This window comes from Drosophila gunungcola, assembly GCF_025200985.1.
Source record: "Drosophila gunungcola strain Sukarami chromosome 2R unlocalized genomic scaffold, Dgunungcola_SK_2 000004F, whole genome shotgun sequence".
In the NCBI taxonomy this organism is placed as follows: Eukaryota; Metazoa; Arthropoda; class Insecta; order Diptera; family Drosophilidae; genus Drosophila; species Drosophila gunungcola.
This window is the reverse complement of record NW_026453167.1, coordinates 3,156,168-3,372,373: the sequence shown is the minus strand read 5'-3', so window position 1 is coordinate 3,372,373 and position 216,206 is coordinate 3,156,168. Positions and strand designations below refer to the sequence as shown.

The window sequence follows — 216,206 nt, the reverse complement described above, 5'->3', positions numbered from 1 at the left end:
TGACTGTAGTTTATTTTCAAGATACAGATGTAAACTTTAATTTTTTTGGGTGTACCTTAACTCATTATAATTTACAGTTACCCACAATAAGTTAATGCTCTTTTAACACTTTAATCTCTGTTATGGAGATGTCACTCGGCAACCACTTGATTTCCCTTTAGTCAGAACCAAGTCAAGTCGATTTCTCTCACGATAAATTTAAGATTATTTTTTAAGACCTGTGGCTGGCATCGATTGGCCTGGAACCACTTCTCAGACTCAGTTTCATCCTCAGAATCAGACTCATCCCCTTTGAACGACCCAGAGCTGCCCTCCATTTCGCTTTCGATGCTCGAAATCGCTTTCCAAGATCGGTTAAGAATATCGGCGAGTGCGAGGGCGAAAGCCGTCCAGAAATCGAAAGATCAGTAAACAGAGAAGTATGTCAGATTATTTTTAAAAACAGAGGGCACTTAGGAACGTTTCAATTAGCTCATGACCCGCATCCAAGTCGATGAGGCCCAGTGACTGTGTAAACACATGTTCTTGCAACTGATTTACAAATTTACGATTACCGTCGATTTTTGTTGGTTTCGTTTTGGCCAGGTTTTTTAAACGCCAGTTTTATTGCAACAGCAATAACAGCCACCAAGTGGAACAAAAGGAATTCAATGGCATAGTGAGGTGGAAAAGAAAAAGGAAAAACCGAAAAAGAATGGAATCTCGAATTGCATTTGGTTAGTCATGCGCGAAATAATGGAATAGCAGCTCGGCAAAACACTATGTACATATATATATCAAAAATAATAATAATTACTGTTCAAGTTGCTCGCTTTTGTGTTGCACTTGTACCAAAGACAACAGCTTGTCCAAGTCGGAGTTATTTATTTGTATTTTGTTGTTGTCCGATATCTGCCTTTGTGTGATCTCAGTGCACTGTTCCCCCACTTCGTTAATAATGGTTTAATTTTTCATATTTCATTGTTTAGCTGCCCGATTCTGTGCTGCCGGCCAAGGACGCGTCAATGCGTCAGAGTCAGATATTTATATGTTATGTTCCATGGCTGATTTGGCGCGATTTTTGCTGACAATCGACCTCAGAGGGCTGAGGCACAGTCGAAATTCCCGCAGGCGGACACTGACACTGGGAATAAATATAAGAAGAGAACTAACAAAAGATTTCTGGTTTAAATATATTTTTAAACCCCCTTTAATTATGACAAAGTAGGTCCTTTTGTTACAAACATGTCATTAAACACAAAGAATGACCTTCAGTCGTAAGAATAGTACTTTCAAGGTGCATCCTTGAGTTTTGAATAACGGAAAAAGTTTATTTTATCTTGACGTCCTGTACTAATATACATTTAAATACTTGTATTTTTCATTAAAAAGATAAGTCCTTAAATTCAATTTTAAAAAATTCATTTTTAGGAATAAAATATTTTAAAAAATAAATCAATTTCGTAACAAGTCTGAAAAATATAATTTATTAAATATTTTAGTAGCCTAGTTACTAAATTTAAGAACTCTTTATCTGAGATCTGAAGTGTAGATATCTACACCCAAAACGTCGTTTATTAGGAACCCCCACTGTACTTTTGCATACAAGAACCTTGTTCAATAATCTCCGCCCGTAACTTCTTTTATCGCCAAGTAAATATTTGCCAGAACTTTCACCGCGACCGAATCGCTGGTGAATCAGATCGGAGAGCAACTCATAATTAAATGGGTATTCACGGGCTACAAAAAGTGTGTGGTTTAGAGAACTCCATGATTTCATTCCGTGGACTTCCCAGGGCTGCTGCTCAGTCAGAATCTGGCCCATAATCAGGTCGAATCGCATAGTGGTGAACACACTTTGGCGAACCCCCAAACAACAATGACCCCGCATTGATCATGGACAATTTGTTCTAATTCCGCGGTGAGCCAATACAAAACAGGAAACCCCATTGGGCCGTGGCGATGGATGATGCAGCGCATTCCGAGTCCAAGTTTCAATGGTTCCCCTCCATTATCCCCTTGAAGTCCACCCAATACCTGTTGGCTGTCTGACCTTGTTGCTATTTGCATAACGGCAAAACGGTGACTTAATTGCCGGCCGCCGCCAAGCGTTTTGGGAGGTTCAAGCTCAAGTTTGGGTCTCTCCTGAGTCCCTCAGACTCAGCTGATTCGCCTGATTATGCTGAAGTTGACTGGGCGAACATGGAGCTGAAGCTGAACCTGGAGCTGGTGCTGGATTTGTAGATGCGGATGCGGGCGCCACGAGGCTCCAGTCACTGCCAATAATTGAGCGTGCCTCATAAATAACGGTGGTATGTGTCTCTGTCCCCACCTCGTCCAGCCCAACATCCAGCCCATCCTAGTCAAACCTTCCACCTCCCACCTTTGTCTCCACCCCCAAATGAAACCCTCGCAGTTGGCAAAGGCAACAGAGGCAACAGCAACAAGTAGGACGACGCCGTCGACGAATAAAGTTATTAACAATGCCTCAACATGTACGTGGTCCTCTCAAAATGGATGAACGTGACAAATACCAAAAGGCAAGCGAAGCCATCTGCATCTGCACTGGAAAAAATATGCTAGTCCATATACAACATTTGCAAAAAGATATATTAATAAAAACTTCATATGAAAGATCACCTAACTACTTAAGTAAAGCTAAGCCATTATTTTAACTTAAGAATTCATGATACTAGTTTGATTTCTTTTAAATTTAATAATTTTTTAATATTTTTATATTTACCCTCTTAACATAATTTGTGTTTATTAATTGGTCTTTTTTAGATATTTTATTTGATTCTTATAAATAACTGAATACATTTTAAATAAATTTAAGTAAATAAATTTCCTCGGCTTGAATTTCTCAGTGCTCTTAGCCTGGCCAAATGTTTGTGTTAGCAGCTCCGCCAACAACATTGTCCATCATATCAGGTCCGCCTGAGTTCGCAGAGCCCGAGTTGAAAAAGGGCAGCCATGCCATGCCATGCCGACTGTGGTCGCTGCGCAGACGGTTCACTGTGTCACCGGCCGAGACGAGACCGTTAACATTTTATTTGGCTAAAATTGCCTTTAATTTATTGCTAACGCCGATGCGGCGACTGGGGACTGGGAATGGGGAATGTTTTCATTGTTGATTTTGCCAGCCGCTTCGAGTGGCACTTGTTCTAATTTTTCCATTTCAAAACCAAGACCAATCAGCGTGGATCGAGGACTGAGGATCGAGGATCATGGCCAAGGCAGCTTGAAATCGAAGCTCAAGCAAACGATCCGCAGTTCCCATCATAAATATGTGTCCGATGGCTGGCATTTTAATAAATCAATTAAACCCTTGGCTACTCAAGTTGCGATCGGCGTTTCCCGCGAATCTGCATTACTCCTCGGGCACCTGGACCCTATGGCTATAGGCTTCTCCAGCCAGGAAGTGTCTACGCCGATGTTAAGTGCAATCTAAGGACACAACAACGTGTGCCCGCAGTACACGTATTGAGGCGATTTTTGGGGCGGGGGAACACGTGTAACCTGCCTCAGTCTCAGGTGAATCTCTGGCACGTACATGAAAATATTACACAAGATAAGGGAATCCAACTGCCGCTGCTGCGGCATCTACTGTTGCACTTAGCCAATTTTATGGCCTAAGAACAAATGAAATTGGAGGAAAACCATTAAGCAAGCGGCTAGTTTAATAACCCAGAATTAATAGTACATATTAACATGTGCAAAAATATTTCAAAATTGTTTACCAACAGACAAGGCAAAGAAGTCCAAACTAAAATTAGATTTTTAAAGTTTTTTTACTATTACAATAAAAGCTAACAGCTTAAGTAAACAAAAATTACATCATTCATACTTAAAAACTAATGTATATGAGTTAGATAACTATTAATTTAAAAAAAAAACAGTAAAACATAAATTTAAACTTTGTTATGTCGCCAACTTATAGATGAAATAAATTACTAACAATTAAAAATGTAGCTTTTTCCTAATCCAAGAGTTTTTGATGAGTTAGATTCTTTTACATGGTGTAATATATCATTGTATTAAATGCTTCAGTTTATTTTAAGAAAAATATTGAAGACTTTTATGCTTAATTTATGTTATTTTAGTTTTTATTATTTTTGTAGGTGTGTTTTCGGAAAAGGCAAAGGTATCCGCATTGTGTTAGAACTGCGAATGCGAATTAGAATGCCCGGTCAGCAAATGCAGCGTAATTAATGCCGCTGCCTGGTCGCCGTTCCACCTGTCAGTCCCGCTCAAAATCAAAATTGTGACAGCCGACCGACCGCTTCCACCCACGCCCACGCCCACAGTTCCGCCCACATCCCGCTCCACATGCCAACGATACATGACGATCAACGTCAGCGATCTGCAATGCAATTAGCATCTGCATCTGCGACTTGACCAACCAAAGTTCAATATCAGGGGAGACTGCTCCAAGTCCTTGGCGGAGAAACTTGGTCAAAGTACTTAAGCCGCCCAGAGAGTTCTCCAAAAAACTGGGTCACCGCTGTCACAGACGTCAATTGTTCGCCCGACATGTGTTCTGTGCGAATATGCAAACAATAAAGCGAATCTGTGGAGGAGGACCCGCCGAGTCATTTGACAAGCTTTGACAGCCACGGCACGAGCTCCAGAATCGAACTCGGATTCGGATTCGGATTCGGATTCGGATTGAGAAACAGAACCAGAAGCTATGGACCCCATGCAGTTGACCAAATGTGTGAACGAAGGTGCTAAATTATGAGCCAGTTGTGCACATAATGCTAAACGATCTGAAAATGTGCGAGGGAATACTGGGGAGTGTCTTTGTTTATGGTTACCACCTGGCCTTTGCTAAGCAATCAATATAAACACAACATACTTAACAGATTATTGCTATTATTAAACAGTTGTACATAGAATGTACTACATTCCGAACAAAATTAAAGTACAAATAAATGGAATACTCCCTTATTACTTCGAGTAATATAATAAATACCACAAGTTATAATACTGAATAAAAAAAACAGCAAATAAAAAAAACAAAATGTTATTGGCTATTAAAAATGGAAATAATTAAAATAATAATATATAAAAATAAAACACAGCAACAAAATTAAGTATTCTTAATAGCAGTTACAAAAAATATTAAAAATATTATCATAAATTCAAATTCCTATTAAATGTACAATAAATCGAAACCATATATTAGGCGTAAGTGAGTTAAACAGAACACTTTACATTTAAAAATCCTATTAGAAATAAGGAAATACATTTCCTTATATAGTTATATTAGGCATTGATAACACACTTTTAATTATGAGTTATAAAACAGCGTTAAACAAATTATTAAGTGGCTAAAAATAACATGCACCTTATTGTTATATGCACGTTTGCCCAATCAAATAAAATATACATACGCTCTCTCCAAACAAAAACCCCCTAGGCAACGAGGGTTCCCCCGAAAAAAGAGCAATAAAAAGCACAGCCAAACACCAATATTCAATTGCCCCCGCCACTTTGACTTGGTGGGGACTCACTGAAATGGGAGGCGTGCAGTTTGGCCCTAAATTACCACATTATCAAGTACAAGGAGGTCCAACTGCCGGCCAAGAGGCCCATGTCGATGCACAGAACCCAGGGCGGCACGATTGGCATGGCATGGAACATGGGCAGGCCCAAGTTGTGACCCCACAGAGAGAAAAGCCACGACCGAATGGAGGGGTATGCAAATGATTGGGGGCAAAAGGTGGGGGTGCGGGGCAGCCAACTTGGCCGCGATTTTCCTTCTCGTTCTCGTACAATTTCGACACTTTCGAGATTTTACTATAAAAATTTGCCATAAATTTGTTAGCGCACCGCTTTTGTTGTGTCTTTGTGCCCCGGAATCCTCCTTCGCTTCAATTTCATCCTAGACCTTCCCACTTTCAACTCCCTTTTCAGCAGTATCTGCAGATTTCCTTTAACTGCATTCTAAACAGTGATGCCAACGTATCAATAAGAATTTCTACTCATTCTAAATATATAAATTTAAAGAATACTTTTAATATATACATATTTGTACTTAACTTTGTAGAAATTCTATTATAAATTATTTCTCATAATTTATTGCACAGATTGCATATAAAAAATTGATGCAACACATTTTGAAGAGAAATCAATCAAAAATCTAAATTAATAAAAAAAAATTGAAAAATGCTTTCCAAAATCTAAGCACATATCGTTTGTATTAATAAAAAAATCATTTTAGCAATTCTTTAAAAATTGTTGAATAAAGTTTAAAACAAAATACCATATTATTATAGCTTTACATGATAGATGGTAGTAGATTCCCCCATATTTCTCCCATTCTTTAAAGCCCAGGTCACCATCTCTGATCCGTGTCGCCTTGGAGGCTGGATCTTAGCTGGAAACCTACACGCATGTCCAGTGCCTCTGATGATATGTACTTTCGCAAACATAACTGACATGTTTGGCTAAGGAGCCATAAAATAAATTCCACTGGCGGTCAAGCAGGGGAATTGGGAGTAGGGTGGTGTGGTGTGGAGTGGAGTGGAGTGGAGTGCTGGTCGAGCAGGCAGCACGTGTCTTGTCTTGGCCAAGTCAAGCAAATGAAGTTAACTCAATCACGGAGTGGAATGGAATGGAATGGAGTGGCCAAGGGCCCCGTGCTCGGGTGTCGGCCGGCGAATAGTAAAAATGTTAGAATAACTTGTATAAAATTTATCAAGCTGCCGCTGCTGCCGTTTCCTCGGCTCCATTCCATCCGCAGCTACTTTGGGGTTGGGCAAAGGGTCTGATCTTGGACGTGGGTCTTTATACTCCATTCTCTGGCTTTCATCCTCCATCCTCCGAACTTCAAACTCCTACCTTCTGCCACACGCTCAAGGGAGCAAAGTGATATTTATGCCAATTGTTGGCCAGCGCTACATGCGTGTGTGGGTCTTAGAAGTGCCAGTAGATGTAGATGATCATGGAAATGGAAATGGAAATGGCCCTGGCAATGGGTTTGGGATTGGTCTGGATTGGGGCTAGGGATATACGGAAAAAAACAATGGGTTATTAAGTAAAATTAGGCTAACATGGAAAGTAGTGGAATTTGGCAAGACAGGACTATAGACTTTCTACTGGGATCTGGAATAATACTTAGTTAATCAGATAAATTAAGTTAACTATAAAAAAATACGTTTTATATCAGAATCGGAATTAAAAATTTCGGATTTCTAATTCAAAATTAAAAAAAAATTGTTTGTGAGTTTAAAGGCATCTTTAAAGCACAGAATTCATAATTAGATTAACTTTAAAATATAAAACAAAACATGGACTCTACAATAGAGTACTATAAAAATACAAATGTAAAATCTCTTTTCTCTATTTTGATATTTGTGAAAGTTCAAAATTTTTTTTGGTGAAAACTAATATTATGTATGATATGTTATATTGATTATTCAAGTTTATTATTGTACAATTTTAGACTTTTTTCGTTCACTTATCTACTTTGAGTTTTTTTTCGTGTAGGGATCAAGGAAAGGGCTATGTTTCTGCCGTTGTTATTTTAAAGCAAACACAAACGGACACAAAAGGTGAATTCAATTTATTACGAGAGCATTTCAAACTCACAGGCAAGGTTGAAGTTGAGTTGAGTTGCAGTTGGAGTTTGAGCTTGAGCTTGAGTTTGGATTTGACTGGGATTTAAGAACGCGTCTTATCGGGCGCAGTAATCCCTGGGAGCAGGAGCAGTGCAGATGGGCGCAGGCGGAGGCCAAATGCAATTATGTGTATTTTATGCTCCGGCTGGCTTCATACTTTTGCCTGATTGACAAATAAATTTGCGATCCATGCGTGACGATAGGCGGCTGGTCGGAATTGCCTGGGTAACGAGTTCCGCCGCTGAAAGTGTTCTGTGTTCTCTGTTCTGAGTTCTGAGTTCTGGGGGAGCCACTGGTGGAGGATTAGGAGGAGGAGGAGCTCCGACTTCGACTCCAACTCCGATAGCACTGATAGTTTTCCATTTCATTGTCAATGTCGGCCGGGCGGCTTCATTTGGTTAATTAAGCCAATGCCAGGGCAATCAGTGTTTTCACTTAAGTGCAAGTAAATTTCACATCAGCAGTAGCCATCTTCATTTTCCCCTGTCATTTCCCATTTTCCATTTTCATTTCGATTTCCATGCAGCTGGTCGGGCAGGAAGAACAACTGCATTTGTTTGATGTTAGACAGCCTCTGACTGTGACTTTGACTTTGACTTCGGCTCTAACTCTGGCTTTGTCTCTGACTTGGATTGGATTGGTCATTAGTGGCTGTCGTTGTCAATGCTCTAGACTTGATTTGTTGGCCTTTTCCTGCCAGCGGATGGGCCCAAAGTTGGGTTACTTAGCCTTGATTAGGCCCATGTGGCATAGGGATTTTGAGAGGAGTCCACAAGCAAGCCAAACATAAACTGGATAATGTTTTGTAAATTTTCAAGTATAATAACATTTTTTTTACATAAATTTAATTTATAAATCTGTATATTAAAAAAACATCTTTCAATTATTAATTAATTAATTATTGTTTTAAAACATAATATGAGCTTAAGCCCACCCAAAGATAATTAAATATGTTCAACCTATAAACTAAACCTACAGGTTTAACACCTAACTAAAGAATAATATGAACTTAAAACCACCCTAAGAAAATTAAGTTTATATTAACTATTTAATAAAAAAAAATAAGTACAAATTACTATAATATTTATTTAACTATTGATATTATCAAAATTGACAATACTTTTTTATGAGGTTTAATATTGTGTTTAAAAATACATAAAATAGCCACTACTTTTTACAATAGAGATATAATTAATTAATTAATTATTATTTATTTGGTATAGTTGGTAGCAGTGGCTATTAAATTCACAGCTTTCAATTGGAAATCACTGACTTCGCATTGAAAGTTTATTCCCATTTTGGAAAGGCCAGTGTCATACACACATTAGAATTCCTTTAGTCGCTTTTTAATTACGCCCTGCATAGTTCTGCGTAAGCCAAGTCCACAAGTCCAAACAGACCGCATCGATGGGACAGCCCACGTAGCTGGGCAGGAATTTATGGACAGAGCAACTGCTTCAATTACCGCGATAAGGCGGTTCCAGCACCCCCGCCCACCCAACTCCAAGTCCAAATGTCTTGGCATAAAACTGTCGAATGTCGTGCGGCATTTGTTACTTATTACATGTAAAGAGACTGCGGCGACTGCAACTGCGACCGATATCGATATGCTAAGCCCCGCCGATCAGTCACACTCGCACAGATATATATATATATATATACTTATAGTGGACAGAGCTACGTGCTGACCTTCAACTTTGTTTGCAGCCTTGTTAGTTGTTGGAGCATATGTATCGTTTTGGTTGTTTTGGTCTTTTTGGGTCTTTGACTTGCGGCACAATCGCGATCACTTTTGGTGATTGGGCGGCAACGCCTCCGTCTACGACGTCATCAACCCGCCAGCAGCAACAGCAACACAACACAACAGCAACACGCAACTGACAGCAGCAACATCGGCGACAAAGACAACAGCAACACCCCCAAGAAAGACAGTAAAAAAACACGACAATAGACCAGAAGACAGGCTCAAATTTGTTGGACGTCGTCGTTCCAATCAGACGGCGACAAGGGTTTTCTGTACGTACTGCTCTGCTCCGTTCTGTTCTGGCCATCATTAAATCCGAAATAAAATAATGCGCCACGTTGTCCAGCGAGTTGGCAGACTCACGTTCGCCCGTCCTTAATAACTTTGTCCGGCTATCGTGGTCAACGCATCTTGGCCAGAAGAGGAGGACAAGCCGGAATGGCCAGGAGCGACGAGCTGGGACCCAATGCCTTACCAACTTATTGCTCTATTTTCGCAAATAGTTTTCGATTTCAGTTTCACTTTCTGCCAACTGCTGCCTGCTGCCCATCATGCTAACAAGGCGGCCAAGAAAACGCCAACTCGCGGGCATCCATCCCATCAACAATGTAAACGAGCCGTGGTCCAGACTTTGGTTCCGACCAGGCCCATAAACAACTTAAACGACCGGGCTAAGTCCAAGAATTGTCTGGGCGTTGCAGCGAGTGGGAAGTCCTTGGATTAAAGGCCCCATCATTATTTGATGGAATAAATATGATTTGTTCCGAAAAATTACCAGAGTGAATCATCCAACGCAATGAGATGAGACTGAGACTGAGATTGAGGCCCGCATGCCGAAGAACAGGTAATACGTGGCCAAAAACCCACACTTTTCTGATTATGAAATATTGTTACCATTAAGTGTGACGTCACAGTAGCAGCATCATCACACTGAGAGAATTGAAGGGGTTTTCAAGAAAATAATATACATTTTGTATTGAAAATAACTTTTTATTATAAACTCTTTAAGAACAAATAGTAAAAACCAATAAAAAAATATTAAAGTTTTTTATATTTAATAAATTTCCTAAGCCTCATAGTTAATTATTTAACTTTTTCAACTTGAGACAATCTTTATGCGGAACGTATTTCTTATTTAATGAACTAATGTTTCTGTTATTAAAATCTCAGATTAATATATAAATTACAACTGTTTTAGTCATATACATACTATTTATTTTAATATTTATCTTATAACAGAAATTGTTTCTAGAAACTGGTTTCTAGAATTCAAATTCCTTTCTTTTTAAATTTATAACATCTTACAACAAAAAGAGTACAATAGATATATTAAATGTTAACCTTTTTAATATCAAATCAAACAACATATACATTTTTCTCTGTGCAGAAACAACGGCACCGCAAGGTCATCATTTGGCATTGCCAGTCAGTGGAAATTCCTGTAAAAAAGAACAGAAAGCCGCATTTCATAGGGGTCTACAAAATATATATATATAATATATACACATATATACATATACAATCGATCGGGTTTTATTGCACTTGCGGTTGCCAAGTCGCGATCGAGCTTAAGGCAACATTTTTTTGGCTAGAGATCTACATATGTATTTATATATCGATATTAATTGACTCGTTCTGGTTTAACTTGTTTTCGTTTTCAGTTAAGAGAATTTGTCTGAGGCTTTTTTAGTTAATTTCTCTCGATTTATTTCATTATGAATGCATAACGGTAAATGTTAAATACTTTATGCAAATTCTCGAATTAAACCGAACCAGTTTACAGGTTGCAAAAACCAAAACAAAAAAACAGCGAATATATTTAGGCATTTAGTGGAATAAATATGTATTTACAAATACTCAAATAGAGCAAAGCAAACACTCGACCCGATCAAACGGATGTCTAAACTTGAACAAATACGTTTGGTAACATGATTTTTTGCGGCTCATCGTTTGTTGAACTTTTGCGAATGCGTATTGGCTTGTGCTAGAGACCGAACTTTTGAACTCTCAACAGGCTAATAAAATACGATATTATAGGACAGATAGAACCACTCCCAGAAAGCCAGTTACCCGAACATTTAGCACCTACTAAACTTTGGAAATTTTGTCATTTGTTTTACGGACATTTCAGATTTCACGAAAAACTAGTTTATCCCCCCACCGCCCATGGAATAAATAAAACACTAAGCACTCTGGCAGCTGGCATAAAACTTAATAATTATAAGTGCTGTTCTTTTTCTTGTTTGTGTTGAAAATTTTCAAATGTTTCACTCGACTCCCGACTAGAACTGAACCGGATATATGGGGGTTTGGGTTAGGGTAACTCACTTCACTAGTAGACGCTGTATTATGTCATATGGCCGAAACACGTAAACACGTTTCGCAGATAATCATAAAAGTGAAACCGAAAAGTGAAATTCACTCGCACACAGAATCGTTTAATGATAATAATGATCGATTGACCATTTATGGAAATTAATTTTGCTTAATGCAGCATAATACATTTGGTTAATTCAATTAACATGGCGGCGTTCTAACTTTGCCCTGGGCATCAAATCCATTTGCGACCACACGTTCTTTGTTGGCTCCTTTGTTCAATTATGCGTTATTTTAATCTCTTGTTTCACTCGCCAGCAATTTATGGCCAAAAACACTATACACTACATATTTTCACAGACATCAAATGCTACTTGTTCGGGCCTACGACGAGCAATTAATGTCGCCTCGAGTGCGTTGTGCAGAAAATCAATTAAACCATTCACAAGAAAAAACACAAAAGATGAATATTTCTTTTTGCTAGCGGAAGTAAAAGTTCGACAAGAAAAAAAATCCAACTGCAGGAGAATCGAGCCATTTTTGACAACGGTTTGGGCGTTTTAAAGCGCCATTAACATTGGATTTGCCATATAGCCGCAGATTCGCCGATTTCTATGTACTCGAGTTTCATTAATCTTCCGTTCTGTGTTTGCTGCCATTTTGCCATTTGTGGCTTATGCTCGATTTGGCACAAGACCAGCAAACAGGCAAACAAATAAACGGAATCAAATGCCAAAATGCCACAGCACACCCGTTTTAATTTTCTGCAAATTAACCAAATAGGAAATCCCACTAATTGCTTTGCATCCAATATATTTTGGCAGAGTTATAGTTAATTTATGTGCTAGCACAGCATTAGGAGGAATCATAAATAACAGTATTTTGGGGAACAAATAATTAATTAATATTGAAAAGAGTATGCTTAAAGTACCACCTAAGCTTTTTGATATTTTATGTCATTTTTGTAGTAACTAAAAACTACTACAATTTCATTAAATTTCTAGTATTACCGTGTGACTTAAGATTTTATTTAATTTATTTTAATTTAAACATTTTTACATTTTTCAAAAGATTTACAAATTTTAAAAGTAAGTTTGTTAAGACATAATAACACCAAACTTTAGCCATAAAAATCAAAACAATCAAATAAGATTTTAATAGCTATTATTATTTGTCTAATAATTATAAATATGCGGATACTAATTTTTTGACGAGTGAAATATTTTAGAATAGGAAAGTTTAGTTTAAAGTAGGACTCTTTTCAAAAAAGTGTATTCCCATATTCTGCTTGTTACAAATTCGTTAACCAAAATATATCTTTTGTTTCAACAAACTAGGTTTCTTGTGCCCACGCCCCCACCTTATGGTTTCGATTTGTAGATCGATCATTGTATGTAGATTGCGGCTTTGATGGACAGTGATCATGAGCATGTCTGCGCCTCAACTCAAACGAGCTGAAAAATAGGAGGCGTGGGTCTGCTTTACATATTGGCGTTTTATTTTTATTTAATTATGCCATTAAAGAGTAACAGATTAATAACAATTAAAGCGGCAACAGTTGGGCATTCATCAGACGGCCGAAACGAGTTGGCGCTGATGATATGGCAGTGGCATCGAAATAGTAAAAACAAATTTAAAACTACACACACAGATTAAGGCTAGAATCGACTCACTTTTATTTTCAGTTGCCAACTACACACGCAGCTGGATGGCATTAAAAGAATTAATTTTAACCGAACCGATCCCGAGATGATGATGCTGAGGCTGGAACTCCAACCCATAGAAACCAAGAGTTTGGGGCTGGTTAAAGCCTTTCGGTTTCTTTCTGCGGGCGGGCCAACTAAGTATATATGAACTATAAAGATTGATATCGCAACGCGATGTTAGATACAACCGATTCTCCCCTTGACGCAAGTCGAAATGTGAATAAATTCAGAAAACAGGTTACAATAGAACCCGACCAAACGATTTTTGGCTGCTGGATGTCATAAAATACAGCAGTTTGACGCTGATCATAAGACGGTTTGTATTGTATCAGATGTCTCGGCGATGATTATTCAAGGACAGCCGCAGCATTTGCATACTCATATGGCGGCTTAGTCCGACTTACACCTCCTATATGTGTAGTTAGTCAGGCTTAGTATACGTTATAGATCAGATTTAGCTACCAGTATGCAGATTAGGCTAAGAATATGTTCGCTGATCGCGTGACGCTGGTTTGCAAAGAATGTAGGAGAAAAGTTATTGGGGAAATGATCTCTTTATAAAGCACATAATTTAAAATATATATATTTAAAAAATATTACATTGTATATTCTTCTAAGCCGCAAAATGTACACAAATCAAATATAAAGTATCACCTTTATTATCACATTTTATAGTGGTTTTTGATAGCCTGGCAAAGAAGGGAAATCCAGAAGAAACAGCATGATCCTGAAGAGAAGCCAGTACTGACAAACACCAATACGCGTCCTGAGCGGAAGGTTCCCATGCAGAAAACATAGGAGAAAGTAAAACATCAACATCTTCATTGTTTGTGGTAACTCAGTTTAGCTTTGGTTAATGAACAATTCGAATGGTTAACGAACAAGCTTTCATTTATGTATAACTGAAAACAAACTGGAATTTTTATTCATTTTCATTTTGACAACCACAATAGATTTTTCTCTAGCCTACTACTCTTTTTGTTAAAAATGACAAAAGTATGGCTCCATTTAAATTTATTTTAATTTCTTGTTCTAATAAACTTATTCAATATTTAATTGGCGCCGAATTTTAAAGTGAAATTTAAATGATTGGCTAATAAATAAATTAAATTAAAATAGATTTAGTCAAATTGATATTCCTTGCACCCAAATATACAAACAAACATTTTATACATCTTGAATTGTAAGAATGAGCATATTATTACATAGCGAGCAATCAACTGTCAACGACCGATCTCAGTATTTATCAAAGTGAATAAAAAGTAGTTACAGTTTACCGATAATCGCCCCACCCAAGTCTGCATTAACATCACTCCCCCAGTGTGCAAATAGATCGCCGCTCGATAAGCATATCGACAAGGTCATCTCTTGAGCAGCAATACCCGTATCATTCCGATGTGAGCTAATGCATAATTACCGCAATTAAGTTGTCGTCCATGCAATAGACGCCGAGATCTACTCAACTTCAAGTCGCTTTAAATAAACTAATTAATGTTCTAAGATTAAGGCGAGAGATTGTGCTAATTGCAGTTTCAACGCGTGTTGCGATTGCCATCGAAAAGTGGGGGAGTGAGTAGCGGCAGTCCGAGTGCGATGTGTATGACCCAACCGATCTTCGACTTGCATGATTTATGGCGCACATTGGCATAATCATTAGAGTGCATCCCCGTGGGACAGCGTGGGCGCCTGCCCATGATATATAGTTAGTGTATATTGTGTGCCATCTGTGCCGGGCTGCTCCTGATTAATGGGCCCACTTGGAGGCCAGAAAGCGAAAACGATAAGGATGACTACAGCTACGGCTACTGGGGGATTGGATTTACGAGAATGCCAGGTACCAAGTACACAAACACCGTGTAAATCAATTATTCATGGCCCAGCAGGCAAGTGGCATAAAAACTTCATACAATTTGTGGCAATTACAAGTAGCAGGCGATAAATATGCAGCGTCAACGGGGCCAGGAACTCCGGCGTTAGCCTGATCCTCGTCCTCTTCGTCCGAGAATTATGATCGGGAATACCCTGCCCCTGATTCCCTGCCACATTTCAAACTGCAAACTCAAACTCTATAAATAGTGGCGTGAGTGATTGTGGCGCGTTATCGCCAAGGCTTCTGCCACTGGCGTTTGGTTATTCCATTAAGTTTGACTTATTTATAGACAGGTGACTTATAAAAGTAAGGTCCAGAAAGTCTGGATTTGAGAACGTGGATATGACATCTTAGAAATCATTATTTTTGTTGATATTAATACATACAACATTTTTGTAAGTTTTAGTCTTTTAATAAGTTTTCTGCTATTCCTCAATTATTTTCTATACTTACAGATTTTATATTATTTTAATTTGATTCATTTGAGCAAAATTTTATTTTATTGCTAAAAAGAATTTTGATTTGGTTTTTAAAATAATTTTTGACATGTAATTATGTCTTTATGATTGTAAATATTTATCTTTAATTGCTTTATATTTAAGTGATCCTCACTCAAAAATGATTGCTCTCTTCGACGCAGATAAAACTACAATTTATTTTATTGCCTGAAAGATTCAATTTAATTTAATTTACACGAGCCCTCTTAATTAAATGCCCCCATCTCGGCCAGCATTCTACATTTGCCTTAATTGCATATTTGAAGCTGACATTTATTATAATTAAACTTACATCGCCTATTGCAGGCGGCGAGGCATTCTCCGCTGACTGGTTGTCTGTTTGTCTGATTGTCTGCCTGCCAGACTCTTTTCAGCTTTCGGTTTCAGTTGCTTGTGCTAATTTCGCCTAGCAACTTGATTAATAAGCTGCCATAACGCGACTATCAGAGAACAGCAGCCGCTAAAGCCAAAGAGACCATCCATCTTGCGGACAAAGAAGCCCGTCTTTGGGGGAATGGGATCGGGATGGAGTACGAGAAGCCATCCTTCGAGCTAGGTGCTGAAAACGAAATTCATTTGCTACAACATGGCCTTGAGCCATGAGTAATGTGCGCAATTACTCTTCGAAGTTGTCGTGCTTGTGCTCCCAGATCTGGAGTGTTCTTCGGATTCTGGTTCTTTGCTTCCTCCACTTTTCTAATGGCTGATTGCCTCTGGCCAACAAAAGTGCAAGTTGCCAGTTGCCAGTTGCGATTAGGGGAATTGTGCCACTTGTTGGCCGCTTTTCTAATGGCGCCCCTGCTCGACTGGCAGTTAATTACACCTTGTTGGCCGTGTTGCAAGTCAGCGTGTTGCCGATTCCCTCGCAGATATAGCCACAGATGCAGTTGGTACCTGCACCTCGGCACGTTGCAGCGTGTGAAATGAATGGCGCATGTTTTTGATATCATCGAACAAGCCAGCTCGCAGACTCGCAGACTCCGCATCTCTCCCCCGATTCGAGGCCCTGCGATAGCCATCGTATTTCAGCATTTTGTTTTGTTGACATGTGAAAAGTCTTCTTCTGAGTCACCGGCATAAAAAAACTCAGCTTGCTCCGGGCAAGGCCGTCAAAAATATCAAACCTGAGAACTGACAGACGGGCATACCCCATTTATGGATATGTCTATTTGTAAGAACTATGTTCGTATTAAATTAAAATGACCGATATATTTTAGGTAGTAAGTACTCCTTTTGTAGTAAATAATCATTTAATTTAAGATATGCAAATTTTTTACTGATAATTCTCATTAATTTATTCTGTTGTTTAAATTAATTTGTAATATTATTTGTTAGCGGATTGAATAAATTTTCAAGAAAAAATAATACAATTATAAAAAATCTTAAAAAACAAATAAACAATTTTATTTGGAAAATAAATCATTTCAGTTTAAGAAGTTCAACTGTATGTGAAATCCATTACCGCTATAGTAATTAGCATAAAATTGGCCACTCAGAGCGGCTATTGTCGGATACTTTCAGATTTGGACCGCGTCATCGCCAGCAAGTTCTTAACATAATTGTTAACGCCTCAAACGGATTGAGTGGCAAATTATGAACGAAAATTGCCTTACATGAAGTGGCCAAATGGGTTTGTTGAGCAGTTTCCCAGGTTTCAAGGCTGGGTACGCGGAAATTGCCAGCAGTTCAATTAACACACCCAAAAGCGAAACCTTTTCCCATCGCCACCGTTTTGATTTTGATTTTGATTTGAATTTTGTGTTTCTGTTTGTGGTTTTTCTGTCTTTTGTGGAGTGGAATATTGAATTCGATCGGCTTCTGCATGCCCGAGTGTTCGCCGGGCGTTAAAAAGCTCTTAAATTGCACACCGTCTCCTGCATGCCAAAAAGAGTCACAATCTTGTGAAATTCCAGTCCGAAGGTTGCAGCAGCGACCTTAACTTTTGGTTTCTTCATGTCGTTGACACCTGATTCGAAGTAAAGCTAATGAATTAGCTATAATTTAAGTTACGTCACAGCTGCTTCTCTGCTGAATCATAGATCCGTTCTGCGAAGGACTTTCCTTGATCGATTGGTTTTTTCGATCGCCGCAAAGGGCGGCCACCATGACGTATGCTTAATCCGGCCAAAGGGTAGAACCATTCGCTTATCAATCATACGCCACGTTGCCAGCCGTCAACCCACACTGTTCACTAAGTCACTTGAGACAGGCGAGAGATCAAGAATTTGCCATTATTTTTAGCCAGCTCTTTTTCTTTGTGTGTCAGCGCGAATTAACGCTGTCGATTTAAATCGCACCAAGAAGCCAAAGCAAACAACACGATGCGGAAATTGTTTGTACAACATGGCTAAAACAAAGGCGCCCAAACAATTCATTATTATAATTGTTAATATTATTGTTATTTTAACGCGATGAGCAGCCAAATAATTGTGCATAAAACAATGTTTAAAATCAGAATTTAAATGCTAAGCCAACCTTGATTTCAATTAGCAAATTTGGAGTGGCTGCAAATTTCTCAATTTGTTACCAAAATAAAATAAAAAAAACACACTCACACATTTGCCTAGCCATTTTCTCCCAAAGCAACACTACTTTTTTTTTGCTTTTGTTTTATTTTCCGTTTTAATGTAGCAAGGTCGTTCGTTGGTCCGCGAAGCCAAAAGCAATTTGTAATGATTATTAAAACAACGACCTGCTTGGCATGCTCCAAACAGCCGAACAGCCCAAGCCAACATCCCCTTCACCCGGCCCACAACTGCCATTGTTTACTGTACCTGTACCTGTTGCCGTAGCTGTTGCCATTTGCCGTTTGGCGTTGGCTTTTAATTGAAATAGCAAAGTACAAAAAAAAAAAAAATCAGTAACAGCAGTAACAGTAACCAGGCAGTGGCTAACAAAATTATATTTGGATTACAACATGGTCAGCTCGGCTGAGCTGCGAATATATATTGTATATATGAAATTCTTGGGCAATTATTGCCGCACAACGCAGCCTTTCGATACGTATTCAGCCATTCGGCCGGTGATTGAATAGCCGTGAACATTGTGATTATGACAGCCGGACACTCGAGGAGTTCTATTTAAAGCACCGAGATCTCTGGGCATTCCATCTGTCTTAGCTCAGCGTCAATTTGGCAGCAGCAGTCCGCGATAATTGACTTGTGAAAGGGAACTCCATCGCCAAATCACAGCCGAGATCAGGGGATGGAACCACAACCATTCTATGCTAAGTGACCGCCAGTGACCACACCCTCCCCCTATGATTCACTTCTTTACCGAGACAACTGGGAATCTTGAGCACATAAATTGCATTTAATGCTGGCTAACCAAATAAGCCAACTGCCATAAACGAACGAATCTCGCTCTGAATTATGTCGCTGGTTGGGCAAATCAAAAATAAAAATAGAAAAACAAAAAACTAGAGCCAAATAGAGAAGCTTGCCGAACGAGGGAATTACCCAGGGGAGTAGAGGCATAAAGACACATCCGCAACGGGAGCGGCGGCCCAAAACAAATCAAAAGTAATTCACACGCTCAACATGCGAAAATAAACAAAAGAATACAAAAATGTTAATTTCTAAGCACAAGCAAAGAGCTTTCGATACTTGAACGAGTTTAAGATCATTCTTATATAAGAACTGTTTGCTATTCAATGTAAAACTCTTTAACTTGAAATCTAAAAAATGTATTATTTATAAAACAATTTTGAGATGTTTTATATTTGAATAAAATATTAATCAAAAGACCCCTAAAATGTATAATAAAATTAATTTATCACCAATATTGATTTAATTATTGATTTTTATCAAAGCTGAGAACTATTAAAGAGTTATTTAATTTATTTTGTGAAAATGTGATAGGTCATCCCATTATTAAAGACAACTTATTTGTATGTATAAACGAATTCTTCTAATTCTGATTGACTTAATTTATTTTATTATTTTAGAAACATATAATTATTAAACAATTTCTTGTGTATATTCTATAGTCAGGAGATCAAACAACAAATATTTAACTTTCACCATAATCTTAGCAACATGTTTTAAATATATTGCACGTATTCCTGATTTAAATATCAACTTTTAGATACAATGAGACATTTTAAGAAACAAGTTATTTAAAATAAGCACTCAAAAATGCAGATCTTGTTCTAAGAAGAAGCTTTTAAACACATTAATTTTTGTAGGAAGAAGCTGCTTTGGGAATGTTTCAAGAACCAAGAGTAAACCTTCTCGCTTGGCAGTCGGCAGGCGACTGCGAGAGCTGAGACAAGCGGGATTTCAGAGTGCAATCGTGTTTCGAGTCGCGTTTAAGCGAAGATAGAGCTTCGCTTCGGCTTGGGGAACTCCGACTTGGGGCACTTCGGGCCCGTTTTGGCCAACACAAGTTGGGCTGTCTTGCTGTGGGCCTCACCGTTAGCCGAGCAGTCGAAACACGCAGCTTGAGGCGAGCGGTTCTTGCGCGCGCTTCCCCATCGCCTAACACTTTAACAGCGATCAGCTACTAACCCACAGCAGAGACTCAGTAGAAGTCGTAATCGCCATCGAAATCGTAATCGTCGCGAGCGCAGAGTTCTGAGAGTGTTGTGTTAATAGAGATTTCAAAGACAATTGTAAATAACCGAAAAAGTAATAATATTTAGAGACAAAAAAAAAAAGACAGTAAGCAGCCGATTGATTGTGGGCGTTTCGCATACAATTCTGATTCACACTCGGGAATAAATCCAGCAATTATCAGGGGACTTACGGATACTCAAACGCCGCATTGCACTTTGAAGCAGGGTAAGTGTCATCCCAACCCATCATAGCGACCTTGACATTTGGCGGAATTGATTTTGTCGTTCGCTGCTAATTGAAATGAATGCACGCTCGAGCGGAGAAGATCGTTTGATTGGCACTTAAATTGTGTAGCTGGAAAATTGTTTAAGACAAGATTTTAGCCGGACGACCAGCGTCGCACAGCCAGAGTTTTTAATTAGCATTCTGTGGTGTCTTATAAATAAACATGGTTTTATGGTGGATGTGCTAAACGCCAAAGGCCACTGAAACGCGCTGTCCATGAGTGTGAAATAAAAGCTAAGCTAAGCTATATGCTACATATACTGTATAGTATAGTATGTTACTTCTTTACTGGGCCAAATGTGTGTGCTAGCATGTAAATTACAAAATCAAGTTCGTTGCCTGAGTCTTTTGTTTGGGCTGCACAAAAGGTTCTTTGGTTTGGACATGGAGTGGAATGGAATGGAATGGAAACCAAGCCAAGTTGCCAGTGCAGTGGAAAACTGTTCAGCAACCTTCAGTGGCCCTGGGAAAAACCCGTTCGCGTTCGAAATGCGTGTGCTTAATTTACACCAAGATTAGCATTAACGTTGATATAATTTCATATTTTTATTGGCCAACCAAAAAAAAAAAAAAATGTCAGCCCAGTGCGGTTTTTGGCCGCTTGCCTTGGCCAGAATTTATGAGCGATGTAATCTCCACTTTAGCCGAAAACGTTCAATGCATACGAAATTCCCGAAAATAAGGAAGGCTGGCGAGATTGAAGATCTTCGGCGATCTTCGCATGTGATTCAGCCAACTATATAGTATATACTATACTATACAGGGGGTCTTTGGCCTATTCGCCTTTTTTTTCTGTTTTCTTTCGGCTTTTGTTATGGATTCGCCATTCCCGCATCTGGAGATCTATGTAAACAGAAAGACTTATTTGCATGCCAAAACGAAACGAAAGCCTAATTAGGACAACCAAATAGAGTCTTTTAACCTGGCCCACATTTGAGGGCCATTTTCAAGTCGCTCGCCCCTGAATTATGTCCACTTTGACTAGAATTTTACACCCGATTATTCACGCAATTGTTAATTACGCATTTGATTGTGCCACGACGGCGACGACGACGACGGCTCAATTTCAATTCGAAGCCGAAATTAATGAACTCTAATTAAGCGGGGTGCACAGAAATATGTATGGGAAATACAGATATACAAAATCATAAGAAATACGAGCGGAGCGGCCTTTGTTGAAGTGCTTACGAGTGGAGTCTTTTCCTGCTCTTTAATTGTATTTCGGCTGCATTGTAGTTGCCGACTACACAGACGACCATATTGATTGGCAGAAATCGTTTTGGAGAGTTTTCATTTGAGTGATGTAATTCGGGGCTGAATGTTTGTCATGAATCATGGGCAAACGTCCAATTATCAATTGCATTGGCTGCCAAATGTATTAGCATAAACAAATCGAATCGATGACTAATCAAAGCGTACGATTGTCAGAATACATAACAAGTAAAGTCAGATTTTAATTAGCCGAATAAGACAAGTCAAGTCAAGTCAAGTCAAGTCAAGCCAAGTCATCTTCGATCTCGCACTATTATTTTTGGGCCCAAGAATTTATTGTGTGCGCCACTTGTTGAGGCCTAAGAATAGACCATAGAGAGAAGCCAAGGCCCAAAACGTGCTTGGCCAAATAAAAGCCGAATTTTTGCAAGTAATTTGAACATTAAAAACAATGTCGGGTAATAATAATCACTCAATGGCACCAGCAACAAAAAGCGGAAGTCAAAGCCACACGAAAGTGCTGTGCAACAGTTTCTTTTATTTTTACGCTCCTTTTTTGTTTTTGTTTTTTTTTGTCTTTTTTTTATTATTTGTTTTTTTTTTTTTTGTTTTTTTTGGCGCCTTCCTGGCACGAAATACTTTGGTGAGAATTGCAAATTCTCAGCACTGCAATGGGAGAGAAATAAGTGAAAATATTATGAAAGGCGGCGAGGCAAGTGAAAATCGGAATTTATAATTTTCGTGTGCCGATTTTTCAACCGCAAAAACGGTGCCTCGAGCAGCTGCCGCTATTTGTTGCTGCCACAGCGGCAGCAGCAGCATTTGCAGCAAAAGGTGATGCAATCATCGGCTTGACATGCACATCGAGTGACAGAGCAGACATTGCGCATACGCCGCATTGTGCAGAGCGCCACAAAGATGAAAGCCGAACGGGTAGTCGCTGGCCCCACGTAGAGTAGAGCATCTCCCAACGCGAATGCGAATGCGAATCCAAATCCAAACCAGAATTGGAGCAAGTGAGCAGGCGAACACAATGGCGCAGCCCCAATGCCCTAACTTTCCACCCATAAATCCATCGAGCAAACGGGTTCAGATGCGAAGATAGGTGGCCAGGCATTTAGATATTAGCATTTAACTTATTAAAGCTCCGCCATCTGGATGAGTTTCGAAAGAAACCTTTGACAAATGGCTCCAGATACAATGATTCCAAAGAAAAATGGCACATTTACGTTCAGCTTATAATTAGTGTATCTGATGAAAGCAGGAAACTTTAATTTGTCAATTCGTGAAATTAAAGGAACCTATCAGTCTTATGATCTAATCTAATATCAAATTTATTAGGTCAGCTTATTATTTTAAACATTCTGACTAGTAAAAATAATAGATTCAATAATACAATTTTTTTTGTAAGTACAAAACATAAATCATGTCATTTTTATAGGCAAAAGCTGTAACATATCTTATTTATGGGACATTTAATTAAGAGCAAAGTATCTCAGCCAGATTGATAGTTATTAAATGTCATAAAAAAGTGAGTCATAAAAAATGCATAAATACATAATCATAAACATTGTACAAAAATATTTAATTAATATGCAAGTGTTCAACGTCGTTTACTGGTTTATTGAAATCCAGCTTATTATAAAAGTGCACAAAAAAATATAAAGAAAAATATGCAATCAATTTTATTTTATGAACTGCATAGACAAAGAAACCATTAATAATAAAATTAAAATAAGTCATAAATATACATAACAGCTATAAGTATATATAGAAAAATATCTAGTTAACAGTAAACAAATCTGTGCGGCATTTGATTGGAAAGGTAATACGCTTTAAATATTTGCCTATGCCCAAGACTTACCCTGCTTTTAATCATTATAGTATATATATACTAATATCTGAAGACCCCCCAATGCTTATGACACTCACACGTGCCCAGCGTCTATGGCGTCCAAGACAGCCTCTTCATCCATGAGTTCCTCACTTGGATTTTCTTGCATGTTGCGTGCCCCTCCATACACACATATATGTATATGTATATATATGCTCTTTTTTTCATCATCATCTTCTTCAGTAACAATATGCGATTTAATTTTCATTTTCTTTAGCCATTTTTTTTTTTTTTGTTATGTTTTTGTCGCCTTGCTCACATGGAGACGAAATAAAGTGCCAACTCATAATAATGTAAGCCACAGATGTCCGCGCTGTTGTTGTTGTTAATGGTGTTGTTTGTTGTCTGTTGACTGACTTTTGTTGCGTCGCCACGAAAAGTGACAAGTGCACAGCCGCCCGCGACATTGTGCAAACAATTTTGTATAAGATTTCTTGTTTTGTTTTTCTGTTTGTTTTGCATTTAAATCATTATGCCATTAAAACACAATCTCGGGCGGTGGCAAATGAAAAGAAATGTTAAAATTAAAATGTATCATTTTTGATTGGTCTTTGAGTGCTCATAATTTTGCGTTGATTGAAGCCCAAATTTATGGCAGCTCCCCAGTTCCGAAAGTAAGAGCAGAAAACAAAAATATTGCACTCGAATAAAAGCTCGAAAACTTGTTTCCCAGCCGGACATGTAAAACGCATGGGGTAAATATGCGAACTCCAGTTTTCGGTTCAGCTCGGTTCGCTCGGTTCACTTTCAAGGTTGGCTGTGGCGTCAAGAACTTGCAGAAACGGTAACAACGGTAACGTAGCAGCACACCAGCTGAAAGTCAGCTTACATTTGGGTGTGGGCCTCTAGATGACAAGTCACTACATTTGAAAGGCCCCCTTAGAAGTGCATGGCACAAGCCATGGAATTGCGCAATTGCAACTGACTCATGGCAGCAGCAGCAGCAGCGGCAGTGGCAGCGGCAGTGGCAGCGGCAGCAGTTGCCAATTAAGTAGAGTGCTAAGCGGCTTAGCCAGCGGACAAAGGAGCCCGGACTTCGAAACCAAAAAAAAAAAAAAAAGAATACTTCCTTCTGCGCCACGACCTTGGGGAACTGGTACGGCATGGTATATGGTATATGGTATATATTCTATAAACTGCGTACTCACGCACAGAACAGTTGCCGTGCTGCTGCTAAAAATACACTCCCGACGACCTTCGGGGGCTTACATAATTAATTGCAAGCGGGTTTCGCTGCGGTATGCGGAAAATGAGCTGAAACGAAAGACTCAAGGCACGAACTTGATGGGCACTTGCTTGCAGCACTCTTCAAAGGGCACATATCTATCTGCTCTCCTTTGACGACACCGCTTTGTTGATCATCTCGAGTGGTTCCAAAAACCAAACAAGCATTGCGAACTGCGGATTAATAAATCAGCAAACAAGATAAATCATTCGGCTGGCCATGTAAGAAGCTTTAATTATTAAATGCAGTTTAAACTTCTCATAACCAAAGGCCAGCTAGATAATTAAATTTCATACCCCTGTCAAGTATATACAGATGTTTCGGGTGAGTGTGGTTCTTGTTGTTGTTGTTGTCGAATGCGATCATCGCCAAAAAATCAACATCACGTTCGGCATACAAAAAGATTTTATATACTTATAGCAACAGAAAAAAAAACACCTCGCCGGCGATGGAGAAAAGAACGAAATGTTATGCGTATATATTATACAATATAATACAGTCTGTCAAGAGAGAGAAGACAAAACAGCAAAAATAACCAGATGCCCATTGACGTAGGAACCCCACGACTTAATCATAACGCTCTAAAATAGAAGATGAAACAGACAGAACTGAATGCTGCTCTTGGGCTTTTGACTTCCACTCGCGAAGAGGTCAAGTCGTGGCTGGGTAATGATATCTCTGTGATATTTGACCATCATTAACAGCAGGGCCCCTGAGTCATGAATGAAAGTGGAGTGGGTTCTAATTAAGCAAATGTTGGCCAATTCTAGCGAATTCTAAAGGGGTCTCCAAAGGTGACGGAGTGTGTAAAAACATTCGATTGAATCTGTGATATGTGCAGACTTACAAGACTTCAACACATTGTTTCAAAGTAACTTAATACTTGAGATTCTCCAGAAAATCCCCTACATTCTCATAGTTTTGTACACTTCAAAACCACAAAAGTGTCCAAAACTTTTGGCTCGTGGGCGTGTCTGCATGTTCTTACCGAACATTATTCGCCATAAATCTTAACTTTTGCCAAAAAGAAAACCAGTTATCTTTCATTCTTGGCCAAAACGGATCTTTGAACACACATAGAAGTGCGTGACATTTATCAGGTTTTATGGCCATTCTGTTTGTTAATTAAAGAACCAACGCCAACGCTTTAGCAAATAGAAAGCCCAAGTCGGCGGCTTCAATGACTGTGGATCGGTGTTTGTGAATGCTCGACGGGAAACTTAATGCCTGCAGTTCTGGGTAATTTGGAAAACATTTAAATTAGGCCACGAGTAGGAAATTTGTAAAACAATGCAGGGCATGTCGTGCCCTTAATTTGATCACGCCAAGAAATGTCACATTTTGTTGTTAGGGGCTAGAAATGGGATTGGGAATGGGATTGGGAATGGGAATGGTAATGGGAAGCTCCCCAACCAAGCAGACAGACTCACTTTCATTGCCACTCGTCGGAATACACATAGTAATGTGACACACATTTATTGGTAAATCGCATTTGGACCGCAATTAATGCCAATCACGTGGCTGACCGCCAATCCACCTGACAGAGGCTACTACTACTACTACTACTTCAACTACTGGATTTTGTGACAAAACGCAGTGCATAAGCAAATCGGGGCTGACTTTGAAGAAAAACCCCAAATGGCCAATTGAAATGCCAGGCCAGTTGGCCTGACCCGAACAAAAAAAAAAAAAAAGAAAAAATGCAAAACCGCGTGTTGTGCGACAAAGTGTTTAGCACCAAACAATTGTCAAGGCATCTCAATTAGAGGCGGTGACATTGGTGATTCGATCGATCCAAGGAGTTGGAGTTTAAATACCCGACACCCAAAAAAAAAAAAAAAACACAAAATAGGTACGTTTCGTGTGCAGAGTTCATTGGCTCGCAGATTGATTGAACCCGATTGCCTAATAATCTTTTCAGTGCGTGTCCCATTCGCCGGCGATTTAATTCCGTCTGTGGCAGCCAGATCCAATCAAAGTCATTCGCACCAGCTGCCAGCGCTAGTTAATTGTCTCGTAATTATTTATAATAATTTCGGAAAATGTTCTCCCGTTGCAGAGGAAACGAATCAAGCGAGCAGCAAGGCAGACAAGATGATTTCACGCCGCAAGATCATATCGCGTTCGCTGGACAATTTGGATGCCATCGGGCAGGAGGAGCAGGAGGAAGACGTCTGGCACGATCGCGAGAAGCTCTTCAGGGTATGGTTTTCTATCTCCACAGCTAAATATGAACTTTGACTGATGCTCAACCCATTCTATGCACATTCTGCAGGACCACATCAACGAGGTTCTGTCCAAGTGGGAGCAGATCGATGACGAGATCTGGGCCAAGATAATCGTCTTCGAAAAGAACCGACGCGTGGCCAAGGCCTACGCCCGCTCCTCTGTGATTACCATAAATGGATCCAAGAACGGATTCGATGGAGTGCGGTGAGTTCGCGATCATAAACCTACAATTTTTTCCCAGATTATCTATTACATTAATTTATGTTTGAGTAAAATATTTGAAATTGTTTATTTAAATTATTTTTATATTTGGGTGTTTTTTAAAAGACTTACAAATTCATAAAGTGAGTTCCTAAAATATTTAATATATTGTTAAATATCAAGAAAGTAAGCTTGGAGCTTAAAGATAAGACCTTATTTTTTAATATATTTTTAATTTCAAAGTAATACTTATAATGACAATTTTATGAATAGACCACCTCTTAAAATCCCTCTTATTAAAACTAACTAAATATATATCTATATATTCCTTAACCCACAGAATTGGCCTGAATGGCTTCGACAATCCCATGCGCGATGCGGAGACGAAGGTGATCAAAAAGTCGATTGGCGATGGTTTCAAGATCAAAATGGACGACATTGGCAATATTTTCATCAAGCGGTACGGCAAGAGCAGCGTCTACGTGAACAGCACGTCGCAGGGTAACGAGGAGACGGTGATCGGCGGCGACATAATCCAAATGCCCCAGATGTCCCTCACCTCGGGCACTTCGGGCCGACTCTTCGACATGAAGAAGTTCCAGACGAACATTAACCGCGAGTTTGCGAGATCCTATCCGGAACGGGGAAGACTGGAGCGCCAGTGCCTGTCCGCCGTTTCGCTGGTCAAGTCGAACAACAATCTGATCAACTCCCCCGTCTGGATACTCGTGGTCAACGTGGTGGCCATGGACATGCTGCGGAGTCGCCTCCAGAGCGTTCCCAAGTCGCTGGATGCGATGGGCATGCGCGTGCCGCTCACGAACAGCAGCGAGGATCCCTACTCCACCATCGAGAGCCAGGTGGGATTGATCTACCCCACGCCCGCCGCCTCCGACGATTCGCAGAACTCACAGAACTCACAGAATTCGAGCAACTCCAGCAAGGGACGGCGCAGCATCTTCAGTGCCGCCTTCCTCAACGAGGGTCCCTATGTGCCCAAGGTATGTTTTGTATTTAGTTAATAGGGACACGGTTCTTTAAATTAGGATTTCTTAAGCCTTGTAGAAAGAACAGCTGGAGCTCTTTCAACTTTTTAATAAAAGCAGAGCTATAATCTGTTGCCAAACTTGTAAAACAAATATTTCTTATTTTCGATTTATTAATATTTAATTTTATTTACTTTTTCTCATTAACACTTGTAGTTAATGTTTTAATTAGAACTTGTAAATTAAATAAAATATTAATAGAAAAAAGCTAGTTAAAATATTTATAAAAATACATAATTTGTGTTCTGTTTTAATTCAATTTTCCTTAAATTGGAGTAACTTATACAAAAATAGATTTGAAATTGTACACATTCTAAAAGAGAGATTGTTCTTTCAACAGCATGTTTATTTTGCCAAGACTTTGGAATTTCTATAAATTCAATCCTTTAACTGAAGTTTTAATTCCATATGACTTACAAATCATTTTTTATTATATGATCTACATTAGTTATTTATTTTAATTACTTGAATTAATCATTTTCAGCCGGACTACGAGGGCGGTGGATCGTTGACGCCCATCTATGCGGACAAGAAGCGGCAGAAGAGCAGCGGGGCGCAGCAGCGAAAGAAGCAGGACGATCCGTACTACTGCGGTCTGCTGGCGCGGATTCCCAACTTCATCAAGTCCTCGAAGCAGCCGTGCTCCGCCAGCAAGCCCAAGAAGGAGCCGAAGATCTCGCGGAAGATCTCGGCGCAGCACCAGCTCCAGCACCATCACCAGCACCATCACCAGCACCATCACCAGCACCAGCAATTCCAGCAGCCGGCGCAACCCATTCCCATTGCCACCTTCCACCACTCGTACTTCCCCTACAAACTCTATCCGGCGCAGCATCGTCTCTCCCAGTCGCAGATGTCCCTCTGGGATGCACGTAGTCTGATCAGCGCACATGGTGGGTGTCCTTTTGGCAAAACTATTATACATTAAAACAATACCCATTTTAATTTAAATCTTTAATCCATCCTTTCAGAGTGATCACCCTGGCTGGCCCTAATTTATTCATCGTCCTAGCATTAATTCTACAATTATTTAGTCAAAGCCTACGATTTAGTTTTGGTCAGTGGCGGATCATTGGACCATTGGATGGACAATCACTGTGGAGTGCATTTCGCTCAGTTTTGTGATAAATGCAGCGAAATGCAGCCATTTAGCGTACACCACTTAATACGCACTAACTCTAATTAACCGCAGTTAACTTTAAGGCAAGCAGAGAGATTTAATGATTATGCAATTTGTAATGAGTAATTAAAATTTTGCCATAGTTTTTTAAATCGTTTAAGACTGAGAGAATGTCCTAGAGAGCCCACGAAAAGCGCACGGAGAGATTGAGATTGAGATTGAGATTGAGATTGGCGGAGAGTCGAGAAATGGGGGCAGAGAATGTCATAAGCAAATCAATTGCTACTTTAGGCGAGTTCAATTTATTGTTTTCTTATTATTTTTTGCTGTACATACAATTCATATGTAAATAAGTTCGAATTAAAAACATGTAAACGATATTAGTATGCATTAAAAGAAAATTTCTAAAAGTCAATGTTGTTGTTTTATTCAAACTGATGTATTGTTTGTTCTTTTTAAGTTTAATTAGAAATATTTATTTATAAACGTCGCTTAAATGTATTATGGATCTTTGTTTATATTTCTATCTATGATCGTATTTTGATGTTAACAACCCACAGTTTCTTGAGATTTTCTTTAATGTTTTTTGCAAAATCGTATTCAAACACTTAAACTCCTCAAAAATTAGTCAATTGCAATTTTAAGTAAGAATTGTTTATATTTGCTGGTCGTTATTTGCAATGCAATTTAAATTATTGTCAAAAGGACCAGAATATGTTCACTTTTATTTCTAAAGTCATCGCATGACCAAAGTTAATTTTCGTAATTATAATAACTATTATTTCCAGAAAAAAGCCGCCAAATTTCAAATTTCGATAAAAAAAAAAGTGAACTAAAGAAATCAAAAATCCTACTTAAATAAATCGATTCTTAGACCAATAACTTTTACTGCCAAAAAGTGGTCATACTAAAACATTGAGTGAAATCTCACTGGAGTAAAATTCTTAGCATTTGGAGTGAGTTATATCAGACTGTGCGGTACAAATTGAGTGGAAACTAACAATGAGTGAGAACTGGAGTGTAGTTTTTAGTGTGACCATTTCTCAGAGTTTGAGTTCCATACTCGTTGGAGATGGGAAAACATCGATATGCCCTGCTCAACATCGATCGAACCGATGCTTTGATATGATCGATGACATTAATGGTGTTTCTTCATCTCTGATTTTCTTGCCGGTTGGTGTTTTTATTGAATTGGCGCGTCTTTTTTTAGAGTTTGGCGACCGATTTTAGTGCAATAACGAACGGAGGAGTGCAGAGCACTTGCCCCGTGACCATGGACAAGTTCCTGCTGCGCAATCCCACATGGAAGACGAAGACATATGGCTCGATCGTGGCCAGCTCTGCCAAGTCCACGGCGTCACCGATCCGCCGACCGTTGCAGGATTCGAATCTGGGGGACGCCAGGCCCAAACCGTCGCCCCTGGCACCCAAATCTCAAACCCAGGTCCCAGCAGGTTGGCTGTGCTTACCCTTTTACGAGACCTATCCCACCACCCAGTAGTTTTAACTCCGGATGCGTAGCTAACCCTAAATTCGTAGTCGTAGAAATCAGTACAGAAATTTTAGATATAACAAAACATAACCATGTGGAGAGATGACCCAACAATTGCTAACAAGATACGATCTCTCTTGCTAGATGACCAGCTGGCCAAGGATCGGCAGATGCTCAAGCCCGCTCTGGCCGTCTCCAAGGCCATCAGCCAGCACCGCTCGGAGTTCCAGAGGGAGCAGAACAGGGACGAGGCAGCCGGATCGGGAGCAGCTCCTCCGACCGGAACGGCCTGCTCCACGCCCCACCGCCAGGAGGGGCAGTGGGCGCGACTGCAGCAAGATCTCAACAGCCCCAATGCTGCACTCCGTCTGCGCGCCATTCGTGCCTTAAAGTAAGCTGTGAGATAAGAGTAACAATTCCTGTAAAATTGGTAAAATCAATTCTACGATCATCAATATGCACAAAAATAATCCCATAATCGCCTTAAAGTATGCGATTTACAAAGAGTAGTAATCCTGCCCAGAAGTTAGCTGCAATATATGTTACTAAAGACCATTCAATATAATCGATATGATCATTTTATATAAATAAGCAAATTATGTTCTTAAAAATAGTTTCGAAGTGTAAAACCCTTGTTCCATCGATAGTCTGCTTAACAAACTTTAAATAAGAGCAACAATCATTCAACGATAAAATTAATTTTAAACGATCACTCAATAGTAACAAACAGACTATGTTCTTTGCAATAGTCTCGTTCTATAAAACAAATAATACATCGTTAGTCTCCAATTTAATTAAAAAAGAGCTATCAAAGGATTTGATACGAATTCAACCGACACCGAAGTTTATAATCTATACAGTACAAAATCCATTCTAGTTTTATAATGGCATATATACCCATTGATTTATGTTTTGTCGCCTCAAAAAGATTTGTTTGTGTATACTTTGATGTTTATTCGTATATTATAAACTTAAATTGTTCAAAATTTAAATTCTTTGTGTAAAATATGAAAATTGCCGTGGCATTAAATTGGGTAAACTATATTTGGTAACCTACAATCCTGTACTATTCTCTTCTGTTTAAAGTTTAATCTTTAAACTGGTGTACTTTTGAAAGCCATCATTTAATCTTAGGATAATTTAAAAATATGTGGAAAGTATCTATAGCTCAAATGCCCCGGTTCCATCTGCTGCTTACTTTAAAATTCATTTGATTTGCATAGCTGTTATAAAAAAATACATTTCTATAGGCTGTTGATTTATTTATACAGGTTATATTTAAACATTTAAATTTAAAATCAAATATGTGAATGTATAATTTATTTTATATTTACTTCACGCTTTCAATCTAATCATATACCAACCTTCTCTTCTAGGAGCCCTTCAAAGTCGGCTTACAACACCTTCGATGTGCCCCTTGCCGAGCAGAGCATCATCACCATGGAGGAACGCAATCCGAAGGAGCCGCCCACGCTGCCTGAGTTGCTCAAGGACATTGTTGTCTACGTGGAGGTGCGAACCGGGAACGACAATCGCTCCGAGGGCGTAAAAGCAATCATTGCCAAGATGGGAGCCCAGGTCAACGATCGCTTCACGCGGTAAGTAAATAGTAGTTCTCAACTTAAGGAAAATCCATTCTAAAACATCTACCATATGGCCCATAGCAACACCACACATGTGGTTTTCAAGGATGGCCAGCTTTCAACTTATAAGAAAGCCGCCGACTGGAAAATACCAGTGGTTTCGATTCTCTGGATAGAGGCCTGCAAGGTGCAGCGCAAAATCTGTGATCCCAGCGAGTTTCCCATCAGCAACATACGCATGTACGAGTATCCAGAGCTCTTTGGCAAGATGCCGGTAAGTCAAGCAAGCTATTTGTTAATATTTAAATTGGAAAATCGATGGGGTATTGCAAGGGACTTTATAGTTGTATAAAGAGGTCTCTACCTTCAGTAATTGGTCATAATTTGTAGTTATTAACAGCGAATGAAAAGAAAAGTAATGCTTATTGATTGATAAAAGCCAAGATTTTGTCTTATCAATTTGTTCCTTCAAGTTCCAAAATTCCTAACATAACAATTTGTAAGGCCCAACAACGTTTTCAAATTGTTGTTGTTTCATTGTTCAGACGAACTCATCAACTCCACTTGAGATACGAAACGAAACAAGCTGATGTTAACAAAATTCTTATTTTAATTACTGTATTCGATGGCATTATCAATTTATGGCTTTGCTGGCACAGAAGCTTTAACTCCACTCAAGATATGCCCACAACTAATAGGTCACTTAGCGCCCAATGTTTTTTAGTTTATGGCGCACATAAACATCTACTAAGTATGGAAATTCAACAAAAGATAGCTACCAAGAGGGGTCTTATCGACCACTTTTGCTGATGACCACGATCGCAGTGGGTGGACGGTGGCCCACGAGTACGTACATTTCTGAAATGATTTGTTAATCCAGAAAATGGCGAACCACAAGCGCAGGGCCGCGGGCCGTCTGAAATTGCACGTAACTCAAACACGGAATACGCGCAATATTGGGAACTCTTCGGGTCGGACAGATTCTTATCACTTATCACTTTTCACTGGTTGACAGCGAGTCAACCAGTTGTGTTGGTGCTGGTGTTGTTGCCTCTCCGGGTTATCTAATTGAATTTTCTCTTTGCTCTTATCATCGGGCTATCGTAGGCCAGGAAGTTGTCCGGGCAAGGCTATATCTGTCACCAGGAAAAGCGGTGCTCATTTGAATGCGCTTCATTTTATTGCTTAAACATTAGACAGTTTAAAAAGACACAAGCCACTGGACGCCGGTGACAACTTAAAACCTAATTCACATGCACGTTTGTTTACAATCTTTCCGCGAACGGGGCTCATTTACATAACTCGCTGGGAATGCTGCAGACAGTGGGTGCACAGATACACAATTGCACGGATGCCACGCGCGGCATGGCCAGTTGTCAAGTGTTTTCTCTAAACAAAAACTTAGTCGCTACGTTAGATTATTAGATTCTCGTTTGGGGCTGGTTCTGAGATTTGTACAAAGCCCGCTTCTATTTACATGCCAGCGCAGAAGTGACAAGTTCGCGTTAAGTACAATGGAATCTTTGAGTTTTACACTAGCTTAAAGGTTCTGCGAGGCGGGCGAAGGCAGGCCTTCGGGGGTGGCAGCTCACGACAGCGCCACCTCCAGGCACATCATGATCAGGAATCCGGAGACAGTGCCCCACGTGGCGATCGTTCCATTGCCGCTGGCATGCGCCTCGGGCAGAATGTCGTCCGAAACGATGTAGATCATGGCCCCGGCGGCAAAGGACAGGGCATAGGGCAGGATCAGGTTGGCGAAGGTCACGGCCACGGCGCCCAGCACGCCAAAGATGGGCTCCACCATGCCCGACAGCTGTCCGTACCACAGGGCCCGCTTCACGCTGAATCCGGCTGCATGCAGCGGCAGACTGACGGCCAATCCCTCGGGGAAGTTCTGGATGCCAATGCCAATGGCCAGATTGCGGGCACTCTCAAACGTCGACGAGTTGGTGGTGCCGATGGCTCCGAAGCTCACGCCCACGGCCAGTCCCTCGGGAATGTTGTGCACCGTGATGGCCACCACCAGCAGCATGATCCTCTTCCACTGCGACAGGGCATCCTCGGCGCGCTGCTGCTCCTCGGGTGTGGTGTAGGTGCACTGCTCCATCTCGTTGATGCTGCCGCCCTTCTTGCGGCGCCTCGACTCGCCGCTGTGCTGCACACTCAGGCAGTCGGAGAAGCTGTCCAGGCTCTTGGAGGCCAACCTGTCGGAGGCATTCCCGCCCCCATTGCGCTTGGAATCCTCAATGGCTATGTCGGCCTTGTCCTTCGACTGCGTCATCTGGATCATCATGTTGGTGCTGTTGAGGCCCAGGTAGGACATCAGTTTGTCGCAGCCATAGACGAAGATGGATCCGAGGAGGAAGCCCCCGGCCACGGGCACAAAGGCATACACGCCATACAAGTGTGAGCTCTCGGCCATTTCAATGGCTGGCTTAAGGAGTGACCAAAAGGAGGCGGCTATCATCACGCCCGCTGCGAATCCCAGGGCGGCGTCCAGTGACCTCCGCTGGTTGCCCCGGACGAAGATCACCAACGCGGCGCCGGCGGCAGTGAGTCCCCAGGTGAGCAGGGTGCCCAACAGGGCCTGCGTCACGGGTCCATAACCGGGAATCATCTTGGTTGCAGCTGCTCCTCCTCCGCCTTCGTACTTGGCACCGGCTGGTATGCTATTGTGCCGTGGTATTCCCAAGATTTATTCGCGTGTGCGGCGAGAACAAGTTTTTTAATTGTTTACCCGCAGTTGGAAATATGCCACGTTCTTGGGCCCTGATTGCGCAGGTAAACAAAACAGTAACAGAACAGTACAACAGTACAACTTTCAATGGGAGTTTTAAGTTCTGTTTCAAGGGAATCGAATCTCTGCTCCGGAACACTTGTTGCTTATCGCTTGTTTTGTGGAATGAATGTGGTGGTATACTGAAGCGGGGGAATTTTGGGGGGACGCGTAATACTGACGGGTTGATAAAAAGGTCTACTAGCTCTACTGGAGCGCGTCGGAAAGTGATGAATGAGCCGCTGACTGAGCTGACAGCCCACAAAAAGCAATTTTTATAGGGCCTGCCCAACTGCCACCAGCTATCGATAGTGTTATCGGTGGGACCTATCGATTGCGGGCAGGTGATAGAGATGAGACACTATAGCCCGATAAATTCAAAGGCGCCACTTTCAAATTCAAAGGAGATTTCACAGGCATTCTTGTAATAACTTATTTAAGGTGAAAAAAACCCCCTCTTCAGCTAAAAGTAACTACTATCGATTACTATCCAGTGAATTCATCTCACCTGGTACTTATCTTACCCTAGATAAGAACGTTTTCTATTTAAACAACGGGCCAGATATCACGTAGTTAAGAACAAATAAAACAGTGTTTTCCAGTCAACATGACTGACAGAGTCGGGCAAAGAAGTCGGCAGCATCCGCAGCATCAACAATAACACCAAAGGGGCAAGAGCTGCTCATCATGATTAGTTCTAAGCCAACTTTTATTTATTTAAGTCTTGAATTCAAATTGCAGCGCGTCAAGTTTATGCAGCCGGATTCGGAGCTTAATCAGCGTCCAAAAAAACGCCAGGGAACGCCAACATCCTCCAAGGATAATGAACCAGGATCGGTCAATAAGCGAGCCCAGCCAGGAACTCCAACCACAACACCAAAGGTAAGTGATGGGGATATTCATTTTCATTTTACTTTTGGGGGAAAATATTACATTTCAATTTGTCAAATTCGTAATTTGTAGATACTTGTTAAAGTACTTTTTAATCACAAAACGTTATAACTTAGAAAAGGTTTAACATTATTAGTATTTATTAATCAGTTCTAAATGAATATTAAATAATAATTGATATTTCTAACAATCTTCCCCTTCTTACAGAATGACATCAGCCGCTTCTTCAGGACCTTAAACCACAACAAAGCTTCAGATGATGAGGTAATCGACTCACCAGCCACCAAACTACTAAACAGGTCAGTTTTTTTAAGTACTGTGCTTATGCACAACTAAATCCATTCTTTATTTATGACACAGGATAAGCAATGGCTGCTACACTCCCCTACCGGCCGTGGCTCCTTCTCAGCAGAAGGGAACCAATGGCAGTGGAGATGCTGTGGCCGAGAATGTGCAGGCCCAGAAGAGTTTGAAATTTGAAGAGCAGTTGGTCTGCAGTACACCCCCTCCGCAGCCGAAGCCATCGAGCACGTCTAGACCCCGGCGGAGTACGGCGGAACCGCCTCCGGTGATGACTCCTCCCGTGCGCACCAGTCGTCGTCGCAGCTGCGTGGCGGAAATCAACAGTCCGGCCGCAATGGAACCTAGAATGACACGCCGCAGGAGCTCGCTTCACATAGGCGTGGTTACCACATCTGTACAGGAAGCTCCGCCGGCTCAATCTACTGCCATGGAGCCCAGAATGACGCGTCGCAGAAGTTCATTGCTAGTGGCATCCCAACAGACAGAAGAAACGACCCAAAAGCAAGCCATTCAAACCATAACCGAGGAGCTGGCTCCCATTGAAGAGGGCAGGAATTCACTAGTAATGAAAGAGAACAAGGTAACCAATCAAACGGATTGCGTGGAGCAGTCGATAGAGATTACCGCCGTGGAGGCGGAAGTTTCCTACACAGCAGATAGGCGTGGCACTCTGTACGCCTCGGAATGGATGGACATAAGTGCTGGCCGGCGCCGCAGCATAGCCACATCCAGCTCCGAGCTGCACGAGGAAACCGTTGGCCTTTCCAGAAGGCAATCGCTTAGCAACGTTACCACGCAGACATCCCACATTCTGGGTGAGCCACTGACGCCGCTCTTCAGCTCCACTCGTCTACCCGGTGGTCAGTCTACAGGGAACCGCAGGCGCACTATCTTCAACCTGGACATGGAGGTGATTAACGAGAGCATCGAGAGACTCAACCAGTCGCATCGTAGATCTTTGGCCAAGGCCAATGAGGCGGAGTTGGGCGAGTGTCGGCAAGTGTCGGAGCCGGAAAAGCCGCAGGAGGAGACCATCCCATCGCAAGTACCCAAAAGGCGGCGCCTTTTCAATCCCAATGACGAGGTGGTCATTTCACCACCGAAAAGCAATAGAAAGAGTCGCCTCAGCATCACTGGCTCCTCGGGCTCCGTGCATAAACGTCGTCGTTCGCTGGCAACTCCTGCGAAAATCTCCTCTTCTGAGTTGGCTTTACCGGTTAATGTACCCAAAACTATCCCAACCACGCGGGAAGAGGAAAAACTTGTCCCTCCCGAGTCCTCGGGGGGAGCCGTTCCTGAACCAGATGTAGATACCCAATCGTACGCAGAGGAAGCTGGCGACAGGCCAAAGGGCAAACCACGTCCGCGGGTTCGCACACTCGTGCACACCAACATGCATCAGGAGCAGATTCAGGTCATCCACAAGGTTGGTAGCACGTCAAAGTGACCAGCACGCCACCCACAGCACTCTTCGTTTGTAACTTTTGTAGACCGAGTTCTCCAGCTCCCCCAAAGGGATTAGTTAGTAAACCCAAACTAGTTTGTAAATTAGCATATTCGCAACTCGTTAATGGCCCATATTAATTATTGATTAAGCATAAACAACACTCGGTAGATTGGTAGAGCAGTCCCCCCGCCATTTGTAAAGCCTACTCCCGCACCAAATTGAATAAATAATAACAATATCCGAGGCGGTCATAAATCCTAATCGAAAACCGCCTTCAATCGCAGGCCCTGCGCAAGTTGCGCGGCATGCGTCTGGATCCGACCGTGACCCAGCGCACAACCCACCTGGTTAGCCTGGAGCCGCGCCGCACCCTGAATCTCCTGCGCGGCCTGATGCGCGGTGTCTGGATCGTGAGCTACCAATGGGTGTTGGCATCGATTCGTGCCGGCAAGTGGATCGGCGAGGAGCCCTACGAGCTCACCCGCTTCTCGCGGGCCATCGAGGTGAGTCATTCGATGCCATATCAATCGATATATGGTAACCCATATCCGTCCCATTCCCTTTCTCAATCCTCTAGATTTGCCGCACCGAACGGCAGGCCTTTGGCGTCCACTACCAGTGCGAGCTGTTCCGCTTCATGGAACCCTTCTATGTGTCCTCGCTCTGCCGACCCGTGCAGTTCAACAACATGAAGGAGCTGCTCCTGCTGGGCGGCGCCACTCTGACCGAGAACCGCTTCAAGGCCAAGTACGTGATCGGGGACAAGAGGCGGGCCGAGGATGAGCGCGTCTATCTGGATCCCTACTGGGTGCTGGACAGCATCACCAACATGCAGATCCAGCGGTTCGGCAAATACCTGATGAAGAGCGCCATCGTCTCGGCCGAGGGCATACGGTACGAGGATCCCAGGGAGCGCGATGAGGAGGCCCAAACCCAGACCCAGGGACGACATCACGACTACATCGATCCACCACTGGTGCTGGACAAATAAAGATCGGCGGATGCAATCCACGTTATTCTGTCACAAAGTCATATTTTAAAGCATTTTCAACATTTTTCGTTAAAAACTTTTTAGATAAGCCTATGTAAATATAGTTTTATTTAATATGTACTGTTCGCCTGATTCTTTATTAGTTAATAATCTGTGTAATTTGTTCTCTATTTTCTGTACAGCTTTTTTAATTTGAGTAATTTACTTTACAGAGACTAAATAAAAAGATTTTATAAGTATTCGATTTTAATTAACTTGTACAACGATTAATAAAAAAAAAAACATTTTTATGTAAAGCTGCTGAATAGAAATTTTATCTAATATCATAATTCCAATTTAGAAACTTTAATAAATAAAAAATCATAATTATGAACTTTATTTTTATTTAATAAATGCAGTTATATTTACGAAAACGATGTCCATTTTTTTAAATTTCTTTTTGCTAAACAAATTTATGATGTAAATATCCTCTTTGTATTTCAAATAAATTTAAAACTAATGACATAACATTTTAAGTATTTGCAACTTTTTCCGCTGCAAAATAAATTGATTCCAACCCAAAAACTACCCCCCAAGCACACATATTCAGTTTCCTTCAGTTGCAAATGCTCGCTTTATTCAAACGATCGAGGTATTTGTTGTCAGATTTAAGTGTTACACATTTCAACTAGCTCTTGTTTGTACTTGGTGGCTTCGACGACAAGCTGAACTTGGACATTCGGATTTGAGGGTAATCGATGACGGCGCTGAAAATCAAAAAGCACAACGAAAAAGATGGTGCTTTAATGGCTGAGGTGGTAAAATCAAAAGAAATACAAAAATAGGGTTTTTATTTTTTGTAAATAAAGTTATCGCTTCTATTCTGGTTGTTTTTCATGTGTACAAAGTAGTGTGTGCAAAAATAGGGTAAGATAAATGATACATATCAAAGTAAAAGGTTAATTTAAACGATATAAATGCTACAAAGGATATCTAGATATGATACCATTACGAAGTCAACTCCTTATCATATCATATGTAGTAAACTAAAGATCGACGGGGGGAGATGGAGGAGGAGTGGATGCATAAATGCATGCGTTTTGTCCCAGTCTGCACTCTTCCTTGGGATCCACACCGTTTCCCAATTTTAGCCGCCCTCGACTACATTTAGCATTCGTATCCGTCGAAACTCCTTTCGATGGAAGAAATTAAACTTTTGCTTCTGCTGGAAAATCATCTTATCGGTCATCTTGCGCAGGACAGGTGTTGCTGTTAGACTACTATTGTGCTTGCTGCTGCTGTTGCTGGTATTGTTGAGTGGTGTTGTTGGCTGCATTATGATGTTGGTTATTTGCTTGCTGCTGTTGTTTGTTGTTGCTGTTTCTGAGTGGGTGCAAGCCAGCTACTTCTTGCCCTTGGTGGCCTTCTCGGCGGCCTTGGTGACCTTGCCACCGGAAGCGTCCTTGAAGTTGACAGACTTGATGACACCGACAGCCACGGTCTGCCTCATGTCACGCACAGCGAAACGACCCAGAGGGGGGAACTCCTGGAAGGACTCCACGCACAGGGGCTTGGAGGGCACCAGGTTGACGATGGCAGCATCGCCAGACTTGATGAACTTGGGGTTCTCCTCGGTGGTCTTGCCGGAACGACGGTCGACCTTCTCCTTGATCTCAGCGAACTTGCAAGCAATGTGAGCGGTGTGGCAATCCAGCACGGGGGTGTAGCCGTTGGCGATCTGACCGGGGTGGTTCAGGACGATGACCTGGGCGGTGAAGTCGGCGGCGCCCTTGGGGGGGTTCGACTTGGAGTCACCGGCAACGTAGCCACGACGCAGCTCCTTCACGGACACGTTCTTGACGTTGAAGCCAACGTTGTCTCCGGGAACAGCCTCCACGAGGGCCTCGTGGTGCATCTCCACGGACTTGACCTCAGTGGTGATGTTGGCCGGGGCGAAGACCACAACGGTACCGGGCTTCAGCACACCGGTCTCCACACGGCCCACGGGTACTGTTCCAATACCGCCAATTTTGTACACATCCTGCAGGGGCAGACGCAGGGCCTTGTCGGTGGGACGGGCTGGGGGCAGGATAGCGTCGAGGGCATCGATCAGGGTCTTGCCATCGGCGTTGCCATCCTTGCGCTCCACCTTCCATCCCTTGAACCAGTTCATGTTGGTGGAGGGTTCCAACATGTTGTCGCCGTGCCAGCCGGAGATGGGCACGAAAGCGACGGCAGCGGGGTTGTAACCGATCTTCTTGATGTACGAGGAGACCTCCTTCTTGATTTCCTCATAACGGGCCTCGCTGTATGGTGGCTCGGACGAGTCCATCTTGTTCACACCAACGATCAGCTGCTTCACACCCAGGGTGAAGGCGAGCAGGGCGTGCTCGCGGGTCTGGCCGTTCTTCGAGATACCGGCCTCGAATTCTCCGGTTCCGGCGGCAACAATCAGCACGGCGCAATCGGCCTGCGAGGTACCGGTGATCATGTTCTTGATGAAATCCCTGTGTCCGGGGGCATCAATGATGGTCACGTAGTACTTGGCGGTCTCGAACTTCCACAGGGCGATATCGATGGTGATACCACGCTCGCGCTCGGCCTTCAACTTATCCAAAACCCATGCGTACTTGAAGGAGCCCTTTCCCATCTCCTGGGCCTCCTTCTCGAACTTCTCGATCGTACGCTTGTCGATGCCACCGCACTTGTAGATCAAGTGACCGGTGGTGGTCGACTTGCCGGAATCGACGTGTCCGATAACGACAATGTTGATGTGAATCTTTTCCTTGCCCATGTTGGATGATTACACTATGGCTGTGTGTATGTGTGTTCGGTGGTTGTTGGAATGTTGGATCATTGGAAGGTTGCATGGTGGGTTGACGAGCAAGAGAGGTTGGAATAAACAAAGGGTAAAACGTTTTGTTAGCTTTTGGTGGGGTAATACAATTTTATTAACTACATTTATTAGTGGGTAAAACATTTCCTATCCGTACTTTCGACTTTTGTTTGCATGCCCAAACTCAATCTAACCTCAAACTCTGGCTGGAGCACAAAACGTGTTTTTTGAGGTTAGGTTGAGTGCCCGCATGTAGTGGTGTGGGTATGAGAGAAAAACTACTAAAAACGTGCAAAAAATATCGACTATCTAGCCTAATGGAAACTCGATTTTATCAGTGATTTTGGTATTTTTGCTGTCGTCAAATTTCTTCAGTAGCAGAACTGAAAATCATCATCATATTAAATCGAGAGTCCAAAGGAAAATTCCAGCAAATTTAATTCGCAAATACACATGTGCTTATCGGCCTGCGCGTGTGCATATTTTGTCTGTGTGTGTGTGTATGACGCTGTTGCCGGCCGGAGGAAAATGAAAGAGAGGAAGAGAAAGAGAGAGCAAAATGGCGGCGGAACATACTCGTGTGACCAATACCAATACCAATGCAAACGATCTCGCCGCGGTGGCACAATTGGAAAGAATTAAAAGAGAGGGGGAGAAGAAAAACGATTTAGTCATGAATTTAAAGTGCAATGGCAGCCATTTTGACTTAAATACTTAGCAGATTTGCTAGAAATGACGAAATTATACTGCAAGGCAATTTCACAAGTTATGTTAATGGGAATGCCGAAATAAGCAAATTTTCGCGTGTTGCTAGGAAAGGTTTTTTTTTCGCCCACTTGACTCGCACCACTACGCAACGTGGGCCGCCATTTTGAAATTCTATGCCACATACAGAGAAAAAAATTGAAGTCTATAAGCAAAAAGCCAAAGGAAACCACGTTTTTTCACGTGTTAATTGGCACATCTGGTGGATGACCTCTGAGTGCCGAGTGGGCGTGGCATACTAATTACACACTAATTGCACCATATTGCAGGGCGAAAATGTGGCTCAAAAAGCCGGAAAATGGTTAGGCAGATGCGAGGTGGGGATTATTAATTAAAACCAGCCACACAAGCTGAAATTTTTTGACTTTGCAGACTGCCACGTGTTTGCTTTTCGCTTTTGTTCGAATGTATTGGCCACCACCTTTCACTTTGGAAGTTCCTCGTTAGAGGTTATCTCCGAAATACACACACAGAATCACCACGAAATATGCACAAATTCGGCGTCTTAAATGCATATTTGTTTATTAATTGTTCGCTGGCTGCAGTTTCGATGCAGAGTCACAGAATTCACTTAATTATAGTCTCACTAATAAAACTTACTCTCGAATAAGCTGAATGAGAAATCACGAAGTCTAAGCGGCGACGGATTCGAACAAAGTGAACGAGCGTTCGGCAGCGCTCAGTCCAGGAAGCCTCGTTTGACACGTGGTGTGACCGCAGTTGGCAGCTGTCAAAGCGGAATCGATATATCGCGATAGTAAATGTTCCCACTCCGACGTTTCCACTAGTTGCGTCCGTCGGCGCAAAATTTTATTTTCAAATTTACAATGATAGTTAAAAAGAAATCTTTTTATTTATTTAGCTGGACCTTAAAAAATGTTTATCGACACTGTCTATTGCAGGAAACTTAGGCTTAGTAATTTCGGATTGACGGAATTTTCAAAATAAACCAGTTTAGTTAATTTTTTTGGCGTCTTCATCATTATTTGAGCTTAATATAATTTAAATGCATTTTTTTTAGTATTACTAAGGTTTAAAAAATAATCAATTAAAAGCCGCACTGACACTGATAGTCCTGTTATATAACACTAAAAAATAGTTTGTTATATTTATAATTATAATTGTTTAAGAATTTGTTTTAATGATCACATTTCTTTCGTTTCCCTAAACTTTAATATTTGGTTTTTAATTTTAAAGTATTTTCAATATTTAACCACTTCTTCAATATTTAACCACTTCTACTCACCATTTTTTTTCGTCGTGAATCAAAAGTGAGTAATCAGTGCGTTCTTTTATATTACAATACCATAAATACTATAATAAAAGCTTTTCTGTACTTTCCTAATTTTGTGAAATGAATTTTGGTAATAAAAATAATTAAAATGATAACCACGTTAAAAGTTTATCAACACAACACAACTGTTCAAAATAAGAAGTAATTTTAAAAATGTAAGATATATTTAAAAAAAAATTAATTTATATTTGATCTTTGTTCTATTTTTTTACATATTTTATCGCATTGTTGGTGCTTTTGGGGAATTCTGCACAAAATAAAAAGTAACCTAAACTAAATAATTAAAAAGAAAACAAATATACAAATAAAATAATTATTTTGTTACCTTTTTATATAAAACTTCTCAATTTATTAATATTAGAAATATTGGCGCATATCATACTGAGTAAATAACTTCAAAAAATTAAATAAAAATTATACACAAATTAATTTAAATTAAAACTTTGTTCTACTTTGTTATGAAAGCTTTTAATAAATTAGTTTATTAATATATTAGCTTTCTTGGCACTAGTGTTATTTCCACCCCAGCCGCATCTGGCCACACTACCACGAAGCAGAATAAGAAGCGACGTGGCGAAAGAGGCAAAAAGCAAAGTCAATCGTTGAAAAAAATTGAACCGGTCCGGTCCTAAGTTTTTGTTGTAGTAGGCGGTTCGACGGCCGACTTTAATTCACATTACATTTAAATAACACCCAAAAGCACTATGTGGCGACTGGCTGGAGTGCTCCTCCTCGGCTTCATTGCCATTTCCACCGGATCGGAGCAGGATGTTTTGGATCTGGGAGACGATGACTTTGTCACAACACTGAAACAGCATGAAACTACGCTGGTTATGTTCTACGCCCCCTGGTAAGTGAGGGGCGTGGCAGGGGTTTATACCATAAAGTAGCAGCATTGCGTGTGCAAATCGTGGCTAATCAGCTTGTTGCGTCTGCACTTTAATTCAATTCCCTATTCCGCCGATTCCCGGCAATCACAATCGCAAAGTACACGTCAGCGTTTGCCGGCAAAAAAAAGAAAGAAAACGAGAAACGAAAAGCACAAAGATGACTTGGAAGTATTGGTGTTGTCGGCCATTTTAAAGAGCGGGGTGCCAAGTTGGTACAATGTACATACATACAATTACTGTCTATTTGTCTGTGACTCATTAAGCAGTGGATAATGATAGTTAAGGGATACTTATGTCTTGATTTGTGTTTCTTTACTAGGGTTTATACACCATATCATCTTAAGCAGAGAACATGTAATTACATTCCCACCCATTTTTACTTATATTTCTTTGTGCATATGTGGCTTAATTACTAATCTTTAATACTTTAAACTGTGAATTATAGGTTATACCATATTACATTTACATTCAATTTGCATTTGGTATAATATAACAAAATAATTCATCTATGGATGTTTCTTCATTAAAATGATTTAGACATCCCAGCTTTATCAAAATCATTAAAAGAATATTAAGTTCTGCTTAATTCGCTATAAAACTCATTTGTATTCTGGATAGTTATTTTATTTTAGGCCATTCCATATGTGCAAGAGATAATTGCTATTTTGCCATATAAGCTTAAAGTCAATCCAAAGCTAGAAGTCTTAAAAACCTTAAAAATGGTGTCTATGGTACATTTTTTTTTATTTATATTTACTCGCTTAAACAAATATGTGTATTTGCCCATTATCACGGGAAAACTATAAACTCACACTTGAGCAATGAACTGGCTAAGTAATTTATTTGTTTTTTTTTTTTGCCGGTCGGCATGCTAGCTCTTTAAATCCCCAAAGAGTTGTTGTGCTACTTTTTGTGGAAATGATTATACCCATTTATTAACCTTATCAGCATAAAAACACTGAGAATGAAAACTATGAGCTGTTTAGATTTCTGAACTTATACCTTTAAAATAAATCTTAACAAATCTTTAAGCCTTTTTTATAAGTGCTATAATTCTTTAGACTTAAAAGATTTATTTGCTTTATTACTGGGTTACTATAATTTGCGAAAATTGATATTAATTGTACACTTAACCACTGACTTAAATTATCTATAGTTTGAGTTAAAAAAAAAAGTTTTTTTCTCTGTAGGCCTAATTAGGCACTTGTTCTTAATGTTAGAGTGGGCGATAAGGCGGTTGATAAGTCCCGCACCCTAACTTTAATTACAAGCTAGTTTTTCGGGAACTTGTCTTCCCGCTGTCTTGATAACAAATGATGAATTGGAAACTGATGTTCCCAAAATGATGATGTGACGTGTCCTAAAAGAGTTGTTCTTCATTTTTAAGGTGCGGCCATTGCAAGCGATTGAAGCCGAATACGCCAAGGCGGCAGAGCTCGTCAAAGACGACGATCCGCCAATCAAACTAGCCAAGGTTGACTGCACGGAAGCTGGCAAGGAGATCTGCAGCAAGTACTCGGTCAGCGGCTATCCCACGCTGAAGATCTTCCGTCAGGATGAGGTATCACAGGACTACAATGGACCGCGTGAGGCCGCCGGCATCGCCAAGTACATGCGCGCCCAGGTGGGACCCGCCTCCAAGAACGTGCGCTCCGTCGCCGAGCTGACCAAGTTCCTGAACACCAAGGACACTACTGTGTTCGGTTACTTCAGCGACGTCGACTCCAAGTTGGCGAAGGTCTTCCTGAAGTTCGCCGACAAGAACCGCGAGAAGTACCGCTTCGGACACTCCAGCGACCAGGAAGTCCTCGAGAAGCAGGGCGAAACGTAAGTGGGAGGATGAGATCAAGACCGAGTTCGTTTTCGAATATTTTCAAGACTGCCTTTCGTTTTATATATTTTATAAGTGTTAATAAATAGTTTTAAGTGAGAGTTTGTTAACTTATAATCAAATTCCTATGTGAGTTTAATTTTTGTAGCTACTTTTGTTTTGTAAAATGTTAAAATAGGGTTCACTGAAGTATAAAGTGAGTTTAACAATTATTTTTGAATTGCAAACATTTTAAAGCTTTAATTTTTAATTTATGTTGATTTTTATTTAGAGTTAAACCTTTTTTTCATTGCAAAAATCCGAATTATTGCTTAAGCAGTAACTATAAAATTAATTAATTTTAAATATCTTACTTAACAAGGTTTAAAATTTGTATGGGTTTTATTTAAATCACTTAGATAATATGCAATTTTTAAAAACACACTGGATTTTATATCTATTCCTTGCAGCGACAAGATTGTGCTAATTCGTGCCCCTCATTTGAGCAACAAGTTCGAGTCATCCACCATCAAGTTTGAGGGCAGCTCTGACTCCGATCTGACCACCTTTGTCAAGGAGAACTTGTAAGTGGCGCCACTCCTTACCACTCTTTTTGAAAGCAACTTACATTTGAACACTCTACTCCAGCCATGGTCTGGTGGGTCACCGTACTCAGGATTCGGTCAAGGATTTCCAGAACCCCTTGATCACTGCCTACTTCAGCGTGGACTACCAGAAGAACCCCAAGGGAACCAACTACTGGCGCAACCGTGTCCTCAAGGTGGCCAAGGAGTTTGTGGGACAGATCAACTTTGCGATTGCCTCCAAGGATGACTTCCAGCACGAGTTGAACGAGTACGGCTACGACTTCGTTGGCGACAAGCCCGTTGTTCTGGCTCGCGATGCAAAGAATCTCAAATACGCCCTGAAGGACGAGTTCTCCGTGGAGAATCTGCAAGACTTTGTGGAGAAGCTGCTGGGCAATGAGCTGGAGCCCTACATCAAGAGCGAGGCTGTCCCAGAGTCGAACGACGCTCCCGTCAAGGTGGCCGTGGCCAAGAACTTTGACGATCTGGTCATCAACAACGGCAAGGACACGCTGATCGAGTTCTACGCCCCCTGGTGCGGTCACTGCAAGAAGCTGACCCCCATCTACGAGGAGCTGGCCGAGAAGCTGCAGGACGAGGAGGTTGCCATCGTGAAGATGGATGCCACCGCTAACGATGTGCCGCCAGAGTTTAATGTGCGCGGCTTCCCCACCCTGTTCTGGCTGCCCAAGGACGCCAAGAACAAGCCAGTGAGCTACAACGGGGGTCGCGAGGTCGAGGACTTCCTCAAGTACATTGCCAAGGAGGCGACCACAGAACTGAAGGGCTTCGACCGCAGCGGTAAGCCCAAGAAGACCGAGCTCTAAGCTGCACGCCGGGTTAAACTGGCCGCCAACTAGCATTTCCATATTTTTGTAAAATCGAATGCATTCTCCACAATATTTGAGCAAAATTGTATTAAATTATTTGATAGTGATGAAACGCGTACGAACACAAGTTGATGATTATGTCGCAATAAACTTAAATCTTCATTAAATAAGTAAACCAGTTTGGTGTTTCCTATTTCTTCAAAAAATATGTCTTCCATGTGGTTGTCCAGTGCCTTAAATCTAAATTGAAAGTCCTTTGGAGACTACTTTGGCATGGTTTGCGGTTCTTCGTTCTTAGAAAATATGTCTTCCATGTGCTCATCTAGCATCGTTCGAAACCAGTCGGGAATGAATGTGTATTGGTTTCGTCCTTGGAAGGCCTTGTAGGCCACTTTGCCTTGCATTGCGTCGTATTTAAAAATGTATACGGTGCTCGGACAGTCGACCGGTGCCATGACCTGGGACATACAGTTCAGCAGGCGAACCAAGAAGTTGGCGCACACAATGGTCGACCAATCTTTTTCCTGCGGGAGAAGATGTCCATTTATTATTATCAATAACACACTAAGAAAGGAATATACGTTTGCAAATCAGGTAATAGAAGACTGCTGAATTGGGAGATCTTTGTGTCAATAGTTCTTAAACTAAGCCAAAGCTATATAGGTATGTATAAAAATTAGTATACTAACGCAGTTCTTCCACAAATCCCGCACAGAAGTCTTCTGGATGTCGAGCACGAAGGCATGCTCATCGCGAAGGGCTATATACAGACTTTCAATGCCCAGTAGGAAGCACTTGACCCACCATTTAAGGGCCTCCGTGCGATTGTGGGCCGTCCAATCCAGGCGGTTCATGTGCACCAGACGCATCTGCAGCTCCGCCCAGTTTTGGGCAGGACCAAAGCTGAGTCAAAAAGTTTTAATGTTTGAAATGCATTTTGGATCTCTTGGCAAACTACTTACAATCCATTGGAATTCATTTCGGCCAGTACTGGTGAATCAAACAGAACTCTATTGCCATTTAGTTCGAAGGAAAACACTCCATGAAAAGCTCCAGCTTCTTCAGAGCCATGCTTGTTCTTGGGCCCCACAATGCCGTTCTCTGAAAATAGTAATGGGATTAGAGGATTACTACTATGGGTTTCTAGAGTCCTCCTACCGAAAACACAGTATTTCTGAAGCTTCTTGAGCCAAGATTCCTGCATGATCCTCCTTAGATTGTCCTGGTCGAAGGGGTCGGCCTGTTCGCTGTCCACGCGACAGATGTACATGGTGTTGCGATACCGGGAGACACCCAGAGACCATCCCGTCTTGTTCTCGTAGGGCGCACACATTATCAGCTCCAGGACTTCGCTGGTGCACACGATGTGGGCATTCACCTCGACGCGCATATTGGCCGGCTTGAGGAGGGCAAATCGCGAGGATTCGATGAAAAGGAACATGTTGTCCAGGAAATACTTGGGAATCTTCGCCGGCTTTTGGGCGTGCTCATTGTCCCGCAACGAGAGGGGAAATCTATTAGTCGGCGGCACCACTATGAAGCCTATTCTTTTTGTGTTCGCTTCGAATTGACCAGTGGGAGACAAACTGAATCCGCCATGTGAAACGGGCTTGCTTATTGTCGGAAACAGGTGTTTGTCCTCCTCCGTCCAGGAGTGGGCGTGGATATTCAATATTTGGTAATTGGAAATCATTGAAAGTAAGTTTTTAAGGCGCTTTAACGAGCAAAGCGGAAGTTAAACTTTGGCTTGCATTTGCTAAAAGAACCGTTGCTTTGGCCACATGGCAACGCCAAAGCACCGTATGTGAATGAATATTTCAATTTCAAAAAATCTTTGAATTTCACATTGAGCCAATACAGATTTTCCTAATATGAGTAACAATTAAACACAACAAAGCCTAAAATAATGTATTTAAAAAGAACTGTTTTGAATACCATTTAAGATAAGTAAAATTACATATTCTTGTCTCTAGACAATATACAAAATAATAATAAATATTTATATAACTGATATAGCTATTTAATAATATAAACACTTAGATCAAAATAAAAAATTTAATTAAAGGTTTCTGTTGCTATAATTGAGGGCCTACTGTAGCTCCACAAAATGCAAAACACAATAACAAAAACCAAAACAAAACATGCCGGCTGGCGCTGCCAGATCTCAGTGGCGTGCCGGCAAAAAAGGTAAACAAACCGCCAGTGCTGCCATATCGTTGCAATCAGATGGTCGTGTGCAGGCTAGCTGGCAACGCTGCTGGTGTGTGCTGCACGTGTTTTAAAATCGCGTGTGTTTTGCTCTTCATTCCGGGACATTGTGCTGAAATTTAACGAAAATAGGCGTAAATATTACTTAAATATAACTAAAAATACGGTTGACTAGTTTCTGGAGAGATGGAGGTGAATGCCAGCAAGCTGCGGCTTGGCGCCCAGCGATTGCTGCAGCTAATTTCGAATGGGTCTGAAGACAACGTGTTTGCCCAAACTTTACAAAAGTTCATCAAGAAGCAGGTGAGTTATCTTGGTTGTAATTGGAAACTAGCATACTTAGTATTCTGTGCGTTTTAGAAATATGTGCCCCAGGATGTGGAGCGGCTCTTCCGGACGCTCAGCGAGCAACTGCCCCTGCCCGCTTACACGGTGCCCGTGGCCGTGAGTTTCGAGGAGCAGTTGCTTCTGCTGCTCTCCATGGCGCTCCGCTGGGATTCGGCTGGCCAAAGCTTTGGCCAGTATCAACTGGAGTGTGCGGCGCTGGCCAAGCTCTTGGATTTCTCCCTGGATGCGCAAAGGTTCGACCCTTCGTCATTTTTCCCCTAAAGAAACCAATTCTTAAACCTCTTCTCCTGCAGATTTGCCAAGAGCTACTTCCACAACAAGCCAGCTCCCTTTGATAAAAGCCAGAGCGAAGACAGCCTGCCCAATAAAAAGTTAAAAAATGGCAATCACTCTCTCAACCTAGAGGATCTGGAGATCATCACATGCTGCTATCAATTGCTGAAAAGTGATACACCCTATTTCCGCGAGCTGTGGGATTGGTCCAGCTTTATAGCCACCTATGCACACAATTCATCAAGCCCGAAGACGCAGCTCTACTGCAACCACATCATGGCTATGCTGACCAACATGAGTGCGCCCCAGCTAAATGATTTAAATGAGCAAATAGCCACTGAAACGCGACTGGAGTTCGACCACGAAAGGGAGCAAGCTTGGACACTAGCCAGGAGCACCCTTGGCAGCTTTAAACCAGACGACTCCGATCAACTTGTGAGCCTGCAGCTGCAGGAAATCAATCAGGCTGTGACCAACATCGAGGGCGTTCTATTGCCCACTTTCAACAAGGAGAACCTGGAGTTCTATAGCAGCACCGATGGCTGCTACGATCGTATTGTCAAGGTGGATTCAACTGTCGTCAATCTACGTAGTATCGCCCTGGGTGTGGCTGCTGCCAAACCCATTTGCCTGTCAGGACCCGTGGGCTGTGGCAAAACTACGCTTATCGAGTACCTGGCCCGCAAAACTGGACGCATTTGCCCCAAGCCAAATGAGATTGAAATCAAGGAAAAGGCCTTGAAGAAAGCCGAAGAGGAGGAGCAACTGCTGATACCGAAAAAGAAGACAAAGGCGGCGGGATACAAGCGCAAAGTGGAGGAGTTACCTCTGGAGGAACTGCTTGACTTGGGAGAGACGACGCAAAAGAATGGATTTCTACGTATTCAGCTTGGAGATCAGACCGATAGCAAAATGTTACTAGGCCAATATCGCTGCACCGATGTGCCCGGGGAGTTTGTTTGGCTGCCGGGAGTTCTGACGCAGGTGAGTTACTGAATCCTTTTATATATTTCAGTCTTTATTAAATAGTCTTGTTATTAAAGGCCGTCATGCATGGATACTGGTTGTTGCTGGAGGATCTGGATGCCGCCACCCAAGACACTTATACCATTCTGAGCAGCCTTTTAGAACGCCGGTGCCTTAGTGTTCCCGGTTTCCGCGATTCCGTGAAAATAGAGCCTGGTTTTCAGTTGTTTGTCACAGTGCGGTAAGAATTTAATCAAGCAATAAAGTAACCTTATTTAATTTGTTTTCCTAATCCCATAGCACCAACAAATCGGCCAGCAACTCAAGCCAAAAATCGCTCTACTCCCTGCTGGACAAATATCTTTATACCATCAATATACTACCCCTTTCCCGCAATGAGCTTTGCAAAGTGGTCAGCACCAACTATCCCAAGCTGGCTACTGTGGCCAATCGCATTGTGGATGTGTTCCTCACCTTCTCCAGTGGGCATCACACATCGGCAGATAATTTGAGGCAGCAGGAATCGGGCGACAAGGCGGACAACACGGAGAAATATGTGGCCCTGCCCTTCGAACAGGTTTCCCTGACCTCCAGTCCCAATTCGGGCAGATTAGTGTCCACCCGTGATTTGGTGAAGCTGTGCCACCGCTCCAATTCACAATTTTCGGTGACCAGCTCGGAATGTGCCTACTTTGTTTTCCAAAACGCCGTGGATGTTTTTTGCTCATATCTTCCGCAGAGCAGAGAAAAGATAACCCTGATCACCAGTATCGGAGCCAAGCTGGGCATCATTCGTTCCCGTTGCGAGCATTTCGCCAATGAATACAAACCAGATGTGGAATTTGGCCTGGAGCACATAAAAATCGGAAGAGCTACCCTTCTGGCTAAATCTGAGTTGGAAAACAGTGAGAACGAGGAAACCTCAGAGCAGGACCTCAAGCGGCAAAAGTTAACTCAGCTAACAAAGCGGGCTATTGGAAAGATTGGAGGCAAGCGGACCACCTTTTCTTTCACTCGACTGGCCAGCTGCATCCTGGAGCGGATTGCCGTGTGTGTCAGTCACTCGGAGCCTGTGCTTTTGGTGGGCGAAACCGGAGTGGGCAAGACCTCTTCGGTGCAATACCTGGCCGAGCGAACGGAACACAAACTGGTGGTGGTCAACATGAACAACCAGTCGGACGTGTCCGACTTGGTTGGCGGCTTCAAGCCCGTGGAACTGAACTATGTGCTGGCACCTCTGCGCAACGAATTCGAGTATCTTCTTTCCGAAACCTTTAATCAGGAGAAGAACTTTCAGTTTCTGCGCTTGTTCGCCACCCTACTATAACAGTGGTCGTCACTCTGTGATAATCCGAACCATGATCAACATCTGCCTACAGGTGGCCAAGAATCCGGAGCTAAAGCTTAACAAATTGCTTCCCCGATGGCAGACGCTGAGAGAAAAACTGCAGAAGCTTCAGATGCAGCTGGACAAGAGCATCAACATCTCCTTCGCCTTCATACCCGGCTCCCTTGTCAACTGTATTAGCAATGGCGACTGGGTCTTGCTGGATGAGATTAACTTGGCCTCCGCGGAGACGCTAGAATGTCTCTCGACCATCCTTGAACCGGAAGGCTCAGTGGTGCTGCTGGAACGTGGTGACTTTACGCCCGTTAAGCGGCATCCCGACTTCCGCATCTTCGCCTGCATGAATCCCAATACGGACATTGGCAAGAAGGATTTGCCCGTGGGCATACGCAATCGTTTCACGGAATTCTTTGTGGATGAACTCACAACGGATGCGGATTTGAGTCTGTTGGTCAGTGATTATCTGGCAAATACGGGTATCCAGCGAAAGTCCGTTCACAGCATCGTCCAATTGTACAAATCGCTGCGCAAGCTGTCCGAGCTCCAGTTAAATGATGGCCTCGGAAATCGTCCGGTTTATTCACTGCGTACTCTCTGCCGCAGTTTGCGCATTTGTGCGAGAAATTTGTGCGGCTCCATCGAGCGGAATCTGTACGAGAGCTTTTGCTTGAGTTTCCTCACCCAATTGGATCCGGATTCGCATCATGTGGTTCTTCTGCTCATTCAGAATGCACTGTTGTCAAATGTCAAGGCTATTTTGAGCAAGCAGCTGCCCCAGTTGGGTGAGAACTACCTGGACTTCGAGGGCTACTGGGTGCAGCCGGGCAACTTGGAAGCACAGCCCTGCACCCACTACATTCTCACGGAAAGTGTTAAGAAGAACCTAAAGGACTTGGCGCGTATTATATCGATAGGCAAGTTGCCCATCCTGCTCCAGGGACCCACGAGTGCGGGCAAAACCAGTTTGATTGACTACGTGGCCAAGAGGAGTGGAAATCGCTGTCTGAGGATCAACAACCACGAGCACACGGATCTACAGGAGTACATTGGCACATATGCGGCGGACTTGGATGGCAAGTTAACCTTCAGGGAAGGAGTGCTGGTGCAAGCCATGCGCCATGGCTTCTGGATTATACTGGACGAGCTCAATCTCGCCTCCACTGATATTTTGGAGGCTCTCAATCGAGTTCTGGATGACAACAGGGAGCTGTATATCGCGGAGACCCAGACTCTGGTAAAGGCTCATCCCAACTTTATGCTGTTTGCTACGCAGAATCCTCCGGGACTCTATGGCGGCAGGAAGACGCTTTCGCGCGCCTTCAAGAATCGCTTTATAGAGCTCCATTTTGGTGACATACCACGCGTGGAGTTGGAGACCATTTTGGAAAAGCGCTGCTTTATTCCACCCACCTATGCCCGCAAAATGGTGCAGTGCATGACCCAACTGCAGCAACATCGCCAGAATACCTCCAAACAAGTGTTCACCCTGCGCGATCTGTTCCGTTGGGGCAACCGATATACCCATGCGGATAAGTCTCTGCACGAGGACACCAGGTACGACTGGAACCAGCATCTCGTGGAGGAGGGCTACCTGGTTTTGTCCTCGAAAGTGCGTTCCCAGGAAGAGCATGAGTTGATAGAGAAGACCCTGTTCGCCAATTTCCGCAAGAAGGTGGATCTGCAGCTGCTGTTTGACATACAAACCGAGAGGGAGAGTTCCTCCATGGTGAGTAGAAGAATCCTGGATGCCATTAGAAACTTTAAACTGAGAGGAGACATCGTTTGGACCCGCAACATGACACGCATGGCTGTGGTTACGGCCAAGGCCTTGGAATTCGACGAACCCGTGCTCTTGGTTGGTCCCACGGGCTGTGGCAAGACCACTGTATGCCAACTGCTTGCCAGCATTGCGGATGTCCAGCTGCGCATCCTCAATTGTCACATGCACACCGAAGGAGCTGATTTCCTGGGAGGATTACGTCCTTGTCGCGGCAAAGAATCCACGCAACTTTTCGAGTGGGCCGATGGTCCGTTGATATACTCGATGCAGGAGGGATCATATTTCATGGCCGATGAGATATCCCTTGCTGAGGACTCCGTGCTGGAGCGGCTCAACTGTATCCTGGAACCGGAGCGTACGGTGTTGCTGGCCGAGAAGGGCGGCGTCGCAGAGTTGGAGGCGAATCCCGACTTTGTGGTGCAGGCCAAGTCCGGCTTCCAGTTCCTTGCCACCATGAATCCCGGCGGTGATTTTGGTAAGAAGGAGCTGTCTCCTGCCTTAAGGAATCGCTTCACGGAGGTCTGGTGCCTACCCTCCGACAACAAGGAGGACCTCATTGAGATTGCCTACAACTGCATGAGCCGACAGAAGGAGCACCAAGGGCAGACAATCGACACCCATAAAGTGGCCGAGTACCTGGTAGAAATAGTGCTGCACATTCGCGACACGAACGAAAAGTTCAAGTTCTCAGTGCGTGATATCTTAGCCTGGGCTAATTATATGATCAGCAACGCCAGGCTGAGCTTTGCCGAGCAGGCCATCTTTGGTTTGGAAACCATTTTCCTGGATGCATTGGAAATGCTGCCTCACGAATCGCAGGAGCAGGTGGAGCAGCTGAAAACCAGTATCATCAAGCAGGCCATCAAACAAGCAGGTCTAATTCTAAACGAGCAGTTTACGCTGGAGGAAGTTAGCAAGAAGCGAGGTCTTGAGGTCCAGCTGGATGAATCCAACTTTGGCATTCGTCCCTTTTTCATAGATGTAAACGAGGAGCGTTTGACGCCAGCTAAAGAAGATTTCCTCTTCGATGCGCCCACTACAAAGCAGAATCTCTTCCGTCTGCTGTCTGCCCTTTCCCTTCAGAAACCAGTGCTCCTAGAGGGTCCACCTGGTGTGGGTAAGACCTCCATTGTGGAGAGCATAGCGGCTGCCATTGGCTACCAGATTGTGCGCATCAATCTCTGCGAACACACTGATTTGGCTGATCTGTTTGGCACCGACTTGCCGGCGGAGGATAACCTATTGGAATCGAGCACACCCACTTCCGGTCGACAAATGGGCAGCTTTGTGTGGCGCGACGGTCCACTTCTGGCCGCTCTGAAGGCAAAGAACACCTGGATTCTGTTGGACGAACTCAATCTGGCCCCCCAATCCGTGCTGGAAGGTCTCAATGCGGTGCTCGATCATCGCGGAGAGGTCTACATACCGGAGCTGAACAAGAGCTTCCACTTGGCTGGCTCTACTCGCATCTTTGCCTGCCAGAATCCTCTAAAGCAGGGCGGCGGTCGCAAGGGATTGCCCCAGTCCTTCCTGAATCGATTTACCAAAGTGTATCTGCGTAAACTTTCCACCGAGGATTTGCTTCATGTGGTGAATGTGAAATATGGCAAGTACTTTGATCAATTGAGTGAACATTTCCTGGAGCTGCGCGGTGAGCAAACCGAAGGTAACATCTTTGAGATCTACGCCGGAAAAGAAGCTTCGGTTAAATCAAATCCCTTTGATTTGGCCGCTCGCTTGGTGCGTTTTTCGGAGCTACTAGATCGCGGCGTCTCTTCCATGGAGTTTGGCTACAAGGGCGGGCCCTATGAGTTCAATCTGCGTGACATTCTCCGCTGGTGCGATCTGCTTCACAACCCGCAAACTGGCTACATCATGGCATCCACACCGTCCTCCTTCCAATCTGCTTTCAAAGACTTCTTACTGACACTTTACGAAAGGATGCAGTTGGTCTACTACCAAAGAATGCGCTGTGACCAAGATAAATCATACATCCGCAATGTCTTCTCAAACGTTTTCCAATGCAATGCCGAGGAGCTGAATGCGGTTTCAGATGATGTGGCTCTTTATTGGACCGCGGATAAGGTGTATCTCAACGACGTGGTTCTGGAGCGGGAACAAGCCGATGTCCTGGACTTGGCCACTCGACAGGAGCAGGCCCCTTTGCTGCTGGACAGCCAGAGGCAGCTGCTCAAGCAAATCGTCGAGGCCGTGCACATGGAGAAGCCACTGCTGCTCTGCGGATCCACAGACAGTGGCAAAACCAAGCTGATCGATGCCCTCTGTGTGCTCTCCAATCGCCTGTGCAATACTGATATAATTGATGACTCTGTGACTGGTAGTTTTCAGCAGGTGAGATTTACGACCTAATTTTGAACTTGATCCACCTATTTAACTTTATTTTTCTTATCCCAGATCGATTTAAATCGTCATTTGGAGGTGATTTACAAGAAGGTGGAGGCGCTAGTCTTTGCCTGTGTTCAGCGAGCTTTTGTCCAGCAAACTGATCTTCAGTTTGTCGAACAGTTGTGGAACTACTGGAGCAAGTACAATAAACTGGCCAAGGTCACAACAGGTAAGTGGAAATGTGTACCTAAGGAAGAGACCCCTTAAATGTATACCCTTTAGAGTATCAGCAGCACAGCGTATTAGATGAACTCAAGTTGTTCGGCGAGCGTCTGGACTCCCTGGGCAAGATCATCCAGCTACTGGTGGTCACACCAAAGAACTGCCAAGTGAAAGCATTCCAGCAATTGCCTGAGACCAAGTCTCAGTTCCTGTTACTTCAAGCCTACATCAAGACGGCAGATTCCCTCAACACTGGAGGATCTTTCGAGTGGGTGGACTCGCAGATTGTCACCTCACTGAAATGCGGTCAATTCATCTTGCTGGAGCACGTGAATCTTTGTTCCTCGGCCGTCCTGGATCGCCTAAATCCCGTCTTCGAGCCAAACGGAAGCTTACTCATAGCTGAAAAGGGAATAACTGCTCAGGAAAGTGCTGAGGTGGTCTTCAAGTCGAGCAATTTCCGAGCATTCCTAACCGTGGATCCCAAGAATGGTGAACTATCGCGAGCGATGCGCAACCGATGTGTGGAGCTCTCCCTATCCCGGGATACCTATTCCGTGGATGACATGCGTGCCTTTGTCCATGAGCAGGGTGTGCATCAAACGGAGGCTATAGATTGCATCCTGCGAGTTCACAAGGGCATAACTCAGCTGACCGAGTTTAATAGCTACTCCATTTCGCACCTCACACATTTTGCCTTCCTGAGCGCTGCCTACCAAAGGATTGGCTATGAACTGAAACGTGCTATTTACGTGGCCGCCATGGAGGTCTATGTGTACTCTGCCAGCACAGATTTGATGGGCTTTGGCTTGTCCTACTACCAAAACAAACTGCGCGAGGTGGTGCTGGCCCAAACCGGAATGTTTGAGGAAGTGACTACTGTCCAGCAGGATTTCCTCAGCGATGTTATACTCAGTTCTGGAAACCTAAACTCATTGACACTAGTCAAACTTCAGGCAGTGGCCCTGAAAGTGTTATTGGATGGATCCTCGGGGGAAACTATTCCCCAAAAGCAGTTAGCTGCGCTCTTTCAAAAGATGGAAAACCTCAAATTGAATGAGCTAAATCCTCAACAACTCATTCGCCACTTCCTGTACATACTCTACGAGTCTTCGGCCTTTGGTGATTTGGAATTAAGACATCTCTACCTGCAGCCTTGGTTGTCGGAACACACGTCCATGCAAGAGTTGTCTCAGAATCTTTTCAACTGCCTGCAGAAAAGGAGTAAAAGTGTAAAAGCAGCTCTGGTTAATCTGCCCTGGAATCGAAATCTCTTCCCTAGACTCAGGGATTACTCTACACATATTGCGGTTTCGGAACTAAAGCCTTTAAACCTAAGTGCTTTGCTCCTGTCGCGCCTTGTGGTAGATGACATTCCCACTAATTGTGAAACCGCAGTACACAAAATGAATGCCCTGCAGTATTCACAGGCTTTGCAGAAGCAACAAGTGACTGTGAAGTTCGCCAATGACTTCCTAACAAACCTTTCGACATTCCTTGAGCTCCTGCACAGCAGTTTGTTGGAGGATTTGGAGGAAGCTGACTTGGATCTGCCGCAGTATGCGCAATTGGTGACCCGCTTCCATTGGTTCAATCGACTATTGACTACGGCACAGCAGAAGCTTTTAATTAACACCGAACTTTATGTGCCGCTGATGCACAAGCTGGTGCTACATTTCCAGTGGCTGGAGAAGCACCTTCTGAATCCCTTACTTCAATTGACTTCCAAAAATTCCTGCGAAAAATTGGCTACTATTCAAGAGTATGTTCTTAAAATAAAGGAGTACATTGAGGAGACGAGGAGGCCTTTGAATGTGTCTTGCAAGATATACTCAAAGCAGTTTACCCAGTTCCAGCCTTACTATCAGGATCAACAGGTGAGTGAAATGTAAGGATTTTAAATTATAGTTCTACATTTTTATTTCTTTGAATTGCAGATTCAACTTCACACAGAATTGGAGGAACTGGAAAAACTGCTCTGTGTGGTACCGAACTATGGCAATTTGGAGCTGTCTTCTTGGCTCAAGAAATGGCTGCTACTGCAATCAGATGAGGCAAACAAGTGGCGCTCCTTCCTTCGCAATAACACCCATGGCTTTCAACTTAAGCCCTTTGAATTGAGTGGCTCCCTGACGAATGAGACACTTCAGTCCCGTCTGCAAAGACTGCAAACAAAGTTAAAGGAGGCTCAGGAAGCTAATACAGAAAACGGATTTGATTTGGACTTGGATCTCAGTAGTCTGAAGACCCTCTTGGAAGTCGAAAAGGAGGATAGCTCTTCGTATATTCATCCAGAAAGTGTAGCTGCCAGCACGCCACAATTATTACTGGCTGCCTTAAGGGAACTATTTATGGAGCGTCTGTTGACGGGAACTCAGCGCGAGGACTTTGATGAGCAAGTGAATCCCCTTTACACAGAGCAGTTGCTCACCTTGAACAGCAATCTCTGGCATTGCCTGAAAACTCTCGAGAGTGCTTCCCATGCTGAAGTAACCAGTGCTTGGATGGAACTAAGGAAGGAATTGAATGGGTTGCAGGATCAAGAGGAGTTTAAAACACTGCTTGAGAAGATTGGCAGCAGCTACAAGGGATTGCGCACTTATCAAAGGCAGTATCGTAACGCCATTCAATGCTATCAGTTTGAGAATCTTTCCAACCGTCTGGATTGCGTTCAAGGACCCTCGGAAGAGGGCAGCACAGAGATATCCAGTCGCTTGGTCTATCAGGGTCCCGCTTTGTCGGGCGTCTTCCTGTCACTGATTTGCCAGCCAAACGGACAGCTGCGATCGGTGCCCCTTAGCGAGTTGCAGGAGTGGCGCACCTCCCTGCAGCAAACGCGCCATCTGCTGTGGGAGAACTCCCAGCTCCTGAGCTCCAAATACAGTGGCAGAGTCAACAATCTGTCACAGGTCCAGGAGAACGCCAGTCAACTGCTCAAGGAGCTGGAATATGTGAGCCACTTAGGTCAGCGTGAGCAGAAACCTAACGAAGGCTTCCAAAGCTGTGCCCAAGAACTGGAAAAAATGCTGAAAATTTTGCAAAAGGACGACATCAACCAGGACGCCATGACAACAGCCTTTGATGTTTCCCTAACTAATGCCTTGTTGGGAGCCATTGAGCTGTGCCTGCTCACCAATGCCCCATTGATCGATCCCGTGGAAAAGAACCGCCTGAAGAACCAGTATATAGCGGAGGATATTAGTTGTCTGAGCACCTTAACCACAGCCTATGATTTCATGAAGATTGTGATGAAGTACCGTCACTTTGGCGAGGAGATTTGCAGCCAACTGGAGGTCAGATTGAAGGCGGCGCACCAGCGACAGCAACAGCTCTCCCAAAAGTTGGCCTTGCGTCCGGAACAGTGTATGTACGCCGCCCTGGTCCAAGACATTACGCACTTCCTCCACTCGAATGGCGATTGCGAGTCGCTGTACAAGCTGTTCCGACTTGTGAGCTCCGAATGGGTTAACTTCACAGGATCCCAGGCGGCCACGAGTGCGCAGCTGAAGAGCAGCACCGAGGTGCTGGGCAAACTCGAGCTGTGGCTGGCCAATGCCAAGAGATTCGTGCATCACACCCTCGCCAGATACTCCTCCTACTACCAGGACTTCGTGGAGCCCATCAAATGCGCCGTGAACCAGCTGCGCTTTGGCTTGGAGTCCCTCAAGGTGATCTTCGCCAGGGTCCAGCAGGCCGGCAGTGTTTCGCAGGCGGAGCAGCTGCAGCAAACCATCGGCGACATAGTGCAATTCCCATCGCAGCAGCCACTGGTTATCAGGAACAGCAGGCTCTACGGATTGCTGGCCGAGTTGCCACACAGCGAGTATGAGTACTTCCGTTTGCTAAAGGCCAAGTTGGTTGAGCTGAGAAACTATATCTCGCTGGGAAGTGTGATAGACGAGACGACCTTTGCATCCTACGACGATGCCCTGAGCATCTGCAACCAAACCTGGCAGCAGGAGGAGCAGCGTCGCTGCCAACTCAAAGCGGAGGCGGAGAGTCTGTACGTGACCAAGACCAAGGGAGGAGTGGACAGCGAGGAGCTCATCGAGATGCAGGAAATCGAGCAGAACTTTCCCACAAACCTGGACGAGGACTTTGCCGAGTTCGTGTCGCAGCCCACCTTGGAGCAGGTGCTGAAGCTGGACAAGAAGGCCAGTGCCAAGGCCAAGCAGGCGCAGATTGTGGTCGAGGAGGACTATGCCTTCCTGGCGCGCAATTTCATCGAGGTCATGACCCAGCACACTCCGGTTTACTACAGAGAGCAGCCCAAGTCATCGAAGGAATCGGAGCTTCATCTACTTGCCCCGTACCGAGCACGCTTTCAGGTCTTTGCCCATTTGCATGGCCACTACAAGACAGCCTTGGGCTCCAATCTGGACGAAAGGGCCTGCAATGGTCTGGCCTTTGGCTTGGCCCTGCAACAGAAACAGCTTAAGGACATTGACTTAGAGGAGGGAGTGGCTAGTTCCCCTTACGATTTCTACAAGGATTCCAATATCAGCGAAATCCAAAGTTGCCTCAGCGTGATGGAGCGCATAGAGAAGCGTGTGTTGGAGCAACTGGAACAGTATCCCGAGCACGCTGGCCTGGCAGACATCAAGTTGGTGATCTCGCGCATCCGGCGATTGCCTGCCCATGCCCCGGTGGTGCGTTTCAACACCGGATTCCAGCTGCTGCGACAGAAGTTGGCCCTCTGGAATGAGGTGGCCCACAGGCAGAACAATCTGGTGGCGGAGGAAATCGAGGTGGCCGAGTTTGTGCAACGCTGGACACGACTGGAGCTGCAGCACTGGCGCAATTGCCTGGGACAGACGGCAGCCCAAGTGGAGCTGCAGGCCTATCGCTACTGGTTCTTCATCTACAATCTGCTGCAGCAGTTCCTCCATCAACAGCAACTCGATCAGTCCTACACGGACATCAAGTTTGCGGAGCAACGTTTCGCCCAGGAGCAACTGCTGGATGCCCAGGACTTGGGAGAGGCACAGCGCCTGGAGCTGCCGCAAGTGGTGCGCATTTTGAGACAGTTTGTGGAGGCCTCGTGCTATGGTGACTTCCACATACGGCTGCAGCTCCTTCAGGGCTTTGAGCTGTACCTGCACAATGTGGAGAGAGCTGGAAAGATCGAGGGATTGCCTCCGCTAATCGCAGCCTTGCACAATCTCCAGCTGTATTTCTCCCAGTTTGCTGGCGAGATCGCAGACTCTGCCAAATCACGACGCTCGCCCATCGAAAAGAAGCTGAAGGAGTTCGTCAAGATCCAGAGCTACAGCAAGGATCTGAGTTACTTCAGCATGCGCAACAGTGTGGCCAGTGTGCACCGCAATCTGAACAAGTTCCTCAAGGAGTATCGACTGGCGCTGCAGGAGAAGATCAGCGAGGTGTTCCAGCCCAAGGATGCCACGGCCAGGGACTACACCTTTGGCACCGACAAGGGCAAGGGCCTGAGGAACTACAACAAGATTAGGTATCTGAATACGGAGCGACAGCAGTTCGTGGCCAGTGAGAAGCTGCTGGAGAAGTTCAACATTCCGGCCGAGTTTGTGTCGGAAAATGCCCTGCTGCAGCGCTTGGAAAAGCACTTCCGGACGGCCCGTCATGTGGTCAAGGAAACCCTGGGACAGGCTCCCTACGGCGAACTAATCACGGACTTGGACGACCTGCTGGCCAGCCAGTTGGAGCGATGTGAGCACTTGCGTGCTCTGAACGTGGATCGCTCGAAGGAGCGTCCCCAGCAGAAGCAGGAGGCCAAGCAGATTCTGCAGCAGAAGCGCAAGGCTCTCACCGATCTCTTCAAGACGCTGCATCGGCTGGGTGCCAGCTACAAGACCGGTCTCCTGGAGCTCTCGCTGCGCAGCGAGTTTGAGGACTTCCAGCTGTCTCCCTACTCCATTCGCTCCATGCTGCCACGCCTGCATCCCAGTGCCCAGCAGTTGGACGAGCACCTGGACCTGTACTACATGAAGAGTGTGTTCAAGTTGAAGCTGTTGCAGAACATTATGTTGACGCCGCTGTCGGAGCTGGGTCCTCCGAATATCGAACGCATCAAGGGTTTCGCTGTGGACCTGTTTCTCCTGGTGCAGCAGCAGCGGGAGCAGCTTTCCGGATCCACCAAGGAGCTGCATGAACTGAGGAACTCACTGGATAGCTTGCGCAAGCTGGCCGAGATTGTGCCACAAGCTGAGAGCAATTTAGGAGCTCTGAGCTTTGTGAGGAACGCAGACATGGCCACGGATATAAAGAGTAATCTTTGCCAGATTCACTATGTCATGAAGCAGTGGCAGCTGCTGTTGAGCTGTGCCCCAAGTTCGGTTAACGAAAACTCCGGCAACAGCCTACTGGTGCGCACCATTCCCTTGGCCAAAAATGAGCTCCAGGATTTGAGCAGACAGATCGTAGGCAGCAGCCAAAAGTTGCTATGCGAGCTGAGCTCCGCCAATCTGGAGTTCCTACCCAGCGAGAAGTGTGATTACTACCAGAAGAGCTATCTGCAGATACTGCAGATCATGGAAAAGACCTTGGAACTACTGCGTGCCGGCCAAAGTGATCATCTGCCCTTGGCGCAACCACTCATTGAGCTGCTGGCCAGTCTGCGAACCGAAAAGCCCACCGAAATCAGCTCGGAGGCCATAGACCTGGCCAATGCGGACACCGAGTTGGCCAACATAGCACACAGTGTGCTTATATCGCTGCAGAAGATTTACAAGCAACATGCCAGGCCGGAAGAGGGGCCTCAGAATGGAGAAGCCAAGGAGCAGGAGCAGGATCAGGAATCGAAGGAGGCGCTGCAGGAACAGCATCTGAAGAAGTGCCTCACGGGGCAACTCAACACGGACTGGCAACAGCTAAGTCTGCCCCGTGTGCTCGCCAAACTGTCCAATGTACTCCTTGTGCTGAAGCACTCCAATTCCGAGGATCAGGATAAGCTCCTATGCGTACGACGAGCCATTGGTCTGCTGCCCATCCTGGAGCAGTACCAATTGCTGGCGACTATCTGCTGCTCCAGCAGCTAGCCACCCACAAGGTTTCCGCCAAGATGCTGTCCATAGTGCTCACCGTGTTCGTGGAGATCGGCAGCAAGGGCTTCTGTGTGCCGCCGGATCTGATGCAGGACGAGGAGGGTCAGTCCAAGCAGGACTCCAAGAACGGCGAGGGCTTTGGCCTGGAGGACGGCACCGGGGAAAACGATGCCTCCGACAAGATCGAGTCCGAGGATCAGCTGGACGATGCCAAGCGGCCAGAGGACCGCAAGGACGAGGGCGACAAGCAGGAGCCCGACTGCAAGGAGGAGAAGGGCATCGAGATGAGCGACGACTTTGATGCCAAGATGCAGGATGTGGAGAAGCCCGAGGAGGATGACAGCGGTGAGTCCGAAGAGGAGGAGGATCTCAACAAGGAGATGGGTGAGACGGAGGAGGGAGCCGAAAAGCTGGACGACCAGATCTGGGGCGATGACGAGGAGAAGCCCGAGGAGGAGGAGCAGGAGCCTGAGATGAACGAGGAGGATCAGGGCAAGGGCAGCAAGGATGAGAAGGATGCGCACAACGATTTGGACACGAAGAACGATGCGGCCAAGGAGGATGGCAAGGATGAGCACGAAAAGGACGGCTTGGATGCCACCAATGAGCCGAGCGGCGAGGACAAGCGCAAGGAGCAGGCCAAGGACATTGACGACATGAAGGACCCCGAAATGGACGAGGAGCAGACCAATGCCATGCACAACGAGCTGGAGGAGCCGCCAGAGCCCGAGGAAATGGACCTGGGCGACATGAATAACGTGGACGAGGCTCACGACGATCAGGAGGAGCAGCAGCCCACGGACGAGAATCCCTTTGACATCGACGCCATGAAGGAGAACATGCAGCCGGCCGAGGAGCCCGAGGCTGATGGCGAGGAGGAGCCTGCGGCAGAGGCAGAAGGCGATCCCCAGAGCGACGGCAGTGACTCCGAGGAAGATGAGGCGGGCACCGAAGCGAAGCCAGGCCAGGAGGATCAGGGCGAGGGCGACGAAGCACTCCCGAGGACGAAAAGGAGGAGCCGGAGACTCAGACACGCGGCGAACTGGACGAAGAAGACGAAGCAAAGCCCGAGGATTCTCCCGAGGATGCCAAAGAGGATGAGGAAAAGCGCGAGGAGAAGCCGGAAGAGCACACCCAGTCCAAGGACAAGGCCAGCAAGGAGGAGAATGTCCAGTCAATGCCGGAGACCGAGCAGAGCAGTTCAGCGGACCAGGTGCAGCAGCCGCAGGACCCGGATATCAAGCAGGATCAGAAACTCGACGAGCAGGAGACGGGCGAGGAGAAGGATGGCGTTGGCCAGGCCGAAAACGATGTAAGTTTTGGTTTCAATTACATTTGACTCCACTCGTGTTTACTTGAAACCTATTTGCAGACCAACGATGGTGGCCATCAGGGCATTGCGGAGACCCAGGAAACGGTGTCCCAAGAGGAGCGCAAGAACGAAAGGCAAACGCAGGAGAAGCGCAAACAGGGGCGAACCAATGAGGAACGATCCTTAGGTAAGCAGGCAAAATAATCATTCACATTCACTTCCATTTTAAACAACTTATTAACTTGCAGGCGAAGCGGAGCAAAACAAGTTGAAGCAACTTAAGACAATTGACCAGCTAAAGGAGTCCAAGGAAGCGGACAGTGCTGACCAGGAGAAGCCGGAACCCACGGAGCAGGCAGAAGCCGAAGAGTACCAGCATGTGAAGGAGCCCAAAAACAGCGACAAGACCACGCTGGACAATGCCACCGAAGAGCAGTCCAAGAAGATTCAGCACCAGGAGGATGAGCCACCGAACGAGGATGAAAATGAAGCGGAGAATGCGGACGAATTGATGGAAACCGATGAGCCAGCAGTAGCGCCGGAGGATGATGCCCAACTCGAGCAGCTGGGTGCCGAGAAGACAGAGCAGAAGTCCGACAAGCCGTCCAAGACGGATCAGTCGAAGGAGCGCCTGGAAACACCCGAGGGCATGGAGATTGAGGGCGAAGTGGTGCCCACCATGACGGTTCCTCGCAGTGCTGAAACCACGGCGCACAGCAAGTTAGTATTAAATACTTCCTTTTTCTCTGTTATTTTTTATTTAAACAAATCTTTCTATGATTAAACAGCACCGAAATCCTGCTGGACAAAAGCTCGCAGGCCCAGGAGCTGAGCTCAGCGGAGCAGATGGAGCTGCGGCAACAGTATCAGCAGCAACTGACCACATTCCGAGGGGTAGGTTTTCTATCATTTGATATGGTGATACCCATACTAAACGATTTGTTCCAGGCACAGCCGCAGCACGAGGACTACGAGAGTTGGCAGGGCATCTCCAACCGCATGACCCAGAATGCTCGGGAGCTGTGCGAGCAACTGCGCCTTATCCTGGAGCCCACCAAGTGTACGCGGCTGAAGGGCGACTACCGCACCGGGCGGCGCATCAATATGAAGAAGATTATCCCTTACATCGCTTCGCAGTTCCGCAAGGACAAGATTTGGCTGCGACGCACAAAGCCGGCGCAGCGTGACTACAAGATCACCATCGCCATCGACGATTCCAAGTCGATGCACCACAACAACTCCAAGACGCTGACTCTGGAGGCCATCTCTTTGGTGTCGCAGGCACTGACTCTGTTGGAAAGTGGCCGACTGAGCATCGTGTCCTTCGGGGAGGCGCCGCAAATCGTCCTCAATCACACGGAGCAGTTCGACGGGCCACGCCTGGTGAACGCCCTGAACTTCGACCAGGACAAGACCAAGATAGCCGGCCTGCTGGACTTTATACGCACGGCCAATGCGGAAGAAAGCGGCCTGGGCGGCGATAATGGCCTGTTTGAAAACCTTTTGCTTATCCTCAGCGATGGTCGGAATATATTCAGCGAGGGTGCGCAGAAAGTCAAGAACGCCATAAAGCTGGCGCGATTGCAGCGCATCTTCCTGGTTTACATCATCATCGACAATCCGGACAATAAGGTAAGGAATTTTGTTGTTAATCCATATGAGTTTTATTGATTTTTGGTTACTTTTAGAACTCCATTCTGGACATACAACATGTGGCGGTAAACGCAGATGGATCAGTGAGCATCAGTTCCTACCTGGAAAGCTTCCCGTTCCCCTACTATGTGATTGTCCGGGACCTCAACCAGCTGCCCCTGGTGCTTAGCGAAGCCATGCGCCAATGGTTCGAGCTGGTCAACAGCGAGTAACCTATATATGCTGACACTATGAAGTATAGTGGGCAACAAAGTACTCTCCTAACGACTTACCCCGAAGATAGCCTACAGCTACGTTTTTTTAAGATTTATTACAGGCTTTGTTATGATGCCACTTAGATATATTTTGCACTTGTAAATAATAATTTTTACGATTTGAAAATGTAGCGATTTTGTTATTTGAGGCGCACTAACATAGATGCAACTTTAACTTTTTTGGATATGAATGTAATTTATATATTTTTTGACAATTACAATTTGTATATAAACAACAGTCTTGTTATTTAAAAGTATTTTTTATTTATTTATGGATGACTAACAGTAAGAAAAAGGTTATCGAATGATAATTGCTTATCTTATCACATTAAATGTGACGGAAGATTATTATCAATCAGTAAAGGATATTTTAATCATAAAGGCCAAAACAAACATTGATAAGTTTTTAAAGAATTCAGAAGTTATTGGGCGATATCATCAAATAAAAAGTTATAAATTGTCAAAGCTGTGGAAGACCCAACTCCATTTAAAAAAGATTGTTGGTGGGACGCGACACAATTCCAAGGAAATCGCTTATCAAAACGCAGCTTAGACTTACCTATCAGTAACTTAACTATCACTATGGACGACAGTACAAGTAGTGACGATGCGCACCAAGAGCGTGTGCATAGGAGACTTCTATTATATACCCGCAGAATTGAAAATCTGCTGTAATGGTGCGATCGTGACGAGTAATACACCAATCGAAAGGTATCGCTGAATGAATAAGAATTGGATACCAAGTGATATGAATTCAGTTGCCAAGTAGTAACATTATCTGTACAATCCAACATTCGGTCCTGCTAAATAAAATCAATAATATTAAAAAAAAGTTAATCAAAAATGATTTAAATTTTAAAATTAACCCAATCCTTCCAAACTTTTTAGTTTAAATAACTTTTAATTTATTTTCAATTTGAAAATTGATTGATTGCAAGAGTGCAAAGAGGTTAAAAAATTAAAACATTTTGCAGCACTTGTTCCTAAAAGCAAAATTTTTTTTTAAATTTTACTTTAACACAGCGATTTTACGCCTGAACCAATATATTTTCGTATGCACACTATTTTCTATAAGTGACCTGTTTCGATTGGGGTATTACTCGTTTTATTCGTGACAAACGTAGTAAATTTTCACGCTTATTTGCGTTTTACTGCTGTCTACCAGGATGGGGCAAGAACATATAAAGCTTGCAGATAACGCTGTTTAAAATGAACAGTGCAAAATTGTCACTGCAATTAGTATTTGCTAGAGATTCGGACCTACAAGTTCAGTTGCCTAAGTAGTAAAGTAGTACTGAGGTTATGGCACAATTGAATTTTTGTAGTTTCAATTGAAATTGATGGACATCCTAAATACGCCTGTACAGCTTGTGTATTCTGCTGGGATACCGAAACATGAAAATAAATTGTAATCCATTAAAAGAATTGTGTTACTCTGTGTGATATTTGGAAAAGTTTAACATCGTGTGCATGCCCTTAAAAATTTCTTGGGCTTAAAAATAATAATTATATTAATTCCAACAATTTAAAAACAAAAAGTGTAAGTGTACTTAAGTGGAAAATTATTAATTCTACAAGTTTGCAAGTTTTAAAACAACTTTTATTTAGAATTTTCCTGTTATATGATTTATATTTATTTAGGACACTTCAATTTTTGGAGATATGTCTCTTCAGATCGTAAGTACAGTGTAAATTATATAAATTTAAAAAAAAATATAACAAGTAAATGTTTAACAAGGATGCTCGAGGGGCTATAATGCCGTTGGGTTATGTTGTCAATTCTTGGAAGAAACTTTTGCCACCATATGTCTGCATATTGAATCACGAGAAATTTCCGCATACTTCAGAGCTGAGTCCACAAAGCAGCTCAAAGGATGTCGAAACTCTGCGCAAATCCTTTGGAAGGTTAGAATGTGAGATTGAGGAAGTTTTCAATCCCACACTGGCGACGCTAAAGGAAACGATCAGGAAATGTATGTACCCAAGGAAAACAACTTTGGCTTCTTGACATCAATTCATTTCTTACAGTGGCTCTTAAAAGTTTCGACCACCTGTCTGCTTTGGTCATTGTCATCCTGACCCAAGACGACCAAAGCGAGAAGATAGTTACGTGCGACAATAAAGGGTACCTTCTGTACGAAGATATTTTATTTCCGCTCGACCAAAATGACACCCTAGCAATAAAACCCAAAATCCTGATCATCCAGGCTTGCAAAGGCGTTTGGGAGGCGGATTCTAAGGGAATTAAAAGGAATCTCCCCTTCTGTACCAAGTGCTACAGCTCGTCCGAACGCATCAATAGCAATCGTATCCTGACAGATGAATCGATTTTTATTCGAACCCTGTGCAACAGGTTGGACCAGGACGGCCTTTCAAAGGACATCCGATCGATTATTGCTTATGCAAATGCGAACGTCGAGTGGCATGCTAAATTACTTGGGTAAGTGATGTAGCGATCAAAAATTAAATATTTTACTCTTCTTTTATTGATTATTAAATGTAATCTTTTCGTATTAAAGATGGAAGCAAGTTCCATCGATAACGTCGATTCTTAAACTACCATTCTGTTTTGGAGACTTCGTGCGGCTCGCAACGTAAGCGATTAAAATAACAATCAAACAAAAAAAGTTTAATAAATTCTATGTTTTTTAATAGTGATACAAGTGCAAGGACATCTCCTGTTGCCCATTTTTCAAGCACGCCAACTACGAGTGCAATACCAAGGATACCTCCAGTTAGTATAGAGCCAGGGTCTACGATTACAATTCCTCAGCGGAAACTCCAACCCCCATTGGTATACATATTAAATCATGAAATATTCATAAATACAAGTAAAAACCGATCCGGAAGTTCGATAGATGTCGAAGCTCTGCGAAGTACTTTCGAAAGCTTGAACTGCGAGGTGCACGAGGTTCAAAATCCCACATTAGCTGTGGTGCAAAACACCTTTCAAAAATGTAGGTATTCCGAAGGGTATTTTTTGTATTTTGGTTTTAATTGATATGTTCCAGTGGAAACGGAGAATCTGGAACTCCGATCTGCGTTGGTCATCGCCATTCTGAGCCATGGCGATTGCAATGAGTTGATCGAGGCGTGCGACGATACGGCCTACTACTTGAACAAGGACGTTCTGTTTCCCCTTTTCAGAAACGATACTCTTAGAGGCAAGCCCAAAATACTGATTGTGCAGGCCTGCAAGGGATCTGTGCAGGCGGATTCAAACCCAATGAGGTGCAATCCCGGGGACTACATCATCTGTTACGGAACCACCGAGGGATTCCAAGCCTACCGACACACTTCCCTTGGGTCGCTCTTCATTCAAACCCTATGCCAACACATGAATATATTCGGAAAGGGCAAGGATTTCCAGACAATCATACAGGGAGTGAACGAGACGGTCACTAAGGAAGCTCCCAAAAAATTGAAGTTCGTATATCTTGGCTTTTGTAATAGTATTTATCGCTTTACTATATGTTATGGCTTTGTTTTTTTTCAGAAAGCAAATGATACCATCGTTTACTTCATCGTTGGGAGAAAAAAAATTTTATTTTTGGCAAAACACCTATGCAAAAAAAGTCTCCATTGATAGACATTTATCTGAAGATATTTCTACCTTATCCCTAAGTTAAAACTGGACTGCAGTACATTAGCTTTCGAATGAAAAAAACACAATTTCATTAATAAAGAAATAATGATAAAAAAATCCCACCATAAGGTTTTGAAAAAAAAACTAAACAGTAATAATAATTTTTTATATTTCCTTCATATTTTTTAAGAGTTCAAATAAAATCATATTTATATATGAAGTAGGCTATAATGTCCATATCGGCACTGCTCTTGATTTTGGTCACAAACATATAATTTAAATAATCGGAAAACTCGGTTGTTAATAATTTATTAGGTACTTTATTGCTTATTTTTATTCCTTATCTGCAGTTTGCTTAATCAATTTCGGTCAATGATAGTGTTATTAGCATTAGCACTTCATGTTCCGCGACCGGATGAAGAAATGACTAACAAGCGGAAAAAGCTAAAAGACCGATAATTTCTTATCTAAAAAGATTTAACAATTGAATTTGTTTGTTACCAATCAGTAACTGAACTCATAAGAAATCTCGATCAACAGTTAAAATAAAAGTTTTCCAATTTAATCAATAACTTGTGTGTACTGACTTCATTTTCTGATTTCATTGGGATATATCAGGGAAAAGCAATGCTTAGTAATCTTTGAGATAAGGTCTTGTCGGTCATTAAACTGAAAACAGTGATGTTAATCATACAAAACGCAATCAAATGAATCAAATATTTATTATATTATTAGTCCAAACTGCTTTCACTATAGAATACTATATAAAGTGCTTAGATTAACGAAAGCTGTTCAAAAAAGCAAAATATACAAAAGTTAATCAATAAAAAAATAAATCAAATGTTTAATATTATTATTATGAACTATAAGCCACTTAATCTTAGGGTTTTCATACTTAGAGTCCAGAATTTCCCCCACGAAATATACACATATGTCCCCTTGCATTTCAAATATTTGAGCAAATAACTCATAAAAAGCTTTCAGATAACTCAGGTGTCGATAAGAATAGCTGCACATTGTTCACCAAAATTAGTCTTAGCTATGTATTTGAATCGGCAAGAACTGAAAATTGAAGGTGTGCCCAATTAAAGAGCTCATTGGAATATCAAATATTTGTAACTCTCAACAGGAATTAGGAGGCAAAATGAATACGCCTGTGCAGAATTCCAATTCTGCTGAAAAATATCAGCCCATATCTGAGGTCTTTCAATGTGTGAGTCTATCAATCCCTACAAATGAATAATCTATATTTATATATAGTGGAGAATTCACTATACATACACTAAGCATTGAATAATTTGATTTAATACAATTACTTTTCAATTGAGAAAGTTGGTAGAAAGATATTTCAAATATATCAACATACAATATCTATATTGTACATACGTAATCAGAGTGCGTCTCTTTATTTGTTTATTTATGTGTTTATTGTATTTTAATTAAACTATAATTGCTAATATAACGAAAGGATGCCCAAGGTAGCCTGCCACGGGAATCAAACACTGATTTTCGGCAGAACCTTCTGCCGCCACATGTCTGTATATTCAATCACGAGGTATTTCCGAATAAACCACAAATAAATCGAAGAGGCAGCTCAAAGGATGTTGAAAATCTGCACAAAACCTTCAGTAGCCTTGAATGTTCGATTGAAATAGTTTGCAATCCCACATTGGCTATGGTTAAGGACACAGTCAGGAAATGTGGGTAATGAAAGTGCGAAAAATGGAGCTTCTGATTTCAATAATATTTCTTACAGTGACTCTGAAAAGTTTCGATCGCTTGTCGGGTTTGGTATTAGTAATCTTAAGCTACGGCGATGACAGGATCCATACGTGCGATGAGAAGATGTACGACTTGGATGGTGATGTTCTAGAACCACTCGTAGAAAATAATTCCCTGTCAGGCAAACCCAAAATTGTAATAATACAGGCCAGCAGCCTCAGCACTGGACACTATACGAGCAAGATTCCCTCACCTTATATTAAGTGCTTTAGCTCCACCGGAGGTTACTTCAGCTATCGTAATGTGGGGAAAGGGTCTTTCTTTATACAAGTCCTGTGCAAAGAGATGGATCTACATGGCCTCACAAAGGACTTCCGGTCAATTATTGACGACGTAAACGCGATGGTCGAGAGCCATGCTGAGTCGGTAGGGTAAGTAGGAAATTAAAATTGAATATTTTATGTTAAGATATTGTGTTAAATGTATTTCGTTATTAATTCAAAGTCGGATGCAAGTACCGTCGATAACATCAACTCTAAGGAAACCATTCTGTTTTGGAGATTATGTGCAGCACGCAAAGTAAGATATAAATAATAATAATAAAAATAATTTTCCCAATGAAATACCCAGTGCTCCAATTTCAAGGACATCTACTATTGCTACAGTTCCAAGGACATATGCTATTGCTACAGTTCCAGGGACTTCACTTGGCAATTCCCAGCTGAAACTCCATTCCCCATTGGTATACATATTGAATCATGAAATGTTCATAAATTCAGATAAAGACCGATCCGGAAGTTTGATAGATGTCAAAGCTCTGCGAAGTACTTTCGAAAGCTTGAACTGCGATGTGCACGAGGTTCAAAACCCCACATTAGCTGTGGTGCAAGACACCTTTCAAAAATGTAGGTATTCCGAAGGGTATTTTTTGTATTTTGGTTTTAATTGATATGTTCCAGTGGAAACGGAGAATCTGGAACTCCGATCTGCGTTGGTCATCGCCATTCTGAGCCATGGCGATTGCAATGGGTTGATCGAGGCATGCGACGATACGGCTTACTACTTGAACAAGGATGTTCTGTTTCCCCTTTTCAGAAACGATACTCTTAGAGGTAAACCCAAAATACTGATTGTCCAGGCCTGCAAGGGAACCTTGGAAGCGGACTCAAACCTAATAGGGTATAACCCCAGGGACTACATCATCTGTTACGGAACCAGTGAGGGATTCAAAGCCTACCGACATACTTCCTTTGGGTCGCCCTTTATTCAAACTCTGTGCCAACACATGGATAGATACGGCAAGAAAAAGGATTTCCTGAAAATTATACAGGCAGTAAACCAGTCGGTCACTGAGGAAGCTCCTCTCAAATATAGGTGAGTAGATCGAGACTAACATTTGAATTATCTCCTTACTGTCAGTAATGACTTTCTTTTTTTCAGGAGGGAAATGATACCATCGTATACTTCGACGTTAGGAAAGAAGAAATTTTACTTCTGGCACAACACCTACACGGAATAAGTTACCATCGAGTTGAACTTATGTGTACAATTCTAACATTAAAACTGTCGGCAAACGCTGAGACAACCCAAATGCTACATTATAACATTATAACTTTGTTGATTCTTCGAGTTTCGTTTCATTGTATGCAATTTTTCATTATTCAACTGCTTAAAGTAATGACGTGTTTCGTCAAAGTCCTAACCGTTCTTCGAATTTGTAATGCGATTCAGTATTTCTCCACTAGAAATCTCGGCACCCATACCGCGAATAGCTTTGTCGTTCATTTTTTGTTGTGTAGGAAATTATGAATGCATTTAATTGAGAAATGTACAACGTCTGCTATGTACATCATCCGTCGATCAGCTGATAGTATGTTATATTATAGACTTTATTAACTATAAATGAACACCTAGTGGATGACCTGGTGGTCATTAGAGGTGACCGCTATTATTCTATCTCCATGATTGCGAACAGCATTCTGAAATTGCGATACAAAGACATAAATGTTTTTCGGCAGATAAGGACTGGGCAGGGGCTGGTCAAAACTGCTGATCGAGCTTTATATGTATTTGGTTGCTTATCTTGAGATAAGCACCCCATAAGCAACCACATAAGAGAGTTAAATGAATATCGACAACCGATAGTCAAGGATCCGATACTCATAAAGAATGCATAAAATAACTAGGAATATGATCTTGTATAATTTATTTATATTACTCTTAAAAACTAAAGACACTTAAACCAAAGGATCATCAGAAAGAATGCATATGCATTATTAATTGAAGTTCCTTTCCCTACAGGAAACTTTTAATTGCTTGCATAAACTATAAAGCAAAGGAATTACAACAAATAGAAAGTCTTACTTGATTTATTAAAATATAGGTTTTGCAAAAATGATTTGGCAACTCTTAAAACTCTTATCTTTGAGAAATCGCATGCGGCAAAAACGGCAATGTTAATCACTCTTAATTATGGATTCGAATCGACAAGAGCTGCCGCTGGGAAGTGGAGAGGTTCTGAAGTAATCAAGTACAAAGTTTATTCCAATAATTTTTCCTTTGTAGTCTCAACAGGAAGTAAGGGACGAAGTTGCTTCGACAGCACAGGATGTCAATTCCGCCAAAAAATTTCAGGCTATATCTCAGGTCTTTACGTGGGTAAGTACTGAATGGATCTACATGACTAATCTGTTATTTGTGTTTTTGTTTGTTTTTTTTTAAGTGGGATTTTTTTTGCTTAATTCATTTGGGTTTTCAATGCAGGTTCTAGTAATTTTTACGATCATACCTATCAGTACCTATTATTTTTAGAAGTTATTGAGTTAATTTATCTGCCGCTGCTTTGTTTTTGCGGAGTAACGGGTATCTAATAGTTTTTATTTTTTTTTATATCTATTCAGGGCAGCGAAAAGTTTGCTGAACTGGTCAGTGAGGATGCGACTACCGATGATACACCGCCCAGAAAATTCCAACCCGCTAGTATGCTTTTCCAGTTCGTGAGTAAATTATAAATTATTAACAATATTCCAGAAACTATTTGTTGTAATTGTTTTTAAAAGGATGCTCGAGGGGAGATAACTTCAAGTGCTCCTGTTCTATTAGAATCCTTCGATCCTCCGCAGAAACTACTGCCGCCATATGTCTCCATATTAAATCACGAGGTATTTCCGAACAATCCAAAAACGAATCGACAAGGCAGCTCAAAGGATGTCGAAGCTCTGCGCAAAACCTTTGGAATGCTAGAATGTGAGATTGAAGAATTTCCTAATCCCACACTGGCCACGGTTAAGGACACGATCAGGAAATGTGGGTGACGTAGAAGACCAATGTTGTCCTATTGATATCAATTCATTTCCAACAGTGGCTCTGAAAAGTTTCCTCAACCTGTCAGCTTTGGTCATCGTCATCTTGAGCCATGGAGACCAGAAAGATAAGATCCACACGTGCGACGATAAAGCATACAACTTGGATGATGACATTTTATTTCCACTCTTCCAGAATGAAACTCTGGCAAATAAACCCAAAATCCTAATAATTCAGGGCTGCAAAGGCGCTTGGCAAGCGGATTCTAGTATAATCAAAGCGAATCCCTCATCCTACATTAAGTGCTACAGCACGACCGAGGGCTTCAAGAGCTATCGTCACCCCAAAAATGGATCGCTTTTCATTCAAACTCTGTGCAATGTGATGGATCAACATGGCCTTACGAAGGACTTTCGCTCAATCATTGAGGATGTAAACGCCAACGTCGAGAGGCAAGCTATATTTCATGGGTAAGTACAAGTATATACATTAACACCATTGATAATTAAGTTAAATGGCGTCAATTCGTTTTACAGATGTAAGCAAGTGCCATCAATAACATCGACTCTAAGGGAACCATTCTGTTTTGGAGACTTTGTGCAGCACACAACAAAAGTTAAGTCATAAATGTAAAATGCAATTTATGATTGTTTGATCTGTTTGTCTGAACTGTCTCTATATCACTTATATACGACAAAGCAAATTTGCTGATATAGGGAACAGCACCCCTTTTGTTTTAATAAATGATTAAAGAATTACTTTTATATGTTATTATGTACGATTTTCACCAAAGGATAGCAATTAAATCAAATGCTATTGGGGTTGCGAACTCTTGCATAACTCAATACAGACTATTTTTAAACGGATCATCAAACTTCCATGACTTCATTAGGATTTCTAACTTCAACGTAAAACGAGTAGACGACGATCCAGAAGTATATACCACAGCCTGTAAAGCAAGCCTTTAGGAGTAATAGGTGTCCAAGGTGCAATTCCCAATGAGAAACTCACAGATATATATGGCCGATGCTGGAACAATTATCTCCCGGTATCGCTCTTCGAAAACCAGCAGGTAGATGCAGTACACGGTGAGGATGATGCAGTTGGTCAGGCTGGTGATCAGGAAGAACATCAGCAGGACGGTTGATCTCTGTAGTGGTGTTTCTAGATAGGATCGTGGGATCAGCTACTGGAGGTGCCATCTGGACTTACGAGTAGAGCTCCGCCCATCAGGAAAATGCAGCCAATGCAGTGACAAATGGCCACAGCCTGCTCAATGTGTGCGATGAACTCCTCTGATAAATGGATGGGGATGGGGATTAATTACCAGAATGGATCAATATCGGGCACTTACGACCGGCCATGTTCAGCACCACCACGTTGACTAAGAAGTCCACCACGGCGATTAAATAGCAGGCCTTGCGCAATTTAATGCAACAGCAGCATCTTTGGATTTGGCACATTTTGAAATTTTGATCTCTAGAAACCTGAAAACTGATTGAAAAGGCAGGGCCATTGTCAGGGAACCAAAGGTTTTATTACTACCAGCACCGTAAAATTTGATACAACAACTAGGTGGCATAAGATCAGGATCAGGCGATCTCAGAGGAACAGAGCTCCTCCCAAGGCGGCATAGAAGGAGTAGGCCACCAGCCAGAAGTATAGGCAAATAACTGAAAGGTTTGGTTTGGGTATGAGCAAAGGGCAAAGAGCAAAGAAACCACAATACCACTCACAGAACATAAAGGCATAGGTGATCATGACCCAGAACCAAATCTCTAGTATGACGTCTGATGCAATCAGTATTAGCATGGCCAATGCCATGATCATAGTCATTATTATGTAGAATAGCATCCAGTTGCTTCTTAACTACATGAAATGATCAATTTTAAAGCTAAAGCTATGAAGTGAAGGTGGATCTCACCCGAAAGCAGCCGATGATCAGGAAGACGCAGCTCAGAATGTGCAGCATCATGAAAATAATGTACAGCGTATGGCCCAAATCGGGAATGCCTACACGGGGTTATCGGAATAAATCGTGACAATCTTCCGGAAGACCCTCTCGTCACTCACCAGACTCCCCAAATAATGCCACAAAAGTCCCTCCCAGAACATCGGCTAAAATGTGCAAAATGCCGATTATAATGGTACCGATGCGCAGATCCACGCAGCAGCAGCAATTCTGTAGGTAGATCATCTTGCCGATGATCTATGCAGTTTTTAGGCTCTTCGCTTTCAGTGGGTTAAGACTTTCGGTTTGAGTGAGGGTCTTTTAGATTGTTGGAAATTGTGTAGGTTTTGACACTGAACGCAAAGTTATTAACAAGGACTATTTTATATTATTTTTGTATGAAATTAACGCAATGAGTTTAAATAGTAAAGCAACAAAGGAGATTTGTCCCACATACTCGTAAACTTGTAGGCCCAATTAAATATGCATAGTAAGGGTGTAAAATTGATTTTACTTGCAGCTTTTTATTTAACACTTTCGTTTCGTAAGTAGAAATCTTATTTTGAATTAACTTTTAACGATATATATTTTTTTAGATATTTTTTCCATTACTCAATAAATCAAAAACACCTGGGAGGCAATACACTTACATACTCACAAGTTAGAAACCCTTTTAATAAGAGTGGTCCCCGATTTATTTTTTTTCCTTAGTCCTACCGTATGACCTTAAGGATTCCTAGTTTTTAATCTTATAATCATAGCCCATTTTCTGATCTCAAAAACTAAGTTTAAGTTCCGAGCTGGGTTCTTCTTGACCCATGGGTTAGTAACCTCTTGCTGGAATAGGCGCCCTATAAACATTTAATTGCAGATCGCTGATCCAATGACCGTCCCTGGCCCACCAACGGAATGTGCGATCGTGTCAATCGAGTTATATAATAAATAACAAGTGAACATCGCAATCGACCATTAATGCGGCGTATGCCTTTGGCAAATATTGGCCGAAAAGAAAAAAAAAAGGCCGGGAAGACCGAACAAAACAGGCAGAACGTGACAACGACGGGCCCCTCCCCGTCGATCTTTCTGGCCGTGCAGTTTTCGGTTTCGTTTTCATCATCACCCGAATGAATCTAAAGGCGAGTACCCATCGGAAACGGAATCCAAGTCCACTCATATATCGAAAACGAATACGAAAACGAAACCGAATCGGGCACAGTGCGCTGGCTCATTTGTATGCATCGCGGATTGCAGGCGGGGATTGAAGAGCTCCGCGTAACGCGATTGGGAAGCCATCGGAAATATTATGCAAAAGGCGGGGGTTATACAAATCACACACATCGTCTGCCGGCGAAGGCGGCATATAAAATGCCCGATTGACCTGCAGCAGTAGCTTCATTCGCAGCCGAACCATCGACAAGATCAGCATGCAGACGCAGTGTGTCCTCCTCCTCCTGGCCGCCAGTCTGGCCATATGTGTGGCCCGTCCGGAGCCGCCGAAGTCCCGCTATGGACCACCGCCGCCGCCGCCGGCTCCCCAAAAGGAATACGGACCCCCGGCTCAGGTGGCACAACCCTTGCCAAGCTACGGACCACCAGCCGCCTTCTACGGACCACCACCAGCCACCTCGGAGGCCTTGGTGACCAAGAACGTGTATGTGCATGTGCCGCCAGAGGAGCCGGAATTCTATCCGGCCTCCTCGCCCATCCAGACGGCCGTGCCCAAGAAGCACTACAAGATCATCTTCATCAAGGCGCCCAATCCACCCACCCCGGTGCGCCAGGTGCTGCCGCCGCCAGTGCAGGATGAGCACAAGACCCTCGTCTATGTGCTGGTGAAGAAGCCCGAGGAGCAGCAGCCCCTCATCCTGCCCGCTCCCGAGCCCACGGAGCCCAGCAAGCCGGAGGTGTACTTCATCAAGTATAAGCAGCAGCAGGCCAGGCCGGCCACCCAGTACGGACCACCACCCTCCGCCCCCGCGGAGGAGTACGGAGCACCACCTGCCCCCCGCACCCTCGAGCAGTTCTAGTTTGTAGTGTCGAATAGGTCCACAGCCCATGAATGTACATATTATTTATGATCGCTGCCATTAAAGAGAGTTTAGAAAATGCAAAAAAAAATGTGTTTTATTGCCGGATCTTCAAGGATAATTATCCATGAATTTCTACATACAATGACTTAATGTCATATATGTAAGATGTTCTATATCCTGATCTATAATAGCTACTAGATAAGGGAGATAGCGTTAGATATTAAGGGAAAAATATGGAACACTTAAGTGTTATATATTCCTACAATTAGAATCTCTTTTTTGCTGGATCTTGAATTACTGCAGAATTTTCATTTTTACATATTCAAGTTGATATGGATAACTATTCATATCTTGTTAAGTTAATGACATATATGTAAGGAACACTTAACACCCTAAATTCCCGACTTATGAAGGTCAATAGCTGTAGCTTACAATAAAAAAAGATTATCTACCTTATAATGTAAAATATTTAATGAGGGATTTGAGAGAGTTTACATTTTTACAGATTCAAGGCTAGACATGTATAATATCCATTCAAGGTTAGACATGGATAATTATGATAAGTTAAGTTATGTCATAGATGAAATGTTGACATATAAGAAGATAAGATAGGCTGCTGTCATGTATGTAAGCTTTTTTTCGGATCCTGAACTCCTGGCATACGAAAACCAAAAACTGCATCCTAACAATGGTATGTCGATACTCAAGTCTGTGCGAAATGAGCTCAGCACTCAATATTTGTTTTATTGATGAGAGAGCCCTTGTTGAATACAAATGAGTTTTTACTTTAATAACAAACAGTATCAACAGAAAAGATTGTTTACCGATAAATGGTAAGTGAAAAAGGTCAAGAAAAAAAGGGAAAGCAATTAGTTATAATTGGGCTTTAAACTTTTATTTATATACAATTAAAATATTATTTTGTTTTAATAATCATGAAGTACGTATGAAGTTAAGAAAATTCCATTTTAACTGGATCCTCCAGCAATGATGGTTTTTGTGCCTATTGGGAATAATGTAATTAAATATTGCTCCTCGTTATTCAATTATCTAATTACGCAGCTAAATCAGCTAAAAATTATTAAATTTGTATAATTTAAATAAGATTTTAAAAATATAATGAATATTATATTATTAAAATATAATTGAACTCAGCTGTCCTTCAATTGATCGTAGTAGGAGTAGACCACCAACCAAAAATACAAGCCAAGAACTGGAAATGGGTAGTTAAGCAATCTTTAAGAATACCTTTGTAACAAGTTTATCTTACGGGATTGGAGAATATCAAAGACAAGATAGTCGTTGATAATGCCTTCCGTGGCCACGAACACGCCCTCGGCAACCAAAATAAAGAAACGGAGGCAGGACACCGTAAGATATGGCCACAGAAAGTATCGCAGTCCCTGAAATTGGGGGGTTTTTATATACTAGGAATCGAAGCTATCGAGGGAACTCACCAACACGGCTCCGAGCAGAAGGAATATGCAGCAGATGACGTAGATACCGCTCACTATGAGGGATAAAAGACCCAACAGACTGTCGCCTGTCGAACGGGGTTACTTCCAATTTATATATATATATTCAGACCACTTACGATCCACAAAGAACCGATCCAGCCCGCGGATGAGCACCTCAACGATGGCTATCAGAATGCAGCCGCACTTAAGCTGCACACAGCAACAGCAATTGTCCGAGTAAATCATTTTTGGTTCGGTAGTAGTTTTTCCAAACCCGTCTCAAAAATTTCCCTCCTGGCCAACTGACGTACAACAACAGGTAATTATGTTTGAGCCGGCCATTCTGATCACGTTTCATGTTTCACGGCTGTGGTCTGCATAATTAATCGGCTTTGTATGGCAAACAACAATTAGGGTCATTGCCATCAAATTGCAGTGCAAGATTATCATTCGATGGCCTATATTTTACACATAAGAGAACTTTTAACAGGCCAAATAAATGTATAAACCTTATTTCTTAAATAATAAAATGTATATATTAATATTTTCTACCTTTCTAAAAACATGACGCCAAAACGTTGATAAGAGAATTTATAAATTATTTAAACCTCAATTTTGGAGGTGATCAATTTTAAGTCAGTAGATTAGCTTAAAGCCGAAGTTTATATACTATACTATTGCAAAAATTGAACATCTAAATTTCGAGTTGTAATAAAAACCATTAAAGCTACGATGATTTTCACATAAATTATTGGATCGTTCCTATTGCAGCTTTATGATATCGTTTTCCTATTTTAATAAAATTAAATGCTTAATTCTGGATTATGGAAAGGTTTACCATTGTCGAAAAATATTTTTTTTTTGTTTTCCAATTGTTTCCATGGGAGCTATTCGATATAGTCATCCGATTTTGATCAAATTTAAATCGTATTTCAGAAGTAATAAAAAAAAGTTGAAGAACAGCAGTGTTAAAATATGAAATTATAGTACCATCCCCTCTGCAAGGGTATAAAAATAATGTATTTGATAACAAGTTAAATTAATGAAGATAAATATAGATTTATGCGTTAAAAACCACTTTAAAATTAAGTCCCCTGGAGAAAGGATACATGTCCCAAATGATCAGTTACATTAATATTTATTCAAAACTCTATAGCTAAATGAATGTACAAGAGCCGAAGCTCTTTGCGTCTTGACAGCAGCAAAGTATCAAGACTTGCAAACGGGAGAATGTTGAGTTGTAAATGTAAATGTAAGCATTAATTTAGAATTATATTAATAATAGTTAAATGCGAGGAGACTTATATCTAGCCCAGTAAGCGCATTGATTAAAGTCAGCCTACAGCAGACTTTCACTTTCGTCTGCGGGGCAGCCGAACTCCTCGTCCTAGGGGAATCGTCCGCCGCTGTTGAAGTTGTTTGGCGACGGGCCGACGGATGGGCCGTCGGCTGCGGGCACGCTGGGCGAACCGATTACTGTTGGGCGGCATGTTTCCCTGCTCCCGCTGCATGTTGCCCGGCGACGTCTCCCGCTGCCAGACGATCCGCTGCGGCCGGTTCTGGTTGTTGGGACTGCCGCCGCGCATTATGGAGCGACCTCCGCGTCGCGTGGGTACCGCACTGCGTAGCGTGCGAAATCTGGTGTTCTCCGACGGCGACGTCGCCTCCGCCTCGCGACCCTCCTCCTTAAAAGACAGCGAAACCGATGGAGTTAGGATTCAGTTGGCGCAGACTGCAGTGTAGGTAAAGCTAAAGTATCTTTAGACTAAACTACAGATACTAAGTACATAAAATGCGTCTGTCGTTTAAAGCACTTGTACTGGCTCTTCGAACAAATGAACAAATTTATAAATAATCTGAATAAATACTTAAAATAATTGAAAACTTGCTTTTAAGCCCCCTAAAGAGCTGTAAAATACTTAATCCAAATATTAATTAATTTTGTTAAGTAGTTTGTGAAGTTTTCGCTTAACTTGGTTCAGAAAACCTAGTGGTTTCATTAACATACAAATTAAAATAATTGTAATCATGAAATACTAACACTTTTTCGGGCTTTTTAGTTAAAACCATAAACAAAACAAATACTAATCAATTGATTTGTAACCAGCTAAAAAGGCAATGATTTTAACTAAAAAGCCCGAACAAATTTTAGTATTTTATCATTAAAATTAAGTTAAGTTGTTAGTCAGTGCAAAGTTTATCCACTTCGGACTTCAAGTTCTGTTTGTCCAAATACATGTTGAGCAAATTAACAAAATTAGTTTTTAATCACGAGTAACAGTTCCAAACTGGGGGTTAATGGCATTGAAATGAAGTTAGTTCCCATGCAGGGTCGCATTCGGACCAACCTGCTGCTCTCCACCGCCAACTAGCAACCAGAGAAAGTGGTGCTACTTGGGACAAGAACGCGTCCTTACCTCAACACCCACCGCCTGCTTCTCACCCTCGGACGAGACGCCGTCGGCGCCCTCGCTGTCCTCGGTGGGGTTGCCCTCGGCGAGATTGGCCTGGTTATGGGACATCTCCGACTGGCTGGTGCCCACATTTGGATCTGCATGGGCCAAAGTGATTAGTTTTTCGTTCTATTCACACGTTTCTTTTACCAACTTACTATCGTTGCCCAGTGGCTGGGAGTCTTCTCCTTGGCCAGCGGCCAGTGTCTCCTCGGCGAAGGCCTCGTCCGCCTCGCTGGCGTTCTCCGCTCCTCCAGCGAGCTCACTTTCATCGGCTGCTTTGTTGGCATCGCCGCTGCCGCTGCTCTCGCCTGCCTCGCCCTGTATTTGTGGCGAACTGGCAGTGGCAGCTCCCTCATTGCTGGGCCCTGCGCCCTCGTGGGGAGCTCCCTCGGCCACCTCGGCGGTGCCATCAACTTCGGCGCTCTCCAAGCGGGCGGCTGGCTGCTCACTGAAGTTCGACACTTGCGGTGAGCTAACAATCTCCACGGAGCTGTTGATAATAATCAATAAGAAGTTACTTATTTCCGAGACAACCCATTAATTCACCCACCTTTCGTTGCGTCTGGCCGCTGCCGAGGATGTGGATGCAGCTGCCTGTTTCCAATTGGAGACCTCGGCCTGCGGCAGAGTCACCGGATTCGAGGACTCGCCACTGCCACTGGTGATGGCCTGGCTCTGGTTGTTCTCCTGCGCGGAAGCGGATGCGGTGGCCACCGCCTGGCTGTCCAGCGATTGGCTCTCCTCCTGCGCCTGCATGTGCTGCTCCGGCACCTCCTCGATGTCCACCTCGTTGTTGTCCTGGGCATCCACAGCTATGTCGTTGTCGTCGTCGGCACCCTCGTTGTCGTCCATCTCGTTGTCCTGCTCGTAGGAATCCTCGTAGCCCTCCTGTTCGGCCTCGCCGCCGTCGATGGGACCATCGTCCGCGTCGGCCAGCACGTCCTCCTCGTCATCCGAGTCCACCACCTGAATGTCATCCTCCTGGTCGCGCTGCGAAGAGGTGGGCATCTGGTCGACATCCATGCCGGAGTCGCCAATGTGCCCGGCCGACAGTTCGCCACTATGCATTGGGCCGCCACGAAGGCGCTTCGTCATCTTGGGCATCTTCTCGGGCCCGCCCTCCTCGTTGGTGGTGGAGGAGTCTCCCTCGACGTCGCGTGGTCGCTTGATGCCCTGCGACGAGCAGCCGGCCTGGGTGGTCGTCACATTGCTGCTGGACGGGGTGTGCCTGCTGTGGCTGCTCACCACCGTGGAGGAGCTGCTGCTGCTGCCCGAAGTGCTGGGCAGTTGGCTCTGGCTCCCGCCATCCTGGACACTCGGCGCAGTGGCATTTGGCGCCGACGTGGAGCTGGACGACGACGAGGATCCCTCGACGCGCGGCGAGACCAGGGCCACTACTTGCTGCTGTGCTCCGCCCACGAACAGCTGCGAATCGTTTTGCTGCGGATGCTGGATGCTCTCTGCCTCCTGGGAACTTTCGGCCGCGGATGTGGCGCCCATCGGCGGAATGGCAGCCACGGCCACCGAGGCCGAGCTGGTCGATGGCATGTAGTCGGTGTGCGAGGATGTGGGCGAAGAGGAGGCCATTGACTCCAGGGCGCCACTTCCAGTGGTGTGCACCTGCTGCTGGGGCGGCACCAGAGCGGTCTGGGCCACCGCCGAGCTGCCGCCGCTGGCCGCAGCCGAGGTGGTGGACGTGGACGATGAAGATGACGACGAGGAGGTGGACGCACTGGAGCCAGCCGGAGGCTGCTGGCTGGTGGGCAGAATGGCGGCCGTGCGGCTGTTCTGCACCGAAATCGGGCGGATGCTGGCCAAGGGGGTCTCGCCCCCGCGCCACGGAGTCACGGTGGCCGACTGCTGCACCGTGGCCGAGCCGGACATGGGCTTCACGTTGGCCGTGCGCGGCGAGCTCTCCGAGATGTTGCCCTTCTCGGCCACGGAGCTGGTCGACGGCTTGGTGGACTGCTGCGATCCCAGCTGGCGCGTCAGCTGGTTGATTCTCATGTGCAGCGATTCGTTCTCCCGGGTGAGCCGCTGGTTGATGTCCTTGTTGGCGGCTATATGGTCCTGCAGCTCCTTTTCCAGGCGGGCGATGGTCTCGTCGTAGGAGGACTTGGTGCCAGCAAAGGTGGTCTCCTGGTTGGCCAAGTCGGTACGAGCCACGGTCAGATCGACCACCAGTTTGTCCAGCTTGGCCTTGTACTCCTGGCGCACGGCGGTGACATCCGTTTCGGGCTCCGGGCGTTTCTTCAGCTCCTCGTTTTCTTTTGCCAGCTTTTCCTGCTCTTCCTTAAGCGCTCTTAGTTGGCCATTGACCTCCTCCAACTCGGCGCGAACCTTCTCCAGCTCGGCGATGGTCTCGGCTCCGCCGGTTTGGGCCTGCAGTCCCATGTAGTAGTCCTTGTAGCGCTTGGCCAGCTTGCGCAGCTGCAGCTCCTTGGTGTCCTTGTCCGCCATGGCCTTGTCCTTCGTCTCCAGCTCCTCGTTGGCCTTCAGCAGCTCCTCCTCCTTCTGAAGCAGGCGGTTCTTCAGCTCCATGATGTCCTGCGTGTGGCGCGTGTTGCTCTGCTTGAGATTGGTGGACTCGTCCGCCTGCTTCTTGCGCGCCTCGTCCAGCAACTGCAAGTGCTTGTTTAGCGACGGAATCTCCGTGTCCAGGCGCTGCTTGAGCAGGGCCAGCTCGTCCGCCTGCTTCTTGCTCTGCTCCTTCTCGGCCGTGAGCAGCTTGGCCAGGTGCTCGCGCTCGGCCTGCAGTCGCTTGAACTCCTCCGGGTTGCGGTTGCTCTTCTCCACCAGCGCATTGGCCCGCTGCCGCCACTTGATGGCCTCCGTGCGCAGCGTGGTGTTCTCCCCATTGATCTCCTCGACCTTCGAGGCCAGCTCCTTGTTGCTGCACTGCAGCGGGAACAGCTCCTTCTCCACGCTTTTGATGCGGTTGGTCAGTTCGGCGACGCTCAGGCTCAAGGCATTGCGCTCCTCGCGCAGGATGCGATTGCTGTCGGTGATGGCGTCCAGGGTCTCAATCTTGCGCAGCACCTCCTCGTGCTTGTGGGTCGACAACATGTTGGTCTGATTCTTGGCGCGCTCCTGGTTTAGGAAGCCATTCAGCTCGTCCAGCTTCTTCTGCTGCAGCGTGTGCTCCGACACGAGACGTGCGTTCTCCGCCTTCAGGATGTCCAGCTTGGCGGCGAACAGATCCTTCTCCTTGCGCACGAACTTGATGATCTTCAGCAGCTGCTCGTTGTTCCTGCCCTCCTCGCCGCCGGCCAGTCCAGAGGAATTCAGGCTGTGGTCCGCATCCACGCTGGATTCATTGAGGGAAGCGTTCGGGTTTTGCCCTTGACTGGCCAGGACAGTCAGCTTGGTGGCCAGCGCTTCGATCTGATCGTGCAGACTGGCGTTGAGGGCATGCAAGTCGGCCACGCGCTGCTCCGACTGCTCCTTCTCGTTGTCCAGCAGCTTCTGGGCCTCGGCATTGGAGCGCAGCAGCTCGTCGTAGGCGGCCTGCAGGGATTCGCGACCCGACTTCAACTGATTCAGCTCGTCGTTGACCTTGTAGAACTCCGCCTTGAACCGGGTCAGCTCCTGGATGTCCGCCGAGTGCTGCACCATGCCGTTGGCGTACTTCACCTCCACGGCACTCAGGGACTCGGCCAGTGTGGTGTTCTCGGCACGCAGCGTGCGGATGGTGCGATTGGCCTCCGTGAGCTTCTCCAGCACACTCTTCAGCTCCTCCTGGGCCGTCTTCAGCTGGCCGGACTGGTTGACAGTCTTGTTCTGCTCGGTGACATTGGTCAGCATGGCCTCCGCCTCCAGGTCGGTGATGCGCGTCTTTAGCTCAGCCTCGGAACTATGCAGCGCCTTGATCTGCTCCTCCTGCTTGGCCACCAGCTCGCTGTGCAAGTCGTGCAGCCGCTTGATCTCACTCTCGGCACTCTGCGACATCTTGTAGAACTGCTCGCCATGTTCGCGGGCATTGGCCAGCTCCTTGGTGAGCGATGCGATCTCCACGAGGGCCTGTTCCAGTTTAAGCTCGAATTCGCGGGCTCGTTTGTTGGCCGCCGAGATGGGATTATCGTTCATGGAGGGCGTGAGGCTGTCCTGTAGCTTTTTGCTCAGCTCATTGACCTGGGTGACCTTCTGGGCCAACTCTTCGCGGACGGCCGTCAGCTCCGCCTGCCACTTCTCGGCCTGCTGCCTCTCCTCCTCCTTCAACTTGGTGGCCGTCTCCGCCTGTCGCTTGAACTCGTTGATGGACTCGCGGAACTTCTCCTCCTCCTCCTGGAAGTGGCGACGCTGGGCTGCGAGTTCGCGCACCGTGTCGTCCAAACGCTGCTCCAAGCGCTGGCGTCCCTCCATTTCGGATCGTTCCAGGTTGGTCTTTATGAACTCCAGGCTGTTCAGGAGCAGCGACTGGCTCTGCTGTTCGCGGTGGTAGGTCTCCTTCTCGATCTGCAGGCGGGCGGCGGTGTCCTTGAGGATGCGACTCTCCTGGCGCAGGCTGTGGGCCTCCGAGTCGGCAGCTGCCTGCTTGCGGTGGGCGTCCATCACCTCGTCCTTGAGCATGAGCACGGTCTGCTCGTGCTTGACTATGGTCTTCTCGTAGCTCTTCGTGCGCTCCTCCAGAGTGCTCACCTGCTGCTTGTAGGTTTCAATGTTGGTGTGCAGCATTTTGATCTGCTCCTTCTGGAATTCGGTGGCGTTCATCATCTTGCAGTTGCTGCTAGTCAGCTCCCGCAGCTCCTTGCGCATGGCGTCGAACTGCTCCTGGGCAAGGGCGTCGTTCTTGCGCTTCTCGCTGGTGTAGTAGTCGTAGTTCTCCTTGAGGGCGGCATACTTCTTGACCTCCTCCTCCAGCTGCTGCTCCAGCTGGCGCACTCTTCGCTCCAGCGCGTTTTTCTCCTCCACATGGGCGTTTGACACCGTTGAAGTGTCCAGGACAGATTCACTGAGCTGCAGATTGGGATCGTCCAAATCGACAGTCTTTTGGCCCAGCTTCTTCTGGGCCGCGAAGTAGAACTTCTTGTAGCGATCACACTTGGAGAGCAATGTGGTTATTGTGTTGTTCTTCTGGGCAACGATCTCCTCCATTTCGGCAAATCGTTCGTTCAGCTTCTTCACCTGTTTCTCGGACTGCTCCAGCATGATCTTGTCGTTGTGCTTTTCATTGGCCTCCAACGCTTCGGCTAGGTCGCGGGACACAGCCAGCAGTTGGGTGTTTCTGTCGACCAATTCCTGTATGGAACCGAAAGTGACCAGGGTATCGATAGCACCATCGCTGGAGGTCGGCTCAGATTGCGGCTTTCTGCGGACGCTGGCTACTCCGGCCCTCAAGCAGTTGAGCTCGTCCAGCAGCATGCACACCTGGCGACTGAGGTCGCTGTGCGTCTGCTTGAGCTTCTTGTTCTCTTTCTGGCAGTGAGTCAGGTTGCAGGCGGTGCGTTCCAGCTCGTGCTCCAAGGAGATCTTCTTCTCGGCCAACTCATCGTGCTCCTGCAGCAGCTGGATGTGGTAATTTTTCAGCTTCTGCAATTCGGAGTTCTGTTTCTCAAACTGGGGAGCATTCTCGTTGAGCTCGTCAATAATGGACTTGACCTGCAGCCGCAACTGCTCGTTCTCGCGGTTCCGCAACTCCAGCTCCTCGCTGTTCTTGGCGTACATGGAGTAGAGCTCGGTGAGCGAGAGATCGGTGCGCATAAGGCGACTGGCCACCGCCGCAGTGGGTGCCAGCTTGCAGATGGCGCTCTCCAGGGTGCTCTCCTGGGCCTCCTTCAGCAAATCGTTGGCACAAACGAGCTGCCGCTGCAGATCCTCGATCCGCTTGTTTTGCTCTTCCAATTCGGTGACGTGTGTTTGCTTAAGGGCCGCCATTTCTGCCTCTAGTTTTTCGTTCAGCTCACCGGACTCGAACAGCATACGCTTTACATCGGCGATGCCTTGGAGGAGCTCCTCCCGCTGGTTCAAATAATCGGCCTCAGTGCTCTTAAAGATATGGAACAGCTTCTCCTTGGCATCGAGCTCCTTCTTCAGCATCTCCACGTACTCCTCCGTGGCCTGGTTCTGCTTGTAGGTGACATCGTTCTGGGCCTCTAGCTTGCGGTTCATTTCCTCAATGGTAGTGCTCGCCTGTGCATATTGTCTCTGCACCAGACCCAGGGCATCGGTGGTCTCCTTGAGGCGCGACTCTAGGTGCATGGTTTTCAGCGTGTGTTCCCTCCGGATGTTCTGCAGTTCGGAGTTTTTCCGGTTCAGATCGGCGTTGAGCAAATGATTCTCCTGCTGCAGCATTTTACGTTCGGTCTCCATGCGGTTCTCCCTGTAGTCGAGGGCCGCCTCCTTGCTCTGGATCTCGTCCACGCGGGCAATGATCTCGCATTTGGCGGCGATGGCCGCACTCAGCTGCTGCTTGTAGGTCTCCAGGTCCAGCTTCAGGCGCTCCACCTCAGCCTGCTTGTGCTCGATGACCTTCTTCTGCAAATCGAGCTCCTCGACGGCCGCGGTCCTTTCCTTGCGCAACAGGGCCACGTTCTGCTCCCAGCCCTTGACCGTCTCAACGAGATGAGCCCGTTCCGCGGACACTTGGTCCAGCTGGGTGCGCAACTCATTGACATTCAGCTCAAAGTTGTTGAACTTGGCCAGGTAGTCCTCCATCTTGTTCTCCAGATCTTCGCTTTTTTGCTCAGCTTCGGCTGTGAAATGCGGATAAAAATGATTAGTCATTGGATTTGACTTCATTTTGTGCATTAAAGAGCATGAACAATGGCTTCGTTAGTTTTCATAACATACAACTACTTTTATTTAAATTACCTTGATTATTTCTCTTGGGAGAATTGTGGAAGTTTTTAGGCTTCTAAAATGTCACACTCAGAAAAAAATGTGGACTAGCAAATGAATTAGCACTTTTATGAATGCAACGTGTTTCCTGCAACTGCAACCTTACGACTTAGCAAAATTTTCGCTCTTTGACAGCAATTGTCAGCTTCTAGAGGCGGAAAAGGATACTACGATATATTCTCATCTTTTAGAGCCAGGTTGAAAAATTAGTTTTAATCAAGAATGACAGAAGACCAAAACTTTACGAACACTTGAAGAAAATCGTCATTTATTGATAATGTCAGGTGGTTTTAAAATGTCCCATACACATACATTTCACCTTTATAGGTGATTTAAAGAATTAAATATTGCGGCAATTCAAATAATTTAGCGGGAAAAATGGCCATGCCAGTGTGACCATACCAGCGGCAGGTAAAAGTGACCCACAAAAAAGAAATGTGCAGCAGCCATTGTTTTTCCAAGAGCCTGAAGCCGGAAAATTAAACAAAATGTATAATAGCAAGCAAGAAAAGTGTACAAACGAGTACTGGTTGCAGATTTAATAAAAAGCAAGTTTGAAATTCAAGCTTAGACCAGTATTTGCAGTGTTTTGCAAGCTACAGGTAGTGCAAAATCTGCCGGCAAGACATGCAAAATGGGAGCCCCAAAGGTGGACACACATATCAAACTAATATAGAAGTATATTATTTATAAGCGATAATTATGTGTTGGGCAGACTAAAAACTAAACTAGATGATAACTTACCCAGGCGGTTGGCGGCCGCCCGCTCTTTGCAGTACTCATCCGAAAAATTCTTTATGTACGCCGACAATTTCTTCTGGACGTCCTCCGGCACGAGTTTCAACTCGTCGGGCTGAAGTATTTGGTCCAGAGTTTGTGGACCGCTGAGATCCATATTCGCACTTTGTTCCTTGTCAAGCAGTGGTGAAATTTAAGTGGAGCGGTGCGAAATGTATAAAATATGCTTAGTTTTCTGTGAAATTTGCAGACGTTCATCCGCGGATGAGACGCGAAAAACAGAGTGACCGTGGGTGGAGTGCGGAATAATCCAAGAGTGGAGAAAACCTTTCGACTCCAGCGACAAGTAATAACGATAAGTGCGGCTATTTTGCAACACTGGTTGTAAATTTTTAATTCAAATTTCTATTATATGAAGACAATTAAATATACAAATTTATTTGAAATATAAAAATAATAGTTTAACAAATAAATCTCGTCTAAAAATAAGATATGGCGTAAAATAATGAAATTGATTTCTATAAGTTTGACAGTTAATCCTTTGAAAGACTTAATATGTGAATAATTTATAAAAGTTAATAAATAACTAATTTCTTTTTCTTAAAATTACAACCCACAAATATTAAACAAAATGATTTGTTTAATTTTGTAAGAGCTAAATAAAGTAAACAACTCATTTCAAATTGATATATTTTTAAAAAGGCTTGAAATGTAATGAATTCCACAATTTTCGTCTAATTGCCCCCCCACAGCACTTAAAACTCGTTTTTTTTTTTTGATTTGGTGTTTATTTGGTAATTCTCTTTTTGGGTAAATGTCTCACAACAACTATTTTAACTCTAGGGTAATGTAATGCGATGTTCTGAAGTCAAGCCACCGATCTGCCTATATAGCCTCTGTCTTTTTGTTTTTTTTTCCTGCAACACGTTGAGTCCGTTCTGATATGGGCATGCGACACCTAGAACTATAGTCGGCCTATTTAACCATCTACTCGGGCATGGAAATATGCCATGCATGTCCCATTGGGCAGAGCATGGATCGTAACTATCATATTATAAAGTTATATACGGGTATTTGTAGTTCATGTCTTTTTAACTCAGTTCTTTTTGCGCAACTTTTGGTGCTCAGTTGTTGGTTGGTTGTTTTTTGTTAGGTTTCTTTGTTTGAATCTCATCTCACACATCCGTTTGCTGTTTGCTCAACCGAAGGATAACAAGCGATTGGGTGCCAGTGGGAGTGGGCATGGGCATGGATTGGATAAGATTAGGATGAGTACGTTTCGGATAGTATTAATAGTAGTAACTGGTAGAATCAGCAATATCGGTGAGGCATTCGAACTCTGAAACTCAGGAACTCAACTAGTATTTGATCGCTACTAAAACACGATTAACTTATGGGTCAACCAACTAATGTCCAACCACCTATTCCTAGGCCTCCTCGCAGTCCTCCTCCTCCTCCTCGCGCTGGACGAACAGCCGGTGGTTCCGGGCCTCCAGGATGGACCACACGACCAGCGGCGTGCAGCCGAGCACCATGCAGGATCCCATGCAGTAAAAGCAGATCTCGTAGTCCCCGGAGAGGTCCCTCAACAGACCCGCCAGCGGTGGCACCGAGATGGCCCCGATGCTCTGGAACATCCGCACCAGGCCATAGCTCGAGCTGATCCTGTCCGTCCCGAACACGTCCGCAAGGAGCACGGGCATCAGCACATACCAGCTGCCCAGGCACAATCCGTAAACCGCAGCCGACAGACCCACCAAAACCAGGGTCTTGGCGAAAGGAATCGTGAGCACGGCACATCCGGCGCCCAAAATGCTGTTCATGTACGGAAAATACTTTAAATATAAATCGTCAATTTACTTTTCGAGTCTACTCACCACAAGGTGTAGGTCTTCTTGCGATCAAAGAGCTGCAGATCGCAAAGCCATCCCAGACCCAGGCGGCCTATCAAATCCAGGACCGCACTGATGGCTACCAGGTAACCCGCCTCGCTTTTATTGTAACCTGAAAAGAACAACAATAATTAAGAAAAATTGTTTCAAGAAATAATACTGCTCATGTTGTCCAGAGAATTTGGAAATGCAAGGCAATACCTCTAAGTTTAGATATAAATAAATATTCAAAGGCAAATTATGCATAAAAGCTTAAGCCTTTAAAATATTTAGAGTGTGATAATTTGTAGCAATTTATTAAAAATATATTTCCAAATATGTGGTTTTAAGGAAACCTAAAGAAAAATTTATCAATTAAATTTAGAGGTTAAACTTGGTTGGTTAAATGGTTGAACTTTAACCATTTTGAAATTAAAAAAATCATTTTTTCTTACATAAATGATGTTTTTAAAAATGCGTCCCAAAAGGAGGGATATTAATTATATTAAAATTTAACTCTACAGTTAAAAATTTAAACTAGCCAAAAAATAACAATGAACTTAACTTTAATTGCTTTTATTTTTTTCAAAACATTCAAACGTTAAAAATTTTTTTTTGAGACTCCAAGAAAGTTTTTTGAATGCAAGCAATGACTTAAATCAAATTTGAGCTATGTTAAGAAATCTTAAATGACAAAGCTACTTGTAATATTTCATTCCAGGACTCACCTATTGAGATGACGTGGGCGGGCAGGTAGTACAGCATGTAGGGACACCCCACGGACATGAGGGTTACGGAGAGGCACATCAGGATGAAGCTCGGGTCCTTGAGCAGACTGATGTCCAGGTACATCTCGATGCGCTCGCAGCAAGTGCGTGGTCCCTGCTCCTCGTCGTCCTCGTCATCCTCGTCGGCGACACCGTGGCAGTCGCCATCGATGGACTCCACCAGCTGGGAGTCGAGGATCCCGTTCTCGGCCTGCTCCGGCGGCTGCTGCTTGAGATCGCTGAGGTTGCTCACCGGCGTGGGAATCTCCATGCTCTTGCTCAATCCGCGACTGACCACACTCGGCGGCGAAAGAGGCTTCTCCAAGGTGGGCCTGAATCTTTGAGATCACCTCATCGTTGGCGAAGACATTGCGCCGACGACGACTGCCCCGATTGGAGTCCGTGCCGGAGTGTTTTCGGTACACCCAGGTGGAGTCCGTGCTGAGATCCTCCACAGAGTGCAGCAATCCGGAGCTACGCACCTTCTTCATGGGCTTGATGAAGGTGGTCTCGCCAATGATGTCCTTCACCTCGTCATCGCTCTCCTGGGCAGATTTATCATGGGCTAATGTATAGAATGAGATTTAACATATATAATTGTATAAAAGATCTAGCTACCCACCTGGCTGCTTGCTGGAATAGTAGTTAAGGTGGTTCTTGGACTCCTCCAGGAACAGGTGCTCGATGAACTTGTCGTTCAGCTCGTGGCCCGCCCCCACCTCACAGGTGTCCAGGTACGTGGAGGTGGTCAGGATGCCCGTGGTGCTCGGATTGATGTCCTCGTTGAGCGGCTTCGCGGTCTCCTCCTGCCCCTGGCCCGAATCCTGATCCGTGTACGCACTGATCGGTCGATACAGGGTGGCCGAGAAGCACACGTGCAGCATGCAGACGCCCAGAATGAGGATGGTGCCATGGAAGCCACAGTTCTCCACCAGGTGCTTTATCAGCACGGGCAGGATAAAGCTACCAGCTGCGGTGCCCGAGACGCAGATTCCATTGGCCAGGGCTCGGTGCTTGTCAAAGTATTGCGACACTATCACTATGCCAGGAGTCGTCGAAAGTCCTCCTCCAATTCCTGTGATGGAAATTCAAAGAAGAAGTTATATATTAAACTTTAATCTTAGAAAGTTTGCCTTTAATCAAAATTAAAACATTCTACCCCATTTTTTATTTTTTTTTTATAAGAACATATTGTAAATATAGCAATACTTTGCATAAACTTTAGTTATATTTAAAAAAAAAAACATGTGCTTGATTTTATAAACAAAAAAAATCTTAAAAAATTAAAGGGTTGCTCTAAAATTATTTTTTAAAACCTCCTTTTTTAGTCTTTAGTTCTAAAGCCAAATAATATTATAATATATTCCATAATTCAAATGGAGTACACTCATAATTTACTATTGAAATAATATGACTATATTATTGTGAAACATAAGTTGAGTAAAATTGTTTAGTCAAACATTAAGGTGAATTTCATTATTTTATGCTTTTAGATGAGCGCACCCCACCCACCTGTGAGGATGCCGAAGGTGAAGAGTAGGTGCAGCAGACTGGTGGCAAAGTAGCTGAGAATCATGCCCATGGCGCAGAAGATGCCGCCCACGAAGACGACCGCGCGGCAGGAGAATCGCTGGCACAGGGCACTGGAGAGGGGAGCCAGGACCAGACAGAGCGCGGAGAGAATTGCCGGGATCCAGGAGGCCACCGTGGCCGTGGAGCTGGGAAACGTCTCCATAATCTCCACGTACAGCACGCCGTACGACTTGACCAGTCCGGCCACCCAGAATTGCACGGAGAAGGCACCGAAGACGATGAACCAACCGTAGCCGCCATCCGGTGGCTCCACATTGCCACCACCACTTTCCGTTGTGGTCGTCGAGGAGTCGCGATCCTTGGCCACCGGCTTGCTCCGCTTGGGAACGGCCACGCGATCCCGTTCCCGCTCCTTGGCCCGCCGGACGCACCTGCTCCGGGCCGTGTTCAAACCAGTCCCGGATCCGGATCCGGATTTCCGACTGCTGCGCAGCTCGTGCGACTTGGCGATCAGCGGACGCGCCGTGATGCTGGACACGGTCAGCAGGTTCTCGTTGTCGTCCTCCTCCAGCTCGGAGATGTGGTGTTCCAGCAGGCTGGCGTGCAGGGTCCTCGGGCAGCAGGGCGTGTCCAGGCTGAGGGTGGCGGGTCGTCGCATCGGCGAGGCGTTGGGCGAACAGCAGCCAGAGTGGAAGGTCGGTTGCATGCCCATACCCAGTGCCGCCAAGTGCTGGCCATCCAGCTCGGTGGGCACGACGATGTCGGGCAGTGGAGCCGGTGGCGCCGACACCACCGAGAACAGGGAGCCGCACTCGAGGCCGCCGCCCACTCCTCCAGCGGACACGCCCCCGCCCCCGCCCACGCCCACGCCCGCCCCACCGCCGGACCCCTCGGCCGGATTCGTGTGGAGAAGGCGCCCTCCCGACTCGTACTGGACTCCACCAGCTGGGTCCGGTTCACTCGCGCAGTAAACCGATCCCCGGGAACCCTGAAAGCAGAAGAAACACATTTCACTTTGCTAGTTCCATAATTGATATAAAATTTAGTTTAAAAACATTATTTTATGTGTTTTAAATCAAACGATTCCGTTAATCGTTTTTAAAAAATAATATGTTATACTTTCATCCTTCGCCAAATGCTTTAAATAAATTTAAAATATAATTTTCTATGTACTCTTATTTTTTTAAGCAATAATCTTTTACATCATAACTATAGGCCAACTTTATTACTTTACTACCTATTTTTAAGACCTAGATACAATTTTTAAATACTCGTATAATAGGCAAATAATAAATATAATAAATATAATAGGCCATTTATTAAAATTAAATTTTAAATTACAAAGAAAATTGTATAATATTTTGGCCATGGAACAGAATTATGTTTTTATCTTTATCACCTTTAAATTCATTAAAAATGGATTGATATATTTTGTAAAATTAAAATTTAATTAATTTCAATTGAGTAAAAAGTTTCTTAGCAAATAAATGCAAAGAAAATTATAAAGATTTAATTTGTATTTCCAAATTTTTAATTCAAATTTTGCATGACCTTTGCTATTTATACCAAAATAACAAGCAGCCCAATTATGAAAGTTAAATTGCGAAAGTATTTATCAAGCACTTGTTATTGCGAGTTAATGTCGCAAATTAGCATACATCCGAAATTCCGCCTCCATTCCGTACCATTAAAAATTGGGTTAACTTGTCATAAATGCGGGCCTGTTGACAAATCGACTGGAGGCGGGTCAAGGAAGCAACAACTTGGGCCCAATTTGCCTTGCTAAACGAAATGCGAGGAGCGCACGCGAACTCCAGACTTTCAGACGATGTCGCTGCAGCGCCCTAATGTATGCAATACGTTTTGTTTAATTGAGTTAACATCCAGTACTTCCCCCGGTTTCCCGCACTTTTTGGGCTCTGTCTGTAATTACGTGCGGACCGTGAGGATTTTCTCGTTTGCCTATATTGTTATATGTACTTTGTTAAATCGATGCCAAGCTGCAATGTGCATGCTGTGCCGCTTGGGTTGGCATGACGTCTGGGAATTTTCCATTTCCATTTCCTCTTCCTTTTGTCTGCGGGAAGCGCCTCCGCAAACTGCTATTTTCCGACGATTCAGGGTCAACTGCAAGGTGGGGGTGGCGGTCTAGCCTGCGGTTGCTTTTTTTGTTTGCTTTTTTAGGGTCTGTCTTTGTTGCCGGAAATTGATGGGTGGTTCGATTGGCAGCACTGTGGAGAATTGGGTGTTTGCTCCAATCCAAGGCTGATGCAATGTTCGAACCCAAGGCTAATGCCAGGAAATACCCGTGGTGATAAGGTTGAATGGAAAGACGCCAAACTTTTTTAAGCCCTCGAAGGAAAGTTCAAATTGGCAAGCAAGAAACTGCTGAATTGGATATGTTGATCTAAGATATTATCAAGCTTATAGCTTGGCTTGAAACTGGAAATGAAATTTCGTCAGCTTTTATTGTGAACCTACAAAAGTGATGTGCATTTGAAAAATTAAGGTGTTACAAGGATTAGCTATAATAACTCTTAATATATTTTAACTTGTTTATCGAAGCACTCTCTTAATTAGTTTGCATTACCTGCACCTAAAAGTATCTATGTGTAACGTAATCTAAACTCACATCCTCAATAATTCAAATTAACTCATTTCCTAATGGCTTTTCTTTCCGTACTTTGTTATCCAGCTCACACCTTTTTCTAAGTATTTGCTCTGACGTATACGTAATATGATATACTGTTAAACAACCAACATGAAGTATACGACGCGTGAGCGCAACGAGGGGATGGATTGGGACTCATCGCTAGTTGAACTCATTTGTTATGTGCGCCGGTTACGTATTTTACTCCATATACTCCTTTTCGATCCCTATGATGTTTATTACTTTGAAAATTACATAGAAAAAACTGCATGATAGTATTAATTTTGATCTTAGTTTTTTTCATATCAAAATACTTATTTATTCAATGCCGTTAAAAGATTAAATATTGTAAGGTACAAAAAAAATGTTTTCTGCTATAAAAATCGTTTTTTAATATTAAATAAAAAAAACCTAGGTGATTTTGAATTTGTTATTTTAACATATATATTTTTTTAAAACCATAAATTCGTATTTAGCGGTATTGAACAGTATGGCGAAGATTTTCCTCAAAAATATTCCTTACTTAGAATCAATTTTCCCCAGTGCACGTGTCATGGCGTGTGTCGAATTCGGTGAACGTGCCGCTAATGAACTGCCTGCCATATTGATGGCGGAAAATAACCATGGCGAATGGCAAATAATGGGCATGCAATATTCAAAGGCGAATGCATCGGCGTGGCGGAACGTCTGACGGGGCTAATGAGGATTTGGCCAACTCTGGCATTTGGCAGCTCCCCCGCAAGAGCATGAGTCACATGAGTCACAGCATCCAAACCCTGTGACCTTGTCGAATGTCAGAGTCTGCCATTGTAGCATGTCCTGGGCGCTAGGAGCACCGCCTCCTCCTGTCAACTGGAATCCGGCTTAAGTTGTCAGGAAGCTTTCGCTGGGGGAGCTCTGCAATCGCTGTTTGTTTTCAATTTCCCAACATTTCAAGGCCCTGGCCGGGGCTTAATGAAACGGAAGGACCTTCCCCCGGGCCAAGTTAGTGTGTTGGTGGCTCGTGGCGTGTGGTGTGTGGGCCTGAACGATAAGCGGTCAAGGTGAGGGTGGCCTCCAGTTGGCCAGTTGGGGGTGCTCACTAGTTGGGTTGCAGCCACGCACCACTCCTGCTCAACTTGTTGAGCAGGGCTATATAGGCCAGTAATTGAAAGCAATCGCTAATGATTGCTTTTAGTTGGAAGAGGCCGCCAAGTGGGCCAATAGTTTACGCAATCAACAGGGCGCAGCATTCACCGAAAGAAAATCTTGCTCTTGATATTGGTAGAAACCAAAAAACCAAATAAAAAAAAATCATTTTTAACAGTGGTAAAGTGAAATCTTTAACTTAATAAATTTAAATATAATTATTTTGTTATATCCTTATTCTTCTTTTTTCCAACATTATTTTTATCAGATAACTTTATTACTTGGTAGCTAGCAATTTGGCCACTTACAATTTTTGTTTAGTAACCTATTGGTTATGCTGAGCCTTGATAAAGTTATAAAATTAAGGAATATTACAAATTTCCTTATTAATAACATATAGATATGTAAAATGGCATTAAAAATATTATGTTTAAGCAATTTATAATGTCATTAATTTCAATAAAAACATATAATAAAGTTAATTAATTAATTAATTAATTAATTTATAAATGAAAAAAATATAAAGATATGAGCACAAAAAGTAACTTTATGAGTTAATATTTTACAAACAACATAAAAAACAGAATGGTATCTCAACTGTGGCTTTTATAACTTAATGTATTATTATCCTTAAAAAAGAGATTTAGTAACTCTCTGCACAGAAATATATTTTCTTAGCTGACTTTAAATAGGCAGATAAAGTACATATTTCTTTGAAAAAATAAATAAATATCATTTCCTATTCTGTATGCTTTTCTATTTATCACTTTTAGGAGTCCCATTGTTTAGTTTTCATTTGACCTATTTGCACTGAGTTTTTTGTTTATGGCTAACCATTTAATTTAATGAAAGTAGCCCCTACAAACTGCATTTGTTCCCCAGTCAGGGCCACGCATTGTTTACCTTCTTGTCCCCATTTCGATAGTGATAATGATGGATGCGCTTACGAAAGCCAGCCATATGTTACGTTGACCCATTCTCGTATCGCTTACAATGTTTACCTAGTCGTAAGTCAGTGCTTTGGCGAGGGCGCATGCTCACCAAAGGAACCCAAACCACCAGCTACCTCAATAAAAATGCCATTGGCCCACTCCTGCAGAATTTCCCAAAAAAGGGGGAGGCCTGTTTCTTGACCTTCCCAAAGGGAACGAAAGGATAAATGGATACTGGACCACTATTCACTCACCTGTAAATGCCAGTCACGCTGTAGGGACGACATTGGCGTCCTTTACTGAACGTGAAACGCCTTTGATGTTTCTCTTGTTGCTCGCGCTGTTGTTGTTGTTGCTTGGGGCGTTGTTGTTGTGCACCCAAATGCATTGGGTTGCCTCTGGATTGGGTCCTTAAAATCCTGAAGAGCTGACGTACGCGGGCCTTCACCGGATGGCCCAAATTCGTTATTCTGCTACTGCCGCCGCCCCGGCTCCTTTGGCACTGAATCCTTTGCGGTTTCGTCTTGATGGGTGGTCTTTGTCGAATTCGATTTACTACTGGGTCCTTTATTTTTTTTTTTTTCGTTTATTTATTTTTAAGGGGCTTCCTCGAGAAACTTGTATGGGGTTTTCTTAGGGGCGATGTACTGTTGGCTGCTCGGGCGTCATGATGCTTTTGATAAGACACACAGATCGTTGGGTTTCCCTTTCGGCTCTTGTTTAGGCAGCAGCTGTTTCCGTTTCCGCTTCCTTGTCGCCCCTTTCCGTTTCCGCTTTCAGCACAAGCGCACTCTCTCACTCACTCGTTGGCGAATATGCAGTTTTTGGAACAAATCGATATGGGGCCAGATTCCAGCTGAAGTCTTTTGTATCAGGTTTACCCGGTTAAACGGTCCAATCGGATATTATATACCAATTTAAACCTGTCGAAATTACGCCCTTTATATTTCAGAAGCTGGCCAACACTTTCTTTGAGTGGGGTAAAACCCGTTGCAAAATCCCTTTTCCGTGAAGACTCTTTTTTCGGTTGCCCGGTTTTCGGCGGATGCGTCTCTTCTGCTGCTGCTCAAGCTCACGACTGAACGGATGATTTTCATGTCCTCTGGAGGACGTGGTGGAAAATCCAACTGGCTTGTGGTGAGCTAGGTGGAGGTGGGTTTTCCACCTCGGAGCGTGAAAAGCCAAAGGCCGCACGTCCTTTATTCGTTTTGTTTTGCTAGCCAAGTTTGGCCGCTTGTTGCCTACAATGCCACCACCCCACAAAAACCCCCTACTTACCCCTAATATCTGGCAACAGCTGATGAATGAACCTGGATTGCGTGCATTAGAAATTAAAGGAAAACACATGGTTTTCCACAAATATAAGTGGTACTCTAAAAAAAAGTGGTAGAATAGAAATAAAAAAAAACACATTTAGTTGGTTTATCCAATAGCAAAATTATAAATTACAAATGTTTTTTTCATTTCAAATCTAAAATTGTTCATACATAAATATACAAATTATTTCTTTCAAGTAGGAATATTTCAATTTGCTAAGTTTTTCTAAAACTTTAAAAGATTTAATTGAAAGATTTTTAATTTTAGATAAACAAGCAAAAAAAAAAGTATTGTAATAGTAAACCAAACAATGAACTTACTTTAAATCAATCTTAATTGTAGTACCAATTGCTTTTAAGCCAGCTAGTATCTAAAAGTAGTATTCAGTAATATTTTAATTTTATTTTTTGTTTCGAGTTTATTTTTCAATAAGAATCAAAGTAGCTTTAAGCTATTTTCTAAATGTTTATGTCACAGTTTAATTACGCTTTAATTTAGAAATCGGAATGAAAGAAATTTCCACAAGGTACTTTTACAATTTTGCATATTTTTAACAGCTAGGTGGAGGCTTCTCTTGTCACAAACTTTTGGTCAGGTGCAGTGCCACTCCAAGGAATATGAAGCTGATGGCCACGGATGCGAAAACGGCAGCAGGGAGATTATGGAATAACCACTGCAGGATCATCGTATAGACGGCAATGGCCATGAGAAGCAGGCACATGTACGGATACACCAGCCACCTAATCAGCTGCTAAGAAAAAGAATTTGGATAAGACGTTATGTGACGAGGTTTACTACCTTCCAAACTCCTATGATGAGCAAAACTGAGGCCAGTGCATAGATGGCCGATCCAGTGGTCCAGACAACTCTAACCGCCAGCGAAACGCCTGACATGCTGGTCATGAAAAGGTAACCAGCAATCACACCTGACAGAATGGACAAGCAGGCCATTATAGAAACCACCACCCGGCATGTCGGCAGAAGTCTTCTATACGAGAATTCGTTCGCGCTCATTAAAATATTGCTTTTTGATTTTTAGTGTTTCCATTCATTTTGACGAGGTATTTTAAGTAAATAAGTAAATTATTTATGTCATGCTAAACATTTTTTGATTTACAGATGATGCACCTTGTATTTGTAAATCTAAGAAATTTCAATATTAATTTTGGATAAGCGGTGTTTTCCATTAAAAAGTATTAATTCTTATTTTGGCACATATTTCAAAGTTGCCTCTTTTAGACTGATATTTTTTGTAGTGAATGTATAATCTCAGATTTTTTTAATTTTGACATAAATTTTATTTGTTTATTTTGGGACATGTTCAATTATTGTTTTGATTTCAAAATTCGTGCGCCTTAGACCTATCGATATCGTTAACTTAAATCGCTTTTTCGATCTTTCCCTTATCGATTACGATTACCTTGTAGTATTTTTAGTATATGTTTAATTTATTTTTACGCAGGTTAATTTGCGGACACGATTTTCAGACGTGATTAATGCTTATTTCTGGTCTGGGCTTTCACGAACTTCCAGTGTTTGGAGTTGGAACCGAAGGACTACGATTCTGGGGAGGATTCTGTGCCGGAAAAGGAGCACGAGCAGCGGCAGGCGGTGGTCCTGCAATCCGTAGATCTCTCCAATCCACCTGACTTAACATCCTTAAACTCCGATGAACTCTTAACCGCGCACAAATCATGGATCCCTTGGTGTTCTTCATAGTGCTGGCTTCGATCTATGGCGTTCTGTACTTCTTTGACCGGTTCTTTAAGGTGGGTTCCAAGGTGCAACCTCCTTTGACATCTCAATAATCTGGATTAAACCCGCAGAGCTGCATGCACTACCCATACGATGCCTTCCTCAAGAACACCGGACTGAGTGTGAACTTCATGAGCCTTCACTGGCACACGAGTGCCTTCAACAGGACCCTTCTGCGCTGGGGATCCGCCGGGAACAGCTGCACCCGCCGAGTAATGCTCACCAGCTTTAATGTCGGTGTCCTGGTCACCTTTTCACTGCTCCCTATTGGTCTCATCTTGCTCATCGCCACCATCTTTAGCAGTGGCGAGCAGGACACCTCATCTGCGTCCTCATCCTCGCCGGTTGGAGTGCCTGTTCAGCTGGAGATCCTGCTGCCGGGCGTAAACCTGCCGCTCGAGGAGATCGGGTACTACATCACCACACTGGTGCTGTGTCTGGTGGTCCACGAAATGGGACACGCTCTGGCCGCCGTCATGGAAGATGTGCCCGTCACTGGGTTTGGGATTAAGGTGAGGATTGGGTAGGGAATGGCCCTAGATCTTCCTAGCAAGCTTAAATTTATTCGAAATAAGAGTTAAAATCTTGCATTATAATTAGTACCTATTGATTTTCCTGACCACTTTTGAAAAGGGCCGTTAACTTATTTACTACTTCCATTCCAGTTTATCTTCTGCCTGCCACTGGCGTACACAGAGCTCTCCCACGACCACCTGAACAGCCTGCGTTGGTTCCGCAAGCTGCGAGTGCTGTGCGCCGGCATCTGGCACAACTTTGTGTTCGCCGGCGTGTGCTACCTCCTAATCTCAACGGTGGGCATCACCATGTCGCCGCTATACGCCTACAATCAGCACGTGGTGGTCACCGAATTGACCAGGAAATCGCCGCTGCGCGGAGAACGTGGCCTGCAGGTGGACAACCAGATCACCCAGGTGAATGGCTGTCCGGTGGACAGCGAGGAGAGTTGGGTGGCCTGCCTGCAGAGCTCACTTAAACTCAAGCCGGGCTACTGTGTGAGTGCGGACTTTGTGCAGCTCAATGACGAGAGCAGCGCAATCTCGCATCACAGTATCGATGGCCAGCTCCAGTGCTGCGATGAGCTGAATCCGAATGTGAGCTGCTTCGAGGTGGTGGAGGATGTCAATGGAGATGTGCCCGTGGAGCTGCCGCAGCACGTGTGCCTGAATGTGCGCCGCACCCTGGAGGAGGTTACCGAGCACTGTTCTTCGGGAATTTGCAACGAGGGCTTCTGCCTGCGCCCGCTGATACGGAACATCACTGCCATAATGACGTTCAAGCGGCAGAATTCGCGCGGAGAGAAGCTGCCACCAGTGATCTATGTGGGTCATCCGTGGGATGTCACGCGAACGGTGGAGGTTTCGGCCTTTGTGCCCAGGTATTCCTTCCTGAAGGCCGCCTGGCCGGATGCCTGGCTGCTACTCCTCAAGTACAATGTGGTCTTCAGCATAGGATTGGCCCTGATCAATGCCATACCCTGCTTCGGCTTCGATGGCGCCCACATAACGAGCACCGTGATACACAGCTTCCTGGTGGGCCGTGTGGATCAGCATGCCAAGAGGGATCTCATTTCGGTGATAATCACGAGCGTGGGCTCCCTGCTCTTTGGATTGGCCCTGCTCAAGGTGGCTTGGTTGAGCTTTCTGCGACCCCTGCTTTAGGAACTGATACTGATAACTGATAGGATGGAACCAGGGAGTCCAACTCCCTCCAAAGACGCTAGACTGCTAATTCACCTCCACGAAGCACACACGAAACACACACAGCGAATTGTAGCACCTCAAAGATTCGATAGCTTTTGTCATAGTCCTTAGTCTTAATTCGTATTTATTTTCGTACGGTTGTCGAGCTCAAAAATATAAAACCAAATTAAGCAAAGATCGCGGTTTAAAGAATGTAACTATTTGCCCTCGCTCACCCCGCTCAATTGGAGGCTGGTCTTTAGTTCGGTGAGGCTGCGTCTGCCATGTTGGAGGAGCATCTTGATGGCCACCTCGTCGCTCTGGTGACGGTTCGTCTGGAAATCGTAACGAGCCCAGGTTCGCAGCTCCAGCTGGCTGTTTTTGTCCGGAACCTGGCGAATGGTGCGGAAGATGTCACGGTAGAGCTTCAGAACCTCCTGGCGCAGCATAAACTGGTGAAAAATTATAATATAAATGATGGTATAGAATGGGCTTAAATATCTTGATTTCGGTTTAAGATGGTCATTATAATCTTATTTAAGTAAACTTGAAGTTTTGGTAAATTGCGATTAATGTTTAATTGATTTAATCCAAGTTTTATTTAATATAATTCACATATTTGTTATATTAACAGATTTTTAAGTCAAGGAAACAGCTTTATGAAACCTAAAAACCTTTTAAATTTAGCTTACCTGCTTTAAACTAAGTGCTGCTTTGGGTACCTTGGACATTTTGGGTTTAATAAGATTTTTTGTTTGCTATTTGTTAATTAAATTATTTAGTTTAGTTTATAGTTCTTATAGTTTTCTTGTCATTTTCCGTAATTATTTGTAATCAGTAAAACCAAAATAGAAACAGCTGAGTGTCAGCTGTTATGATTTTAGAGATGGGCGGATTCTTCTAGAGGTTGCACTTTAGAAACGATAGCTTGACAAGCAAATACAAAACCGTTAATGTTTAAATATTTTGATTGAAAATGTGTTTGAATACAAATATGATTACAAATGAATTAGGCATTGTTGTTTTAGTAACAATTTAAGATTTTTGTTTTTGCAGGTATTGGACTTCAATTGCAAAACAGAATTTATTAAAAAAAAGATCAAATCGTTCTTTATATATTTATATTATTTATAGCCTTTTAAACTGTCTTATAAAATAATCTCAAAACAATTCAGCTACCATATTTCGTACAAGCAATTAATTTAACAAATTGAAATCAAGCCCTGCAATTAAAAATGTAATTTGTTTGAACTAATGATAAATGTCATTTTGTTATGTCATTTATAATAATAATCTTTAGTGAGTTAATCCACCTAACATTTTCTAGACATTTTATTGTCGGAGGAACCATTTTAAATGAATTTATCTTAAAGTGAAAAGCTGTGTTCGGGGTGGGGAAACAATCTGCTGCCAGAAGTCAACGGCAATTAATGTTTAAATTGCAATTTTCATCAACTGTCACTAATGAGTCAGTCGCCGAAACAAAATAAATTGTTGAAACGCCCTAACAAACTTATGTTTTTGCCTACTGATGCGGCGTGGGAACGAAGGAATTAGTGACATCCAACACTAAATTTATCTGGCTCGTGTTCAATTTAAATAAAATTCTCGGCATTAAATGCAACATGTATTTATATTAGAGCATTCCTTATCCGCGGGCCATTGCTTGATTGGCATGCCAGCTGCTCCTCCTCTGATTCTTCTTTGATTATGATGTTCTACTTAGGCGATTCAATTGTTTCCTCGGCCATTTCGGTTATTTTGGCTATTGGGCAATAGTCGCGAAGGTACTGGGACTGGCACTGTCTCCTGATAGCTGGTGCTTGGCGTCGGCCAGTGGTAAGTTCTCCTCCAAGCACCGGGCTTATGATAGAATTGCCAACTGTTTTCCAGAGCCAGTTACCAATAACTCTGTGGGCCAGCAGTCGGGCCCTCAGGAAATTGTGATTCAATCAGGTGAAAAGTTATTCCATTTGAGTGATAGAATCCGTAGCCAGCTTTAGTGTTTAAAATAAGAAGTTTTAATACATACAAAGCCAAACGATATTAAAGCATTTTAGCTTATTAAACAATATGAAAGCTATTTGAGACCAAGCTTAAGATTCTCAATGTTAAGATTACATTTTTAAAAACCATTTTAACAGGTTTTTTAAAGTGTATTAATAACATTAAAAAGAATTTAACTACATAATTAACAAAGCCCAAATACAGTTGGATAAAATAACTTAATATAAAAACTACATTGAAATGATAAAAGGCTGATTTTATAAATATAATTTAAGTATTTTCAATACAACACAGATAAATGTCCCATTTTGGCACGAAATATAACCAAACGGATGATCAATTTCGATATTATTTATCCTCGGCTTGCCAAATGCGACCTTTCTGGCTGTCAGAATGCATTTTCTCCTCGCATTACTTAAGTTGCCCCCCATTAATTTCCCATAGCAGTTTCTCTGATCTCTGCCCAAGTGCGTTTGTCTCCGCCGGCACAAGTATTTTTTGCAAATTAAAACAAAAATTGGACATAACATAAATATCGCTGGCAGAACAAAACGAAGGCAGGTGAAGCGGTGCGATTTATTTTTAACTGCCCAAATGCTCCTACATATAGGAAATTATGCAAAAGAATCGCTCGCTGCAGCCGAGTGCAATTTCGTTTTCGTTTTCATCCGCCAGAGATGCCAGCGTCTGCGCCGTTCTCTTGAGTCACTGCACTGTGAGAAAAGATGGTTTAGTTTGAATCCATTTCCGGAGAAAGAATATTTCTAAAAGGGGAAATGTGGCAGAAAAGTGTATCTTGATTTTAATCTTTAAAGAAAATATATTTGGTTCTGTTGTACCTGCCCATTTTAAAATAAATATCTTTAAAAATCAAGCAAAAAATTATTTTATGCCTAGCAATTTAGCAGTGATCGTTTAAAATTGTTTTATATTTAATAATGTTTTGGGCTTATATTTAATTGTGAATTAAAATCAAATTCTTATACAACATTTTGTTATTAGTTCAAAATGTTGTTACCTCAGTTATAATGTGCAGTGCAATTTCGAAAAAATTTCTAATTTTAATATAATCGAATAATATTATCAAAAATTGTGGCAAGTACTTAAGAAAAAAAAAATCATCAAATCTTCTTGTCAATCCGGGTATATTTCTCCCCATGTGTCTGAAGCTTTGGGTGCAAAGGGGGTGGGCCCTACGTCATCAAATCAGACCCACAGCTGCGCCACAACGATGACGAAGAACCGAAGGCAACAACAAAGCAACGAAGCAGCGCCTGAGCAGAGAAGCAGCAGCAAAGCAGCAGCAAAGCAGCAGAAAAGCAAGTAAAATCCACATGCCAGCGGACTGCTGCCTCAAATGTTCATGAAACGCGGACGCGTGTGGACGTCGTTTTGCGCCAAACCGCTTCGAGTCACAAGAAGTTTGTAATTCCGAATCGGTTTTTATTCGGTTTAATCGGTTGATTCGAAACGAATTCTCGGGCCGTGCATGTGTGAAAGTGAAAACGAAATGAAGAATGAAAATGAGCACGGTGCATGAGTTTCCTTGACGTTCGATTCGGAAAATCCATCCCAAGAAAACTGAAAAGAGCGTGCGAAAGCAGAAAGGCCAATATATTGTGAGTGAGAGCTGAATAACACACACGCCAAAAATATAATGTTGAAAATATCTGGCTATTTTTGGAATATATATTTGTTTTTCCCACACGCTGCATTGGAAAATTTGTGCCCCAAGTGAAGCAACACACAACAAATTTCGAGAAATGATAATGTTTAAAAAATATCTCGTATACGCTTCCATTTGACTTGCATTTCGTTTTCGAAAAGTTCTCAAAAACAAAACAAAGCCATCGAGAAAATAAAAATTAAAAAAAAAAAAAAACGAAAACGAAAAGAAATCCAAGGCAAAAAAACACCCCAAAGTGAAATGTTTTTAATGGGCAATCAGAAATAATGAAGATCGGGTAGATATATCGCGTAGAACGAGGAACGAACGCATTAAAGATGAACGAACAATGGCGTTACTTAAACGATCTTGGAGGGACTTAATGAAGGATTGCTTTCAATCCCATAGCTAAAACTTGAGTGTATATGAACATTTAGTACATTTCCGGAAATACACATTGCTCAACTTTGGATACACAAAAATATTCCCTTCAGATTCCTATTACTTCCCTTCAGGATGCACAGAAAAAAAAGTTTTTAAAAAAGTCAATCAATAGTGCTGAACAACTAATAAAAATCCAATGCTGCTTAGTGAAATTTCCAAAGGTTTTTTTGTTTTAAGTTTCTTAGTAAAATGTTGAGATTTTGTATATATTGAAATGATGCTAAATAATAATAATTATTTGTTTTTCTGTGTGGCCACCGTATTAGTCTTTTTCTGTCTGATTTCCCCCGAAACGACAACAAAAACAACATGCATATATCGCCAGTGTTGTTGGGTTTTTGTGTTTTTGTGCTTCGTATTTGAATTCGAATTTGTAGTCTTGTGTCATGCGATAGGTGGTAACGTTTCGCTTCGTACGGGGTATTAAATTACAAGACACCAAAGTGCGCGCCAAGCGAACACGCTCGCTCACAGATACTCACTTATACAGCGAGGTGTATAAATATATCGCAGTCCGCCGCATGCGTATCCAATGGATGCGAATCGGCCTGCAAAGAGGGCCCCCGAAGAACTGAGAGTATTAACAAAAAATAAAAAAGACTGTGAATCGCTGTTATTAATTGTTTTGGGACCAAACGGCATAAGTGATTGATGTAGCCAAAGTTCATTTGTTTACAGTGGCGAGATCAATGACTCGGCGCCCTAAAAATACATCCCCTCAAACCTAAACCACCCAAAAAAAAAAGTATCTGCTGGCTCCGCTCTGACCCCTGACCTCTCTTGTGTTCCAGTTTCAACCAAAAGCCCACAAACTAACCAGCTGAAATGTCCGCCAAGACGTCGCCTTCGTCCACTTCCCGAGATGCCAACGTGGGATCCTCAAGTTCGATTCCCGTGCAGATCAAAAAAGAACTGCCCAGCGATGAGATAAAGGTGAGTCTCGTCTTGTGAATGCACACTTTGAGATACTTTCTTGCCTGACAATTAATTACCCCTGTCTGCAAATTATTTCATCGAGTATTCAATAACAAGGATGCCGACAATGTATGGAAGGCAAGGTCTACGTTGGATTTAAAAATAAAAAAGATTTTCGCTCTCTTGGCAAAACATTTTACTTGTATCGCTGTGAATTGCATATAAGCTGAAATATTATTAATTGTTTTTGTGTTTAGATGAGGGAAAGGTGAATAACACCCACTCGCCATTTGCACATCCATATTTTACGTTGAATCTAGCTTTGAAGAGGATCCTATATCCAGTGGGTAGAAAACTACTCATTTTAAAAAATTAATCAAAATTAAATTTCTAGAGTCCCTTTTTAATATGTTTTAGTTGATCTTGAATATTTGTTTTGCTCTAAAACTGTGAAAGACTGGTTCTTGGGGTGGAAGTTTTGAATAAACATAAATTGTAAATAAATTATAAAAAACACATTGTAGAAATTATAAATAAAACTAAATATGAAATGAAAACTAAGCTTTATCATGAAGTAAAGAAAGTGAAGTAAAGAAGTGGATTAAGAAACAGGAATAACATTTCCTTTTACAAAGTACTTAATAAAAGCAAAATTCGAGGGACCAAATATGTATCTACTCTTTCGTCAGCCAACCATTTAACAAAACTATTATTTCAAATTTTGAAATATTATTTATTTCTGGAAATTTTTAAGCAACCAAATAGCTTTGCAGCAGATCCCATATCCCAATTATTTCATCCTTAAAGGCCGTGATTATTGCGTTACCAGGTTACTTGTTTAACGAGCCCTGAAAGATTTGAACTGCATGTTGCAAATAATTAGACTCCGTTTAAAAGCAACCGAGTATTTCCAACTAAGCACTGAAATCCAAGAATCGGACTCGAAATGCCTGGGCCAGGGAACCGAAAAGCGTTTCGGCTTTCAGTTTGCTTTTGTGGGGGTATTTGGAAATGTTTATGCAATAGCAATACTTACACCCCCTCAGAATAAAAGTGCTGCATAAAATTCCATGCAACTTTGTTTCAGAACGGGTCCGGAATTTGTAAGAGGAGTTGCCTCTGCCGGTGGTTGCAGCTGAGGAGATTCCTATTGCGATTGCGATTATGCTATTACGCTATAACGCGATTACGGGACGTAAGTCGAGCGGGAGTTGGCGGTAATTTTATATTGATAAATTTTTATAATCATTTTAACGAGTGAGCGGGTCCGATTCCGTCCTCCCTCTCTCAGCCGCCCCCCTATTTGCTTTATCCGCCAAATGAGCAAAATTAATTTAATGCCACAGACTGGGACGGAGAGTCCCAGAGCAACATTTTTGCAGCACGTGTAATCCGATCGGCGAATTGAAATTATACCCCTTGACTTGCAGTTGGGCGCAATGATACTTATTGTCGGCCATCGGGCATAAGGAGGGGAAATAAAAATACAAAATAAAAACAAAAACAAAAACAAAGCGGCAGCAGCAAAACCAAAATTATTATAATGAATGAGCTGGTCGGGGGCTTGGGAACTGAGTATCCGCTGGGGACTGAGCTTGTCGACTGGTTTTCTAGGTAAACGTGGGATTTATATGGATATCTGTGTACTCATTTATGTCTGTCATGGGAAATTTGTAATCGAATGGCGAATGTAAATATTGAGTTGGTCCCTGACACAATAATATATTTGTAATTGCTTACTTCTAAAGATGTTTTCACTAAGTAATTATTAATTTAAAAAAAAATAAACTTAAAGCGACCCAATTAATTTAGCTTAATCAATTGATTTATTAAAGTCTCTTATTAAAAGGAAACATTACCAATTATTATGATTTAGGAATATTTCTAGCCCCATAAATCTACTTTAAGCTGTTAATACTCTTAGAAACTTTAAAAACGTTTTAAATTTCGAAAATTGTGGTTCAATCGTTGTGTAATTAATTTTATAAATGTGATTGTCTTTCACAATATTTAATTTCTTATGCGTATCACAGCCTCCTTTATTTTTTTCGCCTTGTCGTGCTTTGCCTGAAATTTCCTTTCCTTCAGGCTCTCAATTGTCGCCCAACCTCCTTTGTGTATGCAACACTTTGCTGTCTAAAAATATCAATTAAAAATATTGTAATTCATACCTTCATTTTTCGCTTACCTCACCCAGTTTTGGTTTCGTTTTCAGTATTTTAGCCTCTCCTGTGGCTCCCCTTGCCATAATTACAAGCTGCATTTGCTGCAAAGACAGCAAGCAGGACAAATTTTTATATTTAATGGCCCGAAGGCACACCAAAAGCACACAGCGTAATTAAACAACAACAATAAGTCGTGAGGGTGAGGGATAGGGAATAAAGTATAAGGTATAAGGAGGAATAAGGGGAGGGAATTCGAACGCGCTCCATGGGTGCAATTTGATAGGACTTGGGTAAGGCGATATCCTTCAAGGTTTCCGCTGTGCGACCGATGTCAAGCCGAAGCTGAGGCTGGGCCATATATATCCACAAGGAAGGATGTCTCCGAGGCACACACTAGGCATTATCCTGGGAAGTGGGTAGAGTGATGAAGTGCGGTAGGTGGCCCATCCATAGCCGAAATCAATAACTCTTTGCGGGCGGAAAGTAAGGAAAATATGGTAAACAAAGTATTGTGTTGGTAGCTGCTTAACATATTATATATTGAAGCTAATAAATATTTTGGGGGAAAACAATAACACTTAATTTATTTATATACCATCCATACTAGTCCAACTTGTCGATTGATTTATAATGAATTGAGTATTTCCGAATATGGCATTGATTAATTAAGAACGTTTAAAAATGCATTAAGAACGTTTAAAAATGCATTGTAATCAATAAATAGTAAGAAGATATATTATTGCTAAAATTACATAAGCTATACTTTCGTAAGTTGATCTTATAAGTGCCAAACTTCAAAATTTAAACAAAAGTTAATTAAACTTAAATTTTATCAAATATAAATTTCCTTAAATTGCCAAGAAATATTTATATTTTTGATATATATTCTTTAGATGTGTTAATATAATAATTAATATAATTAACATGAAAATGGAAATATTATTGAAAAACTAAGTCCCAAATAGTAATTAACTTACGAAGATCTAACCAGATTTCATCCCCTTAAAAAGGAGTTTTAAATTTGATTTAATAACCTCCTCACTTCTAGCGTCTCCTAAAATGATAAGTTAAGAGCTACAATTATTCCATAATGTCCGATTGAATGCACAAGCTGCCAAGTTTGTTGCACATCTTGGAATCCAGCAGCCACTGATGTAGTCACATAATATTCATTGCCTAAACAGCGCCCCCGAGTTAAGTGATGGCAGACTCCGAACGGAGCATTCTATGCACAAAACCCATGGTTCCGGGCAGTGGGGATTGGGGATTGGGTTACACTCGCACAACCTGGACTACATACACATACAGTATACAGATCGGGGAGACTGCGAGGGGCCAGATGACGATGACACAATGACAGCGTTAGCCTGCCAGGCAGCCACTCAGGAATACCAAATACAGAGCAGGGGGAGAGGGGAGTGGGGAATAGAGGGGGCTTGGTGGCAACTGGGCTCAAATGTCGCCGCAGCAGCAGAACTTTAATAACAACGCCGCAGATTGGGTTACAAACAAAATAGAATATGATAAATTCTACACAAAACACCAGGAACCAGAGCTCAAAGGTGGGACAGAGGGGGGCCCTTAGGTAGTGCACAGGTAATGTGAGGCACCTGCCAACATGCAACACTCTCCCAATCACCCACTCACCCCCCGCTCCGCTCCGCTTCCCCAAACAGCAGCTCAAATTAAAATAGCGTTAAATTAATTCGAGCCACTGCTGATGGCCCAGCATTACGAAAGCGAACCCGAGTGGCCAGGAGGCAATGTGGATGACTGGATGGTTGAGTGGGTGGATGGGAGGATGGGTGGGTGGCCCAAAGCCCCTTGACTTGAAATGCAGCAGGTGAAAGGATCGATGCTCACACGGACGGATATCCAGTTTCCTAATTTCCACGGGGGCTTAATAAATCAGTTTAAATCGTTTATGAAGTCAGTTCAAGGAAAACATTGGGTATTATTTCCAGTCTCAGGGGAAAAATATATAAATTATTTAATGAAATTAAAATAAATCTTAAATTCTAAAAACAGATATTGCAGATAAAACTAGTTTGAAGACATTCAGAAAAATATTTTCCTATAGTTGTCAAGTTCTGTAAAATAATTCAACTTTGAATTCTGAATTTTTTGGAACAATAAATGGCTTACAATAAGTTACATTTTACATAAACAAAAATATTTTAATTCTTATAAAAAATGTAGATATTTTTACTACAGAATTACCAAAAACATTAATACTTTAAAAATGCATTAAAATTTTATAAAAAAAGAAAGGGTGCTTTTAAAAAACCAAAAAGTCTGCTGAAGTGTTTAAGTTTTTGTGAATATTAGTCCACAATTTATTTTGGGAGGACAGAAATTGTATAAAGTATTTGTAAGTCTAACCAGTAACAAAATGGTCTATCTGACCTACCGCACATTATATTGATAGTGACTGTGAAAGGTAACCCTTAGTTTTTCCCACCCACTCACCCCTCTTGAGTGCTTCGAGTTCATATGCATCTCTGTCTGAGCCGTGAGCCACCCATATCTGGTGTACATTAAAATGAAATAAAATACATAACGTAGTCGAGGGGCAACTGAAAATTCGCCGAGCAAAAGCAACAAACGGCAAAGGCCAAGTATGTCATGTAAGAATTCAAAAGAAGGACGCGCGTCATTCAATCCTGAGCTATCGATATTCGATTACAGCAAACTAAAAACCGACTGACTTTGTGCTCGACTCGCAAAACGCCCATACGTACATACCCATATGTACTATACGTACGTCTGTCTGAGAAAACTAGCGTAATTCTAGAATTTGTTGCCATTGGGTGTTGTTTCCACAACCCAACCATATGACCATATACCATATATATGAGCGTACTTTTTCGGGGTGGTGTTCGGGGGGCCTGGGATTGGGTTCGGTCCGGACACCAGCTATGCTGCAGCTCGGTTTTAGTTCGCCTTAGTCTCAGTTCAGTTTACTGGGTTCAGGGTGAGTTATTATAAGCGTATTGGGTTGCCGGTCCCGCTCCTCCATCCCCTAGTACCCCACAGTACCCCCCTTTCGCGCCTCGGTGTCTCATTGCCGTCGTCGTGTACTTTACATTATTCTATTGGGTTTCCTCGCCGGTAACCCAAAACGTGTATTAATGCGAGCCACTCGCATAACAGGCGGCTCCACTGCAGCGGGATAAGCTCCCTTGGATATCTTCGGATGGGTTCGGAAGTAGGTCAGGAAAACGAAGTCAATTTCGATCGATAGTTTGGGAATACTTTTGATCAGTTACCTGTATTTTGTACCGTACCTTACCCTACAACTTGTTAAAAAAAAATTTCTACACTAGACATTCTAATTATCTTTTCAACTCAAAATTAGTTTGAGCAGACGAAGTTAGGGTTTATAATCTTATAACTATCCCAAGTTTCTAGTTATAAAACTTGTTGTTCTTTTTATTTATATAAAGATAAACTATTTTAACAATAAGAATCAGATCTTAAATAAAATTATTTCGAGAGGTAGCCAAAGCACTATCATTAACTATGACATCAAAGGAATAATGCCAGTAAGCCTTAAACATAAATCCGATTCAGATTTTATATTTGTTTAGAAAGCAACTATTATTTTCTCCAGTGCAACCAATGCCAGACAAAGAACGAACTTGGCTGTCGGCTTGGAGTTCCCAGATCCCGCTTCTCACCCGTCAAGTCGGTTCATTACGATTCATAATAAAAACGAAAATATGATATGTTTTTGTAAGTTGAGATTTTGCAAAACGAAAAGAAAACACAGCACAACAAACTTGAGCAGTCAGAAACAGAACGAGTATTGCAAATGTATCCACCGGATTCTTGGGCAATAATTACGAAAAACAGCGAAATGGAAAGCCAGCCAAGAATCCAAAGAGATCTGATTGCTCGGCGGGATGGAGAAAAAAGGAAATTCGAATTGGAAATGTAAAGGTAGACGTGTGTGCTTGTATATTTCTTAATACACACACACACCTTAATACATACCACCGTGCGGGGAGGGAGAATCAGATCCCAACTCCATCAGCAACAACAGACGGCATACAATTTCAGTTTTTAATTAATTGATTTTTATTCGCATTTTGGTGTAGAGTTTCAGGCATGGGCGCGAGTTTGAGTGTCGCTGGCGGAGATGGCACTGGAAAAAAAACAGTGTCGCAAAATCAGCTTTTTCAAAATGTCTCCCAACATCTTTTATTAAAATGCAAAGCAAATTTTGCTGACCCTGAAAACGATTTTTAGCTTAAATTATATTTAAAATGCAACTTACATTTTATAAAAATATTTATATACTATAAATATTTTTTTGAGTATTATGACTAAGTGAGGTCTGTTTTGATGGTAATAGTGGCTATGTGGAACCAGAAGCTTTAACTTATTTTCCCTGTGCATTGCCCCCCTTTGGCGTCCCTCTTGAACCCGTTGAGCCACTGTCAGGCAGCAGAAAGCTGAAAAACTGAACGAACGCACAAATCAGAAATTAAAAACCGAACATAAATTAACAGACAAATGATACTAAAAACCGAGCTGCCGAAAGAGACGGCGCATGGGATAATGAGAGAGACGGAGGGAGTTGTATCTGTATCTGCGTTCCTCCGGTTACTGCAAGATGCTGAACTTGAGCCAAGCGTGCGTCGCCATCGCCCCCCCCTCCCCCTCCGCAGCCACCCTTCCCCTTACCATATAGCCTCCATCTCCGTAATACCCATTTTTACCCCACCTGGACGAGGTCGCACCTGAGGCGTGTAATTGATACCGTACCCAAGCAGCCGGACCCACAGATTTTATCGTGCGAATTGTTAATACTCTTTTCGCTTTTCGCTCACTCGCAGCGAGACAGACAGTGAAAACCTGAATGCGATTGTCACCGATATCCGACTGAAGAAAAATAACCAAGCGAGCGTGTGAGCGCTACTTACAGAGTGCGAAAGAGAAATGTGTCTCCAGTGCGAAAGAGAGAGCTAATGCGCTGCGAAAGAGAGGGGAAGAGGGGGTCTGAAAGAGACGGAGACTTATTAGACGACTTGCATTTGTCAGCAAGTTGGCAGCAACGCTTAATTTGAAGAGTATCGGATAACGCCGGGGATATCCAGTTTGTCTGGAGCTGGAGCTTGTGATAGATGCAATGGAGGCGATGATTCATCTGGCCAGCATTGGCCAATTGTGGCTTTGCCTTTGGCTTTGGTTTTGGCTCTGGCTTTGGCTCTGGCGCGCGGACCAATTTCCCCTGAATCTCGGCATTGGACACCGATTGTGGCCACATGGCGTATGAGCAATTTGGCATTCCGCTGAAGCAGCTACTTGACAAAATTTAAAACCAAAGGGCTGCACAGAAAAAAAGTATGTGCACATAAGTATTTACATATTTCACATATTAAATTCAGATGCCTTTTTAATCTGAAAGTCAAGTTAAACTCCCAATTCATTTTTATATTTCTTTTACACTTTTTACAACAGTATTCAACGTTTTTATTATTTTATTATAAAATCGTAAGATTTGCAAAATTCATTTTTGATTTTTTTGTGAATATATCTTGAGATATGTAAAATCAGCAAGTTACTTTTTATATTTTAAAAAAAGGGTGGTTTTCTTGGCAATCAAACCTTTGTCTTAGCTTTAAACGAAAAAAGTACGCCTAAAAAAAAATCAAGGTCATGGTTTATAGTATTTAAAAAGGTTGACATTTTTCTTTAAGATTTTTATGTACCTTTGTATCACTCTATACCAGTCATTTTGTTGCCCCTTTAATCCCCGCCTCAGGCTGAAGACTTTGAGCAGCAAAAACCACGTTGAATTTGAGAATTTCCATGTAACCCGATCCCCTAGTTTGAGCAGCTCCCACAGCCTTGTGTGAAATTTTTGTGTGCAGATACACATATGTACATATGTATATCTCCCTTGGGATTGGAATGGAACTGGAATTGGGAATGGGAATGGGAATGGGAATGCAAGAGCCAGAAATAAGCAACTTTTAAAGCCGCAAATGTTTTTTGCATCTTGGACTTCAGCCTGAGGCTGAATTTTTGGCTTAAATTTAAGGCAAAAAGGCAGGAGACACACGCAAAGCGAAAGAGTTTGGTCGCAGGTATTGGGTATCAATGTCGATGCAGGGATAACCAAAGCAAAGGGCGGGAGTGTCGTGCCTGGCCAAGGAAAATATGCAAATGCCACCCACTTTGGCTACCAGAAAAAGCCAACTAGTCCGGCCCTCTTGACGTAATGAAGTACTCCGTTACCTGTGTGTGCAGTGATAGTGATATCTTTGTGGAGACTCCGGTGTGTGTGAGGTGTTCGATGCGTGGGGTTTTGCTCCAGAGTTATCGATTTCACTGCAACATTGCTTTGATATGGTTAGATTAAGGACTCGCATAATTGGACATTGTGATCAGAGGTCAACGTTCAAAGGCAATCGATAATTAGTGAAAGCCACGTTCACTTGGGGTACAATGTTTTCGGACGCCCTGCCCTTTAAGTAATCCTTTTCTTTGTTTTAAAACCAGTAGTTGGCCACAACTTTACACCTGTCTGCCGGGCTGCGCATTTAGCCAAGTTTCAGCTGCCCGTTGAATGCAATATACTTAAAGAAATGTTTGAAAATTGAATTTTTTTTTAATCTTAAATCTAAATCTAAAATGACATAAAATGATTTTTAAAATAACAAAATGAAAAAAAAGGATCACGTCCCGAAGAATATTTTAAGCACCTCATGTTAACAATTTGATTAAAAGCATCACAGACTTACAGATTACTACTGCAAAGATGTGTTTATTAATTTTTATTTTTATCTTATTTATTTTTCCTATCAAATTATAAAGTTTTAACTCTTTAGAGTCGCCAATAAAAAAAAAATGTTTCTCGGAGGGCATTCAAATATAATCAAAAATGTAGTGTTTTAAGTGTATAACCACCGATTCGATCTTCGTATAATATCGGGGGGAACTGGGGGAACTGTGACAGCGATTCCATGTCTGCAACCACTCATCTATGGGTTTTTTTTTCTTTTTCCACCTTCCAGGAATTCGCACACAACACCATGAACGAGCTGCTCGGATGGTACGGATTCGAGGGTGTGGACGTGGATCGTCTGGATCTGACCGCCAAGACATCGCGCCTGCTGCAAAGTGCCGCTGCTGCCGCGGTGGCCAACCAACAGCAGCACCACCAGAGCCACCCACTGCATCAGTTGGACCAGCATCCGATTCTGGAGAGGAAGCGGGGCAGTCTGTTGCGCAGCAGTCGCAGTTCCTTGGCAGCAGCCTACCACAACAATAACAACAATGGCAGCAGCAACAAGAATAATGGATCAGGTGGACTGGGAGGCGGAGGGAGCGGTACTGGAGGTGGGAGTGGCCGCAAGGGCGGTCTGATGAACTGCAGCAGCACCACCACCACGCCCTCGGACCACGACACTCGCAGCTCACGGGAGGAGGACTCCAAGAGTCCGCACTCCATCGGAAAACCAGCTGGAGTACCGCACACGGAGGAGAAAATAGGTGGGTATATTACAGAGGGCTCAGAATTACGATTTAAAGGCCAGGTTGTATTTAGAAGTACACTGCGATGAAAAAGTATAGGCTCCCATATAGTCTTAAAAGCTATAGAAAATAAAAAAATTAGAAACATCCAAAGTTATATTTATCAGTACCAAACTATTATTTAAGGATGTAAGGGTACTACTAAAATTAAGTAATAAGTATTATTTAAAAAAAAAAATTAAATAATATTAATAGCTTAAATACAATGAAAACAAATTCAAAAACATTTAACTAAAAAATATATAGCAACCAGAGTAAACCAGTTAACTATGAAAGTTGCAGTGCACAGTTTGCGGGTTATCAATGGGTAATTCGAGCTGATTGCAACCGAAAATGGACAGCAAAAGTCAAAATCGAAAATCGAAAATCAGTAACCGACTCAAGAACACCAAATCAAGGGCGTAGGCAGGAATATACAGGTGGTGGCATTCAAAATTGAGTTTGAAACAATGTAAAAACTGCTATCGAAAGACTTGATTTGCTCCTTATCTAAACAAGACTGTAGCTTTCTGTCCAAAGTAGTCTAGCAAATGTGACTTTAATCCCCTGATAAAATCCCTGACTACTCCCTTGCCTCGAAAAACTCATCTACTTGTTTCCAGTGCTTTTTGTTTTTTGAAGCAAACTCGATAGGTTCGACTTTTCTGCTTTACCTCACCGCTGCAATTCCCTTCAATTGCAATCCGTCCGTGGATTTGGGTCTAACTTTTCAGCAACTCCGGCCGGAGTTTGCCGATGTCTGCTGCCTGCATTATCGAATATCAGATTCATTAAGACCCAAATATGGTTTACACAATTTTGGCCAGCAAAGTGGGGCAGCTGGAGTCGGGCCATGTTAGAAATAGGATATCCAGAGCTCAGTTTGTACGGCAGCCTGTGGAAATCAATTTTGAAGTTCGTTAGGAATCAATTTCCATTTTGATAGTGCTTTTATGGTTTTAAAATCAAGACTTATATTTTTAGATAAATTAATATTTGGCATGTTTTGGTATCTTTTTTAATTGTTACGGGATAACAATGTTTTTGGGCTTTTCATTATAAAATAAAGTGTGCATAAGGTATATGGTATTTATATTATTAATAAAATATTTATTTTCTTTAATTGAAATTTATTATAAAAAGAGTTAAGTTTCCTAAGCCCATAGTTATGACTTTTCTTTTGAAACAAATATAAATATGGCATCTTTGAATCAATTCTTTATAATTGAACAGTTTAACGATGGGTTTAGGATTTCCTTTACAAAATAAAGGCAATACAGTTTGGGCTAGGCTTGAAATTCAATAAGCAAGTATTTAATATTTAAAACGATTTTTGTAACTAGTAAGGATTTATATTTTATATATAATTTATATTATATATAAGTATAATTTTATATTTACTTGAAATTCCATAAGCTAGTCAAAAAATAATAAAAACATCCTTGTTGTAATTAAAAGAATTTTTGTAAATAGTAAGGATTTTCTAAAGATTTATATTTATATATATATATATATATATATATATATATATATATATATATATAGTTTTATATTTTTGTACATGTATGCATTTTATTTTTGTTACTTATCATAATCACATCATTATCATGTCCTCCACAGACTTCAGCAACTGCTGCTGGTGCCATCGACCGATCGCGGAGAATGCGCCGGACTACCTGACCAGCTGCGACGGACCGCGCTACTGCTCCGAGTCCTGCTTCGCCCAGAGCAGGAGGGCGTCCTTCAAGAAGGCCAAGACCTGCGACTGGTGCAAGCACGTCCGCCATGCGGTGAGCTACGTGGACTTCCAGGACGGCGCCTCCCAGCTGCAGTTCTGCTCGGAGAAGTGCCTCAACCAGTACAAGATGCAGATCTTCTGCCACGAAACGCAGGCCCACCTGGACATGCATCCGCACCTGCGGGATCAGGCCCTGGACGCGGGCAGCGAGGCGGGGCTGATTACGCCGGATCTGTGGCTGCGCAACTGCCGCAGTCGCTCCGCTTCGCCCGCCTCCACGCTTTCGGTGTCGCCGGGTCCTGGTCCTGGTCCTGGTCCTATACCATCTGCCCCCCAGTCGCCGCCGCCTAGTCATCAGCATCCCAGCAAACCCCTGATCTCAGTGGCCCCCGTCTCGAAGTTGCTGGCCCAGAAGAGTCCCAGTGCGGCAGGAGCTCCGCCTCCTCCGCCGCCGCATGTCCAGCGGCAATTGGGTTCGAAGTTGGGACGCCGGAAGCGGAGAGGTCTCTCCACCTCCTCGGGCTCGGAAACAGTGGCCAGTCTTCTGCAGAAACAGCAGCAGCAGCAGCAGCAACAGCAACATCAGCCAGGTCCAACTCTTACGGCTGACTTTGCCGGCTCCAGTGTGCCACTGCCTCCTCTCTCGCCCATGCCAAATATGCAGGAGTCTCCACAGCAGCAGCAGTCGCAGCAGCAGCAGCAGCAGCAGCAAGGTCCTGCTCCTCAAGGACCACCCCAAGGATTGCCAAGAGGAGCCACGGCCATTCCGGCCAGCTACTTTGCCTACGCCCTCGAACGGCGTGCCCATGGGCCATCCCTTTGTGGGCCGCCCACCACCGCCACCGCATCACCACTTTATGCATCCTCCGCCGCCGCATGGCATGATGCCCCGGGGATTTGGTCCTCCCTTCGGCCCACCACTTCCGCCGCAAATGCCCGAGCTGGGCGCCCTGCTAGGTGCTGTTCCGCCGGTGACCGTGATGGTGCCCTACCCGATCATCATACCCCTGCCCATACCCATACCCGTTCCGCTGCCGGTGATGGATTTCTACAAGGCCCACCTGACGCCCGAGCAGCGCAAGCGTTTCGACGAGGAGCGCGCTGCCCCGACCAGGGGCGTAAATCCAGGAGAGCAGCAGGAGCAGCCACAGCCGCTGGACTGTAGCAAGGCCAGGAGTGAGCCGGAGGAGGAAAAGCCCGAAGTGGAGCCCCAGCCCAAGGAGCTAGACAATGAGCAGGAGCAAGCGGAGGACGTAAAGGAATCCATACCAAAGACACAACTAGAAAGGGACACCACCACCCCAGCTTCGCCATCCAACTCGCAGGAGTCCGCTTCGTCGTCCTCGCCACAGGAGACGCACTGCATCGTGCGGGATGCGACGCAGTCCGAACCGGAGGCGGACAGCCAGAAGCTGCCCAAGCTGAAGATCACGCGGCTGCAGACGAAGCGGACGCTCATCCAAACCAAAGAGGCGGCGGCCGAGTGCAGTCGACCGCTGCGCAAGCGCAAGAGGATCATCGACTGCGATTTCCAGAAGATGGCCGTCAAGGAGCGTGAGGAAGTGACCACCGATGGCCACCAGAGCAATGGAAACAATGGGAGCCACTCCAAGGAGGCGGATGCCGATGCAGAGTGCAATATGAGCAGCAGCAACAACAGCCACAGTGGCCATGCTAAAGCTAAAAAGTAGGACTTAGACCTTAGGATTTACCCTTAAAAAGTAGTAGAATGTATTTATCTATGTATGTGTGAGTGTGTCAGTGTGCATGTGTAAGCGGAATCGGAAATAGAGGCCACAGAAACTGAGAGAGAGAGAACAAGAGAGAGAGAGAGAGAAAGGCACAAAGTGCATGCGGTAAACAGAATTGAATCTTAATAAACTAAAATATAACTTATTAGACGGCATAGCTTTCATCTGGTTGGCAATAATCATAAACTTTAATAAGATACATTTCATTAAAAAATACCATTTTCTTCAAAGAGTGCCAAAAGTAAATAAATTGTACTTAGCATTACCAGAAACTAGCTGCAGGCACCTACGATATGTGGCCAAAACCTTCAGTTGGCTCCAAATATAACCAAAATCAGTAACAATTTCCGAACCAAAAGTTCTTACAAAAAATACTTCTAAAAGTAAAGCTATTACAAGAGGATTTCTGAACCGTTGCAGTCAGGGGAATCTGGAACAGACGCTGTAACACTTAAGCTTAATTGTAGAGGTCCCACAGCGATATCTGGCCGTCCATGCCCGCCGCAGCCATAATGGGTGCCCGCCACATGGAAACCGGCTGGCTGGAGTAGGCCAGGTCCATCACGCCACCCTGCTTGTGCTGCGTGAGCACGGCCAGCGGTCGGAGGCTCTTCCACGAGAAGATCCGGATGCGCCCATCCCAGCCAGCGCTGGCGAACACCTTCTGATCGGAGCGAATGCGTACGCAGTTTACACCTGGGTTTTTGATGCTCAGCTCTGAGCCGCGCTGCAATTGCATCGATGGTCGCTGGTAGCTAAAACTAATCAGTTTTTCAGCTGTAGGAAAAGGATACAAAATTAAGTAACAGAGAAAACCTCTTATATTGCAACTCAGACTTACAGGGACTACCAATTATGCCGCGATTTGTGACTGGATCATAGTCCACAGTCGTGGCATCCGGGGCAACCTCCACCACATCCACAATCACGCCCGAACTGATGTCCCAGGTGAGGAAGTAACCCGACTCATAGCCAGCGAGCAGGAACAGCTGCGAGGCGCTTTCGAAGGGCTTGAAGCAGGTGACACTGCCCAGTTTGGGTAACTGCGGATCGTCGGGCACCAGCATTTGGGTGGGCGCAGCCGCATCCGTCACGTGCAGCACCCCGATGGAGGACTCATCGCAGGGATAGAAGAGCAGCTGCTCGTTGGTGTTGCTGGTGCCCGTGTGCAGGGCAGACCGGCAGTAGCCGAAGTGGTTGCCCGGAATGCTGCGCTCCTTCACGTAGCTACTGCCGCCGATGGAGAACATGGTGATGGTGCCGCCCTTCTCCTGCGTCACCAGGCGGTCGGGGGTGTGGTGCAGGCTGCTGATGGGCTCGGATCCCACCTCAAAGTGCAGGGCGGAACGATTGGTCTGCAGCGGGATAAAGAACGAGTGGTTATTTCGTGAATATAGAAAATGGTGACCATACAAGACCGACAACCTTTGAATACTTTTTATAATTGATATCTATAGTTATTTAAAAATAAAAAGAGCAACAAAAGTATAAGAATTAGAAGATAATCTTATCTTAGTTTGGTTTGTTGTGGTTTTTATTTATGGATTAATGTTTTTAAAATCATGCCACATATTTTTTAGAAACTTTCTAGCGATCTGCCAAGTTAGATAAGATCGAAAGTCTAACTAAATATAATTAACTTAAACTTGGCACCTGGCACTGTGATAGGGCTATAAATATTACAAGAAAGTTGGATCAAGATTGGACTCTATAGTTATACTATTTGTACTATTTGTACTATTATTTAGCGACAATCAATATATTAACAAAAAAAAGATAACCTTTATAATGAAAACTATTTCAGGGAATATTTATTTAACTATTAATGCCAGGTATGTTGTGCCTTAAAAACCGCAAATACATTCTGTTAATTTGAGGTTCTCACCTGCAAGTCCCAAAGGAAAACACTGCCTTTGAGGGTTCCCGCCAACAAACGATCGTTCTCCTGAAAGCAAAGTGAATGTACGGCGCCCATGTCGGGGGATCGCAGGCTGAATACAGGATCTGGTGGTAGCACAGCCATATTTAAATTATTTAATTAAATTAACTAAATTTTGGTTTGTTTTTGTTTGTCTCGTGGTAGTGTGACCGTGGCAGGAATGTCTTAGAAAACCAATCGGCAACGTTGCCAGACTGTGAAGTGTTTATTGTAGTTCCTGAGAAAATCCGCCAGAGGGCGCTGCAATTGGCGCGCAGCTCATCCAATTCAAACCATCAGCAGTGAAGCGAATATTTCTCTTTACCAATTTGCAAGATAGCCATTTTGCGGAGAAAACGAGCATTAAAATTTTACAGCGAAAAATCATTAAGTCGCTAAATGCGCGGACTATTAAAAAACATAACGTGCACCGAAGGCTTACGCGGCTTTAATGGACTTTGTCAGCGGTCTTTCGTCTCTCATGTGGCCTAGACGCTAAGGCCCGAATCGTAAAAGTACTTGTCAGCCGCGCGCACTTGGCCAGATTGCGAGCGAACACGAAGAAAACGGCCAGCCCCAAAAATATATATCTACAGTCCATTCTGCCGACCGTCCGCAACAAAGATCGCAAAATAAACATGCCATAAGCTCGTTAATCAATGCTAAGTTGACAGTTTTAAGTGGTTTTAGCGAGCCAACACCAGCGCAAACGGCAAATAAGTTCGAGACTCCTGTTGTGCCGCAGGCTCAGCATGATTTACGGTCCCAAAAAAATGCGCTATATTTTAATTGAGTGCAAGAATTTATTTAAAATTTTTCGGTTTTGGTTTTCGGTTCTACCAAAACGGGATAATTTTTTAGTACGTATGGAAATGACGGGTAAATTGTGACTTCGCAAACGAGTTCAAAAATTTTGAACAGGTTGTTAAAAAATAATTGTTCTACATTGCAGCTAGCATTTTAACTGCTATTTTTGATTGCAACCAAAGGCTGATATTAAAGTTTGACTATAAAAAATAAATTTTGAAAAAACATTAATAAGAAATAAAGTTTTCTACGACTATACGAAGTTCGATTTTAATTTAATGCAATATTCTTTACTCACAAAAAAAAAATGTAATTTAAAAATTTGAATCTATTTTATGTCCTTTCTAATGTAAGATAGAAATCTAAGCTATGAAATCAAATGTTTGTATTTAAATAAATTAATAACTTCGGCGGCATGGTGTTTGCATAACTTTCCCTTAAAGTTTTCCATTTCACGGGAGCTTACCCACGGCAGTCAAATTGTACTTTTTCAGAATTGACTAGACAACTTGTAATTCGATTTGGAAGCAACAAGTTAACATGTTTCTCCCCTTGTCGCTTTCAGCCGTCTAGTAAACAGTTCAAAATGCGGCTATAAGTTCATTTAACGGCAGAGCCAATCATAAAAAGGGTTCAAGCCCGTATGACCATTCCAGCTCATTTGCTTTCGACTCGGTTAATACATTTTTGTCTCCCACAGGATAAAGGAGGTGGAGTCGGGCAGGGGGGAGGGAAGGGAGGGCAGGGGCATAGGCAGAGGTAGCTGAACGACAAGTCTATAAATCTTTTCGCCACAGAGCCAGGCACAAAGTGAGGCGTTTAAACTATTTATGCATGTTGGGTAATCCATTTGAAATGGGTCAACGACTACAACAAAAACATAAACAACAACAACCACGGCAACGGCAACGGGAACGGGAACGACGAGCACATAAAACTCCTTAAACGTTTCCAATAACCCAGCCATCCAACCATACCAGCCCAGTTCGAAGTTGAAAACATATTGGCTTGTTACCTTAATGAAGTCATAAATTTTCGCTATCGCATTCGGGGCATCTCGGCCAGAAAAGAGAGTCCCCAGTTCCCGAGTTCCCGACACTCGATTCTCGAGTTGGAGTCCCCGAGCTACAGGTTTCTAAGGAATTCCATTTCGGGATAGAATACTCTGGCATATACCAAGTGTTTTGGCACACATACGCGGCCACGGTCGATAGTTAATCAGGCTTAGGCTGATATATGCTGACAGAGTCGGTCTCTGGTGTAGGCCGCCACTCTCTCAAAAGGATACGCATTAAAGTCCTCATCGCGGAGGATGGGCATGGGCATGGGCATTCACGGAATATATCCATGGCTAACCCCCGCTGGGCGAGTATTCCGCGTATTTGCGAGGCGGGCCATGGAAATGAAGTTATCACGCGACAAACAATGTCTGCTCCCGGCCCCTGCCACCAATAACTTTATATGGTTGTCATTATTAGTCGGAAATTAAATGGCAACGGCCACAGAGGACGACACTTGGATGACTACCCGACTTATTTATGTGCTACCTTAATGGAGCTTCATCTACTCGAAATTGAGACGGCGATCTGTTCTACTCCCCTTGCTTTTGTCGCTTCGGAATCTCGAATCTTTTGCTCCTTCTTGTGTTGAGTTTTTATTTCGCATTACTTTTCCATGTCCATGAATCACTCGATGGGGAAAAAGGTAGCACTGGGCTCTAGGTGCTGGTATTTTGATTTGAAGATCGCCAAGGTGAGATCGCCGGGCAGGAGGTATTCCAGAATCAAAAGGAGCGGTGAAGGGTTGAATAATGGTTGAGAGTCTTTGAAAAGGTATATTTGTGACAATTTTAAAATGAATTGGTTATTTAATGTATAAACTAAGAAAAGTAAATTTATTCCAACCTAACAGTTATATAAAATGATTGAGTATAAAACTCCATGATTGATAAATATTTTATTTTTAATATTTTTAATGTTGCATTTTTAAAATTTAATTTGATAAGATTTTTAAATAAATAAAAAGACCTATTTAAAATACAAAAAGATTTCGTTATTGATGTATTTGTTGTGTATCAAGTTATGAGAGGAACTTAATTCTGTTTGTTAACTAATTTATATCTTGCTTTAAAATGTCTATAAATTTTACTTTTAAAGACACACTTGCAAATAGATAGTGTCACAATTTATAGCCTGCTTCGCTTTCTATTGTCTTTTCCAATAATGCCATAGAAAGTGATTGTTATGACTGATGCAATCAATGCAGAAACCACTACAGATTCCCAAAAATAAGTTGGAAACTCCGGCCGAGCGCAATCAATTAAAATATCGACGTCTATCAGCGTTATTATAAATCAAACGATAACATAAAATTGACACTAAAGGCGTTTCGACCATTTTTCATGCCGGCCAACGACGCCGACGACGTCGTCGACGAGATTAAGGCCTCGGATATATGGAATCCGAGCCAGAGCTCGAGCTCGGTGGCCAAACTTAGATGGAGTCACATTTTGGGGCACTTGAGCTTGCGTCTGAACTTTGCTTCGCATTTATGCAAATTATCCGTTGCCGGACGGGAAAAACTGGTCCACAAAACGGCGAACGCAAGGCGAAGTGCTCTCTGTAATTGATCAATTTCCGCCGAGCAGCCAGACCGGATCGAATCGAATCGAATCGAAACGGATCGAATCGGATCGAATCGGATCGGTTAGATCGCCCAAAAAAAGTGAGAAGTTGGCAGACCCGCAGGTTGTCCAGATCGTATTGAATCGGATAATGTGATGGCCACTTGATCTACGGCTGATTTATGGAGTTCGACGAGGGCTTGGCTAATGAAATGCCACTTTAGATAACATATTTTGTGCCCGTTTTGTCTTTAGCCCACCACTGCCATATATATGGAGAGTTATGACACCTGGTTTAGGGTGCACCCACATATCGGCATTGGACATTCCACTTGATTGCCTCCGACTCTCTACGCACAGCTCGGCTTGGATCGGATCGGCAATCAGACGCACTCAGCAAAAGTGCCAATCAAGCGCAGGACATGTCGACAAAGGATGCGTTCGTCCATAGTGCTGGGTGTGAACGTCGAGTAGATAGGGACAGTAGGGTTGGGGGCACTGGACGTCGGTCTTTCGACGGACGTCGGACGTTGGAGGGCCTGAAATCGAAACCTTGTCGCTGGGGTGTCAATAACATTGTCCGTGTGACTGCCTCCGGGCATGATTGTTGTCGTCGTTCTGCTCGTCGTTGCGGCCATTGATGATGTGAATGCGTTTTCAGCTCCATTGAACCGGCAGAAGCGGCACAGTGGAGTGCAGAATTCGGGTATCAAGTCTGGTTAATAACTTCAAGTTAAAAACGTAAGCTTTAAATAGCGACATCTTTCAAAATATTTAAAGCAAATGCATATTTTCATTATAAAACAATGTTTTAAACTTACAAGTTGTCTAATACTTTGTAGAGGCTTTAAATGTTAATGTATGTAAAGTAGTTGCACAATATATATACTGCACTTCATATCAGTCAATTAATGTGGAGCTAAAGACATGAGGCCGACTAAAAGTATTTTACAATCTTTACCTGTCATACCATAAAATCACTATTTAATACTGTTATTGGTTTTTCAAACAATTTTTAAGTAAACAAATAAACATTTGAGTTAATTGTTCAAACTAATGCGAACACTATTTAATACTGTTATTGGTAATTCAAGAATTTTTTGGTAAAAAAATAAACATTTGAATTAACTGTTCAAACTTAAATGAAAAGACAACCATTTCTAGTTTCCTTTCATAAAATAGCCTTTTGTAAAATAAACCATATCCAATGAATAATGGTTTTAAACCGTTCTCAAACTTCAAACTTCAAATAATTGCAAGTACTTGCTCCACCGTTGCCCAGAAATTCCAATTTAATTGCGTGAATCAAAGTTGTAAATCATTATGCTAAGTGCCCTTTAATGTCTCAAAATGCAGCTGATTTGCAAGTGCAGATTCCAGGTTGGTCCCACAATATGGAGCTGCTGGCCCCGAGGGCAAATAATCATGTCGGAACGGACATCACCGGATGGAAAACGGGAGCGGCTTAAATTGCTACTGGCCAGGCTGTTGGCTGACATAACCAGAGGGCTGAGATGGGTTGGGCTTGGACTAGGTACCTGCTGCTACAGAGAATAACTACTTTCAGTTATCAATTATGAAGTTAATATCTTCTTCAGGCCGCAATTTGAATGCCAAGAGGTGTCACTACTAGCCAGTTAGTGGCTAGAGTTAATGGTTCAATCAGCACTCTCTTTTATCCGGAATGGATGTGAGTGCCGATGCGGTTTCCATTACCATTGCGGATGATAATGAACGGCGCTCGTTTAATTAAAATGCCGCTCGACAGACTGAAATCAATTTAACTGTGGCCCCAAACCAAATTGCGGTGCCAAAAGCCCGTCATCAGGGGGCGAGGCCATCGCCATCGCCATCACCATCTCATTGTGCATACGGGCATCGGTAATTGGGGGCCACTTGCCATCCGATAAACACCTTAAATATGAGCCTGTTAATTACTGTAATTTGCCGACAAACCTTCCCCTTCCGCCCTGCAAAATGAATCGAAATGAGCCACTAAACGCGACGACAATCGCAGCATTTGCCACTGCGCCCCGGAGGATTAGGTGACCCAGTTCCGGAACCAATGCGACAGCTGTCTTGGCGGGGCATGCAACATCAATTATTCAGGGCCATCAGACGGGAGGCCAAGTCGACCGAAAGTGCAAACAACTGAGCCCGAAAGACACACACTAGGTGCTGCATGAAATATTGACAGCAGTCCGCCCAAAAAAGTAACTACAAGATAATTAAACCAGCGAAAGTGTCACTCTTTTGAGGTGAATTTGAAATATGGATGATAATCGGGTGGAACTCATTTATTTAGTTGTGTATTTGTGTAATCAGAGTACAAAAATCTCATCAAAATATAATCAAATTGTTGTTAATTTATTTTCAATTTGTAAAAAGTATTTATCTTTTAAATTGTGTTTAGTTTTAAAGAGCATATGTCCATTCTAATCTGTTATTTCAGCAATAATCTCATATATAATTTGTCTTTAATGTTTAATTCTCCGTTATACTATTACATTGTTTCCTATAGTAAGAAGCTGTTCTATACACTACATCCTATTTATTACCTTATTGCATACTAATTTAAACTATTCTATCTAAATGAATCATATTCTATTTTATTTTATCCCGTAAAATTGTTTCTATTATTTTTACAGAATTAGGTAATTTGTGCTTCTGAATGCCACATCCTACGACTTCCAATCCTTTCCGGATATGCAAAGTGCATCGATATTTCATATCTCCAGCTGAAACCAAAAAAAAACCCTGGCGTTACCTACTTCTGAAACTATTTGTAACTGTCCGAAAGACGACCATGACTTTATCAGTCGGCTGTCATTGGGATGGCCACCACCTAAGGGCATGTGAGCTTCGATGATAATTTATTTTGCCAGCTGTGTGTGGGCGACCCTGCTGCATGTTGCTGCTGCAGTTGTTGCTGCTGCAGTTGTTGCTGCTGCTGCTGCTGCATGTTGCTGACGTGGTGTTGCATGTGTTGAAACTTTGAAGTGCGTATAATTCATTGGGTGCTGTGCTTGAGTGACCCAACAGACGGTGACTGACTGACACAAACACAAAGTGGCTGTACTGGGTCTTTGGAACGCTCAGCAACCTCAGAGACCAAAAGCCTTCGAGCAAATTCAAGCTGCAGTCAGTCAGTCATTCAGTCAGGCATTCAGTCAGTCATTCAGTCAGTCAGTCAGGCACTCAGAATTGGGCTGCCATTTTCCTTGGCATTTTGATAAATGGCGTTAAAATATTTCACAGACCAGTTGTCAGATTGATTCGCTTTGATTCTCTGAAAGTGAAACTTGAAACTTGACCCATTAGCTGGGCATTTGGTTCCTAATGATCCTTCTGCTCTGCTTCGTTGCTCATTGAAACATCCAGGCCATTCCGGTGGCTCATTAAATGCTGCAGCTTGCAAATCGAACCGGTAGAGAAACAGGAATGGAAAACCATTGACTCCAAAAACCCAAACCCAAACCAAAACCCAAACCGAACCCGGCCAGCCAACTATTTACGAGATAAAAGCACTTACGATTTCATTAGCCAACTGTGCAGCAAAACAAAATCACTGGCAAAAGATATATCGGTAAATTAATATTTGCCTGCCATCAGGTGACAGACGGTAGTAAAAACGAAACTGGTCAACTGGTCCCCTCTCGAGTTTCTCTATTTCATCCATTTTTAGCCTGGAAAAATTGCCAACTCAAAACTGAATACAGGAATACGAATTTCTTTGCGGACAGTGAGTGCCTGATTGATTGAGGAATACGTCGATTTAGCTACGCGATTTAGGTGATCGGATTGACTTGCAAAGTAAGGTCGTTAGAGCGTTTATTAATCTGTGTCGATTTTAACAGATGCATAAATCCTTTTACAAATCTATGATGAAATTACTCAACTTTTTAGCTTACAATCTGCGAGATTTTGTGTTCACATAATATTGCCATGCATTTTGATTTTACTACATGGAAAAGGTGTTGTTTATTTGAGTTAGTTCACTATATATATTTTTGTATAAATTAAATATAAAGTATGTTATAATTTAAACATATATTGTTTTAACTATTGCGATTCCATGCCCCCCCAATGATTAGTAATATTTAAGATAAGGTTAATAGACACAAATTTTTCAGGAATAGTATTTATTGCCAAGGTCTGTCTAACAACAATCTAAATAAGTAAAAGAAATAAATTAATTAAAGCAAACTACAGTCTTCATCAGACTAATGCCATAATCAAAATAATGTAATGGTGTGTTAACATGGAGGATAAGTGTCCAACTGGTTGCCAGTGCATCATCACCTGGTCTAATCTGTAGACCCCTCCAAAAGTCCCCCTCAAAGTCCCCAGTCTTGACTGATTTTCCAATTAACTCGACGCGAATTGAGCTCTGATCGCCCGAATGAACGCCTTCGACGGGCAACTGCTGCATTGATTTGTCAAATTGACAGCAATAAATCCATCATAACCAGTTACAATTGACAGTTAATCACAAGCACCGCTGACAGGTGGGTCCCAGCCCCACTATCCGCTATCCACTCCCCACCATCCACTCCTTGCTCCTTAGTGGTTAATATATGCGGCTGCCAATCAGGCGATTGTCTTGATATATGCGCCCATTGACCGAGTCGGGCTTTTGGGCTCGGCCCAGTGCAAAATGTTGCACCAAATTAATTAAAACCCGTGAGCGGATAGTGGCATAGTCATAGCCACCCACCCAAAGCCAGGTGAAACCACCCGATGGCGACGTGGGACGCCTCTAATACCCAAAGCCTAACCTTGTTCGCAACTGACACTTTGCTAAATGCCCACCCCGAGGCACAACTGAATGGAACTCAGCTGAACTAAACTAAAAGATACCGACCCGATATGCTAAGTAGGGGTATCGCTTCGCTTCGACCGCCACAATTTATTCAAAAGCATTAATTTTTATTTATAGCTTAAGTTTTCGCCGCTGCTGCAGCCAGCCGAAATGAAATGAATTGATCTGGACTACGGGCCAACTAAGCCGAGCCATGGGAAAATGAGCCGTAGTTGAGCTCTAATGACAGTTATTTATCAATTGGCATTTGCCAGGTGACCACCGGTGGTGCGGCGATTGTCACGGGAGACCGGGGTGCCAAGTAAAATATGCTTCCCTATGCTTTACGACCGCCAGTTGAGTTGGTTAAGGTACACGCAAAAGTCATTCCTAGAGTTTAGGAATGATTTAAAAGATGATTTATTAGACGTATTGAGTCTTCGGCTTTATAATTTAAAAAATAAATTTGTAAATCAAATTAAAAAGTAATTTGATTCCGCAAAAAGCCATGATGAAACCTTTGTGAACTATACACCTTGATCAATTTGACTACTGATTTGATTTTGCTAAAGTTTTGTAAGCGACTTTAAAAATACTCATATTTAAATGCCTTAAATGCCAAACTGGATTTTGAATAAAAATCTAATCGAGTGTATAACAAAATATTTATCACACAATAAATCCAGAGCATTAAGCCTCTAAAACTCAAATTCAAAAAACTGTTTTAAAAAGTAATGGGTTTACACTTTTTACTGTCGATTGAGACACCAAATACTTTAATAAACATCTAGTAAACGCATAAAAGACATACCCAAATAATTCGAATAAAAAGTAAATAAAAATAAACAAAACGACGAAAAAAAAATGAAAAAATGTTAAAACCAAATCCGAAGTCGAGGTAATGCATTGGCCAAATAATCCAGGTCTTTCATTTGCAGTTAATTAGGCACACGCCAAAGCGAAATATGCGGTGGCAAATGAATCTTGAAATCAAAGTCTTCATGTTGCCATTGACAAGTACAAATACAAGTGGAAAACGTTAAGACCAACCGGTTATCACTGCGTTAAACTAAGCGTTAAGCGTAAGACAAATTTAGTTGCTGATTCGGGGTATTTACTCCGATCTCGAACTCCGATCTGGGACCTGATCTTACCCGTACCCGTACTCCGTACCACGTGCGTAATTAACCGCGGCATCGTCGATTTATCATCGAAATGTGGCGGTCATAAACAAATGCGCCGGCGCCACTCGCTATTTTTATGTCGTTTATTTTTCATTTTCAATATTCGGTTTTATTTGGCTTTTGGGCTATTGGGCTTTTCATTAAATATTAGCCACAATATTGAACGACGGCCGCAGGCGGCGCAGCAGGTGAAGATGTTTACCCAGTTACCCACTATTCGGATTTGGATCCGAGCTCGAAATTGCGCAAAATGTCGTCAGAGTCCGACAGAAATCAATAAAGTATTTGTGAGCTTGTGCAAGTTGCAGATGTCATGGGATCGGACACTTCTGCATAATGATGTTATTCAATTGCACAGAACAGCGGGCTTTTGAGTAGCATGTGGGTGAAATCACTTGATTATTACTCGGGAAACGCATAAATAGTGAGCGTATGTAAATGTCGGTTATGCAGATAGGCCGTCTAAGTTATTGACAGGGCAAACGAGAAATACAGAATTTGCCATCTGCTTATGCAACTATGTAGCTTTATATATTTGCTTAAATATTCTTAAATTAAAGGTGTACCAATTAGTTTACAAAAGTTAACAATTTATCAATTATTCAAATTAAGTATTGAAGAAATATTTGATGATTGACTTTTGATTTTTTATGATAGAATTGTTTTGTTTAAAAAAGTAAGTAGAATAAACTTATTACTTGATTTAGTATTTTAAGGTCTAAAAAACTTAATGAATATTCTATTCGTTACTTCCATTTCTTGCGATAATACTTTAATATCACGTGCTCGTGCTGGCCGCATTTCATTTTGGGCCACAGTTTGATGACTCTTCATGCCATTCCATTCCAGGTCCGACCAGGCCACGCCCCCCGACCAGACGGCCGCCCCTTTTGGGGCCGAGCGACGTGTGCATAAATCTTGCACGCATATTTAAGTTGATGATGTTAAATGGCCGTACTAAAAATACGAAATATGCATGCCGTATGCATCCTGTCGCTCTGTGTGTGGAATGTACCACGGCACCACTGCTTCGCTGCACCACTCTGCACCACGCTGCACCACCGTGTTCCAGCAACATGGCGACATTCATAAACCAAAACTGAGCCACAGAGTCTCCTCGATAGCCAAAGGCAACTGCCTCGAAGCCCGTGGGTTTTTTGGCCTGGCTTTCGGGCTGGCCGAAAGCCGAACGGCCAACAAAACGTTCTGTCCAAAAAGGAAACCGAACTTACCAACAAGGGGGAAATTTTGGGTATTTAACAAACCGAATGTGTTGTGCACTAACAAGCCGAAAACTATACGAGGTTTTTAATAAGAGTTTAAAATTATAACCTAATTATTACTTAAGTTAAAAGATAACGTATTTCTTAACGTATAAAAGAATTACATTTTAATGACCTAAATAATTAGCAAAATATTTTTGTGTGATTAGAGTGACCTTCAAAAGGAAATAAATAATATCCCTTAATATTTAGAGATTTAAAAAAAAACGAACAAATAAATGGAAATCGTGTAGACCAACCAGTTTTCATAAAAATTCTTTGGAGATTAGAGTCTACTTTAGAAGGAAATAATTAATATCAACTCCGTCCAGCAAAGGTTGGAATTGCCTTGCAATCAAAGAATATTTGGGAGATATAAATAAAAAAAGGCTAATAATCTTAGCCTTGGCTTTCTAAATAAATTATTTTGTTTTAGAGTTATTGATTTTCTGAAGCTACAATATTTTAAAAAGCGCGAGTTCTTTTTGTAAGAGTAGCGATTGGTTTTTCTCAGTCACCTTATGGGTTTTTTTCAATTTTTTTATTATTATTTCTTGGCATGTTTTCTTTTTGCTTAACGGCGGCAGATTTGAAAAGAATTTCTGCTCGCAAATGAAATTGTTTCCTGTTAAAAGCTAAAAAGAAGAGGGCAAGAAAACAAACTTCGTGGGGAGGAGAGTGGGCAGGGGTAAATGGCGAAGGACGGAACATGGATATGGACGGCACCTGCCGTCGCATCGATTGATGAAATTAAAAGGAATAAATAAAAATCTTCTTAATGGTCTGGGATTTGGAACTTAATTTTTTAATTAAACAAGCCACCGAGGAGAAGATTGCCCTGCCGCCGTATAGATATGGACCCGAAGAAGGAGGAAGGCTTGGACATTTATGCAAAGCAGAAGCCACTTGGCCACTTGTGTGGTCAGTCCACGGTCTGCTGGCCATGAAAAGGATGAGTCCGAGTGGCGGTGCAGGTCCAGCATAATAACTGTGTTTGCCTTGGGCGATGGCCAACACTTTTACTGCCCCAAGGAGTCGGCGATCCCTGGCCCTGGCCCTGGCCCTGGCCCTGGCCATAACATGTTAATCCCCCAGCCCAGCACCGATGTCAAATGTCAGCACATGTGATTTGTCATCTTGGGCTGGAGCATGAGGAGCAGGAGGAGGAGCCGCGTCTGCAGAGGACTCTGCGTCGGTGGTCGACTCCTTTACATTGTCGCCTCGGGCAACATTTGTCACCAGACCACCTAACTAGTTCCCGACTACAATTTACAAGGCCCTCCAACATGTCCAAGAATGTGCAATTGATATTCTACGAAATCGGAGGACCGCTGCTAATGACTTTGATATATTCATCCCATTGCACAGAGCAAAATGTAGCTGAATTCGGATTTTATAAATAAACAAATACTAAATGCGGAAAACCCGTATGCCTAAGTATAAAAAATCTACTAAATCCAAAAAATAGATATGCCTAAGATTTATTTAACAAAAAGTAAAATTAAAATGTCAATATAATATTTTTGTTTAATATATATAGTTTAATGCTTTTCTAAGAAGACATGCTTATAAATAGTACCTACTTTCTTACCAGTCTATTTCTCCCATCAAAAATAATGTTTCAACTTCAGTTTCATTTTGAATTTATATATATTTTTTATTTATACGATTTCTCTGCACACATTCGTAAACCAACAAAAAGGAAACAATTGAGCATTTTTTTGAAGGATTGAAAACGGAGAGAACTTATAAGAGAAATGAAAAGTGTTGAATATTTTGTTGAGGCTTTTTATTCAATTTCTAGTGTGTTGTTACTCGTTTTAATACAAAGAAATGCAATTAAATAGTCGTTTATATATTCGTATATATAAGATAGAGATTAATAGAGTAAGGGAGGGGAGACAGATTTGAAGAGATAGAGAGAGAGTGGATGAGAGGTGTTATATATAGACGAAAGAATCATTTTGCTTTTATACATAAATAATTACATTTAATGCTCGGCTTAGGAATAAAACATATTACAATGTACAATGGTAGAAGTGTTAACTTAGGCGTATGATTAATTAATTAATTAAACGTAATTAGTAGAAAGAAAAGTGCAAATGAATTTACAAATGACAAATGACAATCGGTCCCCGCTCCACTCCAGTCGACTCGATTCGCTTCGATATAGGTTTAAATAAATAGTTTCTGCTGCGCTAGATATAGTCATCGATTAATCGAGTTCTCCAAATCGGCCGTCGATTCAACATAAGAATTTTGTTTATATTACAGCAACGCGCATACGTATAAGTACAGTAGTTCAATTCGAGTTGTGTGTGTTTCGGCTTCGTTTCGGTATCGGTTTCAGTATCGGTTTCAGTATCGTTTTCGTTTTGGATTTTTGTTTAGTTGAGTGCTGCTTCAATGCCTAGTTAAGTTAATAATTAATCGTTCAATTGTTAAATGGTTTCTTGTCTTAAGTACACACTAATTAAATTTTCACCTAAGCATCTTGCTTTAACTTCTTTTTGTTTGGGTTTTCTTTGTTCACTTTAAATTTACATTCATACATATCTCTACATATAAACTTGACTTTTCAGTTTTCTGTTTCTGTGTTTACGCATTTCCCTTCAAATTGTTTTAATTTCGCATATTTGGTTTGCTAATATGTTTGAACTATTTATTTTAAATATTAATATAAATATATGAGAAACAATTTTTGCATATCTTTTTCCATGTTCGTACACATATGCCAATATGTGTCTATATATATAATATATATATATATATATATTCGTATGTAGAAAAGCAGCAGTTGGATTCTTTTTGCTGTTATTTTGATTCGATTTGTAGTTTTAGTTTCTTAGTTTTCGTTCAATTAATAAATATAACGTTGCTTATTCAGTGTGAAATTTGGTGTTTGGTTGCAGTACATATCTGGATACATACGCTAGTAGTTCTTTAAAATTTTCCATTATTCAAAATTTGTTTCCATTCTCCCTCGAGTTGAATATTGCCCACAAACTGTGTCCTAAAATTTCCATGCTGACCATTTCAACAACGTTTTTGTATTTGCTTAAAAAATTCGGTTTATTTTGAATGGAGTTTTTCTTTTTCGTTTATCTAGCCCAATTTCGTTCGCTTGTGCCTAGTAAAATTGTTTAATATTTAGTTATAACCTTTCATTTTTTGGAAGTGTTTTGCTGTGCGAATTTGTTATCGTTATCGTTACCGACTCTTAGTTCTGCTTGCGTATGAATTTAAAAAACTTCTTCATTCGTTTCCCGTTCGTTTTGTTAAATTTGTTTGCTAATTGGTTTTTGGTTCGTTATAAAATTTTGAAAATATATGCATATATGTATATAATATATATCGATTTTTGTTTGCATTTGTATTTATTAATTCTCATTGCTAATATATTTAATTGATTTAGTAAATCAAAAGTTCGCTACGCTTTTTCAGTGCATTCGAAACGTTTATTTGCTTGCACTAGAATGTCGCGCTTCCATAATTTCCATTTCAACAATTTTAGCATTTTGTTATCGATTATCGCTATCGCTATCGCTTCGGTTCATCGTTAAGTTAGTTTATATAGCACATACTCGTAAATAAAAATCTTATTGTCTTTTCATTTATAACTATGTAGCAGTTCTGCGAGTTCGTTGCCTGCGGCCTCCCGAGTGCAGTTGGTGGAGTCTTCACTGTACTCGCTACTGGATGAAGTGCGGCCTGAGTTATCGTTATCGGTTCTGCGCCAGCTTCCGCTTCCGCTTCCATTTCCGCTTCCGCTTTTTCACCTTTTCGACATCGGTATCGCTTCTGTAGTGTGCTTTTAGGCGTGGTGCAAGTGCAAAGTCCTGTCTGAGTCGAGGTACTGAACAGTAAGCAACTCCTTTGTATATCGAGTTCTATATATGTTTATATATATGTATCAGTTCATTATTAATTTGAAATAATTATGCATTAATTTTTGCTCTTTACTTGATTTCTTCCTAAATTCTTTTCAAAACTGAGTACTGAGTATAGGTTTGTTTCTCTTTTGCAGCATTGCTACGGGTTTCACTTTGAAAGAATAGTTTTAAAGTTTTTAATGCCTAAAATATTATTTCCGTTACTTTCCTTTTATATGAAAATTAAAAGATTAAGTTGAAATTGATGAAATCTTCAAGTTTGACAGTTATCCTCTTTAAACAAAGAAAAGTTTTCAATCATAAAATTTGTAGATGTTTTAATATGAATTCCAGATTTATCTATCTAAAGTGAAAATGGTTTTTCGCTTGCTTTAAATTTTCATTATTTATTATGCTTTTTGAGCAAAGAGCTTCTCTAAAGACATTTTTCTTATTTTTACATAAAGATAAAACCTCTTTGAGTACGTACAATTACTTTATGTAAATTTGGAAAATGAAATATTAATAAAGAAATCTTTAAAAGCCGTGAAAACCGTGACAGTTCTGTCCCTAAACATTTAATAGCCAAAGCCTGATAGTCCCTAACTACTACGCAAATCTCTGGTGAGTGAACCAGTGCAGTGTTCTGTTCGGCCTGATCCTGTTCATGCCGATACGAATCGGTTCCGTCAGATGGGAAGTGGTCGAGGTGGGCAGGAATCCGCTGAAGCCGCCGTCGGAGCTGTTGCCGCCTCCGATCCCCTCCAGATCGCCATTGTAGACCACGGGGTACACACTGATGTTGTCCAGGTTGTCGATATCAATGTCTCCGCCCGCATTTCGCACATAGGTCAACTGGTGATAGGGCGTGGCCATCAGCTTCCTGGTGAACTTGCGCACAGGTCTCTTCATGGTTGTTGCTGCCGTAACGCTGGTTGTTGCTGCTGCTGCCGTCAGCGATGCCTCTGTTAGCGTGTTGTTCAGGTTGCTATTGATGTTCTTGTCCACACTGAAGAGTGAAGGAGCAACATGTTGCTGGGGTGTCGTGGCCGATGTTGCTGCCGTGCTGGAAAGTTGCTGCATCGGTGTTGTCATAGATGTTGCTCGCGTGCTGTCGCGTGTTTCAGCGGGCGGTTGCAGGGTCCACAGCAACTTGCGTGGCTGCTGTGGCTTCACCTCATTCTCAGCCGCCAGCAACATCTCGGAATTGTCCGTGTTTACCGAGGGATTTTCCCTGCTGTTGCTGCGATGCCTGCTAGGCTGCTGCGTGATCTGTATTTTTTCAGTCTGACTGGTTGCCGTTGGTGTTGCCGGCGTGCTGCTGCTGCCGATGTTGCTGCTGTTCCTTCTGTTGCTCCTGGCCAGCGGCGTCTGCTCTATCACCAACTGCGAGCCCGCTGTCGAGGTAGTTGTGGCCGCCGTTGCCGCTATTGCTGATGTTGCTTTGGTTTCATATGTCGCCGTGGACTCCGCCTCCGAATCGTCCACCATTTCGGCCTCGTATTGCAGCAACTCGGTGTCGTTGCCGCTCATCTCGGGCGTCATGGCCGATGCCTCGGCCTCCATTTCGGTGATGTAGGTGGCCCAGGCATCGTAGTTGCTGCTGCTGCTGCTGCTAATACTGTCGTCAGTTGTTGCTGTTGTGCTGCTGCTGCTAAAGCTGTCGATCGTGGACCAAGTGGACCAGGGCTCCAAGCTGGAGCTGCTGCTGCTGCTACTGCTGCTGCTGCTACTGCTGTTGAGGGTATCCAAATCCTCGAAACCCGTGCTGCTGCTGCTGCTGCTGCTGCTGTAGAGGGTGTCGTCGGTGTACGGTGATGTTGCTGCTGTGGCAAGCAGTTGCTGCTGTGATTTTGGTTTGCCCTTGACCTTTCTTCGCCGGCCCTTGCGTTTGCTGCTCAATGTTGTTGCTGTTGCTGCTGTCGTAGATGTGGCTGCAATAGTTGCCGTTGTTGTTGCTGTTGCTGTTGCAGGCATTCGTTTCGATGGACTAGCTGATACTCGTTGTTGTTGCTGTTGGTGTTGGTGTTGCTTCTGTTGCTTGCGCCGCTTCTGCTTCTTCTCATGTTGCTGTCGTCGCAGCAGCAGCGATGGATCATTGTGATGATGTCGCACCTGATGTTGCTGCTGCTGTTGCTGCTGCTTCTGCCGGTTTATCGCTAATTGCTTTTTGTTAGTGCTACTTAAACTACTACTACTATTATTAAGAATAACGTTATTATTATTATGGCCATGATGCTCCTGTTGCTGTTGCAACTTTTGATTTTGGTTATTCGATTTGTGGCGATTGTTTTTGTTGTTGCGCGGGGGCTTCCGTATGTTGCTGCTGCCATTGTTGTTGTTGCTGTTGCCACTGCCACTGCCACTGCCACTATTGCCATTATTATTATGGTGATGGCGGAAAAACTGCTCGGCCTCGATCTTATTGAACATGTAGCAGGCATCGTTGACGCTCTTCTTGGGCCCCACAGGCTTACCTCGGTGCGTGAACCCGACACGTCGCTGCAAATCGACAACGGCACGGAACACGAAATAACCGTGCACGATGGTCTCGTTGAAATAGCAGGTATCTCGCAGTTCCCTCTGAAAAACAAGGAGATATATACTAGATTAGCTTCCGTGCACTTCACATGCAATTTATGATCGGCATTTCCGTTCATAGGGTGAAAAAAAGGTGTTATATGCCGTGGATATTCCGATATGCGTATCGACCACGATGACAGCGACATCATCGCGCGACGAGCAGTGAACGTTTAGTCTGCCTTCTGTTTATTTATAAAACACTTGAAATCTCAAAACGACAACCAAATGAAACGCGGCTTATGACTTGGATCTTGGCTACCTTGGGTAACTGATCGAGGATATTGGTTGTTTCGTTGGTTGGGTATGGTATTTAAAAAGAAGAACCAAAAATATACCTTAAATGTAGATATGAAATCCAGGTTAAAGTATTATGTTTTTAATTTAATCCCAAAGCTAGTTTATAAACACTGGGACTTAATTAAAAAACCATTCTTAAAAATATTTACTTTTAAAGTATATTTTTATATTTTAAGGCATATTTTGTATTGAGGTAATTAATTTTATAACTGACTGATTGAACTTTGTTCCTAATTAAATTGTAAAAATTATCAAAATAAATGAATTTAAAAATGTAATTACTTCAGGGTATTTATTGGGCTAAACCCTTGACCCACAAACTCCCCATCCGAATTGTTGAGCGCGTGTGGCTGCCTTGTTGGCCATTTCTGCTATCAACGGACCGATCTGATCGCTCAGATCGAGGCGATTGTGGCCCAAAGTGTTGCAAACGACGCAGATGAAACATTTCCCAAGCAATTAAGTCTTGTGCCATATTTAGCGACGGACTGCTTGTTTGCTCTTCGCATATTTATAGCTCGTAATTGCTATTTTTGAGCAGCTTCTCACCACTGGTCAAGTGGGCCCGAGTGTTTGGGGCAAAACACATTCGTTCCATTTCGAGAAGGGATCGCATTGGATCGAGTAATCAATCGATGTGACTCACAGAATCGAGACTTTGCGACCTCGGCCCACACACACATTAACCTTCGCGAGAAAAGTCGCCTAAGATATCGCATGGAGTGTAAATCACGGCGAGTATTTGCACAATAATCCAGCATGGATTTTGCGGTCATAATCGAAAGCAATAGGCAGCAGATACAGCACTAGAATGACAAGTATCTGACCTTAGGGGTTCTATTGTTTGCCTAGAGCTTGAGTGCGGTTTAGCTAACTAACTGTATTGCGAGTGGGGAAAGGACATTGAAATGTTTTCGCCATTACCACATAACTGGCGGCAATTACTAGTGAGTGCCGCGTCATCCGTCTGATTGATTAGACATATCCAGCTATCAGTCAGCTATGAGTTGTTTGATTTTTATGATGGAAAATCTCAGTCCTCGAGTGGCTGCACTTCAGCAGTGTGACATTGAAATGGGGCCCCGCAAAAACTGTTACAATGTCTCGAAAATTTGATTTTCAATTTCAGTTCCGAATCCCCAATGAACAGTTGCAATTCATTGCTCCATGCGATATCACGCATACGCCGCGTAAACGTATCTCAAGATCTGTGCCACATTCGGCCGTAATTGCATATGAAATTGTTCGAATTTTTAAATTACAAATTACAAAAATAATGTAATAAATATTTTGCTTAGCTCGCTGACAGATTTGGTGCAACTGCAACAGGTTTTTCACCCATTGTGGCTGACAATTTGGCCACGTTGCTATAATATTGTTATTGTCGTTTAAGCTCTGTCGTTTGCATAAAACCATTATGTGGAACATGTCATAAATTACAGTGTTTGTACAGTTACTTTGCATAAAAACAAATCGAGGAGAAACGGAAAAAAATGAGTTGTCTACACTTGGCGCTTTGTACTTTGTCAAGTTTGAAGTACAAATGCAATGCAATCAAAATCGCGGGCCTTGGCTATATCAGCATCTACTTTACTGTATACAACGGCAGAACAAATATTGTCAAGCATATTATTGTGGCTATTGCCAACAATTTGCTTGCACAAGATGTCATAAACTTTATCTTTCCAAAAACAAATTGTGTGGAAATTCCCTTTCATCTTGGCGACATTTCTTTTATCTATTAAGGGGATATACAATCTTAAAGAAAGTGAATGGAACTCCCAACTCCCAAATGTATAGGCCAAACTAGTAGTACTCACCATGCCAACTAATCTCCAATTGTCGTTGAAACACAAATATCTTTGAGTTTCTTTTGCGTACAGTGCTATTTTGAATTCGTTGTTCAGATAATCCGGGAAGCCGACTATCGTTATATTTTCTGAAAAAACATATGAAAACAAAAACAACAAATTAAATCCATTAGTTAATCAGCTGGGCGAGTGTTTTTAATTGATGTAAATATTTGGCGGGCAAAAACATTTTTAATTAAAGGCAAACATGGCTCTTTTCGTCGAAGTGATTAAGCGTGCCAAAACGGAAGGTAACGATGGGTTGGGGTAGGGGTCTCATTATCATTAACATCGAGATTAAAGTGTGCATGGGATGGGAACTTTGACCTTAGAGGAGACACGTGTCTTTGCGGATATTATTTAATGAATTTCGATATTGATGGGCAGCTGTCAAATAATCAGATCAATAAGAAATAGGTATTTGGTTACTTGGTTAATATTTGTAATCTGTTTCCCAATAAAAAGTAATATACTTCTTGTGTATAATATTGTTAACTTTTCTATACTAAGTACGGTCAAAACAAATTCTTGACTCATTTTTTCTTATTTGCTTGCTATCATATCCATTGAAAAACCAAAACAATTTCCTAAAATAGTCGGCCAATGCATTAAACCTCGAAAAGTCAAGTAGGCAAGGTGCGCATGCTCTCTCCGCTAATTATAAACCAACAATTTAAGCCCGCAGATGTATCTGGAGTATCTGGCGGGTGTATCTGCCCCTGCAGGCAGATACTGTATCTGTATCTGGCCTCGACAGGCTATTGAACTTCATGCGGGTAGGACGAGGAGGGATGCGGCCACAAAAGTCACTAATAAGTAAAGCACTTGAAAAGCCAAAGAAAAAGGCAACACGAGGAGAAAAGCCACTCGAGTTAGATTGATAGGTGACTGGGTTCAGCCTCGGTCTCAGTCGTCTGCCATTCTGCCATACAGCCATTCTGCCACACTGCCGTTCTGCCAGTAATTAAATTTATGCACACAAATTCTTGGCAAGAGTCGATGGGTGTTGGTCTTGGTCTGAGCTCCGAGTTCTCGACTCTTAGCTCTCATATTTCATAAGCCGGGGCGAGCTGAGGGCTTGAGTGACTCTGTGCTTCACACCTTTGGCCGCCGGTGGCAGCCACTTGTGCCTCTTGCCCCCAGGGAGCTGCCTTTGTTGTTGTTTCCCTGATTCACGGCCCGGCCGCTCCACTGGCTTATTGATTTCATTAGTTTGGTGACACAAAACGACGCGAGGAGCACCCTCTGGCAGCCAGCAGCACTTGTGAGTGCGCACTTGGTCTTGAACTGGGAGAAATAAATTTATCTTAAATAGGCTATGGCATATTTATCTAGAAGTAAGTCCATCTTCGAATTATGGACTCAAAGCAAAATAACATTTTAGAAATGGTTTCTTAAAAATATTCTTCTTTTATTTGATCACTCAAACTAAATTCAGCAGAGATTCTGCCAATGATTCATTAAAGGTATGTGAATAAAACTACATTTCCTTTTATTAATTTCTTTAGCCTATCCTTAACATTTTAACATAGAACTTTGAGTGCCAAAAAATGGAATTACATTTTATATTTTGTTAAACTTTACTTTACTCTTTTATAAATGTTTGGTACTATATATATATTTTTTAATTATTGAAAAAGATTTCTAAATGTTAATCTCTAATAAAAAAGGGAAATTAAATATAAAAATTAATTAAACATTTGTTTGTTGTACATTTTTCTTTACACAACATTAAGCATAAACTCATAACTCTTTTTCATAAACGCAAATATATCCATTTTTCCTAACTGCAATGCCACTGAGAGTCTCAGTTTCAATACCCTGTTTATTTGCCCCTCTGAAAGCGATGCAAACTTCCATCCACCGTCATTGTGATATATTTGCCTACTTGATTTCGCAACCAAGCAGGAAGTGCAAGTCCATCCAGATGAGCAACGGTTATATTGTTGCGGTCCCTGAGGCTTGGTTAAGCCAATAGATTGCCCAAGATTTGATATCGTTGAACTCTCAATGACTTTGACATTGAAAGTGCCAGAGTTTCTAACACCAGACCTCAATTTGCTTGATCCCTCGAAACAAAAACAAAACAAAAACCAAACTAGAAAAGCCAAATGTTTATTTTTATTTTCAACGGCACACTCACACTCTCCAAAAAAAAAAGCCATCAAATGCATTTTAGGCTTTGGAATTTTTATGGGCTTCGATCTTTTTTGGTGCTTTAGAGATCTTCGCTACGGGTTTGTTTTTCACTCAATAAAAAGCTTCGATTGGGCCGCATTTTTGCCGCAAGTTATTAAGATTTTAACAACCAAATCTTCGTCTTCTGCCGAGTTTCTAATTAAGTTATTAGTCATGGAGAGTGGAATTTTCGTCTCGTCTCGTTTCGTTTAGTTTCGAAAGGGCGTTTGAACTGAGAAATGCATCAGCATAAATATGGCAAAATACAGCGGACGAGAAGGCGTTTTTGAGATGCTATCGATAGCCTTCGATATGGGGGCGTGATTTGTTTTTAGAAATAAACCAATGGATATAGAATTTCGAGCGGGCTGGCTAGTTCTACTTTATGGGTATTTATGGCATTTGAACGATAGCTGTTTGCTGGCCATATTTTAATTGTCACTAACTGAAGGCTGCGACGTCATAGAACTTGCGTCACTAAATGGAAAGAATGCGATAAGAATTTCGTACCTGTCGCCTCGATTGCAAATTCCTTAAACCTTATAATTAGTTTTATTTTTAAGCACCATATATCATAATATCAGTTAATAATTTCTTGCTTTTTTATACTTTTCTCAGTTTTAAAAATACCCCGGCTTATGAGATGGCCCACCAGCTGTGCACAGCTTTGTTTTGTGGGCCGTAAAAACACAGCTCTTGATATATAATGTCAAAAGCACGAAAATGTAACAAATGACACACTCAGGGGGAAGCCTAAAAACAAGCGAATCGGGCATTATGCTGAAGAGATCAGGAAAACAAAGAACCCGGCCAGCAAACAAACCATAAAAAACACAACAACCAGAAACAACCAGAAACAACAACCAAAACGCTAATCAAATATGCAAGCAATGAGCTTCATCAACATAAAATTAAAAAATCATAAAATGCTAAACTGCTAAACTGCACAGCATGAACAAAATCTAAAATCAAAAGCCGAATCCAAATCCAAATAAAAACAAAAATCAGATATCTTGACAACGAGCTGGGGCGTCAAAATGCCTCGTAATTGCGGCACATGTACGAAAAACAGCAGAAACGAAAATCAGAAAATGATTTTACGATCCAGCCGTGTACATATGGTGATATGGAAATGGTCAGCACCGTCACACGGATGTTCCATCGACTCGATCACTTTGTCATTCCATCAGCATGTGATCTTCGCCTCCAGCTTCGATTTGAGTTATGGGATCTGTGTGGATAGTAACCGAGATATTGGTGGGCGTCGCCAAACTCTCATAGGCATAAATCGCAGCTTATCGATCTCTATGATAATCAAGAGCCATTCCCCTGGCATATTTATCGAGACTAACCATATTTGATTTTACTTTCCAGATTCTACTTTCACTCTCATATGGGTTATTTATGCGGAAAAGAATTCCATGCCGGCTTATGATTTAAGGAGGAGCTTAAAGACTTAAGCTTTCAGGAAATGCAAACAAATCACCGGAAATTCAGCTTCAACTTTTAGTAATTCTTTTTAAAATGCAAGAAGAGAGATAAATCTTACATTAACAATTTTAATATATGGCAACAAGATAATTTTAATTATTTTTCATTTCTATAGTTGGCAAACAACTATAGATATAGTGATAAATTTTGAATTTAAAAATATTAAATATAAGCAAATCAGTAAACTGTAGTAGGAAAATAAATAAAAACATTATATAAGGCTACTTTAGTTTACTTATTATTCTATAAGCCCTTTCCTTTATAAAGATAATAAGAACAATCTTAAGGAGTTCTTTTAATATTCAAAGTACCAGACGGACTATTTGCCAATGTAAAACCGAACGTTATCCTTGGCTTTGGAGCGTAACTTCCCCCAAGAGCATTGCCCCTTTGAGTCCCGAGTCCCAATAGTTCCTGGAATGTCGTCTGAGGCACTCACTTCGATGGCTGCATTCCCGGAACTTTTACGCTGACGATTGCTGTTGGGTTCTGGAGTCTGGAGTTTTGAACTTGGGGATATTGAGTTGGGTCCGGGTGAAGCGTCTTAGATTACACTCGGCCCTAAGTAATTGCATTTTGCATATTGCATTTAGCATTTAGCATTTAGCATTTAGCATTTAGCATTTTGCATATGCAGCAACGTCAACAAACAACTGCGATTTGTCACATGCTGCAACTAGTGGCCCTGGCCATTGGTTTTCGTATTGGTATTGGCATCGTCATCGAAATCGTCGTAGTTGCAGCCACTATATCGTACAAGCTGCATGGCATAGTATAGGTATAGTGGTCCGCTGTTATTGACGTTTTTGTCACGTTTCCTGGAAGAAACCGTTTTATTTGCTCGCCTGGTGCCGCGGCTGGCATTTCGGTTTGTTTTGTAAGCGGAGAGCGGCAAACAAACTGCCCTGGGTCTGGGCCTTAGCCTGTGCCTGTGCCTGTGCCTGGGCCAAGGGAAAACAAACCTCAACTTGCAGCCATTTATCAGTTTCGACCTCCACTTTTCCACTTCTCCCCTCGCAACTGCACTAATGCTAATTGCATTGGCACGCCCTGAAGACCAGACTTCGACTCCCAGCCCCAGCCCCAGCCCAGCCCCAGCCCCAGCTCTAGTTCCAGCTCCAGTTCCATTTCCACTGGCCAGCCCAGCTACACATGCTCGCAGCTCGCAGCTCGCAGCTCGTAGCTCCAAAGCCAACTCGAATGCCACGAAATTAGCGCCATTTAATGTGGAGCGTACTCAAGTTTTACGCACGATTCCTCCACTGACGCCACTCGAATCCGAATCGGAGCCCCCGGGAATTGGTTGCAGTGCAGATGGGGCGATGGGGCGATGGGGCCGCGGGGCGCAGAGGCCACAGTGTCAATGAGTTAATTAGCGCACGATTTGTCGCCCCCACAATAGCAGGCAATGCACTGGGAACAATATGGGAGAATATCGAAATAATTCCACAGAAATTCATAGTGCTTTTCGATGACTAGTTAAGATACCCCATCTTAATCTTTGCAATTAACATTAAAGACCAAAACAAAATTTGTATTACATTACTTTAGTCAACTACATGATGATTAAATAATTAAATACATTATAATTTATTTAATATTATTTAATTCAAATAAAGTAATAAAATCTTTAGACTACAATTTAAAATAAGTTTATTTAATGACCAACAAAAATGTCTTTTGCAGCAAAAAAAAAAGTTCTATACAAACGTATGTAACCCAAAAATACAATTTTTATAAATATTGGATTTGTTCCTATATATTATTATTATTTATATTTACTGTTTAAGACTAAGATAATTTCAATAATAAAATTTTGTAAGCAATATAAATTGTATCTTTATTAGTTTCAGATTAAAATAATTTCAATAATAACATTTTGTAAGAAATAGAACGTTTATCTATAACTGAATTTTAAGTGTACTAAAAAGCAAAGGAGGTGGGTGAAAAGAGCACTCTCTTGCTCTTTATGTGGGTGGTTCTCCCTAGAAACTATCGTGAAAGAAAAACTCTTCTTTTATTGGAGTCATGGCAGCCCATTTCTGGGTCACATATTGTGGACTCTACACCGGGTTTTATTTGCTTATAATTTATGTTGCACTGATTGAATTTTGTGGTCCACCAAATCAAGAAAAAGCAATTAAAATTATAGAAAAATTCGAGATAAAATTTATAAGCAAAAGCATTTTAAGAATGTTTGTTGAATTTGATTAAAATAAGCATTAAATGTAAAAGTCTAAAAGGCATTCCATGTTGCTCTAGTTTGTTCTTCAAAGTGCAACTCAAAGCTTTATGAGTAAAGCGAGTTGGAGACTTCATAATTTTCCATTAAACAGTTCAGAGAATTCTACGTGATCGTAGTGGATTTGTCATTTCCTTAAAGAACACGTCATTTTGAACTAATAATAAATTAAATTTATTAATGAAAGCTCAATCAATATGCTGTCTGTTACAAGTTAGTGACTCACTAGTGATCTTTTGCAACTATTAAGTTACTCATCATGGCTATAATGTTATTTCAGGGGCCTCCTGCTGCTGATATCGATACATGTACCTGGCTATATGCAAAAGCATTTATCAATCGAATGGCCTGCGGACAGCGTTGATGACAAGGGCAATAATAAAGAGGCCGCTCTTTGTAGTCGATATTGAAAGTGGTATTTTGTTTATTTACTTTTTTTCTCCATTTTGTCCATTTTTTTCTTATTTTGCAGACCACACACGCAGCCCGCTCCGCATGTTATTTACAGTTAATTGCTGCTGGCGGCGAATGAATGTTAAATTACATTGATAGTTCCATCAGCCGCAGAAGCAATTTTTTTTCCATATTTTTTTTTTTTCATTTTTTCCAGAGCCCGCTTTTGTTTATTTACTCGCCGGCGATATTGTTGTTTCTGCGGTTTCGCTTTCATTGCGGCCAGAGGAGAGTAAATGGAAAATAAATTGAAACTGGCATTTAATTAAGTTAAACCGCCGGGTCGATGGCAATTTATTAAAATAAACACAGGAATATATATTGCAGCGGGCAACACTAATTGCAATGCTATCTAAGCGCAAGGACGCGGGCAAACGCAGACCCGAAAAACTCAAATCGAATTCAAATTCGAATTCAAAGTTGCAACATGGCAACAAAGTCAACGGTGTGGCATGGATTTGCGTTGCGGACTTTATTAATTAAGTGCAAACGTGGTCACTTACAAGCCGTTTAAACTGCGTGTTAGCCAACTTGAAATGGCCCCGCTAATGCGCCAACAGCAGGTTCAAAACTGAAGAGAAAAAAATATTTAAAAAAAAAAACATAAAAAAGCACAAAAAAAAAAACATAAAAAACACCCAAAAAAAAAGTTATGGTGTACCTGGAAAAATTGTCAACCCGGTCACATAAATTTTGCCAACGGCTGCAGTCGCCGTCGCCGTCACTTGTTTACGCTTTTCGGTATCCCATTTAATGGGTTAACGTTAACACTCGGCTTTTGCAGTTGCAGTTGCAGTTGCAACAGTCGCTAGTAAACAGTAAAATTTTGCTGGCTTCCTTTTGATCATAACTCGCTGAGTTATTGTGACAATTTGAATTGTTTCATTTTTTTCTTTCTTGTTTTTATCACATTTTCAACCAATTTTATTATTTTTCAATTTTGCCCAAATTTTGCCATGGATCCACGCACGCGAACGATTCTGAGTTATGGCCAACATAGATGCAGAAGCATTGATTACGTCACCATAAATTAAGATATAGTTGTCGCGCGATTTATGCCGACAGGTGCTAATATCCATCGATTGGCCAATGCCAATGATCGTAATTCTCCAGGAAGCTGCGTGGGTGCCAGAGTGCCCGGGCCCCGCGAAAAAATTTGTCAACTAATGGGTTAACAACAGATAAAGCCGGCTTTATGGTTATGTATGGGGTGATTTTCGGCACAGCTCCATAAATATCCCGAATTAATTTCCCGCAAATTTGTCTCGCAATGGATTTGTAATTGAATTTCCGCTCACTTCGAGGTGGTGCAAAATTTATTGTTCGAAAATAGAGTGGGAAATTTATGCGGTTTTAATTAAGAGCTCAAAACTGAAGGTTCTTTATCTTGCTGTATGGTATGGTATTCTAATTGCTTAACAAAATACCAATTGATTGGTGGAATTTATGGATCGGAAATCTGGCTGTTAGAACTGAGAGGTGATTTTTCTTGTATTGAAAGGCACCGATAAAATAACCTATGGAATTTGTACAGTGGGTGCTCTTAACCTAAGGGCGATTTATTTATTAACAGTCCAAAATTTTTTTGTTTTTGTCACATATTTTATGATCTTATCATAATTTTAAATGTAAATGGAATATTTAGGACACAATACTTTTTACCAATGAAGTTGAAAGTTCTTAAAAAGTAAAATGCTTCATACAAATTTTATTTTATTTAGTGCTTTACTTTGCTGTTGCTTTACTTTTTTAAATGTTTTTACCCTCGTTTTGCACCCAAAACTTTAATTTTAGATCTCTTTTTTTCTTAGTAGTTTGGGCTAGAATTTTTTGTACAAATTTTCCCGCCGCACTTTTCCAGTCACTTGAGACTTGGAGGCTCAAGTGGGACCACCCAGATATTCCGGGATCATGCAAAACTGTTTACTCTGGCGCAGGATCCAAGTAAGCGGGCGTGTCTGGACCACTTACAGCATAATTATCCTTTCGAACGGCGCAAAGGTAAACAGAGAGCACTATTAACATGTCCGAGGGATGCGGAGCCCTGTAATGATGCCATTAATTAGCTGAAATCACCAAAAGGGCAGGGCCGAAACGGTCTGTGCAATTCCTAGCACCCTGAAGCCCCCTCAGCGCCAAGGATAACACCTTTTGATTTACGCTCCCTTAGCTCGTGGGCCGTAAAACAAAAGTTTAGGGCCAGAAACGCCCAGAGATCTATGTAAAAGTGGTCTCGGATTTCTCGGCAGGGCGCCGTCTGTCTTTCGGCTGGTCTTGGTACTGGCCCAGAGCGAATGTCTGACGCTGGGCATAATAAAAACGTCATGTCCTTGTCCGCCCTGTGTGGCCAACAGGATCGGGCCAAAAAGGTGCCAAGTGCGGCCAGCTGGGTTTTTTCTTTTTTTTTTTTGCCCCGGCTCCTAGCCCACTTTTATTGTCTGTCAGTTTTGCCAGCCAGCCGACATTATTTCAGTTTCCAGTCCTCGGTGCCTTTGTTTTATTGTTTTTCGCGCGTCATTATTTCGACTTTAACATTTTGTTTGTTTGTTTTCCAGAGATCCTTGCCAATGCCGATGCCACTGCCCATCTCATTTTCCAGTGCTTTCGGCCAGGACTTAATTAAGGCCTCAGGTGTAATGGGCTCATAAAGAACGTGGGATCGCAACTCTTTTTACATTTTTTGCTTATTATCCACCTTCCTGGGAATATTTTCAAATTGATTCGTTGGAAAAATAAACCCGTAATAAGGCACCTACAAAGCTGTTGATACCCGGTCTCTGTTTTCATGTTTTATGGCGAAAAACATGTAATATTATCGGGGGTTTCAGCTCCATTAAGTGAACTAAATATTTGGCTTTCCAAATTGTTTGTATATGTTTGGAGCCATGAATTAGTATGGAAAACTCACTAAGGGCCCGTAGATATTTAAAATTTGTTCATAAACATTTTGTTTTAGAATAGGATTGTGTTTATTTTGTAGCCATGAATTGACTTAAACGTTTTCATTACAGGTTGTTGAAATTTACGTGTAAATGTTTGTAATTCACGTTTTCTATTGATTTACAATGTTAGGTTTTGTATGCTGTGAAGTGTTGCTTCCTTGGATTTTGAATAAACTTTTATTTTTAGAAGTATATTCAATACAACTTTTATTGCTTTAGTTGAATTTATTTATTGAATAATCATTGTATGGCTTAGTATCTTGGGTATTGTATTAATACCTTAATGAAGACTTCTTTGCCAAACATCTAAACATCATTTAGCTGGTCAGTTTCGTCAATCCTTCGACTCCTCCCATCTTTAGACCCTTTTCCATTCTGCTGATTCCTTTTCGGATTTTCTGTCTTAATGGCGCTTCCTACTCATTTCATAATTTGCGCTAATCTTCGCCCCAAAACCGTGGGTCAATGGCCGGAAACCTTTTCTGTTTTAGTCTTAATTTTATTTTATGTGGCCAAAATGCTGGTCCGATCCTGTTTTGCGGCACTGCCGACCCTTTAATAAGCGAAGATAAGAGAACATTTTTATGTGCCGCCTGATCGGCACCAGGATAACTCTATTAAAGGCCCCAATTCCGTTCAATATTCCATTCCAATCCATTCCGGCTAAGAAGTCTGAGTGTGGTCTAGACCCGAAGCCAAGTTCATGGTTACGTCAGTGGGTAAATTATGTGCCAATCGAAAGCCAATTTCCCCCCTGCAATCGACAATTACGAGCACTACAAATGTTGTTGGCAAGGTGTCGGCAGGCACGCATTGTCATCTAACAGATACTTGAATTAAATGGACGAGGCGATGGGTGGGGCTTTCTGGGGGATTGCGTGCCGCAAAAAAGACACGCAAGCCAACTCCTCCTGCCATTAACAACTGCCCAAAATACACAGGTTTTTTTTTATGATTAAAAGGCCCATTTGCATGCCCAAAAAAAAAAACAAAGCGGAGGAACACGGCCGTTTGAAGTTCTGAATTCGAGTTTGAGTCATGCAAAGTGAGCCACTACCAACTACCATCACAGGCTCATTAAACGGTAGTGAGACTCGATTCGATTCCGTCTGAATTTGCATTGCTGCACGCGATCGAGAAAACCAGAAAACCTCCTACCTTAAAGACTTTACGTAATTGGAAAGTGGCAGGGCAGCCAGGGTAATAATATTGGGGAAAAAAGAATTTCAAAGAAAGAAGGAGCCGCCTTCGAAGCGGCCAAGTGAATTGATTTATTTGGCCGGCACAAGCCAACTGACAAATGAATGCATTTCCGTTCTGCCGCAATGATCAACTGACAGATGTCTCTTGGCTTTGACCACAATTTATTTATTTGCCCCGAAGCTTCAAGAGCTTGCGACATTTCCTGCCCAATGACACGGAACATTTTGTTCTGGGAAATGCTTAAAATAAATTAGGGTAAATCAATTGAACAGACACTCGAGATTATCGATTGAGGGATGGCTACGAATCATGTAAACCAATGGGGGTTTCCAAAAATAATTCAATTGTACAACAACAGGCTTGACAGTCCTTGGAGCTTTCGGTTTTCCCTTTTTTCAAGGTAGTTTTATATAGAATATCAAATGAAAATTATATAATTTTTAGTTATAACTGTGTATGCCTTTTCAGAATAGGATATCTGTAAGACGAGATATATCTTAGATATGTTGGTTTTAGGTCACTTTTCTGCAACGTTTTTTTTTATAAAAATTGAAAGGGGTTATATCATTAAAATTTCAAAAAACTCGATCAAAATTACGAATCCAAATTTAAACGCAGAGTTTCAGAATTTTAAACTCTAAACCTTTAAAAGTATGACATTTTGAAATCGGATACCTGTAAGAAAATGTGTGGTTTTAATTTACTTTTTTGCAAAGCCATTTTTTGAGTGGAATGGAAAGAAATTAAAATTTAAAAAAAAAATCCATCTTAAATTAAAAAAAAAAAAATTTTAGAACTTTAAACCAATCAAAAATTGGAAGGTAAGGTTTTTTTAAATTCGGATATGTTTAAGAAAAGTTATGAGCTTAGAAGTAGGTTGGTTTTTCACTCATCAGGACTATCAAAACCGGCTAACAAGCATCCTTTGGACCCTTTTCCCTGACAGCAGATGCCTGATCCTCCTTTTCCATTTCACATCCCGAAAGATAGCATATCTCAGCACTCAGGGCCAGGGTTAACTCCTCCGGAAAAAAGCGGAGAGTTCCGCCGATATAAATGATGATAAATGCGGTGTGGGGGAATTAGTTCAATTTAAAGGGTATTTAGGGATCAACCACACATCGGCGACAGCAGATCAGGTCGGTCGATCTATCGATCGATCGTTGTGGCAGAGCAGCAAACACAAAAAGGTAAATTCCTTTTTTGGGAGTGACGAAAGATCTTGTCCATTAGGTCGTCTGCAGGCAGTTAATGGCTGCACCACACAAAAAAAAAAAGAACGGAAAAAGGGCCACAACTCGGTGGCTCAGAGAGATTGATATGTTTCCTGGACCCACAGACGATCGGCGCTGATCATAATGCCCTGATTATAGTTTTGTGGTTTTTAATATTCATGTCGATCAGCAGCCCTAGCGATATTTGTTTGATGAATTTATTGCCCCACTGATCATGGCACAGCGATCGCTGATCGCTGATCGGCGGCGTTTTGTTTTATCCGCGGCATTTCTTTAATGGCTTTTCGGTTCTGGCTTTGCTCTGGGATTTGGGCTCGTAAAATGCACAATTTAACGGTGTGCGGCATGGAGTGTGCTATAGTTATGAGTCTGAGATGGGTCTGGACTCGATTATCTCACAGATAATCGGGCTGCTAAGGGGCATGTGGTGGGTTTTATTGATTAGAACATGATTCGGTTGCATGTTTACCTTAAAAACAGTGCTCGATGGGTTTTATTTAGAACAGGGATTAAGATAGGGCCAGGATTATGCAAAAAGCAACCCTTGTTGTTGGTTTGGGATGATAAAGCGATTGTCATTTATATTTTTAGCTGTGAAGAGCTAGCTTTAATTTGGGTCTTTCAATTGAAATTGATCGTATTTTGAATTGTTTAAAAAAAATGTTTGGTACTGAATAAATATAACAGATTATTACAAATCTTCTATACAAATTGAGATTTTTCCCACATCAGATCCATTCATTCTTGATTTATATGAATATCTCTAACTTCTAAAATTCAATGTCACTATACTCACAGCTCTGTTCCCACGCTAGACAATCACAGATTCCAAGAACTTTTGATTTCCAAGGGATCGACTGACTAGCCCCCTATTGAACAGCTCCTTCCAGCTCCATTGTGAGCCCCGATTTTCCTTGTCAAGTGCGTAATTGCTGACAGCCCGGCTCCTTGCTGCCAACTGAAGATCAAACGATCCAATCGCTCATTACCAAAATCGAACTATAGTCTCGGGGGGAGAATTCGGAAAATAAAGAAAGCCAGCTTTGAAGACGAGCCGAACGGCATTGTTATTCAAATTCAAGGGGAGACACTTGACCGGGCCAGAAAGAAATGGTATAGTATGGTACGGTATGGTAAATGGTTGAAATGAAGAGGAAAAACTACTGGGGACGACAAGAAAAACTACATCAAATTGGCGCTTAAATATTTTCTGACCAACTGTGGGAAACAATAATATTGAAACAGAGAGAGCCAGGAACGAAAGCGCATTTACTTGAACAGTAAACTTGGTGCATGGTACATATACTGGACTGGACTGGCCACTTGAGTTTTGAAGCGTTAAGTGGAAATCAATGCAGGCCCTTGCTATGTCTCTCTTTTTTCTTCTTTTTTTTTAGGAAAATCAACCAACCAACCAACCAACCAACAAACCAACCAACCAACCAAACTGGCGAACGATTGAGTGAAGCAATTGACCAAAAACTGTCGAACTGACGATCGGCAAGCGGTACACTTGTTCGGCTTTGTTGTTGACCATGTTTTCTTAACCGTTTGAGCCCCTTTTTTCTTTTTAGATTTTGTTTTCCTCTTTTTTTTTGGGCGCGCGGTAGGTAAAAGAATATCGAGTCGAATCTGTTTGGGAATTTTTCAACACAACATTTTCTTTAGCTTCGTCGGCGTCTCTTGGAAATTTGTTTGTGCCGGCCAACGGAAATGCATTTATTTGCTGACGTCTTGGACCGAAATGAAGGGGCTCCCTGTCTCTTTCTGTCCCCGATCGCCCGTCTCCCTCGCACGGGGCGTTAATTGATGAATCTGCGATATCGGACAAAGTGTAGAGGCTATAGAGGTTCAATGACTATACCCATACCCTACCCTGGTGTATACCCCCCAAAAAGACACCATGTGCTATTTCTCGGAATTTCTTTCGGGCCATGATTTCCTTTTCGACCAAGTCAAACTTTCTGTTCCATCTTTTCGGCCGCTCTTTTTCCTTGGTTTTCCCTTTTGGGTGTTCATGTTGTTAAACACATCTATTTATATTTTAATGATGTTTGTAATGATGGTGCTAAATATTTCCCACATTATTAGCACCTCTTCGTCTGTCTGGGTCTCGTCGCGGCTCCGAGTTCTCTGGGCTCAGGGCCAGGCGGCAAAGTCATTGAGGGATTTTCCTTGGGAACAAGTTGTGTGTGATCGGGTCACAGAAAGTAAGCCGGGCTGTAGAGGGTTAAAGTTTGCTCGGCACAGAGAAAGGTAGGTGGAAAAGGATTTACAAATTTGTTTAAGACAGGTTTTGGTAAAGGTTACTCAAACACTAAAGAAGATGAATGGACATGGTTTATATAGAGACACAATTGGTTTAGAATACGTAGAAGAGAAAGATAAAATCTTATTAAAATGTCAGTTGGATTAAGAGTTTAATTTAATTATCCATTGTAATATTATTTTCACATTGCGAACCAATTTAATCGTTTAATAATTTAGATTATAAATAAATTGAAAGGCAAATGTCTAAAGAAAATATAAGTTTGTTAACTAAGTATAAGTAAGGTTAAAACAAATGTGTTCCTTTTTTCCAACAATAAGTTTTATAGGTATTGTCTTTTTGGTTCTTCATCTATGTACTTCAAATCAATTTACATATTGTAACAATATGGAAAACGCTTAGAGAACCCCCGTAATAAAGTACGCTTCAAAGATACATTTCTGACCATCTCGCACCCATTATGAAGACATTTAGGTAATCGTAGGTATAGGATCCCCAAAGAATTTGATTGATCGCTGGCGCTGCTGCCTTCAACGATGCTGAACAATGCTAAACATTTTTAATGAACTGCCAGGCAAACAAGGGGCCAAACTTCGACTCACATGGAATATGAAATATGGAGAGGAGTCCGGAGTCCGAGTCCAAAAAAGGGCCGCCAGGGATTAATTTGATCAAGAAATTAACGGTTTCGTTACTTGTTACATGCAACCCGTGGGCAAGGGTAAGGGTTAGGTGTTGATTGGGCAACGCCCTGAAAATATTGCTATAGCTACACGATCAATACCCGACTATATAGGGGAGCCAGAACTGATTGCGTTCTCAAATTTATGACCGCCCATGATGAGCTATAAAATGTTTTATGGCCCCGGTCCCTAGATGCAGTTGTGGTCCTAGAAAAACCACAAGAATCCATGCCACACATCCCAATCCACACAAGCCACCTCAACAATTTTCGCCTTCTGTTGGTCTGAAATTAAATCGTGTGATTTATTGACGTGTGGCCCGCTTCTGTTTTGGAAAATGGGAAAACGTTGTTGTGGTCGTTGTGTGTGTGTGTTTTTATTCTTTTTGGGGTGGTGAAAGTGCCACCTCCCTTTCGTTTCGCTACCCCCCCAAAATTGATTGAGATGTCAGGATTCATTAGCAGTCATCCCTTCGTTTATTTCTGTGATTTTCCAGCTAACCAGGGGATTCGGCTGACCGCTGAAAATGGGAAAATGGGGGAAATTCCCAGCCAGACAAACAAGTGGGATAAGCCCTCAGCTTGGATTTGGCAAGGACTAGGGATAATCCCCGACTACCTGAGCTTAGCCATGCAAATGAATGAAGTTTTCAGGGTCGGCTGGTGAGAGGGCGTGCAAATTGACAAAGGAACTTTTCGCACATTAGTCCTTAAGTGGTTGTGTCCCGGTGTCCCAGGCCAGCTGGAAATTTTCACGCGCACTCGCAACAAAATACAAATAGTTTTGCACCTGTTGTTACTGCATTTTCCAGCATTTTACCCGCTTCTTGTGAAACCTCCATTGTCCTGTCTTTCTTTTCCATTTACCCTGCTGTGTCAGGCTGTGTAGCTCGTGCTGGTCCTTGTATCTCTTTTCTTTGCCGTTTCAGGCAGCAGCTGCAGCGGCTCTAATTGGCCATGGTCGAAGCCAAAAAAAAGGTTGGTGTTGCGTCGAGTGAAAGTTGACCCAAAGCGTAGCAAATTTTATGATTTTCTTGGTGTGAGGTTTTTTCTGGCCAGTTTTTGCAATAAATAACACATTTTATGTAGGTTTCCCACAAAAATATTGCAAATGGAAGTGTATCTTTCAGATGCAAAGTGGTAGGACAATGTTTGTGCTTGCTTGGAAATATAACTTGCTTAATAGCTGCGTTTAATCTACAATATGTAAATATATCATTACAGTAAGATATTCTGCGGCAAGGAACTATTATCTTTACAAATAAAAAAAAAAAATAAACCTTCTGAACCAAGAATTTACCAGCTAAAACTTTTTACAGACCATAAACATTGGAATAAATTATAGAAAATGAAAAAATAAGTAAAGACATAAGAAAACCCCACAATAATATCTTTCCAGCATCATTTGCATTCCATCCTCTGTTACCGCATCTCAAGTAGCTTTCGTCACGCGTTTGAATGACAGTTGGCAACATTATTAATAACCCAAGCGGAAAAATATTCAACAATTGTAGCACTTTCTGTTATTGTTGTTACCGACATTTGGACAAGTCAAGTGGAATGCCCCCCTTCCTTTTCCCAAAACCCATTGTCATGGAAATCGAAAGCAAACAAAACAGCAGCTACAAACTACTGTAAATTGTTGAAATATTTTCGGTTCTTCGGGATATATATATTTTTGTGAAAGGTTTGGAGGGCACAACACAATAAAAAAAGAAATGTAAGAGTAGAAATTTGTAAATTAGATGGCAATGTGAAGGCATTTCCTGCAGACGTGTCAATAAACAAAAGAACACATCCGAACAGGAGACATACAGTTGGGGGGTGGGGGCACTTGAGGTGTTAGGGCCACGAGGGGGTTAAGTAGTAAATTTATTGGAATACTTACGTATCTGTGAAGTGTCTGTCACTGAGACTGTTCCTTCCGCAGCTAGGTGTATGGCTTTGTTGTGTGCACACTGTGACATTATTACGTAATCTTCTACTGTACATAATGCACCTGAAATCACCACCTGGAAAAGGAGATAACAGGCTAATCAAAATATCTGTAAATATATATTTAAATCATAAAATAACAAAGCGTTTGAGATAATTGACCACTGATAGTTTGCATGATTAATCTGAAAACGATATATAATAAATACGGCTATAGGTTATTAAATCATATATAGATATGGCATATTCTTTAATGCTCAGCAAGTGCTCGAGTTGTTAGAAATTTAAACACTTATTTAAAACAATATCAATCCTTTGTTGACCTTTTTTATTGTAATATAATAGTTAAATGTTTACCAATAAATTTTTCCCAGTATGTGGCTTTATTGTTTTCTCAATTTTTGCTCTCCCATTTGTTGTGGCCACCTTATCGTTTTGCTATCTGCTAACCGGGCCATCAATAATTGTATCTATTAGATACGAACAGCAGAAAGGGACCAACTACAAAATATCAAACCTAAATTGCATACCAATGTTTACACGTTGTCACGACAAATACTTTGATACCCTCGGCACAGTGCAAACAAAGCACAAAAGTATTTCATGTTGTTTGTTTGCCTGTTCCTCTATTGCCATCTCAGAGAGCCCCCTTGGCCCCCCTTTTTTCTACGCTCATGAAGGGGCGTATGTCGGTAGCCTTTACCTTTCATTCCTTTGCCTTCTACCCCCCGAAAAAGCCCCTTTGTTGGGTAATTTATCATGTTTGATTAGTTGTCTCTTTGGTATTTTATTACATTCATTAATAATCGCGCCTTTGATTTAATGAATTTATTGTTTCGCCAAGCGGGCGGCGCTTGTGTTTACCCCCCTTTGCCCTTTTCCCCCTTTGAATGGTGTGTGTGTTATTGTGCCAGGTCAGGTTGTAAATCAAATCGGACCCAGATCTACCTGCGATATATGGAAGTCAGGTGCTTCTGGGCTTACGGTAATGTAAAGAGGACTTTGGGCATGTAATTTCGATAATTATTGCGTCGCCGTTTATTGCAAATTTATAAGATTTATTTCAGGATTTATGGGTCCAACTATCTGTACAGGAAATAATAAAGGTTGGAATGCCATTGTATCTTTATAGATGGGTTACGTCTTGTTTACTCCAGTTTTCCCTATCTTCAGTTATTTTAAGGTTAAAACTTGGAAGGATTTATTTGGTTTTATTTTGTTTTGCGGGTAAAATCTGAATGAGTAGAAGGTACAACCATTTCTTCAGTATCTCTACCTCTTTTCTTCTCTCACACATGCCACACCTTATCACCATTCATAATTTCATCAACCCAGAAAAAAAAATAACCACACTTTTTTGTGTGGGGCCTTGCTACGCTTTATTTATTAGAACTCTGTCGATAATTACAAAATAATGCGTTTGGCTGCCCCTAGCCGCTCAAAAACCCCGCAGGCCTTGGCTTTTTCTACCACTTCACTTAACTTGGGTCCTCAACCGCCTACACCCCCTCTCTTTTGCCACCCACCCTGAGTATCTTCAGCTGCACTGGGAAAAACTAGGCAATTCGAGATGTAAATTGTATTGTCTTAATAGGTAAATAATGTTTTGGATTGAATTTGCTTGGCGAGTTATAAATATACAAGTGAGATTAAGAAAATGTCTCTTTAAAATCTATTTAAATATGCAAATATTAGAAATACTGATTAATTTCTCCCTGTGCAGCATTGCTTGGGAAAATGAAGCATGCACATTGGTTACGGGGGATCGAAACGAGGTTACCTCGGGCATAAATTCGAGCCGAGGAAGTGCTCGATAGCATTACAAAGCGTGCGCCTTGATAAGATTTCGAAGCTACCAACTAGAGGGTCTTATTTTAGTGGGGGAGTTTCGTGGGTTTAAGTTTTGTATTGAGGAAGTATTTGGCTCGCCAGTTCTTTGGAACTTGTAACTAATTTGCGCCCCGATAGTCGCGATTGAGGCTGCGATTTTTCTCGAGAGGCCTTGATAGTTATTGTTTTATGTGTTTCGAGGGTATTGCCATTCGAGTGGCAAACACGAGGGCCAGTGGCGCTGTAAAGTTAAGGGTCTTCCCCCATGTCGCAATGGCGCCAATCAATTTAGTTTTGAAGAGTTGGTTAGTTAAAGGAAAGCCATTAAAAGATAAAGGTTTGCTTAGTCTAGTATTTTTTTTCGAATTTTTTAAATGTGCTGAACTATATTTTTAATAAATCGAGTTTAATAACTCTAAATATATAAAATCTAAATTAGCATTGTGTGGTAGGGAAACTGTTTAGGCAAACACATGGGCAAACAGACTACTTCATAATTAGTTTATAATTAAATTTGAGGCATAGTTTTTAGAGCCTGTTTTTAATAACCTATATCATAATAATTCGCTTCAAAAACTTTCACCAAATGTGTCCTTTCAACCCTTTTTTTCAAACAAATTATTAAAATTAAAAAGCAACCTCTTTCGGAAAAACGTGCGTTATGCTCTGCTTTGATAAAAAAAAGTTTTCGGAACCCATTCCAAACATAATCTATAATACCACTTCACCTTCACTTGGCCGAGCCATCGATCATTGGCAACACTTATACTCACAATAAAAAACAGCAGTCTCTCTAACTGATTCGACATTCATTCGGCGATTAATGTACATAATTTTAACCCATTTACTGCCGGCACTGAGCAGTAAACTAAAATTCAGAGGTGGCGCAGTCGCTGGGTGATAACGTGCTGGTTAATTGATGTGGCTGACATTGGGCAGTTTCGGCGTTGTAATCCCCATGTAATCGTGCCCCACTTGACCGATAGCTATTGGCAATATTCTGGGATAATTATAACGTTCAAAACGAAATGAAATCGAAACTCATTTCTGGCCAACGGACACACACACACACGTGCTCACTCGCGAATTTTGGCACACACGCGATGAACTTCCGTTTGTAGATGCAAATAATAATAATAAAATTATAATATATGTGTATTTGTTGTGGGGGCACGTCGATTTTTTTTTAATTCGGAGTTGTATAAATCGCGTAATGCTGGGGACGTTTGGCTTGAAAACTTGGGCGTTACGGCAGCGAGACGTTGGACGTCTTGGCAGGGCGATTGAATTATCGAGACTAAACCGAAGCGAAACGTGCGACATTTTTTGGCTTTGTGTTTTTCTTCCTTTCCACACAAGCAGCAGCAGCAACAGCAAACGGCAACAGCAGCAGCAACATAAGCAGCAGCAACAGCAACAGCAACATCAGCGCAACCAGCAACATTAGTTGGCGCAGCGGCAACGTCGGCAATACCAACACCAACAACACTTTCAAAACTTGCGCATTTGTTGTTGCTCTGCGTGAAAGTCTTTGCATGTGTGTGTGTGAGCGCGGCCATTGCTGCTGCAATGCAATAATTATTGCATGCGATATCGCTGCAGAGAGCAGCGTGCAACACGCAATGTTAGCCAACAGCTGTTGCCGCTCGAACCTGTTGGCCGCGGTTCGAGCTGTTAAAGCAGTGCCCGCTGTTATGGGGATGTTGTTGGCAGCTTCAAGCGCTGTTAACTGCTTGACTCGCAGAACTCGTTTAAAGAAAATTGGTTTTGAATTAGAAAAATTTTCTGTTAGCCGAATTATTAATCTTACTATATTAAATTATAGTAGCTCAAACAGATTTTTTGCTTTAATTGCTTCTTAATGATAAATTTGCCCTTCTTTTTATAGTAATATGTTAATATAACAAAAGTCATTCATAATCACTTCCTCAACAAAAAATTGAGAATATGTTTTCTTTAAATTTTCTTTATAGATTTTTTTCCCTTCTTATACTTTTTTTTTACATCGGCACTTAAATAATTTTTGATTATTGACTCAAATCAATTTTAATTACGTATTTTTGACCCTTCCGAAGTCCGTAATTAATGGCGCATAACGAGTTTAACCAACTAATTAGTTAACCTAATTTAATTAACTAACGGAGCTTACTTTCGTAGCTCCCTTACAAAGAAGATTCATTCTTTTACAAGCTGTCCAAGATGTCGCTACTTAGAATTATTCTTATTATCATTTTTCTGAGATTAGTTTTGCCTAATCCTGATACAATCATCAAGCAATTGACTGTGGAGCTGAATATAAAAACACATATTTATTTCGGCTATACGATGGAAACTTTTGAAGGACTAAATTTAAATACCAACCAGCCAAAATTGTTAGTTTTACGGAATATAAGTGAAGAACTAAAAAACCAACACGACGAACCAGTGCTTGTTATAATAAAATTGGAAAAGGATTTAGATTTTAATCTCAAAACAGTGGAGGTGATAAGGTCCTATTTCACAGACAGACAATACAATGATATAATGCTTATAGATACAGGTACGAAAGAGGAAACCAGTTATATGGAAATCGGAAAAGCTTACTGGGATGCAGGCTTTCCCTATTTGTTAATTCATAATTCTCAAGAACAACTTTGGTCAATTAAACCTTTTCCCCACTTGGAGATAAACCCGACAGATATTAAAGGGTATGTGAAGAATAGAAAGAAGCAGAATTTAATGGGTTACCCCACGCGTGTTTTGGTGACCAACGATCCACCGCATTGCTTTGTGGATGAAGAGGAACCACCTAATTCACCAAATCGCTACAAAGGCAGTATAATAAATATTTTGAAAATATTTGCCGATCATCTGAATGCGACTTTTCAAGCGGTTCCTTTTCCAGGACTTCGACGCTATTCTACCGAAGAATGCTTGCAGACGGTTAACGACAATAAAACCGATGCATGTGGGAGTATTTTTATAAAAACCTACCAATATGCCACCAGTCAGCCAGTTCGCTTGAATCGTGTGGCTATAATGGCACCCTTTGGCAATCCCATCGAGAAGTTCTACTACTTTTTTAGGCCCTTTGACCTTTACGTCTGGATCGGCACTGGTATGATAGTGGTCTATATAACGACAATGGGTTCTTTGCTCCATCGCTGGCATTTCAAAAACTGGGATGTGGGTCAGTATCTCCTGCTGGCCCTGCAAACTCTGTTGACCCGCGAATTGTCTTTGCCGCAGTGTTCGAGTGGCTCCAAATTGATGTTGCTGCTGTTGCTCTTTGCCATAGGCTTCATTTTGTCGAATTTATATGTGGCCCTTCTCTCCATGATGCTGACCACGAAACTGTATCAGAGACCTCTGGAAAACTTGGCTGATTTAAAAGCAGCCAATGTGAATATACTGCTGCAAACGCACAATATCAAACCGAATTCCGTTTATGGAAGTTCAGAGGAGTTAAGGGAGAGATTTCTTCTGGTCGAAGAATCCCTGCATAAGCAGAGAAGAGATGGCTTGGATCCAAACTATGCCTATGTGGACTCGGAGGATAGAATGGACTTCTATTTATATCAACAGAAATTCCTGAGAAGACGCCGAATGAAGAAGCTTCCCAATCCCGTGGGTCACACTTGGGCCGTTCAGGTTATCAAACAGAATTGGGTATTGGAAAAATACTACAATCATCATGTACAGCGTTTGTTCGAGACTGGCTTGCAAAACAAATTGGTGCAGGATGTCCACGAATTGGCCGTTAGAGCTGGCTTCCTGCACTTCCTACCCACCCGAACTGAAACTATCGAACCGCTGCGACTCGAGGATATTGTGATGGCTGCCATGGTCTTGGGCGGCGGACACGCCCTCGCCGGAATCTGTTTCCTGGGCGAGCTACTCGCCTAATGGACTCCAGCTCCAGCTCCAGTTCCAGCTCTAGCTCAATCTCAATCACAATCACGGGAATGGCAATAGTTCCGGCTGGCCATAAAACGGTTAACACCCACGCAATAAAGCGGAACCACCCCTAAGTGTATCACAATTTAAAGCGATTAGGGTCACAATAAAGCAACAGAATGAGAACCCGCATGCGACATCCGTTAGCAGGACACTCGGAAAAAATTAAATTATAAGTAAAATTTCGACATTAAAAAAGAAAAAACAAATAAAAAAAACCAAATTAATGGTTAATGGTAGATTTATACTAATAAATCACCCTCACTTATAATTACCATTTATAAGAAAAATGTTATTAAGTCTACTGGCTTAAATAAATGCTTTCTGATTGACCCAATATAAATCATATTTCCTTGGATCACAAATTTTTTGTAAAATATTGCAATTTCAAACCTATTTTAAGTTAAAGTATATTACATTATTTAAGGCAACATTTTTAATGTATTCGTTCCTGAAAACGTTTTAAAGTTATGAAGGTATATTTTATAATTACATTTTTTAGACTTTTCTTAAAAGTTTTATTTTTAGCCTTTTCCAAAAATCTTTTTAGTTTTGTACATATTTTCTTTATATTTTTCAAAAGCAATATCTTAAATCTGTATTCTATTCATATTCATAATATTAGTTTTGTCTTTAATTTATTCTTACACTACACCTTTTTTTCCAAGTGCATTATAAGTATGTCAATTGGGTGGCATTACTCTACTTCTCCCAACGGAAGTTGCCAAAAATGCAGCAGTTGATTGAACATTGATTGACAATGGCTCCCGGACAGGATGCGGAATACAAGGAGGGCGCGCGGTCCACTGACATTCGATTCATGGACTTGGACGTGGACATGGGCATGGACATGGACATGGACATGGACATGAACATGGATGTGGGTGTGGATGGGGAAGTGCCTCTGCTCCTTGCGATTCCCTTTGTTTAACGAGACAATGGCGATTTGTGCACCGTGAGCAGTCCACTCCTCGCTCTTTTGTTGCCTTCTTTGCCATCCTTGTAATCCGCCCATGATAATGGGCCATTGTCAGAATCGATGTTCGATGTGGAAGCCTGATTTCTGATTTCAGACGCCTGCCGATGACGACCAATGACAGCCACTTGGCTTGCCAGTTGATTGCTGACGCACTTTGGCACAGACACGGATTGAATCGAATTGGATTCGATTGGACTGGATTGGATTGGATTGGATTGCCCCACTGGGTGGCACTTTAAGCTCATTAAAGTCGGGCGAAATTAGGTGTATGACAGCCAGATAGATTGGCTGTTGATTAGAGGGGTGTGAAATAGCAAACAATTAGCCGGCTTAAAAGGATTATTTCGGATAGTTTGAATAGTGGTCGAAACCTAGGAAGTATATTCATTTTATACTGATAATATTTCAAAAGTACACCCAGGAAAAAATCAAGGTAAATTCAATTATATTCATTTTGATTTAATTATTTTCGGTACTGATTAAGCACCGAAGCTTGTTGTTTTTGACTCGAAAGTATGAAAAAACTTAGTTTAAAAAAACATTTAGTCTACACTTTTTCAATTGGATAAACCAATTAAATATGTTAATAATTACATTTTCATGTTCTCAGTTTATTTTAAGTAAGTTTATATGTAGAAAAACAATGTTATATTCAAATATTTTAGTGTTTAATTTTACTATGTGGTTTTTCTCTAGGTGTAGAAAGGGTTGAATATATTCTCGCTTCGATCCCAACTTAAAGAACAAATAAAATTGGAGGGATTACAAAAACTATTAAAATTCAACGAAGGCCAGTTTCGTTTTCATTTCCAAATGAATTCTTAATTAAGAAACACAGAAACCCATTGAATAGGGCTTACATTTAATGATGTACATGGATCTTAGATTAAATTAGGATTGGTACTTTGCAGTGCCACACATAAAGTTAGCATGTGGTCAACCCATCAGGATTACTTCTGCGCATTCTGTTTTCAAACAGCAGACCAAAATGACATTTTAATTTCCCCCAAAGCGGTCAGTACTCAAAAGATAATTATACTTTTCAAATGTTAAGCGAAATTAACAGAAACCTTAAGTGGGATTAAGTTGTGTTGGCTTCCCCTTCAACGAGGTGATATCTTTTGTTCGGTCCAAAGGTTGTTTCCTGAATTAATCGGTTCCCCGATTTCATCACTCCCGTGACTCAGTTACCATTTTCGATGGGACCTCTCCAAAGCCTTAGACCTCCAATAAGCTCGTAAACAATTACTTTTCACTTTTTTTGCGACCCAGTTATCGGCACTGTTGCCAACTGCCATGAAGCGTACAGCAGCTCCTATATTACGCGTAAGAAAGTCGGGTTAAGTTTTGTGAAAATATTGGCCAAAGTCACGGGCCCACAAACAGATTGCCGGATTGCTATCGCTGTGACGTCACAAGGAATGTGCCTCGCAGATTGCCACCGATTAGATTCGCTTACAAACAACTCGAAATATGTTAAGTTAAGTTGTCAAGTGATGGACGAGGGTTATTTATTAGTGAAATAAAAGTTCTTAGACGTGGCTGTCATCAAGATGGCTGTGATGTTTTTTGCACCTCCTCGAAAAAGTCAATTAATCGATTTTATGTGAAGTTGAGATCTTGAAATATTTTTAAAGGGAAATTTTTTGTAAGATTACAGCTTGGACCTTTTTAAGAGGTATAGATAGTGATTGGAATTTTTTTGCGCTCTCTATTGAGTACTAAAACGTTTTAAATAACACTTGATTAAATATCTTAGTATTTGTAGTTATCACATTATTTCTTATATAATTTTAACTATTAAGCAGAATAAAGAGCATGTATTCAGAGCTATTAATAATTATTTTTAAGCGATGTTTGTAATGTTTTTTAATGAAAAAAATTTGGAAAGTTAGTAATATTTTTAGTTATCATATTGCTTTTTATATTGTTAAAATTGCTGAGCATAATAAAAAGAATGCATTCTATTTCATTTGCCATTAGTTTTAAACGATGATGGTAAAGTATTTTCAATAACAAACATTTTGGAGGGTCGTTTCCCAATAGCTGCATTTATTTAACGAGGCCAACAATGACCCCGTTGAGGTCACACTGTTGCCAAAACAAATCCCAAACTCAAATCAATCTTTATTTTGGCAATTTTTTTCGCAGGGCTGGTCGGTGGCTTGGCCAATCAAGCGGATACCGCAAAAAGCTAATTAATTTTTTGCGCTGCTCATTTGCCGTCAACGGCAGCCGAAAACGCTCATCAAACTGATTGGACGGCCGGCGGCGTGGGTGGTCACTTCACTTCAGCAATTTAGCCAACTACTCGGCTTGGCTTTAATTGCATGCGCCGGTCGCCGAGAACCTGCCAAAGACAGGCATTTAAAAAGACGCAGCTTATTGTCTGCTTAATGGCTTCCAGTGAGCCGCGCTGCTGTTTTGGCCAAAACCCATTGCCAACATTGGATTTTTTTTTGTTTTTGGTTTCGGCTGCCTCGACGTTTACCGTTTGGCCTTTTTGACATCGGCGTGACAACCGACTACGCCGTTCAATAAACTTAACAATTTAATTTGCCATTTTGGCAAACAAATTGTTTTGTTACGTTTCGGTTGATTTCTCCATTTTGAGAGAGATTTGATTAATTCAACGAAGACACAAATACACTGGTGAAATAAGATGTATCAGATGTTTACCGTTATGGGATGGTTTCATGATTATTATCACCTGAAATTAATATTAAAATAGGAACAAATACTAAACACAAAAATTTGTCATTACATTTGGAGCAGAATTGAAACTATGAACTTAATTTGGGTCCATCAGAAATATTTGAGCTTTATTTGTCAATACAAATCCATGAAAAATAGTTTTATTATCACACATTTATGAATTAGAATTAAAATGTTGTATTTTATTTCAGCAACATCACTCTCCAATAACAAACATATGTCTCTATCATAATAGGTATTTTTTTAACTTTGCTAATCTAGTAAGAATAAATATATTTCCATTTATGTTAAGTTCTTTTTTATTGTTTTATTATTTTTAATTTAATTTAATTTTAATTATGCTAATAAGTATACAGCCGGAAATGCTGTTGCCCGGACAAACTCAACAAATGTTTTTTAAAACTCAGTATATAAAACATTACTATTTGCAGTTGATTATCGCGTTGACAGCCCCATGCGGCGGTGGAACGAGTTGGCAGCCACGCTTTGGACCCACTTGAACTTTGTGGCCAACTGCTGACCAGCTAGCTCCCTAATCGCCCTCTCCCTCGCACAGCTGCCCCTCTCACTCGCACACTAAGCGCCGCTATTTACTGTCAATCATCGCGGCCTTGCGATGGGTGGTGGATGGTGGGGTATGGGTAGCACCCAATCAATAACAATGACTGATTACGATTAAAATCTGGGCCCACGCGCTACTTGGCCATTTGGCTTTTGGCGAGCCTCCATTTGGCCAGGTTTTCACCTGCGAAAATGCCTGGGAAATGAGTCACGCTTCGGGGTATCGTGTGGCCAAAAGTTATAAGGAAATCTTTGACAGTTGGCACAGGTGAAAGTTTTTCTTTGTCGGAAGGCTCAACGAGATTGATCGAGTGGATAACCTTCAAATGGGGAATGCTTTTCAGTTATAAGAAATAATTATATTGCCTTCAAGGGTACTTTCTCATTATTCTCTACCTGGAAATTGGAATTGCTCTAGTTTGACTATTTATTTTGGTTTTATAAACCCATTTTTTTTTAGAATATAACATTTCTTTTGAATGCGATTAAAGGTAAAACAAAAGTTTAAATCGTTAAGTACCTTACTTCTCTTAAAAAACGTTGTATAGTATTACCCAAATTGAATGACCTGAGTAGCATACATAAATCGAACTTTGTGATTCCCTTTAAAGCACTTTTAGATGACTGGGCACTATTTGCTGGTCTTATCAGTCAATTGAGGACGACTGGGACAAATCGGGATGACGTGCGAATCTGGCATTAGAGCGCCACAGCTGGCGGAGATTTATGGTGCGCATAGTGGAAAGCCTCATAAAGATTGCCCCGAATAGCGAAATCAAAATAAATCGTAAATAAATCGCAGCGAAATTCCTCGTTAAAGACTCCTTGACACCGGCTCTATCGGATCGTCTCCAGTGGCATCCGCTCGCCTTTCTACGGCGGACTTTGCTATCGGATCGTATATTACCCGTATATTCGACGGGGCGGACAGCTACCTTATCGGCCGGGTAACCTGGCTATTTTCGGTTTCTGCGCCAGGCTAATGAGCTTTAATTGATTCCCTTCCAGATTGGTTTACGACCATGCCCATATATCTGGACAGGATCTTGTGGTTTCCTTTTTTTCGGTTTTCGGTTTTCGGTTTTCAGTTTTCGGTTTTCGGGCACGTGTCGTCGTCCGCTTGTATCGAGTTTGTTTTTGGGGCCGACCGCAAAAGCCAAAAGCGTATTGAGTTTTACACACATTTGCTGCTGTTCCCAAACATGTAAACAAAAAACCGCAAAGCCAACAAAATATCAACCTGCCAGTGCGGAAAATGTGGCCTGCGGGCGAATCGTGTTTGACAAGTAATAAAGGTGATTAAAGCAAATCTAAACACTTGCCACAGGCCAGTTAATACGAATAACGCTGGACTGGGGAGTGGGGATCACATCCAAATGTCGATGGGGCAGGGGTCGAATCGTTTGTTAATCAAAATGCAAATGTAATCAATAGAACGGAAGTGCCTGCCCCTCGACAGACCTGTAATTTGGTTATTGTAGTAAATGTAATAACATAATGGACCAGTCGTCCGGTGAAAGGGGAAAATTGGGTGGTCGTTACAGTGGGTTAGTTTTTGAATTCGGATACAAAATGTAATAGATTCAAAATTGATTAAAGGTAATAAAATGATGGTTAAGTACATTTTTGGTGAACTTAAGTCTCTAGCCACAAAAGTAATTGTGTAATCAGATTTATAATATTATTTCGAATATAAAAATACGTATTAAATATTACAAAAAAGGTAACAATAAGGTCTTTAGAAAAAGTAAAGAGAGAAAATAAATTTCGAATTTCTTTTAATCAAAAATAGGTATTTTTATACGTATACTATAATATTAAACAATTACTAAACTGAAAAGGAACTAAGAATACCTTTCATATTAAAAGTTTTGACCTATAAGACTCTACAAAACTTGTATCTGCCAATACGAACATCTTAAAACAATATATAATTTAAAGATATATCTTTGAAATTTAAGTTCTTTGGGCCATCAAATTGTGACACTGTTAGTTGCCACAAAAAATCGCCCCCTTTTGCGTAATGAGTCTAGCCGGAGCTCTCCCTTAGCCGCGACCCTACTGCGCCCCAAGTTGCATGTCAAACGGCATGAACATGCTGCAAAAGGTCGCCACACCCCCAAAACAGCCCACCCACCTGCTCCACCCACCCACTTTCACCACCTGGTCCGCTGGCCTTTTGGCATTTCGGCTGCCATTTTCCTGCGGAAATGTACGCCAAAATGTTTGCGTGCCTCCAACGAGTATGAGAATGTAATATGTTGGAATATTTGAAATTTAAGAATAACAACGTGCCAAGGAGGGGGTCTTTTTTTTGGGTGAAGCAGGGGATTTGTAGAAAAAAAAGGGGGTGGGGCTGGGGATGACTTGGCAAATGGCGCCGGCAAATGCGTTCATTGAACTGCCAGAGCGATGCAATAAAATCAACAAAAAAACACATTTAAAAGGAAAATAAATATGTGTAGGATAACTGGCGACGAGGAAAAGCCACGACGGAGGGCAGTTGGCTGAAAGAGGGAAATAGGCAGGGGGAAATGGAAAATGGGAGTGGGACGATCTAAGACAAACAGTGAGCGGATTTATGGGGTCGCTTCGGGTCGTGCAAAACGGAAGCGGAAAGACGCGAAACTGGCAACTGACACACAAACGCAGGGCCGAGGGGCTAAGACATTGCGGGGAACCACAAAAGGAAGCTGTCGAAGGACTGTCAACCCTCACTGCTACTTCGACTACACTTAAACAGCAATACATGCAACTGAAAAAAACATCTGTTTCAAAATTATTATCCTTTTTCATCCTTATTTCAAAATGTTTTTGTATCCCTTGTTCATGCCCCAAAGAAATCCAATTATATGTGCAGCTTTCAAAGTGTACTTTTTTCTAAAAAAAAAAATCCAATCATTAAAATATCCATCAAATTTGTTGTACTGTAGACAGTTGTTGTTATAAAATTATAAATAATACTCCAAATAAATATTTAGTTGTATAAAATTAAATTAAATTAAAATAAATTTGTGGTGTTATAAAGGTTACATTAAATTTAAATTTAAATTTTTATAAAACTGAAAATGTAAAATGCAGTAAAAGCACAGTAGTATAATAACAAAAGCACTTAATTAAGATTTTAAGTCATTTTTGTTTTAAATTTAAGATTTTGAAGTTTGTGATTCTTATTACCCTACTACAACGTTTCATTGCTCTGTTCTTCTTAATCGTTTCTTTCATTTTTGTTGGAGTTTAAAAATTTTTCGCAGTGCACTTATCCGCATGCCTTTCTGTCTTGTGCTTTTTTTGTTTGGATTGGCAAACGGAAGCGAATTATGTTGCCTTATGCGACGAAAGGGTTCAAGACACAAGCTTCGTCCGAGACGATATCACTCTGCACCTGGGGTGCAGAGTGTCCGTGTCCTGGGGTGAAACTGATATGTATCAGATACAGTATCTCGTGGCCGGTTTAATGTGCAGAAAATTTCAGATTTTAATGATCCATTCGGGTATCGAATTTTTCAGCGCCCCCTACATTACTTACGCCTCGATGGGCGGGCAATCGCAAAGAAATCTGTAATTGGCACGGCTCATTGCATAAGCGGTACAACGCGGCGGATTATTAATATTTGCCAACTTGCCGCTGGAAATTCAATAGATAATCATGGCGGCAAATTATTGTGAACGAGGCCAAACATTTGTAGTGGATTGATTTCCCGTCATAAAACAGATTTGTTGGTCTAGTATTGAATAAAACACAAATCAAAATAGGAGTGACTTCTTCCCTTGTCCGCCACGATAAGATTTATTTGGACACATTTGAAACTGTGATATAAAATAATGAAATTCCTTCTGCATTCGATCAGATATTTGCTATTCAATGGTGATAAATCAAGTTCTCTTTGGCAAACAAATAGAGTATACTTTATATTTAGCCGATGAACACGGGAATTCCTTGGAAGAAATATCACTTATTTTTACGGCTAAACACGTCACTTTTAAGTTCCACGTCTGAGGAGCATCCATAAATTTGTTTTGCCTAAGACCAGTTAATCTACGAATCAATGTTGTCACTCTTTCGTTTTCAAAGTGAAGTTAAAAGTGAGAGTGAACGATTTTCTTGTCAGCTGCCTAAAAATAAAACCCAGCGAATGTGAAAATCTTTTCAATTCAGATAGTGAGGTAATCAACACTTAAAGACAAAGTAATGCGAAAACTTAAAATTATAAATTATTAATAAATATTAATTATTATATATATTATATTATTATTAGAAGTAAATTTAACTTTACTCTACTTTTGGTTCGAAGTTTGCCTGTTTTTATTTTCCAAAAATGGGTGTGGCTGCCTGTCAGCAAAACTGTGGCAAATGCCACGCCCCCTTGGCAAAAGGGCAATTTGCTGCGCTTCGTTGCGCGTGGAAATTATGATTTTTGCTTTTGTGAAAATCTCATTAGGCGCTGAAAAAGGATGCCGATTTTTGTAGCCATAAATATAGGTTGCCTGCCGGCCACGATTTGCAACTCAACTTTGAGCGAAATTGAAAAGCTCACCCGCCCGCCATCCTGGGGTTAAACGCGTTACGTGCCATTTTAATTAAGCGCAACGTTTTATGGACACATCTTTAATGGCACCGCATAAATTCTAGGTGGTATGGATTCAAGTCGGCAGCTTGGATCACAGGGGTTTTCAGATCCAGGGCATAAAACGCACGGCAGGCAGTCGGAAAGTGAATTTTATGCCAATCATTAAACAAAGTTGTGAAACCGAACCGCTTTGTATCGGGAGTTATGTCGTTGATAACTTTATCCCCAACTTTGTAGCGAAGCGGAGCGAATCGACGGAGCTCCTTTCCTTATCGATTGCCCGATAATTGTTTGACACAGTGTGTGAGCTGCACTCGAGGGTGTCATTCAACCCGACTGCAACTGTATCTGGTATCTGGTATCTGTATCTGTATCTGTATCTGCATCGGGTAAATAGGTTTTATGATTCTCTAAAGCCCTGATCACTATGACTGGATGTTTGTGCAAGCATAGGGTCACTGCTATGAATCACTATTGAAATAAAATTTGTTTTAGATTATGAAAGAAAGTGGGTGTTGAATGTTAGTCACACGCTTCGACGACACAAACGATCTCTATTTAAATTAAATTTGAAAATGAATCTGAAAGGAAATGGCAATATGAATGTTGTATTTGATTATTACTTTGCTTACTATTAGTCACTCTAAAAGACGTCATGAGCACATAACCATAGTGATGCTCCACTTTAAATGTTAAATCTATTTATTTGTACTCACTGAGTTATTCATCATTTAGAAAAAATGTTGTGAACATATTTAAGGCACTTCTTTAAACTTTTATGACTGATCATTTATTTATTTATGGATTTAAGGTGATTTATTATAGCATTCCTTTGTAGAGGCAAATAAAAATGGCAAGATAGTTGACCTAAGTAAATTAACGTCCCATAAATTGCCTGGTATATACATTTTTTGTTTCCTCTCTAGTAAGGAAAACTACCTTGTGTACTCAGTGATTCATTAAACAGGAATTTCACACTCTTTGAGATATTTTTAGGTATCACAAGTGACTTGGATTATCCGTTAATATACGCTTTAATTTATAATGAATGCGCAACCATAAACTGCTCGTGATCAGCGTTGATTTGGCTCGTTTGTACCTTAAACGATTTCAGAGCTCATTTACTCGTCGATTTTTTGCATATCTCATGAGCGGCACGAATCCGAATTGGAAACGGAATGATTTATTTGCATATGCAACACCAAAATGCACTCACAAAATGAGCTTTTAAGTGGCCGGCCCTCGACTTTCGACTTTTATTTTATTTTTTTCTCGTCTGATGTTGACTTCACCCTTTTGGAGGAAAAAAACCCAAAAAGTCGGCGGGAACTGTCACCAAGTGCTCCACATTTGTGTGTAAAGCTTATTAAGAAATGCTTATTCCGCCCTCTGTCTCTTTCTTTCTGGGGGAGCCTTCATCTCTCTCTCTCTTTTTTTTATCGAGTTTAATGGATTTTTAATGAGTCTGAAGCGGGGCTTTTGACGGCATTTTCGGAAAGTGCAGTTTCATTATCGCTTAATCCTGTTTGCATTTCAGGAAGGAGGAAGATAAATACACAAATAAATAAATAAGTCAGCTATAAATGGGGATTGTAAAGACTATTGTGATCGGATGGATGATAAAAATATTACCAATTTTGATTAACGAAATTTAAAGTGTGAGTTTTTTAACTATTACTTTCTGGAGACAAATTGTATCGAAAATTTTTTGTGTTTTTTATTAATATTTTTTAATGACCATTTTATGCAGACGATTCGTTACTATTTTCTTGCTCACTAACTTCTTGGCTGATAACTGGACTAACCACGTTCAATTCAGTATAGTAAGATCTCACCACGATCAAGCTATAGCCGATACCAACTAAAAGATAACTTGCATTTTTGATTGTTAGATATCAGATTCCGAGTCTTACTTATTCTGCCGATCGCCCAGTCATCCAACAGCACGGTGACGAGAGTGAACAGGAATATGATATAGTTTATTAACAGCCAGGTGCCGATAAGCAGAAGATTGTTCTAGTTATAGATGGATACCATTTATTCCATTTACTTTTGTTGAATTTGAAATGAAACAAATGAACTCACGTTGATCGCGCCATAGATTAAAAGAAAATGGTCTATCATTAATACCCAAATTACGGCTGTCACTCCGGCCACGCAGGTCCTGGTGTCCATGGTGCGAAAGAATTCGACCACTTCGTCTGGATATTTGTGGGAAATAATCATTTCCAACCCGATGCTGCCCATGACGAAGTCCAACAGGCCAAACACGGCGCCCACAATAATGACGCCATATTTCAGGGGTAAGCAACACAAAAATTTTCGCAATTGCATATTTGTTTCAAAGCATTAAAACTGAAAGGTAATGCTGGAAAGTCTAGATTAAAATAAACATTCGTTTTAAGTGTTAATGCAAATACATATATTGTAGCGTAGATTATATTAGCATGTCTTTTAATCGAACTGCTTAACATCCATATAATTATTTAATTTAATGGTGTCACACCAAAGTGGTTTATATAAGTTGGATTTTAAAGCTGGTATATGGCCTTTACTTTATAAACAAAACTGCTTTTTAATTGATTTCAAAGCTGAATTATAAGAGAAGGTTTAAGATTTGTAGGCTAAAGTCTTTTGGTACTATTTAGTTTTCTATCATTGGTTTCAAACCGGAATAATTAGATAAAGTCTAGGATTAGTTATCTAGTGCCTTTGGGGTACTATTTAGTTTTGAAAGCTCCAAACAGAAATATTATGCATTTAACCAACTAAGTTATATCCCAGTTTATATACATTAGAAACGTAGTAATGTGAGTCCAATGTCCATCCGACACTGAATCACCTGTCTGTGTAGGAGCTAACTGAAATATCAGTTAGTGGTAGCCCGTAATCCTACACACTGGACTCTAGTATTTGGCCATCGGACAGTTCCGAGAATTGTGGTTCTGTAGACAGCAATTAGATAGACAAAGACAATGCCAAACAAATCAAGTCGAATACAATAAACGCCGTGGCATTTTATCAGCTCCGAATCAGACGTAATATCAGCCCCCAGGTTCTCGAGTGTCGGGCCCTCAGATCCCCAAGTTTTGGTTTACAACGCAAAAAAAAAAAAAAAAAAGAAAAGGGTTTGCTGCCTGAACATTCTTTGTTCAATCAAGTGACGCGGAAGCGACACAATCGTTTGATAACAGATAGCAGTTGGCATTCCAGGCCCTCACTTAATCATGGCCAAAATATTTGGCCAAAGTCTTGCTGGAACTTGCATAAGGAGGGTGCAGAGTCAAGACCCCGAACTAAGGTCGTTCGCCTGGGCAGATCGATTGATAAGGCAATTCGGCACTGCAAAATGTGCGATCGAGTGGGGGCGACGAGTACCAGTACTTCAATCCAATCATCGGCCAAGTATTTTAATTGAGCGCCTGTAATCACAGCCTTAAGTTTAGCCCATTAAGGCTGCACAGTGTTAGCCAATTCTACACGACTGTACTCAAGCAATAGTTACCAAGTGTGACTGACCTAAGTCACGGTGATAATAAACTTTGGCATAAACTTTGCCTTTTTTTGGAACCAAGGCACTAAAATAGACCGACAAAGTGGATTAGGTCATTAAGCCAACCCGATCGGTTTTTAATGCCCCTCCAGCGGAAATAAACTAAAATAGCATCAGTTGCCATATGTAAAATGTGGTCAAGCTTGGGTATTATTAACTTTCTTTCACCCATGAAATAATCTTTGATTGGAGGCAAAATTTGGTAGCACAAGGTCAGCTATCGAAGCACTCGTTTGGCGTGTGGCAAGCATTCTACACAATCGTTTATCGATATCGCCGAAAGTGTTGCTTCAGTTGTTAATCCAAAACACAACAAGGTATTTGACAAGCGTACTAATTGATTTGATTCTCGTGCCGGTGTGTTGCGCCAACAAAATGCGATTGTTGCGAAATCACAATAAATGGTGGAAGTTATTATACCCCGTGAAAATTTTGGTGAACTTTAGGGAATTTAATAAAAATAAGTATGAAATATTTCAAAAAATCGAATTCTTTTAAAAAGTTTTTAAAATGTTTGGGTATTCTTATAATCAAAAACAATTTTCATCAATTTATTTATTTTAACCCTTATTTTAGCTTATCAAGGAAACGAAAAATAATGTCTTAGTTTATCAGAGAATATAAAAAGCCATGCATTGTCTCGATTTATGCTACCTAAATAATATATCATACGAAACCGTTGTCAAATATTTTGGGTGCATAGTAAATACTTGGAATTCCTTCGGTATAAATATTTACATTTCAGACACCCCTTAACCCCTCTTTTCTAAGCCCTTTCCGTCTTCATTTTTAGAACTTAAGACCAGCATAAAGTAATGTAAATTACCTATTGCTAAGTTTTGTTTTTGTACAAAGGAATTTTAAATATTTTCGGCGTAATGAAACCAAAAAAAAACCTGAGAAAACTACTAAAAACTAGACCTTGTTAACCAAAATTTGGTTTCAATTTTGGTATGGAAAACCCAAGAGACTGAGACTGTCTGAGTCACAAGTTCTTTAAACGCGTTCCAGTCTGTTGTATCTGTTGATAGACAAATATAATGCTTCGCAATGTGGAATATTCCGAGAGCCTTTTGGGTTCTTTAGCCGACAGTTGCCTCACTGATAAGACAAAATGCGTTTTGCAATAGCGGAACAGCTTTATAAGACCCCATGAATAGACCTATTTTGTGTTTGTCTTCAGAGAATGCGGAGGGTTCGCGGTGGGCTTCGCCTTGCATGTTACAGGAAATAAACAACAGGCCGTAATTATGCAGCTCAAATATGTAGTCGTGTTTATAACAGTTTTCCAGCCCAGACGTAGCCAAAACATCCAAATCATGGTAACTGGTGTGATGGCATGGATATGGCATGTGTGGCATATGGCAGAAATCATCATCATAAACAGCTCGTCGGCTGTCTTTCTGTCTTTCTGTCCGTGGTTCTGTTGTCAGCACAATCGCAATCACAAAAAGGCCGCCTGGCGCTCAACTGCCCTCAGAACGCTCCATAAAAATGGGGGGGGGCGGGGGCGGGGATACACTGAGCGGAAGTTTGGATTGCGATAAAAGCGAAAAACAGCCAGACAGAAAGGGAGAGTTCTCTGTGCATAACCCAAAAAGAAAGCTCTGGTTCCTGCGGGGCTTTTGTGAGTTGGAAGACAGTGAAAATATATGAAGTAGGGGGATCTAGAAGTGGGTCGCTTGCAGTTGACATAAGCTATTGCAATGACAGGTGGGAGTGCTTGGGTTGGTCGTAAAACAGCTAGGGAAAGTGATCGCGGGGGTCCGATTTTATAAGGCCGTAATAGCACAATAAATTTAATAAAAGAACTTAAAAAAATAACTACACAAAACAAGTTTGTAATCAATACACAAATTTTTTAAGGAAGTTGAACTTCGTTAAGAAAGTAAACGTTACTGTTTATAAGGGAGTGTATATAAGAAACGTATTAGATCTAATATTAACTTCCTTACTTATAAGAATATTAATATACGAAATTATAAATGTGATTTGTTCAAAATATGTAATACTTTTATACAATACAGAAAAATTTTGAAAAAATAAATTCCCCAGAAAGCTATTAAACTCATGAACGATAAAAAACATTTCAAAACAATAGTCTATATGTACATTTATCATAAATAATTACCGATAACTCCTTTATTGCACAGAAGCCATAGTATTTCCGTTTCGCGATAATTCGGCCCCATAAAAAACTCTTCCCAAAACAAAGCTTCCGAACTGCTACGGCAGCAAACAAATACCAAACAAAAACCAATCGATTATCACTTTTGATGGGCTGCCAAATGGGCGCTTATCTAAGTGCGCAAATACCGGAGACCAACACCAAACAAACCCAGCCCCTGGAATTTCGCTCAGTGCACTGTCAGTCATTCAATGCCGCCTTTATCGACGCTGTGAGGGCGCTAAAGGCAGTGAAATGCGTGTCAGATAGGACAGTCCGAAAGGAGCCCCCCCTATCTGCCATTATAACAAATAACAATAATATGAAAAAATAATTGTGTCTTTCTGTTTGCTCTATATGTCAGCTCGAAGCGCCGGCCAGGTGAAAACAACAAAAAAGTGCTCCACGAACTCCGGAGGGTCTGTGCTTAGCCTTCCCCATTTAGATACAGATATACCCATACCCATTCCCAGCCGATTGGGCTGTCAGTATCTTTATATTAATCAATAAGAGCAGGTCCGATAAGATTGCGGAGCTTCGTCTGCTGCTGCTGCTATCAGGTGTGGCAAAGTGGGTGGTGGGTGGTGGGTTAGGTGCATAGTGTCATTGGGTGGCCAAGTGGCGGGGGATATTGGGCGGCAAGTGGGTGGCTGTCTTCCAAAGATAGCTTTTTTGGCCTATTAATCGGTGTGAGAAATAACTTCCAAAGCCAAATGCTTTAAAAGTTCTTTTGAAAACATATTTTAAGTACTTTTTTTAATTTCTTAATTTTTCAACTATTACATATGATTTCTTAATTTAAGTTAGCATGAGTAAAGAAAAGGAATTATATTCTATATGAAACCCTAATTGGTTGCATGCGGTTAACTAGCCAAAAGAAAAAAATGTTTTGTTTTAAACACATTGTGCTTAGAAATTATGGATTACGATTGGTTAGTTAATTACATTTAAGTATCGTACTAACATATGGTTGTGATTTTTGACGAAAAAACCAAAATTATTTAAAATATTAGAAGTTTAAAGCTCAACTCCAAATCCTATAAAACCAATATTTCACCCGTATTTTTTAGTTCCACTTTAAATGGTTTTACCAAAAAGTTAGTGCAATCGTTGTTAATAGAGAAAATTTTATCATCAATTTAAAACCATTATTTCTAATGTTGAATTGATAAAATTCCTGACTGACATTCGCAGCAATTATTAATGTATAGATTATACTTTTTGGCCACGTAGTGGGTACTTCTTGGCCTGCTATCAACTATCTTGGCCCACTGTGCGCCATCAATTTCGTGTGCGACAATAATATTTACATAAAAAAAAAACAAATATTTGCCAGACCAATTTGTTATTCAAAGTAATAATAGTGAATGCCCTGCAAAACATCTGCGCAGTAAAAAGGCTATCTTAAGCTGCGATTTATTTTAATTGGTCGGGAGACTAACTGCTCAAAAAACTCTAAGCTTATATAAAGGGTTAAGCATCATGTCCTAGGCTGAGTTTGTTCTTTTTTTGCACCTATTAATATGATATTTTCTCGTATTTCAGACTTATCTTAATCGATAAGAACTTGAAGCACATGTCTGGTCAAGTGCGGAGGAATTAAATTGAAATAAGGTGTGCGATTGGCAAATTACTGGCGATATTTAACATTTTAATGATATGATAGCCGAAGAATAGGCTGGCAGCGATGGTTTTTACACCCGTCAAGGCAAAAAGTAAAATCATAAGGGATGTTTATCAAGAGGATATCAATTAGTCAGCTTTCAGCCGAACGTCATTGATATCAACATAAATCTAATGGAACACTTTATCCCAGGAAAACTGCAGTATTTGCCCACACATTAGCAAAGTCAACAGCGGCAGATTGGAGGAATAAAAGGAGGACTCCACATCGAAAGCGGAAATCGTGGCGTGAAAGTCGGAAAAGCATTTTACAGCAAAAGCCTTTTAAGGCTGAAGACCAAATCGATTCCACAATCGAATGTTTTGTCGGGTAGCATAAATCAAATTCACTGACAATGTCAAGGGGTCTTAACTCCGCCCATCGTTTTCGAAGAAACAAAACTTAATTTACGACTTGGCTGCGGGATCATATCATGTTCATATCATATCAAATTATGTCCAGATAACTCAGACCTCTTGTCTGGGTCAGCATTATGTTTCCACTTCTCTAGATTGGCAGTTCGAGGCTTGATTTGGGAATTTATTTCAATTTTGTCACTCACCATACACACAAACAATTAAACCACTAAAAAGTTACAAACATTATAACTTGAGTTGGCAGAACTTTTCGAGTGTGTGAGGGCTAGCAAGCTGTCATTATTGAATTATGATTGTTGCCAACTTGACCTTTAGGCAAACTCCAAACGTTAAGGAATCCCACTTCCCAGTGACAACTATCATACACCTCGCTCCTGCCAAAGTTTGTGGCATTCTTGAGGTAGCCCTAGCCCGATTTATCAATGCCAGTCAAAGTGATTGCGGGAAACACGTTTTATTCGCACTCTCCTATCGCGAAAGCACGTTTTTAAAACGCGACGCGAAACTTTCCGCTGTTGACCAAAACAATGCCGATCAAGATAATCACCAGAATCGATCGCCGATATCGAGACAATAACAATAACAATAACAATAACAAGTTTGGGGGTTTGGATATTATGGATGATGGCCTTGGGTGGCGGGTGCCATGGATGGATTTCCATAACGAGAAAGCCGACTAAATTCAAACCGCAGTAAAATTCTTATCTGGCCAATGCAATTAGAGACCGACTTACATACATTTAGCTCTTGGTATTTATAGAGGCAATACCAAGAAGTATATGTTCTGGGGCGTACACTGTACACTGTACATATATCTTTCGTACACCTTTCGTTCTCTGCTATCACCAGACACCAAAAACGGCCCTGCCTCCCCATCTATTGACAATTCAATTAACGTTTTGAAATAATTTCCTGATAAGCGTCGCACTTTTGGGGCAAAGCAACAAGAAAAGAGGTAATTAAACAGCACCCAATAATACGCCAACAACGTTTAAACTTACTAATAAAACAAGAACCAAAACTTGGAAGGCATGGAAGTGGTAGACCCGTGTTATCACTAATTGAGCCATAAACGTGGCTCTCAAATTCTCATTAAACCATTCAGAAAATTAGTGTCTAAAATTGGGGAATTGTAAAATTAACCTGAATGAAAACAGTATCGAAAATGTACAATACCCTTAGCAACTGATGTATGTTTTGCTTTCCTCATAATATTAATTGTTAATACCTCTCTATCACTTTTAATAAGCTTGAGCTTTTCTTAAAACTTAAAGACAACAGCGGAAATTGGAAAAATGTAAGTCATTTGATATGATCCTACAAAAATCTTTCAATGGAAACTTTAACCAAAATTACGAGAGCTGAAATCCCCGAGTTATCTGCCTTTCATTGACGAACTTCAATATTGAGTCGAAAAGACACAAAAAGTCTGGAAAAGACACAAAAAGTCTAGGAAAGACACAAAATATAGTGCGATAAGATTATTTGTTACAATCCGATATAACATTAAAATTTATATTTTTTACATCTCCAAAAAAAAAAATAGATAAATTAAAGTAAACAAAAATCCAAGGTAATCTTGATTTTAATATTTTGCGATCATGGAAAAAAACTATATATTGCGTTATAAAACATCTTATAAAAAACAACTGAACATAAGAAAATTTTTCTTTTTTCGGACAATCTGGCTTAAAAATAGGCGACTTTATTTATTTTTAGATTTATTTATTCTTTCTGTCACTGTCCTGAAGAATATTATATTTAAAGCACTAGTCACGATTTAGAGGGTAAACTTAAAATTTTTAATTTCATATTGGGGCGCAAACTAAGAAGTTAATTTCATCATCTATAGCATATTCGAGTTTTCCTAGAGCTCCACCTGGACATCTTTGTCAAGTGTAAGTCACCTATCCGAATGACAACTGCCTTACCTGGCGCCAATCAAAATCGACGCTATCAAAAGCCGCATGTTCAGCCACCATAAAAAGTGCCGCTAATTTGGCTTTTGATTGCTCATTTATTTGCTCGGCACACGTTCATTGCCATCATCGGCGATTCCCCAGTAAATATATATTAGGCCCTGGACACTTCGCCTGCATTAGATATATTAAATTCGAGCCATCCATCAGCTATAAAGAAGGCTTCGATCCCTCGGCACATCGGAGTATCTCGAGTGCACTGAGTAAGAAAAGTCAAGGTTTGAATTTATATTGGGCCATAAAAGTTTGATTTACGGAAAAACTTATAACAATAAACTACTAAAGATTTCAGAGTGAGTAGACAAGTTTTGTAAGAGCAAATAAAGAAATGTAATGTGAAAAGTAGAATGATTATATCAAAATAAATTTTGCAAGACGCTTTTATTATAACTGTTCATCAACTTTAATTCATTATCTTACTAACTTTATAGTCAGAATCGACTTAATATTTTATGTTTTTTGCACAGTCATTAGTTAAATACTCAAAATAAATTAGGACAATTTTGAGCACTTCTCTCGAGCCATAGTCACATCCGCCTTAATTGCAAGCGGAATTTTTTGCATATTAATTATTGCCAAAAATAATCACACCGGGTCATAATTTACATATTCGAATTATGAGGAGGTTCAGGCAGTGGCGGAGATTTACGGAATGCCTAGGGCATGAGAAATACCTGAGCGGTACAATAAGAAATACTCGAAGCGTTGAACAATTCAATCAACTCGGAGTCAACCCAGCCTCGAGCCAACTCATGCCAAAATCATTTTGTTGTTCATTTAGAACAAATAAGCAAATACGCGCTGTAAAGTAAGTACGAACGGTGGGTTCATGAAAAATCGCGGCAAACGGAACTTGGCGAAGACGTCGCCCAGTTTTTTGCTTCATGCCCGAGGAATGCCAGCTATTCCAGTTATTTATTTCGGCACATTAACAACCAGCAAGCCAGACATGGGGACATCCGATGGGGACACCCAGCCAACTTCTCGGCCCCCGGGCCATACTTCAAATTGATTGCCAAATAAATTAAAAGTGTAAAAAAAACAACAACCATACCACAAATAGCTGGAGAAAACGTGTAAGAAACGGAGAACAGTATAATTTAATTAGCGTTCGGTTGTTTGGCATTTTTATAAGTATACACTCGATATTTCCCTTGTAGTTGGCCGTTTAATAATATTATTTTTTTGGTAAATATTTGCCCAATCGCAGCTGATAAGGGCAGACAATCGATGTTGGCCTGTGATTCGCAGGGAAATTCCCTTCTGATAAAATAATTGGCATAGTTTCGGAATTGTAGGTGGGTCTGTGTCTCTTTCTCCCGACAAAAATAAAAAATGGGCTTGGTTCGGCTTTGGCCAAGTTTGTTGCTCTCTCGCATGACGAGGATGATGATATAACTGACACAACATTTGATAGTACTATCGAATATTTGCACACGCGTCAATACTCGCCCTGAAGGGCACTACACATCAATATTTGACTTCCCGCCGGCGGTGTAAATATCTAAATATGTTTATCAAAACTTTTGCATTGAATGGACGAGTCAAGGATTATAGGTGATTATGCTGGGATTGTATCATCCACCACTCATTTCCTTTAAAGTAATTACAGCGGAATTCTACTTACCATCAGGAGGTAAATAATCTTGGCATAGACCGTAAGCTGTGGTAACCTGAAAACAAAATAAATGTGCTTAGAATTTGATACATTTTAATAGTTATATTAACTAACACAAATTTTATTTGATAACTTAAAAAATGTATTTTTCATACTTTTTAAAGACCTTCAAGCCAAATTTTACTTATCTAATAAATATTTTAATAGCACTTTCTTAAATCAAGAAATCAAGTTTTTACAAGTTTTTAGTGTGTCTCATCATTGTATATCTACTTCAAAATTTTAATTTGTATTTCTAATTTGCCAATTTCCCAAGTATAAATTTGTCGTATTGTTCATACTATAAGATCTATAAGTCACTATAATGAACTTTACATTTGCCAAAAATTCCCCGGCTTAAATTAAGGAAGATGACTGATTTTAAAGATTTATTAACCACTTAAACCTAAAGTTGTCTTTCTACTGAGATATTCAAGTATACATTTTGGTTGCCAAATAAACTTTAAGATTTATATGCAGTCAAAAAGTTGGGCATTTTAAGTTTAGGAATGCAGGTACATCCTAAGATTTATTATTTCTGTCAAATAATCACCTGTGTCAATTAAAGTTGAAGATTTATGTGCATCTTAAGCTCAAAGGTATATTTCTCTTGGATTTAATTTATACTTCTCCACAATTTTGTGTGCAGTTTTGGCTTATAATTGAAACCACAAGCCGAAACACCCACATCACTTTCAATTATGAGAAAACAATTTTATGTAGAGCACTGCGAACACGTGAGCCCGCAGTCATATGTTTGTATGCATAAATCATTTAGATTGAGCGACTTTTTGACATCCCAAATGAGCAAGGACAGTTTCAGGAGCTGAACCATAAATTCACTTGAATTTATTATGCAATTAGTTAAAGACCTGCACTGTCAGATGGCAAAGGTCCCAGCTCAAAGTGAAGCAAAACTAAATTTTTGTCATAAATTTTCGGCACAAAAGCAAGACCTTGAGACTGATTTTCACCTAAATTTCGCTGGGCAATCCCTGTCGTTTTCTCCGACTTCTATCAGCTTGAACTTGGTTTTCCACTTCTAACGCAGCCTTGAAAAGTTGAAACCCGTTGGTTGGGTCCACCCGTGACCCACTTGAGCATCTTGAATTCGCATTTTCCATTTGCATTTAATAGAACTTTATATCCAATACCAAAGTGGCCACCGAACGGCGTTGTCTGCCCTTGGGCTTTCCGTAGTAATTTGTGTCGTGCAGCCGATAGAATCCCGATGGCAAATACCCCGGAATGCTGTGGTTCTCCAACTGAAAGTTTCGGACATCGTAGTAGGCCTGCAGAGGGGAAATTTTGACCTCGGAACTTGCAAACAAAAAATGGAGATACAGTACGCACTGGCTTAATGGGACAGCGGTCGGCTAGATTACCGTACTTGAACAAGTTCCTCAGCCAAACCTTCAATAAACTGGCTTGCAGAAGTTCCCGCAGCGTTTTGCAGGTGTCCATGTCGTAGCTGAGAAGTGTCTGGTACCGATTTTGGCCATTTATCAGCTGCAGGAGGGTAAGTGTGGTCCGCAATCCATTCCTCAATGTGTGATTCAGGTGGATATCCATGTTCAGCTCACCTTTCTCGGTTAACCAGCCTCTCATGCTAGAGCAAAATTCATTGCTGCATTCCGCACTTATATTGGTGAATTTGCTGCGTAGAGCTTTTGCAAAATTGGCAGAAGTGGCTATTACACCAAAAGTATTTAAAATTTGATTACTCACTGAAGGACTCACAAAATAGTAGTACCAGCAAGAGCCCTAATAACATTTCCCAGTATTGCCTTGAAGATCTTTCTTATAACTAATTTAAAAAGTATGTATTTTATAGCAAATTCGTGTTATTTAGGGCAGTCGTTAGTCAGGCTTGAATGAGTTGCTAATGTGCAATAAATTGGCATATTAGGTAAAAATTTACGAAAAATAAAGCTGTTTCTAAATATTGTTTATAATTTCAATATTATTAGAGCAAAGGTTAAAGCACTATAAACATTAAAAAATTGACAATTTACTAAACAAAACTCTTTTCCCCCAACATATTCTAAACTTAAAATTGTTTCAAAATATTTAATTTTACATATCTATTCAGCAAACTTAAAACAAGATATACATTATTAATTCACAATCTACGTATTAAATTAAAGACTCAATTTTAAACAACCTATGTATGTGGTATAAATAAAAGCACCGCTTAACGCCGATTAAGAAAATCTAAATCAGCGGAAAATCTATCGCCGCACCATACCCACATGATGGCTCATAAATCAATCGGCAGTCAATCAATCAATCAATCAATCAGCGGGCCATCAATTAGTTAGTCTGTCAGTCCGTATCACACTTTGTCCGAATCGCAGAGATCTGGATCTAAATCTGGCTGTGATCTGGGGGCTGGGGCTTCATGCCCGATCTGTCTGCCACATAAAGATTCAAGTTCAGTGCGACCAAGACACAAACTAACCGTAAAGCAAACTGAAAGTTGCGCCGACGCTTAGTTGTTGCCCGTTGTTTGGTTGTTTGGGTTGTTTGGCCGCTTTGTTTGGCTAAGCGGCGTTTAATTGGAAACACAGTTGGGTGTTGGTTTTGACCGGTCCGCTGTCTTCATCGCGGGCCATCAACTTTCAGCAGCTGTGGACAGCTGATGGACGTGGACATTTGGATTCGTTCTCAGGCCAACTCCTGCGACTACCAGATAAACCCGTTCAAAAGTCGACCAGGCTCGCCGAATCAGATGCAAAATATTACGCATACGTCGTGTGGTCGTGTGGCGTTTTTGGCCACGGGGAAATGTTTGCCTTTTTTTTTCTCACTCCCCCGTCTACACTGGAGGAAATTACAGTTGGCAGTTTATTTTAACATTTTTTTTTTTAAGTTCGAAGTTTTATTAATTTTGTTCATTACCGAATAGGCAAAAAACATATATCACATATGATAAAAAGGTAGGGATTTTAATTTATAAAAAAAAACTGTTATGTGAATTAGTTTATAAACAGTCAGTATGTATATAATTATAGTTAGACAAAGATTACCAATGGCTTACTTAACTTCCTTACATCCAAGAATGTAACTTAAGACTGTCAAATACTACGTTTTCATGGTTATTAACTACATAAGGACTCCCAATTTTATTTTATAGGTTTTCTCTTAATTTTAAAAGCCCTAAACTAATTTTTCTTCCTGTACCAGCATTTCCCTCCCTCCACCCCCTTGACTCCTCGCTTAATTGCTGAGCCGCGTTGAGCGTTTAATTGCAAATTATTCAAATGCCGACGCTGCCGCAGCTGTCATTGCTGTCATAACCAGTCGGCGCAGCTGTCCCCTCCGCCCCACTGTGCTGCCCCACTGTACCACCCCCTGGCCATCCTCCCCTCCACCGCAACACGCCACCCATCCTGGCAAGCTTGCAATTATGTCTCAAGTTAACACAGCAGCCACCACAGAGCGCCCCACCAAATCCCGCTGGTCCAGCGAAACAAAAAAAAAATAACACCAAGAAAATGTGTAAAAATATTCCCCAACTTTTCGCTGCTGTTGTTGTCAGATGAAATTAGGCGTGAAATGTAGTTTGAACCTTTGTGCAAATATTTTTCAACAACATTCACAAGTGTTCGCTCTTTTTTATATGTTTATGCATAGAATTCAACCACGCGGTTATGTGATTCCTTAATTGTTGCCAAGTTCACTCCGACTATATCAATATTTATATTCAAGAGCCGATAAAAGCATTTGCCGATCGCCCTCAGCTATCTTTATCTGTTTAGTACTGACCACACTCGCAGAACATGCCATTATGAACTATATGGCAAATGCAAGTCCGATACTCTTTACGGCCTAGCACAGTGGGATAAATTGGGTACAGGAAATTGGCAAAAAAATAGGCTTCCGATAAGGTGATCAAAAACTCATTAGTAGGTATCTCAAAAGAATAAAACTTAACTTGAATAAACTTAAGATCCCTTTAATAGAAATAAGTCTTTATACTTGTCCTAAGACCGATTGTTTATCTTTTTATACGTCTTTATACGCAAAGTATTAAGACTTTTAGGCAAACTAATAAATTAATTTTAATATGCAATTTCGATAAACTTCACTGTCTAGCACAGTGGAAAAAATTTGGCAAAGAAGAAGGTTCCGATAAGGTGATCAAAAACTCATTAGTAAGTATCTTACAAGAACAAAAATTATGAAATAATTTGTTTTCCATAATATGTAAATAAACTAAAGATAATCTTCTAAATACATGGTTATAAGCCTTTTGTACTTGTCCCTAGAAAACATTTTTTTTTGCTTTAGTTCATTATTTGGTTAGCGAACAAATTGATTTAAAGTGTTACTAACTGAAGAAAAAAGTATTCTGTAAGCTTGGCTAATTAGTTCCAAATATTGTCTATGATTTCTTTAACATTTTTTATCTTTTAACATTTAGTACGTATTTTGGTTAGTGAACCAATTAGTTAAATGTGTTACTAAATGAGAGTAAAAGTATATTGTCTAGCAATTTGTTTATCATATTTTATATTTTTATATTTAGTACATATTCGAGAACTGGCGATTGGGATCAAATTAGGTGTAAATTTGTGCAAAATGCCAAGTCTTGTTTATTTTATCTGTTAGGAAAAGGTATTTATTTTTTGCTATTTATTGATAATAGAGCTCTGAACTTTTTTTCCACAGTGGGTCGGCAACATTTCCTAGCAACATTCAAAAGGTGGGCAACATGCAGCTGCTGCTGCTGCTGTTGCTGTTGCTGATGCAGTTGCTGTTGTTGTTGCTGCTGCTGACTGCCAGCGTCTCAGGTTGCATTTATATGCAAATAGCTAAAATTGTTTTCAATTTGCCACCGCCAAGCGCCTTGGCCATCGACAACGCATTCCTTGCGCCAACTTGCAGCTAATTTTATGGCTAATTGTCTGCCTGCCCGCCTCTCAGGTTGCAAATATTGCTGCTGTTGGCCGCATTGATTGCTGATGAAGTTGTGATATTTGCGATAAAAAATGTATGTGATAAAAATTACTGAGCAGCCGGCAAAACGCAGGCAGGAATTTCTTAATTGTCAGAACGGCCTGCCGCTAGTCGGTGAATTAATTGTGAAAATTGTGGAAAACTCCACGCACAAGGACACCAGGCAAAAATTATCAACGGGAGCAACATTTAAAAGGCGCGACATTAGCGGCGAATGTCAACAGAGCTGAAAGCTTTTAATTAACTTTATGTCAGGGTGTGGTTTTCCAGTGAAAGATAATCGCAAACTAGTTTGGCCCAGAATCGAAATGGAGGGCACAGGAAGAATAGGTCGGAAACTGATTTTCAGGTTAGTACATTTTAAAACAGGAAAAGAAAAATGATTGAAATAAAAAAATAATGAAATAACAAGGTTTGTTAAAGGTAATAAATAAATAACTTCTTTTGGTATCAAACCATTACTTTGATTTGAATAATGAGTAAAAAAAAGCTTCACCCTAAAAGTGTTAAGCCTTAATCAATTTATTACCATATTCTGAGAAATCCAAATTGTTTAACCAATCTTGGAAAATCCATCACTCCAAGGGAAATAGTTCCAATCCAGGGCCGACTGGCCTGATTGGCAATTTAAGGAGTTCAATAATCCAAGTACACAACCGGGGAAACTTCAGGGCCACTATAAATAGTTGGCCGTGTCATTTGTACACAGATTTCCGGGGAAACTGCGTGCTATCTATCGGATCTGTTGGGTCGGGCTGAGTGTAGCCCTTTCAGCACCCACACCCCCAACAATATAGTAAATACCGGCGATCGGGCAACGATCGGATCGAATTGGAAATGCGCAGTATGATGTCCGATTTACATTGGTCGAGCATGCAATGCAAATGTGATTGCCATTTTTATGAGCCACCAACAACTAAGTAATGGCAATGAATGGATTTGGGATTGAGGGTGGGGATGTGGATGTGGATGTGGATGGGGACTTGGGGTGGCTTCAGTGCCGTTTCTGATTACAACTCTAGTTTAGTGGATTGCTCAACGAACTTGACATAATGACAACCGCAGCCAGTTCTTGATGAATTGCCGGCACTTGGGTGTGGAAACCAACAGGGTGACTGCTGGTCAAGATTTATGCAACAGTTCGATTGAATTGAATAATATGTTGCACCTCGGATAGATCACATCAACGGGTTAATGGCTTGAACGGTAGAAACCCGTTTGACAAGTGTTGATCTAAGGTGTTTTGAGAATGTGGGGTAGTACTTTATTATTTAAGGTGCTGAACGGGAACTTTTGGTTAGTATGAACACTAAAGTCCAGTCCTAAGAAGTAGTTAACTTGGTAAAAAAATATCTGAGATTCAATGAAATGGTTAATGATATAATGATGAAATTAAATATATAAAAACAATGGTACAAAAAAATCATTTGAGGATATATTAATATTAAGTAATTTAAAAATTGTAAAAAACAAACTTAACAGAATATAAACTACCAAATTACTTTCCCCATGTCCAAACAAGTCAAGTTCCCATCAGCCTCTTACAATCAAATTAAATTTTCATTGAATCCCAAAGTTAAAAGCATCATTAACATCATCGCCGCTCAAATTGTCATTTAGTAAAGTGAGTGCTAAGAGCCACACAGAGCACAAACAACTTAAGCTATGTAAGTTCCGATGACAATGAACGATAAAGGGGGATATGGCACATTGGGAGGGGTAGAAATGGGGAACAATCTCATCCTAACGTCTGATGGCACTTTGCAGTTAGAGATTCGAACAGATGCAATTCAATGTCAATGTGCGGGGGAGGTGACTCCCCCTTTCACAGAACCTCCCCCCTTCGAAATCACCACGACTTTGGCTTTTAGCGTCTGGCAAACTCACTTGTTGTTGCCCCTCTTGACTGCATATAAATATCTAATAATTATTGGCGTCTAAATGCTTGGCCTGTAATTGCATTCAACATGTGCAAATGCAATTTGAGGCGCCCTCAGTGGAAGTGCTGTTGTTATTGGTATTGTTAAATGAAGTAATTAAATGGCAATTGAGCTTTGGCAGAACATATCATCAAGTGTTTGGCGGAAGTCGTTGAAAGGGTGGAACTAGCATTTAGAACGGGCTTAATTGAAAGGGAAATAATTGGGTCTGGAAGTTGCAATAAAGGTGAATGTATTAACTGTTTGGTTAAGTAATTTATTGTTAATTAAAAAAACAACATTTGAACAGAGGCTTTAAGTTTTTGCAAAACAAATAAATTGTTTGTATTTTAGCTATTCAAGGAATTTTAGTTAGCCTTTGAACTAAGCTACGGTGTTATATCCTACACCTGCTTCATGGGAAACATAAAAATTCCTCCCTAGACCTTTTTATTTATACATTTTAGCCCTGATTCACGCCCATTCATTATTTGGGTAGCTTAGGTCAGTAATGCCCCGTGGAATGCAAAACAAAAATCGAGGCAAGACATGTGATCGCCGGCGATAAAATACTTGACGCACGTTTTATTTTTAGTGGATGTCTAGACCCACCTGGTATTTTGGTATTTAATCGATAAATATTGCCAATTGTGTGTTTATATTTAGCAATATCATTATTGTATTTTGCTGGCCTGGGGCTTAAAAGCCATTACAAATGGCAGTCGAGCGGCGAGAGTTGTGAAAATATTTTCCCATGGTGTTGAAATAACGCCCACGAACAGAAGTGCATCACACTCCGCACTCCTTTCACTCGGCTTTCCCATGCTTCTCCATCGGATTCTTCTGCTGCCCACGTTCTCCATTCTTGGTTCTTCTGAGCCCCGCTCAGTGTGTGTACAAATTGGCAAACACGCAACTCATGATCAAGTGCAATCTTTTTGACATTAATATGACAACGGCAGCAGGAGAACACTGGCAGCTGACCAGCGAACAACCAGCGAATCGCCGCGAAGAAATCAATTATGCGCACGCGGCACAAAGGCAAAAGCCACGCCGCACAAATGACAACTGGGGACTTGGAATAGGACTCCAACTGGGCCCCCGAATGGAACTCCAACTCTGACTTCCCCCGGCTGATTGAGTATGCGACACAGGCAGCTCCGAAGTGGCGAACGCTGATGAATGTCTGTCAAATTGTTGACACGCCATGCAGACGCAGATGGAAAGATGGAGAGACATCGCTGACATTGACACAATGCACACGGATGGGGGGAATCGAAAAGGGGAGTCGCCTTTTGTTTTTGGGGAATCGACCTATGGATACCCAGTAAAATAATAAAAACAAAACAATAGTCACAAATGTTAAACTCATTTTTTCGGCAATATAAAATATGAATTAAATTTAAACAGTAATAGTCATAAATGATAAATGAAAAATTAAATTTCATTATTTAAATCAGTTTTCATTGGTCTGTTTTAATTACAAAGTTTTAATCAGATGTACATTTTCAACTAAAACATTCTAAAGAGCTCTTCTTATTATACTAAAGGAACTTAAAGTGGTAAATTATAAGTTTAACAAGAGGTAACCAAATAAATTTTAACATAAAAGTTAAATTTATTTTATAAATCTTACAAAAGCCTAGAAACGGAAACTAGTTTTTATAATAAGAAATAAATAAATAAACATTACCTTTAATTTACAGAAAAAGTAAAGGAACAATAACTAAAATTGTAAAAAAAATGTATTAAAAATTGAGCTCTTAAATATTTTTTTCACAGCATGGTTAATAATCATTGCTTTATCGTACCCAACATCCCCGATTAAAAACTAGCAATTTCAAGGGAAACTCCACTCAAGAGGCGACAAAGTTGCACCAAGTCTGCCCATGATGATGATCACGATTGTAATCGGGATCGGCTGATGATCATTCGCGGAAATATTTTATGCCATTTAATTTCAGACCTCACCTCCCCGCGTCGCAACCATCCCTGTCTGCCATCTAATTGAGTTGTTGGCCAGCTATATGGCCATACAGCCGTATAGCTATATAGCCGAAGATCCGAAGAGAGTCGCACGATGGCTGGCAAATATTTATCGGCATATTAATGCAGCATATTTCAAATGCAAAGTCGACTCTCATCTGACTGACTTACTTCCTCAGTGAGCGGCACCCAAACATGTTTATGCAATTTTCCCGCCTGGTCTTCGGTCTTCAGTCTTCCGTCTGCCGTCTTCAGTCTTCGCTCTTCGGTCTTCAGTCTTCGGTATACAGTCTTCGGCCTCCTTGGTCTATGGCTTGTCTTATCAAATGATTTTATTTATGCTATGGGCGCGCATGTGTGCGATAATTGGATTATTTACTTTCGCGGCTTAACAGCCAGCGAGTTGTGGAACTCGTGGAAAATTGTCGAGTTTTCGCTTTCTATTAAGTCGACCCAACGGAGACGCCCCTTACATGGGACACTTAATTTTGAAATTACCCGAATCCGGTGCAGGAAAAACCGTTTATAAGGTAATCAAATAGGTTGTGTGGCAAAAGAGGAAAGAAAAAGCTCAATACTGAGTTTTTTTTAAAGATGCAACAGGGTATTTAATTTTACATTTATTAGTAAAGTCAAATTTTTTAGAAAGGAAAAAAAAAAGAAAATAAAAGCAATGTATATAAGAAAACATTTTTCTGTTAATTCAATTTCCTGTTTTTAGTTCCTTAAAGTTACACTACCGATTTGACAGCTCAGGACAGGAGCTACCAATCAACGCTCCTTTTAGCAACAAAACGCCCACTCAAATAAAGTAGCCAACTATAGATCCCAGGTTCCAGCTCCCGATTCCGTCGGTTTGTACTGTGGGTTTTTAGCCGACTTTGTACAAAATACCCAGTTGGCTACCAGGCAGCAAATAGACGGCCAAAACGGGGGTTTGGCATTAATATGTATGAGTGGTGTCAGGAGGCAATGCCACAACGCGTTTATCAAACATTTGAAACATGCGTTGACTCCTCCCCCTTTCCCTCTCCTCCCCTCCCCTCCCCCACCACTCCCCCTCGAGCTGGTTGACCCAATTAACCAGGCATTATAAAGTCGTAAAGCATATTGCCAGACGTGAGCGGGGTGGTGGGCTGGGGAATTAGCAAATAGTCAAGCCCCCAGGCCAAAGACCGAGCCACAGATAGAATAGATATATATATATATAGATTGCGGCTGACAGACAGAGAGAGCGAGATTGGTGCACAGAGAAGAAATATTATCATTGTGATCTTAAAAAAGCAATCAAATCGTTATTATATATTTAACCAGTTGTGCCTGTTAATACTATTAGCTAAGTATTATATTAGTTTTTAATATTAAAATAGTTTTTAATAGGCAAAAATATTAAAAAAATGTAATTGTGAATCTTGTTCGTATTTTATCTTATATGTATTTGGCTAAGATTCGAATGATTTTAATTAAGAAGAAAGCTTCAAACTAAATATAAGTGCATTTTAAACAACAATCAACATTTTTAATGATTTGCTCATTTTTTCTGGTTTTAATGGTCTTTATTTCAAATGCAGATTATGCTGCCATTGTAAACGTGTTAATTATATTTTTTGTGTTCAAAAAAAAGGGTGACAATCGCTCCCGCCACATCCCATTAGATATTGCGAGCGAAAATCGACTGAACTCATAAATCACAAATCACTTTGGCCAACCATTTTTGGTAGCTGAACAAGATGTAAGAAGGGGGCTGGGGGGAAGTGCGGGGGCGGCTGCCAATGGTCATGTTTTGTGCGATAATATTGACAAATTGTGCAAACATTCGCACACAATTAATAAGCGCCGCACAGATGGAGCTCCCCCACCGAAAAATGGCACAGAAAAGAGAGACAGACATTTTTCGCCCACGTGCTGAGGCGCGTGTTCGCATTTTGCAGAAAGCCAGAAAGCCAGAAAGTCAGAAATCGAAAAGCCAACCGACAAAGCCAAAAGACAAAGCCAAACGGAGCAAAAAGCAAAACAAAGAGCCGGGGGACATGACAACATAATTCAGATTCAGGGAGGGCGCACTGGCGCTACCTAAAAATAAAAGAGAAATCAAGAATGTCGCCAAGTGTCAGGAGACAATGGCGCAAATACAGTGGCACTACCTGTGCAATAAAACCATATTTAATTATTTTTAATTCAAATATAAGTATCTTAGTTATTCATAGTTCTGAGTTACAGTTCAATAGAATGTGCCCTTAAAGTTAACTGTATAACTTGAATAGTTTTGCTCAAATATATTTATAAGAGAAAATAGTACAGCTCAAATTTTTATAAGAAACCTCATAATTAGGTTTAAACAGGACTCTTTTTTTTAATAAAAACATTTAAATAATGTATTGTATTAGGAGTGAGAACTTATTATTAAAATAACATTTAGAGAAGTTTTATGTTTAAAAACTTCGAAAAAATAATAAAATTAATAAATTTGAACTGTATTGCATTGTTCTCAAGTGTCATTTGTACTTCTCCTTTTAAAATGTATATCAAATTCGTATTAAAATCAACGATAATTAATTTCTCTAAGTTCCTCCCATAAATCATGTTCTGTAGGCATTCAAATATTTTGAAAGCCCCTTGCCACTGTGCCAATACAAACTTACTCCCCATAAGAGTGCATCCCATTGAGAATCACAAGTACAAGCACGTAAAATGCGCCCACACAGAAGAGCCCTGAAGCTCTGGATTCGAAATCAAGAAGCATTTGCAGCCATGAGTTTGCAACTTTTTAGTGGATTGAGTGACCAAAGATACACTTTTCCCCGCTTTTTATTATATGATTGATGATTGCAGTTAGCGATGCGCCGATGCGCCTTTGAAGTCTGTATTTGAAGTACTATATCTTTTGGCCCTCGGCCAGCAGCACTCGACTTTCGTTTTTTCCAGGCAAAGACTAAAGTCGGCAATTTATGCCGGCATAACTCGAGTGTTTAGGCCAAGTCGCTGCGAATAAGCGGCTTAGTTGGCCAGGAAGCCGCGACGGACATTTGTGTTGACAAATCAATTAAATGCGAAATTTAAAGGCGCACACAGTAGCGCCGTGAGGCAAGTGGTAAGAAGTCTGCACGCAAATGTCGGTGGAAGTCGCTGTAAGTCGCTGGAGTACGGGAGACTAGAGAATGGGGAGACCAAAAACCAGGTTTCTACTCCCAAAGAAACCTTGTCGACGCTTATCGAAAACATTGATCCGGCCATGCAAATCGTAAAGTGTGAAAACAAATTGCTGAGAGGCCCCCAGGGGAACCAAGAACCAATTCGAGAGACTCATTGCAGCCGTCGGATAATTGCACTCGATTTGTAATTCAAGATTAAGGGCAGACAGCTCAGTTCGTCCGTTTTCCGTTTCTCGACTTAATTTATGTGCAGATCTTTGGCCGGGCATTGTTTCTCCGCCGACCCATGATGATAATCACCTGAAATGTGGGCCATGAGTTAAGTGATTATGTAAATTTTTGGTTCGCTGACCAGCTGACCATCTGAGTTGCCCACCTGGAGTCTGGATGCGATGGCATAACCTTCAATTGGCTTTGGCCAGACGGTTGGTAATTGCCAATCGAAAGGCCAGGATTTATGGCCAATTTGAGGAAGTTAGTGAAAGTCCATTCTGGCGAGCTTAATAACTTTAGTAACTAAGCAGGAGAGTGAAATAACTAAACTTCAAATATATTAAACAATAAAATAACAACCTCATTTACCATACTGATGGGTAAAGAAACATAGTATCGCTTTGATTTTTATTATTGTACTGTTCTATTATTTTTATCAGTGCGGGAATTTTAAAGAGTAAAGGAATTGTAAGTGTTCTTACTAAGTGTTAAGTGTTTTAATATAAAATGTATTCTATTATTAGCATTATTGTTTAATTGGTTAAAATGGTTTTATTGTTTAAAATACGTTCATTGCACACTACATCTATTAAATTTCTTATACAACTCCATTATATTAATTTAACATTATAAAATTGCATACTTACATCGTATTTACTTGACCTCATTTTACCCATTTATTTTGCATCTAATTTGCATTCGTATTTCGTCTACGCTTCTTTGTTAAATTCAATCCAGTCGAACATTTAGAATGCGATTTCGGTGAATCGATTTTGGGGGCCAAATTTTCAACGTCTTTTAGCGATTATGTGGGTATATATATATTTTTTTTTGGTATTAGGCCTAAGAATTTTGAACACTTTGCAATTGCGATTGATTTAAGCACTTTATTAATTTGTGTCAGTTGATATATCAATTAAACAGTCTTTGATTATTGTTATTTTCTTGAGTAGTGGTGTTGTGGCGACTGCAAGCAACGAAAAAGGGGCCCCCGAAAAAATATTACTCATACGACACGTGCCACGTGAAAAGCAGCAGCTGACTGACTGAAATTGAAACCGTAACCGTAACCGAAACCGAAACCGAGCGACCAGGAAAACCCCCAAAAGCGAATGGAAGTGGCAAGAAGCAGCAAAGTACGGAGCACGGAATACGGACTATAGAATACGGACTACGGAAAACAGGCCAAAGGCAGGAAATCAAAAACGATTCCGATAAACCAGGCTGACTGTTACTTTCAGCTGGCTACCCGCAGAGCCCAAAAAAAATGTGTTTACGATTCGCGATTTACGACTGCCACCTTGCTGTTAATGTTCTCTCATTTCTCTCGCCGCCCGTTGGGCTTTTCATTTTGGCTTTTCCTTTGGCTTGACACGTTTCAGTCCGCCGTGTTGTTTGCGGGAAAAATCGTTAGGCGGCAACAACAACAGCGGGAAAGCCAGAACGGCAGCAAAATGCCAAAACTGCACGAAACAGACGATGGAAGCACTGAGAAAAAATGCTATAAATACCAGGCATTTGTTTTCCAGGATGGGTTTTCGGTTTTCCATAACAAATTACAAGCAAAAAGTTTAAGGATCCATTTTTTTATCTATACTTTTGAAATTAGTTTGGTCTCAAAGAATCGTTTGCCTTAGTCACTTAACTTTTGCAAAATTTTTTTTTTTTAAATAAACTTTTTTAAGCACTTTGTTTTTGTATTTTTTTTAAAGGACGTGAACTTAAATTGCACATAGTTTTTTTAAAAAACCTGAACTTGTGAAAGTAATTAAGCTTCAAAGACTAATATTAAAATCATTAGGAAAAAATAATAATTTCTATTAAAAGCCTTTAGAACTGAAACTCATAGTCAAAGTTATTTAAAATTAGTAAAAGCTAAGAACATAATAGTTTTCTGAGTAAAATAACTTGGAAAAATATGCAAAGCCCATAAAGTTCCTAGCTATTCAATTCTGGGGTTACTGTTTTAAACTATAGTTATAAATGTAAAACCCCTTGATTCAGAATTGTATACCCCAATTTTTAAGACAACTTTTCGCTCAGTGAAGGGGGAAAGCAGCAGCCACGTGAAAAATGCCGGAAACAGAAATCGATTTGCAGCAGAAAGAAGGCCCCAAAAAAGGGGGAGGTTCGGGCGAGTGGTGTGTTATGCACTCTGAGGTCACGATAGCGAGGCTCTTCTGTCGGGGAATCCTTAAATTAAAGTTCTCGGTGAACAGCAAATTATGTCACACACACGCAGCGCACGAAAGTAGGCAACGTTTTTGGGCTCGAATACACGGCGAAAATCACACTTTAGCGGCTGACAACATTTCGCTAAGACTTTTACAAACAGCGAAAAAAATTGTAGAATTTTTTGTTTCAATTTTTTTACCCGATTTTATGAGCGTTTACCCGATGTCGCTGGGCGCTGCTGCCTGTGCTGCTGCAGCGCTGAAAATTCACGTAACAATTGATTTGTGTGTCAAAAATGTCACAAGTGTCAAAACTTTACAGTGGAGAGCAACACTGAGAGAAACGGAGAAGCCGAGAGATTCGGTGAGATGGAAAACCGGTCGAAGAGCAGAACACCAGCTGCGCCACTGCGCAAAGAGAAAGAATAGTTGCCTAAGAGAAAGCCAACAACACGTGTGTGTCCTGCGAAGGAGAAACTAATTCTTAACCAGGACTTCGACAGAGACTTAAGAGCTTTGGGATTATCCTAAAATATATGTTGAGAATCTAAGATCAGATGATAATTGAGCAGCTCTTAAACGATAATAAATACTATAGGTCTATAACTTATACTTTAGAAATGTATAACAAACATTTTATAACAAATTTATAACAAATTTGAACCTTTAAGAGCATTAACATTATTTTTTAAAAAAATACTGAGCATTTTAGATGAGTTCACTAAAAGTAATACAAAATAAGAAAACAAAATAAATAAAGTAATAAAGGAAACACAAAATAAGATGTTAAATTTTGTAAACAAAAAATTACTCTGTTCATTTTCATATGCATGTTAAGTAAAACATTTTCAAAAACAAGTGCATTTGAAAACATTATTAATAGTTCTTAAAGAAATTTAGATTTCTTTTTATAAAATTGTCTGTTTCTTTAAAATCTACAATTAAAAAAAATTTAACTGCTGTTAAAAAAATAATAACTTCTTTAGCTTACGATTAAGTTCACTTGTGGTAGAGCGCACTGTGGCCATAACTTTTCCACCTATTTATGAATCACTTGACCATCCCCCGAAAGTTTGAAAAGGAAACCCATACTTTAAGTCCTGCCAGCTAAGCCAAAAAGGGGTTCGTTTTTCGTCTATTCCTTCAGATCCTGCCTAAACGGCTTAAAAGGCTCGAATGAATGCGGGCAAAAACGTTTTTCTCCGACATAACGACCGCAAGAAAACAAATGAAATGAAAACTACAAGGGTGGCCAACAAGGTGTTAAGCTCCAATGCACACAAACACTAAAAATATTTATTATTTATTTTATTTAAGTCCAAGCTATTAGCATAATTCACTTTTGTTAAAGGATTTTAAATAGATTATTTTGTGGTTTATTTTTCAATGTTATTGTTTAGTTAATTAAACTCGAGCTGTGTTCGTTATTTTTTGGTTTGGATTCCGATTGCGATTTCCAACCGATTCGCGACTGCGGTTTGTTATGTTTTGTTGTTGCGAACCCAACTAAATGCGATGCGAAACTGGCCAACAAAATGCGATATATTTCGCTGCCTCTGCTGCAGTCGCTGCCGACGTCGCTGCCGCTGCCAGCGTCGACTGAAGCAGAGCATTGGCTTTTCTTATTGGAACAAATACTCGGGAGACTTTGAGACCGGCCAGTTTTTATTTTTTTTTTTTTGTTTTATAGTTTCTGGGGAAAGGGGGGCGGTGTATATACTCTCCACTTGAGGCTAATAAGAAGAAGAAGAAGAGGAAGAATCAGGGAAAGAGGAAGAAAGAAACAACAACAACCGCAATGAGAGCGAGTTGATTGCAACAGGAGCTTGTAGCAGCGACGCCGACTGCGCTGCCATTGTAAAAGAGAAAACTTTTTGCTCTTTCAAGTTTGCGGAAGCCAAAAAGAGAGTAAGAGAAAAGGAAGTGCCTAACGGTCTAACCAAAAAAAAATTGCATGCGACTTTATGCTTTCTTGGTGCTACTCTTAGTTTGCAAAAAGAGCAAAGACCTTTTCTTAGGGGTTGATTTCTGACTGACCAGTAAACATTTTTTTGGTTATTTTAATGATTATGGAGAGACCATTTCCAGTCCTTAAAAAGCTGCTAAAAGCTCCATTGAAAGACCTTATAGTTTTTGGGGACTTAGATATAAATGGTTCAAAACAAACAAAATTAAAAGTATTCCGATTTGGTTAACTTTAAGAAGACGTGCAGAAATATGATTTCAAAAGAAATTTAAAGTGTGTTCAGAGTAAATAAGTTGAGTTTTTCAAAACTTAAGTAACAATAGTTGAGCTAAAATGATTATATTTACACATAATATTCTTAACAAATTAAAAGCTTAAAATTCGACCTTTAATAACTTTGAAGTACCTTACTTAAAGGATCTATAAGTTCACACTCGTTTCAAGAAGAACGAAGAAGATTATCAGTGCCAGTCAGTGGTTAATTGTTGTAGAAGGTGAGGCTCAACAAGATAATTCTCAAAATATATGTAATCTATACTCGTATAAAATCGAACAATCTAAAGATAAACATACAACGCAAAAATTGTGGCTTATTAAGGGGATATATCATTATTGCATATGAATTTAAACAAGCGTTTTTTTTTCATAACATTTGAACAAATTTTATGCTGGTCACCTTAATTAGATTTCTGGGGGTTGATTGGGCTAGCAGTTTCTGTCTTAAAATTTGGCCACTCTCGCATGCGATACTGAAAAACCCATTAAAGAAACAACAACAGGTTTGAGTTGGCCAACGCAATGAATGTTGCATGAACCGAGCAACATGTTGCAAAGTGGCAATGAGTCAAGCTGTTGGCATTGGTTTCGCTTTTGTTTTTTGGCCAGGATCATGGATGTTGGAGGGAGCAGCAGAGTAGAGATCATCATTACCCACATGCGGCTGATTACTCACGCGATGTCCAGCACACGCAATATCATCGGGTTCGGGTTCGGGATTGGCATTGGAATTGGGATTATGGACACCTTATGTGATCCGGGGTCGGTAATCGGTTAGCCGAGTGTTTTGTGCATATTGTGATATATTGACAGCATTAAGGCAGCGATAGTCGCGCTTCATTAATCATAGATCCTTAAGGGCTGAGGCCTATTAATTTGAACGCCACGAAACAAAACAGCTTCTTTCTTTGGGCCGTCTTTAATGGTGTGAACACGCCAGGAGTAACAAATTGCGAAATTGTTTACAGTGGAAAAAAGTAGTGAATTCAAAAATGTGAAGATATATTTTTTATTACAAATAAATGTTATGGAACATTTACTTATGACTAAAACGAGTTTTCAATGTTCTAAAAATAAGATATAAATAATAAAAGTTATATTTAAAATAAGTGAATTTAACTTCTTTAAATTGAGTAAACAAATTATTTTATTTATCGATCCAATGTTTTATCCATTGACGAACAAGAAGTTTACAGATTAAAATTCTATATATTTTGCTGCTATCTGAAATATCAAAAAGTTAGTACCTTAATTTCAATAAATAGGTCTAAATTCAGTATGATTTTTCCGCAGTGCAGAAAGTGAGAGAGAACCCACTAGAAAGGGAGGGCGATAGCCACCCGCCCTAGACAAAAGACAAAGCGATCCGAAGGACAGCACAGCACAAGGCGAACGGCGAAAACAGCATCGTAAAAAAAGGGAAAAAAGTTACACGCCTGCGCAGCGGGTGGCGCTTCGCTTGTAATAAAAACACGCCGACGAGGGAGCGAAAGAGAGGGACGCTGGGGGCAGGACGAGAGGGAAGATAGCCCACTCACATATCGAAGCTTTCGATCAAATGGCCTATCAGATGGCCACGGTCCCAAGATCCGAAGATATGCAGACTCCGCCGACGATTCCTTGTGTGTTGAAAAATTCATTTTAATAAGCGCCCGTAAAATCAAGCGCGCCATATCTGAGCAATAAATAAATGACAATTATGAATTGTTCCCCGGACTAAACCGAAAACCCTTTTCCCAGCAGCTCCTTTCGCATTTCCATCGGCGCCCGTCGAGCGCTATGTGGAATTTAATTCTGGCGCTCACTGTGCGGGTCTGTCATCGTGCGAGGGCATTAATTTGTTGTTTATCGCACCTTGTTAAAAACCTATCTAACCAATCGGAAAGATGAGATGGCGCTGCAGATGAGATATCCAAGGAATTCCACAGATATCTTTGGCAAACATGAAATCAACTAGGAACCAGCTTTAAAAAATAATTCAAATTTAACATATTGAAAACAAATAATGTAGATAAAAAAGATATATAAATTTTGCACAAATGACTTTATTTATAATTTATCTTAAAGCTTATTAACAATTTCCTGCAGAAATCCGGCTCACTCGTTTTATAAATAATATAACCATGCTAAAACAACAAACATTATTTCCAAAAAATAATAAATTTTGTTGAGTCGTCAAACAAACAATTATGCAAACAAAAGAAAGATTCTAAAATTAAATGATTTTATTATACCTGCAAACTTATTTGTGCTGTGAATTTACTGCGGAAGCTAAAAATAGATAATATTTATGATCAAAAGGGGTTGACATCAAATAAATCATATTAAAATGGTCGTTTGGGTTTGGTTTTATGACCTTAGTAAACGCCGGCGATAACAATGGAATTTTGTTTCCTCACCTTTCTTCTTTTTTCTCAACAAAACTCTGAAATTCCTGATCTCTAGTATATTTCTGGGGAATTCACCAAGACATTATTGTTTTATGCGTATCTTATCTGGTTAATAGCCAAATAATTTAAATTAAAGCCCGAATATATTCTCTTACTCACAGTCAAGTTAAACTTTGTACCCAAATCGGGCATAAAAATAAAGAAAAATACAATTATGAATAATAACTGCGCATAGCAATGATACTTATCATGGACAGCATACAAAACGCTTTGATATTTATTTACCCAAAAAATTCCACGGGTTACTCCAATCATTTTAGCATTATGTTTTCCTTTTTTTTTGGCAATTGCGCTTACCAAAAATGTCAACGTCGTTTATGAGAAGAAAAAAAAAGCCGAAAAATATGACTAAACTGGGAGCAAGATCACGAACTAGTGGGGTAACTTAATATACACTAACCGAAAACAAGTTTTTGGATTATCAGATGAAGTTGCTTTAAGATTAAATATTTAAGTTCGTTCGTTTGTAGTTTATAAAATTTAAGTGTTTGAACCAAAACATTTCATTGGAAAAACATTTTATTTTAATTATCCTACTATCAACCCATTTAAAATACTTATTTACGTTATATTAATGTGGGTGTAGATTCCCTAATATTTGTAAGGTAAATGGCAGTTTTTTCTTCTTCTTTTTATGACTCAAACTATGTCCCTGTTAAATATTACAAAAAAAAAATACTTTTAATTTACCACGAAGGCCAGAAAACGGTATTATAAACTTCGCTTAGATTTTAGTATCCCAGTCCACGCTTGTTTTTGTCAAATTTCGTGCGTATTTAATTTACGTTTTTTTTCATTTTTTCCAACTCTATCTGTGTTTTCATATTTTCTGTACAAGTTTATCGCGTTGCCTGTTGATTTATGCAAATTATTAAACGTTTTCTAATAACTCATTATGCCGCGTAAACAACGCGTCGCATGACTTGACGGTCCTCAGACATACCGTATGGGTATAGATATGGGTATATATAGTAAAGAGGGGCTTAGTAGGGGGCACTACCAATGACCAATAGCCAACAACCAATACCAATAACCAGAGTTCCATTTCCATTACACCTTCAATTGGCAGTCACTACTGTTGCGTCTTATTAGTGGAAACTTTTTGTTTTTAACACTCGCCGTCGGCCGTTGTCTTTTGTTGTTTTTTCCGCTGTTAGCTGTCAATTTTCGCATCTGTCTACCGTCGAAGTGGCGGAGTTTCGTAGCGTTTAGCTTGGCTGGATGTCAACCTTTTTTGCCCGCCGTGCAAATATGTTTCCATCCGTTTTGCCTGGTAATTAGGTAAATATTTTCCTATCGGGGGTCTCTCCATTTGCATAGATTTCAGAGTGCCGTGTATTGGGTTTTCTTGACCCAACATGGTTTCGTTGGCCGTTGGCCGATGGCAAAGGCTTTTACTTTTATGTGTAAACTTTAAGCCACGGGGTCAACAGAGGTTGCGATCGGGTAAGAGTCGTAGAAAAAAAGGACAGTAAATATGGCTGGTGATGCGTCTGTGAATCCATAAAAATCGAATGCTTTAAAATGCGTTACAAAACCCTAAGAGAGTCGTTAGAAAATTCCACATGGCCATGCGAAAAAATTCCGTAAATTTGGTGGGAACTAGACAATAACTAAACAGTGATAGTTAAGCTTTCTCACATTTTTAATAGCATTTGCACAGTCGATTCGATAACTGAACAAATCTTACTTCATTGCCCAATTGTCAGATAATTTTTGTTTAGCACGGTTTTTTCCGGAAACACAAACCCTCACAAAAAAAAGTTGTGTATAAAATATGGTATACCATATACTATAATAACCTTAATTAGGTTATAAGAAAGAGTTCTAAGTATGGTATTTTCAAAAACGTTTTAAATTTGTAATTTAAAGTTTTTTAATCTTCAAACATGATATACTAATGATACAATTTTAAACTTTTAATTTAAAAAAAAATATGTTTATCTTTTAGTGCCCCACTTTGAAGAGCTAACTTTCATGGAAAATAGAGTACAAAATCATAATCGTTGCTAAAGGAAAATATTGTATTAAATTCAGTTAATTAAGAATCACAAGACCAACCAATTTTTTATAAAATAACTTTGTTAATTTCTGTTGAAATATTTATACGTCACAAATACGCCAATCATATATTTTCGAGTCAATTTGCAGCAACTTAAAGCTCAAGGACTGACCTACTGAACAATGGCAGCAGCACACAAGACCCGGCCAGAACCAAACCAAAAGCAAACCGAACCGAACACACCTAACCCGAGGTAACACCACATAACAAAGTCATAACAACAAGTGCAACAGCCAGTCGAGAACCACAAGTCAAATGATTTGACCAACATGGAGCTGGAAATGCAAGATGCAATACTAACTGAGAAAATGCCAGATGCAGATGCAGATACAGAAGAAGAGATGCAAATGCAGACACATTGGTGGGGCAAACCAACTATTTGCATTTGCATTTTAGCACTTCAACAAGGTCCGAACCCAAAAGGAGGTAGGGGGTTTGGTGGTGGCTGTTTGCACTGATTGCGCATGCAAAGTCACAGATTCGGAATAAGACTTTGACTGCTGGAAAGCGGGAAAGTGGGACTGGGACTGGGACCTAGAGCCTAGAAGACCCGACAATCGCTGGGCTTTCCATATAGCTTAATTCTCGACCACGCCCACAGCAGAACAAACGCGATTGCCTACAGAGAGAAAATTTAAATTGGGTTTTACCTTTTAAGATTATAACATATATATGTTATTTGAAAATCTCTTTACTTTATGAAGTTTATTTTACTTTGATGATCTACAAAAAATCCAAAAAAGATATTTATATTCAAAAATAATTGAGTTAATCTTAAAAATAATGTTTACATATTTGTGAAACAAAAAAAAAACCAAAACAATTGCTAAGCCTTTAGTCTAACTCTGTTTATTAAGAATAATAAAAAATACTTTACAGCTTTTAAGTTTTTTATTAATTAACATGGTTTCTATTTAACTTTCGTTTGAAATTAATAAATAGTGGTTTTTGTATTGCTTTAATAAGCACTTAAAAAGGACATGTTCTTGGAACTTTTGATACATTTAATATCTAGTTAATACACAATATAGTTCATATTTATTTCGAATGCCTCAAAAACTGTACTGGGTATTCTAGAATTAAAGCTATATTTTCACCTGTGTAGATTTTGCTCACCTGTTCGAGCTTGTGTGGGTTGCTTTAGCGCGTATCTAATTACAAGCAAAGGAAAAATGCCACAAAAAAGCAGGATGGAAACAGAGATATAAGCGAAGTCAGGCGCTGATTTCAAAGATAAATTGCCGACGACAACGACGATGGCTGGGGACTTGCACTTGGACTTGGAGCCATCGGTGATGGATGCATATTGTAGTTTTCCTTTTTGTATTTATGCGCTGCTGCGGCGACGCCGACGCTAGTGAAAATAAACAACAGTTTATTGGCATTGGCCAGTCCGCCTTCTCCGGAGTTCTGGGCCCCCATACTCAAAAACCCACTCCTCGTAACTCTTTGCTCCACTGCAGTCGGGGCATTTTCATTGTTTAACAACATTTTGCAGCCGTTGGAAGGTGTCGGTTTTAGGTCCTCTTCTCTTTAGCCAGCTTAGAAATATTTTTAGCGGAATTTTTATGAGGAAGCGATTTTTATCGCCCGACTCCTTTTTAGCTGCACGACTCCTTTTCGCCTTCAAAATGACTGACACCAAACGGCGCTCGGACCGTCTCCAAAATGGGCGACATTTGATTTATGTTACAGTTTGACCGACGCATTTTGTCTGAGTTTCTCATATTTTAGTGCATGTCTTAGATGTGAATTTGTTTGGTTATTGGTTAGAAATTTCCTTTGGCAAGTTAAGTTTGGAAAGAGGTTTGAAGAGTAGCGTGAAAGCGAAGGCTTTGTGAGAGACACAGAATTTATAGATGGCTTGGCGAGTATTCTGAAAAGGAAAAGAAAATTCCTAAGCTGTAAATAGTACATGTTGTTTGGCAAAACAAAAAAAAAGTTTTTGTTACTAATGGGTCAGAAAATGTTACTTAATTGTTAGTAATTAAATAAATCTTTTTATCCCATGATTATATCTTAATTTTTTAAAAGAAAGAAACAAAATATAATATGTTCATTTATAAACTCAATAATTATATTACTTGTAATTATTTTAAAGTTTATCAATATAGTAGTTCTTACTTTAATAATAATATAAGATGCTTAAGATTATTTTTATATACAAGTAAAATAAGTAATTTAAAAGTTACTTTGAATATAATTTCTTTAAACGTTCAAATGCGACTATTTCTGAAAGAGCTTTCATTTATTTAACAATACCATTTTGATTAAAATTTCTTTAAACTTCCAAATACGACTATTTCTAAAATGAGCTGCTAAAAGACTTATAATTTATTGATCAATAACCTTGCACCTTTAATAAACTTCCCTGTCGATCGCACATAAATTTTCTAAAATAAATATTTATAAGTCGTTGAAAATATCCTTTGTTGTTGTCCTTGAATCAAGTGATTCTGGGGCTTAGGCTCCACTTAAGCAGCCCGTCCAGCAACTCGATCGCTTCGCCCCCTCAAGCTAAAGACAACAGAATCGAAGAATCGGAGAATTGGTAAATCGGGGATTCGGGGGGAGACTTCCTCACATAATTCATCAACGGACAAGAACAGCAGCGCGAACAGTCTCGCTGGGGGAATGTGCATATTGAAACAAAAAATTAAAAACTACACTTGACCTCAGCAGTCGAATCTGTCTGTCGATTTGTCCATTTGTCCATTGGTCGGTCCATTGGTCCGTCACTTCCACAGCGGAGGCTGACCAATGCTCAAGTGGCTTTTTACATGGGACTGGGACTTGGACTGGATGATGGGTATATGGTAGATGGGAACTGGACTGGGAGATGGAATGAGTTGGTTTCGTTAAGTAAACATGCCACGCTACGACGCGTTCCTAAAAAAAAAAACCTGGCCGATCGGTGGACCCATTTCCATTCCCATTCCCATTCCTTTGGGCCCAGATCTCGGCTCATTACGATCTTCATCATCGCCATCGTTGTTGGTCATCAGCATCGACAGATTGTGTCGGCTTCGCTTTGCATCTTTTGTTCATTTTAGTTTAAATATTGCCTACCTCCACTCATTCCCCGTCCATCCGTCTGTTTGTCCGCCGAAGGAGAAGTCGATTCGAGTAGAGTAGTGGTATAGTAGTGGTATACTATAGAGTCGAAGTTCCAGTCCCAGCTGCCAATAGTGCATAGCATTTCATGCACTTTTCATCTTTTTCAATCAATGTGCCGTGTGCACTCCACTCCACTGCCACTTCGGCATCGAGAACTTGGCCAGGGAGTTGGCCCAAACTGGACAGCGGAGGCAGCCACCGAAGGAGCCGGCTTCCCTGCGATAAACAGAGTATTTTGCCTTTCGAGGGCGCTAGTTGTGGCATTCCCCTGCTCCTGGACTTTGCCACGGTGGAAATAAATGTTCATTAAATCTTTTAACAAAAAAAAATACATTATTGTCAAAACTAGCTTTTTTCTCAAAAATCATTTGAAGCCTAAAGCCAATTATATGGAGAAGAAAATAACTAAAGAAATAAATTTCTTGGTGCTTAAAAGTTACTCTATAATTTGTTTTTAACCTTTTATTTTATTTGTCTTACTTTTATTTAAAAAAAAAAACTTTTGAACGCTTTCGGCATTTACATGGAAAAGAGAAGAACTTAAGAAATGTGTTCTTGGTGCTCAAAGTGCAATCTTTAATTTTTTTAAACACTTTTTTCTTAAAACAAATATTAAACTGACATAAAACCAAATTTCAATGTTTAGGAAATTCGTTGAATAATTTAAATTTAAGGTATATGATGTTATAAGCTACAAGGATAAGCATTATATTATTCATGATATGGTTTTAATCATTATATAATTTATAAGATTATAAGATCATAAAACCTTTCTTTTCGTTTTATTTCCCCTCCTAGTTTCTTCCAGTGTCCGCATTATTTCTCATTTAACCCGTGTGTGTTTTGTTTGGCTCCCTTTCCTACCGTTTATTTTAGTTGCTCAATATTTTTGTTGAATGTTTGAAGCGCGCTTAAATTAATCTCGAAGTTAATTGCTTTTCATATTTTGTTTTTTGCCTTGCATGCCACTTTAGTCGCTTCCCTTTAGTGGTTATAAATATCATTGGACTATTTTTAGTTGCAGTTAGTTAAAAGCTGTCATTGTTGAGAGGGCCGCCTGAGGGCTTTTAAAGTAGTTAGCAAACTGACTTTTGATTGCTTATTTAGGGCGGCTTAAAATGTGAAAAAAAAAATGTTCACTAAAATTAGTGAGAACTACTACTAATCACTAATTTTAGTGAACATTTTTTTTTGTCTGACTTGCCGAACATAGATCCAAGAATAACAGTTAGATGGAGCATACCAAAAGCGTTAAGTTTCCCCACCCAACAAGTGCTGTCCACTTTGGTCAATTTATGCACAAGTGTTTTGTGGTTCGGGCGGAAATGCTGTGCAAAATTTACTAGTCAGCCAAAAAAAAAAAAAAGGAAAAACGCAAGAGGAGAAACCCCCAGCCAATGGCTCTAAAAGTGAGGCAAGACCCAGTCCCAGTCCCAGTGCAAGTTGCCCAGTTCCCAGTTCAGAGCGGCGATGGCGATGGCGATCCGTCGATCGCGGCGCGCGCACGATAACAAGATTAGAAAATAAGATTTATCTCATAGATTGATAGATTCGATTACACGCAGCGTTGCGGCGACTGGGCGGGCGTGTAATTACAACAAAAGCAACAGTCGAACAGCGAGCAGAGCAGGCAAGAACAAAACGAGCCAAGCCACCAGGCCTCAAAACACAAAACACAAACCACGAGCATCGCACAGTGGGACTTAGTGGAAAAAATCCTCATAAAAGATAACTTAACTTAAATAAAAATGTATTATGCAGACATATATTTCTCACAATGAGCTATCGTAAACCGCAACACATATAAAATTAAAAAGTAATTTAAAAAAATCTAGATGCTTACATTCAAATACTTTCATAAAAGATAACAAAACATATACTAAAATATCTTAAACAGAAATATATACCTGAAATATATATTTATATATTTATATATGAGCTATTATAAGCCGAAGCTCTTAATTAACTTAAACGAGCCAATAAAAAAACCACATGTTTATATTCAATTAAAAAGTAATAATATTAAATTTAATGCCAGTAGCTGCTGTTTAATACTGAAAAAATAAGATCATCTAGAGCTAAGATTATATGTCTCCCCAAGTTGGCAAGCTTTATAGATAGAATTCAAGTTCTTTTTGACTTAGACAAAACATTTAATTAAAAAAGTTTTAATCATTCAATATTAAGAGTGACAGACAATCAAGTCTTGTTTATTTTCTTTAAGAGCTAATCTTCTTAAAAATAACTCTTTAAAAACATAGAATATTTATATTACGTTTTTTATTTTATTACCATAAGCTTGAAGCCACAGTGTCAGTTTTGGCTGCGGGCAACTCTTTTTCTCCCTGGCGTTTTAATGGACTTTTAACTGGTTTTGGAGCCTGCCTGAGTCAGAAGCCTGGCTTCGGATACAGCTGCACCTGCAACAACTGCGGGCTGGTTCGAGATCTGGGATCTGGGATCTCGGATCTCGCCTCTCGCCGGGCGTTGCATATTTACTAATTTAATAATTCAAAAGCATTTAAATTCCTAATCATATCCAGCAAAGCGGCCGCCGCCGCCTGCGTCTGGATAAGCCGGCCATTCGAGGCCCGGCTTTATCCTCCCATCCTGATCCCCATCCCCATCCTCATCCTCATCCTGATCCCCTTCCTCGAACCCAACCAGAAAAGCCATGCGAAATGAATCGCCTGGCGCAATTTGTGAAAATTTCTCACCATTTTCATGGCCAGGCGGTGGGGTGTGTTAGATTTCCACTTTACTGTCTATGCAATTTGTTGGCTAACTAGATGGCTATCTCTGCCCAGCTTGTGGTGGTTGTTCTTGGCCCGACTCCACTCGGAATCTCTGGCTCTTCTCGTGCTATTACTACTTGTATTTTATGCATCGCATGGCGTTAGTGTTTTGCGTCTTATTAGACTCTAATTGCACTGGTAGTTTGGCTGCACTTTGAGTTCGGATTGGGGAATGAATGAGAGATAAAATTTCGGTTATGGGGCCCTGATCATGGATCAAAAGGGTTTTTCCGGCCCGCGCTGGCAACCTTCAATTATTATCCAAACGAGCCGCTAGCTGGCCTAGTTGAAACCAATTAGCCGGAAATTCTTTGGGGAGCTTAACTAAGCCAAAGAACCTCAAAATTATAAATAAAAATTACATATTTTAGATGTTTTACAGAAAGAAAGCACCAATTTAAGTATTTTAGTTTTTTACAGTAGCTCGCTTAAGATTTTATTATTATCTGTCTCACAAAAAAGGTTGGCTTCCAACTTAAGCAGGTCCTAAAAATAAATAATATTTCCATTCCTACTAAATAAGTAAATAAACTTCTTAATTAAATTTTTATTATTTATGTTTGAACATAATCGTAAAGTATTTAAATCCAGTTCCAACCCGTTGACTTACTGAATGCCTCCAATTGGCGCAATCCACTTAACGCCACTCCAATTGGCTTCAGTCCAACCAGCGCCAGTTGGTCTGCCCCTGTCTATCAGTGAAAACCACAAGGACGAACACAGCCAATTCGAATTTCAGGCATTTTTGGAAGGTGGGTGCAGGTTTGCCTCGTTTTTTTTTTTTGTTTGTGTTCGTTTTTGGTTTGGCGTCAGCAGTTCTACAGTATGAGGAAAATGTCTTACGCAATGCACTTGCCATCAAATAATTCAGCAAACAACGGGCGGCAATTTCGTCGACGCCAACAGCCCAGAACGACGTCATAGATATAAAGTCATAGTCGCGCTGTCATATTCAAAAGTCCTGACGGAGCCAAAAAGCTGGCGTCACTTTGCCCATTTATGCATTATGAATTCAAAATATTTGAGGTCATCTTGAGGCGACGCCACCTCCATCCTCTCCACCATATTGCTCGCATCGCTTTATTAGTTTTTGCCTAGGAGAGCACCCTCGATGGATTCACATTCTATTTTTAGTCAAGGCCTAAACGCAAGCCATCCATAATTGGGCCTATAATTTTGCGTGGGCCAGCTGAACTTGAAAGGGCTTTTAGTTTGTTAAGGAACAGAAGGTTAAGTAGGCACCACATAGTTTGAACTCAAGTCCTTTGTGTATGCTCTCTTTAAAATACAAGTCTTTGCAGATGTTCCATGGATAAAAAATTTTAAGATAAGCTGGAAAACAGATTTTATAAGGAAATTTTCTTCTTTATTTAAGATATTATGAACCAAATTTATTCTTTAAAAGAAGGTGTTAAAATTTTGATTTTAATAGTTATTATTATAGCACAGAAATAATGACCTAAAAATTTCCTAAATATAAACAAAGTTATAACTACTTTGAAAATGATTTTTCACTGACTTAAAATGTAAGATAAATTTCTGCCATTTCTTAGTATTAAATATGGTTTTCAAAAGGTATGCTCTTGATTTAAGATAAAAACAGAACAACAAATTTAAGAACTTTTTATTATTTTATTTTCCAAGCCTCATCTAATACATTTGGTC

General features: G+C 41.3%; 24 protein-coding genes, 2 long non-coding RNA genes and 1 other non-coding gene across 48 annotated transcripts; 12 read left to right on the top strand and 15 right to left on the bottom strand.

Annotated features, from left to right (window-relative positions):
* Positions 1-20,137: 20,137 nt before the first annotated feature.
* Positions 20,138-29,920, top strand: LOC128254445 (uncharacterized). 2 transcript variants are annotated; one of them, XM_052983572.1, is made up of 6 exons: positions 20,138-20,524; positions 26,991-27,111; positions 27,185-27,342; positions 27,680-28,340; positions 28,870-29,278; positions 29,357-29,920. In XM_052983572.1, the coding sequence occupies exons 2-6, from the start codon at positions 27,004-27,006 to the stop codon at positions 29,359-29,361; spliced, it is 1,341 nt and encodes a 446-aa protein (XP_052839532.1). In that variant the 5' UTR covers positions 20,138-20,524; positions 26,991-27,003; the 3' UTR covers positions 29,362-29,920. The 2 variants fall into 2 exon arrangements, with proteins under 2 accessions (XP_052839532.1, XP_052839531.1); XM_052983571.1 differs by having other exon boundaries at positions 20,139-20,518; positions 26,969-27,111.
* Positions 29,921-30,657: 737 nt separating this feature from the next.
* LOC128254439 (uncharacterized) lies at positions 30,658-39,107 on the top strand. Its single transcript, XM_052983553.1, has 9 exons — positions 30,658-30,959; positions 31,142-31,388; positions 32,374-32,595; positions 32,662-32,854; positions 36,101-36,241; positions 36,458-36,549; positions 36,611-37,979; positions 38,285-38,503; positions 38,578-39,107. The coding sequence occupies exons 1-9, from the start codon at positions 30,779-30,781 to the stop codon at positions 38,989-38,991; spliced, it is 3,078 nt and encodes a 1,025-aa protein (XP_052839513.1). The 5' UTR covers positions 30,658-30,778; the 3' UTR covers positions 38,992-39,107.
* LOC128254451 (zinc transporter ZIP11) lies at positions 33,742-35,685 on the bottom strand. The gene has a single exon (XM_052983575.1). The coding sequence runs from the start codon at positions 35,198-35,200 to the stop codon at positions 34,169-34,171; it is 1,032 nt and encodes a 343-aa protein (XP_052839535.1). The 5' UTR covers positions 35,201-35,685; the 3' UTR covers positions 33,742-34,168.
* Positions 39,108-39,817: 710 nt separating the features above from the next.
* Positions 39,818-43,329, bottom strand: LOC128254444 (elongation factor 1-alpha 1). 2 transcript variants are annotated; one of them, XM_052983569.1, is made up of 2 exons: positions 43,172-43,329; positions 39,818-41,784 (listed from the first exon to the last, which is right to left on the bottom strand). In XM_052983569.1, exon 2 carries the CDS (start codon positions 41,762-41,764, stop codon positions 40,373-40,375), a length of 1,392 nt encoding a protein of 463 aa, XP_052839529.1. In that variant the 5' UTR covers positions 41,765-41,784; positions 43,172-43,329; the 3' UTR covers positions 39,818-40,372. The 2 variants fall into 2 exon arrangements, with proteins under 2 accessions (XP_052839529.1, XP_052839530.1); XM_052983570.1 differs by having other exon boundaries at positions 39,818-41,778; positions 43,168-43,247.
* LOC128254509 (small nucleolar RNA snR61/Z1/Z11) lies at positions 42,138-42,211 on the bottom strand. The gene has a single exon (XR_008267560.1). It is a non-coding gene; the product is annotated as a small nucleolar RNA snR61/Z1/Z11 (small nucleolar RNA).
* A 1,067-nt stretch (positions 43,330-44,396) lies between the features above and the next one.
* LOC128254443 (protein disulfide-isomerase A3) lies at positions 44,397-48,157 on the top strand. Its single transcript, XM_052983568.1, is given in 5 exon segments — positions 44,397-44,715; positions 46,143-46,168; positions 46,171-46,582; positions 47,036-47,149; positions 47,214-48,157. Coding segments are annotated over 5 exon segments (1,464 nt in total). The 5' UTR covers positions 44,397-44,569; the 3' UTR covers positions 47,980-48,157.
* A 73-nt stretch (positions 48,158-48,230) lies between these two features.
* On the bottom strand, positions 48,231-49,789 carry LOC128254447 (protein cutoff). Its single transcript, XM_052983574.1, has 4 exons — positions 49,141-49,789; positions 48,945-49,083; positions 48,672-48,885; positions 48,231-48,506 (listed from the first exon to the last, which is right to left on the bottom strand). The coding sequence occupies exons 1-4, from the start codon at positions 49,673-49,675 to the stop codon at positions 48,246-48,248; spliced, it is 1,149 nt and encodes a 382-aa protein (XP_052839534.1). The 5' UTR covers positions 49,676-49,789; the 3' UTR covers positions 48,231-48,245.
* A 436-nt stretch (positions 49,790-50,225) lies between these two features.
* LOC128254434 (midasin) lies at positions 50,226-67,958 on the top strand. Its single transcript, XM_052983544.1, is given in 16 exon segments — positions 50,226-50,493; positions 50,551-50,771; positions 50,832-51,795; positions 51,855-52,018; positions 52,078-53,095; positions 53,097-57,257; positions 57,321-57,480; positions 57,534-59,350; positions 59,411-64,457; positions 64,460-65,482; positions 65,485-65,804; positions 65,865-65,991; positions 66,053-66,524; positions 66,593-66,698; positions 66,753-67,436; positions 67,493-67,958. Coding segments are annotated over 16 exon segments (16,578 nt in total). The 5' UTR covers positions 50,226-50,376; the 3' UTR covers positions 67,670-67,958.
* A 229-nt stretch (positions 67,959-68,187) lies between these two features.
* LOC128254440 (uncharacterized) lies at positions 68,188-71,769 on the top strand. Of its 5 annotated transcripts, none has more exons than XM_052983556.1 (9): positions 68,188-68,388; positions 69,037-69,251; positions 69,353-69,388; positions 69,450-69,684; positions 69,740-70,151; positions 70,231-70,305; positions 70,367-70,668; positions 70,723-71,137; positions 71,208-71,768. In XM_052983556.1, exons 3-9 carry the CDS (start codon positions 69,374-69,376, stop codon positions 71,338-71,340), a joined length of 1,587 nt encoding a protein of 528 aa, XP_052839516.1. In that variant the 5' UTR covers positions 68,188-68,388; positions 69,037-69,251; positions 69,353-69,373; the 3' UTR covers positions 71,341-71,768. The 5 variants fall into 5 exon arrangements, with proteins under 5 accessions (XP_052839516.1, XP_052839515.1, XP_052839514.1 ...); XM_052983555.1 differs by having other exon boundaries at positions 68,188-68,422; positions 69,079-69,251; XM_052983554.1 differs by having other exon boundaries at positions 68,188-68,422.
* A 579-nt stretch (positions 71,770-72,348) lies between these two features.
* LOC128254441 (caspase-3) lies at positions 72,349-79,299 on the top strand. Of its 8 annotated transcripts, none has more exons than XM_052983561.1 (7): positions 72,349-72,510; positions 72,766-72,997; positions 73,054-73,450; positions 73,524-73,598; positions 73,665-73,924; positions 73,979-74,393; positions 74,460-75,312. In XM_052983561.1, the coding sequence occupies exons 1-7, from the start codon at positions 72,442-72,444 to the stop codon at positions 74,536-74,538; spliced, it is 1,527 nt and encodes a 508-aa protein (XP_052839521.1). In that variant the 5' UTR covers positions 72,349-72,441; the 3' UTR covers positions 74,539-75,312. The 8 variants fall into 8 exon arrangements, with proteins under 8 accessions (XP_052839521.1, XP_052839520.1, XP_052839519.1 ...); XM_052983560.1 differs by having other exon boundaries at positions 73,650-73,924; positions 74,463-75,312; XM_052983559.1 differs by having other exon boundaries at positions 73,650-73,924.
* LOC128254455 (uncharacterized) lies at positions 77,026-77,812 on the bottom strand. Its single transcript, XM_052983580.1, has 4 exons — positions 77,677-77,812; positions 77,535-77,617; positions 77,334-77,472; positions 77,026-77,271 (listed from the first exon to the last, which is right to left on the bottom strand). The coding sequence occupies exons 1-4, from the start codon at positions 77,783-77,785 to the stop codon at positions 77,192-77,194; spliced, it is 411 nt and encodes a 136-aa protein (XP_052839540.1). The 5' UTR covers positions 77,786-77,812; the 3' UTR covers positions 77,026-77,191.
* LOC128254454 (uncharacterized) lies at positions 77,838-78,807 on the bottom strand. Its single transcript, XM_052983579.1, has 4 exons — positions 78,396-78,807; positions 78,247-78,335; positions 78,059-78,191; positions 77,838-77,995 (listed from the first exon to the last, which is right to left on the bottom strand). The coding sequence occupies exons 1-4, from the start codon at positions 78,517-78,519 to the stop codon at positions 77,925-77,927; spliced, it is 417 nt and encodes a 138-aa protein (XP_052839539.1). The 5' UTR covers positions 78,520-78,807; the 3' UTR covers positions 77,838-77,924.
* Positions 79,300-79,660: 361 nt separating the features above from the next.
* On the top strand, positions 79,661-80,391 carry LOC128254453 (uncharacterized). The gene has a single exon (XM_052983577.1). The coding sequence runs from the start codon at positions 79,698-79,700 to the stop codon at positions 80,298-80,300; it is 603 nt and encodes a 200-aa protein (XP_052839537.1). The 5' UTR covers positions 79,661-79,697; the 3' UTR covers positions 80,301-80,391.
* Positions 80,392-81,439: 1,048 nt separating this feature from the next.
* LOC128254456 (uncharacterized) lies at positions 81,440-82,147 on the bottom strand. The gene is made up of 4 exons (XM_052983581.1): positions 81,898-82,147; positions 81,761-81,846; positions 81,574-81,706; positions 81,440-81,516 (listed from the first exon to the last, which is right to left on the bottom strand). Exons 1-4 carry the CDS (start codon positions 82,004-82,006, stop codon positions 81,455-81,457), a joined length of 390 nt encoding a protein of 129 aa, XP_052839541.1. The 5' UTR covers positions 82,007-82,147; the 3' UTR covers positions 81,440-81,454.
* A 589-nt stretch (positions 82,148-82,736) lies between these two features.
* On the bottom strand, positions 82,737-92,112 carry LOC128254435 (nucleoprotein TPR). Its single transcript, XM_052983545.1, is given in 6 exon segments — positions 82,737-83,189; positions 83,191-83,445; positions 84,178-84,311; positions 84,372-84,706; positions 84,767-90,908; positions 91,798-92,112. Coding segments are annotated over 6 exon segments (7,059 nt in total). The 5' UTR covers positions 91,949-92,112; the 3' UTR covers positions 82,737-83,147.
* A 458-nt stretch (positions 92,113-92,570) lies between these two features.
* Positions 92,571-101,737, bottom strand: LOC128254113 (uncharacterized). The gene is given in 7 exon segments (XM_052982942.1): positions 92,571-93,606; positions 93,669-93,795; positions 94,391-94,754; positions 94,756-94,994; positions 95,052-95,504; positions 95,942-96,950; positions 100,927-101,737. Coding segments are annotated over 7 exon segments (2,613 nt in total). The 5' UTR covers positions 100,960-101,737; the 3' UTR covers positions 92,571-93,218.
* A 725-nt stretch (positions 101,738-102,462) lies between these two features.
* LOC128254061 (uncharacterized) lies at positions 102,463-103,314 on the bottom strand. 2 transcript variants are annotated; one of them, XM_052982857.1, is made up of 2 exons: positions 102,788-103,314; positions 102,463-102,740 (listed from the first exon to the last, which is right to left on the bottom strand). In XM_052982857.1, the coding sequence occupies exons 1-2, from the start codon at positions 103,001-103,003 to the stop codon at positions 102,567-102,569; spliced, it is 390 nt and encodes a 129-aa protein (XP_052838817.1). In that variant the 5' UTR covers positions 103,004-103,314; the 3' UTR covers positions 102,463-102,566. The 2 variants fall into 2 exon arrangements, with proteins under 2 accessions (XP_052838817.1, XP_052838818.1); XM_052982858.1 differs by having other exon boundaries at positions 102,463-102,737; positions 102,788-103,286.
* Positions 103,315-103,448: 134 nt separating this feature from the next.
* Positions 103,449-105,640, top strand: LOC128254060 (membrane-bound transcription factor site-2 protease). Its single transcript, XM_052982856.1, has 3 exons — positions 103,449-103,758; positions 103,816-104,256; positions 104,410-105,640. The coding sequence occupies exons 1-3, from the start codon at positions 103,684-103,686 to the stop codon at positions 105,421-105,423; spliced, it is 1,530 nt and encodes a 509-aa protein (XP_052838816.1). The 5' UTR covers positions 103,449-103,683; the 3' UTR covers positions 105,424-105,640.
* Positions 105,641-105,662: 22 nt separating this feature from the next.
* On the bottom strand, positions 105,663-106,320 carry LOC128254062 (LYR motif-containing protein 2). Its single transcript, XM_052982860.1, has 2 exons — positions 106,137-106,320; positions 105,663-105,896 (listed from the first exon to the last, which is right to left on the bottom strand). Exons 1-2 carry the CDS (start codon positions 106,173-106,175, stop codon positions 105,663-105,665), a joined length of 273 nt encoding a protein of 90 aa, XP_052838820.1. The 5' UTR covers positions 106,176-106,320.
* A 2,424-nt stretch (positions 106,321-108,744) lies between these two features.
* LOC128253987 (sine oculis-binding protein homolog) lies at positions 108,745-123,840 on the top strand. The gene is given in 5 exon segments (XM_052982742.1): positions 108,745-109,070; positions 110,353-110,494; positions 119,667-120,144; positions 121,786-122,687; positions 122,689-123,840. Coding segments are annotated over 5 exon segments (2,511 nt in total). The 5' UTR covers positions 108,745-108,987; the 3' UTR covers positions 123,595-123,840.
* Positions 123,797-125,763, bottom strand: LOC128253988 (guanine nucleotide-binding protein subunit beta-like protein 1). Its single transcript, XM_052982743.1, has 3 exons — positions 125,540-125,763; positions 124,496-125,009; positions 123,797-124,431 (listed from the first exon to the last, which is right to left on the bottom strand). Exons 1-3 carry the CDS (start codon positions 125,675-125,677, stop codon positions 124,112-124,114), a joined length of 972 nt encoding a protein of 323 aa, XP_052838703.1. The 5' UTR covers positions 125,678-125,763; the 3' UTR covers positions 123,797-124,111.
* A 14,929-nt stretch (positions 125,764-140,692) lies between these two features.
* Positions 140,693-203,196, bottom strand: LOC128254040 (uncharacterized protein DDB_G0271670). Of its 7 annotated transcripts, none has more exons than XM_052982814.1 (6): positions 202,867-203,196; positions 200,349-200,668; positions 187,440-187,485; positions 161,435-161,558; positions 144,822-144,940; positions 140,693-142,704 (listed from the first exon to the last, which is right to left on the bottom strand). In XM_052982814.1, coding segments are annotated over exons 2-6 (2,265 nt in total). In that variant the 5' UTR covers positions 200,351-200,668; positions 202,867-203,196; the 3' UTR covers positions 140,693-140,730. The 7 variants fall into 7 exon arrangements, with proteins under 7 accessions (XP_052838774.1, XP_052838771.1, XP_052838772.1 ...); XM_052982811.1 differs by lacking the exon at positions 202,867-203,196 and adding an exon at positions 202,076-202,417; XM_052982812.1 differs by lacking the exon at positions 202,867-203,196 and adding an exon at positions 202,096-202,417.
* LOC128254052 (uncharacterized) lies at positions 144,163-148,675 on the top strand. Its single transcript, XR_008267512.1, has 3 exons — positions 144,163-144,330; positions 147,648-148,286; positions 148,404-148,675. It is a non-coding gene; the product is annotated as an uncharacterized LOC128254052 (long non-coding RNA).
* LOC128254053 (uncharacterized) lies at positions 150,607-151,344 on the top strand. Its single transcript, XR_008267513.1, has 3 exons — positions 150,607-150,975; positions 151,043-151,177; positions 151,235-151,344. It is a non-coding gene; the product is annotated as an uncharacterized LOC128254053 (long non-coding RNA).
* On the top strand, positions 165,511-167,196 carry LOC128254044 (uncharacterized). Its single transcript, XM_052982827.1, has one exon. It carries the CDS (start codon positions 165,511-165,513, stop codon positions 167,194-167,196), a length of 1,686 nt encoding a protein of 561 aa, XP_052838787.1.
* Positions 176,966-178,455, bottom strand: LOC128254048 (uncharacterized). Of its 2 annotated transcripts, XM_052982837.1 has the most exons (4): positions 178,159-178,455; positions 177,987-178,089; positions 177,812-177,934; positions 176,966-177,595 (listed from the first exon to the last, which is right to left on the bottom strand). In XM_052982837.1, the coding sequence occupies exons 1-3, from the start codon at positions 178,405-178,407 to the stop codon at positions 177,816-177,818; spliced, it is 471 nt and encodes a 156-aa protein (XP_052838797.1). In that variant the 5' UTR covers positions 178,408-178,455; the 3' UTR covers positions 176,966-177,595; positions 177,812-177,815. The 2 variants fall into 2 exon arrangements, with proteins under 2 accessions (XP_052838797.1, XP_052838796.1); XM_052982836.1 differs by lacking the exon at positions 176,966-177,595 and having other exon boundaries at positions 177,793-177,934.
* On the bottom strand, positions 188,600-189,243 carry LOC128254007 (uncharacterized). The gene is made up of 3 exons (XM_052982771.1): positions 189,210-189,243; positions 188,823-189,136; positions 188,600-188,761 (listed from the first exon to the last, which is right to left on the bottom strand). The coding sequence occupies exons 1-3, from the start codon at positions 189,241-189,243 to the stop codon at positions 188,600-188,602; spliced, it is 510 nt and encodes a 169-aa protein (XP_052838731.1).
* Positions 203,197-216,206: the final 13,010 nt, after the last annotated feature.

Coding starts and splice junctions, on each gene's coding strand:
- LOC128254445 (XM_052983572.1), top strand. CDS start 27,004: ATGATTTCACGCCGCAAGATCATATCGCGTTCGCTGGACAATTTGGAT. Junction 27,112..27,184: donor ATCGCGAGAAGCTCTTCAGG/GTATGGTTTTCT, acceptor CACATTCTGCAG/GACCACATCAACGAGGTTCT. Junction 28,341..28,869: donor AGGGTCCCTATGTGCCCAAG/GTATGTTTTGTA, acceptor AATCATTTTCAG/CCGGACTACGAGGGCGGTGG.
- LOC128254439 (XM_052983553.1), top strand. CDS start 30,779: ATGGACAAGTTCCTGCTGCGCAATCCCACATGGAAGACGAAGACATAT. Junction 31,389..32,373: donor CGCGCCATTCGTGCCTTAAA/GTAAGCTGTGAG, acceptor CTTCTCTTCTAG/GAGCCCTTCAAAGTCGGCTT. Junction 32,855..36,100: donor AGCTCTTTGGCAAGATGCCG/GTAAGTCAAGCA, acceptor TTCAAATTGCAG/CGCGTCAAGTTTATGCAGCC.
- LOC128254451 (XM_052983575.1), bottom strand. CDS start 35,200: ATGATTCCCGGTTATGGACCCGTGACGCAGGCCCTGTTGGGCACCCTG.
- LOC128254444 (XM_052983569.1), bottom strand. CDS start 41,764: ATGGGCAAGGAAAAGATTCACATCAACATTGTCGTTATCGGACACGTC.
- LOC128254447 (XM_052983574.1), bottom strand. CDS start 49,675: ATGATTTCCAATTACCAAATATTGAATATCCACGCCCACTCCTGGACG. Junction 48,886..48,944: donor GAAATGAATTCCAATGGATT/GTAAGTAGTTTG, acceptor TTTTTGACTCAG/CTTTGGTCCTGCCCAAAACT. Junction 48,507..48,671: donor GGGATTTGTGGAAGAACTGC/GTTAGTATACTA, acceptor CTTCTCCCGCAG/GAAAAAGATTGGTCGACCAT.
- LOC128254440 (XM_052983557.1), top strand. Junction 69,685..69,739: donor AAAGGAAACGATCAGGAAAT/GTATGTACCCAA, acceptor CATTTCTTACAG/TGGCTCTTAAAAGTTTCGAC. Junction 71,138..71,207: donor GAAGCTCCCAAAAAATTGAA/GTTCGTATATCT, acceptor GTTTTTTTTCAG/AAAGCAAATGATACCATCGT.
- LOC128254441 (XM_052983559.1), top strand. CDS start 72,442: ATGAATACGCCTGTGCAGAATTCCAATTCTGCTGAAAAATATCAGCCC. Junction 72,998..73,053: donor TAAGGACACAGTCAGGAAAT/GTGGGTAATGAA, acceptor TATTTCTTACAG/TGACTCTGAAAAGTTTCGAT. Junction 74,394..74,459: donor GAAGCTCCTCTCAAATATAG/GTGAGTAGATCG, acceptor TCTTTTTTTCAG/GAGGGAAATGATACCATCGT.
- LOC128254455 (XM_052983580.1), bottom strand. CDS start 77,785: ATGTGCCAAATCCAAAGATGCTGCTGTTGCATTAAATTGCGCAAGGCC. Junction 77,618..77,676: donor GGTGCTGAACATGGCCGGTC/GTAAGTGCCCGA, acceptor TCCATTTATCAG/AGGAGTTCATCGCACACATT. Junction 77,272..77,333: donor AGCATCGGCCATATATATCT/GTGAGTTTCTCA, acceptor CTTGCTTTACAG/GCTGTGGTATATACTTCTGG.
- LOC128254454 (XM_052983579.1), bottom strand. CDS start 78,519: ATGATCTACCTACAGAATTGCTGCTGCTGCGTGGATCTGCGCATCGGT. Junction 78,336..78,395: donor GGCATTATTTGGGGAGTCTG/GTGAGTGACGAG, acceptor AACCCCGTGTAG/GCATTCCCGATTTGGGCCAT. Junction 77,996..78,058: donor CACCTATGCCTTTATGTTCT/GTGAGTGGTATT, acceptor CAAACCTTTCAG/TTATTTGCCTATACTTCTGG.
- LOC128254453 (XM_052983577.1), top strand. CDS start 79,698: ATGCAGACGCAGTGTGTCCTCCTCCTCCTGGCCGCCAGTCTGGCCATA.
- LOC128254456 (XM_052983581.1), bottom strand. CDS start 82,006: ATGATTTACTCGGACAATTGCTGTTGCTGTGTGCAGCTTAAGTGCGGC. Junction 81,847..81,897: donor GGATCGGTTCTTTGTGGATC/GTAAGTGGTCTG, acceptor CCCGTTCGACAG/GCGACAGTCTGTTGGGTCTT. Junction 81,707..81,760: donor TTCTGCTCGGAGCCGTGTTG/GTGAGTTCCCTC, acceptor CCCCAATTTCAG/GGACTGCGATACTTTCTGTG.
- LOC128254061 (XM_052982857.1), bottom strand. CDS start 103,003: ATGAGCGCGAACGAATTCTCGTATAGAAGACTTCTGCCGACATGCCGG. Junction 102,741..102,787: donor TCATCATAGGAGTTTGGAAG/GTAGTAAACCTC, acceptor TCTTTTTCTTAG/CAGCTGATTAGGTGGCTGGT.
- LOC128254060 (XM_052982856.1), top strand. CDS start 103,684: ATGGATCCCTTGGTGTTCTTCATAGTGCTGGCTTCGATCTATGGCGTT. Junction 103,759..103,815: donor TCTTTGACCGGTTCTTTAAG/GTGGGTTCCAAG, acceptor TTAAACCCGCAG/AGCTGCATGCACTACCCATA. Junction 104,257..104,409: donor TCACTGGGTTTGGGATTAAG/GTGAGGATTGGG, acceptor CTTCCATTCCAG/TTTATCTTCTGCCTGCCACT.
- LOC128254062 (XM_052982860.1), bottom strand. CDS start 106,175: ATGTCCAAGGTACCCAAAGCAGCACTTAGTTTAAAGCAG. Junction 105,897..106,136: donor CAGCACTTAGTTTAAAGCAG/GTAAGCTAAATT, acceptor ATTTTTCACCAG/TTTATGCTGCGCCAGGAGGT.
- LOC128253988 (XM_052982743.1), bottom strand. CDS start 125,677: ATGGCTGTGCTACCACCAGATCCTGTATTCAGCCTGCGATCCCCCGAC. Junction 125,010..125,539: donor TTTTCCTTTGGGACTTGCAG/GTGAGAACCTCA, acceptor ATCCCGCTGCAG/ACCAATCGTTCCGCCCTGCA. Junction 124,432..124,495: donor CGGCATAATTGGTAGTCCCT/GTAAGTCTGAGT, acceptor CTTTTCCTACAG/CTGAAAAACTGATTAGTTTT.
- LOC128254044 (XM_052982827.1), top strand. CDS start 165,511: ATGTCGCTACTTAGAATTATTCTTATTATCATTTTTCTGAGATTAGTT.
- LOC128254048 (XM_052982837.1), bottom strand. CDS start 178,407: ATGCAATTGCGAAAATTTTTGTGTTGCTTACCCCTGAAATATGGCGTC. Junction 178,090..178,158: donor TAATCTATGGCGCGATCAAC/GTGAGTTCATTT, acceptor ATCTATAACTAG/AACAATCTTCTGCTTATCGG. Junction 177,935..177,986: donor CTGGGCGATCGGCAGAATAA/GTAAGACTCGGA, acceptor GTTATCTTTTAG/TTGGTATCGGCTATAGCTTG.
- LOC128254007 (XM_052982771.1), bottom strand. CDS start 189,243: ATGTTATTAGGGCTCTTGCTGGTACTACTATTTT. Junction 189,137..189,209: donor CTTGCTGGTACTACTATTTT/GTGAGTCCTTCA, acceptor ATTTTGCAAAAG/CTCTACGCAGCAAATTCACC. Junction 188,762..188,822: donor ACCGCTGTCCCATTAAGCCA/GTGCGTACTGTA, acceptor TCCCCTCTGCAG/GCCTACTACGATGTCCGAAA.
- LOC128254040 (XM_052982814.1), bottom strand. Junction 161,559..187,439: donor AGATTATTTACCTCCTGATG/GTAAGTAGAATT, acceptor CTCCTTTTCCAG/GTGGTGATTTCAGGTGCATT. Junction 142,705..144,821: donor ATTGGAGATTAGTTGGCATG/GTGAGTACTACT, acceptor CTTGTTTTTCAG/AGGGAACTGCGAGATACCTG.